The sequence below is a fragment of the Homo sapiens genome, chromosome 8 (genome assembly GCF_000001405.40).
Source record: "Homo sapiens chromosome 8, GRCh38.p14 Primary Assembly".
Taxonomy (NCBI): Eukaryota; Metazoa; Chordata; class Mammalia; order Primates; family Hominidae; genus Homo; species Homo sapiens.
Window position 1 is genome coordinate 109356360 of NC_000008.11, and position 212078 is coordinate 109568437.

At 35.6% G+C, this 212078-nt stretch overlaps 3 protein-coding genes and 2 pseudogenes across 11 annotated transcripts, besides 6 other annotated features; all 5 read left to right on the forward strand.

Moving 5' to 3' along the window:
- Positions 1-6101: 6101 nt before the first annotated feature.
- PKHD1L1 (PKHD1 like 1) lies at positions 6102-180848 on the forward strand. 7 transcript variants are annotated; one of them, NM_177531.6, is made up of 78 exons: positions 6102-6294; positions 8188-8277; positions 25011-25155; positions 26104-26212; positions 27711-27768; positions 29178-29271; positions 32138-32191; positions 32720-32793; positions 34093-34135; positions 38056-38126; positions 39668-39778; positions 42100-42189; positions 43717-43985; positions 45138-45229; positions 48195-48354; positions 48636-48771; positions 49976-50119; positions 51690-51847; positions 53506-53619; positions 55906-56055; positions 57062-57186; positions 62738-62901; positions 64159-64331; positions 68726-68873; positions 70643-70797; positions 72981-73103; positions 73573-73678; positions 76747-76857; positions 78831-78995; positions 79979-80100; positions 81965-82097; positions 82538-82733; positions 84351-84493; positions 84916-85020; positions 85648-85836; positions 86587-86757; positions 87317-87543; positions 88302-89286; positions 91784-92032; positions 92979-93128; positions 94616-94790; positions 95765-95921; positions 96359-96515; positions 97808-97887; positions 98364-98493; positions 99903-100032; positions 103236-103477; positions 105413-105549; positions 107857-108886; positions 110219-110410; positions 118759-118910; positions 120149-120308; positions 120866-121037; positions 123192-123280; positions 123632-123780; positions 125074-125203; positions 126628-126746; positions 128685-128814; positions 130289-130462; positions 133593-133696; positions 134613-134742; positions 135514-135635; positions 137302-137392; positions 140560-140708; positions 140791-140913; positions 142103-142214; positions 142296-142412; positions 147968-148133; positions 151304-151536; positions 151738-151905; positions 154418-154575; positions 158811-158946; positions 161808-162149; positions 165827-165978; positions 166385-166531; positions 166874-167027; positions 170425-170661; positions 173721-180848. In NM_177531.6, the coding sequence occupies exons 1-78, from the start codon at positions 6222-6224 to the stop codon at positions 173729-173731; spliced, it is 12732 nt and encodes a 4243-aa protein (NP_803875.2). In that variant the 5' UTR covers positions 6102-6221; the 3' UTR covers positions 173732-180848. The 7 variants fall into 7 exon arrangements, with proteins under 7 accessions (NP_803875.2, XP_011515673.1, XP_016869460.2 ...); XM_011517371.3 differs by having other exon boundaries at positions 174275-180848; XM_017013971.2 differs by having other exon boundaries at positions 91784-91870.
- On the forward strand, positions 59667-60695 carry LOC100420748 (suppressor of cytokine signaling 5 pseudogene; annotated as a pseudogene).
- On the forward strand, positions 113779-115895 carry MAPK6P5 (mitogen-activated protein kinase 6 pseudogene 5; annotated as a pseudogene).
- Positions 165755-166954: an enhancer, noted in NCBI's record as "MED14-independent group 3 enhancer chr8:110534343-110535542 (GRCh37/hg19 assembly coordinates)". NCBI's record gives its function as "activates an origin of replication core promoter dependent on BRD2, BRD4, P300/CBP and CDK7 cofactors, and independent of MED14, by STARR-seq in HCT116 cells {active_cell/tissue: HCT116}" and the evidence as "EXISTENCE:reporter gene assay evidence [ECO:0000049][PMID:35650434]".
- Positions 166506-166555: an enhancer, noted in NCBI's record as "active region_27807". NCBI's record gives its function as "activates an Ori minimal core promoter by ATAC-STARR-seq in GM12878 lymphoblastoid cells {active_cell/tissue: GM12878}" and the evidence as "EXISTENCE:reporter gene assay evidence [ECO:0000049][PMID:35858748]".
- Positions 166566-166655: an enhancer, noted in NCBI's record as "active region_27808". NCBI's record gives its function as "activates an Ori minimal core promoter by ATAC-STARR-seq in GM12878 lymphoblastoid cells {active_cell/tissue: GM12878}" and the evidence as "EXISTENCE:reporter gene assay evidence [ECO:0000049][PMID:35858748]".
- Positions 168983-169102: an enhancer, noted in NCBI's record as "active region_27809". NCBI's record gives its function as "activates an Ori minimal core promoter by ATAC-STARR-seq in GM12878 lymphoblastoid cells {active_cell/tissue: GM12878}" and the evidence as "EXISTENCE:reporter gene assay evidence [ECO:0000049][PMID:35858748]".
- Positions 183213-183762: a silencer, noted in NCBI's record as "silent region_19470". NCBI's record gives its function as "represses an Ori minimal core promoter by ATAC-STARR-seq in GM12878 lymphoblastoid cells {active_cell/tissue: GM12878}" and the evidence as "EXISTENCE:reporter gene assay evidence [ECO:0000049][PMID:35858748]".
- EBAG9 (estrogen receptor binding site associated antigen 9) lies at positions 183343-209637 on the forward strand. 3 transcript variants are annotated; one of them, NM_198120.3, is made up of 7 exons: positions 183343-183560; positions 194451-194548; positions 197506-197584; positions 198370-198528; positions 200576-200683; positions 204479-204570; positions 208080-209637. In NM_198120.3, exons 2-7 carry the CDS (start codon positions 194466-194468, stop codon positions 208198-208200), a joined length of 642 nt encoding a protein of 213 aa, NP_936056.1. In that variant the 5' UTR covers positions 183343-183560; positions 194451-194465; the 3' UTR covers positions 208201-209637. The 3 variants fall into 3 exon arrangements, with proteins under 3 accessions (NP_936056.1, NP_001265867.1, NP_004206.1); NM_001278938.2 differs by lacking the exon at positions 183343-183560 and adding an exon at positions 183814-184366; NM_004215.5 differs by lacking the exon at positions 183343-183560 and adding an exon at positions 183814-184102.
- Positions 183367-183441, forward strand: EBAG9UORF (uncharacterized EBAG9uORF). The gene has a single exon (NM_001436381.1). The coding sequence runs from the start codon at positions 183367-183369 to the stop codon at positions 183439-183441; it is 75 nt and encodes a 24-aa protein (NP_001423310.1).
- Positions 183823-184182: an enhancer, noted in NCBI's record as "active region_27810". NCBI's record gives its function as "activates an Ori minimal core promoter by ATAC-STARR-seq in GM12878 lymphoblastoid cells {active_cell/tissue: GM12878}" and the evidence as "EXISTENCE:reporter gene assay evidence [ECO:0000049][PMID:35858748]".
- Positions 209638-212078: the final 2441 nt, after the last annotated feature.

The following is a 212078-nucleotide window of genomic DNA, read 5'->3' on the forward strand; positions in this document are numbered from 1 at the left end:
TGACAAAGCTTCTCTCAGGATTGTAAAAACAGCCTTTATTCCTATTGTATGTCTGTGTAAAAAACAACAAGTAATGACAGCATGAGGTGATTTCATTGTCACTAAGGTAACAATACCAGATACATTGAAAAGCATTGTTGGAACCAATTAAGTAAAGAGTGTATAATGCTTTAATTTTTCCAATCAATGTTTTACTTGGAAAAAGAATATAAAACAAACCAGAACAATAAAACAATTTTTTACCTTTCCCAAAATGTCACCAGCCTGGTTAGTTTCCAAAAGAGACTCACAAAATCAGAATTTTGCCAGGTGCAATACTGAAGGGCAATGGTGAGAACATCAATCCTTTGATGGCTCATTTTAATGTTAAGATATTTCAATAATTCTACAATGTATGAACATACTGGACAAAAGCACCTCTTCTAGATTTCTCCTCTATTCCAGTGCAAAAACCAGCTTGAGCATCTCCAGTGCACATGGCTGAACTGAAGTCTCTCCAACTTTATAGGATCTTAAGTAAAAGAATTTTGCTGGCCGGGCGCGGTGGCTCAAGCTTGTAATCCCAGCACTTTGGGAGGCCAAGGCGGGCGGATCACGAGGTCAGGAGATGGAGACCATCCTGGCTAACATGGTGAAACCCCGTCTCTACTAAAAATACAAAAAAGAAAAGAAAAGAAAAAAAGAAAAAATTAGCCGGGCTTGGTGGCAGGCGCCTGTAGTCCCAGCTACTCGGGAGGCTGAGGCAGGAGAATGGCGTGAACCCGGGAGGCGGAGCTTGCAGTGAGCCGAGATCACGCCACTGCACTCCAGCCTGGGCGAAAGAGCAAGACTCCGTCTCAAAAAAAAAAAAAAAAGAATTTTGCTAAATGGAGAATTCATGTTTTCAAAGTGTCCTAGCTTTTACACCTTGAGATTTTTCTTGCATAACAAAAATCTACTATTGGCAAGACATTTTATAAATAAAGACACGGTGGCCTTGGTGTCCCACCACATTTATGCAAGCGAAGCTATAATCCAGTCTTCATCATCATCCTTCTCTTCAATATAAACTGAAATAGGTTCTGTAAAAAATATAAGAAATAATGATAAAATAAAACATTTGATTCAAGTGATATTTTGAAACTCTATATTACACGGCTTAAGGCTTTTAACAATTTGATAAATGTCATAGAAACAAGTAATTTGGCTGTCAATTAAGTAAATTATACGATATTCAAGAAATTTGTAAGACAAGTGAAATAAGACAAGTTTTTTTTCAATTTGTTCATTTTTTAGCACTTTTTATTACTTTAAACCTCAGGTAGACACAAGGTTTCAGCAGGAGTTCAGAAGCCATGCCCTTCTAGGAGTGTGAATAGTTTTGAGCGTGGAATTTCATGGCGTTTTGTGTCTATGCCTTACTACAAATAATCATTCTCATTTCTGATATTCACAGTTTTCACACAGTTATTTTTAAAATACACACTATATTCATGAAGGAGTAATCACAAATACCCATTTTACAACACACCAGGTACAAAAAAGGAATTTAAAGGAAATAAATAAGTAAATGAAAGAAACATTGACACTCACAGAAGGTACCAAACTTTGTAAAACCTTTGTTATGGCACAACATGTTAGCAATAATGAATGACTTTAACACACTTGAGCAATTGTCTCAACAGTCAAATATGTTTGACATTACCTGGGCTATGTAACTCCATGAAAATTTGCCAGTGGAGAGTTAATGATTTTTATTTGAACCATCCCATATTTGCACCCTTAAGCAATTAGAAACCTTTCATCTCCTTCCAGGCATTAAGCAACAAGGTTACATTGTTTGTTGTCTTCCTTGCTTTAGTATTTTCCGTCTAGCATTTATTAGTTTTGAACATGCTATGTATTTCACTAATTTTTGTATTTATTGTCTATCTCCACCAAGAATGTAAGCTCCACGAGGACAGAGATTTTTCTTAATCACTGCCATTTTCTTAATGCCTACAATACTGAATATATGTTAAAGGCAAACTATTGTTTTCCAAGTACCTAATTTTGTTCACCATCTTTCACTAATAGGTCTGGTTTTGAAATTAGGCCCGAGTTGAGTGATACATTCACAATTAAATTCCTTATTCCCTCTAGTTCTGCAAGAATTTCTATCAATCCCTTATCATTTTCTTATTGCTTTTAGGTCAAGGGACCAATAAGTTTAAAAACAGTCTCTTTTTTCACCATATGGGCCAGTAGAACAGACTACATAATTTGTGAGGTCTCATGCAAAATGAAAAGGGGAAGTCCCTTGCTCAAAAAATATTAAGGATCCCAAGATGACAGCAGAGTATTAAACCGAGTATGGGCCCTATGAGATTGCACAGGTCACACTCACTATCCTGGCCCTTTAGGCAGGGTTTTGTTAGAGCTAGATTTTTGAAAACCTGCAAAAGAAACGCGGGCTTTAATGATCAGGATTCTACTTTCATGTTTTCTCATGTCCATGATGAATCTATGTTGCAAAGGTTTGAAGATTGTAAAAATGAACACAAATTAAATCATAAATTACATCAACTACATAACTGCTTTTTCTGGATCCAAGTTGACATTTTGGTTATATGAATCTCCATCTAGTTACAATTATTTATTGGGACATTATCCCATCCAATTATTTTAATAATTGAAGACCAAAATTCTCACTGGTGTGATCTTTTTTAGGACATTTATTTATCATATAAATAAGCACTACTTAAAGGGAAAAATCAGTTAAAGATGCTCATTCATTCCACAAAAATTTATTAAAAATTTATATATGCAAATTATGGGGCTTTTTTTTTAGGCATTATAAGACAAGAAAGAAGGCTAATTTACCAGAAATCAACTTTCCTGAAGCTAATTGGTCCAATGATCATTTTGCTGAATGACTAATGTGCTAAATTTGCCAACTTAGATGACTGTAGTTTAATAGTATTTACTAGCTTTAATATGATTGTTTAATGTGAGTGACTAATGGTGATACATACAGAAAAACATTATATATATGTATAATATTGAATACATATGTACGTATATAATATGTATACCTAATACATACTTTATATATATTTTACTTATTCTAAGAAGACTAAGTGTGAAAGAAAGTGAAGCTATCTGAAAGAAACTAGTATAATAAACCATGCAATTAGTATGTGTTAAGTAGAAAAATAAAATAGGACACAATAGAAGTAACCAAATTATATTTTGGATGTTGCATGCCATTTGCTGGTTGATATACTATCTAAAAATTTGGTGAAAAAAATCTTTTAAAAGTTTGGCAAAACAGAAGTCAACATAAAAAATTTGAAGCACTTTATTGATACACTCAATACTTAAGAAAGTTTTCCTCTTTGTTATAAATTATATGAATTGTATCTGCAGGGAAGTCTGCCTAATTTAATGGTTTCTCATTAAAAATTACAACTTCAGTTTATAATATGGTAAGGATTCCCAACCCCCAGGCCGTGGACTGTTACCGTGGCGAAGTATATACTGTTACATACTTTACCTTTATAGGCACAATTTTCAGTAGCTGATGACATGGAGAGGGATTCCAAAAATTTATGAGATGAATATAACTAGATAGCAAAATTATTTACTTTTCTTTTTCAGTTCTTTTTTTCTTTCTTTCTTTTTTGGACACAAAGTCAGTCTCTGTCTCCCAAGCTGAAGTGCAGTGGCGCCATCATGGCTCAGTGCAGCTTCGACCTCTGGGACTCAAGTGATCTGCTCACCTCAGCCTCTTGAGTTTCTGGGACTACAGGAATGCACCACCATGCATGACTAATTTTTAAAAATTATTTACTTTTTAAATTTTTTATAGAGATGGGGGTCTCGCCTTGTTGCCCAGACTGAAAATTATTTTCTTAACCCCACTAGACAGATATAAACTCCTCAAGAATAAGGGCCTAACTTCACTTATTTTAGGATTCTTTCTTCTATTTCTTCTCTCTTCTTTCCCAACTAGAGTTGTCAGATTTAGTAAATAAAATTATGGAAAGCTGAGTTAAATTTGGATTTCAGATAAACTCTGAACAATTTTTAGCATATGTATGTTCTAAATCTTGCTTGGAAATACTTAAAACTGGAAAAAATAATTTGTTGCTTATTTTAATTTCAAATTTACCTGGGTGGCCTGTATTTTATCTGTCAACCTTACTCCCAACCTCTACCTTTCCTCCATCCCCCAGCAAGTACTTAGAACAGACCCTGGAACACAGATGGCCTTGTATGATAGATGAATGAGTAGGTGGACAGTGACCTTGAACAAGGAGTTTACTAAAACAGGCAACTCTTTCAAGAAGTTTAATAACAAGTAAACTAGAGAGTTTGCCTCAATTAAGAAGAAAAGAAAGGATTTTTGGTTTGTGTTTAGTTTTTTAGTAATGAATACTGTATATCTTTCTAGGAAAAGAGGAGAAAGGGGAAAGTGAAGTAATTAGAAGTGAGATAAGGGGGATATTGTTAGAATAATAATCAGTAAGATGGGAAGAGAAGAGTTTTCACAAAGAGTTCAAAGAGGGGATTGACCATGTCATGGAAGAAAAATACTTCTTCCCGAAAGAGAGGAACAAAAGGAAAGGAAGGAGGGAAGGAAGGAAGGAAGGGAGGGAATGAAAGAAAGAGAATTTAAAATTTTCTACTTATAAAAATTTTTAAACTAATAAAAAAGTGCAAAGGATCATACCTACACTTAAATTCAAACATTGTTTAAAATTTGCCAGATTTTTTTTCAGCAAAACCATTTTGAAGTAAATTCCAGACATAAAGACACTATGACCCCAAATACCTCATCATGCAATTCCATCACTTGAAAACACTCTTTGACTAAAGTATGATACCACTATTATACCTAATAAAATGAACGCTTCTATAATATCTTTCAATACTTGTTACTTAATCCATATTCACTTTCCCTAATTTGTTCTGCAAACGTCCTTCATAGCTTTATATTATTATTATTATTTTTTACAAACCAGGATCCAATAGAAGCTTATGCATTGCTATTTGGGTAATAATCTTTTAATATCTTTTAAAAACACATAACATTTTAAAATGTAGAAACTGCAAACTAGGTAGGTGGATCTTCTCATCTTTTTTTGTTGTTTGTTTTTGAGACGGAGTCTCACTATGTCGCCCAGGTTGGAGTGCAGGGGTGTGATCTCAGCTCACTGCAACCTCCGCCTCCCGGCTTCAAGCAATTCTCCTGCCTCAGCATCCCAAGTAGCTAGGATTACAAGGCATGCGCCACCCCACCAGGCTAATTTTTGTATTTTTAGTAGAGATGGTGTTTCACCATGTCAGCCAGTCTGGTCTCGAACTCTTGACCTCAAGCGATCCGCCCACCTCGGCCTCCCAAAGTGGTGGAATTACAGGCGTGAGCCGCTGTGCCCAGCCCCTTCTCACCTTTTAAAGAGTAGGGAGAGGTGGGCAATCAAGAGATCCTGAGGTTAAGATATTAAGAACAGTGAGAGGATTTGGAATTAGCCCCTGGGGAGCATTCAGTGGTGAATAATAAACTGCCTTCTCCAGGGAGGTCAGAGAAACTTGCGTTTCATTCGTCTGCTATCTGGCATCCCAGAAACAGGTCAGCAGTGCTGGACCTCCCTCCATGCCAACAGTAAGCCTTCGCCCTAAGTCTACTGATTGTCAATTAAAGAGAGAGCACAATCTCATATGAATGTGAAGGGGTAAACACGCGTGGGGTTTGTGTATTAGGTGGTCTTATAGGCCCACCTGGGGAGGATTAATGACCAAGGCAGACAGGCAGATGAAAGTACGCGGGGAAAGAGAGAAAAGAAAAGAAAAGAAAAAAAACAAAAAGAAAATAGAGAAGGAGACCTAGGGAGACCTCAATGACCATTGATTCCTTTCGCCAAAAGGAGTAAGGCCCTTCCACCTATGGGGACAGCCTTGGGAAGGCAGCACCCAGGTTTGAGTGTGGAGGTTTGATTATCACGGACTGGCTCGGGGCCGGCTTGGTTCTCCCGCGAAGGTTCCAGGGTGTGTGTGTGTGTGTGTGTCCGCGCGCGCATGCAAATCCCAGAGGAGCAGCCCGACAGCAGGGGCGGGGCAGGCCACGGGAGGGCGGCCCAGTTCCCCAGCTCTCCCGGGACGAAGCGGGCCCGCCAGCGAGTCGCAGTCCCAGGAGCCGAGCTCCAGCACTAGAGCCAGCTGCGAGCGGAGGGCACCAACTCCGCAGAACTGGCTTTTCAATGGGACACCTGTGGCTCCTGGGTATTTGGGGCCTCTGTGGGCTGCTCCTGTGTGCCGCGGATCCCAGCACAGGTAACCCTTTGGGCACGCTAGGCAGGCAAGCAGGAGAGGCCCGCGTAGACACTACCCCTGCTCCCGGGGTCCTGGGAGAGGCAGGACCACCTGGCACCTGGCTGAGGCTGTGGGTGCGGTTGCATGACGATCCTGGGGACCAGGGGAGCTGGATAGCAGGCCTAGCAAACAGAGACAGACGCAGAGAGAGAGAAACAGAGACAAGGACACAGAGAAAGAGATTGCGAGAGATTGCCTTTTAACTCATCAATGCTGCTACTTGAATGATGAAATCTCCCACCGGCACCCACAAAGTGACACAAGTAGACTGAAATTTGGCGGGGGAGTGGGGACTGGGAAGAGGCAACCTGAGTCCCTTTTCCTCCATTCTTCTTGGGTCGCTTTCCTCACAACAGAAAGGGCAACAACCCCCAGTAGGACGGGGATGGGACTTCGTGGCAGGTGTCAGTCATTTCCAGGGGCAGCTGCCCTGTGTTTTCAAAGTAATACCCAGAAGAGGGCTGGGAAGAGACTGATAAGATAAGAAATTGGAGTTGTCTGTGGAGATAACAGGAGGATGAACCTGAGATAGGCGAGGAGCAGCACTGTCTGGAGATAGGATCCAGCTTCCCCGCTGGAGTTTCCTACTCTTGGGCTGCCCTGAGATATGAATGTGCGGGAATAAGAACACCTTGGAGCTCTTGGCAAAGACAGACCCGAGGTACAGAGGCACTGGGTCTGGGGCCTCGGAACTGGTCTCCTTTATGTTGGAGAGCTTTTGCTACTATAGGTGAAGTCCACTCTAAACCTTTTTAAGACAGAACTGAACAAGCCAATCATAATTCCCTTAGCCTTTTTATATACATCCATTTTGAGAAATTAATAATTTCTGTGGCCTTTCTTTGTATCATCCCTTAAATTTTTCTACCTACTGTGAAAATTTCTTTTAGGATTCCAGCAATTACTAGATCTGTACAGTGTAAGCAGAAAATAAACACCTCTATCCACTGTGTAGCTTTGAGTTGTTTTAAAGAATTATTTGCAATACTCCAAAGAAGCAGCTCACACAATCCTGTTTGCCCGGGCAGTTCCCTCTATCTAGAACTATCTTTATCTTTCTGACAACTGGTCCAGTCTAATTCATATTTGTCCTTAAAAATGTGGAAGGGGCATGTCTTCTTTATAGAAGCCAGTGTGACACAAGCAGCGTGGGTGAAATGCTCCTTGAGGCACCCGTGGCCTCTATGCTCTCCTCTGTCTCTTGGTACTGTCTAACCTAAGCCTTTGGAAAGTTAGGACTGTTACACATTTATGTATCTCCAGGAAGCTAACACAGTTTGTTGAATGAATTAGTGACCTTTATATTAAGAACTCACTATCATCAGGAGGCTAGAAGAATCTCAGAAATTATCTTTCCTGAAGCCACACTCCCTCACAGAAAATAATTTCTTCTCAAAACCAACATTTCTCTTTGTACCTGGTCTAGTCTTTCAAACTACCTAGCATTGCATTTCTTCTGTGCTCTTATAATGACCTATTTCTTCTTGGTGTCTGCTGTTAGGTGAGCTGTTAAGCATAGTTATAGATCTGCAGTTAGCAGAGCACTACATGAAATTAAGGATTTAATACGTGTTTTATAATATGATAGGTAAGTGATGAAAATGATCACGTGTTATTTTTGCTCTTGGTAGCACCTAAGATAGTGCTTTGCACAAAGCCAGTGGGTATTAACTAAGTTAATGACTCTGTCAAGTCATTGGCAGAGCCAAAAATAAAACCTGGGTGAATTTTACTTTCAATCCTGTAAACTTCATAATGTTTTCCTTGCAACCTTGTGGTATGTGTTACAAATTTTGATGACTGAAATGAAGAACTTGGTGATTTTTACCTCTACTGTATTTTAATATTTTTCAGATGGCTCTCAAATAATCCCCAAAGTCACAGAAATAATACCTAAATATGGCAGTATAAATGGAGCAACAAGGCTGACTATAAGAGGGGAAGGTATCGTTGCTTTTTTTTTTTTTTTTTTGCCAAGGTTGAGGTATTTTCAAGCCTATTTCATATTTAGAGCTTTATGGACAAACAAACAAACAAGCACCACTGGAGTTATTTCTTCACTTGGCCAGAATAGTAAAACTCTGTCCTCTTTGATAGCTAGTGAAATCCCCAAGAGTCTTTATCAACCTGATCATCTGAATTCTTATTATACTGACTTGCTTAACATCAAGATCTGGATTAATGACTGAACTAAAAGGAATGCAATTAACCCAACTCAGCAATTATTTGCTTTATTCTTCATGAGTCTAATAACATTTAATTTATTTTAAGATCAAATAAAACATTTTGTGGGTGTTGGGTAGAATGTTGATAAGAAAGTATAATAGAGAAATAATATGTTAATGAAAGAGGAAAGGCAATAGAAAACAAAACTTTAGATTCCTTCTCCTGCCACCCAACCTCAGGCTTCATAAAGGCATGAGTACCGTACATGGTTCCCCTTCTCCTTGCCTGGTCTTAGGATGAAATGTAGAAGGCAATCAGTAAATATATTTAATGCACAGCTTTTCCTAGGTTTAAATAGAAATATGTGTTTCTTTCAGCCATAAGACCTTTGCAATATAAGTGATACCAGTATTCAGATACTTAGGAATTTTTGAACAATAAGAAACATTTAAAAATATTAGCAAAATCTATTATTTGGTCTTTAAGAAATGAAAAGTTTTCATAGCTAACAAAGATATTTAATTATTTTGTTATATAATGTAATGTCTTTTAATGTTTCTAATATTTCTGCAGAATTCAATCTCTCAATGATATGCTTAAAATGGTTTATACTTCTACATTATAAACAATATATTTTGGATTAAAGTGTTATTTTTTAGAGTTAAGACCCATGAACAATATAATTGTTAAAGATTATTTTATATTATTCATATATCTTTAACCATATGTTTCTTATATTGTAAATTGCTGATAAGATGGTATGCTTGAAAGTTACTGGGTTTTAAACAGAAATTTAAATGCCGCGAGAGAAATGCTCAGATTAAGAAAGAAGAAGGGCTAGGCGCGGTGGCTCAAGCCCGTAATTCCAGCACTTTGGGAGCCCAAGACCGGTGGATCACGAGGTCAGGAGATGGAGACAATTGTGGCCAACATGGTGAAACCCCGTCTCTACTAAAAATGCAAAAATTAGCTGGGCATGGTGGCGCGCGCCTGTAGTCTCAGCTACCCAGGAGCCTGAGGCAGAAGAATCGCTTGAACCCAGGAGGCAGAGGTTGCAGTGAGCCGAGATCGCGCCACTGTACTCCAGCCTGGCGACAGAGCGAGTCTCCATCTCAAAGAAGAAGAAGAAAAAAAGAAAACACCCAGCCATTTTCTTCTGTTTCCAGACCTGAACATTTTCTGATCTAGGAACTATGGCTTCAGTTTAAGCACATAGACCCAGATCATCCCTAGTTTGAAATAAAAAAACCAAAACATTCTATTCTTTGGAAAGGTATCCTTTTAAATCTAGCTAAAATGTAGTCTTTTCTTTTGTGTGGACGTTCTGAGGCAATTAGCCTGAGGACTCTTAATTATAAAGCCCAGAGTGTCATTTGGTAAATTTCTACTTTTCTCATCCGTCCCAGTTTCTGAATGTGTTTGGCATTGCAGATACTTAACAATTCCCGATTTCTCTTACAGTCCCTTGCCTTAACTACATTTTATAGATGACTAAAAACGTGTTCTCATATGTCTTTCTCAGAGGCTGAGTCTAAATACTGCCTTATAGAGGCAGAGAATAGAATAGCGGTCATTGAGAACTGGGAAAAGAGGAAGTGGAGGAGGGATATTGGTCAAAGGGTGCAAAATTTCAGTTATGCAAAATGAATAAATCCTAGAGATCTACTGTACAGCATAGAGCATATAGTTAACAAGACTGCATTGTATACCTAAATGTTTGCGAAGAGGGAAAATCTTGTTACATATTCTTATCAAAAAAATTTTTTAATAAATAGAGCAGGAGGAAACTTTTGGAAGCAAGGGGTCTGTTTATGACCATTCCTGTGGTTATGATTTTTTTTTTTTTTTTTTGAGACGGAGTTTCACTCTTGTCGTCCAGGCTGGAGTGCAGTGGCATGATCTTAGTTCACCACAACATCCACCTCCCAAGTTCAAGCAATTGTCCTGCCTCAGCCTCCTGAGTAGCTGGAATTACAGGTGCCTGCCACCACATCTGGCTAATTTTTTGTATTTTTAGTAGAGATGGGGTTTCACTATGTTGGCCAGGCTGGTCTTGAACTCCTGACTTCGTGATCTGCCCACCTCAGCCTCCCAAAGTGCTGGGATTACAGGCATGAGCCACTGCACCCTGCCGTGGTTATGGTTTTATGGGTATATACTTATATCCAAGCTCATAAAGTTGTATATATTAAATACATATAGCTTTTATATGTCAATCATAGCTCAATAAAGTGGTTTAAAATAAATTAATAAATGCTATTTTAATGTAGGCTTTTGGGTGCCCATAATATATACAGAATGATATCTACAAAATGATAATGAATTTGCAAAACACACCAGAGCTTCTATAGCTACATGAATGAACTTAATTTGGAGGGACTATATTCATGTACATCACCAGGGTGTCTCTGATAGATTCTCTGTTTTTAGAATTGCATGCAGTACTTATTTATCAATTACACAAGAACTACTTCTAAATGGAATTGTAAATTCTAGATGACTACCTATTGGCTTCATATTACTTTTTGAAATGTTTTATTTTTGTAAAAGTCATTATAAAACAGTAAAATATTATAGAAATACTTGACTTAGAAAGTGAGTTCTCTGAAATTCTACCCAGTAGAAAGATCTACTGTTAACATTTTCATGTATCCAAATGACTTTTGGCTATTTCCAAACATAGTATAGTATTGACTTGTAAACATTTGCCACAGCATTACTTTGTTTAAAAGGCTGTGGTTGGGCTGGGCACGTTGGTCCGTGCCTGTAATCCCAGTGCTTTGGGAAGCTAAGGCAGAAGGATCACTTGAGGCCAGGAGTTTGAGACTAGCCTGGGCAACCAGCCTGGGCAATATAGCAAGACCCTGTCTCTACAAATGAAACATTTAAAACATTAGTCCAGCATGATGGCCTGCCTGCCTGTAGTCCTAGCTACTTGGGAGGCTAAGGTGAGAGGATTCCTTGAGGCCAGGAGTTTAAGGCTGCAATGAGCTATGATTGTACCACTGCATTCCAGCCTGGGTGATGGAGTGAAACCCTGCTTTAAAAACAAAATAAAACCTCACAAGACTATGCTTCAGGAGATATAGATACATGATTTTACTCTTATGATACCCAGGCCAAAGTGTTTTGAACAATGGCATGATTGTAGAAATTATTATACCTCCCTCTGAGATGACTAATTTGATTAAGAGCATTATAATTTTGATAAGTTCTGGAGTGTTTGTAATTATATTGGCTTTGTTACTTTATAGTCATACCTTGTATTTCTCAATTGTTTTCTTTGATATTTATCATGTTGGTTTTTATTTTAAAAAATCAGTAAGATGGGAGAAATAACATTTTACTTTTGGCTCCTTTTTCTAGCTATTTCCCTTACAATTTCTGGCACACACATTTTTGTTGAAGTGTTGAATTATATACTTTTAATAATGTCACAGAAAGCATATGGACTTTGGTTCAGTCTGACTGGCTTTCAATTCACCTTTGCCATTTCATATCATGTGACTGGGGCAAGTTATTTCGCTGAGCCTTAGCTTACTCATCAGTAAAATGGACTATTAATTCCTACCTCTTGGGACTGTTGTGAATACTGAAAAGGATGATACACCTAAGGTACCCATTATAAATAGTATAAATTCTATCCATTAGAGCTATTTTTGTTTGTATTATTCTTTGCATTTATGTTATAGGTCTGGTTTAAATCTTTAGGAGTTGTCTTCCATCCATCACGCTGTATCTTTCTTTCCCATTGTTTTGAATGCTACAACTTTTAAGTAGGTGAATACACTTTCAACAGTGCTTTTTTAACTAGAGAAAACAAAACAGCCTGCATTCTTCATGACAAGTGCTGGCTTTAATAACACTGACATTTTCCATGATAGCAGCCCAGGCGTTCCTTTTGGATTGCTGCTATCAGGAGACCCAGGTTTGCGTGCCTGGCAATTCCTGTCTCCAGTTTTTCTGCAAAATTAAAAAAAATACATCAACATGTCAGGAATTTCCATCCGAAGCCTCATCCTTTTCCATTTCCAGGGTACACTCAGCCTTTCCTGTAATCTTTGTGACTTGGAGTACTTCCAGAGGTGGTGTTTTTATCTTCAATCATTTGTTTAGAATTACATATTTTTTTTTTTTTGAGATGGAGTTTCACTCTTGTTGCCCAGGCTGGAGGGCAATGGCACGATCTCGACTCACTGCAACCTCCGCCTCCTGGGTTCAAGAATTCTCCTGCCTCAGCCTCCCAAGTAGCAGGGTTTACAGGCACCTGCCACTACCCCCGGCTAATTTTTTGTATAGTAGAGACAGGGTTTCACCATCTTGGCCAGGTTGGTCTCAAACTCCTGACTTCAGGTGATAACACCAGTCTTGGCCTCCCAAAGTACTGGGATTACAGGCGTGAGCCACCGCACCTGGCCTAGAATTATACTTTTAAGTTAAAATTTTTAAAAAGAAGACTCCTTTGTATTTCTTTTTAACTCTTTGGAATTAGTTTAAAAGTCAGAAATATTTATATACTTGTTTTTTCAGCAATATTAATAATAACATTTATGAATTATTGTGGATTTGGTTCATTATTTTCCCATAGATTTTACTTCTAGGACTTTTTCACATATGCTATATATATTTGACATTATAGTAACTCCTAAGCTGAAAATGATATCATCTTTTGTTGGCATTATTTTTCAGAATGGTTGTTGTCTTGAGAATGCTGAAGAACAGATCCATGTTACGTATCATTGACATGACATGTACCTGATAGGAAAATATATATATATATATATACATATCTCACATCTGGAACCACACCACAAGTAAAACTTTCCATTCTTTAGTTGGTTGCCAGGAGCTCTTCTGTGTGTTCCAAACTCAATGTGAACACCAAAGATAAGCAAAGTTGACAAAAGGGAAGAGTGGGTTTACACGTAACTTGCTTTGCAGTGTTTTCATGTCTTTTCACAGTCCCATTTTAGTAATAACTGCCTTTCTAGATTCAAAATTGCAAAGTCAATGCAAATGTCTCTCACATGTGAAATTGGTATTTATATTGTACTTTAGTTTATGCCGGATGAGTTATTTGGTTAAGCTTAGAGGAATAAAATGATATTTATTAAAATCTCTACCCTTTATTGAGTTTCTGCTTACTTTTCCTACATACTAAAGAAAGAATAGCCTAGCAGCTAAGAACATAAGGGCTGGAGGAAGGCTACAGCCTGGGTTCGAATCCCGGCTACCCACTTACTGATTCTGTATTATTTTTATTTATTTTTATTTTTTTGAGATGGAGTCTCGCTCTGTCGCCCAGGCTGGAGTGCAATGGCGTGATCTTGGCTCACTGCAACCTCTGTCTCCCAGGTTCAAGTGATTCTCCTGCTTCAACCTCCCGAGTAGCTGGAATTACAGGGCACCACTGCATCTGGCTATTTTTTATATTTTTAGTAGAGACAGTTTCACCATGTTGGCCAGGCTGGTCTCGAATTCCTGACCTCAGGTGATCTGCCTGCCTTGGCTTCCTAAAGTGCTGGGATTGCAGGCGTGAGCCACCGCACCTGGCCTCTGTGTTATTTTTAAAAAGGGATATTAATGATGAACCTAAATCTCAGGATTTTTTCTTATATTTTATTTTATTTATTTTATTTTTTATTTTTTTAATTTTATTATTATTATACTTTAAGTTTTAGGGTACATGTGCACAACGTGCAGGTTTGTTACATATGTATACATGTGCCATGTTGGTGTGCTGCACCCATTAACTCGTCATTTAGCATTAGGTATATCTACTAATGCTATCCCTACCCCCTACCCCCAACCCACAACAGGCCCCAGTGTGTGATGTTCCCCTTCCTGTGTCCATGTGTTCTCATTGTTTAATTCCCACCTATGAGTGAGAACATGTGGTGTTTGGTTTTTTGTCCTCGCGATAGCTTGCTGAGAATGATGGTTTCCAGCTTCATCCATGTCCCCACAAAGGACATGAACTCATCAATTTTTATGGCTGCATAGTATTCCATGGTGTATATGTGCCACATTTTCTTAATCCAGTCTATCATTGTTGGACATTTGGGTTGGTTCCAAGTCTTTGCTATTGTGAATAGTGCCGCAATAAACATACGTGTGCATGTGTCTTTATAGGAGCATGATTTATAATCCTTTGGGTATATACCCAGTAATGGGATGGCTGGATCAAATTTCTAGTTCTAGATCCCTGAGGAATCGCCACACTGACTTCCGCAATGGTTGAACTAGTTTACACTCCCACCAACAGTGTAAAAGTGTTCCTATTTCTCCACATCCTCTCCAGCACCTGTTGTTTCCTGACTTTTTAATGATCGCCATTCTAACTGGTGTGAGACGGTATCTCATTGTGGTTTTGATTTGCATTTCTCTAATGGCCAGAGATGGTGAGCATTTTTTCATGTGTTTTTTGACTGCATGAATGTCTTCTTTTGAGAAGTGTCTGTTCATATCCTTTGCCCACTTTTTGATGGGGTTGTTTGTATTTTTCTTGTAAATTTGTTTGAGTTCATTGTAGATTCTGGATATTAGCCCTTTGTCAGATGAGTAGGTTGCGAAAATTTTCTCCCATTCTGTAGGTTGCCTGTTCACTCTGATGGTAGTTTCTTTTGCTGTGCAGAAGCTCTTTAGTTTAATTAGATCCCATTTGTCAATTTTGGCTTTTGTTGCCATTGCTTTTGGTGTTTTAGACATGAAGTCCTTGCCCATGCCTATGTCCTGAATGGTATTGCCTAGGTTTTCTTCTAGGGTTTTTATGGTTTTAGGTCTAACATGTAAGTCTTTAATCCATCTTGAATTAATTTTTGATAAGGTGTAAGGAAGGGATCCAGTTTCAGCTTTCTACATATGGCTAGCCAGTTTTCCCAGCACCATTTATTAAATAGGGAATCCTTTCCCCATTGCTTGTTTTTGTCAGGTTTTTCAAAGATCAGATAGTTGTAGATATGCGGCATTATTTCTGAGGTCTCTCTTCTGTTCCATTGGTCTATATCTCTGTTTTGGTACAAGTACCATGCTGTTTTGGTTACTGTAGCCTTGTAGTATAGTTTGAAGTCAGGTAGTGTGATGCCTCCAGCTTTGTTCTTTTGGCTTAGGATTGACTTGGCGATGCAGGCTCTTTTTTGGTTCCATATGAACTTCAAAGTAGTTTTTTCGAATTCTGTGAAGAAAGTCATTGGTAGCTTGATGGGGATGGCATTGAATCTATAAATTACCTTGGGCAGTATGGCCGTTTTCACAATATTGATTCTTCCTACCCATGAACATGGAATGTTCTTCCATTTGTTTGTATCCTCTTTTATTTCATTGAGCAGTGGTTTGTAGTTCTCCTTGAAGAGGCCCTTCACATCCCTTGAAATTTGGATTCCTGGGTATTTTATTCTCTTTGAAGCAATTGTGAATGGGAGTTCACTCAAGATTTGGCTCTCTGTTTGTCTGTTATTGGTGTATAACAATGCTTGTGATTTTTGCACATTGATTTTGTATCCTGAGACTTTGCTGAAGTTGCTTATCAGCTTAAGGAGATTTTGGGCTGAGACGACTGGGTTATCTAGATATACAATCTCGTCATCTGCAAACAGGGACAATTTGACTTCCTCTTTTCCTAATTGAATGCCCTTTATTTCCTTCTCCTGCCTGGTTGCCCTGGCCAGAACTTCCAACACTATATTGAATAGGAGTGGTGAGAGAGGGCATCCCTGTCTTGTGCCAGTTTTCAAAGGGAATGCTTCCAGTTTTTGTCCATTCAGTGTGATATTGGCTGTGGGTTTGTCACAGATAGCTCTTATTATTTTGAGATATGTCCCATCAATACCTAATTTATTGAGAGTTTTTAACATGAAGGGTTGTTGAATTTTGTCAAAGGCCTTTTCTGCATCTATTGAGATAATCATGTGGTTTTTGTCTTTGGTTCTGTTTATATGCTGGATTATGTTTATTGATTTGCATATATTGAACCAGCCTTGCATCCCAGGGATGAAGCCCACTTGATCATGGTGGATAAGCTTTTTGATGTGCTGCTGGATTTGGTTTGCCAGTATTTTATTGAGGATTTTTGCATCAATGTTCATCAAGGATATTGGTCTAAAATTTTCTTTTTTTGTTGCATCTCTGCCCAGCTTTGGTATCAGGATGATGCTGGCCTCATAAAATAAGTTAGGGATGATTCCCTCTTTTTCTATTGATTGGAATAATTTCAGAAGGAATGGTACCAGCTCCTCCTTGTCCTCTGGTAGAATTCGGCTGTGAATCCATCTGGTCCTGGACTTTTTTTGGTTGGTAAGCTATTAATTATTGCCTCAATTTCAGAGCCTGTTATTGGTCTATTCAGAGATTCAACTTCTTCCTGGTTTAGTCTTGGGAGGGTGTATGTGTCGAGGAATTTATCCATTTCTTCTAGATTTTCTAGTTTATTTGCATAGAGGTGTTTATAGTATTCTCTGATGGTAGTTTGTATTTCTGTGGGATCTGTGGTGATATCTCCTTTGTAATTTTTTATTGTGTCTATTTGATTCTTCTCTCTTTTCTTCTTTATTAGTCCTGCTAGCGGTCTATCAATTTTGTTGATCTTTTCAAAAAACCAGCTCCTGGATTCAGTGATTTTTTGAAGGGTTTTTTGTGTCTCTATTTCCTTCAGTTCTGCTCTGATCTTAGTTATTTCTTGCCTTCTGCTAGCTTTTGAATGTGTTTGCTCTTTCTTCTCTAGTTCTTTTAATTGTAATGTTAGGGTGTCAATTTTAGATCTTTCCTGCTTTCTCTTGCAGGCATTTAGTGTTACAAATTTCCCTCTACACACTGCTTTGAATGTGTCCCAGAGATTCTGGTATGTTGTGTCTTTGTCCTCGTTGGTTTCAAAGAACATCTTTATTTCTGCCTTCATTTTATTATGTCCCCAGTAGTCATTCAGGAGCAGGTTGTTCAGTTTCCATGTAGTTGAGTGGTTTTGAGTGAGTTTCTTAATCCTGAGTCCTAGTTTGATTGCAGTGTGGTCTGAGACAGTTTTTTATAATTTCTATTCTTTTACATTTGCTGAGGAGTGCTTTACTTCCAACAATGTGGTCAATTTTGGAATAGGTGTGGTGTGGTGCTGAAAAAAATGTATATTCTGTTGATTCGTGGTGGAGAGTTCTGTAGATGTCTATTAGGTCCGCTTGGTGCAGAGCTGAGTTCAATTCCTGGATATCCTTGTTAACTTTCTGTCTCGTTGATCTGTCTAATGTTGACAGTGGGGTGTTAGACTCCCATTATTATTGTGTGGGAGTCTAAGTCTCTCTTTAGGTCTCTCAGGACTTGATTTATGAATCTGGGTGCTCCTGTACTGGGCGCATATATATTTAGGATAGTTAGCTCTTCTTGTTGAATTGATCCCTTTACCATTATGTAATGGCCTTCTTTGTCTCTTTTGATCTTTGTTGGTTTAAAGTCTGTTTTATCTGAGACTAGGATTGCAATCTCTGCCTTTTTTGTTTTCCATTTGCTTGGTAGATCGTCCTCCATCCCTTTATTTTGAGCCTATGTGTGTCTCTGCACATGAGATGGGTTTCCTGAATACAGCACACTGATGGGTCTTGACTCTTTATCCAATTTGCCAGTCTGTGTCTTTTAATTGGAGCATTTAGCCAATTTACATTTAAGGTTTATATTGTTATGTGTGAATTTGATCCTGTCATTATGACGTTAGCTGGTGATTTTGCTGGTTAGTTGATGCAGTTTCTTCCTAGCCTTGATGGTCTTTACAATTTGGCATGTTTTTACAGTGGCTGGTATTGGTTGTTCCTTTCCATGTTTAGTGCTTCCTTCAGGAGCTCTTTTAGGGCAGGCCTGGTGGTGACAAAATCTCTCAGCATTTGCTTGTCTGTAAAGTATTTTATTTCTCCTTCACTTATGAAGCTTAGTTTGGCTGGATATGAAATTCTGGGTTGAAAATTCTTTTCTTTAAGAATGTTGAATATTGGCCCCCACTCTCTTCTGGCTTGTAGAGTTTCTGCCGAGAGATCAGCTGTTAGTCTGATGGGCTTCCCTTTGTGGGTAACCCGATCTTTCTCTCTAGCTGCCCTTAACATTTTTTCCTTCATTTCAACTTTGGTGAATCTGACAATTATGTGTCTTGGAGTTGCTCTTCTTGAGGAGTATCTTTGTGGCCTTCTCTGTATTTTCTGAATCTGAATGTTGGCCTGCCTTGCTAGATTGGGGAAGTTCTCCTGGATAATATCCTGCAGAGCGTTTTCCAACTTGGTTCCATTCTCCCAGTCACTTTCAGGTACACCAATTAGACGTAGATTTGGTCTTTTCACATAGTCCCATATTTCTTGGAGGCTTTGTTCATTTCTTTTTATTCTTTTTTCTCTAAACTTCTCTTCACGCTTCATTTCATTCATTTCATCTTCCATCGCTGATACCCTATCTTCCAGTTGATCGCATCAGCTACTGAGGCTTGTGCATTTGTCACGTAGTTCTTGTGCCATGGTTTTCAGCTCCATCAGGTCCTTTAAGGACTTCTCTGCATTGGTTATTCTAGTTAGCCATTCGTCTAATTTTTTTTCAAGGTTTTTAACTTCTTTGCCATTGGTTCGAACTTCCTCCTTTAGCTCGGAGTGGTTTGATCTTCTGAAGCCTTCTTCTCTCAACTCGTCAAAGTCATTCTCTGTCCAGCTTTGTTCCGTTGCTGGTGAGGAGCTGTGTTCCTTTGGAGGAGGAGAGGTGCTCTGATTTTTAGAGTTTCCAGTTTTTCTGCTCTGTTTTTTCCCCATCTTTGTGGTTTTATCTACCTTTGGTCTTTGATGATGGTGACGTACAGATGGGTTTTTGGTGTGGATGTCCTTTCTGTTTGTTAGTTTTCCTTCTAACAGTCAGGACCCTCAGCTACAGGTCTGTTGGCATTTGCTGGAGGTCCACTCCAGACCCTGTTTGCTTAGGTATCAGCAGCGGTGGCTGCAGAACAGTGGATATTTGTGAACCGCAGATGCTGCTGCCTGATCGTTCCTCTGGAAGTTTTGTCTCAGAGGAGTACCCAGCCATGTGAGGTGTCAGTCCGCCCCTACTGGGGGATGCCTCCCAGTTAGGCTACTCAGGGGTCATGGACCCACTTGAGGAGGCAGTCTGCCCATTCTCTGATCTCAAGCTGCATGCTGGGAGAACCACTACTCTCTTCAAAGCTGTCAGACAGGGACATTTAAGTCTGCAGAGGTTACTGCTGCCTTTTGTTTGTCTGTGCCCTGCCCCCAAAGGTGGAGCCTACAGAGGCAGGCAGGCCTCCTTGAGCTGTGGTGGGCTCCACCCAGTTCGAGCTTCCTGGCCACTTTGTTTACCTAAGCAAGCTTGGGCATTGGTGGGTGCCCCTCCCCCAGCCTCGCTGCCGCCTTGCAGTTTGATCTCAGACTGCTGTGCTAGCAATGAGCAAGGCTCAGTGGTGTAGGACCCTCCGAGCCATGTGCAGGATATAATCTCCTGGTGTGCCATTTGTTAAGCCCGTTGGCAAAGCACAGTATTAGGGTGGGAGTGACCTGATTTTCCAGGTGCCGTCTGTCACCCCTTTCTTTGACTAGGAAAGGGAATTCCCTGACCTCTTGTGCTTCCCGGGTGAGGTGATGCCTCGCCCTGCTTCGGCTCACTCACAGTGCGCTGCACCCACTGTCCTGCACCCACTGTCCGGCACTCCCCAGTGAGATGAACCCGGTACCTCAGTTGGAAATGCAGAAATCACACGTCTTCTGCATCGCTCATGCTGGGAGCTGTAGACTGGAGCCGTTCCTATTAGGCCGTCTTGACTCCACCCCCCAAATCTCAGGATTTTTGTGACAAATAATAAGAGCAGGTGTCTACTGAGATCTTAGCAGATATCTGATTAAGTCAGGTACCACGTTAAACATTATACAACAATGATCCTTTATTATTCCTAACTATCCATTAAGATAGATTATGGCCATTTTTCTGATGAGGAGACTAGGGTAAGAGGGGTTATATCTTGCCCAAGGTCATAATGGCAAGGGAGTGTTAGAGCTGGGATTCCAGGCCAGAATGTCAAGGTCCAAAGCCTGGGCCTTTTCAATTAAACATCACTGGCACCTGCCACGTAGCTTTACCAGAACTGGAGGTGAGAGGCTTTGATATCTGATGAACATCAGGCACAATGAAGTCCTGCTTCCAGGCCTACAAGAAACCACAAGTATTCATGTTGTCTAGCAGACCTTTGTGGAACACCGAAAATGCGTAATAATTTAAAAAGCAGTTGTACCACAGATATCTTCTGGCAACCCCAATTCTGCCACTTCAAGTATTATTTAAGGTGAGCACATATTGTAGTAATGATTGCTTTGTTGAAACATTTTGAAAACTGCTAACATTGTAAGGTAAGTAACAAATACTTATCTTTTTATAATGTTAGTATTATAAATGGAATATATTATAGCACTATTTGTCACATTGTAAATAGTATTATATACAACATTTAAAGAGTTAAATCTACATCTCTGGGTTTACCTTTTTTTGTTTACTGATGTTATGTTTATTATTGTATTATGGGATAATATGGTCTGTAGGTAATTAAATTCTGAAATTTAAATAGCTTATAAATTTACAATGACATGGATACAAATTTGCTAGTGCAAAAGAAAAATTTTCATAGTTTCAAATATAATACTACCGGTTAATTTGCCTAAAGTAGAGTTTTACTGTTAAGAACCTGTGATAGAGAAAAATAATATTTAAAAATTCACATACTGTTAGAATTCAGAATTTAGGAATTTTAGATATTGAAGTAATCTGGGCAAAAGCTGTTTATTTCCTCGTTCAACTTTATTCCAAAGCAGTAAAATATATAAAATTCCATAGATGTGTGTAATTTACTTTGTGAACTAGAACAGTATAAGTACCTTTTTAACATTTTTATTAGGAGAACATTTAATTATAGGATTTAATTAATGGAACACTAATCTTATTCATAGGTTTTATTTCTTGGGTTTATTCCAAAAGTGAATATTGTTTCAAAAATATAAAATATTCTTATATGGCATACAAGGCTTAATCTATATTTAATTACTTCCAAATGTAGTTTTGAATTTTCATATGTTTATAGAAAGATTAAAGTAATTTTTGTCTCTGTTTTGCATTACCCTTTTGTCTCTTTCTGTTAGATATCCCGTCAGCATGCAAATATACTGTTATTCTGCCCATCTGAAAAAAAGTAAAAGAAAAATCATCAGCCTTCCCCTTGCTCCACACACCTTTCTAGCTACCAACACATTTCTCTGCTCCTGTTTGTAATTAAACTCCAAAAAATGTTAGCAATATTTGTTCTTTTCACTTTACTGTCCTCTGATCTTCTCTTGAACTGATGCCATTTATCCCATTATTTATCCCATTTTTCACTGAGATAATGTCTTCACTCCTGCCCCTATTCTATTCTCAGAACAGCAGCTAGTGAATCTTAGACAGTGTGAGTCACATGATGTCACTCCTCGTTTGAAAGCCTGCAATTACTCCCCACACTTAAAAATAACCTAAGTGCCTTCATTTCTGGTCTCCTCTCCTACCATTTCTCTTCACCCATACTTCTTCAACCACACTTGCTATTATTTGAATCCACAAACATGGTCCCACCACAGGGCCTTGGCACATCCTATTTCTTCTACTAAAAATGCACTTCCCATAGATATCCTCATGGCTTGCTACCTCTGAAAAACTTCCATGACTGTCTATAATACATACATCCTGTGTCCCACTTCACATCTTCATGGTATCACCTCTGACTTCAGTCATAAATGCTGCAAAGTGGCCCTAAGGCTCTTAAGTCACTTCTCACTATCAGCCTCTCTGGTAGGCAGAGCCATGATCAGTATACACAGTTGCTAACTTTGTAGGCAGGAAAAGTGGTTTGTAGTAAGAATGTACATGGGCTTCTGGGCAGTCGAAGAGGACTTCACTAGTTGGTTAGGAACTGAAGGGAACATGATTGGAATCCAGAAATTAGAATGTCTTAGAGAGAGGCATATGAAGGGACTCATAATAGTGAGCATAAAGCATGCAGATCTATGTGTCTCAACTTAACTTCCGCAAGAGAACATCCCCCACAGAGGAGATGGAATAAACAGATGGATTGGATGATTCGTCCAGGAGCTTCTCTCTGTGGCCACCGCAGTGCTAGCGCATTGGGCCCATGAAGAATGGCCATGGGGTGGAGGCCATGCATGAGCCAACAACATGGACTCCCTTTCACCCAGACTAAACAACCTACTGCTATTGCTGAATACCGGAACTGCCAAGAGCAGAGACCAACACTGAGCTCTCAATAGGCTACCACTCCTCAAAAAGTCCACCCAGCTTCTCAGTGACAAGTTGATTACAGCACTTTCCTTCTCCCATGGAAAGAACAGAGATCGACTGCTACCGGAACTGACCCTCCAATTATGGGCTTTGCTTCCTCTTTCTACAGTTCTCTGTCAGCACCATCTTCTGAGAGCTTAGAGAGCCTGATATACTGCCATAGAATTCCATAAAATATTGCTTCAGAACAAGAAATGTATTTTATAGTGAAAAAGTTCCGATAATGGGCACATGACCATGAAATCTGTCACTCAGAAACATGTAGCTTAGTAGAATGATGGAACTGCCTGTTAAAGCTATGGCCAAGATGTGAACTTGGGGAAAAACATCCTGTGGGGTGGGACCCTGGTATCCTCCATAACATGCATTGAACCAGTGGCAGACATATGCTGTTGTTTTGTAATAGACAGATGCATGGAGCTGGATATAAAGGGCTGCTTCCCTTCACCATCACTCCCTGTTATCCAGAAATTGAATTTGTGCTTTCTGCCTTTGCAACCTTACATTCTGCTGGATTTGTGGTCTTAGTTTCCAGGTAGAAAATGCTCCCATCATGGGTCGCAATATAGATTCCACTGAACTGAAACTACCACCATGGTCTACTCAGTTTGAATTCATCAAACATATTTAGTATATGACTAGAGATAATCAGTTCTAATTATCATAAAGAAATAGGGTTGCTTTAACTTAATGTAGTTAAGGAGGAGCTGGTCTGGAATTCAGGGTATTCATAGGGATATCTCTTGGCTTCATGTCCAGTGATTACTGAGAACAGGCAATTGCAGCAACCACCACCTAACAAGAGCAAGGCAGTTAGGGGCTCAGATTTCTCCAGGATGAACATTAGTGTCACCCTATTAGCTACAGTGCTGGCTGCAGGTAAGGGAAATCTACAATGGCTGATAGCAAGGGGGCATGGTGAAAATTAATTATAGTTTTAGGACTAATTATAGAGTAGTATAGCCTGTAGCTTGTCCCTCTAACCCTCTTGTATTAAATCTTAGCAGAGATCTCAGCTGGCTACCTCTAACACTCTTGTATTAAATCTTAGTAGAGCTCTCAGCTGGCTACCACCTCAAAAACTTGGTGATGGATTGTGCTTAATATGTAGGCCATGAGTAGCTATGTGTTGTATAGTGGGTAGACTGTATCAGATGCCTTTTATATTCAGCTTTACATCCTCTCTTTCTTACCTCTAACTCTAGTTAGAGCTGTGGCAAATAGTTCCTTGTGTACTTTGACTCAACTTATGCTTCCAGCTTCTTGACTGAGTTCTAACACCATGTCTTTGTCAGTTATTCAAGGACTTGTCTAGTGCAGTAACTCCGAACTTTGGAACTTATATAGCATATACCTATGTGCAGTGTGAAAGTGCAGAAAAAGTTACTTCCCCCAGGGAGAACCCTCAACCAATGGGGACCAGATTTGATGAATAAATGCTTCTTGCCATTGATTTTTTGATTTGGAAAGACATGCTATATTTTCCTTAGAAATTCCCAGCAATATTGAGCCCCAGTTGTCCTCAGTGGTACCCAGCTTTTCTTTCCTCACATTTTGCTCTCTCTCATACCTAAAATAGCTCATTGCCCAAATAAATTATGTGCTGGCAAATCCTTACCTCAGATTTTGCTTTGTAGAAACTTGAAACAAAGACCTCATCCTTTATAAGATAGTGTTCTCCTCCTCTATTCTTTTTAGTCCTCTTAGCCTACCTTTTTCATGGTACTTATCACCTCCAGATATAGAATCTGGTGCTATGTAGGCTCACAGTAGGCTCTCTGTAACTTCGAGCCTGTCATCCACGAATCTAACCAACTGCGAATGGGAAATACAGTATTCACCAGATGTGGAATCGGGATACTTGTCCTGCAGGGCTGACTACAGGACTTGAACATTTGTGGATTTTGTTATCCAAGGGGATGGTGGAACAAATCCCCATGAATACTAAGAGATGACTGTATCTACCCTCCAGCAATACTTTTATGAGTAAATGAATTAAAGGCTAAATTTTGTGCTTCCAAAGAAGATTACAATCATAAGGATAAATATGAAATAGGTTCACTGCTTCAGTAATGTTTATGAAATCATTTACTGCATGATTTGATACTAGGTGACAAATGTTAGGTCTCTGAAGATAGAATACCATTAATAATAATTAAGTCTTCTTACTTTTCCAGGTTTTTCTCAAGCAAACCAGTTTAACTATGGAGTTGATAACGCTGAGTTGGGAAACAGTGTGCAATTAATTTCTTCTTTCCAGTCAATTACTTGTGATGTAGAAAAAGATGCAAGTCATTCAACTCAAATTACATGCTATACTAGGTCTGTTTTAAAGTATCTTTAATAAAATCATTTTCATCATATCAGAAGTTACAGTTATGAATATTAGTATTATAATAGTTTTATTACCCTGGCTATTATAAATAATATTTTTCTGATTATAGGTTAGTATTTTTCATTTTGTGATGTTTAGACTATTTTATGCATTTATTATATTCAATTTTAATTGGCATGATAACAACATATTCTATGTCTTTTCCCATGTTATTAGAGCTATTACCTTATTGTTGAGCATTTTTAGAAGATAAATGACTATTTAATTGTAATGATGTGCCTTAAAATACCAAAATTATGCTATTTTGTTCAATTTGATGAATTTTGTTCAAAATATTCATATAGTCATTAAGATTAAATATAATCATTTTGCATAGTGACATTTCAAGTTCTTTACTATCAGCCCAAATTCATGTATGTTATTAGCAACTTAGGAAAAATTTTAAAAATCACTTTAAATTGCAACTTTCAATATTGAACTTAGAAACAGATAGCACATATTCTAGAGGATTTCATTTATCTTAGGCCTGTCGGCTGTTCTTCACCAGGAAAAGCTTACTAAGGGGAAACTTGATTAACTAGTCCTTTTTAGGAAACAAAGCATGGAATAACTGATTGTACCGAGGTGATATGTTACTATTTTAAATGTTTATTATTGCATTTGTTGTTATTATACTTGTTGTCCTTTTTAATACCAATGTGCACAGTCGGAATATGCATTTGCCTGAAGTTCATGAGGTTAGAGTTTGCAATAAAGAGTTCAGGATGGAGATCATTTTTCCATAATATAGAATGGAACTTAACTAGACATCAGTTACGACGTTGGACACTTTCTGTCAAAAATAGCCTGCAGTCTGGGGCAGTATTTTTCATTAATACTATACACTAAATAAGAGAGGAATTGCATGTCTCATATATTCTTCATTTTCTTTATAGAGCAATGCCGGAAGATTCCTACACTGTTAGAGTCAGTGTGGACGGGGTTCCTGTTACGGAAAATAACACCTGCAAAGGTCACATCAACAGCTGGGAATGTACCTTCAACGTATGTAGGAATCTTCTCTTCAGTTTATGTATAGTTGATCTTGCTTTCTTTCCTGCAGAACTGAATTTTTCCTTTTTAGTTTTATAGACTATTTCCACATTTAAAAATACATTAGCATGTAACAAAGGATAATTTCCCTCAATTTAAATTATCTTCCATAGTAATTTAATGTCTGTTATTTCTGATTTGTTTCCCCTCCTTTAATTTTACTATTAAATTAAACTTTTGTACTTCAAACATGTTTTCTTGTTCATATTTTCCCCTTTATCTCTACTTCTACTCTTAGTGTGATTCTCCCTTTTCCTATTTTAATCGAAGTAACTACCTTTCCTTTCTACGTAATTTCTAACGTAATGAGATAAAATGTGCCTGCATGTGGTGTAAGAGCCACTCAAAATTTAGCTGCCCTAAATAGAAGTATTAGCAGTAATACATTTTCTTCTAAGCATTATCCCATATATATATAATTAAATTAGTTATATATATAAATAATTATATTTTATATATAAATAGTTATTATATATAATATATAAATAGTTATATATAATATATAGTTATATATATTATTGTATATATTATATATATTTATATATAATATATACAATAATATATATAATTATATATAATTATATATTATATAATATAATTATATATTATATATAGTTATATATAACATATATAATAGATAATTATATAATATATAATAGAATTATATATTATGTATAATTATACAATTATACATAATATATAATTAATATTATATATAATATATATTTTATATTATATATTATAATATATTATATAGTATGTATATTATATATTATATATTACGTATAATTATATATTATATATAATATATAATATATAAATATATTATAAGTATATATAATATATAAATATATATAAAACTATTTTTATATAAATATTTATATATAAATAGTTTATATATATTAGTTTTAAGTTGTCAATTACTGAGTAGTACAATGTTCTAATATAAGATGAAATACTGAAGAAAACAATAATGACATCTGTCTTCAAGAAGCTTCTATGATTCCAAAATATATTGCCAAATACGATTCCCAGATATCTCTGGCTTTCTTCTGTTTCCCCAGACGTGGAACTCTGTTTGGTTTTCTGGTATGTCACACCTAAATGGTCTTAAAGCGACCTAAATTGAGCATCAAACTGCAGTTTTTGTATTCCTCCTTAAATCTACTTTTTCTCTGATTATTTCTCACCATCTCAAGTTAGAAACCTGTTACCATTCTTGGTTTCTCTCTCCCTTCTCTTTCAGCCCCACAGCTATTAAGAAGCAAAACCACGATGATCCTATCCTCTAATTTAACTCTTAGGTTCATCTTATTTAAATATCTTCTTTCCTACATGACAGTTACATTATGAATATTGTTGAAATTTAGTAATGTAAGAAATTATCTATTTCACAAAACTAGAAACAAAACAGAGATAAGTTTTCATATTGACATTATTCTTTTTACAGGCAAAAAGTTTTAGAACCCCAACAATAAGAAGCATCACACCTTTATCTGGAACTCCAGGTCTGTTATATGACATCTGAAATAACTTTTGGTTTCATGGTAAATAATGTGTTTATTTTTTAGTATATGAAATTAGTATAATTCCTGCAATTTTTAAATAGCATTTTTTTCATTATAAAAATAACTATCAGCCAGGCGCGGTGGCTCATGCCTGCAATCTCAGCATTTGGGGAGGCCAAAATGCAAGAATTCCTCGAGCCCAAGAGTTTGAGACCAGCCTGGGCAACATCATGAGACCCTCTCTCTAAAAAATAAAAATAAATAAATTAGCCAGGCTTGGTGGCAAGCACCTTTAGTCCCAGCTACTCCGGAGGCTGAGGCGAGAGGATCACTTGAGCCCAGGAGTGTGAGGCTGCAGTGAGACATGATTGAACTTACATGACAGAGCAAGATCCTATCTGAAAAAAAAGAAAAAAGTACCAATATTTTAAAAAATTGATTTTCAATGGCTATATCTTCATCTACTATAATGTATTTATCACCTCCCACCCCCACCACTTATACATTCAACTGGTTTCCAGGGTTTCATTATAATAACTATATTATTCCAGTTTATAATCCCAATGGCAATAACAGAGAATGTATAACCTTGACAATTCTAGGTACTATTTTTTCAAGAATTAATATACAAGATACAGTAGTTTTAAATTTTTTTCCAACTCTTTAATTTATGTAATTAAACTTATTTTTTGCCTATTGACCATTTGTATTCCTTCTTTTATACATTACCTGTTTATCTCTTTGGCTTAATTTAAAGTTATTCACCATTTTTCTTATTAAGTTACAAGGATTCTTTATATATCCTTAAAAAAGGATATTAACCATTTATATGTTATATGTAAGACATATATTTTGAATTTATCATTTACTTTTAAAACATGTTAATGATTTTTCTGTCATCAGACAACCTTTTATTTTTATTATCACATCTATAGATCTTAACGTTTGTTGTTTTTTCTTCATTTTTAAATAGCATTTAAAAATGGGTGGGAGGCCCTACTAACCTAACTATATAAATATTATATAAATTTTCACCTATTTTTCAATAATTGTTATGGTTTTATTTTTTATATTTCATTTTTATTTCACCTAAGATTTCTCTTACTTTTTGGTACAGAGATCTTTTTTTTTTTTTTCTCAAATAGTCACCGATTGACCCAAGCTGTACTTGTGGAATACCATCCTGTCTTCTATGCTACACTTCTTTACTCAATGAATATTTACAGATACTCATTCATATTTTATTGTGTTTGCTAGAACTTTCAGAACAATGCTAAACAATAGTGGCAAACATGAGGTATAAGTGTCTGGGTCCTGGTTTTATTGGGAAAATCTCTTATGTTTTCGTATTAAGTGTATGGATAGATTTTCTTACACAGAATCTTTTTGGGGTTTTTGTTTGTTTTCAGGTACACTAATAACAATCCAAGGCAGAATCTTCACTGATGTCTATGGAAGTAATATTGCACTAAGCTCAAATGGGAAAAATGTTAGGATTTTGAGGTAATCTTTTGATGTGGAAATATATTCTTATAACTCATAAATGAGAAGTAATATTATAAAAATAATGGGTCCAATGATATTAAATCCCATTACAATGTAATATAACTAACCAGTGTTTTTTTTTTCAGCCATATTATAGAAAGTAAAACAGACTATTGGAAGATTCATTGACACAAAAGCAATGGTCGATATGTCATTCTTTTTTGGTCTGGTGTAATTTCTTATTGTTTTGTGATGGATTTATTAACAGAAGAAACACACAGACAAGTCCAATAGTAATTGAGTTATAGTCATACAACTTTATTACTAGAGGTCTTTATTACTTAATCTAACTGTCTCATTTTGTGTATAAAAACACCTGAGGCCTAGAGATCACAAAGCTTAGTCAGGGTCAGGAGTAGAACACAGTCTCGTAACACAGTTTTGACACATTTTCTACTGCTTCATGATGTACAGGCAAGTGCTGAAACCAAACATTGTCAATAACTCATTAACAGGCCAAGCTTTGAATCCTGTTTTGTCCATTTGCCAGCTGTGAACTAGATAGTAACCTTGGCTAGTTAGCTAATGTCAAAAAAATAATTGTCCACATTTTGGACTAAAAACTAGCGTTGTCACTAGAGTTTCCTCCTGTAGCATAGATGGTGTTATTTCAGTCCTGCCTTTAAAGACTGAAAGTCCTGTTTATTTCCTACAGAAAAAAGTGTAGACTCATGATTATGGCTTTCAAGATATTTTATGTTTATCAAACTCATGCATAAAACAGGTAAATGGATAAGTTAAACAATTCAGATAGACACTCAGCAATTAGAGAATTTTTTGAATGCTGTAAAGGTGAGGTATATATACACACACATACAAATACATAATTTTGTAAAACAAGCAATTTAAAAGGTTTTAATGAGTGAAATAAAGATTTATCTGGAATTCTATAGAATAGAACCTTTAATTAAATCACATTTGTATGCATCTATAATTTCTGAAAATATTCATACTAATTCCTTATGTGTAATAAAAGAACTTCCAAGTAGAGATATTTAACATTTTATATGTACAGATTAGTAGAAGTAAAAATTTTGTCTGCTTCAACATAGTTGAGCATTAGGAATGGTTTATATTCTAATTCTTAGACAGGTTTTTCTAAGTCATCCGTTCCCATAATGAAGCCAGGAAATAGAAAGTTTAACTTTCAAAAAGAGATTCCTTTTTTCCCCCACTGAAACTGGAATTTATTTCTGCTTAATATAAAGATTTGGATGGAAATTATTCCATGAAATCACAGAATTGCAGTGAGATGGGACATTAGAGGTCGGGCTACCTAATCCTTGTACTTTGGAAATCCTGAGCTATTATATGTAAATATAGAATTTTTTCACACATCTATTAATGTTTGGGCAAGAAAGTCTTGGAGCTGCATTTGTCTCATTTCTCCCATGTTAATTATGATACCAGGGCTCCCAAGGCAATTTATTATGCCTGGATTCTGTTAGTAGGGAGGGAGTTGAGAGCAATGGGCTGTGTTCTGGGCAGGAATTCAGGAGACCTGCTTCTCACAAATCTTGTCCATTCAACTAAATCTCCAAATTCAGACCAGGTAGAAATTATAGAGGACATGCAAATGGATAGAGGGATTAGTGCTTACTAAGCAGCTTTTGATCTAAAAGATCAGGTAAAAAGAATTCTAAAAAGTATGTATTAAAGACCAAATAGGGTGGTTTTACTCTAGATACGCATACCCAGATCACTGTGTGGATTACCAACTGTGGTTAAGAATACTGACTGCAGCCAAATTGTCTGAGTTGGAATTCTTGCTCTACCCGTTATTGTCTGCAGGCTTGGGCAATCTGCTTAAGCTTTCTGTTTCAGTTTTTTCATCTGTAAAATTGAAGGATAATAGTTACTAACTCATAAGATGGTTGCAAGGATTAAACATCATAGGAACCTATAAGTGTTAGCTCCTAAATTTATTATTTAGCTAGAATAAGGCAGGAGGTTAGGAGAATTTAAATCCATGAATGTGTATAATGGGTACAATAATTCAGTTTACTTGCTTTGCAATCCTAATGTAATGATCAAATGAAGGGACTTATGTGTAAAAGTATATTAAAAAGTTCAAAATTTTCTGCAAACAAAAGTCCTTATTTTTTATAGTTCAAGTTTGTATCTGGCCTTATTTTGAGTCTGGGATTTGCTGTCCCAAAAGCTGATAGTTTATTCTGGTGTTGTAAAGAATCTAACACCAATCAGTCACCTGCCAGCCTCCAATAGCATCAGGTACTATCAGCTTCCAAGTAATAGGTCAGACCCAATCACCTGAGGAAATATGAAGGCAGATGTTTTCCCTGCAGCTGAACTCTGGCTCTTCTCAGCTTCTTATTTTCATTTATGTGTCACTGATGCTGTTAGACATCCTCTTTCTCATGATAACTTTGTGCTGTCTGTGCTGTTTACCTTAATTCCTATAGTACAAAACCTATTACAAAATTGTTTTTGAGTTGATTGAACTTCAGATGGATGACTTTATTATCTGTTTCTATGTTGTCTTTTCTTGTAGTATTTAACACCTCTAACACACCAAATATGTTATGATTATCATGTTTTATTCATCTTTCCCAGTTAAAATGTCAGCTCCCCAAGGGCAACAAAGGAACCTTTGTTAAGTTCACCGATGTGTGCCAGTACCTAGAACAGGGACTGCCACATAATAGAGGTTCAGTAGATGTTTTGTTGAATGCATGAGTGAGGGATAATAATAAGTGATTGAGAAAAAAAATTTAAGGGAACCAGTGAGTTGATGGGAGGAGTGCATTTTTGAAACAATTTGTTAAACATAACTTGATTTTTTCTAATAAAAATATTTGTACAGAGTTTACATTGGAGGAATGCCCTGTGAGCTTCTCATACCACAATCTGATAATTTGTAAGTAATTCAAATTATTTTCTTTACAAAAACAAATAGCAGATATAAGCATACTAAATTTAAATAGTAATTGCTACCAATACTGCATAGCTAAATGGTTTATAATACAGTATAAATTATAATATTCCACATAGCGCATTAGCAATCATTTTTACAGTTAGGTGCTACCTTACAGTTAGGTCTCCAAGATAGTATGATATGAACTATTTAGATTTTTATGAAAAAAGATGTTTTGAGCAATATCTTTACCAAGCAATTATTTCATTTGGCAGTATCTCAAAGTCTTTTAAAGGAATATTAAAGGGCATAGTCAAATTAATTATAAAATATTTTATTGTTGTATAAAATTTTATGCAAACATCTTCAACAAAGTCTGGGAAATAGTTTTATTTTACAGAAATTTTGGTTGTAGCAACAATTTCTGTCCTGATTCATATTCTGAAATTAATGAGTAGTTTTTAAGAGAAACACAATATTCTAAAATTTTAGTGTCTATATAAGCTTTGACATTAACTTTTTTTTAATTAGATATGGTCTAAAACTGGATCATCCAAATGGAGATATGGGTTCTATGGTTTGTAAGACGACTGGAACTTTTATTGGCAAGTGTTGGTCATCTTTCTTCATAATGCTCACAGATGCCTTATTCTATTTCCCTGTTTTGTATTCTCCTAGACCTCCCTCCTCTGCCCTTTTGGATCAGGTGTTTTTGTTTGTTTGTTTTTTGTATTTTCTCTTTTCCTTGGCTTCTTTTCACTTTCATGCAAACATGTATGAATCAGTATTTTCTTATGGTTTATATATAAGGTAAACTTCCTCAGGTTTCTCTTTCTTCTTCTTTCTCCCTACAGCATTCCGTGTCTAATTTGGCTATTTTGCCTGTTGCCTTAATTTTGCTCTGTTCTTTTCTTCTTGATCTATGTCCTCCAGACACATAGATCTTTTAAGAGTGTGTGTGTGTGTGTGTGTGTGTGTGTGTGTGTGTGTGTGTGTGTGTTACAGAGTCTTGCTCTGTTGCCCAGGCTGGAGTGCAGTGGCGTGATCTTGGCTTACTGCAACCTCTGCCTCCCAGCTTCAAGTGATTATTGTGCCTCAGCTTCCCGAGTAGCCGGGATTACAGGCGCACACCACCATGCCTGGCTAATTTTTGTATTTTTAGTAGAGATGGGGTTTTGCCATATTGGTCAGGCTGGTCTCAAACTCCTGACTTCGGGTGATCCGCCCGCCTCAGCCTCCCAAAGTGCTGGGATTACAGGGGTGAGCCAACGCGCCTGGCCTTCTTTTAATTCTTGAATGGGCTTCCCTCTCTTCTGTCTCAGGCCCTTTGCAAACTTCCTATCCTGAACATTTCAGATAAAATGCCATGTTCTCAAAAAGGCCTAGGTCATCACTTGTCTTACATTCTCAAAGCTCATACTACTTTTTTTTTTTAAATAGCATTATCACAATTTTTAGTTCTCTGTGTCATTGCTCTTGGCTAATGTTTCCTTCCTCTAGACAATATGTTCTGTTATAGAAGAAGGACAAGCTGTGTGCTCACCCCACATCTGCTCTCTCAGCCTCTAGCAGAGTGTCTGAACAGTTAAATAGCTGTTAAATAAATAAAAGAAATTTCAGGGCAATATGGTTACATATCTGTTCTTTTATTATTCTTCATTCATGATCATATTTTGTTATGTGTTTCTGGTTATAACTTCAAGACACCTTATTACGTATATTTTTATATAGTGGCTGCTTTAGGATAGTTCAATTTTTATTTCTTTGATGATGAATATAAAATTGGATAAATACAATTTTGATTTTGTACTTTTTCTCTGCTTTTAAATCAGCTTTATAATATAGAGTTATTGTTCTTCTGTGACTGGGAATTTAATTGATTGTGTATTTTCATTAAATTCCAGGTCATCACAATGTCAGCTTCATCTTAGATAATGATTATGGAAGGTAGGCTATTTTGTAAATAATAACTTTTATAATTGATTCAACAGGGTAAATAAGATAAAATGTATATTTAGTTTGTGCTGTAGATGCAGAGGTTTAAAAATTAACTACTTTTTTTCCCCAATTAACAGTTAAAGAGTCTGTACCTTCTTTTCACTCACAATTTATGCTTCATACATAACCTTTCTGTTGTAGGGAAATCTAGCATTAACTAAAATAACATAAAAATCTTTACTTGTGTTATGGAAAAATATTATTTTATGTCCTGCAGCTTTTCTGATTTAATTGTAACTTTTTAAATAACTAAAGTAATTAAATTTAGATTTAAACTAATGGAAGAATAAAAAAAACCTCATGGTTAATATTACCTGATAAAGATTTTCTTTTAAGTTATCAAGACATAGAGAGTTGTGAAAGATGGTAGTTATATCTTTCAATTGTTCATCTTAACAGCAATATTAATAACTCATATTTATGACTTCTAATAAAACTAGAACTCATTTCCAGATGTTCTACATTCTAATTTCAATAAGAAAGATCATCATACATTTATAGAAACATCAGAATATGCAAATCTCAATGCATGTTGAAACCCCATATTATAGATAATAATAGTGAACATTTAGCAGCAGGCATGGTATTAAGCACTTTACATACATTATCAAGTTTAATCCTCCCAAAGAAGCTCCCAAGGATAAACCGAGTGTTATCATCTACCCTGTGTTACCCACTGGGAAAATGAGACTTAGGAACATTAGGTAATTTGCCTAGGGATTTTCAGCTAGTAGGAAGCAGCATTAGTGTGCAAACCCATGCCATCTAACTCTAGGACCTGAGCATTTTATTCCAGTGCTTTGCCATGACTGATGGAGCAGTTCAGCAACCAGTACCACATTTCATCACTGCTTACCATCCTGATCCAGGATTTCATACCATAGCAGGATTTCCCCACTCTTGGGAGCATTTGCAAATGTGTGAAGAATCCCCTGGCTGTCATAGTAACTGGGTATGTTAATGGCCTTTAGTGGGCAGTATCATGATGTGCCAAACCCAAATTAATTGTTCTGCCCAAGATGTCATAGTGTCTCCCATTGAGAAAGCGAGTTGACAGAAACCCATATAAATTGCATTATTTAACACTCAATCCTAATATAGCTATAGTAGATTAATAATAGGAAAGATCCGGTAATTTCTTTTTTGTCTCTGAACAATGATCAGAAGTCTGAAAAAAATGGCAATATTACAATCTAAGTAGATGTTATTCCTAGTAGCACTCACAGACTACAAGTGAAGGATGAGATTTTGTCCCTTCATGTATGGAACTGCAATTGGTTTGTGAACTCAAGTACACTATCATTGTATTTAGAGATCATCTACTTCTAGACACCTAGAGGCAATCGGTGTCATTATAACAAATTGATGCCTGGCTGGACACTTTATTATAGACCAATATAGGCTAGACCAAAACTAAGAGTAAATCAGAGTGGAAGATATATAAATGATGCTAGGATACACCTTTGTGATTTACATGGGACACATGACTTAGGGTCCCATAACTTAACAGTTATTCTCCTTAGGGATGACCTACTTACATACGACTTGATAAGACACGGCAACAGGATTTTGTTGAACGTATTAGAAAACCATGTTAGGAACAATAATTATTGAGTTTTAAATTATTTTTTGAACTACATATGATTTTTTTAAATGCTCTTAGTAGCAACCTTCCCAAGGTGAAAGAAAAATGAATTCTTAGTTCTGAGTCTGTATGAAAGGCATTAATTGCCAAATCCATCATATGTCTCTCAGAGAAATAATTATCCAAAAATAGAAGGTTTGAGTGATCAAGGTTGAACGTGATTGATAAGTACCCATAAATCAATATGCTGCATTAACATGCCCAGAAACTTTCAATTTAGAAATGCCAGGAAATTCACATATAATATAAGCAAAAATACTGCATTAAATTGTTGATTCTGTGGACTCAATTTATAATTCCACCCCCCACCCATTTTTTTTTAAAGCCAACAGCTATCCCTTTGTACAAATGTCTTAGAATTGAGGAAATTTGTGTTTCTGTATAAAGTATTCTTATGAATTTAAGATAACAGAAATATGACATTTATGATTTAAAATCCTAGTTTTAAGATTACATTTAGGTAATCTTACATTAAGATTACCTAAAAAGATAAAAAATCTTACATTTTGAATCTTACATTCAAAAAATACATTATTTTTTGAATGTTAAATCATTCATTAACTTATAAAATTCATATTTCACAAATTTCATGAGCATTGTTGAATATCAAACAAACCAATTAAAGGCCTTTCTGTGGCATCTATTCTGTATTTCTTTTAATAGCCAACCTTCTCTCCTCTATTACCCCAAGTTCAAACAACAGCTGTTCCCAACTGATAAGGTTCAGACGAAGCTGCCTTAATTGAGAAATGCCTAGTCATTATCAATGAATTAGTGAAAATAACCTCAGTGTCATCCAAAATAAATTACATTCAAATTTTATTTCAGGAGGCAATTTCCCCACTAACTTAAGAAGCAGAGTTAATTTTTGAGATGCAGGATCTGACCAGACACAGTATCGCTGGAGCTAGCATCGTTTCAGATCTTTGGGAAATCAGCCAAAAGGCTTCTGACATAAAAATATGAAATCTAGTATGAATTTCTTAAGTAACTAATCTAGCATAAAATATTTCCAGAGACTCTTTAGTCTTGCAAATGAACATGGTAATGCCTGGGTTAGATTTACAGGAGCATTAATTGTTGGTCTCGGTGACAAGATTTACATTATTCTTTTAGATTCTAATTCAGTGTGATTATGATGAATGAGATTTGAGTCTTAATATTTGAATTTCTTAACTTTTCTAGTGGAGAACGTCTTGAAGGTAATTAAAGTAACAGCATTTAATTTCCAGAATTATTTTCCTTCTTAATTCTTTAGGTTTATAGAAGTATAAGTGTATATGTATGAATAATGGGCACTGTGTTTATTAAGGACAGTTTTAACCCAGTCAATTGTTGCTAATTTGCTGTCATCCATTTGCAGTGTCACACACATTAGTGGGCAGAGGAGTAGTACTGTGTAATACACACGTGAGGAGCCACAGCTCTGGACTCAAACTGCCTGGGTCCAGTTCTGTGTCTGCCACTTACTCACTGTGCGATCTTAAGTTAATTCTCTGAAATTTATCTACCTCATGTGGTTGATGTAAAGATCAAACGGCATAATCAATTGAAAGTTCTTAGCATGATCCCACCTCTTAGAACAAAAAGGAGGTTCTAAAAGAAGACAGACTGGGGCGGTCAGCGGAAGATCCCAGCCTTTATAAAGGGTAATCCTTTTGTATGCTTTTTTATGTCAATATAATTTCTTAAAATCAACTGTAGGGCCGGGCGCGGTGGCTCACGCCTGTAATCCCAGCACTTTGGGAGGCCGAGGATGGATCACGAGGTTAAGGGATCGAGACCATCCTGGCCAACATAGTGAAACCCCGTCTCTACTAAAAATACAAAAAAATTAGCTGGGCATGGTGGCATGCGCCTGTAGTCCCAGCTACTCAGCAGGCTGAGGCCGGAGAATCCCTCGAACCCGGGAGGCAAAGGTTGCAGTGAGCCAGGATTGCACCACTGCACTCCAGCCTGGCAACAGAGCGAGACTCTGTCAAAAAAAAAAAAAAAAAAAAAAAAAAAGAAATCAACTTTATTGAGATATAGTTTGCAATTTAGTAACAAATGTATACACATATGTCACCAACAACCAAATCAAAATAAAGAACATTCTTATCTTCTCCCAAAAGTTCCATCGTGCTCTTTTGCAGATTATGACATAATTTCTATCACTGAAGTTAAAAAAATGTTCCTAAATTAAAGATCATTTAAAGCAGAAAATTTAATCTTTTTTTAACAGGAGTTTTCCACAGAAAATGGCATATTTTGTTTCTTCTCTCAATAAAATTGCAATGTTTCAAACATATGCAGGTATGTGACTTTTCTTTCACTCTGTTGCGGGGGTGGTGGGAAGGCAGTGTATAATTGATTTAATCAAACCAAAGACAATGAGTGTAAGGTGTATTATATTATTTGATGTACTGCTAGGAAAGGAAAAATCCCTAAGATGGGGAGTCTAACAGGAAGCTACAACATTAAGCATGACCTCCCCCACAGCAGACAATATTCTTAGTTTAAGATTGATTGAAAAATAAACTCATTACACTAACACAGACAGCAGGGAAATTTGCATGTTTCAACTTTGGCTATTGGTAGAGGGAGGGAAAAAATCTCCACTGTCAATCTTAACCAAAACCAGTATAGATGCCTCTCAATTTACGATGGGGTGACCCCATCATAAGTTGAAAATATTATTACATCGAAAATGCATTTAATCCACTGAATGTGTATTAGCTTAGCTTAGCTTTCCTTAAACGTGCTGAGAACACTCACATTGGCCTACAATTTGGCTAAATCATCTGACAACACAGTGCTCTGCAGAATACAGGTTGTTTACCCTCATCATTGTGTGACTGACTGGGGCTGCAGCTGGCTGTGCTGCTCAGCATCGGGAGAGAGTATTTACCGCATATCACTAGCCTGGGAAAAGATCAAAATTCTAAGTACTATATGGTTTCTACCAAATTCATTATTTTTAAATCATTGTAAAGTCAAAAAATGTAAAGTCTGGTAACTTGGAGACCATTTAAGCTGTCTGAGATTTATGCTCTCAGTGTGGTTCAAAAGAATCCTCAAGACAATCATAATTTAATTTAAAGAGGTTTCAGGTTGATAGTATCCCTTGGAGAATATCAGAACAAACACAAATCATCCTGAGAAAATTGTACGTCATTCCCGGTCAGGAATAATGGAAAGATCGTTTAGATTTCAAAGATGTTAAAAAAGGTGGGTCTTGGAATCAATCAAATGTGATAACTTTTTGTGAATCAATCAAATGTGAAACTTCCTAGAAGTTTATTTAGTGTGAAATTCATATGTAAGAATACATAGATATTTGATAGAGTTAATAAGGATAAATTTTAGTAAGAATCTGCCATATGTCATTTATTGGGCTATTTTACAATATAACTACAACTTATATATGCAAAGCCACAAGAAGTTCAATCATAGTTAAATGTGTTACTCTAAAAGAAAATTATAAGAGGTTGGTCCATAAACATAGGAAAGATTCATTCTTCAAGAGCATATGGAAGAAGAGGTGGTTCTACCTGCCTTCGTGCTCAGCTCAGGTTTTCCTTACTTCTTTAATGCTCGCATTACCAATGTTGCTTTAATACCAGTCACCACTAAAGCCTGGTCCTCATGGAATGTAAGTCTCTGTCAATGCCATGTCTATTGTCCTTTTTTCAGGATTGCATCAGAGAAAGTAATGAAACACCTAATTCATGCAGTTGGTAATCTACTACCTGTGTTAGGCACTATGGCTAGGTAATTTGGAATTTTTAAAAAATCAGGTATTTGGGTTTATGTGTAATATTTATGATATTTTATTTAATGTGGTTTTCCCCCAGAGGTCACCATGATTTTCCCTTCACAAGGAAGCATTCGAGGTGGCACCACGCTGACAATAAGTGGGCGTTTCTTTGATCAGACAGATTTCCCCGTCAGAGTTCTAGTTGGAGGTATTTCTCATGGTTTTTGATATATTACTTTATTACCACAAATTCTGCCTGCTCTTTAATAATTTGTAATAATAATAATAGTCTTTTCTCAACTCATGCCTTCAATTGGAAGCTGAGTATTTTCACATAGTCATTTGGTTCTGGGATTTGATGCTCTTTCCATTGCAGTTTTCCAGCAAGGGTCACTCCCTGAAACCTCATGTGAATAGGACCTGAGCTCTAGGGATGGCACCAACAGGCTTTGTGTAGCAGCATTGTAGCTGCCATCCATGAATTCCTCGCCACAGTTTAAGGACACACCTACCCTTAATTTAGAAGCTCTTAAATGCCTTTTTTGAATGGTTGTTATTTCTCAGCGAGTTAGCTAATTGTGAGGAAATTTAAAGTAATATTTTGGTTATTCTCCTCATACTCTTCTCATATACTGTGCCTCATCTGGACATCAGTAATCACTGAAGATATTGGCCTTGGAAAGAGCAGTAATTTCAATGAGTTATCTGTTTACAAATCCATGTAGGGCTTGGCTCTGTGGTTATGCTTCACTTTTATGTGTCCTGTCCAGATCTGTTCAGAGGTAGGGAGCTATGCAGCTCAAAAGAGGTGAATGTGATTGTGGGAATCTTCCCATTCAGCCATAATGACATCACGTCTATTGCTAGGCAGGGGACAGGATGCCTGCCCATGCAACAAGGCATATGCATTTCCACAGTCCTCTTGCTCAAGTACTTTCTACCTTTTACAGATTCTGCCCACAAGCCAGCCAAAATGTGATTTCAGAAAAAAGAGAAATGGATATTAAGCAACCTCATGTAATATTTATACAGTCTTCTTTCGTGTCTGCATGAATCCTTGCTGGTCATTGGCATACATATTAAAACCTGGGCCATAAATATTTAAAATTTGTATAATGTATTAATCTGACCAGATTTTATGTTTTAAACATTAAAACCAGGGCCATAATGTACTTTTAATTTATATACTATGTTTTATAATCTGATCTTATGTTTATTTTGCATACGACTATCATACAGTTGATATGAAAAGAGAACATATTAGTTTTCTATCATCTTTCACTACCATTAATATGGCAACCAGATTCAAGATTTTGAATCCTCAATAATCTCTTGAAAACATGATGTTTATGTGTCTTTCCTTTGCTTCCAATAAAATGGGTGATTGGTTTAATATACTGTTCCTATTTCCTTTTTTCTGGTTCAAATTTCTTGCATCCATAAAACACTCAAAATAGTGAAACGGGCTGGGTGCAGTGGCTCATGCCTGTAATCCCAGCAGTTTGGGAGGCTGAGGCAGGAAGATTACTTGAGCCCAGGAGTTTGATACCTGACTAGGTAATGCAGAGAGATCTGTCTCTACAAAAAAAGAAAGAAAAAAAAGAAAAAAAAATTAGCTGGCATAGTGGCACATGCCCGTAGTTCCAGCTACTTGAGAGGCTGAGATGGGAGGATTGCTTGAACCCAGGAGGTGGAGGCTACGGTGAGCTATGATCATGCCACTGCACTCCAGCCTGGGTGACAGAGCAAGACCCTGACTCAAAAAACACACAAACAATAAAATAGTGAAAAGTATTGTCAAAATTTAAATTTTCCAGGCTATCAAACAAAACTTGGCAAAAATATCTCTCTCCATTTCCCTTGTCCTCACATTTCATGGGCTGCAATTGCCATTTCAGTGAATACTTTCTGAGGGCTGACCATATGTGAGGCATTGTGAGGAACACATGGAGGTTTAAAACATAGACTCTTCTCCTAAGTCTAATTGTGCTTATGTAAAAGTTACAATAGCTATCTTTTAGCCTTTTTTCCTGTTTTGGTTTCAGTCTGTCTGTGAAAATGCCATTTAACAATTATTATCCCCCTTTTTTTTTCATTTGAAGAACTTGGACTAAGCCAGCACTTTTTTCTACTGAAGAGGTCTAGGGTCATCTACCTTTGCAAATTCTGAATGACATGGGTTTATTCAGCAACTTCTCTCCAAGGAACAAAATATAAGTTTTTACTTTGAATTCAGAAGTAACATTTTGTGCAAAGACATAGTATTATCAAATTTTTTATCTCAGAAATTATGAAATTTTCTATCTCAGTCTTGTGATTTTCCACCAGAAAAAAATGTTGCTTTTTGGAAGTATGACAATTATTATGTGAAAAGCTTTAATAGAGAATATGTAAAGGAAATAAAGAGCCCTAATTTTGCCTCTTGTTTATGCAACTTTGTTTTAATTGCAAAAGTGCTTAAAGATACACTGATGTGATTTGCATTCTGAAGTTTCAGTAGTAACGGTTTTGTATCTTGCTTCTCTATAGGTGAACCTTGTGATATTTTGAATGTCACAGAAAATAGTATATGTTGCAAGACACCCCCCAAACCTCATATTCTCAAAACTGTATATCCAGGTAAGTTACCATAAGGGACAATGGCCATTTCTATATTCACATAAAAAGAATATATTAGTAAAAAATATTATTTAAATTTTTAGAATTTAGAATTTGTAGTAAGAATTGTAAGAAATTTCCTCCAAGTTTTAAAATTTACATTTTCTGGATTAGAAAATATTTCTATTAAAATAGCTGCCACAAAGCTGTACCTATGGAGAAAAACCCAGCCTAAATTATCAAGACACCCTACTGAAAATAGCACATCTCTACTGACAGAGTTTAATTATGCTTTTATTTCTAATTAAATTATGATAACTAAAACTTGGTATAGTCTACATAGAAATTTTTTAAATGCCTTTTTCTGATTAAAAAAAGATAAATAGGGGAAGTTAAATATTCACTTGTCTAGAATAATGTGGGAGTGAAAACAGGAGATGAGAGAAATGTTACTCTAAATTCTTTTCAGACTTACACCTTGTGGCTCAGTGAAATTGCTTTCCTATCTACACTAATATCATTGAAATGCTGTACATGTGTCTGCGTGTGGTGTGTATCTCATATCTTGTTCGCACCGTGAATGTTGTTTATAATCGTGTCATTGTTTCACATTTGAAGCCAAATGAATCGTTTATGAACCTCTTAAATTTGTTTGGTTTGAATATTAGAAAAAAATGAACAGTTTAAGAAAATAATTTTGATAATTTATAATTGATGACTTTAAAGAAAATTGTGTATATCACTAGACACTGCTTCTGTGAAAGTTTGAAGTGCTCAAAGCTTATCTTCAACCAAATTCAGCTGAAGAAGGGTAGCCATTATTTTCCACATACAGAAAAGCTTAAGGCTGCTAAAGGAAGAAGTAAGCCTAATTGTTGTTGCAGTTGAAGGAAAAAAAAAAGAGAGATGGCTCTTTTCTGATTAGGAAAAAATTTAATCACAGGGTTTATTCTGGCAAGTATAGGTACAGTTTATTGAGAGTATCCTGTTTTTGATTCTGTCCAAGAAGGAGAAGAAATCCTAGAGTAGAAGTAATGTTTTTTTTAAAAAGTAAAACAAACATTGAGAGAAATCTGAAAGCCAACAATTTCTCTTCTCTGATTAATGGCTTTGTAAGCCATTAATTTACTTTTGTTAGAATAGTCAAGGCAAAGGTTTTGTAATAAAATGGCATGAATCTTGAAGTTTCGCAACATCAGTTATATCATAATAATTACTATATATTATCTTACATAAAGCACTTTTTAAATGCCAGCTGTTTTACATGTGTATTATACATAATCCCTATAGCACCCATGCAAATATTATTATTACTCCCATTTTACATATGTGGAAACTGAGGCTCAAATAAGTGAAGTAATAATGAACAAATTACAGACTGCCCTCTGGCTGCAGATACGTGTAGGGGAATGTGTAATTGTTTTGTCTGCACACATACTAAAAATATGAATTGATATACAAAATCTATAACCAACATCCAAATAGAAAGCCATTGAGGCATTGCATTATGATCCTGATGAAAGTCTTATTTTATTTCATTACACTTAGGAGGGAGAGGCCTGAAGCTTGAGGTGTGGAATAATAGCCGTCCAATACGTTTGGAAGAGATACTGGAATACAATGAAAAAACGCCTGGGTACATGGGTGCCAGTTGGGTAGATTCAGCTTCCTATATTTGGCTCATGGAACAAGACACATTTGTTGCACGCTTTAGTGGATTTTTGGTGGCTCCAGATTCTGATGTTTATAGATTCTACATCAAGGGTGATGACCGTTATGCTATTTATTTTAGCCAGACTGGACTTCCAGAAGATAAGGTAGGGAAGCCTCAGAATACTATTTGATACTGTAAAAACATTATGGTGATATTTATATGTATCTTACTCTAAATCAAAACGAATGAACATTTTTAAAATGTATGAGAAATGATGTCATGTGGTTTGGCTCTTGGCTATTATCCTGGATATGATACAAGATATAAGATGATAGAAAACCTATAGCCTACAAGAAAATTTCCCGTACCTGAAAATATTTCATTATTCTACATTAACTTGGTTATGAGATAAAATTCATCTCTCTATTTTTTATAAATAGAATTATACATTTAATTTCATATGTAGTTTTTCACATATTAGTATTAAATACTAATTTTATTAAATAATTTATGTAATCACTAGTTTTAATGACTAAGCAGTGTTATTACTTGGGTTTACCAAGCTTAGATAACCATCTCCCTACTGATAAGTTTTTATTTACTTCTGGTGTTTTATGACCACAAATAATACTCTATTGAACATCTATGATCATTAGACTTTTCTGTATTTGGGGTTACTTTGTTAGGACAGTTTCACAAATATGAAACTAACAGATCAAATCAAAGTAACATTTTATGACTCAACTTATGTGGCAAGATTGCTTCCCAAACTGGTTGTGTAAGTTTAAATTGCTATCTGTAATTTATGAATTCTAATTTTTATCATAGTTTGTACTCCAAAGCATGTGTACTCCAAAGGTGGTATAATCATTCCTAATGGGAAGCCCAAAGTCCTCTCACTCTAGTGTGCAGAACCATTTAGCAATCTTTGGCAATCTAATTTGGATTAAATCTCTCAAAGTTCTCCACAGAGCAAAAGAATATTTTATTTGTCAATAACTACCTTTTTCCTGGTAAGTATCTTCTTAGTTTCCACTGCAGTTCTAATTATGGAAAAGCTATGATCTGCGTAGTATACTTAGTACAGTAGTGTTGATGTTAGTGAATGGTAGAAGGAATGAAGTGAACTTTGATAATTTAAAAAAAATTTATAGCATAGTAGATAACAGATCTTAAAAGAAAAATATAAAGTAGTTTTACATTTTTCTACTTATGAAACTTCTAAAACTGAAATAATAAATGATAAATAAATAAATGTTGAAAAGGTCTATTAATAAATTCTCCCTTTTCTCTGTCTCTGTCTCTCTCGGATTAGGTGAGGATTGCATATCATTCTGCTAATGCCAACAGTTATTTTTCCAGTCCAACACAAAGATCAGATGATATTCATCTGCAGAAAGGAAAAGAGTAAGGCTTTTTCCTGTCATTAAATTACTGTGTGGTATTTATAAGCTTTAAGTTTATATTTTAAAATATTTTCAATTTATTTTTATTGGTGGAAGTGATATTAGTTTATTGGTTTAATTTATAATTGGTCATTCTCTATAATTTTATTCAAATGTGTTTCTTGATTTTCAAGAATACTGGCATTCAACTAACCAGGGAAATTTGAAGTCTAGATTAACCCTGTTGCAAAATTATACTTTTGTGAAATGTACTTGATCCTGTTCTTAGTTCTTTACTTGGACCTTTCAGTCAATCCACCCATTTAATTTCTCTGTTCCTGCAGCTGAGCTCTTCAGTATTGCTAGGGAAAAATCACTAAGCCACATAGATTGTTGCCACTTTTAATATGTATTTGTTATTAACTGGTTTATTCCAGGCCCTGGGCCAGGTACTGGAAATTTAAGAATATTAAAATACACTGCCAGAACTGAAAGAGCATTCATTTAGTGTTGAAAGGTCAAGTCCAAGGAGCCAATGAGTGGGATTATCATCCAAATACCAGATAATCCCATTCAAAAAGCCATTCAGAATTCCTAGGAAACAGGAAGATAAAAGACATGATACATTGAAAATGGAGAAGGTGGTGGAATGGAGTTACATGAAGAACATCAAAAGATGCATTTGCATCTGCTAGACTTTACTATATAACAAAGCACCTCAGACTGTAGCAACATCAAACAAGTGTGAATTATTTTGCACAATTTTATAGTTGGCTGAGCGGTTCTTTTAGTCCTGGCTGGTTTATTTGGGGACTGGTAACCTAGAATGCCTCACTCCATGTCTAGAGCCTCAGCAGGCATGGTTGAGTCTTAGATATTTGGGGCATCCCATTGCACATGGTCTCTCATCATCCAGGAGACTAGCCCCGGTTTGTCACATTGTGGATAGCTAATGCATACTGGGCTTAATACCTAGGTGATGATGGGTTGATAGGTGCAGTAAAGAGGGGAGTCCTAATGCACACACACTCTGCAATACTCTGTCTGTGTCATATTTGCTAATATCCCATTGCCCAAAGCAAGTGGCCAAGCCTAGACTCAAGGATGAAGAAATAGACTTCCCTTCTTGATGGGAGGAGTGCTTTTTTCTTTTAAGTTTACCACATCACCCTTTCAGATATTGAAGAAGTTATGCTCAGAGGCAGCATCATGAGGATCTTTTGGAATTGGACAAGGAGGGTTGGGATCAATGGAACCTGGGAGCAAATTAATGTTCTCACACTCAATGTTCTTGCTGAGGTCTTAGTAATACTGACATGGGGAAAGAGTTTCATTCCTTTTTTATCCTCTTTCTTCTGCTTTCACTTCTTTAGACATTAAACATTTTCTTCTATAACCATGAAAACTACTGGGCCAGGTCAAGATAAATGGAGTTCTTGATTAATCCCTACTGCAATTAAGTGTCAGTACATTTTCAGACTTTGGCTTGGTTTTGGAAAATGAGTTCAGTCTACCAGCTAGGCAGGAGCACAGAGTTTGAATGAAAGCAACTCCTAATACATCTGCTGCCTGGTATCTGTGCTCCTGCAAAACCAGCTTGGAATTTACATACTGTGCTTACAATGATGGCTATGAAATCTGAAATTGAGGCCACTCTAGCTGGTTTATTGTAAAGTGGCTCTTCAAGTCTTTCCAAAGGTAGCTCATATTGCTAAATCATTTTACTCAAATATTAAAAACATAGCTTCACCTAGTGCATATCTTTTTGGTCACCTTATTTTGTTTGGAATTCTCCCTCAGTTACTAGTTTAAAAAATTTTGAATCCTTAAAATTCCCTTAGCATTTGTTATTCATATGGATAAAGGAATAATATCTATTTTATGAGAATTTTGTGAAGATTAAACGTAATAATGTCTGCAAAGTGCTTAGTTTATTGTCTAGCACAAAGAAAGTGCCCAATTAATAGTTTTAAGCCACAAGTAAGGATGCAAAATTTTAATGGTTCTTCTTTGAATTCTGCTCTTTAATTAGTGTTGGTCATCTCAAGTCAGAAGAGCTGATGAGCAGGTTCTTATGGAAGTCAAGAGCCTGATATAATCCCCAAATATCAGTTCCATTGGGCAATGATCCAGAACCCTATCATTCTACACATATGAAACATGATAAATTTCCCTCATTCAGACTCTTTCATGAACTGTGGATACTTATTCTTCCTATATAAGAATATATGTTGAGTGATGTGAGACAATTTAGGGAAGCTCCCAGCTGTCCTCTCCAAAGATGTGAGCAATGGTGACATTGCTAGAGATTTAGAGGAGAAGTAGTAGTTTTGCACTCTCTTGTTAACAGCTGCTCAGTGAAGGCACTACCTTGGGTACACAGTAGGATGAGGGGCAGGAGACATCAAGAATCAGGAATTCAAAATATAAAGTGAAAATCCCATCCAGCTAATTGGAGGATCATAGTAAATCTGACCGGTAAAAGTTTCCTGAGGCAATGTTTTATTCCCCAAGTTACAAATGGAGCCAAATTTAAGGAATGTGAAAGTAGGAACTTCTACTCCTGACAAATATAACTACTCAGATATAAAATATATGCTATGTCTAAGCCTGCCATTTTCTTGAACACATTAAAATATTTAACCTCTGCATGTTGTCTGTGTTATATACCAGGGACAGGGTTATTTTTCAAGATGTTGAGTATAAGAAATAGTATTGTCTTCTATAAATATTTATTGACTAAGCTGAATGAATTGGTTATGAATGAGAACAACTTTCTACTAATGCAGATATCTTACATAATTCATTTTATTTTGGCAAAATGCTGTGAAAATTTTAACATTTGAATATTTAAAATATGAGATACTACAATATAAGTCATTTAACAGGCAGGCTTTTAAGATAATATTGATATTTTATTCATTAAAATAATTTCATGGCAAGTGTTCTGGAAAAAAGTTATATTCATTAGTTACTCTATTTTCCAGATACTATATTGAAATCTTGCTGCAGGAGTACAGATTAAGTGCATTTGTTGATGTTGGACTGTACCAGTATCGAAATGTTTATACTGAACAACAAACAGGAGATGCAGTGAATGAAGAACAAGTTATCAAATCCCAGTCGACAATCCTCCAGGAAGTACAGGTTTGCTATGATTGCAGTTCCTCTTACAGAAAGTAAATGTTCGAAGGCAGGATCTCAATTTGATTATTAATTTTACTAGGTAAGATACTGTTTTAGGTGAAAGCAGTCATGGACAATTATTAAATTATGACTTTGAGTATTTGTACGATAAGCCAAAAAGGCTGTTACTTGTCATTTGTAGTAAAATAGAGCAATAAAGTGGCATTGAATAGCTGAATTATGATGCTTTTAAGATATATATATTTTTCATATATTAAAAATGTTTCTTAATTGGAAAATAGGTTATAACATTGGAAAACTGGGAAACAACTAATGCAATTAATGAGGTTCAGAAGATCAAGGTAACCAGCCCATGTGTGGAAGCTAATTCATGTTCACTTTACCAATATAGATTAATCTATAATATGGAAAAAACTGGTAAGTTATAAATAATAAGGGAGATACTGTTTCTGTTCATGTATAGATGTAGTCATAAAGTATTTGCTGTAGTCAAATTACACTGTCTGGAAAATATAGTTTTGATGATATGCTAGACAAAGAAGCAGAAAAATGTATTATGGAAAAAAGCCTTCAGACTGGGATAGAAAATGACATCCATACAAATAACTTTGTGGCATATACCATCATTTTCTAATAATAATGATAAATATATATCTAAATGCACATGGAATTTATATATTTGCTACTCATAGGTGTAAGTTAAGAAAATAGGAATTGTGAATAGTCAACCCAAATGCCCGTCAATGATAGACTGGATAAAGAAAATGTGGTACACCATAGAATACTATGCAGCCATAAAAAGGGATGAGATCATGTCCTTTTCAGGGACATGGATGGAGCTTAAAGCCACTTCCTCAACAAACTAACTCAGGAACAGAAAACCAAACACTGCATGTTCTCACTTATAAGTGGGAGCTGAACAATGAGAACACATGGACACAGGGAGGGGAACAACACACACTGGGGCCTGTTGGGGGGTGGGGTCGGCACGGGGAGGGCATTAGGTTAGGAAAAATAGCTAATGCATACTGGGCTTAATACCTAGGTGATGATGGGTTGATAGGTGCAGCAAACCACCATGACATACGTTTACCTATGTAACAAACATGCACATCCTGCACATGTACCCCAGAACTTACAATAAAAATAAAAAATTTAAAAGGAATTAAATTCATCATTGCACAGAAGTAAACATGTCTTTCAATTTTTTAAATTAAATGATAGGCCTATGGAACACCAATTTATCAGCCAATAAACAACATTGCATTTCTATATTTTACAATAAATCCTAAAATACAACTTTTGCTACTACTGTTAATTGTTTTAACCAGTAAATATTGATGATTGCTTATTCTTTGCCAAATCCAATGATTATTACTGTGGGAATATTAAAACAATAAAATATCAGCCCTGTCCTCAAAGAGATCACAAATTAATTAAATAGTCAATATTACTGAACTTGAATCAGTTTCAAAATACAATTTCTCTAAGTGATAACTTACATGGTACAGAGTATAGGTGCTTTAAAAATATAAATACGAGACATCAGTGTTGGCTGCAGTAGCTCAGAAAGATTTCAACTTTTCTGTTTGTTTGTTTGTTTGTTTTAATCCAATCAAAGTCTTCCTACCTGCTGATGCTTCTGAATTCATACTGCAATCAGCCTTGAATGACCTCTGGTCTATAAAACCGGACACAGTTCAAGTAATAAGAACACAAAATCCCCAGAGCTATGTCTACATGGTAACATTCATATCAACTAGAGGTAAGCATGTACTTAATTTTGTACTTCTGTAGGAAACAAATGTATATCCTGTGCCACTCTAAAAGTTCCATAAGATGACAGAGAAAAAGACTTGGTTAATCTTAGGAGAAGCAGAAATTAAATGGTTTTTTCTACGGTAATTTAAATTTTAGTTGTATTTCAAGGAATGTACAACTCTAATGCATGAGAAATGCACTATACATACTACAAATGCGTTTTCCATATAATAGCCTACTTTATAAATTAGTAAAAACTAGTGAAAATATTCATTCTGAAAATAAAATTTAGGCAAATCACTATTGTCCAGGAGACACTCATCTGGTCAAATCTTGCCTACTGAAAGGATTTTGAGGTCAAATTCACATGGGAGACACTGTATACCATGGGTCTTCCTTGAAGATTGACAGAGCTCATTGGAATATTAAAATCCCTGAGGAGTCCTGCAGTATTAAAAAAAAAAGGAAAAAGAAAAAAATCAATTTACCTGTGTTTAATGCAAACGTATTTTATATTTCCATCTTTTTTCAAGTAATAGCTATTAACCGCCTATTAATGTTTTACACAAAACACTTTTGGAAATATTGACATAGACATTCTGCCTTCAAGTCAGACTTCGCAACTAATTTGGCTTTTTGGTATATTTAGCTCAGAAAGTAGGTCCCTGAATGTGTGTGTGTTTACTTTTCTTTGGGCAATCATTGTTTTTCAATATGTAAGTAAAATGTTACTTCAATATTTATGTCTCACTTTATGTAATTGTTTATTTGATTGTTGAGTGGAGGATAAAGAATTTGATTTTACATGAATTTAAGTTTTAAAAAGTGTACAAAAGTTAGATTGTCAAAATACTTATGAATAAACATATGGATATCCTTTTTGATGTATTTTTATACATCAGAGAGAAATTTTAAGGCTTCAGCAGAAACCTTAAGAAATATGGTGCCCAAATCCTAACTGGGCAAATTTTAAGACTTTACCCAACAAAAAGGGTCAAAAAGATCAATGAGATTCCACTGGTAGAGCATCCTTTCAAAGAAGAGAGACATTTGAGGACAGGCCTTATTCCTCTCAAAGTGGCAAAGCCAATGATTATCATACTAAGTGGCATGGTATGAACAAACCTCACAGATCAGAGATTGTTTCCTGGAATTCAGCTTTGTGCCCTATTCATGTCTAAAGAAAATAGAAATATTCCAGCTGAGCATTTGCACTAAAATAATGGTACTAGCACAAAACTAAAAGAATTTTTGGAATATCCTACTACTCATTGATCTTTATTCATGGTCCTAATACATCTGTCTATCTTACAATACTTCCTTTTAAGCTATAGAAACAGCACCTTAAATATATAGCACTTTGTCTGCTTTGCTATTTATGCTATGGATAAATCTGCTCAAATTTTAAGGATCTACATCGCCCCCATTCTTCCTTCTTTTCTGATAATGGAGCACCAAATGAAACCAATTTGGCTACATTTGAGTGTCTATTAAATATATATAAAATATATAGTTTTATATATAGGCATTTTATTAGTTAATGTCTACAAATTCTGTTTGTCACTTAATTTCAGGAGACTTTGATCTGCTTGGTTATGAAGTAGTTGAAGGGAATAATGTCACACTGGATATTACAGAACAAACCAAAGGAAAACCCAACTTGGAGACATTCACACTGAATTGGGATGGGATCGCTTCTAAGCCACTCACTCTATGGTCATCAGAAGCTGAAGTACGGTGTAGGAATGTTTCTACCACGCATTTTCCCTGCACCCTCTCACATCATTCATGGGCCATTTGTAGACAGATGGGAAAGAGATGTTACTTCAAAAAAAATCACTGCAAATTATTTATCACCTGATCAACTCACCACAATTTATATACTGTGATACTTTTATCTGAAAGGAGACTAAGAGTCAACCTAGTGCAGCCACCTCTTTTTCCAGACAAGGCATATCTCAAAGGTTCCAAAGCCTTGCCCTGCCTATGTGTAGAAGCTTTGAGTCCCTCTATGCACACTGGAGTTGTTCTTCACTCAACATCCAATTTGTTATCCTGTAAAATCAGAAATTCCTTGAGAGATGTAGTGCAATAAAAGCTTAGCTATAAAGTATTGGTTAGTTTAAATATCCTATTATTTTATTGATGTATTTTTATACATCAGAGAGAAATTTTAAGGCTTCAGCAGAGACCTTAAGAAATATGGTACCCAAATCCTAACTCAGCAAATTTTAAGACTTTACCCAACAAAAAGGGTCAAAAAGATCAATGAGATTCCACTAGTGGAGCATCCTTTCAAAGAGGAGAGACGTTTAAACAGAACACCATTTAAATGTCAACCTTTTATAAAGAACACTTTAAGGAGGAGTAATACATTCTTCCATTTGGCGTGATAGGTTGGAGCCTACCCGTAGTGAGGAGAGAAGGGAGGAAATATTCCAAAGACAAGAGAAGGAAAGGGAAGATCTTAGGTCTGTGCCAACAGGGCCTAATGTATCTCCATAGGGGGCAGCCATTCATAAAGAAAGAATGCTTGTGAGTTACAACATTTTGACAACTATCTGGACAATGAATTTAAGTTAAAATCTGTTTGCAGATTAAAGAGTATATATTGTCTCAAGCCCTTAATTCTAAGCGACAATTATTTCTGTGCTTTGCTGGAGAAAATGATATGGAAATTTTAGGAGACTTGTGAATATGTACTAATTTCTGCATAATCTGCAATAATTTATTATTTTTTGAATAATTATAAATACAAGCTTACAGTATATGCATGTAACCTTTTTTTTTTTCAAGACGGAGTCTCACTCTGTCACCAGGCTGGAATGCAGTGGTGTGATCTCCACTCACTGCAACCCTCCACCTCCTGGGTTCAAGCGATTCTCCTGCCTCAGCCTCCTGAGTAGCTGGGACTACAGGCGCTTGCCACATGCCCAGCTAATTTTTATATTTTTAAAAGAGACAGGGTTTCACCATGTTGGCCAGAATCCATTGGCGTGTATAGTTTTTTTTTTCCAGTTAATTTTGAGTTATTTGGAAAAAGTATTTATTTGGAATCTATCTAATTGGGTACTAATTAATTTAGGTTTGCTTCATTGCTCTCTTTAAAAAGGTACTAAACAAATATGTCTGCCTTATAACTAAGTATGCTATTATTAGCCAATTGTATGTAACTATTGTTATTCTAGAATAAAAGTCTTGAAAACTCATTAGACACTAAAATTATCACACTAACTTAAAATTATTTAGAAAATTAACTCATAATCATGACTAAAATATGGGAATTATGAAAATGTCCTATTAAAACTAATTAGTAGAATCAGTAGTAGGATTACGAGTGTTCTAACTTTTCATGAAAAGAAGTTACTAATGTTTATATTGTTAATTTAGTTTCAGGGAGCAGTGGAAGAAATGGTTAGCACTAAGTGTCCACCACAAATTGCAAATTTTGAAGAAGGATTTGTTGTGAAATATTTCAGAGACTATGAAACTGATTTTAATCTGGTATGAAATATTTAATGAACTGTGAAACTGACCTAATAAGAATTTATATAATGGTTTTAAATTTTATAATTTCTCTTCTGAAGTAGCATTAATAACTTTGTTATTCACAGTCAAATTGCAAAAATGACTTTGTTATACATTTGTTGTAAGGGCTGTTGGTAGGTGCTATTGGTACTGCCGTCTATGATTCGTTTGTTAAAAAATTTTTACTACTCATGAATTTTCTTGCTAGAAAGTAGGAAAGCTGATCAAAGGTAAGATTTGCAGTGTTTTTGTTTATTTTGTGTATAGGCCATTGTTGCGTTGCTATAAAGAAATACCTTAGACTGGGTAATTTAGAAAGAAAAGAGGTTTAATTGGCTCACAGTTCTGTAGGCTGTACAGGAAGCATGATGCTGGCATCTGCTCGACATCTTGGAAGGCCTTGGGAAACTCTCAATCATGGTGAAGGCAAAGGGGGAACAGGCACGTCACTTGGCTTGGTGAAGAGCAAGAGAAGAGAGTGGGGCGGTGCCACCCACTTTTAAACAACCAGACCTTGTGAAAACTCACTCACTATCATGAGAACAGCACCGATGGGATGGTGCTAAGCCATTCATGAGAAATCCACCCCCGTGATCAAATCACCTACCAACAGGCCCTACCTCACACTTTGGGGATTACAATTCAACATGCGATTTGGTGGGGACGCAGATCCAAAATCATGTAATTTTGTTGGTATTTTCTTTTTTCTTTTCTTTTCTTTTTCTTTTTTTTTTTTTTTTTTTTTGAGACGGAGTCTCACTCTGTCTCCAGGCTGGAGTGCAGTGGCACGATCTTGGCTCACTGCAACCTCCACCTCCCAAGTTCAAGCAATTTTCCTGCCTCAGTCTCCCGAGTAGCTTGGACTACAGGCTTGCGCCACCATGCCTGGCTAATTTTTGTATTTTTAGTAGAGACGGGGTTTCACAATGTTGGCCAGGATGGTCTCGATCTCTTGACCTCGTGATCCGCACGTCTTGGCCTCCCAAAGTGCTGGGATTACAGACTTGAGCCACCGCACCCGGCCTTGGTTTTTGTTTTCTTAGCTTGGATGCACAGTATATCCTTTCTCCTCATTGACTTCAGAGATTATAATTTATGGTGGGGCATTATATGTTTTTATGTATTATGTAGTTTTATATAATTGCTTCTCGACATAACACTCTGGTTAATTAGTACACGGCCCAGTCATTATTTATTTCTTAATGAGATATTTTCTTTAATATAGAGTAAAGGAAGAAAATTGAATATGTGCTTTCTAATTCTCATTTTCAAGACTTCAGGAAGCCAGCTATTTGCTATTTCCAAGTGAAAAACTGTAAGAATAAAAAATGTATACTCTAGTTATTTAATTCAGATTAATACCCTGGATATGAATATAAATCCTTAAAAATATCTCTCATGATACTTTTCATGAGCAGATTAGTGAGAAAAAATCTTTCCATTTAATAGATGAACTTTTCAACTTCATTTAATAAGCATATGTGTATTTATGTTCTATTTTGAACGTAGTACTAGCAGCCATGAGGATGGTACATGTAATTTACCTCCTACTCCTTTCCTACTTCATTTCTCATCACCACCCTCACATGCATTTCCATGCTGCACCTAACCTTACAGTTTGCATTCCCAGCACCATGCTCTCTCACACCTCTGCTTTTTTGCACACATTTTGGACTCTCTCTGAAGCCCCTACTTTCTTTTTACCATTTGCACAGTGCCTTTGACACCTCTTTTCCATTCCAACAGCTGCTATTTATCTTTAAAGACTTAACTCATTTGTCACTTCCCCTGAGTCATCTTTCTTGATGCTTTTATGTGAGTTAGATGCCTCCCTTGAGCCTTAGTACGATAATCATTGGCTTCTTTGTCTTAGACGGGTGGCCTCTATCTACAGGGGGATAGGGTTCTTCACCACTTGAATCCTGAAGATTAAACAGCAAACACGCAAACAAGCAGAAACCTGACACACAGTAAACACTGCATAAACACTCATGGAGAGAATGAATAAATACCCGTAAAGAGCTCACAAAGTAAGGAAAAAAATCAAACTTGGGAACTAGTCAAATACTGGTATAAAGGATTATATAATTATGGATCCGAATGAGAGCTTTAGATTTCAGACAAGGAAGAAAACATCTAAAGTTAAAGTAATCAGGGAAACAATGGGATCTGGGTTGAACCTTGAGTGGTTTGGGTGCACACGTTGGGGGAAAACCAGAACAATAAATCATGTTTTCATTTGAAATATTATTGTTTCGGTAGGAACATATTAACAGAGGGCAGAAGACAGCTGAAACCGATGCTTACTGTGGTCGTTATTCCCTGAAAAACCCAGCTGTTCTTTTTGACTCAGCAGATGTTAAACCAAACAGACGACCATATGGAGATATTTTATTGTTTCCTTATAATCAGGTAAGCTCAACAAAATGATATGCTAATTGAATCTGGAAAATACCTTGGTAATAAAATTTCATGAAATTTTAAGACAAGAAAAAATATTTGCCATATAAATAGTATGTCATATTGTAACAGGCACCGAAGTGTACATTCTGGGTGCTTGTGGTTTCCTCTTCTGAGGATTCTCAAAATAATAGATATATTCTATATATATATGTATATAGCACCATATATCATGTATTATATTTCTCTTTTAATTTCAGAAAAAAATATTTGCACACAAGTTTAAATACTAAAATAATTAAAAATGTATAAGCTTCTTCATTTTTCTTCATTAATTAAGAAGAAAGAAAAATGGCTAGCCATCATAGGATGATCTTGGATATCCAGTCAGGGAGAAGTGAAACAAAATTAGGAGCAGAGGAGATGGCAGTTTTAGTGAGGGTATTTAACACTGTTAATCATAGATTCACCCTTTCTCTTATTTTAAAATTCTCAAATTGTGGCACCTATCCTAAAATTCAAAGTTCTTAATATATTTGGCATGCTTAAGGACTTGGGGACCATTAAAATTGGTATTTAATTACTATTTTACAGTGACATTCATCTCTCTCTCTAAATGTTCAATGATATTTACGTCCCATTTAATCTGCCTGAATGTTTACCTCTCTTCTTTTCTATGTGCATTGGACTTTTAAATTTACTGAGTAGCTTAGAGTTAGTACATAACTCATCTCTACAGAGAGTGAATTGTTTCCAGTTTTAAAGGAAACTATACCTAAAAAGAAATAGAGAATTATAATTAATTGTAAGGTCACCTCAACCTCACTTTGTCTGTAAAATCTTTCGCAATTCTTCTGCACATAACTGGCTGAAATTAATCATTTATTTCTCTGTGTTCTGGTACGTTTTATGTAGAAAATGCTCAATAAATATTTATTGACTTTGAATTTATTTGAATTGTTGTGAAACAATGTAATGGTAATATATTGTTACCAATGTTTTTCATATTTTTATGTAGTTATGTTTAGCATACAAAGGATTCCTGGCAAATTATATTGGTCTAAAATTTCAGTACCAAGACAATAGCAAGATTACTAGAAGCACTGATACACAGTTTACATACAACTTTGCTTATGGAAACAAGTAAGTTACGCTATGAATTTGAAAATTACATTATACCATGGTATATAAACTACAAAGATAAGACAAATCCATTTCTTGGGGTTTTTTGTTTTGGTCTGTTTGGGGAGATGAGGGCAAATAATGCACACAATGGATGTAAATGGCAGTTTTCCTATCTTACACATGTACATCCAACAGAAATAGTCATGTTTTAAAGAAATCTCTAGATTATGAAAATGACAATTGGTCATGACATAGTCACCCATAACCATAAAAAGACAAAACAATGGTAAACTTTAGAATTTAAATTATGTATTACTAAATCTAATAATGTTCCTAGTTATGCTGGAAGGTAGAAAGAGACAGGCTTATCACAATATAGTCATTATAGTTTGATCACTGAAAAAAAAGGAAGTAGAGAGATTTTGAAATAATGCTTGCTGTGCCAAAAGTTAGGCACAAAGAAATGCAAATAGAGAAACATAAAGGAAGAAACAAAATAAACCTAGAGAAGCTATTTAATGACTACAGCTGTCATGCCTTTAAACACAATTTAGTTCTATATAATTATTTTTTGGGTTTTATTAATTTTTATATCTTCTGAAATTTATGTCAGTTGTGACTGCATTTTCATACACAGTACATACAAAAATTTCATTTATGGTATTTCATTTACAACAGAAGCAATAGTGAAGACATACACAGAGACACATACCTTTCTATTTTATACAGTACTCCCCATACATTGTTGTTGTTTATTAAAGTATAATTTACATAAAGTAAAATTCACTCTTTTTAAGTGCACAGTTTAGTGAGTTTTAACACATGTATACAGTCACGTAACCATCACTCCGCTGAAGACATAGAACATTTTCTCTCTACAATTGTAGAAGTTTTTCTTTCATATAAAGTTTTTCTCATAAAAATAACCATGGTGGGATCTCCATATCTTGAAAATATTCCTTTTTTTTTTGCTTTTTCTTCTGTTATAGCTACATCACAATTTTTATTTTATATGGGTCTATACAGTTTATATGATACTTTAATACATGCCATGTAAGTTTCCATCATTTTATAAGATATGGAGAGCATTATTCTATTATAATAAGACATGGAGAGCACTATTTTCTTCCCATCGTAGAATAGAACTCTGTAACTCAGAACTTTCATGTGTGGAACAAGCACGAGGGAGAACCAGCTTCTCCTCTTGACACCCAGACAGAGAGAGTGAGAAAATGATCCAAAGTTGGAAATAGAACCAAATGTTGACAATAAACAAAACAAAGACAAGAAATAAAAACAGGCAAGATGTTAATGGAGAGTAGAGTAGTTAGATGGGAAGAAATGGCAGTCTTGATGGAAGAATAAGTTTCTTGATGCAAAAGCTGCTGCTCAAATCTGCAATTTCAATTGTCCTGTTTTCTACATCATCCCAACATTATTATTATTATTATTATTATTATTATTATTATTATTATTATTATTATTTTTGAGACAGGGTCTGATTCTGTCACCGTGGCTGGAGTGCTGTGGGACCATCACAGTTCACTGCAGCCTTCACCTTCTGGGCTCAAGTGATCCTCCCACCCCAGCCTCCCCCCACAAGTAGCTGGGACTGCAGGTGTGCACTACCACGCCCAGCTAATTTTTTTGTTTTTGTAGAGATTGGGTCTTGCCATGTTGCCACAGCTGGTCTTGAACTCCTAGGCTCAAGCAATCCTCCTGCCTAGGCCTCCCTCCCAAAGTCCTGGGATTACAGGCATGAGACACCATGCCTGGCCCCCAACACTATTTTCAAAATGCATCAGCCAGTTCCCAATTCATAACTTTAGAAATTCATATACTCTAAAAATTGTTGACATATGTTGGACGGGAAAGGAAACCTTGTTTGTTAAAAGTTTTAAGAACTATCTTTTAGAGGACAAGAAGTATGAAGTGGGAAACAGCCAGGGTGTAGACCTGGAGGTGCTCCAGCAAAGCTAGGTCCCCGGACTCTACCAGGAGGAAATCAGTTGTGTTCACTGGGACAGTGGCAGAAAGGTGACAAAAGATGGGACCAGGCAGGTGGGTGGGAGCATATCAGAGTTATCCTTCCTGTGGAACTGGAATGATCTTAATTTAAAAAAAGGAGGGGGCTGGGCAACATGGCAACCATCTCTACAAAAAATACAAAAATTAGCTGGGCATGGTGGTGCACACCTGTGGTCCCAGGTACTCAGGAGGCTGAAGTGGAGGATTGCTTGAGTCCGGGAGATCCAGGCTGCAGTGAGCCAAGATTGTGACACTGCACTCCAGCCTGGGTGACAGAATGAGACCTTGTCTTAAAAAAAAAAAAAAGGGGTGTGTGTGTGTGTGTGTGTGTGTGTGTGTGTGTGTGTGTGTAGGAAATCATAGTCTTCCGTTTTTAATATAAAACATCAACATCATATTTGAAGTATATATCTCTGGCATCAGATCCTGAGCATATGGACCTAATTCTCTTCAAATACTCTGATCAATCAATGGATAAAGTGAGGGCAACTGTAGACCAAGTTTAAATACAGGTGTCAGTATCTCTTTAGTCATGAGGTAGGAGTCCACAGTCCAACAGGTGTTTGTCAGAGGGAAAAACTTTAATAAGGGCGTTAAGCTTTTCAAAGGATTCTTCAGGAAACACAAAAGTCATGCTTCATATATTCCTTAGGTTCTTGAAATAAGCATTAAAAAGATAATGATTGATGTCTTGTCCCAAGTATAATATCTACACATGTTTCCACAGAATGTAAAGAAAGAGAAATTCTTGTTTACACAAAGTTCATTAGATACTGAAGTGTGGTAGAACTTGAAGTGGACTTCAAAGAAGAGAGAGAGAAAAATGCCTGAAATCTATACATGCTGTGGATGGTGTTTGCACAGAACCATATGATTTTAATAATTAACAATATCAATTCTTCCAATCCATGAACACTGAATATATTTCCATTTATCTGTGTTGAGAGAGATATATTAGTATTGAAAAACATGTTGCATCCCCCAGTGCACAAATATATGCCTTTGAGGCCATTACATAGTTCAATCCTATGTATAAAATGGGACTGAAGCTAGCTCCTGGAATGAATGAAATGAGTGGGGAGAATGCTACCATTCCACAGAGGAATTATTGACTCAGAAGGGGACATCCTTTGTTGGTAGTCACATAGGCAGATGCAATACCAGAAGTCGAGCCAGCCCTGCCTCTGTTAGGTGGCAAGGAGCATGAAAAGTCCATAAACAGAATGATTATATACCACTGCTTCATGCCCAATTTGCTACAGTCCATCTTTATGAAGCAGAAATCCTTCTCAAAGGGACATCTGAGGTACATTTTCAACAGGAAGGAATGATTGAATTAAACAGTGAAATAACAATTTTACTTTTGATGCCTATCGCCCTTATGCTATGAACTCCTCCACTGCCACAGGATTTTGGAACATTTTATTGATCCTTGTTCTTCTGTATCAATCAAGTCATCACTTACCATATCATTAAATAGTTCTCTTTTTAGCCTATAATTTGGGATGGCTGAAGGGATGTGGGGATGGTTAATGGGTACAAAAAATAGCTAGAAAGAATGAATAAGACCTAGTATTTGATAGCACAACAGGGTGGCTAAAGTCAATAATAATTTAATAGTACATTTAAAAACAATTAAAATATAATTTGATTGTTTATAACACAAATGATAAAGGCTTGAGGGGATGGATACCCCATTTTACATGATATGATTATTATGCATTGCATGGCTGTATCAAAACATCTCATGTACCCCACAAATATATACACCTAATATGTATCCACAAAAAAAAACTAAAAATTTTTTAAAAATTAAAAAATGTATCTACTGTGCACTAATTTCAAGATGTATTACATTTGATGGAGTTCATGGATTTTCTTTACCCTAAATGTTGCAAGACCTTTAAACAAGAATATCATGATTGTTAAAAATAACAGCGTTCCCTTGATATTACCAGTCAAGACAAAATTTATCCGCTTCTAACAGGTATTTCTTTTTTTCTTTTGAGATGGAGTCTCACTCTGTTGCCAAGGTTGGAGTGCAGTGGTGTGATCTCAGCTCACTGCAACCTCCACCTCCCAGGTTCAAGCAATTCTCCTGCCTCTGCCTCGGCCTCCTGAGTAGCTGGGATTACAGGCGCGTGCCACCCCGCCCAGCTAATTTTTTGTATTTTTAGTTAGAGATGGGGTTTCACCATATTGGTCAGGCTGGTCTCGAGCTCCTGACCTCGTGATCCACCCACTTCGGCCTCCCAAAGCTCTGGGATTACAGGCGTGAGCCACTGCACCTGGTCTCTAACAAATATTTCTAGATCTGCTTTAATATAGGTCAGACAGTCCACCTGGATCAAGTAGATGTATTAGTATTTGTTATTTTCAGTACACTGTTAGTGTTAAAAGTGCCATTTCCCATCCCCCAAAATTGTTCTACAACCTTCCAAAAAGTGGTTTGTAGTTGTAAATCAAGTTTTAAAATCTAAAAACAGGCTGCCTTTCTCTTCAAAAAATGGAATTATTTAATCACAAAGGCACAGTGTACAGTTCAGTTTTGATATCATTTTCAGTCTCCTTTTCCCTTATAAAAGGTCCTGTTCAGTATGCCAAATTTTCTAAGTTGTGGTTTTTAAAATTTTAGAATTGCATAATCAGTTGTACAGTTCTACGCTGAGGCCCTAAGTACTTTTTTTTTTAATTTAAAGAGCACCTTAACTTAATGTCGTTTGCATACAATTTGCTAAAACTGATATGTGTAGTCTAATCTTTGATGAGCTAGAGGTGGATCCCATGATGAGTTTATGAACCCTGAAGAAAATGGGACTGTAAGGTACCCAAACAAACTAGTCAGTTAATAACTACAGTGGTAGCTGATGAAAGATTATTGTTAAACTATATTTAATTATTTGAATGGAAATACTTATATATGTGTTACAAACTCTTATAGCTTTAATGCTTAACTGTAATTTATGGGATTCCAATGCAGTTATGATTTAATGGAAAATCTGAATCTGAGTTATACATTTAAAAGGTACTGTGCAACCATTTATATCTACAAATAACACCCTTCTAGCACTTAGAACAATGGACAATGCTGCTCCAGGGAACTTCCCTGGAAGAGTTATAAAGTTCCAGTTTTGCTTCTTAGCAGCGGACTGAACTTACTGTTCTATGCCTGGTATTGTTCACAAAAATTGTTGACTCCATTCTTGTGTCTTGTTTTGTTAATATGCTCTACACAAATGCCTGTGCTTCTTAGTTTCCTTACTTGTTGTTACAGAATGTTATTTTACATTCCTATGGCTACTGCCAAGGCTACAAATAAAAGAAAGCCTATATTTGTATACAATGCTAAATCTTTTACTGCCAATGTAAGTTTCTGCCTGCTGTGCCTTGTTACGGCTGCTTTTCTGTGCTAATAAAGCTCCCCTGATGGTCGTCTTGTGGGAAAAAATATTTTACTCTATAAAATTTTAATGCTTTCTAAAGTGTATTTGCTTAAACATTACCACTGATCTATACAACAAATTAATCAACCGTATTTCAGCTGGACTTACACTTGCATAGACCTTCTGGATCTCGTAAGAACGAAATACACTGGGACAAATGTTTCTCTTCAGAGGATTAGCTTACATAAAGCATCAGAATCACAGTCCTTCTATGTGGATGTAGTGTACATTGGACACACATCTACAATCTCAACATTGGATGGTATGTTGTATCATTTTATCTCTGCTTTAATCTAAATATAGTAAAATCTTACCATGGAAATTATTTTTATATTCTGCAGTATGGATAGAAACATTAATATCTAAATATTAATGAGTCACTCTTTTATCTGAATAATATTATGATTTTATTTTGTAATGAATAGTGCAAAGTGATTATTCCAAGGATAAATGAATCCTTAATGAAAACTTTCTCACAATAGCAAGAATTTGCTTTATAGTCCAGGATTTTGTTTATGGATAAATACACTATGTCAAACATTTTCTTTTTGCTTTGTTTTATTTTTGAGAAACCAACTACCATGAGAGAGATCTATTCCCAAAATGCAACTACTGACATTGACATCTGTCTACTAAGATCGACTTGAAACTTTCCATAGACTTAAGAGTGATAATTAATAATACTACAAATGAAACCTTCATTTCAATAGTGTTAGCATTGTGTTTCTAGTCATGTTAATAGACATGACATTTATTAGATGTAATAATAATAAAAATTAAACTCCACGATCTTTTAAAAAATTAACCTAACTCCAAACAGTCACCTTAAAAGTGACTTTTCCCATTTTTGAGAGGAACATTAGAATCCTTTTCTTTGGAACTGCTTTCAAGTGCAAGGTGGTGAGTTAACTGATTTTTTTTTTTAATGTAAATGCTACTACTTCATTGTCACTCCTTTTGAATCTGCTGTCACCAGACTTACATTATGATTGGTAGAACATGTATAAGACAGATGGATTGTGCTGGGATAAATATTGTCGTTCATTAAATGATATTCACTTAGAACCTACTATGTGTCAGGCATTGTGTCAAGTACTAAGAAAAGAGCAATGAAGATGACAATCTTTGTCCTGCCCTCATGAAGCACACATCCTAGTGAGCACCACATTTGGGGGATGTAGAACAGAACAAAGCTAACTAACCACAGAAGGCTGCAGGAAACCCAGGGATTGGTGGCCTTTAAATATTTGGTTTTTACTTGATAGGGTTCATATGTCAAAAGACATAGAGCTTCATAATATAAAAGTGAAAGTTTAGCAAGCTTCATAAACTACTTGCCTTCAGGTCTTCTTTCTAATACTTGATTTTAAATACTTCATGACAATGTTGATATTATTTGATGATTTTATTTTTAGCAACAGAAGCAATGCAATTTTATCTCCTCTATTAGGTTAATTTTACATGGCAAAAACCACAGTTACTTTTACACCAACCTAATATTTTTATTTATATTCTTTAGAAATGCCCAAGAGAAGACTTCCTGCATTAGCAAATAAAGGAATATTCTTAGAGCACTTTCAGGTGAATCAGACCAAAACAAATGGGCCAACTATGACAAACCAATATTCTGTTACCATGACTTCATACAATTGCAGTTACAATATACCCATGATGGCTGTGAGCTTTGGGCAGGTAAGCCTAGAATTTTGCATTAATTTTTATGTAGTGAATTTTATTTTTAATTTTTTTAAATAACCAACATACAGATGGAATATTTTAACAGGAAAAGACAGCTAACTATTCTAAGGTTATATGAAGATTTGGAGTATGAAAATTGACTTTAAGTATTAAAAAAATTCTTACAGAAATATGTCTATGGGAAGGAAAACAGGGAGAAATATCCTTAAAAAACAAAGTCATATTTAAGTAGAGTTTTCTCTGTGGACGTAAAAGAAAAAATTATGGTCTCTTCCAATAAACATCCTGAAACAGATATTATTGAGAGAAAAATTGAGATTCTGCATTATGCTTTTTAATTGTTTTGTTATAAACACCATTTATTTTTGCTTGTATGAAAATTTATACAAGGGAAGAAAGAAGTGGTTTTTCATAATTCCAGAAGGACCTGAACAATTTTTTGTACATTTGTAATAAGATTAATATTAAATATTACAAATATAATGAAAAATTTAAAATTAAATTTCTATAAAAATATTCAATGAGTTAATATAATTTCCTACCACAAACCAAAAACAAGTATAATAAGCTCAAGATTAAAGATTAAATAATCATTAACCATTGTAATTGGATTAGAGCCTCACAGAAAATTTTTGCAAAGTAAACAATTTTATGATTAAAATTACTGAAAAATTATAAAAACTCCAAAAAAATTGCCTTTATCCCATCCTGGCCCAATGTTTTAGTCTTAATATCTTCCAGATTAGCATCTTACAAATGCTTTTCAGTGCTTTACTCTTAGCTCTATTAGAAAATATAATAACTGGCCGGGCGCGGTGGCTCACGCCTATAATACCAGCACTTTGGGAGGCCGAGACGGGCGGATCATGAGGTCAGAAGATCGAGACCATCCGGGCTAACATGGTGAAACCCCATCTCCACTAAAAAATACAAAAAAATTAGCCGGGCGTGGTGGCGGGGGCCTGTAGTCCCAGCTCCTTCCGAGGCTGAGGCAGGAGAATGGCGTGAACCCGGGAGGCGGAGCTTGCAGTGAGCGGAGATCGCGCCACTGCACTTCAGCCTCGGCGACAGAGCGAGACTCTGTCTCAAAAAAAAGAAAATATAATAACTAATTCAAGGCTCTGTATTCTCAAAGCATCTGTGTCAAAATTCTCCCATTTTTCAAGATTCCTCAATAAACTAATTGGTAACTGTAACCTCTATCTTTAATTATTCATCAAAGTTTACACTGAAGAATACAGGACTTAGATTTTTGTGACCTTTTAAAAAAATTCAAGTGATAGGTACATGTAATAAATAATATGCACATATGTTAAATGTATAGATCAATAAATTGTTTTAAGAACTTTAACTTTGACATAATTGTAGATTCACATGCAGTTGTAAGAAATAGCACAGAACTATTTTTATATCCTTTACCCATTTTCCCCCAATGATAATTTTTTTGTATAATATAGCATAATATCATAACCAGGAAATTGACATGATAAAATCCACTGACCTTATTCAGATTTTTCCAGGGTTGTGTGTGTGTGTGTGCGTGTTTGTGTAGTTCTTACACAATTTTATCATAGGTGTAGATTCATCTGACCACCACCAGAACAGTTCTATTACGAGCGTCTCTTGTGCTACCTTTTTGTAGCCATGCTGTCACAGCCATCTCCCTCGTTCCATTCCTCCTGCACTCACTTATATATGGCAACCACAAATTCATTCTCTCAATAATTTTGTCGTTTCAAGAATGCTACAAAAATGGAATCAGATGTCATATAATCACACAAATACATAGCTTTTGTATACTGGCATTTTTTTAACTCAGCATAATTCCCTTGAGATCCATTCAAATTGTGTTGATCGATTTATTCATTTTAATTGCTGAGTATATTTACTGTTATGGATGTACCAGTTTGTTTACTCACCCGTTGAAGGACATTTGAGTTGTTTCTTGGTTTTGGCTATTATGAATTAAACCGCTATGAACATTCATCTGTAGGCTTTTGTGAGACATAAGTTTCCATTTTTTCTCGGTTAAATTCCCAACAGTGCAATTATAGGGTTGTATGGTAAGAACATGTATAGTTTTTAAAGAAACTACCATATTTTTTTTCTGAAGTGGTTGTACCATTTTAGATTCCCACCAGCAGTGTACGATCCAGTTTCTGCACAATCTTGCCAGTGTTTGGTGATGTCACTATTTTTAATTTTAGGCGTTCTGGTAGGGTGTGTAACGATGGTTCATTTTCATTTTAATTGATATTTCCTAATGGCTAATGATGTTGAACATCTTTTTATGAACTTATTTGCCACCTACATATCTTCTACTGTGAAATGTCTAGGTATAATTCTTTTGTCAGATATATGGTTTGCAAATATTTTCTCCCAGACTGTACCTCACCTTTTCATCTTCTTCATAAGGTCTTTGACAGAACAAAGTTTTAAAAATTTTATGAGGCCAAATTTATCACTTTTTTTTTTCTTTTTTGAACGGTGCTTTTGGTTTCAAGTCTAAGAACTTACTTAGCTCTAGGTCCTGAGGATTTTTCTTTTTCTAAAAATCCTACAGATTTACATTTTATATTTAAGGGCATGATCCATTTTGTGTTAATTTTTACATGTAAGATGTGATTTTTCGTTGAGGTTCATTTGTTTGCCTATGCCTCCAATTGTTTCAGCAACATTATTGAAAAGGCTATCTTTCTTCCATTTAATTACATTGGAACCTTTGTCAAAAATCATATTTGTGTGGGCATATTTCTGAGTTTTCTATTCTTTCCATTGGTCTATGTGTCAGTCCTTCCACCAATACCACACATTCTTGACTATTGTATCTGAATAGTTAGACTTAACATTGAGTAGAGTGATTCTTCTTACTTTATTTTTCTTGTGCAAAATTGTTTTAGCTATTCTAGGTCCTGTGCCTTCCCATATAAATTTTAAAATAAGATTATTTATGTCTACAAAAAAACCTTGCTGGTATTTTGACAATAATTACATTAAATCTATAGACTGTTTTGGAGAGAATTGACACCATTGTGATATTGAGTCTTCCAATCCATGAACACAGTATGTCTCTCCAATTATTTGTCCTCTTCGTGCTTTACCAGCATATTTAGATCTTCATTTATTACATTTATCGGCATTTTGCAATTTTCAGTTCAGGTCTAGTACATGTTTTGTGAGATTTATAAACGTGTTTCATTTTCTTCGAGCAGTTGTAAATGGTCTTGTGTTTTTAAATTCGATTTCCACATGCTCGTTATTTGTATATAGAAATGTAATTGATTTTTGTGTCTTTATCTTGTATCTTATAACCTACTGAATTCAACACATTTTTACAAAGTAGATACACTCATGTAATCACACCCAAATGAAGATAATCATTAGCTCCCCAAGTACCTTCCTTGAACCGCTCTTCTTTCTTAAACTCACTCCTCACCCCAATAACCACTCTTTTGACATCTACTACCCTGAATTATTTTCGATTGTTCTTAAACTTCATATCAATAAAATCATACTGTGTGTACTCCTTTGAATCTAGCTTCTTTCATTCAATTTTGTGAGATTCACATTGCATATACTGTAGTTTCATTCTCTTTGATTGCTGTACATTTTTCCATAGTATAAATATACCATAATTTATCCATTCTATTGAACAACTTTTGCATTATTTCCAGGTTGAGGCTATTATGAATATAGCTGCTAGGAACATTCTTGCTTATGTCTTTTAGCACTAATGTTTATTCATTCTGTGGTCTAGAAGGCTTATCATTTTAAATTTTACAGTAGTAACAGATAACTATAAGGTATCATCAACAGGAGAATATAATTTTCATTATTGGGGTTACAATCTATGAATTTCTACAGCATTTGCTGCTTCTGTCAATTGATTAGCACTGAACATTAAACAAGTATTTTTTTTTTTAGCCTGGGTCAGCCACTGTATAAATCATAAATTTTCTTAAATTGTTGGTTAACTTTTCAAGACTCCATGTACTATTTTTTAAAAAATCATTTTAGTTTTTTAATAGCCAAGACCACATCTCATGCTCCTTTGCCTCTCTGCAGTGATTAGCACTGTACCTTGAACAGAGTGCCTGCTCAATAAATATTTGTTCCTTGAGTGATGGAGGGTGCATTCTGAATTAATGAGGTATTACTGCAGTTCCAGCTGATTGCTGCACAGATGAATGAGTTGACTTTGGCCTCATTATTGCAGCCATATAGGTATGGCCTGTGTTGATTTATGTGACACTCCTTAATGTTCTGAAGAATCCTGAATACATGAGGCTCATTTATGTCATGTCACAGGATTGTACCATGATGAAATAGAAATCATGTAAGCCATTGTTAAGTTTAATCATTTTATCAATATTTATTTTGGAAATTAGATAATCACACATGAGACAGAGAACGAGTTTGTCTACAGAGGAAATAATTGGCCAGGCGAGTCAAAAATTCATATTCAAAGAATTCAAGCTGCATCTCCACCTCTAAGTGGCAGCTTTGACATTCAAGCTTATGGACATATTCTTAAAGGTATATGAAAAAAATTTAAAATATTGGTGTATACGCACACACATATGTATAACCTTATAAAGTGTTAAATTTTGTTTAACTTGAGAATTACTACTTATTGATACATACAAATATATTAATTATTTATTTGATATATAAGTAAATATGTGATATATTAAAGTCACACATGCATATATATTAATATATACCATATTAGGGTCAATTAATAGCCAATCATAAAGGTGTTTCAAATCCTTCTTTTTAATAGATTAGGAAATACTTCACCCATCCAAAGCTAACATTATTTATTTTGATTGTTTTCCCTTAAAAATAATATTTTTAAAAGTCTGCAAAAATTTATAACAATTTTTTATAGCCATTTTTTAAAGGCAGTTGAAATTATGACTTTCATAAGTCAAAACTTTCTATAATACATGCATTTTAAAAAATAAGCATTCATTACCTACTGTGGTAGCCATAAACAATAACAATAATATTAAAATAGAAAAATTGAGAATTGGAATATGATTTTAAAAGTCATCTATAATTGAATTATCTAAGTCTGTGCTATTCAATATGGTAGCCATGAGTCATATGTGGCTACTGAGCACTTAAAATGTGACTAGTGCCACATGTCAAAATATAACATTTGAATATAAGGGATTATATGCAATTTATTACTATTAAAATATTTTACCTGGTTTTGTTTTCTTTCTAAAATATAGCTACCAGAAAATATACAATTATGTATCTGGTTCACATTATTTATCAGTTGTACGGGACTAATCTAGACAACTATAATAAACATTTTGGTGTACTCCTTTTTAGTAGTATTTCTCTTATAATTTACATAATTGAGAGTATGTCAGTAATATGAAGCTAAACTATTCAGGGCAAGTGACATTTTTATGTTTTTGTCACTGCTTTATCCACTACACTGGTGACATTCTCAAATGTTTGTTTCTCTTTTATATTCATGACTTATAGGTTATCAGTATTTTCAAAGACATTACAAATTAACATTGTTATTAATTTAATCAAAATCGATTTTAAAAATAAAAGTATTTCTATATTAAAAGATCATTTTAACACTCAATATATTCTGACACTAAAAGGATTTTATTTTTAATATCAAAATGAATTGATATGAAAATATCGACTGATATTTGATATTTGTGAATTGATATTAAAAATATTTGGTCCAAGGCCACAGTATGAGGTACATTACTCATATAATTTTTAAAAATAATTATTTATTATTATTTTGAAATTGATAAAATTGCATATATTTTATTTCCAGGAAATATATAAATTCTTGGCAGAAGTAGAATGCAAATTTTATTTTTACTACATTGGAGGGGGACATAGAGTTTGCAAGTGATAATACATAGTACACATTTCATGTGCTTTAAAGATGAAATTGGTTTGTGAATATATTTTATTTTATTATTAATTTTTTTTTGAGACGGAGTCTCGCTGTCACCAAGGCTTTAGTGCAGTGGCACGATCTTGGACACTACAACCTCCGCCTTCCGGGTTCAAGTGGTTCTCCTGCCTCAGCCTCCCGAGTAGCTGGGATTACAGGCACGCACCACCATGCCCAGCTAATTTTTGTATTTTTAGTAGAGACGGGGTTTTACCATGTTGGCCAGGCTGATCTCAAACGCCTGACCTCAGGTGACCCGCCCGCTTTGGCCTCCCAAAGTGCTAAGATTACAGGCGTGAACCACCACATCCGGCCCGTTTGTGAATTGTGACTCCTGCTGTTTGCCACCCCTCTGTGAGTGCAGGCCTCCCCGCTGCTGTGTCAGCTGCAGATCTGCAGTTTGCACTCCAGAGTCTGGAGGGAATGGGAAGAATCTCAGTTACACGAGAGGGAACCTGTGCTGGCTACGCGTGGAACATCAAATGGAGAAGCACCTGCGGAAAGCAGAATCTTCTACAGGTTCCCTCATTTGGCTTGGCTTCTCTTTTCTTCTATGTGCTGTTTGCTTATTTGGACCCTGCCTTATTCCAAAAAGAACTGGAGGCTATGTTTATTATAAAAATTCAAACCATAAACTAAAATTTCTTTAAAAGGAAGTTAAGGAGAAGGTTTTTTTCTAAATTAAGCTGATCCAGTGTTCTCTTTCATGGAGAATAGCTGTTGGTACTTTACTCCATATCCCACTTAGAAAAAGTCCAGAAATATGTGTGTTAGAATCCCCTTGACAGGGGCAGGTGGAGCGCAGTCAGGACCGGTCTCAGAACTAAACCGAACTAAATCCAGATGTATGCTAAGGGGGTCCCAAAGAGAATCAGCCTCACTATCATTCTACCACGAGAGCTGTATTTTGGGGCCTTGGATACTTTTGTGGTTATAAAGATGATTTTTTCCAAGTTCATAAGGGAGTAACACCTTAGGCTGTCATCTAATTACCTTTCTTTAGTTAGAAGGAAGAAGAGAATGGGGGAAAGGAGTCAGGCCCAGAGTATGTGAAGGAGAGGAGTCTAGGGACTCAGATTGTCAAACATTAAAAAGATGATGCTTTCAGCCAGGCACAGTGGCTCATGCCTGTAATCCCAGCATTTTGGGAGGCTGAGGCAGGTGGATCACAGGAGTTCGAGATGAGCCTGACCAACATGGTGAAATCCTGTTTCTACTAAAAATACAAAATTAGCTGGACGTGGTAGTGCATGCCTGTAATCCCAGCTACTTGGGAGGCTGAGGCAGGAGAATCGCTTGAACCTGGGAGACGGAGATTGCAGTGAGCCGAGATTGTGCCATTGCCATTGCACTCCAGCCTGGGCAACAAGAGCAAAACTCCGTCTCAAAAAAAAAAAAAAAAAAAAAAAAAAAAATGCTTTCTGGTGATGATGAGAGTGCAAGGAAATAGTTTCTTCTATGCAATGTTGGTGAGAATGAAAATTAGGACAACCTTTTGGGAAGATAACTTAGTAGTATCTTAATACAGAGACCTTATGATTCATCACTATCACTTATATAACTCTATTCTACTGAAATAATAAGATAAATGTGAAATGATATAGGCACAAAGGTAGTCACTGCAGCATTATTTGTAAAAGTAAAACCTAGAAACCTAAATCCCCATCAATAGCAGAAGGATTGGTGTAACTTTCACATTGAACACCATGCAGCCATGTGTAGACCCACATATATTTACCTGGAAAGAAATTCGTGACTTAAAGTGGAAAAAAATGCAGAACTCTACTTATGAAATCATTTGGGGAAGGAGAGGAAGTGGAGAAGATAAGGAAGTGGGGGCAAAAACAACTATGTAAACATAGAAAACAAGTCTGTATGGTTGTGCAAAATAGTAATAGTCATAAGGATATGGGGGTTATTTTAAAAAAAATACATGGCTGGGAACTGAAATTAGAGAACTCCACAATGAAGATAGGTCTAGTGACTGACCTCCCTTGGTGTCTCTGCTGGTGTCTGTGCATCTACTCTCTTCCATCTTTTCTAATCAGTCTCTTCTGCTTATTCATTGTTTCTGTTCCATATCATTTGGCTCACACATGGCCCAGCATGGAGACTCCTATCTCTTTGCTAGTCCCTGAATACATCAGAAGGTTGCCATATTTGCAGAGGAATTTTGTAAAGAACAAATTGTATATACTGATTTAACTTGGCTTTATTTTTACCATTGGAAGAACATATAATTCCAAAATTGGGTGAAAAACCAGGGTAAAGGTAAAAAATGATACAAGGAAAAGTTGACTCTCAGATAGAAAGATGACTCAATTTTTCAATTATTTAAGAATAATTTATCAGTTATCATATTCAGAAAAAGCATAGGACATTTTGAGAAAATCAAGTTTAGTAGATTCATTTTTAGATTTATTTTTTAATTATAAAAATTCAAGTTAATTTTTGTTTTAATTCAAGTTGTAATTGATGCAATGTATGATAATGCAATGGTCTTAATTTTTTTTCTTGGATAGGTTATGTTCATTTTTGAAGAGGCTCCTTTTATTTAAAAAAAGTGACTACAATGGTTTTGAATTTTATTTTACATTCTTTGACTTTTATTCACCTTTGCCTATGCTGAAATTTAAAATGAAAAACTAGTGTCGTCATATTTGTTATAACCTTTCTAGTAAAATAATTGTGTGTAAAAATAGATTAATGATTCCAACATTATTGGAGAAAAGGCTAATATGACAGTTACAAGGATAAAGGAAGGTGGCTTATTCAGACAACATGTACTTGGAGACCTACTTCGTACACCCAGTCAACAGCCACAGGTATTTTTGAAACTTTTCTCATGATGCTTAATGTAATTTTAATAGTATAACTAGTTTGTAATATGTTAAAGACCTGGTGAAACAGGAGGTTTGACTTCTGTATTTCATGGGAACATTTGTCTTAATATTGATCAACTTGATAATATTATTTTATGATTTTTGGGAAAATTATCTTCCTTATGATAAAATAGTAGATTTTTTTAGCTCTACTATGCCAGAATTTGAAAATAGAGGAATCTTTCCTTCAATCTTTACAGCAGCTCTGTAAAGATGAAGAAATTAAAGTCAAAAGAGATTAGGTGACTTTCCCAAGGGCAAAAATGAATGAAATATCAAAGTACAAAAAATATAGACTAATTTCAGTAAATTAGCAAACCAACAAAATTCCATCACTTTTGTTAAAACCTATTCATATTCTACTGCTGCCTCTTTGCCCATGTTCTGTAGCTTCTTGTTTCTTTACTTGAAGGTTGAAGTCTATGTCAATGGAATTCCAGCTAAATGTTCAGGTGACTGTGGATTTACATGGGATTCCAACATTACTCCCCTAGTCTTGGCGATAAGCCCTTCTCAAGGTAACTTCCTGATTTTTAACCTATACTGGGTGTGAAAGATAATCAGCAAAATGTAAACTCTGATAATGACTTTTAAAACTATGTTTCTACTAGTGTCACTAGCTAAAGCAAGCAAACAGTTCTACATTGTGAAAATTAAAAACCCTATCAGAGAAAAAAACTATGGAAAGGGCACTAATTATTTATTTTTGAAAAAAAAATATTTCTTTTGAAGCTGAAATCTTGCCTTTGAAGTAGAGGATTTACTAATCTTAAACTTCTCCAGTTTCACCAGTTAGACTCAGTCTCTAAAATTTCACTTGGACACTGAGGAACTTTTATTCAACTGTACCAGCTAGGGTATTAAGTGGAGTCTTTTATTCTATGAGACCACTTCCTCTAGGAGAGTTAGTATTAAAAGGCTAGTAACAAGACATCTGCTGTTTCATAAAAGAATATAATCGTGTCCTAGATTTGAGAGTAAGAGATATAAAAATTATTGCCATGAACTCAATCTAAGGAACACATTATGCCATTTCTTCATAAATGGTATTATTGCTTCAAAAATGTGATTATGCTTTGTGTCTGAGCAACTAAGGACTGAAATAAAACAGCAGGAATCAGGATAGTAAGGGATGGCTTTTTTCAATCAGAAAAATAAACTCATATGCTATAGTTACATATTTAGTCTTGGTGGATAGTAGGAAAATTCGCCAACTAATTTTATATTGGTACCTCCTAAAAAATTATTAAAATTTTAAAAGTAGTGCATTTTTGTGTTGAAAGAATATATTCTTCAGACTTTTTAAAATAGTGATGATACTAACTTTGAGATAATTCATGTTACATGGGGTTAAAACTCACAAGAATAAGGATTTGATGAACTTTAATTTGGTTACAGTCCTTTGGTATCTTTATGTTTATATCCACTCTTGCATTTTGTAATGAATTCCCACTTTTTTTTTTTTTTTTGAGACTGAGTCTTGCTGTCACCAGGCTGGAGTGCAGTAGTGCGATCTCAGCTCACTGCAACCTCCGCCTCCCAGGTTCAAGCGATTCTCCCACCTCAGCCTCCCAAGTAGCTGAGACTACAGGTGCATACCACCACACTCAGATAATTTTTGTATTTTTAGTAGAGACAGAGTTTTACCATGTTGGCCAGGATGGTTGAATTCCCACTTTTACATGCACTTCCTGAAAAACTATTTCTTACCCAATATAACAATCTGAATTGTCTTTTGCCACATTTGGATCATTTTTAAAATTGTGAAAATTTAAGCATAAAGAAAACTACAAAAATACATATATTTTTCACTGAAAATTAACAGCTGTTAACATTGTGTCATATTTACTTCCAATCATTAATTTAAGAAAGAAATATTATAGGAACAGCTAAATTTCTCTTTAAGCACCATCCCTAGACCTAGTCCCCTACATAACTCTCGAGGGACAATCACAGTAATTAATTATTGTGTGTGTATTCTTCCATGACATTTTAAATACCTTTTGTATATAACACACACACACACACGGTAATTTTGCCAGTTTTGTAAGCTTACAAATGAAATATTACAATGTAAATGTTATTTTGCATATTACTTTTGTCATTCAGAATTCATTTTGAGATATATTTATGTGGTTTTATGTACACCTAATCAATCACCTTAAAGTATTTCATGAGTACACCAACTTACTAGTTCCTCTATTGGTGGACATTTAGATTGTTTACAAGTTTTCACTTTTACCAATAAGACTATATTGAACTTTCTTGTACAAACCTCCTATTGCATACGTGTTAGAGCTTCTTTAGAGTATATACCCAGACGTGCTATTACTGGATAACAATTGGTTGTATGAGTATTCGGTTTACTAGATGACCAAATTGCTCTCCCAAGTGGCTATACTACCAGCAAATGTAATAGCAACATATCCCCTACATCCTTGCCAATATTGGAAGTGATCGGCTTCCTAATTTTAACTATTCCGATGGGTGAAAGTTAACACTTTTTAGAAATTTTTCTATTCCCTTATTAGTAATGTACATGATCATCCTTCATATGTTTCTTGGACATTCAGATTATTTCTTCTGCAAAGTGTTAGCATCCTTTTTCCCTTTTTTATTGAATTGTCTTTTTAAAATTTACTTGTAACCATTTACTATATTTTATGTTTACCAATCCTTTGCACATGGCTTCTCTCAGTATATTAGCTGTGCTTTGATTTAGTATCTTGTTTACAAAAAGATTTAAGTCATTGATTTATTCTAGGTTATTTATTTATTCCATTATGGTCAACCCCATGACTTCATGTATCATATTTGAGAAATCCATTTCTACCTCAAAGTCATCAAGATATTTGATTATATTTTCTTATAAAATTTTTGAGTTTTGTTTTTTGTTCTTAGCTATTTGAATCTATGTAGAATCTATATTGTGCATGGTGTTACGTAAGTAGGGTGATCATATATATATGATTTGTTATAGTTAGATATGTAATTATCTATCTATCTATCCATCTATCTATCTATCTATAATTTGTTGATCAAACCTGGACACTTTTAAGAGGGAATGGAAGAACCTTAAGTTTAAGACGCTGGAACACAGGTGTAAACCAGAACTGTCCCAGGCACTTTGAGATGTGTATCACCATAAACAGAAGAATCTTATTTTCTTTTCAAATGGGAAGTGTCCATACCACTAATTGCATGGTTTATCCTTTCCTCATGAATTTGCAATGGCAAGTCCATCATATACTAAGTTACCATATAGAGATGTCTACTTAATTTCTTTGTTATGAGAATAATTTGTTTCTTTATCTTATGCCATATTTTCAATCAGATAGTTCTTTCCACTAGTCTCTGTCAACACACAGATTCAAAATATGAAAAGATATAGAGTAATTCAATGGAAATAATGGAAATAAAATGCCATTGACAAATAAATGTGGATTTTTCTCCCTGCTCTCCTGTTAGGCTTATTGTTTATATCTTTTGAAGATAGACTTATTTTTATTTGAGAAATGTCTGATTTCATAACAACAGGTTTTATTTTTCTAACTTTAATATTGTTATTTAAATTGATCATTTTTAGGGTCCTATGAAGAAGGCACAATTCTAACCATAGTGGGTTCTGGATTTTCTCCTAGTTCAGCTGTAACAGTCTCAGTTGGACCAGTAGGTTGTTCTCTTCTTTCTGTGGATGGTAGGTCCTTTTAAAAACTATTAAGTCTAATTGTTCTTCTCTAAGATAAAGTGGAATCAAAGGGCAGTATTACAATTATCTTGATCGTGTACAATTATCATGATCCAGTATTACAATTATCATGATCCCTATGGGGTCATGAAATTGGCAACCTGGTCTATATAATGCCTTATCTTTGATTATGATCACAGACTATTTCATTGTTGTACGGTGTCTTTATCCCATAACAGTTTAATTTTATCCTTTTTCCCCCCTTCATTTGGAGGTTACATGAAATCTTTCTTGCATCGGTGTGTCTCTGGGACACAAAAATGTATGAAATGCTTCTCTTGTGTTCCATGGTCCTGTCTGCCCATGTTTTGACAATGCCATGCAGGAAGAGGACCTGGCCATCTCCTGACTTCCAGTCCCATTGAACCTCTCTCCATTAATGTAGAATTTAAAGATCATTCAAATTTTTTTAACATCTTGAAATAGTGAAGGCCATAGTTATTTATTTCCCTAAAAGTTGTCTTTCATAATTCTAGGAGATTTTTCTTAACTTAAATCAATTGAAATTACATAAGTAAATTCATTTACCAAATCCTTTCTGTTGTTTTTAGTTTAGTTCTTTTATGCATTGTTAAGCTCTAAGAGTCAATATTGCACCTGTATTATTGGTGTTCTAAAGAAAAAGAAAATGTGGTACATATACACCATGGAATACTATGCGGCAATAAAAAAGGATGAGTTCATATCCTTTGCAGGGACATGGATGAAGCTGGAAACCATCATTCTCAGTAAACTAACACAAGAACGGAAAACCAAACACCAGATGTTCTCACTCATAAGTGGGAGTTGAACAATGAGAACGAGGGGAACATCACACACCAGGGCCTGTCGAGGGGTTGGGGGCTAGGGGAGGGATAGCATTAGAAGAAATACCTAATGTAGGTGACGGGTTAATGGGTGCAGCAAACCACGATGATATGTGTATATCTATGTAATAAACCTGCATGTTCTGCACAGGTATCCCAGAACTTAAAGTATAATTTTAAAAAAGAGAGAAAAATATCACTCTTCCCAACTCATGAAATCCTCAATATCAAATTCTCCTATCACCAGTGATAGAAATTATGTTTTCATACATACATCTCTGCTGAGGAATTAAATGGTCACATTTCAAAAAAAAAAAAAGTAAGAAAATGTTTTCATTTACTTTTTTGGTTTTGTTTTTGGTGTTTTGTTTTTTGTTTTTGTTTTGTTTTGGTTTCTGTGTTTTTGTTTTTTTGAGATGGAGTCTCATTCTGTTGCCCAGGCTGGAGTACCGTGGCATGATCTCAGCTCACTGCAACCTCTGCCTCCCAGGTTCAAGTGATTCTTCTGCCTCAGCCTCCCAAGTAGCTGAGATTACAGGTGTCTGACACCACACCCAGCTATTTTTTGTATTTTTAATAGAGACAGGGTTTCACCATGTTGGCCAAGCTGGTCTTGAACTCCTGAACTCAGGTGATCCACCCGCCTCAGCCTTCTAAAGTGCCGGGATTACAGGCGTGAGCCACCGCGCCTGCCCTTCATTTAGTTTTTGATCATCTTTCCTGATAAAACGTAGTATTTTGCACAATTTCAGACATAATATGTTTGACCAAAAATTTTAGAATTATTAAATAAATGAGCTTATAAACTAGTTTTTTTTTTAAAAAAATTATGACAATAGTCTGTTTTGGGTACAGTAGCATCCGAAGCAGATTGATTACTTTGCTTTCACTATTGGTTTACCTATTTTCTAGGAGTGTCTGATTCATAGCCTCAGGTAGTTTGTAAGAATTATTCCTCCTAAGATTCCCCCACACATTAATATATGATTGGTTTTCTTTGGATATACTTCGTGAGATCTAAAAATGAAGGCCAATGTTAGTATTTGCAAGCATAACTTTTATCTCATAAAACCATTTGATTTACCATTTTCTTCATCTTTTTCTTTTTTTCACAAGAAAAAGAGCTCAAGTGCCAGATTCTGAATGGAAGTGCTGGACATGCCCCCGTTGCTGTGTCCATGGCTGATGTTGGACTAGCACAGAATGTAGGGGGTGAAGAGTTCTACTTTGTTTATCAGAGTCAGATCTCACATATCTGGCCTGATTCTGGAAGCATAGCAGGTAATGGTTAATAGTTTAAACAGAGAGAAAATTGCATGCATTTCCATCAGTTCAATGTGCTGTTTCTAGTACAGGGTGAAGGGAGAGGATCCCAAAGCTTCCTCTTATAGAACAAAGGAAAGTCTCCTTCGAGAAGGTACAGTGATTAAATGGCTGACTAATTCTTTTGTTTCTTACAAAGCACAAGTCAGGGTGCTGCTTATACTTACATCTTAGGTTATTGAATTAATATCATCAATTATTACATGTTTCTATAACAAGCACATCAATTATGTCAAGATAAGATTTATTAGTTATTATTCTGCTTACCAGCTGCTTCGTTTGTAACCACAGTCTCAGTGGAGCTTCTTGACCCAGACAAAGTTCTGGGAACAAACTGGGGAAAGGAGGGCTAACACACAGGATGGAAAGAACATAACACATTTTTCCTGTCCTGCTTCATTTCCTTTGTACATTTGTTTGTTTTTTTTACCAGGCGTAGTTTAGGGTTTTGTGCTTTGATTTTGATCCTTTTGGTATGCTTTTATTTTACATTATTTCATCGCTTATTTTTAAAGTTTAGTTTTCCTTTTACTTAGAGGTATTAAAATTTGAGATTTGGCAAGAGTCTTAATTAACTCTCCTCTTCCACCCACAGAATGGTTGAGTGAATAGAAGCAGCATAATTATTCGTAGGATGAAGGCACTGTGAAAAATAGCAGATGCTGCTACCAATGCCCCAAAGCAAATGTGTGTTGCAAATCTATGTTATTTCATTAAATCACTTAGCCCAGCTCATTTATGGTTCTGAGCAAAAGCACCCAGGCTCAGGTGTGTGGTGGGGATTGCATTCATCTCAAGTCTGGTCCTTGATCTATTGGCCAGTACATCTCTTGGATCATTAGACTATTCTCAAAAGACAATTCTCAAAAAATGTTACTAACATTTCTTTTTGTTATAGTTGAACTGTTTTGTTGTTGTTTTTGTTTGCTTTTCTTATGAAGGTGGTACTCTACTGACTTTATCTGGATTTGGCTTTAATGAAAATTCAAAGGTATTAGTTGGAAATGAAACCTGCAATGTGATTGAAGGGGATTTGAATAGGATAACCTGCAGGACACCAAAAGTAAGGCCTCTGATTTCAGTCACTTTTTCCTCCTAAGTCTGAAATCTTATAAATTAGGAAACATCTCAGTGGGGCGGGGGGTGAAACAAGTGGTGTATTTACTTAGGAACTGCAGGGTTTCTATTATGCTCCTTAAAACTTATTTCTTCCATATCTTTCCACTAAGATTCAAAGACAAAATATTGTCTCCACATTCAAGATACTTAAAATCATGAAGAAAAGAGACACATAAACTAATATTAAACAATGTATTTCATTTGAATTAATAGAAGTAGTAACAAAGTAAACATAAAACACAGTGGAGAGAGGGTGTCAGAAACAGTTTCACAGAAAAGTTGATGTCCTATCAGAATTTGAGAATGAATGAGAGTTTACCATGGTAAGTTTAAGGATGAAAAAAATGAGTAGTCTAAAGATTTCAGGAAAGTAAATCTAGAAAATAATAGTTTTCAAAAAGGAATACTTTATTTTTCCTGAGACGGAGTCTCACTCTGTCACCAGTCTGTAGTGCAATGGCACGATCTCGCCTCACTGCAACCTCTGCCTCCCGGGTTCAAGCGATTCTCCTGCCTCAGCCTCCCAAGTCACTGGGATTACAGGCATGTACCACCACGCCCAGCTAATTTTTGTATTTTTAGTAGAGACAGGGTTTCACCATATTGGCCAGGATGATCTCAATCTCTTGACCTTGTGATCCACCCCCCTCAGCCTCCCAAAGTGCTGGGATTACAGACGTGAGCCACCACGCCTGGCCAGGAATACATTTTTAAATGTGTTAAAGTTTTAGTTTAAATGTGTTAAATTTTCAGTTTCACAAAAAAAGTGAAGTTCTCTGTGGAATATTGTGTCTTAGAATCAATCATTATTCTTTATTTTTAAAACAGAGTTTTTTTATTATTATGCTTTAAGTTTTAGGGTACATGTGCACAACGTGCAGGTTAGTTACATATGTATACATGTGCCATGTTGGTGTGCTGCACCCATTAACTTGTCATTTAACATTAGGTATATCTCCTAATGCTATCCCTCCCCCCTCCCCCCACCCCACAACAGGCCCCAGGGACACAGGAAGGGGAACATAAAACATAGTTTTTAAATTTAAACTGAGACTCTGGTTTCCTTATTACATGCCAAAACGTAATGAATCCTGTCACTGACTTTTTTTAAAAAGTGTAGCAGAGTAAATGGGGGTATTATGTATTTGCAATCTGCAGGAAAAATAAATTTGTTTTTTGGACCAAATGATGGAGATGAGAATTGAGGGGATATGGTAAGCTAAAACTTACTTTGTTTACAATATGTCATTTGGTTAAACACTGAGTGTGGATTAAATAAATACTAGATGTGAAAAAATGTTTTTCCTAGTTGGGAATCGCATGGATACTATATCTGCAAAAGCATCAAATAGTTTTCTTAGGGGGTCCAAGTGCTTAGTCTTGGATTTTGGAGTGAGGTCTTCAAAAGATATAATGATGTGATTTGTCAGAGAAGAGAAATAAGAACTATACCTGTCTATTTTAAAAGCAAAAAGTCAAACTTTAGTATCTAATGCTTTATCAGAGAATCACTTCTCCAGAGCATCTCAACAATATTGTAGAGCCATCAGAAATCCAATAATATAGATGCATTTAAATTGATCATAAAACCCATAAAACTACTATGTCATGTAACTTTATTTTGAGAACTCAAGCATGTAACCTATATTTGACACCACAACTTTCTAAATATATGAAAACTGACTCTGATCTTGACTTTGAAGTAAAACATCTTCAGAAGTTTATTCTGAATAATCTATTTCTTTTCATCCCTTGCATTTCTGTATCTCAACAATTAATATTTTCTAATTTTTTTCCTCTTATTTTAGAAAACTGAGGGTACAGTTGATATTTCAGTTACTACCAATGGATTTCAAGCCACAGCAAGGGATGCTTTTAGTTATAATTGTTTACAGACACCAATTATAACTGATTTTAGTCCAAAAGTACGAACAATACTAGGTAAGAAATTCTTCAATAAGATTGGTCATTTGTCCTATGTATAAAAAACATTTCTAGAAAGGCTTTTGAAGCATAGTTTCTTCTGTAGTTTTGTTTCTTAAAGTGAAACCAGTTATAGTGTTATGTGTGTGTATGTTTTATCATAGATTAATCTATTTATTATTTTATATTGAACATATGCAATAAGGAGAAAAATAGTAAGTTTTTTTTTTTAAAAAAGGACTTTGTCATCTTTTTTCCTTTTGAGCAATTGAATGTACATTTCATCCCTCTGTGGCTGTTACCAACTCTTTCATTGTTTTTCCTTTTGCCTCTCAAAGTGTTAGGATTTCCTAAATCCAATGAAAGATGAGAGATGAATTGATTTATTTAATATGCAAATTTCACACTGGATAACAAGTTGAACTTTTTGCATTATTTTTTAAATTTTAAAATACCAGGAGAAGTTAATTTAACAATTAAGGGCTATAATTTTGGAAATGAACTCACACAAAACATGGCGGTGTATGTTGGAGGAAAAACCTGCCAGATTCTTCACTGGAACTTCACAGATATTAGATGCCTTTTGCCCAAGTTGTCTCCTGGAAAACATGATATCTATGTAGAAGTCAGAAACTGGGGTTTTGCATCAACAAGGTATGATAATGAACATAAACTTGATGGAGTTGTAGAACACATGGGGCTAGTGGAATTGGGATAGGAAAAGAAGTGGGCATTAAGCTTTAGGTGTTAATTGTTCTCTTTACCTTCCTATATCTTCTTTGGCAAAAGATGCCGAGAATATCTCATACAACTGCAATATGACGCATAGTTTTGAGACCAATACCATTCAGATCAGGTTGTAAAATTCTCTGTACAACTAGCCTTATGTATATGTCACATGATTTTGATTCACTCAGGAAATGCATATCAAGTAACTTCTAGGGGCTCAGTGTTGCTGGCTGGATTTACAGTGGATTAGAGTGGCATCTCCCCTGCATTAATGGTGCTCACAATTTTCTTGGAGAGAGAGATTTCAAACAGAGGATTACCTCAAGAGTTTAATTGTAAATGTGAAAAATACTGTGAGTTAGAGGTACCAGGTGCAGTAAGAGTCTATAATAGAGAGAGCTAACTTATCCTGAGTATCAGGGAAAAGTTCTCTGAAAAGCTGACAATTAAGCCAAGAAATGGGTAGGAGGTGGCCATCTGAAGGAGATGATGCAGAGAGTCTTTCTCCAACTCAGTTTTCTGTAAGGACTTAGTATTTCTTTTTCCCTGAAACTGTTTGTTAACTGATAAAATGTTAGTTCTAGTATGAGGAAGTTATTGGTTTGGAATACTTAGAAAAGGAAGATACTGAAATTTTATGGATGCAAAAAGGCCAATACAGCTAATGTCAGAGTAGAAGGAGAGATGATTGCAGCAAAATCTTGCAAGAAGTAAATGAAGATGAGCAACATTAAACATAAACCTCAGCACTACATCCATCTCTTGGTTTCACAGGGCAGAGCTCACATGGATTCTATATTGGCTTATGCTGTAGCTTGACCATATAATGGGTGAAATTGACACCATACAAAATTGCTCATTCAGATTTAAGAAATAACAAGGTTATGCTGTGGAAGTTAAAAGTTAACACAATGATTCACGTGATTTTTTCTGCCTCTCTGCAGTTACGAGGGAAGTTGGGATTTGGAAGTCAAATATGTCATATCAGAAAAGAATTTACATTTTGATGGCCTCCTAGCAGATGCATTATAACCAAGCAAAATAAATTAAAAACTCTCTCATTGAAGTAATGGGAAGGGAGACCCTGACAAGTTTTCAACAAACGTGGAATAATAACTTCAAATTAATTATACAAAACTTTGATTACTCAAATGTGTGAGATTTAATTGCTAGTTTTAAAGCAGAGCTGCCTTTTTGTTTTAGTTTAATGAAAATATAAAATATTTTTAAAAATCTAATGTATTTCTTGTGACCTCAGTTCTCATAAGCATATTTTTCCATAATATTGTAGGATCTTCCATCTCAAATTCTTCTGCCATTAGAATTTTCAGAAATGTAATTTTCATAGTTAGGGAAAATATTGAATATATCATCCAATCAAATCGAGATTATGATAATTGCCAGATTGTCTATCTTGAAAAAGTAATGTACAGTTAAATATCCAGTTATTTCCTCTTTCTAAAGAAGTCATATCCTAGCAAGAGTTTAGCAAGATAAATCAGTAGGAAGCTCATTGAAAAATCTATTCATTTTTTTTCTCAGAGACAAATTAAATTCTTCAATACAGTATGTTTTAGAAGTGACCAGCATGTTTCCACAAAGAGGCTCCTTGTTTGGTGGAACTGAAATCACCATAAGGGGTTTTGGATTCAGCACAATACCAGCTGAGAATACCGTGCTGTTAGGTAAGAGCTTCATTCATAGGAAAGTGATTATCATTTTTCTCAGCTTAAAGGATATACTACAGGTGCTGAGTTATTATATGAATATTCTAAATCACAGCTTTATTTTTCTAGTAGCATAAAAAAGGTAAGTGTATTTGGTTAAAGTGATAAAGAGAAACTGAATAACTACTTTTTATTTCAATAAATAATTACTGTGTATTTAATGTGTATGCGACATATAGAGTGGAGGAGTTTTTCCGCAAATAATTAGTACTCACACATGATTACTATCAGAAAAGAAGTTCTGAAGATCCTGCTATATAAGGCAGAGTTTTTTTTAGGGTCTTGGCTGTTGATGAATTATGCTTCATCTCTATAATTCACAAAAAAAAATTTGACAAAATGTTTGCTTTTTAAAAATATGCAGTATTTATTCTTTCTAGGGTCCATCCCTTGCAATGTTACATCATCATCAGAAAATGTCATAAAATGTATTCTTCATTCAACTGGGAATATATTCAGGATTACCAACAATGGGAAAGATTCAGGTATCAGCCATTTATATACTATGAAATAATGGAAGCACTGAAACCTGAAATTAATTTGATTTTTATTTATTTTATATTTCAAATTATTGAGAGACTAAGTATTGTTATTTCTTTTATAATTTGTCAGCAGTAACTGCTTGACATAGAGGGTCACATATAGAGCAAATTAGTGGTAGACTTGAGTCTAGAAGGCCATACTTTGCAATTTCCAACTTCAGGAATTACCATTTGGTTTTGCTCTAGTACAGAAACTCCCAGATTGTTGTAGTTTATTATCAGTCATGGATTTCCAAATGAATATTCCAATTAAAATTGATCATAGCTTTAAAAATATTCTATGTAAGATTTCTAAGCAAACTATTTATTGACTTTCCAATTTTTTTTTCAAATTGTCTGTTGATCATCGCTTTTGCAGTTTTGTGACTTAATTTTTCTTATCTTCTTATTACCTTGCTTTCCATTATTTCTATTTGTTTTTGTTAAGTGCTTAAATTATGTAAGTAATTAAGTTTTAGTGTTGATTAAAATGTTTTCACTACTGACTGTATATAAATTGCCATGTTGTCAAAGATAATTATTAAGAAATTCTCTTTTTCTTTTAAAATATTACTCAATTCTTGCCCCCAGTACATGGATTAGGTTATGCCTGGTCACCACCAGTCCTAAATGTGTCTGTGGGGGACACAGTGGCATGGCATTGGCAAACACATCCGTTTCTTAGAGGGATAGGATATAGGATTTTTTCTGTCTCCAGTCCTGGAAGTGTAATTTATGATGGCAAAGGATTCACAAGTGGAAGACAAAAATCTACATCAGGTATGTTTCTGCTTATTGGGTTTTGCATCATGTCACTTTTTCCTAAATGTAATAAAATGACATTTTGTGTAGATTTAATACAGTATTTTTACATAAATAATATACACAAATGCGTAAGGTATTTGGCATTTTATTGCTGCAGTAAAAATGTTACTAATGAGTGTAAGCAAGTTATTTTATACATATTCAAGTGTGTTCTGATATTAGAAATATCTTATATTGATTCTGTGATAATCAACCAATTGAAAAACATATTGAAAAAGCAAAATGCAATAAAATAGGAATATATGTTTAAATCAAACCAATCTGGTAGCAAGCGATGAACTTTGACTGACTGAAATCAATTTAAAATCAGTGTTTCCTACAGGACAGCTCAGTGTAAAATGTGCCTTTTAGATTGTCTGTTTTGTTTTGTACATGTAAGATTTTGAACCTTTCACTCACGAAAAAAAAATTTTCTTTCATTTCATGTTGAATTTTCTTTAAATTTTGGTGTGTTATGCCAGACTTGCCATGGTTTTCTAGAAAATCAATGCCGGAACTTGTTTTCATGGAATGTAATTTCGTTACACAAGATAGCTTTTAATAGCGAGTTTTCTTACTACATTCTGTTGACATTTCATACACATGAAAAATAAGAAACTGTCATCTGTATGTGCATTTAAATGATCATTTCAAATTGTTTTCAGTCTCTTTTCAAATATGCATTAATTGCTTATATTTATTACGTACAATCTCATTTTATGGCAGGTTCATTTTCTTACCAATTTACTTCTCCTGGAATCCATTATTATAGCAGCGGGTATGTTGATGAGGCTCACTCCATTTTTCTCCAAGGAGTCATTAATGTTTTACCAGCTGAAACCAGACACATTCCCTTGCACCTGTTTGTGGGTCGCTCTGAAGCCACATATGCTTATGGTAAGATGGTTAAAGATGGAAACTCTGTTACACAGGTGACCCAGGGTGTATGTGATATTTCTGGAGCCGGTAGCAGATAACTGGGTCTAACTGTGCTTCTATCTTACTAGCCACGTGACCTTGAATAGGTTTGGGCTTCTCTGAGGCTGGAATTTATCCTCTAAAGTAAGGATCGCATTAATGTCTTCCTACCAGTCTTTCCCCCAGAATCCTTGTGTGCTTCCAATGAGAAGTAATGTAAAAAAGTTCTGACACTATGTATGTGCCTGGACGTATATTAAAATGTAAGATGACGTTGTTATTTTCCCCATGGGGTCTGACCTTGGACAAACTGAAAAATAAATCAATTTTATATTCAGTTTTCTCTATTTACTGTGACATCTTTGATCAGGTCTTTAATACTTTTGTACTGCCTAAGACCCATTTGTCATTTTGTTTTTCAAAAAAGATTTACCAGAATTTAAACCATCATCATCAAAATAAAGAGTAACGCAGTTTGAAAACAGTTATCATTTTGGAATGTTATTCATGACTTAACGGGCAGTTCTTTTGTCTAAAGGAGGACCTGAGAATTTGCACTTGGGAAGCTCTGTGGCAGGCTGCCTAGCAACAGAACCCCTGTGCAGCCTGAACAATACCAGGGTTAAAAATTCAAAAAGATTGCTATTTGAGGTTTCAAGTTGTTTTTCACCATCTATAAGCAACATTACTCCGTCCACTGGAACAGTAAATGAACTAATAACAATTATTGGACATGGCTTTAGTAATCTCCCATGGGCTAATAAGGTAAGAATATAAATACCTCCTTTGTACTTCTATTATATGTTCCCAATAAAAGTATTTTGACGATAACCTTGTTATTTAATTTTTACCAGCTTTATTGAGCTATATCACATACCATACAATTCACCCACTTAAAGTGTACAATTCATAAACTTTTAGCATAGGCCCAGAGTTGGCATTCATCACACAATCAATTTTAGAACATTTTCATTACCTCCCCCCCCCAAAAAAAACCCTAAAGCCCTTAGATATCACACCTAACCCCTCCATCGATCCCAGCCTAAGGTGGTCTCTAATCTACTTTCTGTCTATAGATTTGGCTGTTCTGGACATTTCTTGTAAATAGAATCATACAATATGTGGTCCATTGTGACCAAGTTTATTTATTTTTCACTCAACATAATGTTTTCAAGGTTCACACAAGTTGTACCATGTATCAGTACTTCATTTCTTTTTGTGACCTAATAATATTCTGTTGCATGTTAAGCAACCTTTTATTTATCCATTCATCAGTTGATGGACATTTGGGTTGTTTTCACCTTTTGATTATTATGAATAATGTAGCAATGCACATTTATGTAAAAATCATAATTTAATCCAAGAGATGCGTTAATCAGCCCCTCCCAAATTAAATTTATGAATAAAAGATATTTATTTGCACATGATTAACTTTTAAAATTTGTAGTTGTTGCTAATACAAAATTTGTTTATACTGGAGGTATGTATTGACTTGTTTTATTTTGTATTCATTTTACTTACAGGTTACAATTGGTAGCTACCCCTGTGTCGTAGAAGAAAGTAGTGAGGATTCAATTACATGTCATATTGACCCTCAAAACTCAATGGATGTTGGTATCAGGGAAACTGTCACTTTGACTGTCTACAACCTGGGCACTGCTATCAATACGTTGTCCAATGAATTTGATAGGCGATTTGTACTTTTGCCAAACATTGACCTGGTGTTGCCAAATGCAGGATCAACTACAGGAATGACAAGCGTGACCATAAAAGGCTCTGGATTTGCCGTTTCTTCTGCAGGTGTAAAAGTCCTTATGGGTCATTTCCCATGTAAAGTTCTATCAGTGAATTATACGGCCATTGAATGTGAAACATCCCCTGCTGCCCAACAGCTTGTGGATGTAGATCTTCTAATACATGGAGTGCCTGCCCAGTGCCAGGGAAACTGCACCTTTTCATACTTAGAAAGCATCACTCCTTACATAACAGGAGTCTTCCCAAACTCTGTCATAGGATCTGTAAAAGTTCTTATTGAAGGAGAAGGTTTGGGGACTGTTTTGGAGGACATTGCTGTTTTCATTGGAAATCAACAGTTCAGAGCAATAGAGGTTAATGAAAACAACATCACTGCTCTTGTGACTCCTCTCCCAGTTGGACATCATTCTGTTAGTGTTGTGGTGGGAAGTAAAGGCTTGGCTCTGGGAAACCTGACTGTCAGCAGCCCCCCAGTAGCATCTCTATCACCAACTTCTGGAAGCATTGGTGGTGGAACTACACTGGTGATCACAGGAAATGGCTTCTATCCAGGCAACACTACAGTCACTATTGGGGATGAACCTTGTCAAATTATTTCCATCAACCCCAATGAAGTCTACTGCCGCACTCCCGCTGGGACCACTGGAATGGTCGATGTTAAAATCTTTGTTAATACAATTGCTTATCCACCTTTGCTTTTTACATATGCCCTGGAGGATACTCCATTTCTCAGAGGAATTATCCCAAGCAGAGGTACTCCAATATCTGCCTTATTATCTTGATATTATAGTATCGATAATATTTATTAGTATGGAATTGGAATGATATTTGTAAATAACTATTAAGGTGTGTTTATAAATGTTCCCACTTACACTTAATACCTGGGATTCAAGCTCTGTGTAGTCTCTATTGTATGATTATTTTTCACACATTTATGGGATAACAATTTTAGCCAAATTTCAACTTCTATTTAGGAACAAAATTCCCATTAACCTGACCTAAATTTCAAATGAGGAAAAAATAAGTGAAGATAGACCAAAACTGATAATTCATTTATGTTATTGATGTTGATTTGCACTAGAAACTCTAGTTAAAAATCAAAAGTTACAATCTTACTTACATTGAGAGTGTTTCAGAGTACCTTATTTCCATGAAACTACAAATGAATATTAACTTATTAGCATGCCAGAATTCTTTTTAAGGAGATAATTGGCCCATTCAATGGAGAAAATATTATAAAATACGATTTTCTTAATTACTTAGCATGACTCATTTTTCTAATTTAACAATAGGTTGATATATCTTCTTAGTCCTTTGTCATTATGCTATGCTATTTCTGATTATCTTCGAGCTATTAGAATGCTTCGAGCTATTAGAATATATGTACTGAATTCCGGAGAGGAAGCTATAGCATAATAGTTGAGAGCTTGGCTCTCAAATGGTTCAAATTTTGGTTCCTTTAATTTCCAGCGATGAAATTTTGGACAAGTTTTTTAAAACATCAATTTCCTTATTTATGCAGGTACATACATTATAAAGTTAAAGAAGTTTATTCATATAATGTAACTTAGAATAGTACATTTAATGAAGAACTCATTAAATGTTAACCTTTTAGAAAAGTCTTTTTAGGTTACATCACAGGGAAATGTATCAGGTTTGAGTAAGTAGTATTTTCTGCCTTCAACGAGTTTGCTGTCGAAATCTTCTTTAATATGTCAAATTTGCTCATTTTGAAAAATGTGAACAATAACAATGGCACATTTCTTTTCCCATGTGGTTGTAATCATTGCAAATAATGGCATATGTTTCTTATTTCCATGGACTGTGTCTCTTCCCATCTCTGCCTTTGAATTTTTTTTTTCAAAACAATGTATTCAAAGGTATAAGAGACTTGCAGACATGTGAGAACTGAGCTGTTTTATTTGCTGAAGAGACAGGTGACAGAGCACACTGAGAACAACGCTGTTCCATTTGAAAGGCAAAATGTCAAGCAAAATTAAATGTTAAGACCTGTAAAACTTTCTTTAGATTGTATCTTAAAACTATTCTGTCCAGGTGCGGTGGCTCACGCCTGTAATCCTAGCACTTTGGGAGGCTGAGGCTGGCGGATTGCCTGAGCTCAGGAGTTCGAGATCAGCCTGGGCAACATGGTGAACCCCGTCTCTACTAAAATACAAAAAATTAGCCAGGCATGGCGGCATGCACCTGTAGTCCCAGCTACTTGGGAGGCTGAGGCAGGAGAATCGCTTGAATCCACGAGGCAGAAGTTGCAGTGAACTGAGATCACACCACTGCACTCCAGCCTGGGCGACAGAGCGAGACTCCATCTCCGAAACAAACAAACAAACAAACAAACAAAAACTTTCCTAACATGAAATATCTCTTTAGTATCTGTCACGTTTAAAATAAAATAATTATTTATATTTAAGCAATCCTCACTATGGTCAATTATATGGTAATTCTTTACTATTATCACTTGAATTAAAATCAAATTACTACTTGAGGGCACTGCGTTTGTAAAAAGTTATGTTGACGAATTTTCATTTAAAATTTAGGTATGTGGATATTCATTTGAACAACCTATGAAAAGTTCCACGTTTAATGCCCTTCACGTACATTTGTCAAAAGAGGGAAGCAAGAGAACAGCCAGAATCTAATTATTTGTTCTATGTGCACTCATTCAAGGCATTAACATCAACATTCACCTACAAGTCTTTAAATTAATTCCTTTTTTCTGTATTTCCTATCTTACACCCATTTACATATCATAATTTCTTTACCAAGTCATACCTATCAAAAATGTTTGAATTAAGAAAAATGTAGTCTCTCCTCAAAAGAGCTGCTAATGTCAGGAAGGAAGCTACCAAAAATAAAGATAGTAAGCCTCATCCTTAAAATATGCTCTAACCCATGCTGCTCAGACATTCATACTTCCTAACTCTAGACCTGCTCTTTCCTCCTCCTCTATTCTCTATTAGCGTGAATTAATAACTTACAACTCAGTAGAACGGACAGAAGGGCTGGAAAAATAATAAACATTGAGATAAATCACTTATAATTAATATACAGTAGACTGTAGGGTATATTGTAGTCAAAATGTATTGTATGACATAGCATGTATTGTTAATATTTATATTAGTTTTAAAACACTGGTTATTCTTTTATTTGTAAAAGTAAAGAGGTATATCTTTAAATGGATGTGTATTAATAGTTAGATATATTTATATTGTGTGCTTTTTTTTTTTTTAAGGTCCACCAGGAACTGAAATTGAGATCACTGGATCCAACTTTGGCTTTGAGATCTTGGAAATCTCCGTGATGATAAATAACATTCAGTGTAATGTAACCATGGCCAATGATAGTGTGGTGCAGTGCATCGTGGGAGATCATGCTGGGGGCACATTTCCTGTTATGATGCATCATAAGACAAAAGGCTCAGCCATGTCCACAGTTGTATTTGAGTACCCGCTTAATATTCAAAATATTAATCCAAGCCAAGGTAGTCATAAGTATGCAAGAACCTGCAGATATTTTGTTTCAGTAAACACTTATTTAGAAACCTTATTTAGAAAATAATATGTTACTCAAACACATAAAATTTCTAGTGTTTTTTTTGTTTGTTTGGTTTTTTTTTTTTGAGACAGAGTCTCGCTCGGTCGCCCAGGCTGGAGTGCAGTGGCGCGATCTTGGCTCATTGCAAGCTCTGCCTCCCAGGTTCACGCCATTCTCCTGCCTCAGCCTCCCGAGTAGCTGGGACTACAGGCGCCCGCCACCATGCCTGGCTAATTTTTTTTTGTATTTTTAGTAGAGACGGGGTTTCACCATGAAAATTTATAGCACAATACAAATACTTTGCTTTATGTAGCAAATAAATAAGCATGTAAGTGTATAATTATTTATTTCAAAATACTAAACTTTAAAATATAATACCTTATATTTCTTAGTGATGTATGATTAATTTACTTAAAACTTAATCCTACTTAAAATGACAGTTATACATGAAAATTTTTCTTAAATCATGTTTAGACATCACTGGTATGTAATTATTTCTACATAAATTAGTATCTTTTTTATTTAAAAAATTTTTTAGTTAAAAACCTTGAGAAAGTATAAATAAACCAATCTACTTAAAATAGTAATTGCATAGTCTATGTTTTGCCTACTCTGAAATCCTTTGTGACATCTTTTTTAAATAAAATTTTAGTTCCTCGAAATAGTTCAAATAAATTACCAGATATGACATTTACTCAGTGAAGATTTTAAAACACTACAATCAAAAGAGATTCAGTTGCATTAATAGAATAATGCACTATAATTTCAGTTCTAAAAAACTCTTCATTTAATGTAACTTACTTTTAACATTTAAAATAAAGGTAAAAAATATGTACACAGAAGAAGTTTTATTTTAATTAGCTTTGTTTTTCCTTTTTATTTGTCTTCACTAGGGAGCTTTGGTGGGGGTCAAACCATGACTGTGACAGGCACCGGATTTAATCCACAAAATTCAATTATATTAGTTTGTGGCTCAGAATGTGCAATTGACAGGCTTAGATCTGATTACACAACACTATTATGTGAAATTCCATCTAATAATGGTAAGTTGTCAGAAAAAGTAATGGCAGTCTTTGAGAACTAGTTAATTTTATAAAGATCAGTTAATTTCTTTTTTCAAGTTCTTGGATTCCTTGGAGTAATTAAATCACTTTATGACTGTCCTGATTCTAAGCAATTTCTTCAGGACATTTTCTAGATTTACATGTCTTTTGAGATTCATAAATTGCAGATGGAATTGTTTATAATAAATTGCAGTTTTTCAGTTTCTGGTATAAACTGATGGTTCTTAGTTTATTGTGCATACCAAATGGAGAACACATTTTTAGTTCCCATTAGAGTATTAGGATTCCATTAAAGATAGGAGTTTCATTAATGGCTATGAGTATCAACGCCGATAGTGCATTGCTAAACTCAAACCCTACTTGTGTCACTGAATAAGTTATTTAACCTCTCTATGCCTCAGTTTTTTCAACTATAAAGTGAGATGAATCACAGTAGTCTACTGGACTGTTGTCAGGTTTTATCAGTTAATGTACATAAAGTGGATGGAATGATGTCTAGGACCATATGTAATTTGCTATTATTCTTATTCTTACTTATTTATTTTTAGTTAATGGTTAAGAGCCTGGGCTCTGAGGAGTTCCTGAATCTCAATTTTGTTACTTACTGTGTAACCCTAGCCGAGTAACTTCTCTCTGCTTCAGTTTCTCCATGTATTAAATGGGGATATTATTAACTCTAATTCAATGGATTGTTGTGAAGATTAAATATTTGGTACTTTGGACAACAAAACTTAGTTATTACTTAACAAAATTTAAGAAGATATTTAAACAATGTGAATATTCTATAAGAATAAAGGATATGTTTTATGTGAACACATTTTTTAAAACCTTAGCAAAATTTGTGAAGCTTTTCTAAATATTGTTGCTTCTTTCTCTGACTTCCTTAACAAAGAATATTGAAAAATGCAATATTTTTATGACTGAGCTTATGTATCATTTCCACACCAGAGTTTGAATCCTGATTAAAAAATATATATATATATAGCAATGCTTTGAGACTTGTCAAGGTTTTAGGTTGTTTGTCTTAACACTGGCTCTGCATCTTCTCGTTATGTTTTTGCATCAGGTTTCTGTAGTCCTTGTCTCTGACCTTGCCTTCAGCTGTCACTCCTTGCTGTTGTCAGTGTGCCTGCCTTTAAGCAGTTCTTCCCTCCTTCCTGTTCTAATTTACAAAGTTGGATCCTCTAGAATTGGAAAACTAAGCAGGCAGGTTTGTAGAATGTTCTACAGGAAGAGTCTCCCCAGGAGGGTCGAAGGGCTTTTTCTTCTGTCGATAATGGGCATGAACTTTTGTAATGTTTTTGGCTATTGCTAGAGGGCCACTATTATTCACATGTAGCCTAGGTATATTGGAAAAGGAAGATGATTGTGTGAAAAGGAAGATGTTATTGAAAATGTTTGGAGGTTTTGGAAATGAATCAGGGCCCGATGGCAGAACTGCATTCAGTCTGATCTTCCTTTCATAGGCACGGGAGCTGAGCAAGCCTGTGAAGTGAGTGTGGTTAATGGGAAAGATTTGTCACAGTCCATGACTCCGTTTACGTACGCAGTGTCACTGACTCCACTCATCACTGCAGTATCTCCTAAGAGAGGCAGTACAGCAGGGGGCACCAGACTGACAGTCGTGGGATCAGGATTCAGGTACTGTCTCCACACAAACACGCATCATTGTGCATTTCCAGACTTGAGCCATTACTCCTGCTTTCTCCTATGCCCGGACAGTGCAGAAATACAGTCATGCAATGTGTACCTATATGCTCGTAACTTAAGCTTAAGGCAAAAATAGTACTAATTGCTAACATTTATTGAGTATTTATTTTGTGGCAACTACCTGCCTACCCACGGAGAAGTCCTGCCTTACTTCCTGAGATGTTTTTACCTCGTTTTATGGTTAGAAGACAGATTAAACAGGTTAGACATCTTGCCCCCAATCCTAGTATGTAGCATCACAAATATAAATCACCTTCTTGTTATGCTTTCTCCATCATCTTATCTCCAGCCATGATCTGCTTCATTGGATCAAAGAAACATCTTTCCATACAGCAGTTCTATTCCACTGTAATTGCTCAAGTTTCTTTTTCTTAAACATACTCATTATTTGGCTCAAATTTGTGTACTGCATTGTCATCATTATTCAGGTGCGGAAGGCTGAAGTCAAAACACCAGATCGCATACACCATAGAAGCTCATTGTAACTCCTCAAGCAGTTATGATTACCTTGAACTTGCATTTTTATCTGGAGGTTAAGTTCTAAAGTCCACAAACATGATGAAAATGTCACATGGACAAGTGATCCTTGAAAATCTCTTTTAAAAGTACCTGTTGGGAGATCAACATAGAATCACTGAACAACAACAATCACTGTTTCTTTCCCCAACACTGGAACATCTGCTAGTTACAGTCCTATTTTCTGGACTCTTAACCTCTTTGTTTACTTTTTTTCAATAAATATTTTGAAGTCTTAATATTGAAAAAAAGCATCAATCTACACTTTGGTGGCTGATAGAATCAGGTCATTTTTTTTTTGCAATAATACATAGGAATAAAAGGGTTTGACAGTGTGATCTAGATATTTGAGAAAAACATACATGTTATGTTTTCCCTCTTTTTTACAGTGAAAATATGGAGGATGTTCATATCACCATAGCTGAAGCCAAATGTGATGTTGAGTATTCCAACAAGACACACATCATCTGCATGACAGATGCCCATACTCTATCAGGGTGGGCTCCAGTTTGTGTCCACATCAGAGGTGTCGGCATGGCCAAACTGGTAATAGTGCTGTTGGGTATAGTAATCACAGCAATAGAAAACCAGCATTATGGGAGGTGGGCTAATTGGTAATTGTTGTTTTACTTTAATGTCTCCAAAAAAATAACTGAGCTGTGACCATAATAAATCTAAAGTAGCTTACATTTTTTGTTGCTTTTCCTAAAATTTTTATTATTTTAGATTTTTGATTTTTCTGAGTTGTGGGGTAATTGGTAATAGATTTTTTAAACTTGATCATTATTGTGAAATAAACCAAGAGGCAATTATGACACATTTTAAGTAGGTTAGATTTTATTATTAATAAAATGCTTATTGTTTATATATATTTACTATATAATATAAATATATTTATATTGTAATAAAATGCTTTTTGAAAAATCGAATGAAAAACTCTGGTAAAATCCCTAAATTTTAAGGTCTCTTATGTTCTATTACAGGATAATGCTGACTTTCTTTATGTTGATGCCTGGTCCTCCAATTTCTCATGGGGGGGAAAATCTCCCCCAGAAGAAGGATCTCTTGTTGTTATTACAAAAGGACAGACCATTCTGCTGGATCAAAGCACCCCTATTTTGAAAATGTTGCTTATTCAGGGTAAATTTCTGAATATCTGTTCATTGGACTCTGCCTGATAAATATTTCTGTGAAACTGATTTAATCAAAATCCACAATTATGAACAAACATAGTTGCACTATCTTTTTAATATACAGTGTAGTCCTGGGCTTTCTAAATTGAGTATTACAATCCATTTGTGATTATGATATTATTTAATGTGTTGCAGCCAGCATTTTAAAAATTAAATAGGATAGACAGCATCAGAATAGATTGCATGCATATGGGTAAGTACCTTTTAAAGCTAAATGTTGTTTTATGAAACTTTTGGTTCAATAACAATGTGGGGAGGTGTGAGCATGCCCGCCCACTTTCACTAGATCACAACAAAAAAGGTATTTTCCACTTTGAAAAACACTGATGTAGTGGGTCCCAGGAAATAAAAAGTCATCGAGATTTGTTCAGGTCTATCCTAAATGATCCCCTTGACTCCCTTTGGAAGATAGGTTGTGATTTTCACCTTTGCCTGTGAACCTGTTTATGTTGTTGCCTGGGTTTGTCTCTGCTGCTGTGTTTTATTTTTTACTATGGAAAACTAAATAACCACAACTGTGATAATTGCATGTAAAAGAATCATTAATTGGTAAGAGTAGACTGCTTGAGGATTTAGTGCACAAACTTTGCCATAACAGGCTTAGCCACCGGAAGACTCCTGCATTGTTATTTACTATTTTTAACTTCTGGGAAAATAGAAAAGTTTCAGGTTTTTGAAGTTATTAAATATTGGACCTTTGGACAAATAAAATTTTACTACTTACAAATTTATAAATTTACACTAGTCTCATAAAAATGTATCTTGGTATGATCTTTAATAATGCTAATCAGGCTATAGCTGTTGAGAGTGCAAATTAATGGGTAAAAGTTCAAAGCTAATGTTGACATTATAATGGTTTTTATAAACATGCTTTTCTTTAATTGCTTTTGTTCTTAATTTATATTTTGAGGTGCTGTGTTTGTACAACGAATTTGCATAGCTGAGCTATTTAGTAGCATCTAAAATAAGCTACTTTCCCAATGTTCAAGGGAAAATAATCTTCCCTGGGATTTGATTTTCTGTAAACTCCCATGGTCTTGTCTGGAGTTTTTATGCTTTTATGTTGCCAAAGAACTGAAGTGAAGTTATATGCATAACAACAGCAGAACATGAATGAGGAATTAAATTTTAATTTAATGTATAATTTAATAATTATGTTAAATTGTAATGAATAATTTAATAGGTAACTTTTAACAAGATTTTTCCTTGTGATGTATTTCAAAATTGTATGATTCATAGGTGGGACTCTAATATTTGATGAAGCTGACATTGAACTCCAGGCAGAAAATATTCTAATTACAGATGGAGGTGTTCTTCAGGTATTCAAAAGAACATAATACATATTCATTTCCAACCTGTCTCCATTCATTTTTTTAAATACTATGTGTAAAATGGATAGTTAATTATATCAACCTCTCCTAAGTTTATCTTTGTTTAGGTCTCTGTTATTGGTATAAAATCCTTTATGCAAGGAGAAAAGTTTCCCAGAATCTTGTGTTTTTAATGGGAAGATAGTAGTTTATATTCCCATAGAGCAGAATTTAAAATAGAACAGGAAAGAATTAACTCTGAGATGTGGCTAAAGTCAATCAGTATACCTTTCAAAGGTCTGGCATAGTGTATTTATTTGGCTGACTAGAAAATTAAAGGTTTATCTTTCAAAAGAAAGATATGAACAACTGAGCAATTAATTCTCAAAAGAGAAGAGAGGATAGAAAAGAACTACTTTTGTGTGATTAGAATTGTGGATTTGGGGTTTTAATTTTCTGAATGGCATTTGTGACATCTTTTGCAGATTGGAACAGAGACATCCCCATTCCAACACAAGGCTGTCATTACCTTGCATGGTCACCTGCGATCTCCTGAGCTCCCTGTCTATGGTGCCAAAACACTGGCTGTGCGGGAGGGAATCCTGGATCTGCACGGTACTGTGGCCAAGTGGCTAAGGGAGTTGGTAGAGGAAGACTCACCAGGACACCAGGGATAATTATCCTGTGATAATTATAATTTATCCTGTGATAAAGTGAAAGTGTGTTAGGCTTCTCATGTCTTTAGATATCCCCTCTTTACCCCTTCCTTCTTTCCCACATCCAAGCCAGGCTAGCCCAGACATCAAGACTCAGAACCAGGCCAGGTGCGGTGGCTCATACCTGTAATCCCAGCACCTGGGGAAGCCAAAGCGGGTGAATCACCTAAGGCCAGGTGTTTGATACCAGCCTGGCCAACATGGCAAAACCCTGTCTCCACTAAAAATACAAAATTTAGCCAGGCATGGTGGTGCACACCTGTAAGCCCAGCTACTTAGGAGGCTGAGGCAGGAGAATCACTTGAACCCAGGAGATGGTGGCTGCAGTGAGCCAAGATCACACCACTGCGCTCTAGGCTGGGCAATAGAGTGAGACTCTGTCTCTGTGTCAACAAAACAAAACAAACAAACAAACAAAACCAAAAAAACTCAGAACCAAGGTCACACTTGGGAAAGCCTTTCTGGGTCTTTTCTACATTCCTCCTCTTCCCCTTTTCCATGAGCCTCCAGGCTCTTCTCGTTTCATTTTACACTAACCGTAGTACCTGTCTGTGATTGCCTGTTTACTTTATGTATTTATATATATAAAAAGACTAAGTCTAGAAACAGAAGAATGTAATTTCTTAAATTTGTATCTGAAAATGGGGCCTCTCTAAAATATAACAAGGGATTTATAGTTGTGGATTTCTATAACTATATCCTAGAACCTTGTCAGCAAGTAAAAATGATTTTGATCATGTTTGAGGTACCAGGGCAACATACTATTTAAAGAAAGCATGGTGTGAATCTTTTTTATATTGACGTCTTCCACATTGCAATAATCTATCCCCTTTATAAATTTAGAATACCATAAACATGATACCTTATTATCATAAAAGTCCTACATAGGGCTCAATATATATATACTATGTAATTTCTTAGAAAATCTACATTTGACTCTAGATTATTAGTTTAAGAAATTCCTACCAATAATGACAAAGACAATAGACTTTTGCTCATTTTGTCAATATTATCACACCCCATTTACATTGTGTCCCTGTAAAAAAAGATGGTTATAAATAGGGTATATCATTGCAGAAGAATATTTTTGAAAAGTTTTATAGTCATATACATGTCATTACAAACACAATTGTTACTTTTATAAAGCAAGCATTCTACATATTTCTTTTTGGAGAAATGTGTGAAATGCTAAGGTAAAATGAGCCTCTCCAACATTGATTCAATTTAGGAAAAGATTAAAATGTATAAAGTTCTCAATAACAAATCAAACACATGTAAGGAAATACTCAGTGTGTATGTTGGTTCTAGGTGTGCCTGTTCCTGTGACCTGGACTCGCTTGGCTCATACTGCAAAGGCAGGGGAAAGAATTTTAATTTTACAAGAAGCAGTAACATGGAAACCAGGAGATAACATTGTAATTGCAAGCACAGGACACAGGTATGATATCTTCTGGGCTTAATGATGTGTATTTAGAAAAGAAATTTTTATACTGTATAAAGAGGGACAATTCAGATGGTGCATGACTATTTGGTTTAAACTTGAAATCTCTAATAAAGAAATATGAACAGCCAAATACAGATTTGCCAAGTGTTAACATTAGGTTGATCACATTTGTATTGCATTATAATTGATAGATTTACAATAAGAAAAAACATAAATTCGAACCTATGAAATAACTATGTCCTAGTAAAATGTATGTTTTACACGGTTTGGCTCCCATGTAAGAATCTATTTGGAAAAAAGAAGTGTTTGACTACTAAAAGTCATTTGGAAATATCTTAGAGTTTTAAATAAATACCTTAATGAATGCAAAAATGTAAATGAGCTTCTTAGTTGGAGGTCACCAAAGAACATGTTTGAAAGCAGCTAGTGAACTCTCTTATCTTACAGCCTTAGCAAATGGTTCCCACTGAGCAAAATCGTTAATAATGAATAAATAAAAGAGAAGAAATAATTATACAAAAAGTGATGATTCACATAACCTTTTAGGTGCCTGTTATTTTAAAACCGAAACTACTTATGACCCTTAATTTCTGTTTAATTACATTTTTTAGCAAATAAGACATAAAAGAAAGAAAATTAACATAACACCACCAAGTATCACCTGGGTAGGGGCAAGAGGAGCATTATTTTTGCTTTATTGTTCAAATTATAGATAATAGTAAAATTGAATATGGTTGTGATTATTAGGAAATGAACAGTGATTTATAAGAAACAGCTAAATTGTGTTAAGGCCATGATACAACTTAAATTTAAAATTCAAGATGGCATTTTGAGTTTGCCATATTCCATGTTAAAAATAGACTTGCAGTTATTAGGAAGAATTAAATATATACTTAGCTTTAGTGCTCATTTTGTTCTGCCCTTGGAAGAAATTTTAATTATATAATGGCAAAATTAAAAAGCAGGAAAATGATAGGGGTTACTAACAGCATAGAAAATCTTCATTTATGGCTTTTTGTATGAAATGAAAGGGTTTAGAATAGGGCTATTTAGTTTTCAGAAACAAGAATTAAGGAGTTTCCCACCAAATCTAATTGTTCACTGTGTCATTGATAAATCCTATTTGAGAGTTTGCAAAGCCAGTGGTTAAGAAAATGCCTTCAAAAGTCAGTTTGTCTCTGTCTAGCTCCCTGCAATACCACTTACTAGTTCTGTAGTTATATTATTTTACTTCTCTGTGCTTCAGTAAAATTGGAATGGTATTAGTAAGGATTACATTAGTTAATAAGTGTAAAGCAGTAAAAGCAGAACTTGGCTCAAACTAAGTGCTTATTAACACTTAGTGTTGTTATATTACAACAAAGGAAGGAAAGATGTGTTTAGGTACATACAACATATGAAAATGCTTTTCACAACTTCTTTTCTAAAGAAATCATTGTATCATCCGAATCCAGGAAAATTCAAGAGAGGCTAATCTAAGGCCTTTTTGCATACCGCCTGTGAGATCTTGTACCACTGGTTCGCCCTTATCTCTAAGCATCCTTAATCTCCACCTCTCCTTGCCCCTCCCCCACAATTTCTTCCCTCTATCTTTTGGAATGATTCTTGTCCCCATCCACCCATTGTCTTGATAAACAGCTTTGTTCTCCTGTCTCCTGTAGCATCTTTCTTTTTTTAATCCTTTATTTTAGAGTTGTAAACTGCTTAAATATTATATGCTCATTTCTTCTATTTTATCCTTACTATCCTTTGTTTTCTTTCTTTAAACACCTATAGTCTAGTTTTCTTCTTCACAAATCTTTTTCAGTGACCTTCTAATTATCATCATTCATTATTTCCTTTGTATCACCAAGTTCTTTTGGTCTGCCCTTGGCATGTCTCTCAGCTTTCTCTGCTCTCAGTTTGATTTAGATTCTCAGCCTCTCACACCTGGAATATTACATCATCTTCCTCTTTGGGCTCCATTCCACTTTCTTCCCCCCACGAATTCATTCTGCATTAATTTGTTCAATCAATCAAAACCGTTATTGAGTTGTGACAGGTGCTGTACTAAGTGCTCAGCATATAAAATGATTTCAATGGGTGTCATGCCTAGAAGAGCAGACAAGTCAGTGGAAGGGACAGAAAGGTAGATATCTCATAGGACTGCAGCGTTGTTGCTCTGAGCACTAACAGAGCTTTATGCAGAGTGTATTGAGAATGCAGAAGTAGGGTTGGGAAAGTTGAGAGAGCTGCTTTGAATCTATTTCACATGTGACACTGTCATTTGCACTGGCATTTAAAGGAGTAAAAGGATTTGTCAAGGGAGGGAAGGGTAAAAAGAAAATGTTGGGAAAACACAGAGGTAACTCCCTTAGGCTTACCTTTGTTAACAGCAGCAATCACACTTTAGTAGATAATATATTATACAATCAAGCATTGACACACTTGTCTCCTTAAAATCAGGGAAACTTTCTACTTGGTATCCCCAGTGCTTAGTTCTATGCCTAAAATGCAGGTTAGAACCTCAATAAATGTTTGTTGAATGACTAAATGCATGAATGTGTACATTATAGAACTGGCAAATCCCTTCTGCTGTGGCTGGAATTTGGGGTATATTTGGAGGAATGGTAAAAACGAGACCTCCTAAGCTTCAACTCAATCATTTCTTTTCCTTGTTCAGGAACCTTCAGTGACTCTCCCTTGTAAAGGTTCTCAACTTGTGCATGACTGAAATTTTGGACCAGATAATCTTTGTTATGTTGGGGAAATCCTGTGTATCATGGGATGCTTAGAAACACCCCTGGTCTCTACCTACCAGATGCCAGTAGCAGCCCCCAATTGTAACAACCAAAAGTGTCTTCAGGCATTGCTAAATGTCCCCTGGGAGGAATAAAATCATCCTCAATTGAGAACCACTGAGTATGATCCTCCAAGTTATAAATGAATAGTTTTCCAAATACTTTTTATAAGCTAATCCAGTTCTAGGAACGAATGTAGACCTTGAAAAATATTTCATTGAATTGAATATATTTGTAAAACTTAGTTAATCAAGCAAGAATAAAATATTTTTTCTAATTTCTGTTCAGAATATTATATGACATAAGAATAGTTTCCTATTTTGCAGAGTATTTAAAATGAATAAAACAAATATACCAAAACAATATGTTATGTCAATTTATATTAATTTTAAAATTTTTTTGTCAAAATTTTTACAGACACAGTCAAGGAGAGAATGAAAAAATGACCATTGCATCTGTGTCTGCTGATGGCATAAACATAACACTAAGTAACCCACTAAATTACACACACTTAGGAATTACGGTCACACTCCCTGATGGAACTCTGTTTGAAGCAAGAGCAGAAGTTGGAATTCTTACAAGAAATATTTTAATAAGAGGATCTGATAATGTTGAGTGGAATAACAAAATTCCTGCATGTCCTGATGGATTTGACACAGGTAATTTTAGCAGCTCTCGTGGTTGGTATAATCATGCCATATAGTTTTACAATTTAATTGGTTTATATTGAAATACATTATTTCAATGTATTTCATTGTAAATATCATTAAATATAATTTAATGATATTAATCTTATAAGATACCATTAAATATCTTATAAATATAATTAAATGTGGAAATTTGGAAATGCTGATAGTATTTGTGAGTAACATGAAGATATTTGAATATATTGAAGAAAAGTGGTTAATGCTGACACTATAATGGGAGAAATAAGTGCACTTGGATTCTGTTGATAAATTATCTTCCTATAATTATGATTCATTATTATGTTTAGATTAGACCTTGATGATTAGTTTTAATATTGTCAGCAAGAAACTGCATTATTTATATTTACTCAGAAAATATGGCAAACTATATTTGATAGTGATACAAAGATTCTGTTTAGCAAATCCTTGACTGTCAGAGCTTTTTTAATTTTCCAGAATTTGCAGTTTATCAGAACAGTGTGAGAGTGGGTTTACTGTAAAAGATATTTTAATTAATTCCTAGACTGATGATGGATAGACAGACAAATGGATAGATGGAATGATGGGGGGAAAATCTATAGATATATAGATCTGAGCCAGTGGGGGTAGGCTAAGTCCGAGTTTTTCAAAGTCAGCTCTGTTGGTATTTTGGCCCAGATAATTCTCTGCTGTGGGGCACTGTCCTGTGCATCACAAGATGTTTGACAGCACACTTGGCATCTACCAACTAAATTCTAGTAGCCTCCTCTAACAACTGTGACAACCAAAAGTGTTTCCAGACTTTGCAGAAATGTTCCCTGGGGGCAAAATTGGCCTCAGTTAAGAAACACTGGACTAGGTTATGCTCTATTTACAAACAAGCCCAAAATGTCAGTGATTTAAAATATAAAAGTCTATTTCCCATTCATGCTACATGTGTCCCATATGGGTCAACAGGTGGGCTCTTCTCATTATAATTGCCTTGGGATCCAGGCTTATGAAGGATCTATCTCAGCACGGGCTTCTGTGATGTCTGAGGCAGGAGATGAGATTACTGGAAAGTAAAGCACTAGCAACTCATTGCTTTGGTCTCAAAGTGACAGGTGTCTCTTATACTCAAGGGTCATTGGTCAGAACTGATTCCATGGCTATGCCTAACTTGAAGAGAGTGAGTTAGTGCAAAACCCATATACCCAGAAATAGAAGGGAAATGGATATTGGTGAATTTTAGTGATGTTTATATCACAGTTCTCATATCTATAGCAGGAAGCAGAATGCATCTTACATGTCTCTTTTAAATTTTTTATGTAATCATTCATATCATTACAATACTATAAGTAGTTGAACAATAACTGATGCAGCTTAAATAATAGTCTTTTCTTCAAAAGGAAGTATAAGACAAAGCCCATGGGATTTTATGTCAAATGAGCTACGTTCTCATTCCAGTTCATCAGTTCATCTGCGTCAATTATCACAATGTACATGAAACCTAGTTTCATCCATTTAAATTAAGAATACTTCCTGTTCTATTTACTATGGTTGTAAAAAAGTAAGTGACATAATGCATATTCTCATGTTCTACAAATATAAAATTGCATTGATTATGTTAATCCTCAAATCTTGGGGAAGGCTTCATAAATAATAAAACTAAATCCCATTATCAATATTCCCTTGATCATTCAAATATTTGTTTAGTATCTTCTCTGAAAAATACTGTATAAGTACTTTAGGGAATACAAAGTTGAACAAGACAAGGTACTTACCTATCTTGCTATCTAAAAGAGGAAATGATGTGAATGCAAATAACTATGTTCTAGGATGAGGTTGAGATCATATGTGAATCAAATGATACACTTAGTTATGAGAAAATCTTCAATATAAGAGGATTCCGACAATTTTTTTAATGATGCTTTAAAAACTGTTTTGAAGGAGAATTTGCTACACAGACCTGTCTCCAAGGAAAGTTTGGAGAAGAAATAGGAAGTGACCAATTTGGAGGCTGCGTTATGTTTCATGCTCCTGTACCTGGTGCTAACATGGTAACTGGGAGAATAGAATATGTAGAGGTGAGAGGCATTATTACTAAATCACAGTGGTTTGCTCAAGGTTATCCATACAAGAAATGTGTGTTGAACTCCTGCTGTTTGTCAATGCTACTTATAATCTGGTAGGGGAGACAGATACATAAGTAAACAATTTTAATACACCCATTTGATCATGCCAAAATTTTGTTTCTCAAATTTTCTCACACCTCGAATCGAATTAATCAGCATTTCTATCTTCTCTACCCACAAAATGCTGTAACCAGAATCCAGTCTCTTTCCATACCTCCACCTGATCCTGTGCCTGAGCCACTATCTCCTCCCACCTGGACTGCTGTGATTTTCTCCTACCTGGTCTTCCTGCTCCCACGTTGCTCTAATAGAGTTTCCACACTTCAGTCAAAGTAAAATTTTAAAACCATGTATCAGATCTTGTTACACCCCTCTTCAAAATCCTTCAGTGGCTTCATGGTATACGTAAAACAACAGGTCCAAGTCCATCCCATAGGAATCATGTGATCTGACCCAGAGATACCGTCTGATTTATCTCCTACGACCCTATGCCTTGCTCGTGCCATGCTAGTCATAGAGGACTCCTTATGTGATCATGTCAAGCACATTCCTATCTCAGGTCCTTTGTACTTGCTTTTCATTATTTATTTATTTATTTATTGTTGAGATGGAGTCTCACTCTGTTGCCAGGCTGGAGTGTAGTGGCGCAATCTCAGCTCACTGCAACTTCCACCTCCAGGGTTCAAGCAATTCTCCTGCCTCAGCCTCCTGAGTAGCTGGGACTACAGATGCATGCCACCACACCCAGCTAATTTTTGTATTTTTAGTAGAGACGGAGTTTCACCATGTTGGCCAGAATGGTCTTGATCTCCTGACCTTGTGATCCACATGCCTCGGTCTCCCAAAGTGCTGGGATTACAGGCATGAGCCATGGCGCCTGGCCTGTACTTGCTTTTCATTCTGCTTGGAATCCTCCTCCACCAAATACTTGCATGGCTGACACCCTAATTTCAGTCAGATCTTTTGACAAGGGTTATCGCTCCAGAGAGGACTTTTCTCACCACTGTTATTTAAAATTGCCACCCAAACTCCTGTTTACTTTATTTATACATAACTCCTAATAGGATATCTGTTTTTATTTATTTTCAACCTCTTCCTCTAGAACATAAGCTCTATTATTTTACAGATGTTGTCTTTATGGTTCTCTGCTGATTCCCTGGAACAATGCATGGCATATAGTAGATTCTCAGTTGATTATAAATTAAACAAATACATAAATATGCATGTTATCCCTATGACACTAGAAACTCCTGTGTATCTTATTTATATTCAGGCTGTATAATCACGGTTTGGCATAGTTCTTATCATGTATTCAGCAGAAGGAAGGAAGGGAGGGAGGAAGGGATAATAAAATCCATAAATCCATTAAACCAGGCACACCTCGACTGCATTGATGGTGACACAGTCAGCACCTCCATTTTGTAAACTTCCCTCCTCCTGAGATATGTTACATGTGACATCTCAAATATGGACTGAGATTGCTAGGTTGATCTGGATATTGAATATTAATAATGGTTAATTTTTAGCTTTAGATGGACAACAAAAATAGAGGAAGTAACGTTTTATTTCCTTACCCCATGAGATTATATGCTCACATGCATGCACACACGCACATACACACACACACAGACACACTGGTATCCTCTGTATTAAATTATTAAATCATAGACCATTTGAAAGAATGCACAGCAGGGTGATTAAGAGCACCAGCTCTAGAGTTAGACCAACTTGGGTTTAAATGGAACTTTGTAACCATAAACAAGATGCTCAGCCTTTCTAAACTTCCATTTATTAATCTGTAAAATAAAGTCAATGGTAAGTGCCTACTTTAGGGGATTATGGCAAAGACTAGGATCATGCATGCAAAAGAGCACAACACCTGGCACACATAAAACATTCAAGAAATGTTTCTTGTTATTACATAAGAAGCAAAGTAAAGTAAAAGAGGAAAAGAAGTCTTTCAAGATGTTTTATTTCCTAAAACACAAAAGTTTACTAATATACCAAGGCAAAAAGCAGAAGAGTCAAAGATGGCTTTTTACATTCTTTCATTCATTTTGTAATAAGTGTGGTCTGCTATACATTGTATAAAACATGGTGGGTTGGGGGTTCAATAACATTTTCAAATAATAAACATGAAAAATTTGGAAGAAATAAATATATTAATAATAATATAAAATTAGATATTTTTTGAAACAAGAAAATATGAGCTCAACATCTGAGCTATTACTAAATAACTGTGATTTCTGGGCTTAACAGGTATTCCATGCTGGCCAGGCTTTCCGGTTGGGGCGATATCCAATACATTGGCACCTGCTTGGAGACTTACAGTTTAAATCTTATGTAAGAGGCTGTGCAATTCACCAGGCCTATAACAGAGCTGTTACTATTCATAACACACACCATCTTCTGGTTGAGAGGAATATTATATATGATATTAAGGGAGGAGCATTTTTTATAGAAGATGGTATTGAACATGGCAATATCCTCCAGTATAACTTGGCAGTATTTGTACAGCAAAGTACCAGTCTTCTGAATGATGATGTGACCCCGGCTGCATTTTGGGTCACCAACCCGAACAATACCATACGACACAATGCTGTTGCTGGTGGCACTCACTTTGGCTTTTGGTACCGGATGAACAACCACCCTGATGGGCCATCCTATGACAGAAACATTTGTCAAAAAAGAGTTCCCCTTGGCGAATTTTTTAACAATACTGTCCATTCTCAAGGTTGGTTTGGAATGTGGATCTTTGAGGAATATTTCCCCATGCAAACGGGATCTTGTACATCTACAGTGCCTGCACCTGCAATATTTAACTCACTTACTACTTGGAATTGTCAAAAAGGAGCTGAATGGGTCAATGGAGGTGCCCTTCAGTTCCATAACTTTGTGATGGTGAATAACTATGAGGCTGGAATTGAGACTAAGAGGATCCTGGCTCCTTATGTTGGAGGGTGGGGTGAAACCAATGGAGCGGTGATTAAAAATGCCAAAATAGTCGGCCATCTTGATGAACTGGGAATGGGGTCTGCATTTTGCACAGCAAAAGGCCTGGTTCTCCCATTTAGTGAAGGCTTGACTGTCTCTTCTGTGCACTTTATGAACTTTGACCGTCCCAACTGTGTAGCTTTGGGAGTGACATCCATCTCTGGAGTTTGTAATGACAGATGTGGGGGTTGGAGTGCAAAGTTTGTTGACGTCCAGTATTCTCACACACCGAACAAGGCTGGCTTTCGCTGGGAACATGAAATGGTAATGATTGATGTTGATGGCTCACTTACAGGTAATGTTATTTTTTAATTTGTGATAAAAATCCATTGGAAATATGTTTGTGTTAGCACAGAATTGAATTGTTAAAGCAGACTTAGGTGCCTTACAGATCTTACCCAATAGCAAACTTTACTAATAATTTAAATGATAGAGGCAAGCACCAGGCACAGATGAGACATTCGTTTCTGGAAGAGCCCCAATCTGTCAGAGACAGCCTCCAAATATGTCCTTTTTCTCCTGCATTGGCACATTGATTTTAAATTAACAGAAAATTTTGGGCAATATTCATGGAAACATTGATCACAAAAGGAAACCATTTCAGTTTTAGAATGCCTCCATTTTAAACTCAGTTAATTGCACAGATAAGAAACTGCTTACATCACTACCCTAATTTTTCAGCCAGTCATGCTCCAGAAACATATAAATTGCAGGCTTATTTACAAAAGCAATATAGACAGACTGTATCTATCCTTGCGAAAATACTTTTAAGAGAAGAAATAAGTCACAAACCAGCTGTGAACCCTTTTATTCCAATCTAAATCCTAAATTTGTAATTTATTCAAAGAATACCAAAAGAACAAAATTCCATATACATTGTAGGTTAAATTTTTTTAGCATTTCAAGTTCAGAGTATGTCACATTTTCAATATTTCATAAACATTCATGATTTCTAGAATTTAGCATCTTTACAAATTGTAAATGATAAAAAATCTGTCTAAATAAGATAGCGAGGATATGTGCCTCATACTTTGTGAGTCAATCGACAGGTAAACCTATAGATGGTAATGATTTACTTTTGAAAGACTCTGAAGGATGAAAGAAGATTCATCTCAAAATTCAAATGCAAAAGTTGAGTTTTCAACCACAGTTGTTAACTTCTGTTTCAAGTATAATCGTAACTTTAAAGAGGGAGAATGTTTGGATGCCTTTGATATATAAAGCTTTGTGTAATGTTTATTGATTTACTTAATTCAGTTTAAGTTTTTAATGTTAATTGGTAGTCTACTAGTTTCGAGTAAAGGCTTTATGGTCATAACACCTGGATTTAAATCCTCTGTGTCCTTGAATAGGCTACTCATCCCACTTCCCATTTCCAAGTTTGACTCTTATGGGTGCTTCAGACCCTGTGTTTCAGCTAAATCTACAATAATATTCCTGACCAAAGAGCCACTGCAAAGCTTCTGTATGAGATCCTCTTGCTCCATGCAAACAAGCAAACAAACAAAACTACCCAGACTTTTAGACTGTATTAGTGGTACTATGGGTCACAATTCTGTATATTGTAGACCTTTTTTATGTTTCTTAATGTGAAATAAAAAACATATTTTGTTTGTTTGTTTCCCAGGGCACAAAGGACATACCGTCATTCCACACAGCTCATTGCTAGACCCTTCTCATTGTACTCAGGAAGCTGAGTGGAGCATTGGGTTCCCTGGATCAGTCTGTGATGCTTCAGTCAGCTTTCACCGTTTAGCGTTCAACCAGCCTTCTCCAGTATCTCTGCTTGAAAAGGATGTGGTTCTTTCAGACTCTTTTGGTAAGTGGAATATATTAGTTTAAACAACTAATTTAAATATATCTTCCTAAACTTTTGTCATCATCTTCTTGCATTGTTACTTGGTTGTTCAAACATTGCAAAAAGTATAACATTTATATTAGAGTCCAAGCAGGAAACAAATAATACTCTCGAAGTAGGTGTTTGAGAAGCATTTTATAAATGCAGAGGCTAGCGAAATATTCTGCTGATCAAGAAACCTCCAGACAATATTATGACAGAGAGAGGGAGCGTTGGCACAGCCCTTGGAGCAAGTAAAAATGTACCAGTGTTCCTGCCACTCAAAGCAAATGTTTTTGATTGTCCTTGCTGATTGAGATGGGATGGGGGAGCATTTACTAGGTTAATAGCTGCCTAACAGGTGCCAGGGATTGTGGATTTACTGATTTGTTCCGGTAAAGGTACAATACCTGGAACACCAGATACGCTTGGCATCATTACCTGATTATGTTGCATTAATTTACTGTCATTGTTCATAATCCATCTGGCATTTGCACCAGCCAAACGAGCAAGCTAACTAAATGGGGATGTGGTGAAAATCCTGAATCTCACGTTTCTTAAATCTTCAATCATGGCACTAATCTCTACATTCCGCCCCTGCCCCGCCCCCCTTCCCCCCACTGCCCCGCCCCAACTCAAGGATTTAAACTTGCTTTTATTTGATTAAGGAGGTGGCAAAATGGTTCCTAGAGTATAGAGTATCCACATAGTTCCTCCTACTATATTTGACCCTACTCCATTAGTTGGGGAACCAGTGTGGGAATTCTTCCAGTTATTAAGTCTGCCTAGTCTCACTCTACCTGACCTAACCTACCCTGACTGGCTCAGATCTGTATCTCTATCTCTTTATCATTCCATCCATCATCTCTCTAGAAATTATTAGTTAAAATATCTATTTATAATGAATCCACTCTCACAAAATATACTGTTCTGAGGGACTGCAGATTCTGAAAAATGGAAAAAGCATTGATGAATCAAAGATTTGCTAAACAAAATCTTTATATCATCATCAAATATGGTTTTTTACATTTTCTGGGTAAATCTAAATGATGCAGCTTCTTGACAGCAATATGGAAAACTGTCATCATCAAGGTCTAAACACATAATAAGGAATCGTAAGTATAGAAAAAGAGTTTAATAACAGAATCCAAGTGCACTTATTTTTTCTCTTATAGTGTCAATATTTACCATTTCTCATCAGTATTGCAAATACTTTCATGTTACTTTAAAATGCTATCAATATTGTTGAATTTCCCCCATTTAATGATATTTACAAAGTAGAGACTTGCCATTTAAAAATTTTAAACGATGTATCTCAATATAAACCAATTAAGATTTGAAAGTGTTTAGCATAATTATACCAGCCACATGACAGCTGCTAAAATTACTTATGTCAAATCCATCAGGACATGCTGGAATTTTGTTATTACACTCCATGTTGTCAGCTTCTCTTATTAAGATATTTCTTAGAAGAATTTCAACTCCTGCCCTCATTTCAAATGGAGCCAGTCTTTTAGATTTTATATATGATTCAGGAAGGCAGGTATTTCTGCATTTATGACATAATAGCTTTCTTGTTAAGTCTCTCTGTGCCCTTTAAGAATTAAGATTTTTTATTTAGTTACTAAACTGTGAATACCTAGAGGGCAATATCTACAAACTTACATTTCTGATGCCGTAAGACTCATCACAGAACATTGTAAATAGTAAGTACTCAGCAAGTGTTGAATTAAATGGAATTAGTTGCAATACTCAGACCATATTGCAAATACTCAAACCAGATTTTATATGTCTGTTTCCACTGTACATTCTGGAACTGGAGAAAGAACCATAATATGTCCCCATGACCCTACTGGTCTCACTGTGAGACTAAGTGAAGACTCATCCATCACTTGCCCTTGATAAGCCCCCATTCTGGCTGGTGGGCCATGTTAGCATGTTAGCATTGGTGACTTCGAGGATTATTAGCATCAGTTTAGAGCCAGGATCTAATAATATGGAAGGTCTGGTTATTTTTCTTTCCTTAGTATAATCGGCCACATATCTCTTTCACTCAGTGGTGGGGCTTTTGGTCTGTGAATTGGCTTGGATCTAGAAAATAGGTAAGAAGCAGTGAATTTCTACCTAGGTAATTTGAGTTAGACTTCTGCCGTCTTAAGACCTCTGTTAGTTTTCTTCCTATATGCAAACCAAATATCACCTTAATATGCTACTCATCTAATCTTTGGAATCTCAAGATCAATCAATCAGCTATCACAGATTCCTGCAGTTCAGAGCACTCTGATTCCTCTGCCCAGTGACTATTGTGCTAATTAAACCTACCTTTATATCTAATGGTTAAGCACTGACTCCTGCCACTTTTAGATTCCGTTATTCTTACTGGGATCAAAAAACCCAATCCCATGGCACCATCCCCTACCAGCATTTCTGGCATTGAGAGAACAGCTACCATAGAACTCTTCAAAGAGCTAGTAAGGGGAAAATGCTATTACCATTACTGGCCCTGAAAAGATGAAGGGAAGGAACAGTTACATGGACCCAGAGACAGAGCTGTATGAAGAAGGCTGCCTGAAAGAAGCTGTGCCCCTTGGTTGAGAGATACAAGAGCCCACCAATATCCCCCTACATTCCCTAAGGGTGAGAATCAGGGCAATAAATACCTCTCTTTCACCTTTCTCCTTCCCTCTCTTCTCTTTACTGTGTTTCTTACTGTCTAAACCCAACCAGAAGCTAGAAGGCAAAGGAGCAGGGTAGAGAAGGGTGAAAAGTGGATCTACAGGAGAAAACCTAAGTGTGCAGTGCCACTTCCATCATTCCTTATGATGATATAAGTTATTACATTTAATTTTAAAACATTTTTTCTAGGTTTTTTTCCCCTGTGAATTAAAAGGGTCATGTACCTGCTATCTGAGTAATAGCTATACCCACTGTCACAGTGCCTTAATAATATAAACCCAGAAACCTTTGCTTTTCTTCTGATAACTAGATGTCCAGAATGGAATGATGTTACTTAAACTTTTAAAGTCTGTGGTACAATAAAATATTTTAAACAAAATATCTATGAATGTTTCTTCCAAATAAAAACTGAAACAAAAGTAACCAAAACATCAAAAGCAAATGAAATTATTTTATCTAATGAAGTGATATTTTAGTATTTCCCATTACTGTATCATAGAATAGTTTCTTATTTAATCATCCTTTTACATACTTTATGGCATACCTGTGAGTAAACTGAACATTAGTACTTTATTAAAACATGATTTAAGATACACTTTTTCAGAAACACAGACATGTGCAACCTTCCTAAGTAAATTATTTTAAATATACAACATAATAAAGTATATATTCCTTACAAGTTGATCCCCAAAAATATTTGGATGAAGATTGGGAAAAGTATCTGGAGGATCCTGCTTTTGATACCAGTTACTCTACTGAGCCTTGTTGGAAATACTCAGATCATCATGAAAACAAATACTGTGATCTGGAGTGTAGCCATACTTGTAACTGCAAAACGAGGTCATCATCATATTTAGATAACTTAGTTTGGAGAGAGAGTGAAGTTAACCATTACTATGAACCCAAGCTTATTATAGATCTTTCCAATTGGAGAGAACAAAGCAAAGAAAAAACTGATAAGAAAGGCAAATCAAAATGTGAAAGGAATGGATTGGTTAAAGCCCAGATAGCGCTAGAGGAAGCATCACAGCAACTGGCTGGAAAAGAAAGGGAAAAGAAGCAGGGATTTGATTTTGATTCCTTTATTGCAGGAACTATTCAGCTTAGTTCCCAGCATGAGCCTACTGATGTTGTTGATAAATTAAATGACTTGAATAGCTCAGTGTCCCAACTAGAATTGAAAAGTTTGATATCAAAGTCAGTAAGCTGAGAAAAACAGGAAAAAGGAATGGCAAATCTGGTTCAATTAGAAGCCTTGTACCAATCTTCTTGGGACAGCCAGTTTCTGAGTGGTAGGGAGGACTGTTTTTTCATAAATCAGTTTTGTGAGGTAAGGAAGGATGAACAAGTTGAAAAGGAAAACACACTAGTTACTTGGATAAGTTCTTTAGCAGGAAAGAAGATCCTGAAATGCTAGAAACTGAGCCAGTAGAGGATGGGAAGCCTGGGGAGAGAGAAATGAGGAAGGATTTCTGAACAACAGTGGGGAGTTCCTCTTTAACAAGCAGCTCGAGTCCATAGGCATCCCGCAGTTTCACAGTCCAGTTGGGTCACCACTTAAGTCAATACAGGCCACATTAACACCTTCTGCGATGAAATCTTCTCCTCAAATTCCTCATCAAACATACAGCAGCATCTGAAACATCTAAACTAAAACACTCAGCAGACATTTACCTTTGTATTCTTCATGAAATGTGTTTTGTCTTTTTTTATTACTAGTGTTTAAGTCATTTTTTACTTGAATCAGATGGTGTCATTTAGTAAGGGTTTTATGAGTTCTTCTTTTTTAAAATCCAGACTTTCTTTTTCTACATGTGAGATCGTTTTCATTTTAACTGGCATGTCATTTGCACACAAAAATAAAGACTAGAGCAAAATAATGCAACGCAGGAGGAGAAAAGAAATGCACAAAGACAAGTAAAGAACATTCTCTCATAGAACAATGATCTGTTTTACAGGAAACAGACCTTGCCTTGAAATTTACACAGTGAGACTGTACATAATTGCATGAAAGTAGCTATTTTTTTCTAAGACATTTTTCATTCATGAGTATTTCCAAGTATTTCATACTGTACACATTTCTTAAAACACATGATACCAGCAGCAACTGAAAATGAATGCCGAATTTGGTTCACATGTGTTATCTACCTCACGGTAACAAGAGTATGTGGCAAAACATATACCGCCCATAGTGCTTCACAAAATGCGCTTCTATTTAGACAGCCTTTATTGTAGTAAACTGTTCTTAATGAAACTCATTCACTGTTTACAAATGTTCTGGTATGCATTCTTTATAGTGAAGTGTTAATACATCACATCTTATTTATTTTAGCAAATCAGCATATCTTCTGTATTTAATTATAAAAATTAACTTAGTTTTTAAAATTTATTTGCAAATACACTTTTTCCATTTGACACTATGGTTTGTTGCCTACCTAGCTGAATCTATAATGTCAGCTTATCCTAAGGCTGTCCACATACTTAATTTACTTAAGTGTTCATTTTAAGTAACGTGCTCACTGTATATAGGAATTTGTATTTTGGAGGTGCTTGATCTACAAAGAAAAATTAATTAGGAATTACTTTATTATAAAATGCTCCTAGAAGTCTTAATTGTGTTTATTTTTTAAAAAAAATAATGTTAGACTTGTGCGCATGGAAGTAATTAAGGTACATCATATTGTAGTTTAAAAGTTGTACATGATAAGACATTTTGTTTTTACTGTATGTTTTTACTGAATGATCTATCCCCCATCCCAAGGCAAGCATGAATAAAATTAAGTTAAACATAAAAAAAATAAAGTATATATTCCTTTAACTATTAATTTTTAAGCACTAATATTCAAACATCTAAGCTTTCAAATCTCTAAGCTTTCTTTTTGTGGTTATTTTTAGTGGTGGTGAGGATTTTAGAAAGGAGCTTTTGTTTGCTTATTTGTCTATATTCTGGTTTTTTGATTCAGGGAATCTGGTATTTCTGAATTTATAACATTTTAGCTTTCTTGTCACGTTTCTCTGCACCCTTTCATCTATTCCCTTCAAGAATTAAGATTTTTTATTGAGTTACTAAACTGTGAATACCTAGAGGGCCAGATCTACAAACTTATCTTTCTGACGCCGCAAGGCTCAACGCAGGACATTGCAAATAGTAACTACTCAGCAAGTGTTGAATTAAATGGAATTAGTTGCAATACTCAGACCACATTGCAAATTAGAGAAAACACTATGCTAGGCATTTTACTTCTGTGTGTGAAAAAAAAAAATCAACTGTATAGTAAAGTACATTTGGCTACTTTGATCTCCATTAAAGTCAAATAAAATTATTTACTTCTAAAAGTTAAAAACAGAAAAAGATAACTTGTCCTGATTGTATATGTATGCTGAGTGAAACAAAAGTTTAAAAAGTATACTAGATTAGTGGGAAGTAAGGGTTTGCTATAATTTTACACACGTCCATATATATCTTTATCAAAGCATCTCATGCATGATGGTATATCTTTATGTAAATATATGTATAAAGTTATACCAGATGGCAAATTAATTTGAGACACTAACTCTTAATGATCCTATTTTTAGAAAATATCAACTTCAAAGAGTTTATATTTCAGTCCAAGACACTTAAAACCAACATACTTGAAATGAGTGCAGCTTAAAAAATTAGGAAAAACACAACTTAAAAAAATGGAAATTTGTTTCACTTGTGAAACTGAATTATTAAGAAATGTCAGGTTAAATGCAATCCCAAGCATCAGAAAACTTCACTGGAGGCTGGGTGCGGTGGCTCATGCCTGTAATCCTAGCCCTTTGGGGGGCAAAGGTGGGCAGATCACTTGAGGTCAAGAGTTCGAAAGCAGCCTGGCCAACATAGGTGAAACCCTGCCTCTACTAAAACTACCAGAAAAATTAGCCAGGTGTGGTGGCACATGCCTGTAATCCCAGCTACTTGGGAGGTTGAGGCAGGAGAATTGCTTGAATCCAGGAGGCAGAGTTTGCAGTGAGCCGAGATCATACCACTGGACTCCAGCCTGGGTGACAGTTAGAGACTCCATCTCAAGAAAAAAAAAAAAGAAAAGAAAAAGAAAGAAAAGAACTCAATTCAGTGGAATTCCACTTAATTGAGTTCTGCAAATCCAGGAGCAAATTCTAGAGGTTTTGGATGATTTTAATCAGCTCTTCTATGTTAACCATTGCTTCACAACAGACTATCTCAAAACTCAATAGCTTAAGCCTACAATCATTTATTCTTAGGTGTCCACAGGCTAGGTTGATTGATCTAGGCTGGGCTCTGCTGGAAGTCTCTGCTTCAATATAAGGCTTTGCTTCTCCCCAAGGGCTGAGCTCAGGTAACTCCACATGTACTCGTTCCAGGTGTCAGGCAAAGGGAGAGCAGTTACCTGGAGGAGGCTCTTCTCTTTGTGAAGATAGAGGCTTAAGAAGTCAAACCTCACTGAGCAAGCACTTTTCAAGCATTTACTAGTGTCAGTTCCACTAATGTCCCATTGGCCAAGATCAATGAAGCAGGGAAGTCTACTTTGCCCTCAAGGAGAAGAAAGGAGTGGATATTTGCTGAACAATAATCCAACTAGTCACAGTTCTTTTCATACTTTACGGGATTTTCTGGTAGTGAAAGTTTTTGGTGTCTCTGGTCATGAATCTTTTAAAATTAATACTAACTCATAAAGCATAGAAAATCATGAATTTTTTCTCTCATGGCTTTGGAATTTTGTTGGGCCTTATTTCAGACAGATTATTTTATAATCTTGCTTCTAGCTTCTTCCTCCTAAATTTTTAAAATAAGAGGTTGTTACTTTAATATAAAATCCAATCTGAGATGAAAAGTAAAGGAAGGGGGAGAAAAATAGAGGCAGTTAATGAAAGACCTTTCCTTTATATTGTAAGAGAACTTTTCAAATCTTCTATTAAAGCTATCAGGCATTCTCTTGTGACCAAAGCATTACTAAATTATATAGTTTTTCCTGTAACAGGTAGTTCAGGTTCAAGGTTTGTATTCCTAAAATGTATATATCTTCATCAGTGTTAAGTTATAGGTCTAGTTGTAGCCTTGTTCTTTAATAATTCTAAATCAAAACACCATTAAAGTCAAACAAAATTATTTACTAGTAAACATTAATATGTGTTGTACAGATTTTAATTAGCTCAACAGACATAGAAAACTCTAATAAAGAATCAGAGCTTATGTTTTTATATATTCTACATCAAGGATTCTGAATAACTAAGTTCTTAAAGAATAAAAATGAAATTATGTTTAGATCAATGACCTTTAAATAATTATATTAATATATTTAGGCACTTTCGTTTTAGCAGTTGTAATTTCACAATGTTTCAAGTGTATCTTTCCCTAAGGAATAAAGGCTCCATCTCAATTCAAAATTCCAGGTTTGAAAGCATTTTACTTTCCAGTTAAATATAATATTAATCATTTCAGTTCTTCAGTCAAACGAAGACATTTAGAACATAAGTAATGAAATGCCATATTAATCTTTTTAAAGACTGTCATAGACTAAACCAATATTTGCTAAACCAACATTTGCTAAACCAACCAAACTAAACTAACTTTTGCACTTGTTTACAAAAGGAGGAGTTTATTAGAGGTAGAGATTACTATTATTTTCTTGTTCTATGTTCTCCTATAGGCACAAGCATTATTCCATTTCAGAAGAAACGACTGACTCATATGTCTGGATGGATGGCTCTGATTCCAAATGCAAATCACATTAACTGGTATTTTAAAGGTGTGGATCACATAACCAACATTTCATATACATCGACATTCTATGGATTCAAGGTAAAAATATTTATCTTCTAATGATTATAATTGTGTATTACCCAAACACAGCCTACATCCTCATACTTACTCACAGACATTGTCAGGCCAGAGGGACTTTCATCACAAATTGAGCTATTGAAATCCTGCACATTCTTTGTGAGCCACTCTGAATCTAAGAAGTAAGCCAAAAAAATCTCATTTGAGAATCAGAAGTAAGCAATCTTTCTGCCACATTGCTGTAGTACTAAGCTTATTCCCCTGTCATTATTACCATGATAATAACTTACCTTTACTGAGAGTTTATGATATCTCAGGGACCAGCAGTTAAGGACTTTATTTTTTATATCATGAAATATATCAAACATACCTGAGGTCAAGAGTTTGAGACCAGTCTGGCCAACATGGAGAAACCTCGTCTCTATTAAAAATACAAAAAAAAAAAAAGATTAGCCGGGTGTGGTGGTGGGCATCTGTAGTCCCAGCTACTTGGGGAGACTGGGGCAGGAGAATCGCTTGAACCCAAGAGGCAGAGGTTGCAGTGAACCAAGATCGCCCCACTGTACTCCAGCCTGGGCGACAGAGGGAGACTCCATCTCAAAAAAAAAAAAAAAAGCCACTACCTAACTCTATCTAAATCTAACATTCTGTGAATATTTACTTTCTAATTTATAAAAAAAGTAAAATATGGTAGATAAAGTGGAAGCCTTCTGTATTATTTACTCTCATGTTATTCCCCATTCTCCACCTCTAATGGTAGCCAGTATCCTGAATTGGATGTTTTCCATCTTATACATGTTCTTCCACTTATACTACACATTTGTGCAGCATTGTTTTAAATATTTTTAAACATTATAGAAATAAAATATTGTCTACAATTTTATCTGTCAGTTTTTAAAATAAAATATTTTCTAAATATATGCATATATACACACATACACACATCACATATATGTGTGTGTATGCATATATATATATACTATACATGTGTATACTTAATGTATATGTATTTATATATACATACACACACACAGGAGAGAGAGAGAGATCCTTTCGTTGCCTTAGTGACAGAACTAGCATTATTGTCATAGACATGTAAAACGTTAATAAACAAAATAGAAATTCAAGACAAAAAACAAACTAAAGCCAAAACTTTTAAATCTTAACATAATATAGGGGCTAATTATATGTCATTAAAATTAATGTGTTATACGAAGAATATTAACATACAAGTCACATTTTTCTATAAACTTTTATAGGAAGAAGACTATGTAATTATATCACATAACTTCACTCAAAATCCTGACATGTTTAATATTATTGATATGAGGAATGGTTCCTCAAATCCATTGAATTGGAATACTAGCAAGAATGGGGACTGGCACCTTGAAGCAAACACTAGTACTCTATATTACTTGGGTATGTGTCATTAGGCAGAAATGATAGTTTATCTAATGCTTTGTCTAAAAGATGAGAAAAATTGCTTAATAAGCAAATGTGTTGTGCAGTGCTTAATATATACAGGATCCAATAAATGTTTGCTGAATGGAAAAACTGGAGACAAAATTTATTCTTGAAAAGGTTTTGAGTTGAATTAAGAACTTTCATTTTATGTTGAAGGTGACACCAGCATGCTTGCACATTGACAGTTTTATTTCATGGGCTTAGAGAAAATGAATACAATGGAAGCTGGCATATGTTTTGTTTCCATTTTTATTATTTAATTATTTGGAAAATTAAAATATTTAATAATAAGTTTTAATTAAATTCTAAAGCATTCATTTTTATCAAGATATTTTGACCGTGTATATCTTTATAATACATACATTATCAGAATTTCTCCATACCTCTTCCATACATGTGAATTATAATTCAAGTTACTACCTAAAGAACATTTTCCAAAATTCCATAATTTTGTTTACATTCAAGTACTTTGGTCACTATGTTCATTTAACCCACTTTTACTTCACTTTCAGTGTCAGGAAGAAATGACCTTCATCAGAGTCAGCTCATTTCTGGGAACCTGGATCCTGATGTGAAAGACGTTGTTATTAATTTCCAAGCTTACTGTTGTATTCTCCAGGATTGCTTTCCTGTACATCCGCCATCAAGAAAACCAATTCCCAAGAAGCGACCAGCCACATATAAGTACATAGGCCTTTTGTAGTTGATACCCTTCAATATCTCTTAACATAATCCTTTTCACATGTCACTCCTGGGTGAAATAATAATGCTTTACTCTTGCACAATGTCTTGTAGGTTACAAAGTACTTTCACATTCACTGCTTTGCTTGAGCCTTACAAAAACCTTCGTGAGAAAATGAAAATGTCTTAAAAAAATTATGTGTGAAAGTTGCTGGTAACCTCACAGTTGCAGAATGTTAGATTTAGATTCTTAGACCTGGCCCAACTCCCTTATCATATAGACGAGAAAGCTGACACCCAGTGAACATAGGTGCATTACCTAAGATCACAGAGCTCACTGATGGCATATCCAGTACAGCACCAGAAACTAAGTCTCCTCGTGAATCCAATGCTTTCTTAGCAGGTGCTGTCTCTAGAATAACCATCGTGGTCAAATCTCATAATAAAACTTAGTTAATTTTCTTTCAAATATATTTTAATTCTTTTAGTTAAAAACAATATTTCTATCTTTGTAACTTACATAGCTCTTTACCTTTATTTCTCGTGAAGCATCACTTTCTACCTTGTATTAGAGTAATTACTGGACATGATGGTACTAGCACATTCAGTATTAGTCTTTAAGATGCTGAAAGGCATGATCCTGATTTGATGTATATTTGCATCCCTTATGGACAATACTACTGACAAAACATGATGATGATGCTAAAAACTAACATTTAGTGGGCACTGAATAGCCCACTACTGTGTAACAAGTACAACTCAATGATAATTATTAGATGAATTACATTTCAAAATAAATAGACACTGTAGTGGTTATTGTACAAAAGAACAAAAATTGAATTTGTTTATATATTCATTCAACCACTAAAAAAAATTTACTGAGTATCCACTATGTGCCAGGCATTTTGGATTCAATTATAAACAACATAGATGTGATCTCTGATCTCATTACACTCATATTCAATCCAAAGAGATGACAAAACAAGCAAACAAACAAAAAAGTAAACAGAAGATAAAGTATGTAAGTGTGAGTTGTGATAAATGTTATAAAAAAATGGATATGGGGCTGGGACAGAGAGCAATATGGCAGGGACAGCCTTTGGGTGGGGTGGTTAGGAACACCCTCAGGGAGGGGTTATTCCAACTGCAACCCAAAGGATAAGGAAGAGCTCGCTGCGTGAAGGGTGGGAGAAACCTAGGGAGCAACTTGTGCAAGTGCCCTGACATAGAAAGGGTGTGGCATGTCAAACAATGGAGAGAGAATCATCAAGGCCCTTATGCATTCTGAGGTAGATATAATTATTAAATATTTAATTAACATTTATTATGACTACTATAACAGATTTAGATTGCTCTAGGCCAGAATGTGATAAAGGTAAACTACGATAAACTACATGTATATGCCATGGTATAGTTTTTCTTTCTTCCCATGGTATGAATTTTCATCACTGGAAATAGTTATAATTGGATTGATTAATTTGTATTATTCAGCTAGCTATGAATAATACAAGACAAAACAGAATCTTGACCCAGAAGTGCTACCTCAGGATTAGAACAGAAGGCTCAAGCTATATAACTTAATGCCTAGTTTTAGAGGGCTTTGTTGATCGTAACATGGCAAATAAGAAGGGGAATGCATAACATGATTATTGATAGTGAGTGATGGTATTAATAAGAATGAAGGGCTATGATTGTGCATATTTTCCAGTGGGAAAATATCACCAATTTTATAATAATATCCTTCATAAAAATTTGCATTAAAAGGTATTTTCTAGAAGGCATAGTGATGAAAACTGAAGACCGTCTGTCCTCCCATACACTTGATGAAATTATTTCAATTTAACCTAGCTTTCACTTTGGATACAGACCTGCCACCCCCATCCCAGCCCAGGGGCTTAATGGCATTGGTGCATCCTCGTCAACTCAGAGACCATCCTTCTACCCCTTTCTTCACAGAATCTAGCCAACTATATCCTCTACCCCTACTCCCCATGAAATAGCACCATGTGTCAAGGGTCTTTAAAAGGACAAAGCGTGCATTTTTTTTCTTCTCTACCATGTAAAATCTTATGGGGAAATGGAACGGTTTACATTTTAGACAAAATTAGGGAATATCACAAGTAGTAATTCATGGAAGTATTTCTCTTCTCTTTTCAGTTTATGGTCAAATGATTCTTTTTGGCAATCATCACGAGAAAATAATTATACTGTACCTCACCCAGGGGCAAATGTGATTATACCTGAAGGTAAATGCGTAAACACAAATGAATGAAATGTTTGTTTTCTGCAATATTAACACTATGGCAGGGTAGATGTCACAGTTTTATCAGCACACCTTTCCAAAAGAGCAAGTGTGGAGAAGTGGACTCTATTAATGCATCCCGGATACTAAACCTAGCCTTCTGGGGTTTCTGTGGATTTAAACCTGACCATTAATTAACAAGAGCAGATTTTCTGGGAGAGATAGGAATCAGGTATTATATGAAAAGACATGTCATAAACACTCAAAACTAGGACTCACTGATAAGCTTGTCAATGTTTTGCTATAAGTTGTAGTTTATGGATTATGTTATATTTCTTAAAGTATTGTTTTATAGGAACATGGATTGTAGCTGACATAGATATGCCATCAATGGAAAGACTCATTATTTGGGGGGTTCTAGAACTGGAAGATAAATACAATGTAGGAGCTGCAGAATCTTCTTACAGAGAAGTTGTTTTGAATGCTACCTACATATCACTGCAGGTAAGAGTGAGGGCCTTGTAGTTTATATCTTTATTAATCTAATTCTAAAATGTGTATTTACTCAAATAATAAGAAAGAAGCATATTCAATTGGTGTGAATAAAAACACAACTGGCTCTATCCCATTAAATGCAAGTCTCAGTTAAGTCCAATATATTTCTGTTCTCCTTTAAATTATGGACTAAACATTTCTTAGGAGTAGTTACTATAGGATTCTTGAGTCTGCAGTTGGCCCAGTTTCCATTGTGTATAGAATATCTATGTCATTATGAGGTCAGGCTAAACCAACAGCTTGTTCCAACAAAGAGTCCTAGGAGTTCTGAAACAAGTAAAAGAATTTAAGCCTTTTGTTCTTTAAATAAAACAAACAGTATTTAAAAAAAAAACCAAAGGGACATAGATGGAATTGTGAAAGCAAGAGAAAATAAATCAAAATGTTACAGTTATTCGGAACAATCCCCACATTCCTTGTAAACCCCAGATGGTCTTGAACCTGTACCAGCTTAATCAGCTCGATTGTCCTGTCAGTCTTGTAATATTGTTCATGAAAAAGAATTGCTTAGCCAAAAAGCTATTAAGCAGCATTAAAATAATAAGCAGTTAGCATTATTATTATTTCTTTGAGAAAAGGAATAAAGTCCAGAAACTTGGTTATTAATATTTTAAAAGTGCATTGTATTTTGATTAGACATATGGCTTTAAGGTAAATTAAAATTACAACTGAATTTTACCTTATTGTTTTTTAGTTGGGTAACCATGGGTAAGTTATTTGACCTCTTTCACCATTAGTTTTCTCACCTGTGAAATAAGGATAATAATACTAATTCATGAATTTGGTGTAAAGAAAGGTTAAAGGATATATGTGAAGCCTTACACATTATGCATGATGGAAACAGCAAGCATTTAATGATAGCTATTAACTATTAGTATTAACAATGATGGCTCATAAATTGCATAGCTTGGGTGTAAGCGTAAAGAGTATATTTTACATATAGGATATTACTTTCAAATACATTATGGTCTGTTCAAACACCACTAGTTTAGGTCTTATGAAATCTCAGTTTTAGGTCTAGTTCTGTCAGTAAGTAGATATTGAATTTGACCTTTGAAAAATCATTTAAACTGCTTATCCAAAAGTGAAATTAAAGTCACTTCCAGTTATAATGCTGTTCTTTATATAACAAAACTCATTCCTTTTTACTAGGCTTCCAGTGACTTCTGAATTCCTTTTTTATGGGTGGATTTTTTTTCCTGGTCAATTTTTAAGTATTAACAATTTTCTGCTTCATTTCAGGGAGGTAGATTAATCGGTGGCTGGGAAGATAACCCTTTTAAAGGAGACTTAAAGATTGTTCTTAGAGGAAATCATACTACACAAGACTGGGCTCTTCCAGAAGGACCAAATCAAGGGGCAAAGGTCTTAGGTGTGTGTCTACAGATACCAAAAGTGTCACATCTGTTTTAAGAATCTACTTTAAAATATATGGCACTAAAGTACATATCAGTTCATAATGATAAATACTTTATCATAAAAAGTACTTCTGATACAAAAGTATCAGAAGTTTTTACAGAAATTTATTTATTGTAAAGGGTTATAGAAGTAGCAGAGATTTTAGAATTAAATAACCTCACATTTCACCAGGTTAAAACAGATATAAATGTGTGTATTTTAAACCAAAATGTAATTTATTACAAAACTAATAGTAACAAATCTCTTTGTATGTATATTATTTTTCCAATCTGGTTTTCTTCATACAGTTTTCTTTATGTAAGCAATACTATGTTTCACATTTTGGTACCTTTCCTTAAAGGGTAACTTTCCTACACATTATTCCATTTATAGTATTAATAAATAATCTGTGGATCAGTTGACTCTGCAATCAATTACCCAATCACAGCTGTTGCTGAGATTTAATTTCCCAGTTGCATTAGTATACCGTGGATATTCTTATTTGAGCTCAGAAAGCAAATGGCTTGAAAGAGTTTAACCTGGTCACAATTAAGAACTGCTTTTATGAATGGTACTGCATATTTATTTAGGAGACGCATATAAGTATGTGCTACCATTGTTTTACTGTACAATTTCTAAAACTGACACCAAGTAAATAAGGGGCTAAACAATTGCTTGAGATTGAATTAGCTCACCATTCACAAATGTCCTGAGGCAGACAAATTCAATCTTAAAAAAAAGTATGTGCTTTTTATTTCAAAAGTAACACTTTAAACAACATAGAACAGTATGAAGAAAACATATCTGTAAAGAATACACATCTTTCTAATTCTCTTTTAAGGACACTAGAATTAGTTAAAAATTTTTTGTGTGTTTTCCTATGTTTTTTATCTATGCCTATATTCATATTACATATACTGATTTGTGGTGATAGTATTGTTCCTTTCATAAAACATGGTCACATTAAGTATATTATTACGCAGTTTTCTTTTCTCAGTGAACATATTATGAAAATCTTTCCTGATTTAAACTTACAGATAAAACTCTTTTTTATAGCCTATTATTTTACAGTATTAGTAAACTTTATTCCATCCTTTTCCTATTGATGTATATTTGGATTAATTCCAGTTTCCTTGTGTTTCTAAATATTGCTGTGGTAAGCATCTTCATTCATGTACTCTTGTATACTGGCTTTAATGTCTATGAGCCAGATTTCCGGAAGTGGGTTAAAGGGCCACGTCTTCTTACATGGTTCCAAGCAGAGAGCACCAATTCATTCCTTTTGTTCTAAAATGTTTAATCACATAATAAAATATATCAATGAACATTTTCATTTTATACTAGCACCTAACTCAGTACTGTGGGGTGAATAAGTAGGAGTGTGCTTTTCTTCTTTAGGGGTGTTTGGTGAGCTGGATCTTCATGGAATTCCACATTCAATATATAAAACTAAGCTCTCAGAAACTGCATTTGCAGGTTCCAAAGTCCTGTCTCTGATGGATGCTGTGGATTGGCAGGTAGACAAAATAATTATGTAATGGAAAATGAATATACACAGTGGGTCAGCTGAAAAAAGTTTCTATTCTACTCTCATGGGCATTCATTTTCTCATGTGATTAACCAGATGAAAAATGTGTATTTTGCAATAAGCTTGCAAAAATGTATCCGATAGGAGGCATTTAAAAATTGTGGCTTCAATGGTCCTTTAAAATAAATAGAGAACATTATGTGTGTGTGCATATAATACATAGGTATGTATATTGTATTTATATATATTTTATGACTGTATATTATGTATATATATTTTATGACATATATGACTATAGATTAGTCATACAATATATGACTAATATATATTATGTATATACAAGCTAATATATGTAATATATGTCATTAAAATGTATGTACATAATATAAATTAGTCATATTATTTTATATTAATATATATGTAAGTCATAAGAAAAATATGAATATTTTTGGATAAAATTAAAATATGACTATTAGTCATAAAAATATATATACATAATATATTAGTCATATTAGTCATATTTTATGCCAATGTATATTAGTCATAAAAGAAAAATATGAACATTTTTGGATAAAATTATTTATTATAAATTCTTGCAAAACAGAAAATTGAATTATTTAAAATATATTTTATTATCTTGGTTACCTCTTCACTTCTAATTTATGATTTTACATGTTAAGAATTTGAAAAGAAAACAAATTCTGACACCCAGTGACATCCAAATACTGCCTGTGTTAAATGAGATATTTTAATAAAGTATAAATGGTAGCAATTCTCATCTCTACTGTGCTCATAAACTATGCACAAGCCATAGAGTCCACAGGTTTTACAAATACATTTTTTAATGCCAAGAAAAATTAGAGAAATGGATGGATTTCATCTCCAAGCTCTCAGATCTCAGCCAGTTCCTTTCTGGTGAGAACAAGCTTTAGACTCACAGAACAAAGAGAGCCTTAGTTTGGGCAAATCAATGCAAATCATCAAAACATATGGTTTTGCTCTCTTAGTGTAGTTTATAATTGGTAAATAGAAAGAGGGTTTATTGAGAAGTATTATCATCTACTTACAATATGTTTTTATTTGTGATAGTTCTGGTGTGATTACTTTTTGAAGAGAGTAATTAAGTGATTTTGATATCCCTATTATTTATCCAATTAATACTGTCTGCAAATTTTGTGTCAGAGTAATATTTAACCAAGTGTCACACAGTTTTCTAGGCATTGGGGATTTAGTGGTGAAGAAATTTGTCCAATCTATCATGGAACTTCCATTGGAGTGGGAGAGTCAGATAGTAAATGAACAAATAAATATCTATTGATTTCAAATAATGTGCATAATGAAGGAAATAAAACAGGTAGTGTGATAGAGACTGCCATGGCAAAGAGTAGCAGATAACATTGAATATTCCAGAGATGGTCTTTGTCAAGGGTACATCTGAGCAGAGATTTGGATGACAAGGAGGAGCTCAATATACAAAGTTCTAGGACTCAGCCTTGCCCTTTAACTTTCCTCGGGCTTTTCTGCCTTTCAGGAATAATAAGTGATAGTTAATTGTACTAAACAAACAAACAAAAAACTAGGGAAAAAATTCAACTCTTAATAATATTGTCCTGAGCAGTTTTTAATAAAAATGTGAATATGTTTGCTTTGATGTCTTTGCTTTTTTAAAAAAGGTATATTGCTGTGGTTTTACTAAATGGCTGAATTAAAGTTAAGAAAATGCTCAGATAATTCAAAATTTATAATTCTTAATATCAAACACAAGCATATATACCTTTAGAGACTTCAATGTACTGTTTATTCTTTCTGATAATACCATAATTGCCAATGAGATATACATTAAATTTGAATGATTTAATAATGATATCAAGAAATATAAATCTATTTTTAAAATTGTTCTTAAATTTGGCACTTGAATTTTTCTAAGGAGGGAGAAGAGATTGTGATAACAACCACAAGCTACGATTTCCACCAGACAGAAACAAGAAGTATCGTTAAAATCCTGCATGATCATAAAATTCTCATTCTTAATGATAGCCTTTCCTATACTCACTTTGGTAAGTGGATGCTTTTTAACCAAATAGATATATAATTGTGTTGAAAGATTCACATTTACTCTGTAATTATAATTCTTTGATAAAACATGTCACAAATATGTTAAAGGAGCATTTTATTCAGATTGGCAATGATACCCAGTGAGTGCTGCTCTTTCTGTGTTGGTTACCGATAGTCCCCGCTATGTGCTTTCATTCATTCAGCAAATATTCAGCAAAGACTTACTGTTTGACATTTTATAGGGTAAGGCTCAACACTTTCTGTTTGAAGCAAGCTTCCAGGTGATTCTTGTGCACGCTGAAATTTGAGGATCCTTGATCCAAAAGCCTTGTCCTAAATTGTTTCATGGATATAGTCTTTAGCGGTAAATGCATTTAGACAAGTAATAATGGAAGGATAAAACTATAATTGTTGAGGAAAGAAGGAATAAGCATGATCTGAAGATGAGTTTTCCACTTACAGGAGCAGGGCCTTCCCAGCATTCTAGCCTTTCCCCATTTGGCATGGTACCTTCATCCAAATCTCAGGAAGTGGGAGCAGACAGTAGTGAAAAGTTAGAAAATCCTTTCAGATGCCCATGATGCTCATGGGAACTCCAGATGCAAGACAGCATGATAGACTAGCAGACATTTGACCTGCATGAAAAAGAAATTGAAAAGAACTTCTCAAAGCAGTACTTTAATAGAAGCGCATGTGTCTATAATTCTATATCATATATTTTTCTTTAAATCATAAAGAAAAGTTTTATTTGAAAAATGTTTCATTGTAATTAGTTGTAAAACAGTTGGTTTTTGAAGTTTGACATTATAGATTCTTTCATTTAAAATATCAAGCATTTTTCTCTGTTTGAAATGCACCTGCTTGTCTTAAAGTTTTGAGTAACATTTCTTAAAATGTAGCGTGTAATCTAGGTTATGTTTTACAAATTGTTAAGATGTAAATGTACAGATGGTGTTGGATATGCTACTACCTATTGATGAAGACTTGTGGTTGATATAAAATATGCCACAGAAAAAGTGGAACAAACCAAGGTTTAGGTGGCAGGAGTGTTAATAGCTATGTGTTGTTGATTCTCCTCCTAGCTTTGGGCAAATTCTTTTACTTCTCTACCTTATTTCCTCATCTATTAAAATTACAATACACTTCTCAATTTGCCACACAACAGGGCTTTCATGTGTAATTTGAAGTGATTATATACTACCTTCAAGATTTGTTAAGTAGTAACTTTATACTTGCTGATTATAATAATCATTTTGATGTAAATAGAGGAAATATTTTTGATTATATTTCATTTTATAAATACGAATATCATAATATCAGACTGCCATCTATATATGTTTAACATGTAAATGTAATCATGCATTCATGTTCATTTTTGGCTTATTAGAAGGCTGTTTAGCATATAAACTGCAAAGGAACTAGTAAAGACAGATACTTCTCAGCATTGGCAATAATCTAGCTGCCTTTATACTGCAGCTGAAAAATACCATGTCCCTGGAACTGGTGAGAGCTACACGTTAGCAGCTGATGTTGGGATACTGAGTAGGAACATCAAAATAGTTGGTGAAGATTACCCCGGTTGGTCTGAGGACTCTTTTGGAGCACGCGTACTGGTTGGCTCATTCACTGAAAATATGATGACATTTAAAGGTTGGTATCAATTCAGTTTATTTTTCTAAATGAGCTATAACATTATCTCATCTATATGTAGTCAGCTCTTACATAATTCTCACTTTTTTAATAAGATTATGTGGGAAAATAAAGCATTAAAAGTGATTATGTAGCCCAGTTTTTACCTTCCAAGTAAATTCTCTTAAATTACTGCTTTTAATTTTATCTTCACAGACAAAATGAATTATCAAATTAACAATGACCTTAGGTAACAGTTAGACCAGTCTTTCACCTAACAGAGATAATTTTATAATAAGTACCACAGATCATTTATTGTTTTTGTTTTGTTTTAAGGAAAATTTCAAGCATACACCAAAAACAGAGAAAACAGTATAATGAATCCCAATGTACTAATCACCAATTTCAACAATGATCAACTTTGGCCAATCTTGTTTCACCTACACCTCCATCCACTTTCTTCATGCTCCTGGATTGTATTGAAGTAATCACGTATTATATCATCTAGAAATATTTTAGTATGCAACTCTAAGACATTTTAGAAAACATCAACAAATATCAGACCTAAAAATGTTAATTTCTTAATAATAATTTCTTATCATCAAATGATACTTCAAATTTCCCCAGTATCCTCCCTCCCTCCCTCCCTCCCTTCCTCCCTCCCTTCCTTCCATCCATCCTCTTGTTTCAAATAAGGATCTAAATAAGATCCACATTGCAACTGATTATGAATCTTAAATCTCTGATTCATTCCTCTCTCCTTGCAATTTATCTATAAAAGAAGTTGGTCCTCTAATTCTGTGGAGTTTCCAACAGTCTGGAATTGAGTGATTGCATTCCTGGAATTTAACTTGTTCTTGTCCCCCTGTATTTCCTATGCCTAGGTGATTTAAAACTAGAGATTTCAGGCTCAATTTTTAGTCAAGAATTATGCCAGACAGGGTGTCTCAGGCCTGTAATCCCAGCACTTTGGGAGGCCAAGGTGGGATGACTACTTGAGGCCAGGAGTTTGAAATCAGCCTGGGCACTATAGTGAGACCCAGCCAAAAGAAAGAAAGAGAGAAAGACAGAGAGAAAGAGAGAGAGAGAGAGGAAGGAAGGAAGGAAGGAAGGAAGGAAGGAAGGAAGGAAGGAAGGAAGGAAAGAAGGAAGGAAGGAAGGAAGGGAGAAAAGGTACAGTTGGTAGTGTATTTTTCCATCAGTAGGTACATAATGTATGATTGTTTCTCTTCTTACAATGTTAATAGCTACTAATTAACATTGCCTAGATTCATTAAATCATTAAGGTTTAAAATTTCCTTCTCATTTATAATAAAGAAAATCTCCCCTAAACAACTATTTGACTGCACTGAAAAATAGTTCATATAGGAAACACAGGAAAAAATGCTTGATTTTTCCTCATATTGACTAGGTTTCAAGATAATGTGTTGGTTCCCAAGCATCCTCCAAAGGTGACAGGGAGTTTTTATTGTTTTGTTTTTAGTATCATTATGTGCTCCTGGATCAAAACATATTTGACCTGTTCAAATCCATTGTGATTGTTAATCTGATTAATACTCAGAATGCTCCATTATTGACTTTCAGAACCTTTTCATGTTGATGCCTGTCCTCTTGACATGACTTAGTTTTCTAAGCTTCTTTACTTTCTGATACGGCAAGCACATATTGTAATTTTTTTCTAAGACTGGAACTCATTGTTCCTCCAAGTAATTCTGGTTCTTTTTATTGGAAGATGTTATTTGGATCCCACAATCTGGGTACTAGGAGTAGACCATCCATTCTTGATTTGAACTGTTTCTGCAGGTACTCATTTGTTCAAACACTGCCTATTTCGTTTTGCAACAGATCTATTTTAGAAAATCTTTATATTGAGCAAACAGCAGTCTCACTATAGCCTCTACTTGTTGGTCATAATCTGCCAGAGGAAGCTTACCTGATGATGATGGTGCTGCTGCTGCTGATAATGATGGTGATGGTAATGACGAACATGACACAAGATCACAGGCACTGTGCTAAGCATTAAACACATACAATCTTATTTAATCCTCATAATGTTATGGCATAAATATTACCCCTCTTTTAAAGATGAACAAACAGATGATTAAAGGGGTAAAGTTGCTTTGATCTTTAATATTAATTTGTGTCTTTCTCACTTCAAATTCAGCGATGAACCCTATTCCTATGACAATCTTTCCTTGCTCCTATAAATTGTTTTGTGACGTGAGTAAAGACAACACATCTATGGCTTTTGTAAGCCCAGGTGGCTTGTAGTAATCATGTCTTCTCTATCATTATCTCAATTATTCATATCTTCTCAACCATGTATAGAAGAATTGCCTCATGGATTTTAAGGTAGGCTTTCCTTTCTAGTACAAAATAACTTTTCTCCAACACATCCTATTAAGTATCAGTTTTTGAACAAATAATATTCTCTTTTGTTATTTTCCAGCCATGAGTTCCTGTGCCTCAGTTTTTTTTAACTAGATGATAGAGATATAAAAGTTCCTAACCCACAGGGTGCTTTATGGGAATTAAACCCCATATTGCCTGTTATGCATTTAGTACAGCACTTGACAAAGAGCAATCTCTCATGGATTGTTATTGCTGTTATTAGTAGTCTGTAAAATTACCCTTTGTCACCTCGATGGTACTTATGATAAGCTGACCAGCAGATAATTGGCAATACATATTCTGAAAGAGATTATAAAAGGTAATGCCCTTAAAAGCTCTTTATGGCATCAAAAGGGAAATATCAGGTAAATTATATTTTATGCCTTATGCCATACATTCTCAATTCGAAAATATCACCCCCCAGGAGGAAAAACTTAGTTCTTGAGGTGGGGGCAAAAAACGTAGGTATTACAATGGTTTGTGGTCCTCCAAAGGGCCACTGTATACTAACAGATATATGGTATATATGCGTTATTAAAATTTTGCGGGAGAGTGCAGGCTATTAGGAAAAAAAATGTTGAAAAAGGCTATTTGTGAGTACAATGAAAAGAGGTCTGAGAAATACTACCTCTTCTGGATTAAAGGAGCAAAGAATAATGATTTTTTCATGAAAAATTTGAACAACTTTGTGTAGCTTTTCAAAAATGTTTTATTCCAACTGTTTTAAGAAAAACAAATTTTAAATCTTTCCCTACCTTAGGAAATGCAAGAATAAGTAATGTGGAATTTTATCACAGTGGTCAAGAAGGCTTCAGGGATAGCACAGATCCAAGATATGCTGTAACGTTTCTTAACCTAGGACAGGTTTGTGCTTTATTTTTAATTTTGTGTATATTAAAAATATGCAAAATATTTTTATTTTCATTTGACTTCTAAATAGCCACATCTTATATTAGCTAAAATTATAATCTAATATAATAAAACTTTCTTGGCCCATTAACTTTTTAGACCTATATAAGCAGGATTTTATTCCACCCATATTGTGCGTTTATTTAAGGCCAGTAAAAACCATAGGAAAAATAGTATGGAGGGTGAAAGAATCAAAGATCTATAATAGTGGTTTATATATCCACTTTATTTTGCAATGACCAAAAACATTTTTCCAAATGGTTTCTAGTAAACAAAGAGAGTATTGCTTAAATTTCTCAAATGAAATGCATGTCTGATCTACACCTCCATCAAAAGTGGGAAAATAAATATTCTGAGAGGGCTGGTGATTTAAGAAAAATGAGAGACAGCATATTTCTTAGTAGAAATACAAAATAATCTGTAGGTTTAAATTGAAACCCCTAACCTGTTCACTGAATGGTTCTTAGAGACATTTGAATAGTAACTCCTTGACTAAAGTATTATTTTTTGTAATTAAAAAAAAATCCCTGTCATCATAAACTATTCTGAAAAAATAAATTTTAGCACCTTAGCATTTTATAAGTGATAATAGGAATATAAATGCATAGAAAAGAACTGGAGAATTTTGAAATCTGCATTTAAAGTAAGCATATATATTCAATATATCTAATAATAAATTCAGATATATGGAAATTTCCATATTTTATATATGGATATATTAAAGACTTATGGAGAAATCATCTTTAAGAGAAAGTGAATTGAGTATTGATTATTGATAAAGGTTTGTTTACTGAAAATCATTTACTTCAATTTTTAAAAATATATTGTAATTTTATTTTAAAAATGTTCTCTGTATCCCAATGTTGTATAGATTCAAGAACATGGCTCATCTTATATTCGAGGCTGTGCTTTTCACCATGGCTTCTCTCCAGCAATTGGTGTATTTGGGACAGATGGATTGGACATAGATGACAACATCATTCACTTTACAGTGGGGGAAGGTAATATAATAATATTTTGGTTCAAATTACACATCCTGTGGAGGCTTTCTTATCTATATACTCTAGAGCTACACTGCCCAATTGATCTTTCTGTGAGGATGGAAATGGTCTATATTTCTGCTGTCTAATATAGTAATTACTAAGTCATATGTGTCTATTGAGCACTTGAATTATGGCTAGGAGCTGAATTATGACTGAGGAACTGAATTTTTAATTTTAATGGTACATAATTTAATTGTACTTAATATACATTTAAATAGCCACATGTGGCTATGGTTATCATATTAGACACTATAGCCCTATAAAATGGAAGAATTTTTACCACATCACATTCTTACATGAGTTATCTAATCACTAATTATTTAAATTTAATACTCCTCACTTATCAATCACAAATATTATTACAAATAAAGGTTATATACAACTTTAGGCATATTATATTTATTTTTGTCAATATGAAGTATAATAAACATATTTAATGTATATGAAAGCTGTGGGTGTGTTTGTTAAATAAAATCTGAGATGGACCCTGTGAACCCACATATTTAACAAGCATCCCAGAAGATTCTAATTCAGGTAGTCTATTAAAGAGGTAGAGTTCATTATCAAAGAGTTCAGAAGACTCCTTCGAAACTCTAAGAGGATTGTTTGTCAGGCTCAAAGTAGAAAAATAATTTTATGGAAAAATCAAAAGACATTACTCCTAATAGTCGTTGCAAATTGACTTATGTTTTTTGGGGATTTTCTTTCTTTTTTTCTTTTTTTAAACAGGCATAAGAATATGGGGGAATGCCAACCGAGTCCGAGGGAATTTGATTGCACTTTCGGTTTGGCCAGGAACCTATCAGAACAGAAAAGATTTAAGTTCAACTCTCTGGCATGCAGCAATTGAGGTAGTGAAAACAAACTTATAATTATACTAATTTATAATTATATCAGTTATTGAAAAATATCTAATAAAATGAGCTAACTAAAGGAGTGAATGCACTTTTAAAAAGATGATGTAAGTTTCGATGGCCATTGATTTTTTTTTTTTTCTGTCAATGTCTATTGGTTTAAATAGTTCTCTTACCTCATTTCTTTTCCAACATTATTTCAAGTTCCAGTACAGGGCCTCTTTGCTGCTGCTCGACTGAGTGCTTTAGGTGTATTGCTACTTAATTCTGGATTTAGTTTCCTCCCTAAAAATGAAAATAGACAATGGAATCTCTAAAATTATTTTCTCATCTAAAATTGTCATGATTCTACAGGCAAGGTTATTATACTTATCTGATATTACTAATTGGAACCTTCTTGTTTCCCATGGAGTTTCTTCAATTACTATAGGTGTTTGTTGAGATATAGAGTAAGATTACAAACAAGAAAAGAGAAAGTAGAGGAGATAGCTTCCTCCTGTCTTTACCTATGACATACAATCAAAGGAAATTTAAAATAGTTATCTTTGAAAGATGGGATAAGGATTGAGTTTTTTTATGTGCAACTATTAATACCTTAAGGTAAAATCTGAAAGCTGAAATTTAGTATACATTTATGAGGTTAAAAATATTCTCTTTTTATCTGTTTATACGTATAGAATATCAATTCCAAATCTTTAAGGCTATCTATGGCTTTTGAAGGAAAAAGTACTTAATTGACATTTATGAATTCATGTGACTCTATTTTTATCAAAATATTTAAAAATAAGTGTGTTTGATATGATCACAACTTTTGACTGTTTTGCTGACACCATAGGGAAGAACGAAATGTGTGCTCTATGCTTCCATTTTTTATTACTTTGACTTGGGTTATAAAATAAAATTGTTTGTAATTACCTAACACTCATGCTAACCTACTTTGTGATTATAGCATACATTATATAAACTAGTCAATGTCTCCACTGAATCTTATGATCCACTCTCATTGCCTTAGTTGTCCTTTTTTAAATAAATTAATCAAATTGGTAACAAAATGTAACTAAAAAGAGCTTGCACCTGTAATCCTAGCTACTTGGGAGGTTGAGTTAAGAGGATTGCTTAAGCTTAGGAGTTTGAGATCTACCTGGGCAACATAGCGAGACCCTGTCTCTCTCTCTCCATATATATATATATGTTATATGTATTCTATATATGCATACTTTTATATAAATATATATTTATATTAAACATATATAAATATAATACATAAACATATATTTATCACTTTTTCAGTGATCACAACTTCCTGAAAAAAGTGTTAACATTCTCCTTACCTTCTTGTAATACTGGAATTTGTTCTGTGCCTTGTAAATTTTAAACCACATTCAGTGGATTTTGTGACTGAAATAAGAAATAATCTCTTTAATGTAGTTTTTAAATGAAGTCCAGGCTGTAGTACTTAATGATGGTTTTACACCAAGAACCTGGTGTAATTTCATCATTTGTAATTAAGTTTGAATGGGGTAAATAATAAATACAAATTTTCCTCCTGAAAATGTAGTCATAATTAAAGGTTTTCATAAGTGTATTGTCATATACTTACTCTCGATTTATATAAATGTTTACTAGCCTGATGCACAGTATTTTTTTTTAATCATTGCACTAGATAAATAGAGGGACCAATACAGTTTTACAGAATAATGTAGTGGCTGGATTTGGAAGAGCAGGATACCGCATTGATGGTGAACCTTGCCCAGGTAAGTCTTTTAAACCAGGAATCGCTAAAACTAGGAAATAACTTGTACAAAATTGTTAAAATAAATAATTATTGTTTGTTAATTCAATATGTGATGTCTTTTCCTTCCGGGCACTGAAATAACTCAACAAGATAAATTATTTCAAGATAACATTGGATCTAAAAAAATAAATAAATAGGTTTCTAAGGAAAACTTTATTTTCCCAAGTTTATGATCCCAAAACTCCAACGACAACTTGAGTTCTTGATTTGGTTGGTATTGGGACAGTAAGTACCTCATCCCACCACCATTTTTAAAAAAACGGCACTTATTATAGAGATACATGTTGACATATGCCATTATTTTAACTTCTGCTTTGATAGAATAAATGCTCACTATTCATATGTTAAACCTGCATGCATCAAAAAGTCAACAAACATGAACAGACACTTCTCAAATATAGATTTCTCTATATTGGATTAGTAAAAATTAAGAGGTAACTGAGCATCTACTCTTTTGGCAAGGCTGTAGGGAAAGCGAAACATTTACACCTTGCTGGTTGAAGGACAAAACAATATAATCTCTACTTAGGGTAACATGACAACATCTACCAAAATCACATGTGCGTTTACCTTTACTCAGTATTTCCACTTCTATGAATCTAGCTAACAGTTGCCTTTACAAACTTAGAAAATTATCTATGAACAAGGTTATTCATCACAGCATTGTCTGTACTAGCAGAAAACCGAAAGCCACTTTGTGTCCCGCAATGGTAGAATAGTTATATAAAGCCAGACGATGGAACACTAGACTACTCGAAGAAAGAAAGCAGAAGAGTTCAATGTATTGATATGAAGAAATCTCTAGAATATTCTTAAGTGCTTACTGGAGAGTGCAAAATAGTTTATATAATACTATTTTAGGTATAATACCTATAAAATATGTTTTGTGGAAGAAAGGGAAGGAATCAGAATGTATATGGTATTTGTATTTACATAAGGAAAGTATAAAAATCATAGAAAGTAATTGGGAACAAGGAGACTCAGTACTTATAATTGCATACTTTTTAAATAACCTCTATATTTTCAACCAATAATTTATAATAAATAATTACCAGATCAAAAAAGTAAAATACATAATAAATCTGCAGACTTTACCCCTCAAGAAATTTAAAGAAATTTAAAGAAAATGGGACTTTCTTTGAGAAATGTATGTCCCTTCCAGAGTTGATTTTAAAAGAAAAGTCTCAGTATAGTTACTTTTTAACAGCTTTATTTGGCATGATTTATATAGCATAAATTTCACCTTTTAAAAAATATACTAGTTAAAAGTGTATTTATTTTTAAGATTCTTTGAATCAGCATTTTTTTTCTGTCAATTCAAACATTTTTAGACTTAAGCTGGTTTTATTCTTGTGCAAAATACATTCTGAAGGAATAAAAACTACTTTGTCAACATATTTAAGTGATTCCTTGATATATGCTCTTGTTAAATATTTTAGTTCCCAACCACTTAAAGTGGCTTTTCTTTGACTTAAAAATTTAAAATATGTAATTTCTTTACAACTTCAATAAAGTTATCCTTATGGATTTTTCAACATCAAAATATCTTTGAATATGAATATTTACTAGTATGTATAATGCTATGTAATGCATTTTTCACTGACTATGTTGGTATTCCTAAATAATTGAGACTATTTATAAGGAGATTTTGGAGTTATAGCAACTGAAATATGAAACATCACAGAGGAATGAAGAGTTTACGTTCCTGTAATGGTACATCAATTTATTCAATCCATCCTCCAGGCAAGAGTCTGGGAAACTGGGGATAGTGATATACACTGGGTTCAGGGGTCAAACCCTATTTGTCCATGCATCTATATTGTGTGATTCTAAGGGAGAGAAATGTAAACATCTTCTTTTAATAATAATAATTTTAATAATGCAGGAAAATTATCAAAACCAGGAAAATCATAAATAAAATGTAAAACCCAATGGACTAGGAAGAAGGGAAAATCAGCAGAAGATAAAAGGAAACAGATACCAGGGAACCTGAACAGGAGAGCTGGTATTAAGTACAATTTAGGAGGTGGTGCTGCTCTTTATAGACAATCCTCCAATTCATGCCTGTGTGGGGAGGGAGTTATTAAGGTTATTGAACTGACTTGGACATAAGTAAAACTTTCATGAAAATCCCCTTTGTTGTATATATTAATAATGAGTATAGTTGCCATTTATTGAGAGTATTTGCTAGGCACTGTATGTGGGTTATTTCCTTTCATTTTGAAACAATTCTGAATTAATCATTAAAACTTTTTACATATGAGGAAACTAAGTTCCTAAAAGGTTAAACAACTTTCCCAAGATAATGCATACACCAATTGTTAAAATATTTAAAGACCACCTATCTCTGTACTACCTTCTAGGCTCCAAGAAATGATGGTGAATGAGCTAGGTGCAATGTCTTCTGTCATGAAGCTTACATCTTAGTAGGAGAGAAGAGATGGATAATTCACAAATAATTAATAATAAAAATATCAAGTGAAAGGAATTTTAATTGTAATGTAAAGTGACTGAGGTATTATATTGTATCAGGTATTTAGGGAAGGTCTTTTAAGGAAGTGACATTTGACTTGAAAATGGGATGGCCAGAAGGACATAGCAATGGAAAGATGTTCAGGGGAAGCATTTCACAGACAGTAAGCTCTACCAAGTTTAGGCTTATTTGTATCTAAATCCCATGCTCTTTCCCATTAAATTAATCTTTAATCAGATAAAATAATGTAAGTGTGTTAACACTAAACTTTTGCAAATAAGTATACAGTTATTTTAAGTAACAGTGAAGAGACTAGTTAGACAAAAGTAAATACTAATTAGAATAAACCAGGCGAGGTGGGGCATGCCTGTAGTCCCAGCTACTCAGGAAGCCAAGGCAGGAAGATGGCTTGAGTTTGAGACGAGTTTGAGTAACATAGTGAGACTCCATCTCAAGAACATTTAAAGAAAAACACTAAATAGAGTGAACCATAAATGGCAGAGCCATAAAAATATTTGATCATATTAAACCTGATATCAGAATTATGTATGTAATTTTGAAAAGAATTTTGTTAACTTTAACTGATACTGCTTATTAAAACTATATGACATGAAATGTAGTGTTCATTCTCTGGTTCTATATTTCCCTCCAAGGCCAGTTTAATCCTGTGGAAAAGTGGTTTGACAATGAAGCCCATGGAGGTTTATATGGGATCTATATGAACCAAGATGGCCTTCCTGGATGTTCTCTTATACAAGGATTTACCATTTGGACATGCTGGGATTATGGAATTTATTTTCAGGTAATTATGATTAAAGATGGTGATTGTTTATTTTCTTTTATGATTGTCCTTAGTATTATGTAACCTGCAAATTCTATTGCAGACCACAGAGAGTGTGCACATTTATAATGTGACCCTGGTTGACAATGGAATGGCCATTTTTCCAATGATTTACATGCCAGCTGCTATATCACACAAAATTTCCAGTAAAAATGTACAAATTAAGGTAAGAAATTAATACAGCCACACCATGGAGAAAAAAATAACTTGGAGAAGGGTGGAATTTCTGAAGGACTAATAAGAATAATCTCCTTAACTTCTATCTCTGTCTCGCCCACACCTCCCTGCCTTTGTTCCCACTGCCCTCTGCCTAAAAAACCGTTCTTTTTTTTTTTTTTTTTTTTGAGATGGAGTCTCGCTCCGTAGCCCAGGCTGGAGTGCAGTGGCACAATTTCGGCTCACTGCAAACTCTGCCTCCCGGGTTCACATCCTGCCTCAGCCTCCCGAGTAGCTAGGACTACAGGTGCCCGCCACCACGCCTGGCTAATTTTTTATATTTTTAGTAGAGATGGGGTTTCACTGTGTTAGCCAGGATGGTCTTGATCTCCTGACCTCGTGATCCGCCCACATCGGCCTCACAAAGTGCTGGGATTACAGGCGTGAGCCACCGCACCCAACAAAAAAGCTGTTCATTCTTATCTCTCCTCCTCCCTTCCCTCTTCTTGCTTATCACCTGCTAATCTTGAAATAGTTAAATTTTCACTCCCTCTATGAAGTTTTTTCTGAGCCAGTTTAGGTGGTAATGACACTTCCTCCACTTTTTTGTGCCTACTGTTCCCTGGATGTATTTATCACAGAAACATAACATGTCCTTATATGTAATTATTTACATGTCTGTCTTCCCTCTCCTATTCTTAGTGCTTTTCCAGTTGGGGTAGCAACCTTTTTCATCTTTGTTTAATGAATGATCCACTTTTTGAATTTATAGTTTGCATTTTATTTACTACAGTAGAATTTAGTACTATTCATTATCATGTTTTCTTTTTTTTTTTTTTTTTTTTTTTTTGAGACGGAGTCTCGCTCTGTCGCCCAGGCCGGACTGCGGACTGCAGTGGCGCAATCTCGGCTCACTGCAAGCTCCGCTTCCCGGGTTCACGCCATTCTCCTGCCTCAGCCTCCCGAGTAGCTGGGACTACAGGCGCCCGCCACCGCGCCCGGCTAATTTTTTGTATTTTTAGTAGAGACGGGGTTTCACCTTGTTAGCCAGGATGGTCTCGATCTCCTGACCTCATGATCCACCCGCCTCGGCCTCCCAAAGTGCTGGGATTACAGGCGTGAGCCACCGCGCCCGGCCCATGTTTTCTTTTAGTAAGAGCTATTATTAATGCTATATTGTTTGGCTTATTTCCAAACAGAGCTCATTAATTGTTGGAAGTAGCCCTGGGTTTAATTGCTCTGATGTCCTAACTAATGATGATCCTAATATTGAACTCACTGCTGCTCATCGGAGTCCTAGATCTCCATCAGGTGAAAAATTTGAAACTTTAATGTTGTTGTTCATATGAGTGCATATTCAATTTTCATTAACTTTTTCTTTTTTGGTAAAAGGTGGGAGAAGTGGGATTTGTTGGCCTACCTTTGCTTCAGCTCATAACATGGCACCCCGAAAGCCCCATGCAGGAATCATGAGTTACAATGCCATCAGTGGCCTTTTGGACATCTCAGGCAAGTACACAGTCTTTTACAAATCTTCTCAATTAATTTCTGTAAAGAATATGTAGAGGATAACTAATAATGTTTCATTGTTAGTAAAAATGATTTAAGTGAATTTTTATAGCAATCTGCTCAATATGACAAAGAAATCAGACATCAGAGTCAATTTTGAGAATGGTTTCTTGGCAGGATTCTTATACTGTATGTTGAAGAATTGATGTTAAATTTTCCTTCTAAAACAACAACAAAACACTGGCATTTGTGATTTAATATTAATTTGTATAATTTGTAAATGCCCTTTCATGTAAGTAGGATTATATATTATCATCCCTTTTTAAAATTGAAGAACCTTAAGCTCAAAGAACTTAGTGCCTGGCCAAATTCCCACAGCTATTGGCACAGCTAGGATTAGAATCAAAATCTTCTGATTCAAACTCCACTGCTCTTTCACTGAACCAGGATGGCTGCTTAGAAATGTAAAATAATTATATATAAATTAATGTAGTAAACACATCAATTATTTTCATTTGGCCTATTAAATAACACTGTGCATTTCCTGTTTTAATGGAGCAAGTGTCCCTTCCAGGATAATTTTAACCAGTGTCTCTGAAGAAAGTAGTTCAGTAAGTTAGACATCTAAGTTTTAACATATTCTTTCTCACAGCTTTAGATCCCAGAAATGTGAAACAAATTAGCAACACTTTTAAGTGTTAATTGCAATGCTCATACCCTTGGAGGAAATTGTATAACATGCTACATAGGTTGTAATTGAACATATATGGCTTTTAATAAATAATATGCTCCAGAATATTATAAATATCATGTGACAATGAAACTGCCCTTATGAAATGAAGCCTTAAGATTGAAATTTATTGAAAGAACATTAATAACTATTATTCTTTCATAAGATATAGTCTTTTAAAATAACATATAAAAGTTGGTTGACTGAGATTCACTAGAAACAGCCTTAGATGAGGACTTTCATATTAGTGGCTTCTTGGAACACCTAGTAGAAAGGGAAGGAAGAGAACAGGGCAAGGGAAGTTGCTAAGCAAGGATGTGATATGAGCTGAAGGGCAGCTATACTTGATGCCACTGGGAAACTCTAGAGTGTAAGTTAAAATTGCCACGGAGTTGATCCCACATCTGGTGAGGTGGGTAGGGGACGGAAGTCATTTGTATCCCCATGTTAGTTTTTGGTTACAGCTGCCCCTATGGGGAGGACCTTGATTTCCCGGGTATGTGGCTCCTTTTTGGCTAAGCTAATTGTCTGGGAAAAGGGAGATTTGTTAACAGCCAATATTCAAAGAGATGAGAGATGGGTGTACCAGCCTGTATCCACTTTAGTCCTCTCTTGGGACTACTGGGATCTACTTGCTTTCTTCATTGTTAGTTATATTAAGTTATATATGATTTCTCCAAGATTCTGCATGGTCACAATTTTTGGGAAAAACTTTAAGAAGAGGTTTGGTGGTCACCCTGCCATAGCTGGTCCCTAAACCATAAATGATACTCATCATCTCTCTCATCCATCACCCTTTCTAAATTTCTGTCTTCCTTGGTTAACACTTCTGCTTGTCAAGATGGCTTGCCTGGTAGAATGGCTCAGACCCTCATTCCTGTTATAAATAGGCCCCTGGTCCATGGTGGCTCATGCCTGTAATCCCAGCACTTTGGAAGGCCAAGGTGGATGAATCATGAGGTCAGGAGTTCAAGACCAGTTTGGCCAACATGGTGAAACCCCGACTCTACTAAAAATACAAAAAAAAAAAAAAAAAAACCTAGCTGGGCATAATCCCAGCTACTTGTAAGGCTGAGGCAGGAGAATTGCTTGAAACTGGGAGGCGGAGGTTGCAGTGAGCCGAGATCACACAACTGTACTCCAGCCTGGGCAACAGAGTAAAACTCTGTCTCAAAAAAAAAAAAAAAAAAAAAAAAAAGTCCCTGGTTTCTGTGCCCTTATGAAGCCATGACTTCTGTACTTGCCATTTTACAACTAACAGTGGGCATATACCCCAGTGGATCATGTGAGTGCATCCTGCCTTCATTCTATAGAATAGGCCTACCTCTGCATGGTGATCAGGATCAGTTACTTCTGCCAGGTGGTAAATGCCTTCTTTGTCTGACGAGAAGCCTGAAGTGACAATGAGGTAGGTATAACTTTATTTTTATTGAGTCACTTACTGTATGTCCTGCTGAAACACTTCTCATCTGGGAACTATGACCTCCAGACTCATAGAACCTAAAATTTTAGTATTGGAAGCACAAGTTTCCCAAGTGAACTTCCAGGGATAATGGTGAAAACAGTTACTCCTACTTCTTGCCTTTGGTACCAGCACCCATGTATTCTATATTTTTGATATTTACCACCATATAATGCCCTTTGTTTTAGGTTAATAACACATTTTTTGCAGGTTGTCATTTCCAAAGTTGACACGTCAGCTGTGCCTTCAAGAATCTATTCCACCAGTCTTTTGGGGTGACATTCTCCAGATGCTATATTGTATGATTGGAGCAATTCTTCCATGGTGATTCCATTGTCTTATGCTCACCCCTGTACCTATTTTGTCGAACGTGAGTTCTTTAGTCCAGGGTGATGTTATGCAGGAGCCCGTGCCATTAGATCACTTTGTGAGTCCTAGTATGGTGGTGCTAACTGAAGCCCTATAAGAAAGGAAAACTCACACCAGGAATACATGTCAGTACTACTCAGCATGAATTGTTACCTTTTCCAGGGTGGAATAAATCTGATGTCGCCAACTTTAATTTAAGTAATTGTTTGATTTCCTGAGGAATGGTAGTATACTAAAGACTACATTTTAATTTCTGTGCCAGGCAATTTGGGTCAGACATTATGTAGTAGAAGTAGCTCCACTAACATTGGAAAGAAGGTGTCCATACTGTTGGATCCATGCATAGCCTCCATCTTCACCAAAAAGGCTACTCAGTTCATAAGCTGATTTTGTAAGGGCTGGGGTGTCTGAGGACAGAGATTAACTGATATTTGTTGGACAAATCATCCTGCCCATTTGGTTTTTCAGGTACTCTTCTGTATTGAATGCTTATTGGTGGGAAATAGCATGCCTTTTATACCCATTTTGACATGTCTATCCACATATTTTTTCCTGAACATCCAGTCTACTTCCTTCCAGGCCCCTTACCAACCAGCTAAGCCACTCATCACTACCCAGGAGTCCATATTTATCCTTACCTTAGATCAGTTCTCTCTCCACAAAAAGTAGGTGACCCTGTGTACTACCCAAATTTCTTTTAATTGGAAAGATCTTCCCACACCACACCACACCACACCACACCATACCACACCACACTCATTCAAGGCCACCTCTGAGTTGGGCTGAAATGCATTGGAATTATGTAATACATCCAATATAATACATGCAATTTCAATATTCCCATTTTTGAGCCTTTGACCTGCATTTTTCTCACAACATGTCATGGAAATTTGGGCATTTCTACTTAATGTGGGCCATCACTATTTCCAAGCTTCTAAAAGTCATTCCAGCAACATATTAAAACTGGCCATACTAGTGTATAATTCCCTTGGAACAGGTCCTGTGGAAGATAAGATTTGTCTTGTAAGGCTCTGTTGAGGTCCCTGATGATTTCAAGCAAGCAGAGCAGGAAGTTACTTTCTAATAAGAAGGAATATACCAGTTATACACATCCAGAGCATTCAGCACATTCTGAGACTTCAGGGTCCAAGTGGCTCTTCCCACATATCTCCAACTAACTTAGCATCGCACTTTGTTTCTGTCAGGGCCTTTGATGTAGGGGATTTGGTAGGTCTCAGAACCCAACCATCTCTTAAGTTGTAAGGTTCCTCTGATCTTACACTTAGATCCTGAGATTTGCTTTGAATGTGTGAATAACCACCATAGTTTCCTTTTCTTTCTTCAAAGCATTAATAAAGTAGAAGCAGAAATGGAATTCTTATGCAAGTGGCTTATTGAAGGTATGCTCTCAGGAGAAAGGGAGTGAAAGAAGTATTAGAATAGGGCAGAGGAAGGAGCTAAGCAAAGATATGACCTCAGCTGAAGTTCAGCTTCTTCTACCTGAAACTTCAGAGAGCTGTGGAGTATAAATTGTGCCAAATATTTTTCCCACATTGAGGCAAAAGGTTCTTCCATATCTCTTGTCAGTTAGTTAGGCATAGCTACTTGTGGTAATGGACGGGAGTACATAATCTCTCAGGTGAGGGAACTCTCAAGTGGCTAAACGCAATTCTTTAGAGAAGACAGCAGCTGGCCAGGTGCAGTGGCTCACGCCTGTAGTTCCAGCACTTTGGGAGGCCAAGGAGAGTGGATCACTTGAGGTCAGGAGTTTGAGGCCAGCCTGCCCAACATGGTGAAACCCTATCTCTACTGAAAAAATACAAAAATTAGCCAGTCATGGTGGCAGGCACCTGTAATCCCAGCTACTCAGGAGGCTGAGGCAGAATTGCTTGAACCCAGGAGGCGGAGGTTGCAAGGAGCCATGATCACACCACTGGACCCCATCTCAAAAAACAAAAAACAAAAACAAAAACAAAAACAAACAAAAAAAAAACAGAAGACCGCAGCTATGGGTGGTTTGCAGCCAATACTTATAGGAGGAACTAGGGGTTGGGTGCACTGGCCCAGTAAAGGAGATCTGGGCAGGGCACAAACAGCATCTGCTACTGTGATATTTTCTTAATACTAATCTACAGGTTTGTATTCCTGTATATAGACTCTTCTTAGGAGAAAATATAATTAAGAAGGGGCATAGATAAAACATAACTGATTTAAGAATTTTAGAGGTCACCTTTTGCTTTTCTGTTTAGAGTTATTGGATTTTAAGTATAATGGAGATTAAGTTTTTGGATCCAATCAATTTTCTCTTTTAGCCACATAATATATACAAAGAAGCCAAGGGAAAAATAGTGGTTCATTTATCTTAGCTGGATAACAAACAACCCCCCAAATTTAGAGACTTTAAACAACCATTTAGCTCATGATTCTGTGGATTGTCAATTTGGGCTTTGTTCAGCTGGATGGTTTTTCTACTGGTCTCACCTGGTCTTGTCCATTAGGTGCCATCAGTTTACAGGATGGCTATGGGCTGGTTAGTCTAGGATAGCCTTACTTCCATGACTGGAGGTTGGTGCTTGCTGACAGTTGGTGCTGGCCATTAGCTGGGGCGATAGGAGTGATAGAGCCACATGTATCCCAGGCTTACTCATATGTTGGAAGTCACAGAATTCCCTGGAACACTAAGAAAGAGCAAGCTCCAATATGCAAGCACTCTCCAGATCTCTGTTTATGCCATGATTGCTATTGTCCCATTGGCCAAACCAAGTTACATGGCCAAGCCCGGAGAAAATATGGGAGATCATTACCCAGTGATATGGATATTGATATTGGGAGGCAACAGGCTACAACAAATAGTGGTAGACTTATTTACCATATCAGGCAAGAGCTCCATGTTTAAGGTAGTGACAAAAGATGTGTTTGGCAGAATGTGCATTAAATCTGATTTTATCACTTTCTTTAGAGAAAATAATCACTTATCTATTATTTATGTTTTAGGTTCAACATTTGTTGGATTTAAGAATGTTTGTTCAGGGGAAACTAATGTTATATTCATTACTAACCCTTTAAATGAGGATTTACAGCATCCAATCCATGTGAAGAATATAAAACTGGTTGATACCACTGAACAATCAAAAATATTTATACATAGGCCTGATATAAGGTAAAATACATAAAAATTGTGGTTTTTCTATCTTTATAGTTTTTCATTCTCACTTCCTCCTGCTCAAGATCTGAGAAAGTTGGCATATTAAAATAACTGCCAGTTTTTATGATACTTTAATGAGCATTATGAAAATTAAGACCATTTAATAATGTAAATCTAAATGTTCTCAGATGAGTTTTTAAAACTGGGCTTTAATATATATGTTTTCTCCCATTGCTTTTTTTGTGTGTGAATCATCAATAACATCATCATTGTTAAATATGAAAGCTATAGATGGGGTCTGAAGTGTGTTATACATTAATATCTTTCCATTTAGAGCAGGCATAATGTGCCTGTAGTTCTAGCTACTCAGGAGGTTGAAGCAAGAGGATTTCTTGAGCCCAGGAGTTTGAGGACATCCTGGAAAATAACTCTGCCACTCAGGCTGGAGTGCGATGGTGCTATCATGGCTCACTGCAGCCTCAAACTCTTGAGTTCAAGCAATACTTCCACCTCAGCCTCCCAAGCAGCTGAGACTACAAGCACAAGCCACTATGCCTGGCTTAATTATTATTATTATTATCATTATTATTTTTGTAGAGACAGGGTCTTTCTATGTTTCCCAGGCTGGTCTTGAACTCCTGGCCTCAAGGGTTCCTTCTGCTTTGACCTCCCAAAGCACTGGGATTACAGGCAAGAGCCACACACACAATTTTTTTGTTTGTTTCTCCAATGACAGTCATTAATAGATAAGAGATATCTCTTATTATTTCTTCCATTTTTCTTACCCTTTTTGGTTACCTATTGCTTCCAAAATATCCTATCACAGGTACCCCAAATGTGCTTGGAAATTAAATGTCAGCCATTATAATCACTGTGATTATAAATACACATAAACTTAGAACAATGATTTTCTGATCACAAAGGTCAGTTGGTGTCAGGACATTTCCAGAAGCGATCATTTAGATTCTAAGCCGTAGAATAATATATCTAATAATTCCTACTTTTTATTAGAAGTACAGACCAGAAATTTAGATATAAGACAATACTGGAGGCAGAAAAAATTTTATTACTGATCTTTGACCATTTTCAGCTTAGGGGAAGAGAAAAGGAATTATGTTCTGTATTTAAATAGGCATCTTAGCCAGTCATTGTGGCTAGTGCCTGTAATCTCAGAATTTTGGGAGGCTGAGGCAGGAGGATTGCTTGAGCCCAGGAGTTTGAGGCCAGCCTGGGCAACATAGGGAGATACCATCTCTACAAAAAATTAAAAAATAAAAATTAGCTGGGTGTGGTGGTGTACACCTGTGGTCCTAGCTACTCAGGAGGCTGAGGCAGGAGGATTGCTTGAGCCCAGGAGGTTGAGGCTGCAGTCAGCTGTGATCACACCACTGCACTTCAGCTTGGGCAACACAGTGAGACCCTGTCTCAGAAAAAAAGTAGGCACCTCTTCAGATAAATATAATATTTCATAAATTGTTTGACTTCATCTGATTTTGCTTTGCTGACAGCCCAATGCTTACTCATTTAATTATTGTTGAATTCAGTGTTTGGGGGGTCAACAGAGCCCCTCTTCAGTAGGCAGTTATTAGCTCTTATTTAGTTGTCACTGAATCTTTCAGATTCAACATATAATTTTAGTTTCTAAGTCCTGAAGAAAATACCACGTTTTCAAATATGATTTTTCTGAGTTCTGTGCTTGCAGGCGATGCCATCAGTGCTCTCCCAGATCTTTAGGGGCAGTGTACCCAGCCCCCAAATGTTCTCAGTGTTGGCAAATAACAACCCATGGCTTTTCAGAACTTTGCTCTTAGCCAAATAGAACTAGCCGTAGGAGTCCAAAGTGCTCCCTCCCACCAGCCTGCAGTCCCTGTAAAATGACTGACTGATTCAGGAGTACAAGACTGGCTGCTTTGTCTTAAGGTGGCAAAAACTCTGCTGTGCGGTTCATATGCCAGAGGTTTTCATGGGATCAGATTATAGCTAGTGGATAAACCACTTCTCTTCTCCCCCTTTTGAGAGGATTCTTTTGCTAATTTACTTGAACAAAAATCCATATCTCAGGCTTTATTTCTTGGGAACCTAGACTAAGAGCCCAAAGCCACAACATAAAAGACTGCCACTGAGCACTCTACTCACAGACTTGCTTACAAAAGTACATTGCACATATTTGAATACAACGAACACATGAACTACAAAAATATTTATTAAAATCCTTCTCTAAAACTTGTATATTATGTAAGGAATAACTTGTATTAATAGCTTCATATCTTTCTCATAGCAAAAAGGGAGAGCTATTCTAGATACTATTTAATAGATCTGAGCTGTCCACTATTATTTTGTTACTATAACTCTGCCCATGGTATATATCACGGTATTCTATGAGTATATTGTATGCATACCATTTGAATGTATAGTACCTCTCACATTAAGTAGCTATTTTATTATTATAATCAGGTAACAATCAATCAACACTCCAGGTAACTCAAGATGAGGCCAAAATACCATCTACATTTGAACTGCATGATGAGTTTATCTTACCTCTTACTTTTATCTATAGAATGGTTACTAAAATATGTAGCATAATAAACACAATCCAAGTTTATCTATATATCCATAAACAAAGGTCTATAAGAATATATACTAATCTGCAATTGGTGATGAGCCTAAAAGATTAGTATAGGAAGGTGATAGGGATTGAGCTTTTAATAAATCTTTATATTATTTTATAGTAAGCAATAATTTCATAATTTTTAAAGACAAGAAAGGAAAGGAAATAATAATAAAGACTTCCCTGCCAACACAGGAATTTTATATGTCCTGTATAACAGTAATCATTCACCTACTCTCTGGAGCAATGTTAGTATGCTGTGAACAATGCACAAATAAGAAATCTATCATTCAACAATATATAGAATAGAAAAGTGGAATTCTGATTTTATATCCCACAGGTATGACTTGTCGTTTTGAAATGTTAATGAATTCATAATCATAGACCAAATCAACACAATGGAAAAGCAGACCTCATTATAATGCAAATTACATAGGCTACTTGGTCCCACTTTGAAATCTCTCTGAAATAAAATTCAATAGATCAATTTTTTTGGATATCCTCTAAGTAAATATTCAAGTGTATTCATATTGCTCTCTAGAAACAATGAACTGAATAATTCAACTTTTCTCCACAGTAAGGTCAATCCATCTGATTGTGTAGACATGGTTTGTGATGCCAAGAGGAAATCTTTTCTTAGAGACATAGATGGCTCCTTTCTGGGGAATGCTGGTTCTGTGATACCTCAAGCAGAATATGAATGGGACGGAAACAGCCAAGTAGGAATTGGAGACTACAGAATTCCTAAGGCGATGCTCACATTCTTGAATGGAAGTAGAATTCCTGTCACTGAGAAAGCACCTCATAAAGGTTTGTTGGATCTTGCTTAATCTGTCATTAGGCCTTAAACTCATGAAACAAAATATGTTTTATTTTTAATGACTTGCCTACTCAACCAATAACTTTTATTTTCTACTTCTTAAACTAGCATAACAAGAAATAGATGTTATAAGGATTTTTTTGCAAAGAGATTCTGTATTATTGCTAAAATATATATACATATGTTTCTAGGAATTATTAGAGATTCAACCTGTAAGTACCTTCCAGAGTGGCAGAGCTATCAGTGCTTTGGGATGGAATATGCAATGATGGTTATTGAAAGTCTGGATCCTGACACAGAAACTCGAAGACTTTCCCCAGTGGCTATAATGGGCAACGGTTATGTTGATCTTATTAATGGTAGGTATTCAATATGAGTAAACTACAATTACTCAAAACATTGCTTGTTATTAAATGCATGAAGCCATCTCATAAATTATTTACCCCACACAACTAGCAAACATCAGGCCTTGTTTGCCTTCCATTTGTAACAATGAGCAATGCGCAGGGGAGAGACTTGATCCTGCAGTACCTCATCCAGGGAAGCAAGGACAGTTATTTAAAATTGGGCATTAAAATAAAAAGAAGGAGGGGAAGAGGGATGGAGAGGAGAGCAAGAAGTAGGGGAAAAGTTATTTCTGGAGTGATCTTCATACTTTATTGATAAGGTGGTATAAGTATTTTAAAGAAAAAAAAGGTCCAAGTATCTCCAAAAAATACAATTGACCTAACGTATATTAAAAACTGATAATGTGTTATTTGGAATACCTGACAAGCAGTATTCTCAGCCTGCTCATGTTTTATGCTCATGAATCTTTGGAAGACTTATCTTGCTATCAACATGTTTTTTCGTCTCTAATTCCTTTGACTGTCAAGACCAGCTGGTCAAGCTCTAGCATCAGGTTTCTTCCATTCTGGTCTTAGGAGGCTGTAGCAGAGAAGGAAGGTAATGGCCTCCATGAGGATGCAGATCAGCTTAGGAGACCAAGGCTTTTTGAATAAGATGAACTTCTAAAAGGTACTGAAAACACAGGACAGGGATTCATCGTATATCCTTGAAATGACACCAGGGGCTCAAAACTTAGTCCCTAAACAGGCTTAGATTAGGATCTTTCATGTGCTGAAAGTGTACATAGCTTGGATTAGATAGATTTATGTGCCCTTGTAGTGTCATAACATGTACTAAAATATTCTAGAAATCAATAAAATATAACAGAATGAACTAAATCAGGAGTATTCCAAAGTTTCATGATTTTAGGACTCTCCTCACTTCTCCCACCCCAATGTGTGCTATGCCTGGTTTCTGTGACCTGCAGTTAACCCAATTTTAGATGCTGCTTTTCGGATTGTATGAAGCAGAGATCATGAGAACAACTTCAGAACTGTCAATGAATAATGGAGTAATAGAAGAGATCTTTCCCAATAGCTCTGTTTTATATGGTGAAAAAGATTTCATTGTCTTATTTTTACATTTCCCTTTTCTGGCAAGCAATACAAGTTTTCCATTTATGACAATGACAAGACATATTTCTTCAATATGAATTTAAATTTTAAAAAGTGACTATCAATTTAAAGAAGTCTTATGTAAATGATAGCAGCACAGAAAAATCATGAAGGTGTTAGAAGAATCACTGAAGCTTGGGATGTGCTATACTAGATGGGAAAAAATTCCCCAAGATAAAAGTTACAGAAAATCACTGAAGTTTCCTTTTGAATATTAATATTAAATTTTATTTATTTTAAAAATATGACTTTTGTCTCTAAATTTTTATGTTATACATGGATATTTCTTTATGTTTGTTTTCAAAACCCACAAAGAAAGTATATTTAAAAGTAGGATTTATATTTTGTATGCTAAGGAAAAGGTTAGGCAATACATGAACTTTAGAAGTTTATATTGATTTAAAATTTGATTGAGGTGTAGTTATAAATATTGATAATACTTCCAAGTAAGCTAGGAAATTCAGAAAACCTAATGAATAAATACATCAATACAATTCATTCCATATTTCACTCAATGTTTTATATATGTATAATCTCAGCCACTTTAAGTGAAATAGAGAAGTTTGTTATAAAAGTCATTTTAAACCTGCTCAGAAAATGTTTGGATTCAGGTAGAAAAGCATTCACTATCTCTTGGCTTTCTAGAGGGTTTGATAGAGTGTTATTTCTTAGGTGGCTTCAGTTCATTAATGATGTCAACACTCTAATAGTCATAACTGTCAACAAAAATTTCTTAAAATTAAAATGGAGGAAGATTAATTACTTGATTAGACGAATGTGTTTGTTGAATTTACAAATTAACTACTTTTAAAAAACAAGTGCATGAGTGAAAGAACAAATTAATGAATCAATGGTTCAGGCATTCAAATGTCCATGTTTGCCAGGTACAGAGCCTATTGTTAACAAATTAACTCTATTATAGCACATTTCCTAACAAAGAGCCTGAGAAAGTTCAATTCCCACTCAAGCTTATATTTGGTAGAGAGAAGAAAGAATCAAGCATTTTCTTCCTCACCATGTGGCCTAGGCTTGAATATTATCATTAAAGAAGAGATATATGGAAATCTACTATTTCTATCAGTGACCTTCCGATACAAATTCTTATTAACACATTAATGTACCCTTCTTGCCCTGGGCAGTGTAAAAGTAGGGTGATAGGAAGAAGTTTCTTCCCTGCCTTCCTTTTTAAGCCAAGGTTTGAGAAATAGCTTAGCTGGCTGGGTAACGGTGGATGGGTAATAGGTATAAATGCTGAACTTGCATTTGAACTTGACCACTGCAATTTATTTTTAATACAATTACTCTTCAGATTTTATACTAATAAAATGTATGATATAGGAGTATGCACTTTCATTTTGCATGGATTTAGGCCCACAGGATCATGGCTGGTGTGCTGGATATACATGCCAGAGAAGGCTGTCCCTGTTTCACAGCATTGTGGCTCTGAACAAATCTTATGAAGTTTACTTCACTGGCACCAGTCCTCAGAATCTTCGACTGATGTTGCTTAATGTTGATCATAACAAGGTAGGGCAAGATGTCTTAAGAGTAATTGCTGTTGATTATTTGCATGTTATTTCTATCTGCTAAGGCTTGTACCTCCTCCCCTGTTCTAACATTGTCAGCCTTACAGCTCATTTCCAAGGATGCATCAGGGTACCACTGAAATTATTATTAGCCTAGACAGTTTTCATCAACCTGAAGGTACAAGTACCAAGCATCACCATCATCCCCTTGCCATATGCACTTGATTCTGGTACTCCATACGTGAAGCAAACCTAAATTTTTATTTTTTTATTATTATACTTTAAGTTTTAGGGTACATGTGCACAATGTGTAGGCCAGTCACACATGTATATATGTGCCATGCCGGTGCGCTGCACCCATTAACCCGTCATTTAGCATTAGGTATATCTCCTAAAGCTATCCCTCCCCCCTCCCCCCACCCCACAACAGTCCCCAGAGTGTGATGTTCCCCTTCCTGTGTCCATGTGTTCTCATTGTTCAATTCCCACCTATGAGTGAGAATATGTGGTGTTTGGTTTTTTGTTCTTGCGATAGTTTACTGAGAATGATGATTTCCAATTTCATCCATGTCCCTACAAAGGACATGAACTCATCATTTTTTATGGCTGCATAGTATTCCACGGTGTATATGTGCCACATTTTCTTAATCCAGTCTATCATTGTTGGACATTTGGGTTGGTTCCAAGTCTTTGCTATTGTGAATAGTGCCACAATAAACATACGTGTGCATGTGTCTTTATAGAAGCATGATTTATAGTCCTTTGGGTATATACCCAGTAATGGGATGGCTGGGTCAAATGGTATTTCTAGTTCTAGATCCCTGAGGAATCACCACACTGACTTCCACAGGGGTTGAACTAGTTTACAGTCCCACCAACAGTGTAAAAGTGTTCCTATTTCTCCACAACCTCTCCAGCACCTACTGTTTCCTGACTTTTTAATGATTGCCATTCTAACTGGTGTGAGATGGTATCTCATTGTGGTTTGATTTGCATTTCTCTGATGGCCAGTGATGGTGAGCATTTTTTCATGCGTTTTTTTGGCTGCATAAATGTCTTCTTTTGAGAAGTGTCTGTTCATGTCCTTTGCCCACTTTTTGATGGGGTTGTTTGTTTTTTTCTTGTAAATTTGTTTGAGTTCATTGTAGATTCTGGATATTAGCCCTTTGTCAGATGAGTAGGTCGCGAAAATTTTCTCCCATTTTGTAGGTTGCCTGTTCACTCTGATGGTAGTTTCTTTTGTTGTGCAGAAGCTTTTTAGTTTAATTAGATCCCATTTGTCAATTTTGGCTTTTGTTGCCATTGCTTTTGGTGTTTTAGACATGAAGTCCTTGCCCATGTCTATGTCCTGAATGGTAATGCCTAGGTTTTCTTCTAGGGTTTTTATGGTTTTAGGTCTAACATTTAAGTCTTTAATCCATCTTGAATTAATTTTTGTATAAGGTGTAAGGAAGGGATCCAGTTTCAGCTTTCTACATATGGCTAGCCAGTTTTCCCAGCACCATTTATTAAATAGGGAATCCTTTCCCCATTGCTTGTTTTTCTCGGGTTTGCCAAAGATCAGATAGTTGTAGATATGCGGCATTATTTCTGAGGGCTCTGTTCTGTTCCATTGATCTATATCTCTGTTTTGGTACCAGTACCATGCTGTTTTGGTTACTGTAGCCTTGTAGTATAGTTTGAAGTCAGGTAGCATGATGCCTCCAGCTTTGTTCTTTTGGCTTAGGATTGACTTGGCGTTGCGGGCTCTTTTTTTGTTCCATATGAACTTTAAAGTAGTTTTTTCCAGTTCTGTGAAGAAAGTCATTGGCAGCTTGATGGGGATGGCATTGAATCTATAAATTACCTTGGGCAGTATGGCCATTTTCATGATATTGATTCTTCCTACCCATGAGCATGGAATGTTCTTCCATTTGTTTGTATCCTCTTTTATTTCCTTGAGCAGTGGTTTGTAGTTCTCCTTGAAGAGGTCCTTCACATCCCTTGTAAGTTGGATTCCTAGGTATTTTATTTTCTTTGAAGCAATTATGAATGGGAGTTCACTCATGATTTGGCTCTCTGTTTGTCTGTTATTGGTGTATAAGAATGCTTGTGATTTTTGTACATTGATTTTGTATCCTGAGACTTTGCTGAAGTTGCTTATCAGCTTAAGGAGATTTTGGGCTGAGACAATGGGGTTTTCTAGATATACAATCATGTCATCTGCAAACAGGGACAATTTGACTTCCTCTTTTCGTAATTGAATACCCTTTATTTCCTTCTCCTGCCTAATTGCCCTGGCCAGAACTTCCAACACTATGTTGAATAGGAGTGGTGAGAGAGGGCATCCCTGTCTTGTGCCAGTTTTCAAAGGGAATGCTTCCAGTTTTTGCCCTAAATTTTTACATAAAAATAATGTACATCCAAAACTGATCACTTGGAATTATATACTTATTCTTCAATGCTGCTATTACTTATATATATATCAGAAATACACCTTTGAAATTTACTTCAGAGACTGCAGCATGTTATTTTTAATATCTTCAATAATGTCAAGTCTTTGCTAGAAACTGAACTCAGCCAGGATCATTAAATTTATATTTAATAAGTATGAAAAGAGTATGAGTTTAACCAGTAGTGTCATCACTCAGATTTTCTTTTCTAAGAATATGAGACTTTAAAGTCCCAGGGTGTTTAATGTGAAGAAAGAATGCTGATAAGGTGAAGCAGAGAAAGGAGTAAAGAAAGGAGGCACCAGCCCCTTCCCAGGAGACAGCAGTTCCATCCCTTCGCTCCAGACAAAACCTTGGAACCACTCTTGACTCCTCTCTTTTGCTCACATTCCTCATCCAACCCATCTGCAAGTTGTTTTGAGTCTGTCTTCAAAATACCAGAATCTGCCCACTTCTCACCACCTCCACTGCTACTATCCAGTTTGAGCCTTTCCTGGATCATGGTAATTGCCTCCTAATTCCTCTTTCTACTTCCACCTTTGCCCTTCTATAGTCTGTTCTCAACTTAGTAGCCAGATACCGTGAAAATATGTCAGATCACGTCTCTCCCATGCCCCAAACCCTGTAACAATTTCCCTATCGGTCTCTGTCCAAGAGTCAGAATCCTCACCATGGCCTGTGAGGCCCTATGGGAATCTCTCCCACCCCTGAGCTCTCTGGCTTCTTCTACTCCTCCAGCCCCACTGAGCTCCTTGCTGTTCCTACGGTCACCAAACATGCTACCCTCCCGGGCCTATGTTTCTGATGTTGCCTCAGTCTAAAACATTCTTCCCTAAGTGGCTAAAGTTCCGCTCTCCTCAGATTCCACTTTCTCAATAGGCCTCCAAGATCACGCCTCCTTGCTTGGCTCTCCCAAGTTACATGCACCCTGATTTACTTTTTTCTTTTCTCCACAGGATTCATCACCATCTAACATGTTTCCTACTTTACCTTTTATTATTTCTATTTTTTGTTTCTCATCACTCTTGAATATAAGCTCAGAGAAGCCAGTGGCTCTGCCAGCACTTAGAATACCACATGGCTGAAATAGGAACTCAAAATTTTCTTTTGTAAAAAATTAGAAGAGAATATTTTACCTCTAAAAATGAGAATGGTGACTACAAAGTAATGTGACTGTCAATATTCTGAGCCTCTGAAGACAATATCCAAAGAAGATTCCAGAACTAATGTATAGCTTATTAAGCTCCATATTAATCCTTCCCTGCTCTTGGAAAAGCCAGTCTCTTTATGATCATAGCTGAGAGCATGAAATGTAAGCAATATAAACATGAAAAATGAATAAAATTGAATCAGAGAGGATAGTTATTTTGACATTTATTAGTCTTCCTACCAAATTTTTCTCAGAGGTAATCATTTTTTTTCCAACGTTAAGTACCTAATTTTGTGTGGCTGCATTATACAGAGTATAGCTAAGTCCCTCTTTCCCTGCTCCTGATATTGAAAGCCTGTATTGTTCTTTGTTGTCTTTTAAATGAATCTTTCTTTAAACTCAGAGATACTCCTCTAATAATTTCTCTTATTGTACTTTTCTACTAAGAATAGTCAATTAAGGGTTAAGTTGTACTATCTGTATGAATGGTTGAATGTAAGCCCATTTTAAAATTTTAGTTCATCCCTTATCCCAAATCCATAAAACTTAGTTTTAATAGTTTGCAGAAAGTATACAATATTGAAGGACGGTTTAAGTGCTAAATTACAAATATTCTATTTTGTTGCTTTCTTAAAACTTTTTTTTCTTTAATAGGCTGTTCTAGTAGGAATTTTCTTTTCCACACTTCAACGTTTGGATGTCTATGTGAACAACTTATTGGTCTGTCCAAAAACTACAATATGGAATGCCCAGCAGAAACACTGTGAACTTAATAACCATCTGTACAAAGGTATTGTCTCAGAAAAAATACAGTACACATGGAAAATGTACTTATTTATAATATTTTAAGTGTCTGATTATTAGTATTTTTAATTCCTTATCTATCAATGATGGAGAAGAAAACAAGTTTTTAGCCATAGTCCACCAAATACTAAGATGTTTTCATTTGTAACATGAGTGTCTTGAAAGATCACTCCTAATGGAACTTATTTATCTGTGCACATGCAGATATGAGTTTTTGTTTATCATGGACATTCTTTTGCTTCCTAAGAATGTTTTCATTCTGCATACATTGAGTTCAGTTCTTCCTATGTCTAGAAGAGATTTTGCTTAAAAGTTTCACCTTATCTTGGCTTTACTTCTATTTCATAGAAGTTAGAACCTAAATTAATTGGCAGTCATAAGAATTATTGCCAAGAAAGCTAATATAACATCAACTGAAGGTTGTGAAGTAAATATGATAAAATAAACTTGTGTTAAATGAAACATGTGGAAGAGGCTAAACTTATTCATTGACCGATATTTGTAAAACCAGCATTTATCTCTGCTTATGTAAGTCTTTTTGTTAAACAGGGTTCTAATGAGGCCAATAGCATACATTCCATTCCACATGGGCTACTCATCATCATTTTCTGATATGATCCATATTCTTGGCTAACCATTATATAGATGTGTGTGGTAGATCATAATATGAGCTAGACTTGAAAATATGAATGGGTAATCTGTTTGCTTTACCATTTATAGAAGAAGTCATATTCCTACTAATAACATGAACTGCTAATGTTTCCAGAGACATTACTATATTTCAGGCACAGCTCTACATGCTTTATATGTAACTCATTGTTACTACATCATAGTAACTCTATGAGGTAGGCACAGATGAGTAAATTGAGACACAGGAAGTAATTTGCCAAGATAGTGGTCTTAGTTCAGTCTGCCATAACAAAATACCACAAATTGAGTGGCTCAAACAACAGAAATTTATTTTCTCTGGATCTCTGAAAGTCTGAGATCAGGGTGCCATGATGGTCATGTTCTGCTGAGGGTTCTTTGCTCGGCTTGCAGATGGCCACTTTCTTGCTGTGTCCTGACATGGCTGAGAGAGTGCAAGCAAGCTCCCTGGTGTCTCCTTTTAGAAGGGCACTAATTCCATCATGAGGTCTCCCCCTTCACAATCTCATCTAAACCCTATTTCTTCCCAAAGGCTCTCATCTCCAAATATCATCACCTTGAAGATTAGGGCTTCAACATGTAAAATTTGGGGACACAATTCAGTCCATAGCAGTCTCAAGCTGGTATGGTGCACAGCAAGAACTCAAAAACAGTCTAGCTGTAAAACCCATGCACTTAACCATTATGCTATATTTCCTTCTTTTAAATTAAGAGAGTCAGCGTTACTACTTTTTATATATAAATAGTTGTGTCATGAATAAAATGGCATTTATAGCTTAATTTTAATAAATTGTTCACTCTTTTCAAATAACAGATATGGTACCAAGCACAATATCATTCAGAGTTAGGAAAATAGGAACTATCTTCATAGGCAGAGAGTTCCACTAACATATATTGAACCCAGACAAATGCTGAATTGTATAATTAATAGTGGAATAAGGCACTTCGCTTCTTATCACATTTCATTGTGAGGCTTATTAGGAAAAAGAAATTAAAATTTTAAAAGGAGGAGGGCATTTCACAGTAATGAAAAAAGCAGACATAGATATTAATAAAACATTTCCAAAACCCCAAAATATGTATAGATCCACAACACAGGGATATTATTTTGTTCTCCATAGACAGAACGTAATGTAAAGAATTGATAATGTAGGTGCTGAAGAGCCAGAAAACAACTCCGCCACTGCCCTCTTACAGATAAATGTGTGTTTTATGGTAGTGGTAGTGGTGTTTTTCTGAAACAGCGTTGCTTTTAAGTGAACGTTTTGCTTTGGCACTTGGCATGCAAAATAATATCCCTGTGTTATGAACCTATACATATTTTGGGAGTTACCCAAATGTTTATGATCTTTGTCTCTGCTCCTTTCATTACTGTGAAATTCCTTCTTCTTCCTAAAATTTTAATTTCTTTTTCCTAGTAAGCCTCACAATGAAATGTGGTAAGAAGCTACATATCTCATTCCACCACTATTACACAATTCAGTGTTTGTCTGGGCTCAATAAGTGTTAGTGGGTTTGTTAGCTCTTAGAAATTGTTGATACTCTGCCATAAAATCATACATATATTCATTCATTATAATGATCTCAATCACTTTTGTAAAATTCAGTTTCCTAGCAGAATTTGTCTTGCATTAGCCAAACATTTTTCAGGCTGAAATGTAAGCCTGTTTAGTTGGTATAAGATTCTTCTGAGATGTTTTAATGTATACTTCATTTTTATTACACAGTTTTGTCCTTAGTTAAAATAGAAACACTGAATTGTAAATGCTCTTTTAAGAGTTGGCATATAGCACTGTATAAATTAGATAGCTAGTAAAGTTAAATTTATATTTTTAAATTACCAAATGCCTTCAGTCAAGGCTTTAAAATTATGAGCATGTGAATAGGGTTTCAACTACAGTATAGGCTCCTGGGATCATAACTTGATTTGTTTCTCATTTATACTGTGTCTATATAGCTAATTTTTAAAAAACAAACAATGTGTAATGATTATTTGTGGTATTTTTTAAAGGAGTGGCTTTAATTTCGCAGGTCAGTTCTATAAGTGTTTTTGTTTTTAAAAAGGTATGCTTTCTTATGAAAGAATGATAAAGTTGAATTTGGGGGACTTTCTAAATTCAAACAAACATTAAGTAACGCATGTTGATTGTGATAATATAAAATACTTAGCTGTGATGTTCTGGCTTTTTTCCTTCATAGACCAATTCCTTCCTAACCTGGATTCCACTGTCCTTGGTGAAAACTACTTTGATGGAACCTACCAGATGCTTTATCTTTTGGTTAAAGGAACTATACCTGTTGAAATTCACACTGCCACAGTGATATTTGTTTCTTTCCAATTATCTGTTGCAACAGAAGATGACTTTTATACCTCTCACAATCTGGTTAAAAATCTTGCCTTGTTCCTAAAGATACCAAGTGACAAAATCCGTATCAGCAAAATAAGAGGGAAGAGTCTGAGGAGGAAGAGATCCATGGGATTCATAATTGAAATAGAGATTGGAGACCCTCCTATTCAGTTCATAAGCAATGGCACCACAGGTATGAATAACAGGTGTTTGAGATGGAGGAATGCAATTACCAAATCCATATCCATAAATAACCTGATCAGGGCTTGGTGAGCCTGGCCTCAGGAAATCCCATCAACCCCACATCCTGAACCCTCTAAGTGCCCAGAGACCCTTTTTCCTTCTTTGCTCCTGTACTACCAAACTGTTTTAGAATTGGAAGGAATTTGAATCTCTGTTTTGTTATTGTGATGATTAATAAGTTCAACAAAAGAATTTGATCTAATATAAAAAGATCTGGGAAGACCTACTTAAGCAAGTGACCTTACAGATGAGAGATTAAGGATGAAGATAGTCAATGAAAAGACAGAGGAAAAAGAGTGTTCAAGCTATGGAAACTGTTGGTGAGAGTTTGGTGCATTTGAAGAGAGGAAACAGGTCCGATTGGTCTGGAGTGGAAGGAGCCAGGAAGGACAAGCTGCTGGAGGTGTAGCCAAGGGGTAGACAGGTGCTAGATGTGGAAAGCTTTGGAAGTCAAAGGAAGGACTGTGGATGTTTTCTTAAGAAAAAGAGTAAATATTCTTGGATATTCTGAGCAGTAGATTGGTGGGTTAGATTTCCACAGTAAAGTCACAGATTCAGCCCAAAAAGGGCAGATGTGCAAGTACATAATCTGTCTTTATTTCCTGTGACTGAGCGAATCATCCTCACAAGCCATCATCCCCTCTCTGTGTCCCTCACTTCCTATTTTTTATCAGAGATAAAAAAATAAGCTCAACTGTCCCATCAGAGAAATCTCTGCTGGCTGAAATCATTTCCTTAGGGTCACTCAGTTTGGGCACTTGAGTAAATGCTCAGCTCTTCAAATTTTCTCTATCCATCTGCTCCTTTCAAGTTGGGGTCTGAATACCAAGGGGCTGTTCTGGCCTCCGTCCTCATGTTATCATCTTGTCTTCACAGCCTCTGGTACAGAGTGGGTCATCTTCTCTGCTCTACATATGCATCTCTTGAGGTACTACTGAACTTTCCTGGTCTTCTGGGATGCAATAATATCCCCCACTGCTAACCTGCAACCATGCCTTTGTCTTCAGTGGTCAAGCACAAGTACTCTGATCTAGGTGTACCCCTCCCCAAGAACAGGAAAGGCAGGTATCTGTCAGAGGAAGACTTACCATCCAGTTAATGAAGCTTACACTTCAAGCCCCCTCACTGATACAAGTCCTGGGAGGGGCTTTCACTTTCAATACCTTAGGAGAGGTCCTCATAATGTGGTCAAATCATTGAATGTTATTATGAAAGCTACAAAGGTATGATTTTTCTGCATTCCTTTTCCTAAAGAGATCGTCCAGACATATATAAACTGCAGCCCCACTAGGTTGGGATCTACCCTATCTACCTGTGTTCAGTCACTTTATCATTAAACTCCCAGGCTCTGTGTAAACCTGGGTACTGGGTGAAGTTCTCACTTTATGCCACTAGAGATCTTCACTCATTTTCCCAAGAGGTTTGCTTCTAGGCATTGACCCTATGCACCTACCACATTATCACTCTGGAATTCTATCAGCTAAGCAGGTGGAAGTTTCTTCCATTGGGGGGATAAGCCTGTGGGAAGGCTTGCCTGTGTGGAGGGAGGTGTTTATAAACTCTTGGTTAGAAGAGCGTAGGAAGCCTAGGCTTGTGTTGCAACCAGATCTCCCACGATGTTCTCTGCCCAGAGTAATAGTTAACTTTCCTTCGTCAGTTCTGTACTCACTTGGACTTACAGGCTCAGGGTTTGGACTCAGCATGACTTTGCCTGTTATTTTAGGAGTTGTAAAGGGCCCATGGCACATATACAGATTACTCACCTACTCTTAGAAATCCCTGGTGAGCCCTTACGTGTCGTGAGGTCCAAAATTTACCACACTAGCCACTAGATATCCAAAGAAACTGGGATTTATTTCTTACATGTGACATATATTTCCCCACATACAATCCCTCCTACATCCATCCCCTTAAAGCAGTTTTAGCTTGTTAGATTTATCCAGACAGGTATAAGACCACTGAAGAATGTAGAAGTTAGGGATGGTGGGAGGGACAGGCTAATGGCACATTTTCTAGACATAGACTGCGATAGTGTTTCAAGTCTCAAGGAGAACCCTACAACTTGGTGAATCACAGCAAAATGTTGAGAAGTGGCAAGAAAGATGTTCATGTAGTTGTACTCCTGGCTCCTTATAGCTTTTATATAGTATCAGGATATCCAGAAATTCCCAGATGTCCTAGAAAGGGGTTACCTATGTATTAAAGGCATTTATGAGCAGACAGTCCTACAGCCAGGAATAAGAGGCCTTCAAGTTAAGGTCTTTGGTTTCTAGATGGCAATCAGCAGAAATGAATGCCCTCACATGTCGAACGGTCAGCGAGAACCTGTTAACAGTGCAGACTGCATCAGACCTGCCACTCCATGCCAAAAACCAGTGAAGACAAAGTAGTAATAGTAGTGCATGGACCTGAAGCAGTTCTGTACTGCTACAGCTAGATATACAAGCCCTCAGACTTGGGAGGCCTCCCTGGAGAAGGCTGTTTCTGGAGGGAGTATGAGGAGAGGGAGGAATCTGAAAGACTGAGCCTTTTTCCAAAAGAGTCTGAGTCATCCAAAAGAGTCCTTTTAAACTGACAAGGACTGAAATAGCTTAGGACTGTGGGGTTCATAGTGTCATGTCAGACCTGCTGGCCCAAGACGTTACCTCCTTCTTCCTGAGCACTCTAAGCCTTATGGCTTAACTTTAATAGAAGAAACTCAGTGATTTGATTCCTCAAGGCATGACTCTGAATATAGAAGGTACAGGATACCTAGGAACAAGGGATTAGCAAGGCCTGCAATACACCAAAACATTATCCTGGTTTACAGTTGTTTCTTAAAAGATCAGTCTGACTCCAGAGGCCAGTTTAAAAGTGGTTTTAGTAACCCTGCTGATGTGGCTTTAATTAGGATTTTAACAACAGGGACAGAGAGAGTTAGAAATTGGTAATGGATTAGATGTGGTGTAGTGGAGAGGTGAAGGAGCAGGGATTAAGCAAAACTACTAGGCTTCTGAAAAAAGGAATATGGTGCATTAAGGTACCACTTTTTAAGGTAAGGAGCACTGTGGGGGCAGAAGGTTTAAGAGGAAACCCCAGACCTGCCATGCTAGAAAAGGGGAACAGAACTATATGTAGTGTTAAAAGTAACTGAAAATTGTCAAATGTCCAAAGCAAGTAACAATTGGTTAGTAATTTAATAACTTTAGCAACTAGTATATTAATACATACACATAATATGATCGATTCTAACAATCCTTCCATTCCAAAATTAACACTTTATTTTTTAAAATGACACATGATAATAGAAATGCATGATAATGCTTCATTGGTAAACAAAGATTGGTAGGAGAAAGTATTAAATTAAGAGACATATATTCTCCCACTATGTTTTCATTCGTTTTTCTTGTATCTGTTTTATCTACCTTTGTTTTTCCTTTAATTCCAACTTAAAATATATTCTCCTGAGTTCTTCCTTTTCCTCCCCTCATTAATATGACTGCTGTGTTTTGCTCAGGTAAGACTAGAAAGCCTTAGAATTCTATAATGTGATGGAGCAATGCAAAGAATGCTAAAGTGAAAAACTCTCATGTGTTCTCACAATTCTATACTTTTATAATCCAAATGTCATAATACTTTTCCCCATAGGTCAGATGCAGTTATCTGAACTCCAGGAAATTGCTGGTTCTCTTGGACAAGCTGTAATTTTAGGAAACATCAGTAGTATCCTTGGATTTAACATTTCGTCCATGTCTATTACTAATCCCCTCCCCAGCCCAAGTGACTCTGGGTGGATTAAGGTAAGAAAATGCAACTAGAAAAAATGCATTTTTTGGGACTTAAAATATCATTACTTATTTCTTATTTTAACTCTCTGTTTCTATTTCAAAACAATAATTTAGCAGGCATGTCTTTCTTATTTATTGTTGACTTTTTATAGGCTCGCTAAAATGATAATAAAGTTGTTTGAACAAAGGAGCATATCTTCCAAAAGTTGTGTATTGGTTATAAATTTGTTTTGCTTTGCATATTTATAACAATGCTTCATAAATGTAATGGAGGAAATATTGTAATTATATTAATTTTGCATATTGAACATATTCCAAAATAAATAATGAATATTTTATACTCAGCCTGGCTAAAATGAGTTTGCTGCTGAGTGTAGTTTATCATGAAGAAACCAGTTCATCCCTTGTGCATTCACAGGTGACTGCCCAGCCAGTTGAAAGGTCTGCATTTCCTGTTCATCACGTGGCCTTCGTGTCCTCACTCTTAGTGATCACTCAGCCGGTGGCAGCACAGCCAGGACAGCCATTTCCTCAGCAGCCTTCGGTAAAGGCAACAGATTCTGACGTAAGTCATAACTCAAAATTTTACTTAAGTGAAGGAATTAAGCTACAAATTCTGAAGGATGAGCCAGTTTCACTCATCCTGGTGTGCTGGCAGCCTGAGGATCACACGGCCCTTTCAGAAGTTGGACTAATATCCAAGGATACCATCTTGTAATGTCTCAAAAATGTTTATGTTAAACGAACTTCTGCTGCTCAGGTTTATGAACTCTTTGTGTGGAATAAGGAGCTTCTGCAGATTTTCAATTTATAATGAGGCATTTTTAAAAATAAAGTTTTGCATATATTTTTAAAAGCATGGAAACAGGACAATTGTTATAATTATCTACTTTTTTTTTTTTTTTAGGGTAACTGTGTATCAGTTGGAATTACTGCACTAACTTTGAGGGCCATACTCAAGGACTCCAATAATAACCAAGTCAATGGCCTTAGTGGAAATACAACAATTCCGTTTAGCAGCTGTTGGGCCAACTACACAGACCTTACTCCCCTTAGAACAGGTGGGTGCACTATTTTGGATCCTCACATATATAGCCATAAATAGAGACAATTATAATGTTCTTTTAATGAACAAAGCATTCTGTAACACTCTGGTCAATAAATTATAGACATCAGAATGCTATATTTTGCCTTGTTTCAGAAAATATTTAGTCTAGCTTAAGAATAGATTTCATATGTGAAATAAATAGAAATTAAAATAAAAAATTAAGGAAATCGAATTATATCATGATTTATCCATTTGTATACTTTCCTAAATTTGCTCACTAAAGATGTACTACATTTATAGTAAGAAAAATTAACATACAGATTTTCAAATTCAATAAAAGAAAGGATAAGGTAGGCTCATATAACTTTAATGTCTTAAGGAGGAGTTCAGAGTTGGGCTAGAAAGTTGGCTGTGGTCTTTCTGAAAGCCAAAGCAAGAGAGAAAATGAGCATTATCATAATTTACAGTACCCATCAACTAAACAGATCAGTTGCTGTGAGAATTATAATATTCTCTGAGAACAGAACAAATGTCTCCTGTGATTTTTCAGAAAGTGTGCACAATTAATCTGTATTAAGTGATATCTTCAACATCGGTGCAGTAAATACAGCCATCACTGCCACAATTACTTTTTTTATACTATCTTCATATAGGTTGATGACACAACTCTGATTGGTAAAAACCATTCTACCAGGGTCCAGATGATATATCCCTGAACAGATCTCTCTTGGTGATAGAATGTAGAGTATCTAAAAGAATGAAATGGATAAACCGCTTACGTTTGAGAAAGGCCTCCATTGTTCTGTTTGTCCCAACTCAGGGCCTATTTAAGATAGTTAGGGGCCTTAACTTCTGAAAAGGCTATGTAGTGGCACCCCTCTCCCCAGTTTTTTCCCTGAATTTTTGTTTCTCCATGCTTTGATAGTGCCCTAAGCCAGATATGTTCAGTCTGCCTACTGGGCAGCAATATCTCAGCCTAATGTTTGATAATAATTAAATGATAATGTGTCCCACTGCTTTCTGGTTTAGAACAGAGCTAAATTCTTTTAACTATCAGCCCAAATGGAATTTTTTTTTTATGGGAAATGAGGCAGCTGGCAAGAATCCTACCTGAAAAGAAGTTTGCTCACCTCCTCATGAGGGTGGACCCAATAAGTATCCAGTGGAAAAGAACCAACCTTGTGACTAAGGTCTTCAAACTACAATGTTCCAAAAGTACCCAGGATCACTGGAGCACTAAAGCACTAAAATAGGTTTTGGCATTTTACTGTGGCAACAAAATAATAATTTAAGCATTTTTCTTTCATACGTTAAGTTTTTTTTCAGAATTCAAAGCTTCCCTTGGGAGGGTCTGTCTTACTTGCCAAGGAGAAATGCCAGTGCTCTTCACCTGTGTGTTTCCTTTTCCTCCTTTCCTTCCTTCCCTCCCTCCATCCCTCCTTCCTTCCTTCCTCCCTCCCTCCTTCTGTCCTTCCTTCCATCCCTCCTTCCCTCCCCCTCTGTCCTCTCTGTTACCCTCTCCTTCTCCCCTCCCCTCTTCCTCTCTCTCTCCTCTTTTCTTCATCAAGTGTGGCATCCCTGGTTATGTACAATAAGGAAAGCCAAGTATAGGAATCTCTTCATTATTTTTAAATCAATTAGCCAGTTGTAGATTAACCACAGTAAAATTAGAATAACAACAAAGCATTAGTGAGAAAATTAACAAAATATCTTTCACTGACTCTTTCTAGCAGTTAACCCCCACAGTCACTGCACTGAAGGAAATCCCCTTGCTGATCAGACTGCGGCCTGACAGCACAGCACCCCTCTTCTACATATAGCTCCATAAAGAGCAAAGCAGGGTACTTGGGTAGAGGAGATACAGGTTGTGGTTTCTAACACAGAAAATAGTGATGTGAGAAATGGGTGGGAGAAAAAGGATCTGCATCTTTAACCAACCTAGATAAGGAGAATATTACTAACAGACACTGGGACATATTTGTTTAGCGTCCTATGTAATGTTTAGTGTTTGTTTCAGTTTCTATTGCTATGAAACAAACCAGCCCCAAATCTAATAACACCATTTCATTTGCTCACAATTGTGTGTGTCAGAAATTTGGGCCAGGATAGCTCACCACTGCTCCAATGTCTGCGGCTTCAGCTGGGAATTTCTATTAGCTAGAGCTGGCTAAGATGGCTTGATTGAGGTCATATCTCTATGGACCTGATTCTGGATTTTGGCTGGGTTCTTCAATTCTCCTCTATGTGGTCTTTCCATAAGGCTAGCTTGGGCTTCTTCACAGTACTTCAGGAGGAGAAAAACAAAATAAAAGAACTACCCTAAATTATTTGCTCATCAAAAAAATTAATAAAAAAATTCACCTGCCACAAAAATTCAGATTTTTTAATGCAAAAAGAAAAAAATTTTAATACACCATTGTCAGGAATTGTCAGTGACAGAAAATTCTATAGTACAGTGCCCATATATCCTGAAAGTTATATAATGAATTGCAATTGTTCATGAAACCACAGATGTGATCAAGATCTAATTATATTCTTTTCCTAAAAAAGAATGAAAACAGGAATGACTTTTTAAAAACAACACAGAAAACAGATGAGTAAAAACTTACAGGGCTGTACAAGTATTAGAAATGCTATTCTGTGTGGTGACTATTATTAATGATAGCATAGACCCAAAATAAATTATAGGAAGGAAAAATATATTGGTTATCTCCTATTCAAAACTGTGGGAAGATTTAACCTGGAGATTAAATAATATTGGATGAGCTCTTTAACATTTTTACATTCTAAACACAAGTAACAATGTTTCTAAAATGTCTACCTGGAATAAGGAAAAAGGGTCACAGCCTTGTAATACAAAAATAGCATCTAACTTCAAACAAATGTGAAACATGGTAAAAGTTTTTTGAATCTTAATGGAAGGCATATGGTTGTTTGCTGTATTATTCTTTCAACTCTTTTCTTGTTTGAAATTTTTCAAAATAAAAAGTTCAGTATCCAACCCCACCTCCCCCAACTGAGACTGATGCTTCTCTACTGCTAGGTCAAGTACGAAGGGATGAAACTGAGATTCAGCACCCTCACCTCTCTTCCCTATTGTCCCTCATTTCCAACAGTTTTTGTCCAGTCCTGGGCACTAGGAAGGGGCTCTAAGAAGCAGGTACTGCTGCTGCAGAAAGAAAATCTACCCAGCTTCCCTGTTGTTCAGTTAATGGGCAGATAGAACTCTTCTAACTCTGAGACCCTGTCTATACTTGTCTGTACTTAAACTAATTTATTTGACTCAACTTTCAAAAATATTTCATCAGGATCTATATAGTGTTTTTCAGTCAATGAAAATCAAATGGGAACGGTATGAAAACAAGTAAAACATAAAGGAAATCAAACACTATGATGCTTTTTTTTTCCAGGAAAAAATTATAAGATTGAATTTATACTGGATAATGTTGTTGGGGTAGAATCCAGAACTTTCAGCCTGCTGGCAGAGTCTGTCTCTAGCAGTGGCAGCAGCAGCAGCAGCAACAGCAAAGCATCAACTGTGGGTACATATGCCCAGATAATGACTGTAGTAATTAGCTGTCTGGTTGGAAGAATGTGGCTCTTGGAAATATTTATGGCTGCAGTTTCAACTTTGAATATAACTTTAAGTAAGTACAGTCCATTAATACATTATTTCTCCACATGTTGAAGTACCAGTGTTTACTGGATAAAGGCTGTGTGCACAGCTCTTGTGCATGATATCACTGTGTGCACAAAGAGAAAGTAACAGCCTCAATAGCAGAGACAAGACAACCTATGGAAAATGTTATTCACTACATGTTGGTCTATAAGAATGTGGTGAAACAAGGCTGGGCACAGTGGCTCATACTTGTAATCCCAGCATTTTGGGCGGCTGAGGCAGGTGGATCACCTGAGGTCAGGAGTTGGAGACCAGCCTGGCCAACATGGCAAAACCCTAACTCTACTAAAAATATAAAAAAATTAGCTGGGCATGGTGGTGGGCAACTGTAATCCTAGCTACTCAGGTGGCTGAGGCAGGAGAATCGCTTGAGCCTGGGAGGTGGAGGCTGCAGTGAACTGAGATCCCACCACTGCACTCCAGCCTGCGTGACAGAACAAGACTCTGTCAAAATAAATAAATAAATACGTATGTAAATAAATAAATAAATAATGTGAAACAAAAGTGCAGGTCATATCAGAACTCTTTTTGAGTTGCAAGATGCAGATTCTTAGCTTGAATTGATCTAGCTAGTAAAGTGATCACTTAGAAGTCCAGAAGTTGTCTGGTTTCTCAAACAGTTGGATCTAAGGACTCAGATGATATCTTCTAGAACCTCTGTCTCTTCTTCTCTTGGCTCCACTCTCTTTGGTGTTAGCTTTACTCCCAGGCTGACTCCTCACCACCCCCAATCTTCATTACAAAGGTACACACCAACATCTTCTACCAGCCCATCAACCAATACAGAAAGAGCTAACCTCTTTCCCAACAGTTCCAGAGAAAAGCCCCAAAGCTATGTCATTGACCTGGCTTGGGTCACATGCCCATTCCTGAACAAATCACTGTGGCCACAGCATTCTAATTAGCTTGGCCTGGTCACATGGGGTAAGGTACTGAGAATGGCAGAGGTGTAGTTTCACTAAGGATAATAAAGGTGCTAGTACGAGGAATGACAGGCAGACAGAGACATTGAATATTAGAGAGATTGATAAAAGGGAGACGTCCCTATATGATTAGAGAAGACTGCAAATATCATTGCATTAGCAACACATGAAAGTTGGGACTGTATAAAATGTATAAGATTTGGAAAGGGAGGGAAAAGGCACTCAAGAACAGGGACATGATAGGAGCAAGGAAAAAATGGCAGTGGAATAAAACATCTTCAGTTATACATGTTTAGCACAGAATTCCTCATCATCTCCTTACAAACATACTTCTCCGCCCGCAGTTAATGCCAGTGCCATTTTTGCCTATCCTCCATATTGCTGTCAGATTTAAGGTCATGTAATGCTAACAGGAATCTCAAATCCTCAACTATTCCTCACTACATGCAAAAAATATAATCAACATCAAAGATCTTGAAAACAGATTTGAAGACTCCCTCCTTTTACCAAATCATTTCCAGAAAGAATTCTCTCCACCCTACATATTCCCTATATCTATACCTAGGCTGCCAGCCTCTACTCACCAAGGTTACCTCTCACAGCATCCTTCTAGGTCTTGCTCAAATTCCACCTCATCCAGCAGGTTTCCCTTCTTCCTTCCCACTCTACATTTAATTCTCCTCTCCCTTGGTCTCCAATTGCACTTTGTGTTTATATCATTATTATAGTCCTTTCTGTAATATACTTGTATTAAGCTTATATTCAAATCTATCTTCATCACCAAATTGTGAGCACTTACAAGACTGTATGCCTTACATATTATAAGTACGAAAAATCTGGTTTAATTGATTTTAAATCTTGAAAGTGAAAGTTGCGTCTTTACCTCTGACTTAAGGGGAAATGTTGAGTAGGGGTATTGTGGGCAAATTGTAAAGAGCTTTGATTGGAACATATTAATCAGTTTGCAATTCATTTGATGGGGGAGAGTTTCTGACACGTTAGTGAAAAAAAATCACATAAGAGATACTGTATAATAAAGTCGAGGAAGAATTTGAGGTGGGGTAACAATTTAGAAGAATACTAAAGCATATTGAGCAATAAAAGCCAAGACTAGATTTTAAATTTAAATATAAAGGATCAGAGGACATAGTAAGGCTGGGTCTGGAAGTGACAAAACAAACTGGAGGCTGAAACAAACTGCTGGGCTTTCATGAATAGCCAGAAAACAAGAAGAAGGAAATCCTTTCTTCTCTCCTAATGGAAGAAATTAATTGGAGTCCAGCGGTCAAGGGAGAAGCATAGTTTGCAGAGACCTTGTTCTGGCCTCTTATAGCTGAATATAGACAAGGGGGTTTATGTTATTTTTATGCCAGTTTTCTTGTCTCCAGAATAGTAATAAAAGTAAGACCAATTGTTTATTTTATAATAGGATGACAAGCATTTCTTTAATTAATTTTATTTTTTTCTCAGAAGCATTAAAATATAAGGTCTAATTGGCTAAATATTGCTCAATATATATTTGTGCATTTTGCATTGCCTCATTAAGTGCAAAAACCTTTATAGACTCTCATCCTGCTTACTCCTGACAACTTTGGTACTTTACCAAATTAATATAATTCTATTCTCAAAGAATTAGTAAATCATATAGCTCCTGAGTTTTTTCCAGGAACTTTTCCAGATAAGAAGATTAATCAATGGCTTCTTCTTTGCTACTAAATAAACTACCATTTTTCAATTAGAATATAAGAAATTTAAACACCATTAATGGATTAAAATGCTGGGTTCTTTAATAACTTTGCATTCTGAATGAATAATATATTACTTTTAAGAGGATCATGAAGTTTCACTAAATAAAAGACCTTATATTTTAAATGTGTATTTTTGAATGTGAAAAATAAAAAATAAAACAATCTTGTATAAGCACCACAATCTATAAGTTTCTACAAAAAAACCATTACTGATTCTAACATTAAATGGGTAAACTTGGAAATACTGCTAACTGTACCATAAAAATGAGAAAAGTTAAAATTAATGAAATATATTTTAAATTATACTATATGCTATTTCTACTTAAAAATTGTTTTGTATTGTTTCCATTTTTCAGGAAGCTACTAAAGTGCTGTTCCGAAGAATAGGCTGAAACAAAAATATAAGAATTATTAGCTACTTTGTTGGGCAATAGGCAAAAGTCTATAGCATTTTCATGAAAATATACTAAAAATATTTTTATGATATATAAAATGTACTAATTAGCTTTAAACACTAAAATCAGATTTCTTCAAAATATAAATTTGTTTTGATTCTTTATATTTATATGTTTTTATTTCATTTCAATAAACTTCCAGAAATTTGTCATTTGGAAGTAGATATGACACCTCTAAGTTATTGTACCAACAAATCATAGAATCCTTTAAATAATGGAAAGAGCTTGTCTAGTTCCGACTTAAGCTCTTTACATCAGATTGGAAGCATTTTAAGTATTCTTTTTAATACTTGAGGGGGGGGGTTCTTATTTTCTCTATCCATTTACAAGGTTTTGATTTCCAATAATCTAAGCCATTCTAGTTTCTAAGGATTTTGGAGAGACGAGATTGTCTTCACACAATCTGAGATGACAATCTCATCTCAGATTTTTCACACTGAGTTCCTGTCTTTCAGATTCACAGTAATCCCAGGAATTCTAGACTGTCCTGTATTTCTGGATCTGCCCAACTCTGGCCAATATTGGGAAAAGTTTTCTTGTCCTTGGAATGAACTTTTGGAACAAGTCCAAACTCCTTCTCTGCCTACCCCTCCTTCCCACTCAAAACTGCCACTACTAAGAGCAGGACTCCCCTCAACCCCGGGCATGAGTTGAGGGTTGAGGGGTTCCCTTAACTGGTGGATGCTTATTCACTGTTTACTGGATGAATGAAGTATAAAGTGTGGGAAGTCAACAACAGAACAGAACTTATTTTCAAGAAGATAAATTAGAGAATGCAAAAAAGCTACAGACTAAGGTAGCTAAGTTAACCGAACTCTCTAACAGTATTGAAAATAGCAATTCTTTACTCAGAAAATTCTAAAGGGAATACTTAATTTGACAGAACTCCTAATAAAGACATTGTAGCCAGATCCAGAGCCTTCCAGCAAGTGACACTCAGCAAACATTTGGGACAGCTGAGAGAATTCAACAAAGCCCATACCGTTGTCTCTTGTATAACATCTCCTAGTACATTCACCTCAGATCATTGTTAGTCTTACTTAGCAGAAAATGTATAAACACTTACCAGGTAGTAAAATCAAATATCTTGGTATAAATGTGGCATTTCATTCACTTGAGCAGTATCTGTTGGGTGTTCTAGTAAGTAGGAAGGCTACAAGAAATAAGATGCTATGCCTTCCCTCGAAGAGTTTTCAGGATATTTGGGGAAAGAATGGAAACAGACCATTTCAATACAACATGATCACTGTCTCAGGGAGAGAGAGACAGAGAAAGACAGAGAGATAGAGACAGAGACAGAGAGGGAGGGGGAGAGAGAGATAGATAGAGAGAGAGAGAAAGCATGAGGTTGCTAGCAATATGGAGGCCTTAAGCCTTGTTCAGGAGGGCTACCTAGAAGAGCAGTGGAAGAAAACTGGGAGAGGACCACTGAAGGCCTAGGGGCTACAGAAAAAATTCAAATGAACAGCTGGAATGGAAATAGTCACAATTTTAAGGGAATTGCAGGTAAGAGGTCCCTGACAAGGTAGTCTTCAAAGTATACATGAAAGCCCCTTCATGAGGAACATTTGCCATGTCCAGAGAGCATTGATACTTCATTGTACAGCACCAGGTAACAGAGCACTTTTATACTCCCCTCAGTTCCAACCCTGGTGGGGTGAAAAACCTCTGTTCCTGGGATAGGGAGGGGGAAAGAGACCCAACATGGGCCATTTCACGCTGAGACTTAAAAATCAGTCTTCCTAAGGCAAATCTAGTTTACTGTTCATTCCGTGATACTTCCTTTCTGTTGGAAAACTAAATTCCAAAAACTGCAATTCCAGCATCTATGGAACAAATTCCTACATTTGGGTTCTGGAAGAGATACAAAAATATTCTTCACACCAGAACATTGTAAAAGCCATAAAATTGTCCACCATCTGTATTCTTTTCTTACCTAAAGGTTTAATTCAGCCCACTGGAGTTTTTTGTCAAGATTTTTTCTGTCAGTTTTTAATAAGGAAATTTTCTAATACAAGTTATATGGCAGTAAAAGGAATTTCTAAAAATTGCTTCTTAGCCACACAGACTTTGTTAAAAAGTTCCTGTTTTAACTGCTTTAGGCTTCTGGCTGTCTGCTTTTTAAGAACATTCTAGAATTATCATAATAATTCCTTATTCCAGATAAATTACAATTTAATTACTACTTTTAAAAATGCTTGAATTATTGGAATCCATGGGCAATACATCTTCACATGTCCCTTATTCATATGCTAAGCAAGTTTTATTTTTGCTTTTTTTTTGCATTTAAATAATATTTCTCTGAACATTCTGTCTCAGAAATTGATGTTTAAATTCTTAAAAATAATTTGTATTGTAAGAAGTGGCTATCTAGCTCTTGAACAAGTCATAAAAATCCTTTGATGTGTGAATATTCTTCTACCTAAGACCTGAAATGTTGGCGAAGTAAATATGTTGTTCCAATTTTGGTCAAAGTAAGAAACAGAGAATAAAAAGTTAATAAGAATAGCTTCTTGTATTTCTCATAGTAAGTGAAATGTTTATATCTTGTACTACTGTCTCTACTCATTCCTAAATTCCATCACCTTGTGATCATTGCAATGACTTCTAGATGGTCCATCTGTTTTTACCTTTTATCCATTTTATCCCCAAAAGTGCTATTTAAAATATCCCTAGCACTAATAATAACAATAATCAATAATAAAGTAAAGGTTTATCACATGTTCACTACATGCCAGACACTATGCTGTGTGTTCTACATGGACCCTTTCCTTACAGCAATCCTATGAGGATAACCTTATTCCCTTCTCCAAATGAGGAAACTTGAAATGTTGAAGGGTTAGGTTAAATTCCCAAGTTCACAGAGCTACTAATGGTAAAGCTGGGATTCAAACACAGACAATTTAACTCCAGAGCCCAAATTCCAACATTTAATTGCTTCCCACTTTTCCTCAAGCATGGGCAAGTGCTTCATTGGGAAGAGTTTTTAATCCAAATTCCTGTTCAAATTCTTGGTTTCTACTTTACCACTTCTATGCCCTCAGGCAAGTTCTTAGTTTCCATTATTCTCAGTTTCTTCAACTGTAAAATGTGGAAAGTGTGACATCTGAAGACTGATGGTATCATATATATGACATGTAACACAGTGCCTAACAGGCGGTAAAATGATAGCCACTCTTGTTTTTATTTCCATAATGTGGCCTATATCATGTCAATCCCTGGCCCAGTAAACCATTAGGCTTCTTATTACACTGGAACAGTGCCTGGCATGTAATAAGCACCATGTGAGTGCTAATTATTAGAATTATTGGCTGGGCACTGGGCCACCTAGAACAAAGACAATTTCCCAGCTTCACTTGCAGTGAGACTGATCAATTTCTGTGCAGTGGGTTACAAAAACAGACATTATCTCGTGGCATATTCTAGAAACTGACCTTAAAACATAGCTATTATGCATCCCTTTGCCTTTTCTTCATCCCTTTCTGTTTTTCCAGCTACATGGAGCAAGATGGCTCCTGAGACCTGGAGGATAAAGGCCAGTGCCTTTTATTGCTCCATAACTTGTGTTAGAAAATCTCCTTACTAAAAATCTACAGAAAAATCTTGACAAAAAAAAAATTCCAGTGGATTGAATTAAAACTTTAGGTAAGAAAAGACTAAGATGGTGGACAATTTTATGGCTTTTACAATGTCCTTGTGTGAAGAATATTTTTATACCTCTTCCAGAACCCAGAGAGCTCAGCTGAAAGGAGTTTGGGTTCCTGACATTGTGGTGCCCTATACCAGCCCTTGCTCCTTTAGGGTTTCATTGTTATTTGGTGGTTATCCTAAATCTCCTGCTTTCATCAGATGTCTGAGATGGCAAAATTTGGAAGGATCAAGAGAACAGAGAGTTAATCCTTCCTAATGGGAAAGGTGGACAATGCCAAGGTTAAAATACCACATGCATCTTTGAGTTACTACTATACCCTCCCGAATGGAAATGCTTCAACTTTAATCTGAGGCTAGGCGCAGTGGCTCACGCCTGTAATCCCAGCACTCTGGGAGGCCAAGGCAGGCGGATCACGAGGTCAGGAGATCGAGACTATCCTGGCTAACACAGTGAAATCCTGTCTCTACTAAAAATACAAAAAAATTAGCCAGGCATGGTGGCGGGCACCTGTAGTCTCAGCTAGTCGGGAGGCTGAGGCAGGAGAATGGTGTGAACCCAGGAGGCGGAGCTTGCAGTGAGCTGAGATCTCGCCACTGCACTCCAGCCTGGGTGACAGAGCGAGACACATCTCAAAAAAAAAAACCCAAAAAACTTTAATCTGAATCCATTATGTGTTGGGTTGGGTTGGGGAACCTACCAAAACAGTGGGAGAGTCTTGCCCTTTTTCTAAGATCATCAGTGGGCATTTTCAGCTTCCCCATTATGGTAGTAGCTGCAAGGAGTGTTCAGTCTCCAGTGAAAGAAATATTAAGATTTATTCCCCCAATTTCCCCTCCCCAGAGAGTAGCTACAGACACACTGTGTAAGACCAAATAGGAAAAGTCTGCCACAGGGGACACAGTAGGTACTTGAATACTTGTGGGCAGTCTAACCAGCTACAAACCTCTTGTTGCCGTACTTGCAAGTCCTAATACAGTACTGTAGTTATTATAATTCCATCATTCTGAAATTAGAAAGATGGTCATGGAGAAACTGTTCTAAGAACGCCATTCACCCATGAATGTGACTTTATTAGAGGTTTTTTTTTTAGGTTAAGGACTATGTATTCTTTCAATTTCTCTAAAGTGCTTAGCACACACTCTGCCCATGGTAAGTGTTAAATAAACTTTCTGATAAACCAATGATTGGGTAGCATGATGAAACTTTTCCTATCCTGCTTTTTGAGATTAAGAAATCTTTTAAAAATATTACAGAAACTGCACTTTATCCTGACTTACAGCCTTAATGTTTGAAGTAGCAGTGTATAAAATTCACACCCAGTTATAGACTGAGTAATTATAGTTGCTATGGTAATGGGCTCTGTGCCTATGAGCAAAAAAAAAAAATTCCTTTTGTGCAAGATATTTATGACTGTGCCTGGCTACATGGCAATAGTATTTTCCTTTGGTTTTTCATTACAGTAACTTATGCATTTAGGCAGATGATCCTTTATATATGTAAACGCTATAAATTCTTAGGAAGAAAATAAATTTATTAAGTTTTTCACATCAAAAATTTCTAGTATGATTATGAGTTCAATTTTCAAGTGAAAGTAATCCTTAAAGGATTTAATTTCAAATAAGAACTACGTACAAAATATAGATTTAAATTAATTTTCACTGTATGAAATGTACAGTATACATAGACCAACTCCTTTAACAAGAATTTCTGGTATGTCTTAAAGGGCATGGGTGGTTAGAGGGAGATCCCCAAACAAACAATTCAAAATTAAGAGTTTAAAAAGCAACAATCAAGACACATATCCTCCTAAGTGAATTTGAATTAGACACTGGAAAATTTAAAAAGGTCAGTTACTATGAAGAAGGTGTAACAATATTTATATTAATCAGACAGCAAAGTAACAAACTGACTTAGAGGAAGGAAAATAGTAAAATACAAAAGACTAAGTTAGCAGATCATTTTGATATCCAGATGTGCTGAAATGATGGACACTGAGAAGAAAGAATAGACAAAACTTGGCAACAGATCTTGGTATGAAATAAATATCCCATGAGTAGTACATAAAAGCCTGGAGAGAGAGGGGAAGGATTGTAAGTGTCATAGTTCTGACAGCTGCTCTTTCATCCTATGCCTTTAAAACAAAGGGAACAAAGAAGGGAACAAAGAAGGTAGAAGCGGGGGTATGGAGGGTTGACTTCTGGCTGTCCCTCCCTGTTTCCCTTTGTTAATATATTGCTAGTAGACATGTCTACTTCTGGTTGCTGATGACATAAAATTCACCTCTATTTCTTGGAAGCACTATTCCATGTTGTGAGCTAAAGGGGATTGTACTGATCTTGAAGATAACAAATCTGCCTGCTTCAAAGGTTTCACCGATTTTATTGCTGTGTTTCCAACACATTTCCACATATGGTATGATATTTAATTTGCAAAATAAATCCGTAAAGCAGGAATTACTAACCTAATTTTGCAGATGAGAAAACTGAGGCTTAAAGTTGTTCAAGGTCAAAGTCACGATGTCCATCATGCTGTAGCTCAATGAATGAGTCTCACATTGTTTCATGTTGTTTTATTTCTACTTTCTCAATCCATGTACAAGATAGATTTACAAACTACTGTTTTATGTTGGTTGTATGAATTTCAATACATTTACTGTTAGAAATAACAAAAGGTCTTAGACTGCCAGATGCTGTTCCCATCAACTCTACTTAATTCATAATATAGCTGAACTCTGTCATAAATCTAATAACGATGTGGACATTAGCCAGAAGTATGATGTGGCTGAACCTCACCACTGAACACAAAATGAGAATTCACCTCATCTTTTCATTTGAATTTATTTCTACTAAAATATATGTATTATTTTTCTTGATTTCTAACCAGGCCCCTTCTGAAGAAAACTGGTTAACTCTAAATTGTTACTAAATTTTGAATCTTCCTGTATTTAGCAATAAAAGTTACTGCTAATTGTAATAACAATTATGAGGAAAAATTTATTTAAATGCTTCATAGAAAGTTAATTTTCATTTAATAGAAAAGAAATAAAAAATCTGCTTCAGACTGTTTGATTTCTCTATTAGGCAATTGACCCTAACTAGTATATGGTGATTTTGAGTATTAAAAAAGAAGTTATAATTTTCCAGAATATTAATGTTTATTATTTTGAAAGCAAGTAAAATTCTCCAGTAGGAAGATTAATAAAACAATTCATTAAAATTCTCATCAGAAAATCCTATGCTTTCAAATGTATCTGCTCAAAGATGTCACTCTATGTGCGGCAAAGCTTTGTTTTACTTGATCAAGAAATGAATGTGACTTTATGATCTTGTATTCAACTGTGAACAGCTGCTCATTAATAAAAAGCCATTAAAGTCCAAGTCAGAACAGCAGGTCTAAAATTGTGTTTGAGGGAAAAAAAACCCACCCTTTGATGAAAAGCCAGGGAACTGGGTTGGGAAAGATCTGGAAGCAGAGGGCTGTGTTTGCAGTCTGCTCCTACCTCCTGGGCCAGGTCAGGTGACAAGGCCAGAGTTAGCCCCAGCTGGAGAAGTCAGAACAAAGCCTATGTAGGCTTTGAAAGGGGAGAGTAAGTGGTGGGCTGGAGGTTGATAGTGTGAATAAATCAAGCTGGTAATTGGGCAGAGGCTGATCAGAAGCGTTAAAGTGAGCAAAATGGTTTGGACACAGAGCAGACAGAATTTACTATATTCCATTGAGTAAAAGAAATTCATATGCCAGGTTCTATCCCTTATGTTCCTCCCATTTGACATCTGGTGGTTTCCTACCCCCGTCCCACACAAGCTTTGGGGAGAGGACAGGACTTAAAGTTCCCTGTTCCCAAGAGGTGGTCCCTAAACCCAATCCCAAATTATTGACTTGTGATCCCAATTATGGGCTTACTATTTAACAAGTAAAGATGATTTTAAAATATTATTTTATAGGTATTACTAAAGTAAATTTTAAATTTGCAGTCTTTAGCGAGCTTTGTTTTCTGTTTTGCTATTGTGTTGGGAAACAAGTACTCAGTAACTAGCTGTTTCTGGAAAAGTATATACATTTCGTTTTGTTTCATTTGGAAATGGCAAATTTAATAAAGAAAACTGAAGAATCAGGAAAAAGAAGAAAATATCCTTGGGCATAATAAATTGTCTAAAGCAATCAACTCTTTAAGAAAAAAAATTTAAACACGTTTATATCCGAATATAGGTTATTTTGGATTTTTTTTTTTTTTTTTTTTGAGTCAGGGTCCTGCTCTGTCTCCCAGGCTGGAGTGCAGGGCCCAATCATGGCTCACTGTAGTCTCGACCTCCCAGGCTCAGGTGATTCTTCCCACCTCAGCCTTCTGAGTAGCTGGGACTACAGGCATGCGCCACCAAACCTGGCTAATTTTTAAATTATTTGTAGAAACGGAGTTTCGCCCGTTGCCTGGGCTGGTCTTAAATTCCTGGGCTCAAGCGTTCCTCCTGCCTCGGCCTCCCAAAGTGCTGAGATTACAGGCATGAGTTACCGTGCCCAGCTAGATAACTCGATTTTTTAAATCCAAAAAAAATTTAGAAATTTTATATTGAAATTTAGGCATTAGAATTCTAGAGATTAAAGTTAGAGCAGGTGTTTAAGGGACTGAAAGGGGTTGCATGGCCTTTGGGAAATGCAATTACCGGAAATGATACTGTAGTAATGCAATAGTAATGCAGTAGTAGTAGTAGCTGCAGCAACAACTGTTATCTATGAATGTTTGCTATGTGCCAGGCTCTGTGCTAAGAGAGCTTTGCAAGCATTACTACTGCATGAAGTAGGCACTATTATGGCCATTTTACTGATGAGGAAATTGAGGTGAACAGATTAAATAATTTTACCCAACTTTACACAGAACCATTCCAGAGCACGAGCCATAAACACATCTTTCCCGTCTTGGAAATTAAATTATTAATAAAAAACGTGGTGCAAATTGGAAAGAGGACGGTTGTGGTAGATTATCACAAAGTTAAGTGGGTAGGTGGTTGCTGGGTCAGGGTGGGAGAACAAAGGCAGCTGTAATAAAAAAAAAAATTAAAGGCATATAAAGAAAAAGGCTTGTTGAGAACAATTTGCATAAACTGATTTTGGCCTTAGACCCTATTCACTTCTCCCTCACCAGTCACTTTGCAACTGTGGAGCATAGTATTCTGAGGGTCCCCTGCACATAACAACCCCTTTCATAGCATACAAGATAAAAAGAAGAATCAGGCTGCAAAGAGAGAAGCACTGAAGGAAAGAACATCTCAGGTTGAAAGAAGGGCAAGTCCAGGGTGCATGTGAGGAACAAATGCATGGACACGGTGAAGTGCCACTTCTTCATTTCTAGTTCAACACAATTCAATTAAAAATTACTGGGAGGAGGCTACGTCTTGAATTAAACTCAGCATTCCACATCTTTGAGGTGGCGGAATGACTGAGGGGAGGGGGTCTGTCTAGCCACATCCAAATCTTCCTGAGACAGAGGGAGATCCCTCATTTGTTGCAGTGTATTTTCCTTGGTCGCATCTGACACAGGGGTTCTGTGGGTTGAACAGAAAGGGACTTTGCTGGAGGGGAGGCACTCTGCATAGAAGGAAAGTAGGGACATCTGGCAGAAGCAGGCGCTCCGAGAATAAACAGTCAAAGCAGCTCGCAATAGTCCCAAAAAGCTACCCCTCACCGAACCTGGCGTGCCTGTCGCCGCTTGCCCCGCTCCCAGGGCTCATTGGCTCCCAGTCTCGACGTCAGACCCGTAGCCTCTCACCTATTGGGCCAGCCAGGACCTGAGGCGGAGTGCAGAAGCGAGGGCCTGGAGACAGCCGAGAGCCGCCTTCAAGGAGGGCTGGGGGCGGGGCTAGAGGAGGGGCTGGGGGCGGGTTTCCCGATGAAGGGGCGGCCATGGCAGCTGCGCAGAGGCAACGCAGGCTGCTACGGAGCGCGCGCCCGGCTTTGAATGAGCGGGGCTGGGAGTGAGCGGGCGGAGCGCGAGCTCGAGGAAGAGACAGGCAGCGCGCGTGAGCGCGCCTTGTGTGCGCGCGCGGCCCGCGGCAGCTCGGAGCCTCCGCCGGGCGGGCGGGGAGGGGGAGGGGCAGGTGAGTGTGTGCGGTTCGCGCGTGCCTGGGAGGGGCTTTCCTCTCCCTACCCCCATCCCGACCCCAGCCCTAGCCTCTGGGGCATTGTCTGCCCTTCGCCGTCGGCCCTCCGCCTAGCCGCGCACTTCCCGCCCTCCCACCTTCCTTTCGCCCTTCCACCAGACCTCCCTCGACGCCCGACAGCTGCTCTGGGTACTGTTTCCGGGTCAGGGTGACCTCTGGGGTGAGGAAACTGCGACTGGGAGCGGGACCCAGGCGTGCAGCATTCGCCATGCTCCGCTCACGCGTGGGAGACTGGGCTGTGGGGTACCGGCCCGGAAAGCACGCAGCCTCCAAAGCCGCCTTCCTCAGGGAAATTTGCGTGACCTTACTGCCCTCCGTCTACAGGCCTTGTACCTCTCCAGGCCGATTTTTCCACAATTTAAATCTCAGTTCACCTGGTATCCAGCTCCAGCAACTTAGAGCGTTTCACGTCACGCCGGGCGCCAGGCGTCGGCTTGTATAACCTGAAAACGCTCCTGTTTTTCTCATCTGTGCAGTGGGTATGATTTTTTTTTCATCAACAAATTTCACGTGGGTAATCTGAAATGAAACCACTTAAGTTATGAAACTCTTTCCTTTTGAGTTATTCTGGAGACCTTACTCCGCCTTCGGAACCGCCCCAGTGGTGTCACATACTTGAGGGCCTGACTCTCGGTTGCCAGACATGGCACAGAATGTTCGATTTTACTACCAGCTCTCACACTCCGCTTCTGTTTCCCCTTCTCTTACGGGCCGCTGCTCAAACCTTTATTTATCAAATTTAAGTGAGTTCAGGTAAATTTTATTTTGGGAGCTTTGTAATATTTTCTAACCCACTTCAGAGAGTTATAGTTTGAGGATATTCTGGACTGTACTAGATCATATGGTTTTCAAATTTTGGTATGAAAAGATTCGTAAATAGAGTTTTAGAAATACAGCACCTGTTTAGTATGTACCGAACATAGATTTTGGCTTTGCTTGTTTTGTGAATTGTGATGTATTGAGGCTACTTGAAAGGACCTCTAGCAGTTTACCGAGAATTTCAACAAGAAAAGATATAATACATTTGATCTATCAGTTTCTAATGTAGCATTCTTTTTTTAATTGTATTTTTTTTCCGTTAACATGGCAGAGCTCTCATTCTTGATTTCCTAGAGTTGTCATTTCTTCAAAAAGCCTTAATGAGGATACATTGCCTCATAGTTTTGAATCTCATTCTGATATACCTCAAATTTTTGTCTTTGTAATTTTTAAGGAAATTTAATGTTAAGATTAGATTATATTAACATTGTTCCGTTCTAGAAAGTGTTTTAAAGCAACTAAAGTGTAAAGTAGCGTAAGATACTTATCAAATTGGTGATCTAGAGGGCATTTCAAAAATCGCACTGAGGCAATGTGCACACAATTAAAAGGTTTCTTAAGTAGGATATGATGTAGGGAGAGCCTTGGGCTTTCGGGTCAGTCCCTTTAAATCCTGGGTAAGTGAATCTAAGTCTGTCAACCTCATCTATTAAACGGGAGTAGTGAAAAACCTACCTCTTTTGGTTGTCCTTAGGATTCCAGTGAGGTGATCGAACATTGTCTTGAGCGTTCAAGTGCTCAAGGAATGTTAGTTTCCTTCCATTCAACAAATATTTGAGTACCTACTATGTGCCCGGCTTTGACTGAGACCTATAAATACCAGAATGAGCAAGACTGATGGACGTCCTGCCTCCTTAGTTTCTTGCATTCCTCAGGGATAAGTTTATGGGCAAGCTCATGACAACTGGGAGTGAACGCAGAGTTTCCCCATGCGGAGTTGGTAGTATTTCCCAGCTTCCAAATCCAAAGTAGCGACTGAAACATAGTAGGTGCTAATATATATTCATTTAGATGAATAGGGACATTAAGTAAATACAGGTCTCAAAGGATATTCCTGCCTGCCAGTCAGTGTGATTGATAAAATCAAAGTGTGGCTTGATCGCATTTTCCCTATTTTAGTGCAACTGGTTGGAAAATTTATCTTGGAAGTGGTAGTATCACTGAATTATTAAGAATGTTCCTTGTTCATGAGATGTTCTTGGCTTTTGAATTAAATATACCTAGGTTTGAATGGAGTCACTGGATGTGCTTACTCTGTGTTTAATTCAATGAAACAAGGACAATAGTATCTATGTCATAAGATGGCTTTTTGAGTTGTGTGTTAACATTTTGATAGTGCATGGTTCATAGTAGACAGTCAATGAGTATCAGTTCTCCTCTTTTATTAATCACAAAAGGAAGTTTTCTGCAGAATGAGGATATTCTTGATTGCTAGGGAGAGAATTCTATTCTGTAATCACTAAAAGACCCAGTTTCTATTTTTTATTGGGAAAAAAAAAACAACCTTTAAATTTTACCTCCAGTTAGCATTGAAGTTATTCAAGTTGGCAAATATTTATAAAACAATGACACTAACAATATTTGGAAAGGTGATGGCTGTGGTTACTAGGGCAGTTTATGAAATTTATTCTCAACTTTTATTCATGTATATCCTAAAACTGACAGTCCCAAATGGTAAATATCATTTTTCTTCACAACATACTGATAGAGTATCTCCTTGATTCTATTTCCTTCCCTGCCAAGTACCACACGTTCTGTAGTCTCTTTTCTGGCTCTTTTTTCTTATAATTTTTCAGAAAATTTAGGCTAATTTTCATTTGAGAAAGTTTTCTTTTGATTGAGAGTTTTGTTCTTGACAAATCAGCTTTAAATGAAGTGATTGTTCACCATCATAATTTTTCAGATCATTCTACTCATAATGAAGCAATCAAACTTTTTTTTCAAGTCTTACTTTGCAAATGGTAACTGAAGGTACCAAATGAATAAAATACTCTAGAGAAGGGTTGTACAGGGCAAAGTAAGGTATAGAAATAACCATAATACAAAATAAAAAATGTTGTTTCTTGGGAAGAGTAAAATACTAGAATTAAGAAGACTTTACAGTACTCCAGCAAGAGGTAGTAAAGGCTTATGCTAGATAGATTACAGTGGAAATAGGAAAGAATATGGGCAGTACTGGGAAATTGAATAGGGTCTTTTTGGCAATTAGGTGTAAGGAGAAAGAAAGGAGGAGTCAGCATTGTTGCATGATTTGAACTTGAGTAAACCACTGGTTGGGATGTTTTTGACAGAAGTATTTAAATAACTCGAGTACAATTTTTAATATTCTGGTTCTTTTTTTTTTTTTTTTTTTTTTTTTTTTTTTAACAGTCACTGTTCTTTTCATCCTGTCAATTAGTAGGCCACTTCCAGGTTAGGCATTCAGTAAATCTTTCAGCTTATATGGAGAGACAGCCTCCATATGTACAAAACTACTTGAGTATTGCTAAGGTAACATTTTAGAGCCCTGTCTTTGTACCTTAATAGCCTACAAGCCCCTTCTGACCCTAGAAATAGAAAAGACTAGTGTGCGTTTTGCCTTTCCTTAGAAGAAATTGGCAATGATGCCTTTACAGAGCAATCAAGATCAGATACTATGAGAGTTAAGTATGTTTTTCTGGCTTTCTGATTTTGTTTTGTTCTTATTTTTTATGTGTTTGTTTGGAACTTTCGTATTGAGGTATAGCATACAAACAGTACATACAGTCAAGTATGTGGTGTTACTACTCAGATTGAGATATTAGATCTTAGCTCTCTAATGCTTCAGTATACCCTATCAGAGATGACCATTTTTTTTTACTATATAATTTTTAACCTATTCAATGTAATATTTTATTAGGTAAAAAGCTGCTTTTTTCAAGACTTTAGGAGTCTTGAATCCCCATGAAATGCATTTTTAAAAAGCATGGGCTGGGCATGGTAGCTCACACCTGTAATCCCAGCACTTTGGGAGGCTGAGGCAGGCAGATCACTTGAGGCCAGGAGTTCGAGACCAGCCTAGCCAACATGGCGAAACCCCGTCTCTAGTAAAAATACAAAAATTAGCGGGTGTGGTGGCATGTGCCAGTAGTCTCAGATTTGGGGGTGGCTGAGGCACGAGAATAACTTGAACCCAGGAGACAGAGGTTGCAGTGAGCCAAGATTGTACTGCTACACTCCAGCCTGGGTGACACAGCAAGACTCTATCTCAATTAAAAAAAAAAAAAAAAAAAAGTATGTTATAGTACAGGGATGGTGTATTTATCCAGGATGATTTTACTCCTTATGTTTCTAAATGTTATTGCTTATCTTATGCTCATGTAAGGTAATTAAAAAACTAATTAACATTTCAATTTTAAAAAGGTATATAGCTGTCCCTTTAATGTGGTCACATGATAATTATTACTTAAGTTAGGTTTTATCCGCTTTTAAGTAAGTATGTGTAGAACTGAAGTCCAAATATACTGCTTGTGCTTTTTTATTCTGGGAAAAAAAACTATCAAATTACTGTATGTTTTTTCTTTTTGTTTTAAGAAGTCAGCACTCTAAATAATTGTATTAATCAAGTGTTGTGATTGTTTCTAAAGGTGTTACTAATGGATTGAGAGGCCAGTCTGTTTTAGTTGTGATTTTGTTATTACCTGGTTGTTTCACCTTGAGCAGAACCGTTAACTTCAGTGTATCTTAGTTTCCTCATTTAGAAAATTTAAGAAGTTGGATGACGTATTCTCCAGCTGTTCCAATGACAGGAATCATGATTCTGAATACATAGTAATTCTCCTCCTTTGACAAAGAGAAGGCAAGGAAAAGCTAAGACATGAGATTCCATTATCAGTAATGTTATTCCTGTAAGTGTGTGCACATATGCACACACATATGTATGTTTGCCTGTGTATTTCTTGTGACTTGATTTAACATGTGGTCTGTTCTACCTCTCAACAGTGGAAAAATGACTATCTCTAATGGATTAACAGATTTTTTTCCCTCTTTCGTGTGTATTTTGAGGCTCTTAGTCGGGACATTGTCATAGTTACTTAAGTTTTCAACTTTAACTTGTGCCAAAACTCATCTTAAGAAATTTTTAAAATTAAATAGTGATTATTAGGGTAAATATATGCAGTACATATATAGTATACAATATATGCAATACATATATAGTATAGGTGACTAAGATGTATAAGAAAAATTTGGAAATTAAGAACCATGTTTAAAAAGGATACAGACCGGGCGTGGTGGCCCACACCTGTAATTTCAGCACTTTGGGAGGCTGAGGGGGTGGATCACTTGAGGTCAAGAGCTCGAGATTAGCCTGGCCAACATGCTGAAACCCTGTCTGTACTAAAAATACAAAAATTAACCTGGTGTGGTGGCAGGCACCTGTGGTCCCAGCTACTCAGGAGGCTGAGACAGGAGAATTGCTTGAACCCGGGAAGCGGAAGTTGCGGTGAGCTGAGATTGCACCATGGCACTCCAGCCTGGGCAACAGAGCGAGACTGTGTCTCAAAAAAAAAAAAAAAAAAAAAGGCTACCAAAATAATGCCAGTTTTACCTTTTTTTTTTTTGAAATGGAGTCTCACTGTGTTGCCCAGGCTGGAGTGCAGTCATGTGATCTCAGCTCACCGCAACCTCCGCCTCCCAGGGTTCAAGTGATTGTCGTGCCTCAGCCTCCTGAGTAGCTGGAACTACAGGCATGTGCCACCGCACCTGGCTAATTTTTGTATTATTAGTAGACGCGGGATTTCACCATATTGGCCAGGCTGGTCTCGAACTCCTGACCTCGTGATCTGCCCGCCTCAGCCTCCCAAAGCGCTGGGACTACAGACGTGAGCCACCGCGCCCAGCATAGTTTTATCATTTTTAGAATCTTTATTCCTATCATTGCTATGGCTGTAGTTTTCAATTCCTATATCATCTCTTTCATAAAGACATATATCTTGTTATTTAATCATAGGGAGGCAGTATGAGTGTGATATTTAAGGACTGAGACACTACAACCAGACTCTTTGGGTTCAAATTCCAGTTCTATAACTTATCAGTTCTGTATCTTTGGCAGCTTACTTAACCCCGCTGTGCCTTAGTTTTCTTATCTGAAGTAGAGACAAAATAGTACTTGCTTCAAGTCCTTCCCAGGGTTGTTGTGAGCATTGAATGAGTATTACATGTTAATCACTAAGAAGAATGCTTTTTATGAAATATAAAGTAAGCTATTACAGTATATTGAAATGCTATTGTGAAATCAGATTTCTGTTTTTAGAGAAGTTCTGAAATAATGTTTCTTTTCACTAATTGTCCTAGTTTCCTAATGGAAGTTGGCTTTCTAGAAAGTAACAAATAATTGATACAAGATTATGATGGTGTTAATGAGTTTTTAAAACAGTATTCTAACCAGAATATGAACACTGTTCTAATTTAAGTGACATAATATTGTTCAAAAATGTCTTCGTGTAGATTGTTTTAACAGCTCTTTTGAGCTCTAATTGAAATGCAATAAACTGTATATAATTAAAGTATACAATTTGATTAGTTTTGATGAATATATATACACTCACCTATGAAACCACCACAACTGAAGCCGTAAGTATATCCATTACCTCCAAAAGTTTCGTCATGTCTGTCAGTGATCCTTCCTTCCCACTTCTCCCTGCCTCATTACAAGGCACTGCTGATATTTTCTGTCACTCTATATTTGTTTATAATTTCTCGAGCAACCTTGTCCAGTCTGCTGCCTGTGGGCCTCATATAGCCCAGGATGGCTTTGACTGCAGCCCAATGCAAATTAGTAAACTTTCTTAAAACATTATGAGATTTTTTTGCAATTTTTTTAGGCTTATCAGCTCTGGTTAGTGTTAGTGTATTTTATGTGTGGCCCAAGATAATTCTTTTTCCAGTGTGGCCCAGGGAAGCCAAAAGATTGGACACCCCTGTTCTAGAGCTTAAAAAATACTATATATGGAATCATACAGTGTATATTTTTTTGGTGGTCTGACTCTTTTCATTCAGTATAATTATTCTGAGATATAGTCATGCTATTACTTGTAACAATAGTTCATTCCTTTTTATTGCTGAGTAGTAAGTAGTCTGTTGTATTTATATACTACAATTTGTTTGTCCACTCACCTGTTGATATACATTTGTGTTGTTTCCAGTTTGGAGCTATTAAATAAAAATAAAGCTGCAATTCAAATACAAGTCTTTTATTTATTTATTTATTTCAATTTTTTTTTTGAGACGGAGTCCTGCTCTGTCACCAGGCTGAAGTGCAGTAGCTCAATCTCAGCTCACTGCAACCTCCGCATCCTGCATTCAAGCTATTCTCCTGCCTCAGCCTTCAAATACAAGTCTTTATATGGCTATATACTTTTCTTTATCTTGGGTAGATTACTAGGAGTAGAATGGCTGGGTCATATGGTAGATGTTTGTTAAACTTTGTAAGAAACTACCAAATTGTTTTTCAAAGTGGTTGTACATTTTACTTTCCCACCACCAAAGTGTGAGCGTGCCAGTTGTTCCAAATCCTCACCAGTACTTGCTATGGTCATTATGTTTAGTTTGAATCATCCCAGTAGGTATGTAATAATTTCTCACTGTGGCTTTAATTTGCATTTTTCTAATGATTAAAGATGTTGACTATCATTTAATCTACTTATTTACCATTGTATATGTTCTTTTTTTTTTTTTCGAGATGGAGTCTCACTCTGTTGCCCAGGCTGGAGTGCAGTGGCGTGATCTCGGCTTACTTCAAGCTCTGCCTTTCAGGTTCACGCCATTCTCCTGCCTCAGCCTCCTGAGTAGCTGGGACTACAGGTGCCCGCGACCATGCCCGGCTAATTTTTTGTATTTTTAGTAGAGACAGGGTTTCACCGTGTTGGCCAGGATGGTCTTGATCTCCTGACCTCGTGATCCGCCCGCCTCGGCCTCCCAAAGTGCTGGGATTACAGGTGTGAGCCACCACGCCTGGCCTTGTATATGTTTTTTGATGAAATGTCTAGTTAGACCTTTTGCTCGTTTTTAAATTGAGTTTTTAAAAATTATTTTTGAATTTTGAGAGGTTCTTATATATTCTGGGTTTAAGTCCCTTATTAGACATATGCTTTGCAAGGATTTTTCTCTCAGTCTGTGATTTGTCTTTTCATTCCATTAATAGTGTTTTTGAATTGTAGTTTTTAATTTTGATAAAATCCAATTTACTAATCTTTTATTTTATGGATTGTGCTTTTGTTGTACTACCTAAAAATCTTTGCCTAACCCAGGGTCACAAAGTTGTGTTGTTTTTTTTTCTTGCAAATTTTGTAGTTTCAGACTACATTTAGGTCTATAATCTATTTTTAATTACTTTTAACTGGTGCCAGATATATATAGAAGGTTTTTGTTTTGATTTTTTCCATATGGATATGGATATCCAGTTTAACCAGCACTTTTTTTTTCTTAATAACTATTCTTTTCTCTCTGAATTACCTTTGCATCTTTATCAGATTTCAGTTTTTGTATATACGTGGGTCTATTCCTTTACTTTCCATTGATCTATTCGTGTATTTTGATTCCAATACTACACAGTTTTGATTACTGAAGCTTTATAACAAGTCTTGAAACCAGATAGTGCTAGCTGTTTTACCTTGTTCTTTTTCAATGTTGTTTTGGCTGTTATATACGTTCTTTGCATTTCCATATGAACTTTAGAAATTAGCTTGTCAAGTTTTAAAGAAAAAACCTGCCCAGATTTTGGTTGAGATTGCCTGGAATCTATAACTCATTTTGGGAAATGTTGATATCTTAATAAAAATATTCTGTCTCTGAAAAAGTCTTTTTAAATTAATAGGCCTTTTAACTGTCTCAGCAATATTTGATAGTTTTCAGTAGTCAAGTCCTTAATTAGATTTGTCCTCAAGTATCATTTTTTTATGCCTATATAAATTTTTTTAACGTTTCAATTTCTTATTGATTGTTGTTAACGTATAGAAATACAATTAATGGTAGATCCCGTTGAATTTTCCACATAGAATATCACACTTTTATTTCTGCCTTTCCATTCTGGATGCCTTTTATTTCTTTTCTATTTTTTTCTTTTTTCTTTTTTTTTTTTTTTTTGCTGGATTGCATTGGCCAGAACTTCCACTACGATGTTGACTAAAAGTAGAAAAAGCAGACATGCTTGTGTTGTTCATGATCTTAGGGAGAAATTATCAAATTTTTTTACCATTAAGTCTCATATTACTGTAGGTTTTTCATAGATGTTTTTGATCAGGTTGAGAAAGTTCCCTTATACTTTGCTGCAATTTTTTTTTTTAACAGGAATGGATGTTGAGTTTTGTCAAAGGCTTTTTCTGTCTCTATTGAGATGTTTATATGGTTTTTTGTTTTTAGTTTGCTAATATAGTGAATGACATTTGATTTTTAAATGTTAAACCAATCCAACATTTCCAAACTAAGCACCAGTTTTTCACAATGTAGTATCCATTTATATATTGTTGGATTTAATTTACTAATATTTGGCTAAGGAGATTTGTGTCTAGATTCATAGAATATTAATAGTTTTCTTTTCTAGTAATATCTTTGGATTAGTATCAGTGTAATACTGGCCTCAAATAATGAGTTGGGGAAATATTCCTTCTTCAGTTTTTTGGCAGTTTGTATAGAATTGGTATTATTCCTTCCTAAGTGTTTTGTAGAATTTACCAGTGAAGCCATCTGTGTCTGGGAGATTTTTATAACTACAAATATAATTTCTTTAATAGATATATAGATTTTCAGGTTGTTCTTCTTATGCTTTAGTAATTTGTGTCTTTCAGGGAAGTTGTCCATTTCATCTCACTTGTCAAGTAAATACAGGCACAAAGGTGTTTGTAATAGTTCTTCAGTATCCTTTTAATATCTGCAGACTCTAACAATGTTATCTGTCTTGTTTATGATATTGGCAAAAGTCTGTTATTAAGGACACGTGTTTTAGATTGTTATGTACTTTTTATTAATTGACCCCTTTATCACTGTGAAATGACCACTTTTATACCTGGTAATGTTATTTTTCCTATAATCTGTCTAACATTGAAATAGTCACTTCACCTTTCTTTTGATTAGTGCTAGCATAGTATATTTTCTCCTATCCTTTTACTTTTAACCTATTTGTGTCTTTTTATTTAAAATGCATTTCTCATTGGCAACATGGAGTGGGGCGGTCTTTCTTTCTTATTCAATCTAACAATCTCTGCTTTTCAATTGGAATGCTATACAATTTGCATTTAATGAGATTATTGATATGGTTAGATTTACGTCTGTCATCTTATTTGTTTTTGGCTTGTCCCATGTGTTATTTGTTCTCTTTTCTTTGTTTCCTGCTGCCTTTTCAATTGAGTAGTTTTTATCTCCCTGCTTGTCTTATTGGTTATGACCAGTCCTTGCCCCTCAGAATATATGATTTAATGGACTTACTAGAGGTACTCCTAGGTATTGGCATTTCTTTAATAGATTCCCAGATTTGTGAACCACTGGACTAAATGAGCTCCATGGTAACTTTCAATTTACTAGCTATGTGACTTTGGTCAAGTTATTTGACCTCTCTTAATTCAATTTCCTCATCTATAAAATGGATATAAGGAAATATATTCATCTGCAAGTTAAAAATATTTAAAGTATTTTAAATAGTATTATGTTCATGTGGTTCAAACTTTAAAAGGTACACAGAGATTTAATATATTCTATTTTATACTTTTTTATTTTTTGAATTGTAGATTTTTGTATTAATAGATTTAGGTAAAATTATTTTCAAAAACTCAGAATGAAGGGTTTTATCCTTACAACCATTGAAAACTCGAAAACCTGGTTTTTGACTTGTTAATATGATTTAAATTATAATTTTAAAATTTACTGTGTTATAGTTTCTAGAGAAAGGTAAAAAATATCTTAGATTTTTCTTAGTGCATAATAGGTCTTTTCAGGACAGGAGTATGACTTTTGAAATCAATTTAATGCATTTTTTGTTTTGTGCCTCTTCCACAGGTTTTGATTCCCACCATGGCCATCACCCAGTTTCGGTTATTTAAATTTTGTACCTGCCTAGCAACAGTATTCTCATTCCTAAAGAGATTAATATGCAGGTAAATAAGTTTTATGTTCAAACTAACCTGTTTATCTCCTCGCTGGTTTTGGATACCTTCAAAACTTCAAATTTCGTGGACAGGACAGGTTATATTTAAGCTGAATATCTTGATTGCAGTATTTATTCATTAATTCCTAGTCATTTTTAGATACTTTTTCTCTACTTCAGATCTAGAAAATAGAGGTTCAGTTGTTTTGTTCATTCAAATTCTTACACTTTCCACTAAAATAACATGCTTAATACTATTTAGGAATAGACAGACCAACTTTCATTATTATAATCATCACAGAACTTTGATGTATTCGTTTCATTATGGGAATGTTTTAAAGTGGTTAGGTGAAATTCGGAATAGGTATTTCTGTCTATACTACAATAGTGTTGTTTTTATATTTAAAAAAAAATCCTAAGAAAAATCCTAAAAAAAAAAAATTTTTTTTTCTGTTTGAGTAACATTCTAGAATATGCAGGAAGTCAAGAGCAGGTAAGTCATTTGCTTTAGGACATCATCTGTAGACTTCAGTTCCTTCTGTTTTGTCACACGATCATACCCAAGAGCTATGATGTCTAAAATGTGTGCTGAGGCACCTCAGGGCTTTACATGAAATTCACAGGGATGCCATAGAATATTTTAAATTTTGCAGTGAAACATAGTGATAGCATCTGTTGAATACCTCAACTCAAAGTAGTTCACATTTGCAACATTAAATCCTGCAGTATTTTTTTATGATGGTGTTCTTTAATGTTTGAGATAAGTTTTTGTTTACTTATATTTTTGGTGACATCTCATTGCAAAGCCAGGATTTTAGGTTGTAATTAAAAGCGAGTACTGCACCAAAATTAATGTAGAACTGAAAACAAGAATGATGGTCTCCAGTCTTATTCTAAGGCATAAGAAGCTGTGCAGTGTTCAACAGGCACACAAATTTCATTAATAAGTTCAGTGATTGTGGTTATTTAAGAATAAAATAAAAATATTACTTTTTCTTTAAATGTGTATTTTTTACAATGGCTACTAAGCAGTTAGGATATACTTAAGTTTTTTGGGTGTAACTACCTTATTCAGTGGAATTGTTAGGTGTTTCTGTGGCCTAAGGGTACTGTGAAAAAGTTACTTACATACTAAGAGGAGGGTATAGTAAAAGAGGAAATGGACAGCAATCAGCTCTTTTTTTAATATATATAGACATGACTTAGAGGTTACACACAACAATTTTTGCACTGCCTGCTTTCCAGAGCTTAGTCATATGGCCCCCTAGCTGCAAGGAAGGATAGGAACTGCAGTCTCTGGCTATATGACCATTTGATAGCTGCTAAATTGAACTTATTGCTAAAAGTAGAGTGGTCTGGGATTTAAAAAAAAAAAAAAAATCCAGGGTATTGCAAGAGAACAAGTGGGTGAAATGATCATCTCTGGATGATCACTGGGGCAGAAGTGAAGAAAGAAATGGAAAATTTAGGTGGTTGACTTGAAATCACCCAAGAGGATAGGATTTGGGAAGTAGAAAAAGGAGCAAACTAAGTGTTCAAATTACCAGAGAATGAGGAAGAGAATGGCCAGAAATTCACCAGGTAAAGCAACATTAAAAATGGGTATTAATTGCCAGAAGGCAGGAAGTTAAAAGAAGCATTGTGTTAACAGTGGTGATGAAATGTAGATGTTTTCTTCTTATACTTCTATTTTTTAAAATTTTCATTAAATATAGATTACTTCTAGGATAAGAAATTTTCTTGATGTAAAAATATTAAGGACATTCCTATTGGCACTATAAATTTCTGTTGTAAATGTATACATATTTAGAATTGATTGTATGTTCAGTTTTAAAGAAAACTGACCATATGTTAGGATAAGCTTCTCTTTGGTGTCTGAAGGAACCTTAGACCATGTATTTTAAAATACCAGACTTGGCTAGGCATGGTAGCTCATGCCTGTAATCCCAATGCTTTGGGAGGCCGAGGGGGTAGGATAGCTTGAGGCCAGGAGTTCAAGACCAGCCTGGGCAACACAGCAGGACCCCATCTCTATGGAAAGGAAAAACACGCTTGTATCATAAATTTCATAAAGGACTATATTACTTTTCTATTCACCCTTTAAACAAATATAGCTTTGAATCTGTAATAAAAATAGCTGACTTTATCGTTCTTAGTTCTTAGTTGATGCTTTTTTTTTTTATAGATTATTTGAAGTGAAGTAAATGACTAATTATCTCTATTACCTGCCATTTTTTGTATGTTGTGCTATGTAGCAGGCACACACTGTCTAGGGTTTTTAAATATGTCACTTAATTAAATCCAAACAACCCTGCAAAAGTGGGTTTGAATACCTGCATTTTATAGATGAGGCTGTTGAGGCTGAAAAGTAGGTAATTCTAACTAGACATAATAGAAGTAACATTGAAAACTGTGGTTTACACAGATTCCACAGCCCATGTTCTTAACAACTGAGTTATAGTACGTCCTGTTGAATGTGGTACTTTTCCTACTAATCCTTAAAAGTAAGTTACCATTTGGTTCAAACTAGTGATTTTTAAACTTCTTAATAGTTAATCTTATCAAGAAACCCCATGTGTAAAACATAAAAGCCAAGCCACCCTGTTTAAAACAGCAAAGGTGGCCCAGAACTTCACCCACAGAACCCACAGCACTCCAAGGAGCATGCTCTGAAACCGTCTTGCATTTTTATTTTTGACTTTATATTCCTCTTGAGTTTGTTTATAATTCTGAGTCCTAAGCCAAAAAGCAGTTATGTTGTTCTGTCCAAGATTTAAAAAACATTCACAGGATGTCTGATTTATGACTTTTTTTTACCATAAATTAGTGAGTAACTGTTACTAAAATCAATAATCATAAAATTGAGAAAGATCTTGTTTTATAAGCCTTCAATTACCATACATAATAGTGCTTTTACTTTGCTTGTTTTGGTGGTTCTTGAAATAAATTATTTCATTTTTGTTTCAGATCTGGCAGAGGACGGAAATTAAGTGGAGACCAAATAACTTTGCCAACTACAGTTGATTATTCATCAGTTCCTAAGCAGGTAGGTTTTTTTTGTGTGTTCTTTTGTTTTGTTTTGTTTTGAAAGATTGAATAAGTGTCCTAGAACAATATTTTAAAAACTGGATTGCAGATCATTAATAGAAATTAATTTTTGTTGTGTTGTTAAATTTATCTGGTCTGAAAATTCTATTTGGTTCTACATTTTATCTTCTGTTTCTTTGTTGACATTTTCTATTGTGTTTTCATTGGTTTCAAGTGTTTGCTATTGTTTGTTGGAGCATTTTTATAATAGCTATTTTAAAGCCTTAGAGAATTCCAACATATCATTTTGGTGTTGGTATCTGTTGATTAACTTGCCTTGCAAATTTAGATGTATTGTTTTTATATGCTGAATAATTCTGGGTTGTTTCATGAACATTTTGAATACTATGTTTTGAGACTTCATCTTATTTAAATCCTGTGGAGAAGCTTGGTATTTTTTATCAGATGATCAATCTGGATAGGCTTGGGTGAAAATGTCCAGCCCTTCTGTGAGTTGTAGTTTTAATGTCAGTTCAGTTTTCAGAGCATTTGCTTTCGTTTTACTTTGTTTTTTGTTTTTTGATGGACATAATAGAATAAAATAGAACAGAATATATCAGAATGTCTTGTATTTTTTGAACTTTTGATCAAGTTTTGATCTGTGATATGAAATGTATGTTTTCCCGTGGGTTAAAAAAGTTTGAAAACCAGTGTTTTAGAAAGCCCATTTTTCTAATAAATCATCAATGATGTGTTCATTAAGTTGCCCCTTTGTGGCTGATAATGTTGATCAATTAAATTTAGACAGATGTTGAAGAGTGGACTTCCTGGGATGAAGATGCACCCACCAGTGTAAAGATCGAAGGAGGGAATGGGAATGTGGCAACACAACAAAATTCTTTGGAACAACTGGAACCTGACTATTTTAAGGACATGACACCAACTATTAGGAAAACTCAGAAAGTATGTTAAGATTTATGCTTTTGGAGATTAAACTACTTTTTAGATTCCTATAGTTAAAATTAGGTGATACAATTCACATTTATTAGAAAGCCTATTTCTTTTTTTTTTTTTAATACTTTAAGTTTTAGGGTACATGTGCACAACATGCAGGTTAGTTACATATGTATACATGTGCCATGTTGGTGTGCTGCACCCATCAACTCGTCATTTAACATTAGGTATGTCCCTAATGCTATCCCTCCCCTCTCCCCCAACCCCACAACAGGCCCCAGTGTATGATGTTCCCCTTCCTATGTCCATGTGTTCTCATTGTTCAGTTCCCACCTATGAGTGACAACATGCAGTGTTTGGTTTTTTGTCCTTGCGATAGTTTGCTGAGAATGATGGTTTCCATCTTCATCCATGTCCCTATGGAGGACATGAACTCATCCTTTTTTATGGCTGCATAGTATTCTATGGTGTATATGTGCCACATTTTCTTAATCCAGTCTATCAGCATATTTCTAATTATCAGTTGTTTGTTTTCTGTCATGTTAAGTAAGAATTTTATATGTTCAAATGACCTAGACATAGTTCTAGTAAGTTGTACCCCAAGTCTTTTAAAATTATATTTATATATGTATCGAAATCCTACTATATGTCAGATTCTAGACTCCAGTCTCTGCCATGGAGACTAAGGTGAATTGGATAAGAGTTCTAACAAGTTTGTACTTCAGTAATATCTACAAACTGATAGGTAGAGTTTATTGTTTGTAACCATTATAAAACTGATGCAGGACTCTAAGAACTTAAGAGTAATTGTGAGTTTGTGTTAGTCATCCATACATTATTTAATCCCTTTTGAATTGAATATGGAAGATCATTTAGAGATGCAGGGAATTACTGGAAAAAACAGAATGCTTGAGTATTTTCGTTTTTATTTATCAAAATAGTACATGTACTTTTTTTAAATCAAAAACTGTAGAAGAACTTATAATGAAAAGTGAGACTTCTGACCCATCACTCTTAGCCAGTTCTTCCAAGAAACAGCCACTCAATAATTTTCTGTTTGGATTTCTTCAAGTGTTTGTCATCGTATCTATCTATATGGTTATATTGCCATTTCTTGTTTACCAGTAACAGACATTGTCCACTGACATTCATACTATGGTAAATGAAGATTTATTTCTTACTACCATTCCCTCTCCTTTATTCCAGTCTACCTCACTAATCACTCTGCTATATCAGAAAAACACACTTAAAGTTCACTTTCTTATTCAAACATAGAAAATATTTTTATCATATATATATATAAACACACACACATACACACTTCATAAAAATTAGGACATTATTTCACATTTTCTAATACAGTTGTTCCTCACCTTCTTTCTCTCAGCTGATTTCAGCTATACATTTATATTTACATTGTCTAGGTTGATAACATTTACATTCTTTGTTGTTGAGTTGTCCAAATGTCTCAATGCTAAAACACATTAAATTGTGTATTTTTAAAGGATCCTTTAAGTGAGTTTCTTAATAGATGAATACCTTGCATTGTGGAAGTATACTGCTGCTCTCAGTAGGAACCTAGTATATTGCTATAGTGCCTTATTAAATTAGTTAGAATGGAAATGCTTTAAATGAGGCTACCAACATATCATATAAGTGTATTTTGATGCTACTGGCCTGAATGAGTTAATGTATTCATAGGTATCTCACATGCTGAGAGAGTTGTTAATACTATTGGCAGGATATGATACCTGTTGTTATTTAATACAGTAACTAAAAGTGATTGATTATATTTTGAGGTCTGGGGAAAGTAGGATAGAAAGAAAGAAAATGGGCCTGTATTAATTTTTAAAAGTGAAATACAATTTTTCTTAGTATGTAACTGATTTGTACAACAATTCCCTGGGAAATTGGTATTTACAGACTTTTTTTTTAGTTTTTACATTATAAATTTTAAGAAGAAATATTTTAAGTAATTAGAAAATGTTTTGGTTGTCTATTTTTATGTAGTGATTTGTAAAAGATCCCTATAATTCTTTTTCAATTAATCTTTCAGATTGTTATTAAGAAGAGAGAACCATTGAATTTTGGCATCCCAGATGGGAGCACAGGTTTCTCTAGTAGATTAGCAGCTACACAAGATCTGCCTTTTATTCATCAGTCTGTAAGTATGTTAATGGTTCTAGGGAAGGGTTTTGTTGTATTTCTGTTTTCTTTAAAGCAGAGGAATAAAATCTAAATGAGTTTAACATAGTATTTATATTTTTGTAACTTTGAAACAGGTTTAGCAGTTTGATAGAAGTTAATCTGGAGTTTTACCAATCCTAACCTTTTATGAGATTGTAAATTACCTTAGATACTAAGATCAAGGTCTCATTGTACACATGAAAGATAGAGATACAATGTTATTTAAAAATATAAACATCAGAGAGATTACCATTAAAATGAGAGATTAACCCTAATGGTAGATTATTTTAAAGTGAGTTATGAATTGTTTTCTTCATAGAGTGTATTTTCATTCAAAGTATGACTTAATTTTAAACGGTTTGACTTAAATGAAACTTTTTAAAGGAAAAATTTATGAAACAAGTAGACAGCTGAGGTTCTCAACCTTGGGAGCATATCAGAATCAGCTTTGGAGGTTTTTTAAAAGCACAAATGTCCAGACCCCTCCCTACCTAAGCTTTAAGCATGCTTTGATTGATTGATTATATTATCTGTTGTTGTGTAACAACTCCAAATTCAGTGACTTAAAATAATTACAAATATTAATGTAACACAGTTTCTGTGGATTGGGAATCCAGGTGACTAAACTGGGTGGTTCTAACTCAGAATTTCTCATGAGTTTGCAGACAAGTCATTGGGTTGGGGCTACAATCATCTGAAGGCTTGATTGTGGTCGAAGGATTCATTTCAAAGACAGCTCACTTCTACACCTGACAAATTAATGCTATTTGTTTGCACAAAGCCTCAGTTCCTTGCTGTGCACCTCTCCAAGGAGCTGCTTGAATTTCTTTATGATGTAACTCCTGATTTTCCCAGTAAGTTATAAGACGGTGAGAGCACTTGCTCATGGGTGAGGGTGACACCACAATGCCTTTTTGTGATGTGGTTTTATAAGTGATACACTGTCACTTCCATGTTATTTCATTAGAAGCCACTAAATCCAGCCCACATGCAAGCCTCCACCTCTTGAAGGAAGGAATGTCAAAGAATTTGTGGACATATTTTTAAATTACATCTGTCTGTCAATCTATGTATTTTATTTGTTTGTTTAAACTGCACAGTTGCTTCTGAGGTCCCTCTTCCCAGGGGACCCATGTATATGTATGTTTTTAATTCATTGAGTAAAAACACTGTTTTTACTAAAGCCAGGCCCTGTGGCATTAAAGGGTCTTTGCCTCAGAAAAATGCATTCTAGTAGGGGAGACATGATATTAAATGAATGATCACACACGTCAATATAATTACAAACTTTGATAATTCCTATGCAGTTACACGATGCTATGAACACATAACACCATAAATACTTAGCTGAATAACATAGCATTATAATGTTTTTTATTTTATATATCTCAAAATTAAATTTTATTCATAAATGTTTGATCCATATTGGTGAAATGCTTTAATCCCACCCACTGAATTAGCAATATTTGCCACCTAAATATAATTATAATACTATCATAGCTCATTGTAAAGTTTTAAATATACAACTACTTACAGAGTTGAGAAGGGGTAAATAGGGTAGATGGAGAATGTCTCCACTGCTATTTCCACGTATTTTCCTCCCAAGCAGACAGAATAAAGGGGCATTGCATAGGAGAGGATGGTAACCTATTGGACTTTGTTTTCTATACCAAAAATATCTTACCATTCATTCTACAAATTAGATTCTTCTTTTAAACTACACATTTTATTCTTTTCTAGAATTCATCATTCGTATTGTTGTGAGAGTTCTTTTATACCAAAGATAAATGTCATGTTTTATACTTTTTTAGTTTGTTAATTGGTTTGGATATTTTTGTTGGGCAGGTGTATTTAGTTTTTATGTAGACAAATCTATCAATGGTTTCCCCCTTTTCCTTTTTACTAAGGCCATCTCTACTAAAGGATCAGATACCACCCTTTTTAATGGTCTCTATAGTTTTACTTTTTAAAAAAAATCTAAATATTTTATGTACTCTAACAGTCAAATACTTTAGTGGAAGAATAGATAATATGAATGGGAAATTTACAAATAAGAAATAGACATAACCTAATTTGAAGAAAAGCTTGATCTTATTAGTGCTCAAAGTAGGCCCAGTGAGGTGTTACATGCCTGTAATCTCAGCACTTTGGGAGGCCAAGGCGGGCAGGTCACTTGAGCTCAGGAATTCGAGACCAGCCTAGGCAACATGGCGAAATCCCCCCTCTACAAAAATTAAAAAGTTAGCTGGGTGTGGTGGTGCGTGCCTGTAGTCCTCGCTACTTGGGAGGGACTGGGGTAAGAGGATTGCTTGAACCCAAGAGGTCGAGGCTGCCGTGAGCTGTGATCACACCACTACACTCCAGCCTAGGTGACAGAGTGAGACCTTGTCTCAAACAAAACAAAGTAAAATAACAAGATACAATTTTAAATCTTGTCAAATTAGTAAAGATAGAAAAGAAAGCCAGCCGAGTGCAGTGGCTCACACTTGTAATCCCAGCAATTTGGGAAATTGAGGCAGGAGGATCACTTGAGTTCAGGAGTTCAAGACCAACCTGAGCAACATAGCTAGACCTCATCTCTAAAAAAATGTAAAAAACAATCAGCCAGGTGTGGTGGCATGTGCCTATAGTCCCAGCTACTAGGGCAGCCGAGGTGGGAGGATCCCTTGAGCCCGGGAGTTTGAAGCTGCAGTGAACCATGATCACACCATGCACTCCAGCCTGGGCAACAAAGTGAAACGCTGATTCCTAAAAAAAAAAAGGGAGAAGAAAAGGCAGGATTTCTACCTACTGCGGTCAAGAGGATAACTTGGTACTTTTCAAGGCTGTCATTTGCACTTTGTTTCAGTAGCTTTAAAAATCCTCCTTTCAGAAATGTATATTAAATAATTAGAAATATTTTAAGAATTTTTAACAGAGTATGGTATTACATATATTCTCAGGAGAAGAAAACTCAAAACATTCTATTTCATTTTTAGGGGTAAGTATTTAAAACAATATGATATTAAATAAATGTGTTCACAGATTGGTACCAGTTATTTTACACACAGTCACTTCCACACCTACCTAAACAGTCCAGCATGACCATTTTCATTGGTTATTGAAAGAAAACAGTGAACTTTTAGAGGTCTGGCTTGGGAAATAGAGGTAGGGACCAGTAGATGATACCAGGTAAGAAAGACTGGGAAAAGGAAGCATGACCTAGAAGTATTTCATTAAAGATAAATTTTGCATGATTTGTCATTTTTGCCTAGGATTGAGACAGTAAGTGCCAATAAAAAATCTCCAGTAAGTTACATATGCTTAAATGAAGAATGACTGTGCTAGTTTTTGAACTTCAGCTCGCAGTTCTTCTCAGCACAGATTAGTCCAGTCAAGGATTTCTAATTCAGTCTGGGATCAGTCAGTTTCTTGTCACTCTATCCCCAGCTCCCTCATCTTACTGAGGAGAGAAAGAAACAAAAGACATGTTCTGTTCTTGTTCCTTCCAAAATAAAGTACAGCAAAGAAGAGAATTTAAGAGAGTATCCCATGAAACATAAAGAAGAAAGCTGGCCTTGCCTAGGACTGTTGAACACTGAAAGTCATACATCAGTTCTAGGCAAGCCAAAAGCAAAATCATCTGTGCCTTGTATAGGACAGGGTAAGGAAGCTGAGAAGACATAGGAGAATGACAGGTTCTGAGTTATGTGTTAAAAGATACTCTTTTTAACGGCTATGTGGAGAAAGGATGGCTTTTACTCTCTTAATTTTGTTTTACTTTTCATTGTAGTCTGAATTAGGTGACTTAGATACCTGGCAGGAAAATACCAATGCATGGGAAGAAGAAGAAGATGCAGCCTGGCAAGCAGAAGAAGTTCTGAGGTATTTGAGTGGCATTTATATTGCAACCTGAGTAGAAGAACTAGATTTCTTCCCTGCTGTGTTTCAAGTCAAGGGAGCCTATTTTGCCAAATATTATATTTTTCTTCATTTGATCCTTAGATAATAAGGACTTTTTTTTTTGTATTTCAGACTGCAGATACTATTTTATATGATTAAAACCTCACAGAAACCAAGAATTTTAAGCTCTATAGGAACAAAATAACTTTATTAATGGCAAATGGAGTGTTATATATACATGTATATAAAAGGTTTTATATATATGTTTTATATATATATATATAAGGTTATATGCATATACATACCATATTACAAGCTTGATATTCCTCTAGGTCAGAAGTTACAACTTTATTTCCATTTCCTCATGATCTAGCATAGTGCCCAGTACTGCTCATTTGAGTGAAAATAACTTATGTGACACTCTACATTTGTACATATATCTTAAATGATGTCCATGAAAGCCCTATGTGTTAGATGAACTACCCATTCTGCAAAAAAATACTATTCTGGAAGTTTTAAAGTTCATTTTTATTGGTTGTTCTTTTTTGTGTGTGAGCAGCAAACATATTTCTTAGTACTGCTACATTAGGTCAAAGAGTAAAGAGAAAATTTATCTTAAGGGAGAGCTAGTGACTGATTACTGCTTTTTAAAAGTCAGATATTTAAATGCATCTAAAGAATTCATACATTTTTTAAATTGTGTAGTAAGATACAGCAATATAAATTTTTTTATTTTAAAATTGAGATTGTTTTTACCATAGGAATAGCAGACAAATTATTCTTTATCTGACTCAACAAAAAAACTGATTTCATTTTTGTATTTTCCTTTCTTGGCTTTGTCAATAAATTACAGTTACTGTGAACAACCAGCAGAGGGTGCAGCTAAATAACTGGGAATTTTGTTTGAAGTTTTTGTTTTTTTCCTTTGAAATATATCAAGCCCTTTTTTTTTTTTTTTTTTTGCAGGTTAGGGGACGTCACATTTCAAAATTCAGTCAGTAAAATTGTGAGAGTTTTTAAAATTTAGTTCTTATTTAATCAGTATAGCTTATCTTTTATAAAGGGAATATTTTTTAAATTGTGAACTATAACACTTAGGATATTGCATGGATCATCAAAAAAGATAAATCATCTCTTTAAAATTCTGTGTTATTTTAAAAAACAAATAATAGATACAGATGTCTGAGTATTTTAAGACATTTTGGGGATTCTAGTAATTATTAGTGCCATTAACCACAAAGACAAAGGAAGGGGTCTGTCCTTTTTAAATACAGTAATCTCACTGTAGAGTTCAAGCCATGAGTTCACAAGTATCTTAATATTGTACAAAAACCTTTTCTTTTTCATTCTAGCCTCTTAACCCCTAAGCAAAACAAATGAAAAAATGTACTTAAAAACTTAATGTTTTACCCTTTAAGGACAGCTTGGGAGAGTGAGATTGTTAATCCGTAATAGACATGCTTCATGCCGCAAGTACATAGGTAGAGCCAAAGAGAAATGGAGGTGTCAGTACATTGTTACTGCCCCTGAATAGACATTGAGCATTTTAAAAGTGTATCCACATTCCGTATTGTCTAACTCTGAGCTTTTTTCCTGTTGCCACTATAAATAATGCCAGTACTGTGATCAGTATTGCTAAGAATGAAGATTCTGGTACTTTAATAATTCCCAGCATGAATCTGGATAGGTAAAATGTATTTTTGTCTGCAGCTATCTCGTAAGTTGTCTCTTTTATACTTTAGTTTTTGATACAGATTGGGTATCCCTTTCCAAAATGCTTGGGACCAGAAGTGTTTCAGATTTTGAAATTTTTGAGAGTTTAGAATATTTGTGTTCTGCTGCTAGTTCATCATCCCAAATATGAAAATCTAAAATCTGAAATGCTCCAATGAGAATTTCCTTTGAGCATCAGGTAGGCCCTCAGAAAGTTTCAGATTTTGGAGCATTTCAGATTTCGGATTTTTGTATTTGGGATGCTCAGCCCTTATATTATTTCAGCTAGTAACCAGGTCAAAACTTCGTTATCTTACTTGTTTATAACCTAGCCAGCCCTTTATAATTTTTTCTCTACCTCCCTTTTTTCTTCTGGTTTGACATTTTTAGTTCAGATTATTAGTTTTTATTGAACATCAGCAGAGTGATGAAAAACAGATTTTTTAAAACTATTCTTCAGAAATTGATAGCAAAAGTCAAAATGTTGCCAAAAATAGTTTCTTTACTTTCTTGAATTTTGGTCATCCATAACTCTGCCTACTCCTGTTTATGACTGAGAACTGTACATACATTTCACTCACTGTAGTTAATATTGAGCTCCCCCAGACATAGATAATCCACTTTGGATTTTTCTGCATATAACCTAATGTTGCCTATTCCATGCCCAATTGTGACCTGTAGCTTCCTTCCTCAACGTTGCATACTTGAATGATTTTCTCACACCCTAACCCTTCAGATCCAGGACCAATGTATGTTTACTCTGCTCTCTCCTGTTTCATCATCCCACTCCTACCTCCACTCCCTACATTAACCAATCAGTAAAGATAGAGAGAGTGAGTCTGGGTCAGTGGAGTTACGGAAAGAGTAAGGAACAGGTATGTATTTCACAAAGTATGATTAGTAAATACCTACCACTCTTTTTTTTTTTTTTTTAAACTTAAGTTCAGGGGGACATGTGCAGGATGTGCAGGTTTGTTACACAGGTAAACATGTGTCAAGGGGGTTTGTCGTACAGATATTTCATCAGCCAGGTATTAAACCTAGTATCCATTAGTTATTTTTCCTGATCCTCTCCCTCCGTCTAACCTCAGCCTTTCCGGTAGGCCCCAGTATGCATTGTTCTCCTCTATGTGTTCATGTGTTCTCATCATTTAGCGCCCACTTATAAGTGAGAACATGCAGTATTTGATTAAATACCCACCACTCTTCTCTTTGGTAGAGTTAGTCACATGTTAATCCTGAAATTTACTTGGTGGAAGGTGTATCTTAAGTTTCCATTTTCTTTTTGGAGCGTGTGTTCTGTTCAGCTGTGTTCATCATGCACTTTAAAAACTGGCTGTTTGTAACTACTATAATAACAGGAGATTATCAAGCTCAATATCAAGCTTTTCTGAATGGTATCCCCAGAAAAAGATGTGGTTCAATGGAAGTATTGTTTTACAAAATGGAGATAATCTAAATAAGAAGTGTCAGAAGATGTGAGTTCTTATCCCTGTACTTAATCCTATGACTTCGGGCAAGTCACTTAGCCTTTATGCCTCATTTTACTTATTTGTAAAATAGAGATAATATTTCTTCTATTTCACAAGTCACGTTCTAAGGACTAAGAGAAATCCTGTTTTTGAAAATATTTGGAATTTTCAAATTAGTGAGAAAATTTTAAGACTTTCAACATTTTATTTGGTGATAATAAAAAGGCACTGCTATTTCTTTCTAGAATTTATTTGCCATTTTACCTGTTTGGTATTTTCTAAAAGTAAAAGTATGTTTCTTTTCAGACAGCAGAAACTAGCAGACAGAGAAAAGAGAGCAGCCGAACAACAAAGGAAGAAAATGGAAAAGGAAGCACAACGGCTAATGAAGAAGGAACAAAACAAAATTGGTGTGAAACTTTCATAACACATGTTCAAATTTTATCATGCCAGTAGGAGAAATCTCAGCTCCACAACCCAAGCAACATTTGTATGGATTTAAGAGTATTTTAAGAAGACATACTGCTTGATTTTAATACATTGATCAGGCCATCCAGGACACCACGATTCTCCCAAAGTACCTTGAACTCTTAGTGATTGAGACTCAAAAAAACAAAAAAGACTTGAGACAATGTTTTCTTCAACATGCTCCAAATATAAGACATTTGTTTGCTGTACAGAAAGTATCACAAATGGAATATATCAGTACCTCTCAAGCTAGTGTTTCTAGCTAAATAAATGGGTGTATATAATTTTATGGTGGAAAAGAACTGTACTGTCTGTTATGATTTCCTTCAATGTGCATAATGATAAAATAAATAATTTTAATATTCTTTTGTTTCCATGGTTACCTGACCTAAATTAGATAAATTGTAGGGCTTTAGCTTTCTTATTTTTGTCAAAAGTTGGTGTTGACATACATTCCCTCTAATTTGAACTGGTATTGTTTACGTTTGATACAACATTAAGGAATTTGATGATTTTCATTTCATGAAAATGACATTAAATGCAATAATTTTACTTATCATAAACATTTTGTACATCATTATTTTCTTTTGGATTAGTGTTGTCATACATGTAATTTATATCACATGTATAAACATTGAAAATCAACTAAAATGACATTTGTTCTACATTATAACTTGTGAGTTTCAAGAACTAGTATTAGTAGTTTTTTCCTTTCATTATAGATTGTAAGATGTTGTGGTATCTTTGAGTGCCTTAGTTCTTCCTTCCTCCCAAAAGCCATTAATTTACAAATGCTTAAAGCCATCAGGTCAAATATTTCAAAGCCTTTAGATGATTTCTGTACTAGCTTTAGATGTCTGACGTTATGTAGGTTACCTGTGTTCTTGGCTAGGAAAACATTATTGATTCATTAAATCATAAAGGTGGGAATAATAATCTTTTATTTATGATGTTGATTGGCTCCAAAATAGTCTTAAGGAAATAAATACTGGGTCTGTAGGGGAAAAGTAGACTTCATAGTTTAAAATCCCATTAACCTTTTCACCGCAGTTGAAATGCATCCAGCCTGATTTTCCTATCATTTTGGAATTTTTAAGGATTTTTACTTTCTTAAGTTACTGCCTAGAATCAACATTCGGTGAGATTTTGAAATGTCATAGATACTGTACAGGCCAAACCTTACTAATTTATTTTACTTAAAGTGATATTTTATAGAAAAATCATAAGTTATACAATGAGAACCCTTTAAGCCCTTAGCCTAAGCTTTCAGACTAAATGTGATTATAGAATAAGATGAAAGTTAACTTTGGTACAGAGCTTTTTATAGCCCCAAATTATATTTCCAGTTATTATATTCATTAGAATTTCTGCTAATAAACTCCCAACTTAAATAGAATTGGGCTCAAAGTTTTAATAATGTATTCTCTTCCTTCTTTGTATTTATAGTTAGTTATTATGGGAATACAACATATCTTCTCTAAATTTGGAATTCATAAAGGATAACTTCCTTTAGCTCAATTACTTGTATTGCTTTTCCCTAGTAGCTGAAAAGTATTTAAGTTTGGTTTGGTCATGATTTTCATGTGTTTGAGGTTTTTGTTGTTGTTGTTTGGCTTTTTGGTTTTTGATTATTTAAAAATAAAGACATTAGCAATTATAGTTAGTATGATTAGGAAGAAATAGATTTTTCTTGTGGAAAGAATAGATAACAATTCTGGAATTTATTTTATCTCTATTGATGTGTAAACTAAATTCCTGTATTAACTTGGGTATATTTTGGTCCCAAAAGTAGTCACTGAGTTAAATGCATATGACAAACAATTCATGGTAGCATACTGTCTCTTTTAGCTACTAAATTTATGGTTTCTATTTTTTGTTTTCTTGATTTCAATAAAGAATTGTCAGTTTTAGATGCTTATTAGAAATAATAAGAAATACTGGTAGGCATAGATAGAATTAGTGAAGTTTTAACCATTAGCAAAATCGTGCATTTCATGTACTGAGATAACAAGTAATCAAAGACATGGGAAACTTACCTTGTGTTTTTTTTTGTTTTGTTTTGTTTTTTATGTAGTAATTTCATGGTTTCTAGCCATTTCCTCTTCTTAAGCTTTACCTAGGGATATTCTCTACTTGGCTCTTCTTTTAGTATAGCATGTTTAATTGAGTTGACATTTTAGAACTGAAAATTTGAAATTCTGCATCCGAATTTCTCAGTTTTGACATGCACTTGCCTCTGGGTGATTATTTCTAGGTTGTTTCTACATGAAGATTGGTGATTGGGCAGAAGGTACCTACAGAAACCAGCATCTGGATCGAGCTTCCAACACCACTCTACAAGCTACCACCATGGCGTAAACCTAACCATAGTCAGTGTTCCAAAAAGCCTGAATTTTGTTGAGAATGGTATGTTTACTAAAGGATGGTTTGAGCCAGACAGAGCTAACATACTCATCTTGTTTGATCCTATGAAGTTCAGATTTGGAATAACCAACGATGGTTTTCATACTCCTTAAACCCCTTGCTCAAAGGAAATCTTCAGGCATGTAAGCAAACATGACAGGGTTCCGAATGGATCCCTGCTGGGAGGTTGGGAGTGGGCTAGAGCCTACAGATTGTTCCAGGGAAGGAGCTAATACCCTCTCAGGTGAACTGGAGGGCTGAAGAAGATAGTGGGTTCATGAAGAGCATATTTAGTAGCTAATAACTTAAACTTGTTTTTGTCATTTGCATAGTTTTTTTTTTAAATTTGAACTGCTCTGTCCTAATACAATACGAAGAGATTTATTTTTTTCTTTGTGTAATTCCTTTCACTTTTCTTTAACCAAAACTATCCCAAGCTTACAGCAACAGCTAGGTACTCTTTTTATACTCAACTGTTTTTTGTTTTTTTTACATTGCCTTCTGCTTTTTATCTTCCATCCCTCTTGGTCATGACCATTGGGCATACTCAATAACCAGAGTAGGTTTTGAGAGCTAGTAAAATGCTTTTTCACCAGACACCTTCGATCTTCTATAGCTTGAAAGAAACACTCTATTCTAGGGACCTCCTTGACCATCTTTTACCTTCAACAACAGATTTGTTTCTATCCTTTCATACCTCCTGCTGACACTGCTAGTTCACCAGTGGAAACTTTTGCAGAGAAGCTCACTGAAAGTCTGCGGCCAGTCCAAGATAATCCCAGCCTTCCCTTTCAGGGGACTTCTTTTCAGGGGATCTTTCTGTAGATGCTTTCCTTATATACATTGATCAGATCACCCCGGCTCTGAGAGGTTCCCAGAGTTCTCAGAGCTTCTGTAGAGGTAGTACAGCATTAAACAAATTGCCAGAGTTTGCAAATCTTTTAAATGGAAATGGTGGTTGTAAGGATTGAGACTGTACATAAGTGTTCAGTATAAGCACTCAATAATTGGAAGTTGGTATGAGGCCCTATATACTTCCCACATCTCACCATGCAGTGGTATTGGCAGCCCCTTCCCTGCAAAGAGTGGGAGAAGTTGCCTAATCTTGCAGTATTTTATACACCTTTAAATTGAACTTGAAATTTAGCAAGAAAGAAAACATTTATTGTAAGTCTGAGTCTTTGACTAATTATATCAGTGACTCTTAGCAATCCTGTAAGAGATACTACCCTTATTTCACATATAAGGAAACCAAGGCCTAGAAAATAAATTGTGTACTTGATTAATGGAATGGAAAATAGCAACCTTAGAGAGGAGGTTATAATAGTGGTTAATCAACAGTCTATGTAGACTATGATTTCTAAGGCCTCTCTTGACGGAACTATGAGCCGCCAAAATGCCTTTTAAAGTTTCTCCTAGTTCTTAATGAAGATA

Bases quoted from the DNA above. Each gene is read 5' to 3' on its own strand.
- PKHD1L1 (NM_177531.6), top strand. From the start codon at position 6,222: ATGGGACACCTGTGGCTCCTGGGTATTTGGGGCCTCTGTGGGCTGCTC. The intron at 85,021-85,647 runs GTATCAGCCATT...TCTTGCCCCCAG, and splicing joins CAACAATGGGAAAGATTCAG to TACATGGATTAGGTTATGCC. The intron at 121,038-123,191 runs GTACATAGGCCT...TTCTCTTTTCAG, and splicing joins AAGCGACCAGCCACATATAA to TTTATGGTCAAATGATTCTT.
- EBAG9 (NM_198120.3), top strand. From the start codon at position 194,466: ATGGCCATCACCCAGTTTCGGTTATTTAAATTTTGTACCTGCCTAGCA. The intron at 194,549-197,505 runs GTAAATAAGTTT...TTTTTGTTTCAG, and splicing joins CTAAAGAGATTAATATGCAG to ATCTGGCAGAGGACGGAAAT. The intron at 204,571-208,079 runs GTATTTGAGTGG...GTTTCTTTTCAG, and splicing joins CAAGCAGAAGAAGTTCTGAG to ACAGCAGAAACTAGCAGACA.